The following is a 288,358-nucleotide window of genomic DNA, read 5'->3' as shown; positions in this document are numbered from 1 at the left end:
ACAAAAGAAAAACAGGAGAGGAAGCAAATAACCCAAATTAGAAATGAGATGGGGGACGTCACAACAGACCCAAGTGAAATTAAGAGTCATAACAGAATACTATGAAAAATTGTACTCCAACAAATATGAAAACCTAGAAGAAATGGACAAATTACCTACCTAAACTAACACAAACAGAGGTAAAACAACTAAATAAACCTATAACAAAAGAAGAAATTGAAGAGGTAATTAAAAAAAAAACTCCCCCCCCCCCCCCGCCAAAAAAAGCCCTGGCTCTGAAGGCTTCACTGGAGAATTCTACCAAACTTTCAGAGAAGAGTTAACACCATTACTACTAAAGGTATTTCAGAGCATAGAAAAGGATGGAATACTCCTTAACTCATTCTATGAAGCCAGCATAACCCAGATACCAAAAGCAGAAAATTACAGACCAATATCCCTCATGAACATAGACGCAAAAATCCTCAATAAAATTCTAGCCAATAGAATTCAATAACATATCAAAAAAAAAAAATTCACCGAGATCAAGTGGGATTCATACCAGGTATGCAGGGATGGTTCAACATTAGAAAAACAATCAATGTAATCCATCACATAAATAAAACAAAAGATAAGAACCATGTGATCTTATCAATTGATGCAGAAAAGGTATTTGACAAAATCCAACACCCATTCATGATAAAAACTCTCAGCAAAATAGGAACAGAAGGGAAATTCCTCAACATAATAAAGAGCATTTACACAAAGCCAAGAACCAACATCATCCTAAATGGAGAGAGTCTGAAAGCATTCCCCCTGAGAAGGAGAACCAGACAAGGATGCCCTTTATCACCATTCTTATTCAACATTGTGCTGGAGGTCCTAGCCAGAGCAATTAGGCTAGAAAAAGAAATAAAGGCATCCAAATTGGTAAGGAACAAGTAAAAGTATCCCTCTTTGCAAATGATGTGATCTTGTATGCAGAAAACTCCAAAGAATCCACAAGAAAACTACTGGAACTAAAAGATTTCACCAAAGTATCAAGATACTAGATAAACACACAAAAATCAGCTGGATTCCTCTACACCAACAAAGAGAGCTTTGGAGAGGAAATCACTACATCAATACCATTTACAACAGCCCCCAAGAAGATAAAATAATTAGGAATAAATCTGACTGGAGACGTAAAAGACCTATACAAAAAAAATCACAAGACGCTACTACAAGAAACCATACCTTGCTCATGGATAGGAAGACTCAACATTGTGAAAATGTCAGTTCTACCCAATACGATCTACAGATACAATATAATCCTGATCAAAATTCCAACATTAAAAAAAAAACTCTATTGTGCTTTAAGTGAAAGTTTACAAATCAAGTCAGTCTCTCATACAAAACCTTATATATACCTTGCTATATACTCCTGGTTGCTCTCCTCTTAATGAAACAGCACACTCCTTCTTTCCACCCTGTATTTCCATGTCCATTCAGCCAGCTTCTGTCCCCCTCCGCCTTCACATCTCCCCTCCAGACAGGAGCTGCCCACATAGTCTCCTGTGTCTACTTGATCCAAGAAGCTCACTCTTCACCAGTATCATTTTCTGTCTTAGAGTCCAGTCCAATTCCTGTCTGAAGAGTTGGCTTTGGGAACAGTTCCTGTTTTGGCCTAACAGAAGGTCTGGGGACCATGACCTCTGGGGTCCTTCTAGTCTCAGTCAGACCATTAAGTCTGGTCTTTTTATAAGAACTTGAGGTCTGCATCCCACTGCTCTCCTACTGCTTCAGGGATTCTCTGTTGTGTTCCCTGTCAAGGCAGTCATTGGTTATAGCCGGGCACCATCTAGTTCTTCTGGTCTCAGGCTGATGTAGTCTCTCTGATTTATGTGGCCCATTCTGACTCTTGGGCTCATGCTTAGCTTGTGTCTTTGGTGTTCTTCATTCTCCCTTGCTTCAGGTGGGTTGAGACCAATTGATGCATCTTAGATGGCCACGTGCTAGCATTTGAGACCCCAGATGCCACTCTCCAAAGTGGGATGCAGAATGTTTACTTAATAGATTTTATTATGCTAATTGACTTAGATGTCCCCTGAAACCATGGTGCCCAAACCCTGATATACTGGCCTTTGAAGTGTTCAGTTTATTCAGGAAACTTCTTTGCTTTTGGTTTAGTCCAGTTGTGCTGACCTCTCCTGTATTGTGTTCCAAAGGCATTTTTTAATGAGATGGAGAAACAAATCACCAACTTCATATGGAAAGGGAAGAAGCCCCAGATAAATAAAGCATTACTGAAGAAGAAGAACAAAGTGAGAGGCCTCACATTACCTGATTTTAGAACCTGTTATACTGGTAGTCAGAACAGCCTGGTACTGGTATGACAAAGATACATAGACCCATGGAACAGAATTGAGAATCCAGAAGTAAATTCATTCACCTATGAGGAGCTGATATTTGACAAAGGCCCAAACTCTGTTAAATGGAGAAAAGACAGTTTCTTTAACAAATAGTGTTGGCATAACTGGATATCCATCTGCAAAAAAATGAAACAAGACCCATACCTCACATCATGTAAAAAAACTAACTCAAAATGGATCAAAGACCTAAATATAAAATCTAAGATGATAAAGATCATGGAAGAAAAAATTGGACAATGCCAGGAGCCCCATTACATGCCATAAACAGAATCCAAACCATAACTAACAATGCACAAACACCAGAAGAGAAACAGATAACTGGGAGCTCCTAAAACTCAAACACTTATGCTCATCAAAAGACTTCACCAAAAGAGTAAAAAGACAACCTACACTCTGGGAAAAATTTTTTGGCTATGACATATCAGACCAGGGTTCAATCTCTAAAATCTACAAGATGCTGCAAAACCTCAACAACAAAAAGACAAATAATCCAATTAAAAAATGAGCAAAGGATATTGTCTTAGTCATCTAGTGCTGCCATAACAGAAATGCCACAAGTGGGTGGCTTTAACAAAGAGAAACTTATTTCCTCACAGTAAAGTAGGCTAAAAGTCCAAATTCAAGGTGTAAACTCCAGGGGAAGGCTTTCTCTCTCTGTCGGCTCTGTCCTCAATCTTTCCAAGGTTGAGGAGCTTCTCAAGTGCAGGGACCCCAGGTCCAAAGGACTCGCTCTGTTCCCGGTGCTGCTTTCTTGGTGGTATGAGGTCCCCAACTCTCTGCTTACTTCCCTTTCCTTTTATCTCTTGAGAGACAAAAGTGGTGCAGGCCGCACCCCAGGGAAACTCCCTTCACATTGGAACAGGGAGGTGACCTGGGTAAGGGTGGTGTTACAATCCCACCCTAATCCTTCAACATAAAATTACAATCACAAAATGGAGGACAACCACAGAATACTGGGAATCATGGCCTAAGCAAGTTGATACACACATTTTTGGGAGGACGTAATTCAATCCACGACAGATAGGAACAGACACTTCACCAAAGAGACATTCAGGCTCAGCAAATGAGGAAATGCTCAGGATCATTGGTCATTAGAGAAATGTAAATCAAAACTACAATGAGATACCATCTCACTCCAACAAGGCTAGCATTAATCCAAAAAAACACAAAATAACAAATGTCAGAGAAGTTGTGGAGAGGCTGGAACACTTATACACTGCTGGTGGGAATGTAAAATGGTACAACCACTTTGGAAATCAATTTGGCACTTCCTTAAAAAGCTAGAAATAGAAGTAACATACGATCTAGCAATCCCGCTCCTTGGAATATATTCCAGAGAAATAAGAGCCATCACACAAACAGATATACGCGTATCCATGTTTACTGCAGCACTGTTCACAATAGCAAAAAGATGGAAACAACCTAGGTGCCTATCAACAGACAAATGGATAAACAAATTATGGTATATTCAATGGAATACTACGCAATGATAAAGAACAATGATGAATCCACAAAACATCTCACAGCATGGATGAATCTGGAAGGCATTATGCTGAGTGAAATTAGTCAGTTGCAAAAGGACAAATATTGTTGAGACCATTATTATAAGAACTCAAGAAAAGGTTTAAACACAGAAGAAAACATGGTTACGAGGACAGGTAGGGAGGGAGAGGGGAATTCACTAACTAGACAGTAAAACCCACCCAGTGCCGTCAAGTCGATTCCAACTCATAGTGACCACAGTAGGCAAGAATTATCTTAGGTAAAGGGAAGGGAAGGACAACACACAATACAGGGGAATTCAGCACAACTGGACTAAACCAAAAGCTAAGAAGTTCCCTGAACACAACCAAACACTTCAAGGGACAGAGTAACAGGGCCTGGGGTCTGGGGACCATGGTTTCAGGGACATCTGGGTCAGTTGGCTTAATAACAAAATTTATTAAGAAAATATTTTGCATCCCACTTTGGTGAGTGGCTTCTAAGGTCTTAAAAGCTTTCAAGTAGCCAATGCATTAATTTGTCCCAACCCACCTGGAGCAAAGGAGAATGAAGAAAACCAAAGACAAGGAAAATATCAGCCCAAGAGACAAAAGGGCCGTATAAACCAGAGACTCCATCAACCTAAGACCAGAAGAACTACTTGGTACCCACCTACCACCAGTGACTGCCCTGACGGGGAACACAACATAGAGTCCCTGACAGAGCAGAAGAAAAGTGTGGTACAGAACTCGAATTCACATAATGGTCTGAGTGAGACTAGAGGAACCCCAGAAGACATGGCCCTGGACTCTCTGTTAGCCCAGAACTAAAACCATTCCCAAAGACAACTCTTCAGACAAAGACTAGTCTGGACTATAAAACATAAAATAATACTTGTGAAGAGCGTGCTTCTTAATTCCAGTAGATACACGAGACCAAATGGGCAGCTTCTGTCTGGACTTGGGATGAGAAGGCAGAAAGTGATAGGAGCTGGTTGAATGGACATGGGAAACCCAGGGTAGAAACGGGGATTATGCTGTCACATTAGAGGGATTGCAACTACGGTCACAACAATATGTGTATGAATTTTTGTATAAGAAATTAACTTGAGCTGTAAACTTTCACTTAAAGCACATTAAAAAAAAAAAAAAAAAAAAGCACAGCTCCAAAATCACCAATTCGTGCATCCCACTCTGAAAACAACTTCCTATCCTTCCAGCTGGCTCCTTCATGCCTGCGCACTATGATTGTCCTTTGGCCTTGTCTGTGAGTCCAATATGGACCCTTTTACTCTACCAATCTCCCATCCTCTTGCCTAAACACTCCTCCTCATCCATCTCTGAGTCCATGGCCCATCATTCAGTGGCACTCTTGCCAGTAACCTCAACTCTGTTGTTAACTTTCCTTGTAAACATCTGGATGCATCCAATTTTCATTTCTCTACAAGCTTTTCCCAGAGCAGCCAAGGGAGGCAGAAAAAGGAGGGGCAATGGTAATAGTGGCTAATACTTAATGTAGCACATATTGTGTGTCAAGCACTAAGTGCTTTATGCTTTGTAACTCATTTAACCCTCCTAACATTTTTTTTTAATGTTATAAGGTAGGTACTATTATTATCATCCCCGTTTATGAATAAAGAAAATGGGGTGAATAGAGGTTAAATCACTCATGCAAACCCAGTGCGCATGGCTAATTAAGCTGAAGAGCCATGGTGGAACCCAGGCAGATTGTTCAGAGTTCATCTCTCAGTCAGCATAGTTTGCCCAGTAGGTTGAGGAAGGACTAGGCTGCCTTTCCTCCATCTATCAGTCAGGATGGGCTTGGCTCCTTCCTCCGTGGGTCTAGCACTTATAGTGGGGACAACCCAAAAGAAGTTCAGATCATCACCACAATATCACTCAGAAGATTAAGCAATACCAATAATAATAAACCACTAGCTTTTATTTTCAGCCCTTACTATGTGTGTCCTAAGCACGTTGCATGTGTTTATTCATTTAATCCTCCCAACAACCCTATGAGGTGGAAACTACAATTGTTGCCATTTTACTGAGGGACATGGAGGTTGAGTAACAAGCTAAATGCATATAATAGAGAGTGGTGGGTCAGATCGGAAGCTTGGCAGCTGGACAAGAGTTCTGGTTCTTAAATGCGACCCTTCCTCTATCCTCCTTCTGTCCCCAAGGCCTGAATCCTTCCATGTGGCCTTACTTCATAGCTCCCAGAGGCCCTGCTGAAGAAGTGCTCTGGTACCCTCCCCTCTCAGGCTGTGAGCAGTGAGCTGGGGGCTTGATGGAGGGAGGGGATGAAAACTCCTTCAGGAACTCCCTGGGCCCAGCACCTCAACCCCAGCTTAAAGTCCAGGTCTGTCACCAGCTCCCAAGAAAGACAGGGCCGGAGCAGTCCCCCAGGACCCCTTGAGGTTCCAAGCCTTGCCTGCCCCTCCTTGCCCAGTGCCAGCTCAGACTCCCAGTTGGCTTGCAGCGGACAGCCATAGGGCCAGGGTGGAGCCTAGTCTAGGGTCAAGGCTGCTGCGGAAAGCACTGAGGCTTCTCCAGCCCCTTCCCCACCCCAGCCCAGAAGGGACCCTACCCCTCCCTACTCCCAGGAGTTAGGGGGGACAGGCCCTGGTTTACCCGTCCCATTCCCTCCCTCCTACCCTCCCTCTTCCCATTCCCCTGGCAACCAAACCAGACCCATCACGGAGAAGGACCTGGCAGCTGCACAGGGAGAGACTAATGGCCCGGAAGGAAGGAGGGGCCTGGAGAGGAGAGGAAGGCGGTAGGGATGCGAGCCCGGCGGGCGTTGGCCCATCTCAGAGGACACATAAAGCAGGGGAGGGCGGGGTTCCTCTGCCCTGCAATGCCCAGGAGCTGGCCAGCCAGGGAGCCGCCCTCCTCCTCCCTCAGCCAGAGACCCAGCCAGGAGCCCTAAACCTGCTTCCTGAGACCCCCAGCTCTCACTCTAGGGGCCAGTTCGAGATGGACCTGTCCCTGCCGGAGAGCCCTGGAGCTCTAGCGGCAGCAGCCCCATGGTTCCTGGCAAACCCAACAAGGCCTCAGCACCCTCGTTCCTGCAGACCATCTGAGCTGCCTCTGTCCACTCCTGGGCAGCGTGTGCCTGCATTCTGGAAGCCATTTGACATGCAAAGGCCAGACATCAGCCTGCCCCAAGATCATTCTGGGGTGGGGGAGGGTAGAAAGGAATGTGCGGTTGTGTGCGTGTTCATGTGTGTTAACGGCTATGTGTGATATGCATATGGATCTGTTTGTGGACACAGGTTGTGGTTCTGTTCCGGGGCTTTCTCTCTCTTTCCTTTTTCAGTCTCTGGACCTCTGGGGGTGGATACCTCTTTCTACACCGCTTCTCTATCAGCCTCACCCATCTCTGGGTACCTGCAACTCGCCAATACTACAAACTGATTCCTGCCCCTCCATCAATCTCTCAGCCTTGGCAACAGCTCCCAGCCCTCAGCCCCCTCCCCTTCCTACCTCAGGAATCGCCCTGGTTCCCGTAAAGCCAGTGACTGAGCAGCAGTTGGTAGGGGGAAGGGAGAATCCTGTAAAGCTAGGCAGCGTACAGCCGCAGCACTCCACTCTGCTCAGCCTCTGGCAGGACAAAGCCCCTCCCAAGTGGAACCCAGAGCTGGGCCCAGACACCCTCAGTCCCATCTGATGTGCCTCCCTGTTGGGGCCTGGGGCAGGTCCAGGTCTGGGGGCTGTGTCTTTAAGGCTAAGACACAAGCAGGCAACCTCTGCAGGGCCAAGCGCCCAGGGAGGAGGAGGGGAGGTGGCCAGTCCATTAGCAGAGAGCTGGCGCCAGGCATCAACCCTTCAGAGGACCCTGGGGATTAGGGAAAGACCAGCCCTTCTCCAGCCCCCTCAGCCGTCTGTCCCCCATTTCTCCCTGGGTGTGGTGAAGGAGAGGGCGGCTGACAGCAGGTGAAAACAGAGTTTGGCCTTCAGGGGACAAGACCAGGCACAAGCTCTGGGGCCTGAGCCAGGCCAATTCTCCCTCCACCTAGGCTGCCTCTTCCCTACCTGCACCAGAAGTCTGCCCTTTAACCTCGTTTTTCCTGTTCCTCAATTTTTACCAGCTCTTTCAGGAAGGGACCCCAGCTCAAGTCAGGCCCTCCCTTCCAAGCCTTGGCTGCTTGCCGGAAGGTACTGACCCTCACCCCCGGCCTGCTTGTGGTCACCATCCCAGCTTTCTTTCTCGCCTGCAACAGGGGGGAATCAAGTAGGCCAGGCGCCAGCAGTCAGGGGAGGGCGGGTGCGGTGCTCCTGCTGCTCCGCAGGGTGGGGCGTCCCCCTCCCCACACAGCCGGGCCAGCAGTCAGGCCAGTGGGAGGAGCTGCCCGTGCCCCTCCTGAGTCTGCAGGCCTATAAAGCCTCCTGGCAGCGGTCTACAGCTTCTTCCAGTCCCCAGCCTAGCTCTGCAAGAAGTGACTGCCCATCCTCAGCCGCCATGAGCCACTCGTCTGGCCTCCGGACCGGCATCAGCTCCACCTCATACCGCCGCACCTTCGGGCCACCGCCCTCGCTATCCCCCGGGGCCTTCTCCTACTCTTCCAGCTCCCGCTTCTCCAGCAGCCGCCTGCTAGGCTCCGCGTCCCCGGCCTCCTCCGTGCGTCTGGGCAGCTTCCGCGGCCCCCGGGCCGGCGCGGGGGCCGTCCTGCGGCTGCCCTCGGAGCGCCTCGACTTCTCCATGGCCGAGGCGCTCAACCAGGAGTTCCTAGCTACGCGCAGCAACGAAAAGCAGGAGCTGCAGGAGCTCAACGACCGCTTCGCTAACTTCATTGAGAAGGTGCGCTTCTTGGAGCAGCAGAACGCGGCCCTGCGCGGGGAGCTGAGCCAGGCCCGGGGCCAGGAGCCGGCGCGCGCCGACCAGCTGTGCCAGCAGGAGCTGCGCGAACTGCGGCGGGAGCTGGAGCTCCTGGGCCGTGAGCGCGACCGGGTGCAGGTGGAGCGCGACGGGCTGGCGGAGGACCTGGCGGCGCTTAAGCAGAGGTCAGGGTGCAGGGCCGTCCAGGCGGCCGTTCCCCGCTCCCCTCCCCCGCCCCAGCAGCCCCAGGGCGTGGCACCCCTGCCAATCCGGGTGTGTGCAGGCAGCATCCTTCCCCGCGGACTCCAAGCCCCCCTTTGCTTAGAGTCCCTGGGAAGGTGGTGGAGGGGGAGTTTCGAGCCTCTCCTGTGTATAAAGGGCACCCCGTTCCCCTTCTAGCCTGTTAGGGAGAAAATGGAGACGACCGAGTCCTGGACAGCAGCAAGCTCTGCCTTTATCCTGGATGGCGCAGTCTGAGGCAAGAGCTGGGCGGTGCCCCCGCAGCTAAGCCTCTGCCCACTTTTCCCGCCAGGTTGGAGGAGGAGACGCGCAAGCGGGAGGATGCTGAGCACAATCTGGTGCTGTTCCGCAAGGTGAGCCCGGGCCCCCACGTCGAGCTCCGTGTCCCCACTTCTACCCTCAGCCCAAGTATCCAGGGTGGCAGCTGTGGGCGCAGAGGGGCGACTAGACGCCTCCCGAAACAGACAGGAAGGGCCTGGCCTTTCCTCAGCTGGAACTTTCCTTCCTTTCTCTTGAACCCCTACTGTCACTCCTTTAAGGACGTGGACGATGCCACCCTGTCCCGCCTGGAGCTGGAGCGCAAGATTGAGTCTCTAATGGATGAGATTGAGTTCCTCAAGAAGCTACACGAGGAGGTGAGCAGGGCTGGGGTGGACCCGGGTGTCAGGAGAGACTTCCATGGGTGACGTTGGTCTCGTTGGAAGTGCGGAGACGAAGGTCTGGAGGAGGCTGGTGGGCAGAGCCGAGGAATTGCCCTGGGCATAAAAAGTGAGAATGTCTGGGCGGACGCAGTCAAGCCCCTTCTACAGGTGGTTTGACTTCCACCCCTGCGCCACCTGGTGGTGAGCAGCGGAGCTGCACCCCTGTAACCTGGTAGGTAAGCGCCAGCCGGGTGCAGGCTGCTCAGTTCTGTGCGCCCTGCACTCACTGGCGCCCCCTGCTGTTCATTAGTGTGCTTTTTTTCCTGTGCGCTCACTGCGCGGTCCGTGTGGGATCTGCGCGGTGGTCTTGTCACCTGCCTGTCTCGCAGGAGCTACGAGATCTGCAGGTAAGCGTGGAGAGCCAGCAGGTACAGCAGGTGGAGGTGGAGGCAACCGTGAAGCCAGAGCTGACGGCGGCGCTGAGGGACATCCGCGCGCAGTACGAGAACATAGCGGCGAAGAACCTGCAGGAGGCGGAGGAGTGGTACAAGTCTAAGGTGCGAGAACCTGCGAGGGCCTAGGAGGGTGGAGCCCCGGGGTAAGGGCAGCACGCGTCCCGGCCCACTCAAGTCCCGGGTGTCCCCTGCTCCACAGTACGCGGACCTCTCCGACGCCGCCAACCGGAACCACGAGGCCCTGCGACAGGCCAAGCAAGAGATGAACGAGTCCCGACGCCAGATCCAGAGCCTGACGTGCGAGGTGGACGGGCTGCGCGGCACGGTGAGTGGAAGACAGCGCGCCCGGGCCGGGGTGTGGGCTGTGGAGGTCATGCCCCCAGGTCCTGACCCCCTGCCTCCCAGAACGAAGCGCTGCTCAGACAGCTGCGAGAGCTGGAGGAGCAGTTCGCCCTGGAGGCTGGCGGCTACCAGGCCGGCGCCGCGCGGCTCGAGGAGGAGCTGCGGCAACTAAAGGAGGAGATGGCGCGGCACCTGCGCGAGTACCAGGAGCTCCTCAACGTCAAGATGGCCCTGGATATCGAGATCGCCACCTACCGGAAGCTGCTGGAGGGAGAGGAGAGCCGGTGGGCGGGGCTGCTGCAGGGGGCAGGGAGAGGGGGCGTGTGCAGTAGAGCGAGGAGGGTGTCGTTGTAGAGGCGCTGACCATGTGCCTCCCGTCTAGGATTTCTGTGCCCGTCCACTCATTTGCTTCCTTAAGTATAAAGACGACTGGTAAGTCACGCACGCCTGGCTTCCAACCTGTCCCACCCCCTATTCCACTTCTGTCCTGACCAGACTCTTGGTATGGCTCCCCTCAGGGATTGGTTCTCTCTGGGAACAGCTGGGTCCTGGCCCACATTCCAGCCCCCACTCCTCCTGCCCCTCCCCTTCCCTCACAGACTAGAGTAGGGGTGGGCCATAAAAGGAGAGAAATCCCAAGTCACCCTTCTTGCTCTCATCCTGCTTTCTCCAGTGCCTGAAGTGGAGCCTCCCCAGGACAGCCACAGCCGGAAGATGGTTCTGATTAAGACAATTGAGACCCGGAATGGGGAGGTGAGATGGGTTCCCCTGATCCCAGTGCCCCATCATGTCTCATATTATTTCTGAGCCCCTGCCTGCCTGCAGCTGATCTTAGGGTGTTGCGGATGGGTGGGTTTTTTTCGGGGGGAGGACATAAAGAATGTGGATGAATAGATAGACTGGAGCCTCAGGTAGTTTTCCCAGGGAAGGGACATCTTGACACAAAGGAGCTGGAAGGAGGGTTATGCGGAGTGGCTTGTGCCCCTTACACGCCTTGCCCCCAGCAGGTGGTGACGGAGTCCCAGAAGGAGCAGCGCAGCGAGCTGGACAAGGCTTCTACCCACAGCTACTGAGCCCCTGGAATTGGAGCTCCCTGACCCTGCTCTAGGCCAACTCGAAGCCCAAACCCTAACACCAATCCTTAATTAGTCTCCCCTCCGTCTGCATGTATCTGGGGTGTGGCTGCAGTCACCCCTTCCCTGGCCCTTGACCAAGCCCTACCCAGCCAACAGTAGCCCTGCGCTGATGAATTGATGTGACCTGTATGCCCTCCTTTTCATGTCCTGGAAAGAAGCTGATGATTCCTCAAGTCCACCCTTGCCAATGATCCCATGATCAGCGGGATGGCCAGAGCCTGAGTTTCACTTTTGAATCAAATAAAACTACTGTCTAGAGAAACCTCTTCAGTGCCTTTATGTCTATGGGAATTGGGGGTGCCTGTAAGGAGGACTGTTTTGTTTATAGTCATGTATTTTCTGGCTCCCAAGCTCTTAGCTTCTGTGACTCCTATATACCCTTCTGGCTTTTTCCTTAGCTCTCTGTCCAATCCCTGTCAACTCGTGTTCCCACCTGCAGCCCTGCATGTCCACATGCCTGCTGGGTGTCCCATAGATCCCTCAAACTCAGCATGTCCAAAGCAGAAGTCCTTACCTTTATCCCCCTTTCCACCATCTGCAATCACATTCCTCTAGATCCCCCACCCCAGAGAAAGGCACCACCACGGCCCTTGTTGTCCCAATTAGAACTCACTTTGTTTTTGTTAGCTGCCATCAAGTCATTTCTGATTCATGACAAATCCATGTGTGTCATAGTTGAACTATGCTCCATAGGGTTTTCAAAAGCTGATTTTTTGGAAGTAGATTGCCAGACCTTTCTTCTAAGGCACCTCTGGGTCACACCAACTTACCCCTCTTTTCTTCTCCTACCTCCCAATTCTGTTAATTCTATTTCTTAACTCTCAAGTCTGTCTGGTTCTCTCCATTTCTGTTGCTACCACCCTAGTGCAGACCACCAACATTTCTTGCCGGGGTTACATTATCTGCCTCACTGGTCTCCTTCCCCCAGCCTTCCTCTGTCACCCACCCAAATCTATTCAATATATTTAAACAGGAAGTCGGATTCTGCTATCCCAATCCCTCCCCCTGCTTGAAAATGTCTCTTTCCATGCTGTCCCCCACCTAAACTCCAACCTACCATTGCCTTCAGGTCAAAATCCACTCCTGGTTTGTAAGATTCTCTTCTTCATTCAGTTTTGGTGCTAGGTTCAAGCCAGAGTCCCTGCCCTCAAGGAGCGTGCCGTATTGGATAGTGGAGATAGGCAAATAAGCAGACAATTGCACCTTGCGATGAGTGCTGTAAGTGGGATAAGCAGACAGTGTTGAGGGAATGTAAAGAGGAGCACCTACCGTGCCTTGGAGAATAGGGATGGCTTCCCAAAAGAGCTGACACCACACTGAGCACTGAAAAATGAGCAGGAGTTGGTCAGGTGAAGCAGGGAGAGGAGGAGGACTTTCTAGGTGGAGGAATCAGCCAGGAAATAAGAGAGAGCAAGTTTGGAGACTGAAAGCAACTCTATAATGATGGAGTGAGGGCTAGAATGGAAGGAATGGCATTGAGGCTGAAAAGATAAAATAAGGACCAGGTCATGGAAGACCTGATATGCCATATTAAGGCATTCAGAATTTATTCTAAGTAAAAGGGAAAGAAACCAAAGGGTTTTCATAAGAAAAAAAAAAAAAAAAACACCAAACCTGTTGCCACCAAGTCAATGTCAACCCACAGTGACTCTATAGGACAGAGTAGAGCTGCCCCATAGGGGTTCAGTCTTTATGGAGGCAGACTGCCTCATCTTTCTCCCACAGAGGAGCTAGTGGGTTCGAACCACCAACCTTTCTGTTAGCAGCCAAATGCTTAACCACTGCACCACCAGGGCTCCTTTTTAATCAGGAAGGTGAAGTACTATTCAGATCTGCATTTTAGGATTTCTCTGACTGTAGTGTGCAGAAAGAATTGGAAGGAGGTGAGAGATCAGTTCAGAGGCTGTTGCAGTGAAACATGCAAGAAGATGATGGTGGGCAGGGAAGCAGGAGAGAGGTGGATGGACTTGAGAAATACTATGAGGGTAGAATCTGCAGTATACCTAAGGATAGATTGGCAGTGTGAGGAAATGGAAATAGCAAAGATGACCCAAGATTTTGGCTTGAACAACAAGGCAGATGGATGGTGACACCTTTCACAGGAACAGGGAAGGTTGGATAAGGGGGAGCGGTTGGAGCCCAAGACAACACAGTCAAATTTAGACCTGCTCAGTGTGAGGGGATATGGAGTGTGATGGCTAATGCCATATGTCAGCTCGACTAGGCTATGATTCTCAATGATTTAGGGGACACTATGTAATTACCTTCCTTTTTGTGACCTGATGTGAGCAGCCATTCAGTTGAATGGGCAGTTTCCTTGGGGTGTGTCCTGCCTCCAGTATATAAATGGATGTTCCGTGCTCTTCTCTTGCCTGACCTTTGGTTCTTTAGGATGTAAGCCTGCAGAAGTCTTCAGCCTGCCACCCGACCTGCAGATTTTGGATATGCCAGCCCCAACAATACTGTGAGCCAGCAGAGGTCTCCAGGCTGCTGCCTGACCTGCACATTTTGGGTTTGTCTGCCCCTCAATCACATGAACTGACAGAAGCCTTCAGCTTGCCACCTGACCCACAGATTTGGGACTTGCCAACACCCCCTCCCAACGGCGTGAAATATTTCTTTGAAGTAAATCTCTACATAGGTTTATGTATATGCTTCACTGGCTTGCTCATCTACAGAACCTGACTAAGACATGGAATATCCAAGAGCATGGGCTGATGGGCAATTTGGATCCACAATTCAGATCTGATGGGATGATATTTTGCAGTATTAAATCTACTAGGATGCTTTCTGCTACAAGTAACAGATAACCCCTCCCCCACCCAAAAATTTTTTAAGGAAATACATTATCTCACATGACAAAGAACCCTGAGGTAGGATGAGCTTCAAGTTGGTGGATTCAGTAGCTCAATGATGTCATCAAGGACCTAGGCTCTGTCCATAATTCTGCTCAGCCTTCCTCCTTGGAGATGAGCTTTGCCCTTAGGATGGTTCTCCTCATGGGCCCAAGATGGCTGCCAGCTGTTACTGGGTGATGCTTCCCTGTCTACATCCAGTGGAGATGAGAGAGAGACTTATCCCAGGTATAAAATGTAAGTCACTTCCTTTAAGATGTTTGGCTAATGTATTTGATGTGTTCACTCGGCCCAATAACCATTGCTAGGGGAAACTCACTGATTGGCTTGAGCTAATCACCTGGTATGGAATAGATGTTGGGAATCAACCATATAGTCCTCTATGGATATTAATCCAGACACCACCATCACCCGCTACACACACGGGCACACATGTACTCACATTCTTTATATTCCTTGTCCTCCCTACCTTTCATTCAATGGCACTTATTAACTCAGAGGCACTCATTACCTACAGGAAAGCTTTGGAGTTTCAAATGTTTAGGCTTTGAGATTTTATCTGAGCTGAAGATAAAGGTGTGGGTGTCCCACCTGAGAAGGAATGAAGTCACTCAAGGACAGTGTATAAGTGAGAAAAGGTGAGGGGCTTGGGGAGGATCTTAAAGAGTAGGCAGCAGAAGAGAATCTTGCAAAGTAACAGTCAGAGATGTAGGAGGAGAACTAGGAGAGTGTGGCCTCAGAAAGCCTAGGGAAGAGAATGGCTTAAGGAGGGAGTGGCTGGCAGTGTCAAAGGATGCAGTGAGCCCAGGTTAGGTCCAAAACCAAACCAAACCCAACCTGTTGCCATGAGCAGATTTTGACTTATAGAGACCCCATGTGTGACAGAGTAGAGCTAAGCTCCATAGGGTTTTTTCAGGTGTGATTTTTACAAAAGCAAATTGCCAGAACTTTCTTCCATGGCACCATTGGGTGGGTTTGAACTGCTAACCTTTCGGTTATTAGCCAAGAGCAGGTGTTTGTGCCATTCCTCCAGGTTAGAAAATGAAGATGTGGGATTTATCAACAAGGAAGACATTGGAGACCACAGCGAGGGCAACTTCAGGGTGGGCGTGGTCAGAATACAAAACCTGGTGAATTGAGGAGTGAATGAGAGATGAGCAAGTAGAAGGCAGACTGCTGTCTCAAGATGTTTGACGATTATAAGATGAGAAAGAACTCAAGAGAAGAACAACCTGTGAGAAGAATTACTGAAGAAAGGAGAGACTAGATGGGTGTTTTTCAAACTTCAGGTCATGAAACATTGTAATGTCAATTATTGGGTCAAACCAGCATTTTAAAGAAAAAGAATATAAATGAATTGAAAATCTTAGGGTATTATGAAACTTTTGTTTCAGATATATTTATGTAGTGTGTACTGGGTTACCATATAAAATTCATTTTTTATCTTAGATTATGGTAAGAAAAATTTGAAAAAGATTTGAACTTGTCTAAATGTTGGGAAGAATTAGAATCAAGTTGTCATGGGCGAGCTCAGCCATCTACAGAAAGGACACAACCTCAGACTTGGCTGTGATTGAAGAGTTTTGGGGAAACTCAAAATCCAATTCTAATCAAGGTGATCTGATGTTAACCTCAAGAAGACAGGGCTGGGATTTGATTGTAATTAAGAAAGCTTATACCACATTGATTTTATTGTACTCTGTTTGTTGGAAGAAGGTTAACTGAAGGGAGATAGTTTTTATGACATCTATAAAAAGATCATCTCAAAAGCGAGGATGTGGCTACATTTGTTCAGTACTGTTCCTAGAGAGTGATGGACTGTGCTGAGCCCATGTATCTGGGCCCCAGGGATGTGCCCACGGTTGGAGCGGGGATAATTCATCAGGAACCTCTTCCCCTGGGTGGATGAGGGAGTTTAGCTCTCTGGGTTACAAAGAACAGAGCCTGATCGCCTCAGGAAACGGGTGGGGAATAATTGTGCAGTTACAGATGGAACCAGGGAGGACAAAAATTGCAGCCGCCAGGGCTGAGGGTTAAGAGCTTATCTGCTAACCAAAAGGTTAGAAGGTCGAATCTACCAGCAGCTCCTTAGAAACCATGAGGCAGTTCTACACTGTCCTATAGGGTTGCTATGAGTTGGAATAAACTCCATGGCAACAGGTTTTGCTGTTTTTTGGGGGGTGAGGTTGGGGTTTGCTTCACAGGAACCCAAAAACACCTGGACAACCTGGCCTCCGGGAAGAATGAGCCCCATAGTCCAGTCAGGCTCACAAAGCCTGAGGTGTGAGTGGGAGCTCCTCAGCAGGAGGCAAACACTGTACCCTGACCCAATGAGCCACAGTTAAAAAAGACCTTACTCTCTACCCTGGGTGCCTACATCAACTTCACAGCTTTTGCTTACTCATAGTTTCTTCTTACTCATGGCTTCCATGCCTCGTAGCAATTGCATACTGACTTCCTGAGCTTTCTTTGGTTCTGCTCCCACTTCCTTCCACAGAATATGCCCACTTGACCAATCTTGCTAGATTAACCGATACTCTCTATTCCTCTAAAAGACATATTAACTGATGCCCAAAACATACTGAGCCCTTGGGCCTGGTAGGCTGCTCTAGTTTCTTGTGCTTGTGCACTTTGGATCCCACCAATTACAGTGTTTTTGCTTCTTATATAATCACACTCTTTAAGTAAATATTCAGAACTGTTGAAAGAGTGTGAAAAGTAGTAGTTAAGTGCCTGGAGTAAGAATGTCTGTGAGTCCTGGCTCTTCTGCTTAATAGATGTATGGTCTTGGGAAAGGTACTTTGCCTGTTTGTGCCTCAGCTTCTTCATCTGTAAAACACGAGTGCCAACAGTAGCTACCTCACAGGATTGTTATGAGGATTAAAAAGATGATTCATGCAGATCTGGGTGGACTTGGGAGTCCAGTAGCCAGGAGAGTGAAGTGACGTGGTTCAGAATATGGCCCCCTAGACTGACTCTCTCACCAGGGTAGCATGAGATCAGTCATACCAACAGGAAAAAACTATTTTGTAAGTATCAGAAACATAAAATTCAAGAAATGAACCTCATAAACTGTACATTAAGGATTACAGCTTTATTTGTTACTCAACAGCGTAAACATCAAAGATTTTGTCTGCTTTAAGAGGACGGCTGGCACACAGGCTGTAGCTTTCTTTCATACTATATTAGTTTCCTATTGTTGTTTAACAAATTTAGTGGCTTAAAACAACAAATTATTATGTCACAGTTCTGGAGGTCAGAAGTCTGAGGTGGGTCAGCAGAGCTGCATTCATTCCTTTTGGTGACTCTAGGTGGAATCCATTTTCTTGCTTTTTCCTGCTTCTAGAGGCTGCCTGCATTCCTTGGCTCATGGCCCGCTTCCAGCTTCAGAGCCAGCAGCCGATCACTCTGACCTCTCCTTCAGTCATTATAGATCTTTCTCTGACCTTCCTGCTTCCTTCTTACAAGGACTCTTGTGATTACATTGGACTGTTCCAGATAACCAAGATAATCTCCCCATCTCAAAATCCTTAACTATCATATCATCAAAATCCCTTTTGTCATGTAAGGTTTTGTAACATACATGTAAAATACGTAACATCTTCACAGGTTCTGGGGATTAGGACAGGAACATCTTTGGGGTGCATTATTATTATGTCTATCACATATTGACTATACCTTGGACTGCCAAAAGAATGAACAAATCTGTCTTGGAAGAAGTATAACCAGAATGTTCCTTAGAAGTAAGGTTGGCAAGACTACGTCTCACATACTTTGGACATGTTATCAGGAGGGATTAGTCCCGGGAGCAGGACATCATTCTTGGTAAAGTAGAAGGTCAGCAAATAAGATGGATTGACACAGTGGCTGCAACAATGAGCTTAAGCATAACAACAGTTGTGCAGATGGCTCAAGGTCTTTCATGAGGTTGCTATTAAGGGTCTGGCTGGGGCTATGGTCTCATCTTAAGACTCAACTGGATTGGGGGAACCTGTTTCCAAGCTCATTCATGTGGTTTTTAGAAGTTTTCATCTCCAATATGAGCCTCTCCACAGGCCTGTCTTATGACAAGGCAGCTGATTTCCCCTGGGGTGAGTTATTTAGGAGAGATCAAGAGAGCATCCAAGACAGAAGCAACAGTCTTTTTTTAGAACCTAATCTTGAAAGTAAAATCTTCAACAAAATTTTGCTTGAATGTGATATTGAAGATATTGTTCAATAATTTCTGCATTCCATTGGATCACCTTTCTTTGGAAAAGGCACAAATATGGATCTCTTCTAGTCGGTTGGCCAGGTATCTATCTTCCAACTTTCTTGGCATACATGAATGAGCACCTCCAATGCTGTCTTCATTTGTTGCAACATCTCAATCCGTATTCCATCAGTTCCTGGATCCTTGTTTTTTGCCAATGCCTTCAGTGTAGCTTGAACTTCTTCCTTCGCTACCATAGGTTCTTGATCATATGCTACCTCCTGAAATGGTTGAAAGTCCACCAATTCTTTTTGGCATAGAGACTCTGTGTATTCCTTCTGGCTTCTTTTGATGCTTCCTGCATGGTTCAATATTTTTGCCCACAGAATTCACAGTCGCACATTGACAGGGACCTGCCAGAAGTTAAAGCCAGATTCAGAAGAAGATGTGGAATAAAGCATATCATTGCTGGTATCAGGCGGACTTTGGCTGAAAGTAAAGACTACCAGAAAGATGTTTACTTGTGTTTTATGGACTACGCAAAGGCATTTAAATGGCTTTTGACAAATTATGGATAAAATTGCAAAAAATGGGAATTCCGTAACACTTAATTGTGCTCACCACTATGCATCTGTCAGTTTGTCGTACTATCGTGGCTTGGGTGTTGCTGTGATGCTTGAAGCTATGCCACTGATATTTTCAAATACCAACAGGGTCACCCACGGTGGACAGGTTTTAGTGGAGCTTCCAGACTAAGACAGACTAGGAAGAAGAGCCTGGTAGTCTACTTCTGAAAAAATTGGCCAGTGAAAACCTTATGAACAGCAGCAGAACATTGATATAGTGCTGGAAGATGAGTCCTTCAGGTTGGAAGACACTCAGAATACATCTAAGGAAGAGCTGCCTCTTTAAAGTAGAATCAGCCTTAAAGACATGATATAGTAAAGCTTTCAGGAACTTCATTTGCTGATATGGAACAACTCAAAATGAGAATAAACAGCTGCAAACATCCATCAATAATTAGAACATGGGATGTATGAAGTATGAATCTAGGAAAATTGGAAGTCGTCAAAAATGAGATTGATATCCTAGGCATTAGTCAGTTGATGGCCTGGTATTGGGCATTTTGAATCAAGCAATGCCAGAAAAGCCAAAAACCAAACCCAGTGCCATCGAGTCGATTCCGACTCGTAGCAACCCTATAGGACAGAGTAGAACTGCCCCATAGAGTTTCCAAGGAGTGCCTGGCGGATTCGAACTGCCAACCCTTTGGTTAGCAGCCGTAGCACTTAACCGCTATGCTACCAGGGTTTCCCAAGCAATGCCAGGAATGACGAAGAGGAATCGTATTGTATTCATCATCAAAAAGAACATTTCAAGATCTGTCCTGAAGTACAATTCTGTCAGTGATAGGATGATATCCATACACTTACAAAGAAGACCAGTTAATAACTACTATTATTCAAATTTATGCACCAACCAGTAAGACCAACTGTGAGGAAATTGAAGATTTTTACCAACTTTTGCAGTCTGCAATTGATCAAACATGCAGTTGAGATGCATTGATAATTACTGGTGATTGGAATTTGAAAGTTGGAAAACAAAGAAGAAAGATAAGTAGTTGGAAAATAGGGCCTTGGTGATAGAAACAATGCCAGAGGCTGCATGATAGAATTTTGCAAGACCAATGACTTCTTCACAGCAAATACCTTTTTTCAACAACATAAATGGCAAGTATACACGTGAACTTCACCAGGTGGAAAACACAGGAATCAAATCAACTACATCTGTGGAAAGTGATGACTGAAAAGCTCAAAATCATCAGTCAGAACTAGGCCAGGAGCTGACTCTGGAACAGACCATCAACAGTTCCCATGGAAATTCAAGTTGAAGCTGAAGAAAATTAGAACAAGTTCACAAGAGCCAAAATATGACCTTGAGTATATCCTACCTGAATTTGGAGACCATCTCAAGAAAAGATTTGACACATTGCACACTAATGACCAAAGATCAGAGGAGTTGTGTGATGACATCAAGAACATCATACATGAAGAAAGCAAAAGGTCATTAAAAAGATGGGAAAGAAAGAAAAGACCAAAATGGATGGCAGAAGAGACTCTGAAACATGATCTTAAATGTAGAGTAGCTAAAGTGAACAGAAGAAATGATGAAGTAAAAGAGCTGACCAGAAGAATTCAAAGGGCAGCTAAGAAGAAGCAAAGTATTGTAATGAAATGTGCAAAGACCTGGAATTAGAAAACCAAAAGGGAAGAAGAACACGCTCTCCATTTCTCAAGCTGAGAGAACTAAAGAAAAAATTCAAGCTTCAAGTTGCAATTTTGAAGGATTCTATGGGCAAAATATTGAGTGACACAAAAAGCATCAAAAGAAGATGAAAAGAATACACAGAGTCACTGTACAAAAAAGGAATTGGTCAACTTTCAGCCATTTCAGAAGGTAGCAATGACCAAGAACCAATTGTACTGAAGGAAGATGTTCAAGCTGCCCCGAAGGCACTGGTGAAAACAAAGCTCCAGGAACTGACGGAATACCAATCGAGATGTTTCAACAACCGGATGCAGTGCTGTAGGCGCTCACTCCTGTATGCCAAGACCTGGCCAACTGACTGGAAAAGATCTGTATTTGTGCCCATTCCAAAGACAGGTGATCCAAGAGAATGCGGAACTTATTAAATAATATCATTAATATCACCTTCAAGTAAAATTTTGCTGAAGATAATTCAAAAATGTTTGCAACAGTATATCAGCAGCAAATGGCCGGAAATTCAAGCCAGATTCAGAAGAGGGCATGGAATGAGGGATATCATTGTTGATGTGAGATGGATCTTGGCTGAAAGCGGAGAATACCAGAAAGGTGTTTACTTGTGTTTCATTGACTATGCAAAGGGATTCAACTGTGTGGATCATAACAAATTACGGATAACATTGCCAAGAATGGGAATTACAGGACACTTAATTGTGATCATAAGGAACCTGTACTTAGACCAAGAGGCAGTAGTTCGAACAGAACAAGGGAATACTGCGTGGTTTAAAGTCAGGAAAGCTGTGCATCAAGGTTGTATCCTTTCACCATACTTATTCAAACTGTATGCTAAGCAAATAACCAGAGAAGCTGGACTATATGAAGAAGAACGCAGCATCAGGATTGGAAGAAGACTCATTAACAGCCTGCGATGTGCAGATGACACAACCTTGTTTGTTGAAAGCAAAGAAGACTTGAAACACTTACTAATGAAGATCAAAGACTACAACCTTCAGTATGGATTTGTCTTAGTCATCCAGTGCTGCTGTAACAGAAATACCACAAGCGGATGTCTTTAACAAAGAGAGATTTATTTACTCACAGTGAAGTAGGCTAAAAGTCCAAATTTAGGGCTTCAGCTCCAGGGGTAGGCTTTCTCTCTCTGTCAGAGGAAGGTCCTTGTCCTTAATCTTCCCATGGTCGAGGAGCTTCTCAGGCACAGGGACGCCAGGTCCAAAGGACACACTCTGCTCCTGGTGCTGCTTTCTTGGTGGTATGAGGTTCCCCTGTCTCTCTGCTAGCTTCTCTCTTTTATATCTCAAGATATTGCCTCAAGACACAATCCAATATCTTTGGATGAGTCTTGCCTCACTAACAGAACTGCCGCCCATCCTCTGTCATTAACATCATAGGGGTAGGATTTAAAACACATAGGAAAATCACGCAATACCGGGAATCATGGCCCAGCCCAAATGATACACACATTTTGGAGGGGACATAATTCAATCCATGACAGGATTGTGCCTCAGCATAAACAAAAATCCTCACAACTAGACCCGTAGGCAACATCATGATAAACAGAGAAAAGATTGAATTTATATTTGGCTCCACAATCAACGCCCATGGAAGCAGCAGTCAAGAAATCAAATGATTCATTGCATTGGACAAATCTGTGGCAAAAGACCTCTTTAAAGTGTTGAAAAGCAAAGATGTCACTTTAAGGACTAAGGTGCACCTGACCCAAACCATGATATTTTCAATTGTCTCTTATGCATGCAAAATCTGGACAATGAGTAAGGAAGACCTAAGAAGAATTGATGCCTTTGGGGGTGAATTATGGTGAAGAATGTTGAATATACCATAGACTGCCAGAAGAATGAACAAGTCTGTCATGGAAGTAGTTTCACCAGAGTGGTCCTTGGAATCAAGGATGGCAAGACTCCGTCCTGTGTACTTTGGAAATGTTATCAGGAGAGATCCAACCTGGAGAAGGACACCATGCCTGGTAAATAGAGGGCCATCAAAAGAGTGGAAGACCGCCCCCCCAATGAGATGGATTGACACAGTGGCTGCAAAAATGGTCTCAAGCATAGCAACAAGTATGAGGATGGAGCAGGATGGGTAATATTCTGTCTGTTATACATAGGGTCGCTTTGATTTGGAACCGACTTGACAACATGTAACAATGACAACCACCTTGGAAGTGACATCTCATCAATTCTGTCATATTCTATTTGTTAGAAGTGAGTCAATAGTCCAGCCCATACTCTAGGGCAGGAAATTACACAAGGGCATGAATACCAAAAAGTAGGGATCACTGTGGCCTATCTTAGAGGCTGCCTACCACAGGCATTGATTAAATGGGTAAGGTAAACCACAATTCATAATTCTTGGCAGAATACTTCTGTTATGGAAGGGAGGAGTAGCACAAAGGATGCTCCACGGCCAGAAGAGTGGATGCCAGGAGCAGCAGGAACCCAAGAGCAGCCAACAGGTTGATTAAGTTGAAGTATCAAAGCAGCAACAGCCCAATGGATTGACCCTTACACATCCCTTTTTCCCTTTTGGCCAAGCAGTAGAGATGAAAAGCATGTCCCACACCTTCCCTGCTCTCATTGCAAACAGGTTTAAAAGAAAGCATGTGAAGCAGCACTCTCCCCACCCCCACCTCCAGTTTGTGGGCTGTTTAAAGAGAAACGAAAGACAGCCTAACCAGTAATAACAATGACAAAGATGAGCACACAATCAAGAATCATATAACATTTCAGAAAAGCCACATCTGTCAAGGAGAGGTAATAAGTTAAAAGCTAAAAAGAACTTAGAGCTAAGATCAAGTAGAACCAGGAGTTCAAATGAATGTAATGAACATTGTTAGGCAGAAAGAGAGGATATTATTTCCATAAAACAAGAAAAGGCAGGTATGAAAAAAGCAATTAGAGATCTTGGAAATAGAAAATGTAATCGTCGAAATGTAAAACTCAGCTCATCTGAAGAATTTCAGAATGGTCCTGCTGAAGTTTAAACTACTCTATAGAATGTACAAAGGGATAAGAGATGGAAAGCATGAAAGAAAAGTCAAAAACATGGAGAATAGATCCAGAAAGTGCTAAAGCTGTCTGTCAGGAGGTTCTGTGGGAAAGAATAGAGTATATAGTACTTCTCAAATTTTAATGTGTATAGAAATTATTTGGGGATCTTACAAAAATGCAGATTCCAATTTAGTGGATCTGGGATGGGATGATGCTGCCAGTCCATAGACCACACATTAATGAAAATTATCCAAAGCAGAAGAAAGACATAAATCCTCAGACTGAAAGGCCCTTCAAATACCCATTTGGATAAATTAAAGCATATGCTGGAACATATTATAATTAGATATCAGGACTATCAGACCTACCCTATTTTCACAGAATCAGAATCTACATTTTAAATTTCAGGACATCAAAGTTAAAGAGAAAATCCTAAAAGCCTCCAGAGAACTAAAAAAAAACCAGAGTACCTGTAAAGGAACAAGAATCATATTAACATCAGACTTCTCAATAGAAACATGAGATGCACGAAGACAACGGAACAATGTTGCCTAAGTGCTGAAAGAAAGTAACTTCGTACCTAGAGTTCTATACCCAACCAAAATATCATACAAATATGAAATTTTCAGACATATAGGATAAAAAATAGAAAGTTTATCACTCACAGATCCTTTCCAAAAGAATCTTCAGGGTAATACTCCAAATAGAAAGTAAAAAATGAATCTAAGAGAAAGTAGTTCTAAAAGAAAGTTATAGATTACAAAGGCAAAGGTAATAAAAATAAAAGAATAATAAAACTTACTAAATATAAATAAATACTAATTATTAAAAAATCATTATTTTCAAAATAGAAACAAAAATAAAAGTTATGAGTGCAATCTTATGGAGATACCTAGAGCCACCTTGCCTGTCTCCCATCTGTCTATCTATTCATTCATTTTTTTCTATAATTATTTATTGAGCACCTACCCTGTGGCAAGCTGTATGCCAGGCATGGTGCTAGATTGGATCTGTGCATACAAAGATGAACAAAATAAACATGGCTTTCACTCATGGAGGTTACAGTTCAGTGGAAAAGACAGATAACAAAACAAGTAAACAAAATTAAAAAAGCTTGTTGCTGTCAAGTCGATTCCGATTCACAGTGACCTTATTGGACAGAGTAGAACTGCCCCATAGAGTTTCCAAGGAGTGGCTGGTGGATTCAAACTGCCAACCTTTTGGTTAACAGCCCAGTTCTTAACTACTGTGACACCAGGGCTTCAGACAAACAATTAGTAAATACATAACTAGGAACTGGAGGTGCCATGAAGGAAGACAACAAGACATTGTGTAAGAGAGTAATAGTAACGGGAATAATAGAGAAGGTCTTTCTGAGGAAGTGATAGGGAAAGTGAAATCTCAATAACACACCCCCTCCTTACTTATTCACATGGTTAGTTTCCAAACACCAGATCATTATGTGAAATCAGTGTCATGTGAAACTGGAGGATGACCATACCAAATCACAAAATGGAGGATGACTACATCATTACATAACTGCCAAATTGTATCATTACATAACTGCCAAACCACTGAGAATCATGGTCCAGCCAAGTTGACGCATAACCTTAACCAGGGCCAGATTAGGTAATAACTAAGGTACTCACAGGACTACTTATGCATACTTACTAATCTGTAGTGAACAAATTCACCTGTTTTTCACCACGCCTCTGAACCCATGTGAAATCGTTCGCTACATATTAGTAAGTAAACATAAGAAAGCCTGTGTGCACCTTGCTCAATATTAGCCAGCACATACCTTGCTTACTGGTTAGGCTTCCCCTGACCTTAACCATCAAAGCCACCGTTGCTCTCGCCTTGCACCTCAGCATTTGTTACTGCCAGATGTACATCGTTAAAGAACAAAATAGTTGGATAATAGATTTCTTACTATAGTCATTAATGCAAAATATCAGATAACGAGATAGTCAATAAGTGAGAAGGTGTAGGAAGATAATAACAGCTAGTATTTACTGAGTGCTTACTAAAACCAGTTTCCCTGGAGTTTACTCTGGCTCATAGTGACCTGGTTTGTCAGGGTAGAACTATGCTCCACAGGGTTTTCAATGGCTGATTTGGGGGAAGTAGATTGCCAGGTCTTTCTTGTAAGGGGCCTCAGGGTACACTTGAGTTGTCAACTTTTGGTCAGCAGCTGAGTGCATTAACAGTTTTCACCACCCAGGGACTCCTTATAAGCAGTAACACTCTGGAAAAACTTTGGTTGATTCTGACTGCATTTTCAAGGACCTTTTTAGAATATGCCGTGTTATGATATTTTCTCGTCCAAGGGAGAAATGAAATTGATAAATTATCACTATTGTTGCTGGATTGAAGTCCTGCTTCCGAGAGATAACTTATATGTTTTCAATATACAATAGATTTTTTATATCCCTTTGTACAGACTACTATGCTTACTACTTTTAAAGGTTTCTATAGGGTTGCTAGGAAACCCTGGTGGCATAATGGTTAAGTGCTATGGCTGCTAATCAAAGGGTCAGCAGTTCAAATCCGCCAGGCGCTTCTTGGAAACTCTATGGGGTAGTTCTACTCTGTCCTATAGGATTGCTATAAGTCGGAATCAACTCGATGGCACTGGGTTTGGTTTTTGGTTTATACGGTTGCTATCAGTAAGAATCGACTCGCTGGCAATGGGTTTTTGGTTTGGTTATTAGAGAGTAGAAAATGCTTGCGTCTTAATACCTCAAATGAGAAAAAAAAAGTTGCAGTTGGTTGTCACCACTATCAGTCATTTCTGCGCTAGTAAAATTTACGAAAGGGCAATACTGACACCTTTCCCCTAAGAAAGAGTTACCAGGCTAATCTCTTAAAACTTGACCATGAATGAACCTCTCTTTGTTACCCCTTTTAAGACAAAGAGGTCTCAAACATTTGGAAAGAAAGAATAAGCCTCACCAGCAGAGGGCTGAGAAACCGCAGTAGGTTCTGTCTGATCATTACTTAACATTTGGGTACATTAATTTAAAAATAAGGTAACTATAGAAAAAGCTTTTTTGGTTGATCTATGTCTGTTTTTATTGTAAAATTTTAAATCTCAGTTCATTAATTAGGGTCTGATGAAGAAAAAGAAGCCTTATCTTGGCAAAATCCTGTATCTGATAAGGGCAAATATTACTGTAAGGGGAACAGAAAGCCATTGAAGTATTTTAAGGCAGGTAAATGCAATGCTGGAAAGCTCACTTGTTTATGACAAGAAATTTGGAAGACAGCTACCTGGCCAACCAGCTAGAATAGATCCATATTTGTGCCCATTCCAAAGAAAGATGATTCAATCGAAATGCAGAAATTATTAAGCAATGTTAACATAATACACAAGTAAAATTATACTGAAGATAATTCAAAAGCAGTTGCAGCAATACATCCACAAAAGACTGCCAGAAATTCAAGCCCAATGCAGAAGAGGACATGGAATGCAGGATATCATTGTTGATGTCAGATGGATCTTGGCTGAAAGCAGAGAATACCAGAAAGATGTTTACTTCTGTTTTATTGACTATGCAAAGGCATTCAACTGTGTGTATCATAACAAATTATGGGTAACGTTGGGAAGAATGGGAATTCCAGAGCACTTAAGTGTGTTCATGAGGAACCTGTACTTAGACCAAGAGGCAGCCCTTTGAATAGAACAAGGTGATACTATGTGGTTTAAAGTCAGGAAAGGTGTGGATCGGGGTTGTATCCTTTTACCATACTTATTCAATCTGTATGCTGAGCAAATAATCAGAGAGGTGGACTACATGAAGAACATAGCAGCAGAATTGGAGGAAGACTTATTAACAATGTGTGTTATGCAGGTGATACAACCTTGCTTGCTGAAAGCAAAGAAGACTTGAAACACTGATGAAGATCAAAGGCTACAGCCTTCAGTATGGATTACGCCTCAACATAAAGAAAACAAAAATCCTCATAATTGGACCAATAAGCAACATCATGATAAATGGAGAAAATATTGAACTTGTCAAGGATTTCATTTTACTTGGATCCACAATCAACGCCCATGGAAGCAGCAGTCAAGAAATCAAATGACCGGTGAATCTGTGAAACAGTTCATAACATGGAGGAATCCAGAAGGCATTATGCTAAGTGAAATTAGTCAGTTGCAAAAGGACAAATAATGTATGAGACCCCTATTATAAGAACTCAAGAAATAGTTTAAACAGAGAGGAAAATATGCTTTGATGGTTACAAGAGGGGGGAGGGAGGGAGAAGGGGATTCACTGATTAGATAGTAGACAAGAACTAATTAAGGTGAAGGGAAGGACAACACACAATACAGGAGAGATCAGCACAACTGGACTAAACCAAAAGCAAAGAAGTTTCCTGAATAAACTGAACGCTTCAAAGGCCAGTACAGCAGGGGTGGGGATTTGGGGACCATGGTTTCAGGGGACATCTAGGTCAATTGCCATAATAAAATCTCTTAAGAAAACATTCTGCATCCCATTTTGGAGAGTGGTGTCTGGGGTCTTAAACGCTAGCAAGTGGCCACCTAAGACACATCAATTGGTCTCAACCCCCATGGAGAAAGGGAGAACGAAGAACACCAAAGACACAAGGCAAGTATGAGCCCAAGAATCAGAATGGGCCACATAAATCAGAGACTACATCAGCCTGAGACCAGAAGAGCTAGACGGTGCCCGTCTACAACCGATGACTGCCATGACAGGGAACACAACAGAGAATCCCTGAAGGAGCAGGAGAGCAGTGGGATGCAGACCTCAAATTCTCATAAAAGACCTGACTTAATGGTCTGACTGAGACTAGAAGGACCCCGGTGGTCATGGCCCCCAGACCTTCTGTTAGCCCAAGACAGGAACCATTTCCAAAGCCAGTTCTTCAGACAGGGATTGGACTGGACTGTAAGACAGAAAATGATACTGGTGAGGATTGAGCTTCTTGGATCAAGTAGACACATGAGACTATGCGTGCAGCTCCTGTCTGGAGCGGAGATGTGAAAATCGAGGTGGACAGAAGCTGGCCGGCTGAGTGGACACAGAAATGCAGGGTGGAGAGAAGGAGCGTGCTGTCTCATTAGGGCGAGAACAACCAGGAGTATATACCAAGGTGTATATAAGGTTTTGTATGACAGGCTGACTTGATTTGTAAATTTTCACCTAAAGCACAATAAAAATTAAAAAGAAATCAAATGACACATTGCATTTGGCAAATCTGCTGCAAAAGACCTCTCTAAAGTATTAAAAAAGCAAAGATACCATTTTAAGAACTAAGATGCGCCTGATCCAAACCATGATGTTTTCAATCACCTCACATGCATGTGAAAACCGGACAGTGAATAAGGAAGACCGAAGAACTGATGCCTTTGAATTATGGCCTTGGCAAAGAATATTGAATATACCATGGACTGCCAGAAGAATGAACAAATGTGTCTTGGAAGAAGTACAGCCAAAATGCTCATTAGAAATAAGGATGACGAGACTTCATCTCACATATTTTGGACAGGTTATCAGGAGGGACCAGTCCCTAGAGAAGGACATCATGCTAGGCAGAGTAGAGGGTCAGTGAAAGACAGGAAGACCCTCAACAAGATGGATTGATGCAGTGGCTGCAACAACAGGCTCAAGCATACGACTGTGAGGATGGTGCAGGACCAGGCAGTGTGTCGTTCTGCTGTACATGGGGCGGCTATGAGTCAGAACCAACTCGACAGCACCTAACAACAACAACGATGGAGGCTCTGGACATGGACACTCCAGGGGCTTCCGGTTAGGCAAAAGACATCAATGCCTGTGGGACAGTAGTGCATCACTTTTTGGGACACGGAAGCTTCACATTGGGAAACCTCCCAGACCTAGCTCTGTGCATCTCTCCATTATATCTTTTTTGCTATAAGAAAACTGTAATTGTAAATATAGCACTTTCTGTGAGTTCTGTGAGTCATTCTAGAAAACTATTGAACTCAAGGGAGTAGTGGGAGCTAAAAGATCAGTAGTGAGGGGCCTGGGGACCCCAATCTTATGATTGTATCCTGAGGTAATAGAGGAAATCCTTGAATTTGCAGCCAGCTGAAGTGAGGGGGTTATGTGGACTCCCATGCTTGTGGCTGGCATTTGATGTCTTGGGCAGACTTGACAGTGTGGAGGACTGTGTCCCTTAACTTGTGAGATCTGACCCAGCCCAGGTGGTTAGAATCACAGAAGGAAGTGCTGCATGTGCAGCTGGTGTCAGGACGGAAGTAACAGAGAAGCGGGATTTTGATGTTTTTCCATGTGCCAGGAGTTCAAGACTGGCCTTTTAAAACCATGTTCACTTTGTTATTGTTGTTGTTAGGTGCTGTCATGGATTCAATTTTGTTCCCCAAAAACATGTGTATCAGTTTGGCTAGGTCATGATTCCCGGTATTGTGTGATTGTCCAACGTTTTGTCATCCGATGTGATTTTCTATGTATTGTAAATTCTATCTCTATGGTGTTAATGAAATGGGATTAGTGGCAGTTATGTTGATGAGGCAGGACTCAATCTACCAGATTAGATTGTACCTTAAACCAATCTCTTTTGAGATATAAAAGAGAGAGGCGAGCAGAGACATGGGGACCTCATAGCACCAAGAAAGAAGCACTGAGAACATAGTGCCTCCTTTGGACCCAGGGTCTCTGCACTGAGAAGCTCCTCGGCCAGAGGAAGATTGGTGACAAGGACCTTCCCCCAGAGCCAACGGTGAGAAAAAGCTTTCCTCTGGGGCCCTAAATTCGGACTTCTAGCCTCCTAGGCTGTAAGAGAATAAATTAGTCTTTGTTAAAGCCATCCTCTTGTGGTATTTCTGTTATAGCAGCACTAGATATCTAAGACAGATGCCATCAAGTCATTTCCAACTTATAGAGACCCTTGGACAACAGAATGAAACACTGCCTGGTCTCACACCATCCTCAAAATCATTGCCATGTTTGAGCTTTTATTAGGATCTCATTATATAGACATGATTGATTGGATCAGCTCACCTCTCCTGAGGTCAGCTGATATCACCTAGTGGTCTTTTTGGTCTGGCCAGTCCCCACCTGACTCACCTCATTAGCATAAACCATCAGGTATGGTTCGGAGGTCTCATCAAAGGCACTTTAATTACTGGAGAATTTCCAAGATTTTAGAGGTTATCTCTCAGGAACCAAGGGCAAAGACAAAATTCTTTGAGTAAAATTAATTTTAAACCCCATGCATAGTTTTCAACATAGTAAGATACAGAAATAAATACAGTTGGAAGTGGTGTGTGTGTGTGTAGAACAGATTCCCTAGCTCTATTCACAGACAGGGTCTGGGAGCAGCAGTACCCTCAGAGCAACAAGCACAACCAGTGTCAAGATCTTGGTTTCTAAATAACATTCTCCACTAAAAGGACCCAGATTTCCTTGGAGAAATGACTGGTTCCAGACCCAAAGTAAGGGAAGTACAAAATGAGCCTAAAATATGTTGTTATGGTGCAAAGTAATGTTAAAAATTATGAGGTCTTGCTAAAAGGAGACAGAAGCCAGCTTGAAAGTCAGCCCTCTGACCACATCAGGGAGAACTTGCATATCAAAATAAATTATGTAATTGGATAATAATCCACTGAATAAAATAAAAATCTGTGAGTCCTTACTGATATAAATAGATAAATAAATTGAAAATATGATGAGGAATGGGATATTTACATAATCTCAAGATACCCCCCTCCCACACAGACAATTCTTATTAATTACAAAGGGGAAAAGAATAATTTATAGCAGAGAAACCCGGAAGATACCACTTTAATCAAGTAATCAAACTAACACCACCAGTAACAGTACAAGTCAAAATGCATGTCGCCACATAGGATGCAGTAGGAAGAAGACAGCATCACTTCAGGGATAGTGCTGCCTAAGTCCAATCATGAGGATAGTCTTGAGTCTAACCAACAAGAAACACTGACAAACCTAAATTGAGGAAACTTTTGCAAAATAACTGACTTATAATCCTCAAAAGTAGCAAGGTCACAAAAGTCAAGAATGAAGAACTGTTCCAAATTGAAGGAGACTAAAGTGGTGTAGCAACTAAATACAACGCATGATTTGGACTGGATTCTTTTGCTATAAAGGACATCACTGGGAAAATTGGTGAAACTCGAATGGGGTCTGAGGATTATACGGTAGGAAAGTATCAATGTTATTTTGTTTTATTTTTGATGGTTGTCGTGATCATTAAGGTTGTGTGTCACCTGTGCTGGGCCATAATTCTCAGTGGTTTTGCAGTTATGATATAGTTTGGTGGTCATATAATGATATAATCACCTCCATGATGGGATCTGCTGTGTGTAGCCAATCAGTTGAAAGGGAGTTTCCTTTGGGGAGTGGCCTCTATCCAAGACATGTAGACTTTCTGGCACCGCTTGGTGACTTTTGCTCTGTTCTTGATCCTGCATTTGGCTCATCAACATCTGACCTCTAGTTCTTTAGACTTGAGCCAGCAGCCTGTCATCTTACCTGCCAACCTTGGATTCATCAGCCTTCGAAGCCGTGAGCCAGCAGCCTGCTTTCTGACCTGTGGATCTTGGGCTCATCAGCACCTCAGCACCTGCAGCTATGTTAGTCAGAAGAAGCCTCCAGCCTGATGCCTGACCCACGGACTTGGGACTTGCCAGCCTCTACAACCTCGTGAGCCATTTCCTTGAGATAAATCTCTGTCTCTTTTTCTATATATATATGAGTATACATATATATGCATATATATATGCTTCACTGATTTTGCTTCTCTAGAGAACTCAGCCTAAGACAGTTGTGTTGTAATTATGTAAAAGAATGTCCTTGTTTGCAGGAAATACACTAAATTATTTGGGAGAGTTGGGGAAACGTATTGGCAACTTACTCTCAAATGACTGAGAAAAAAGTTGTTTGTATCATTCATGCAAATTTTTTGTAAGTTTGAGATTGTTTCACACACACACACAAAAAAAATGTTAAAAAATAAAAGAAAAAGTCACTCTTTGGAGAAACTTCAGATGATTTACCAAAAGTCAAGGATGCCCCCGGACTGCAACTGTTTAATATAATATCAGAAGTTCTGTATAATGATGTAAGAAAAAAGTCAAATAAGAATAACAAAAAAAACACAAGGTGTAACGATTAAGAGGGAATATATAAAACTGTTTTATTTGTAGAAAACATATTATCTATAAAAATGAACCAACAGAATCAATAGACAAACTAATAGAACCAAGAAAAGAGTTAATTAAGGTTGACAGATATGAAAATCAATACCATTCATTTACAGACTTAAAGGAAATATTTGCAATGTCCAAAGTGTGCATGGGATTAGCATCAAGAATATACAGTGAAATCTTATAAATTGACAAGAAAAAAGACAGGAAAGCCAGTAGAAAAAAAGTGGGCAAAGGATTCAAATAGGCATTTTGGAGAGAGGAAGATCTGTCGGTTAACAAGAACATTAAGTAGCGCTCACACTCACTTGTAATAAAAAAAAAAAAATCAGAGAAATGCAATTTAAGATAACTGAGAGTCCACTTAATACCCATCACAATTGTAAAAATTAGAAAGTTGTATAATATTAAGCGTTGAAGAGGTGAGGTGATAAGAACTTTCAGGTAATATTGATGAGAGTATAAACAGCTAGAGACCTGAAAAATAATCTGGCAGTACTCAGTGAAATTAAGTATGTATATGCCTGTAACTCAGGAAACCCTGGTGGCATAGTGGTTAAGAGCTACAGCTGCTAATCAGAAGGTCGGCAGTTTGAATCTACCAGGTACTCCTTGGAAACTCTATGGGGCAGTTCTACTCTGTCCTGTAGGTCGCTATGAGTCGGAACCAACTAAGCGGCAATGGGTTTTTGGTTTATGCCTATGACCCAGAAATTCCACTCCTGGGTATATGTCCCAGAGAAATTCCTGAATGGGCTCACAAGGGACTGTGTAAGAAGATGATTTTCCAGCATTGTTTGCGGAAGGGGCAAATGGATGAGTAAAATATAATCGATGCCTAATACGGAATCCTATGCAGCAGCTATAAACAATGAGCTAGATTACATATAGCAATAAGGATGGAGCCTAGAAAAGTCTTGATTGGAAAAAGTAAAAACGATGACGTTATTTAAATTAAGAACACTACATTAAAAAATCTGTAGCAGTTTGAACATTGACCCACAAAGATGTTTGCATCCTAACCCAGGAATCTGAAAATCTTACCTTATATACCAAAAGGAACTTTGCAAATGTGATTAAGGATCTTGGGATGGGAAGATCATCCTAGACTATGTAAGTGGTGTAATCACAAGCATATTTATAAGATGAAGGCAGGAAATCGGAATGAGTAGCAGATCTGAGAATGAAAGAGGTTGGAGTGATGGAAGAAGGGGCCATGATCCAAGAAATGACGGCAGTTTCTAGAAGCTGGAAAAGGCAAGGAAACAGATTCTCCCTTGAAGCTCCAGAAGGAATGCAGCCCTGCAAACACCTTGATTTTAGACTTCTGACCTCCAGAGCTATAAGTGAATGAATGTGTTTGCGTTGCTTTAAACCACTAATTTGTGGCAATTTGTTACAGTAGCAGAAAACTAATGGACAACCCTACCCATTTGTTGTTGTGAGCCAACAAGTTGATTCTAACTCATAGTGACTGTATGAGTAGGACAGAGTAAAATTAATTGCCCCCATAGAGTTACCTAGGCTGTAATTTTTACTTGGTAAAGTAGGTGGTCACCAAAAGAGAGGCAGGACCTCAATGAGATGGATTGACACAATGGCTGCAACAATGAGCTCGAGCATAACAACAATTGTGAAGATGGCACAGGACCAGGCAGTGTTTCCTTCTGTTGTGCATGGGATCACTATGAATCTAAAAGACTTGATGACACCTAACAACAACAACGTCTTTTCTCCCCTAGAGCCACTGGTGGGTTCAAACTGCCTACATTTGACTAGCAGCCAAGCACTTAACCTTTGTACCACCAGATCTCCTTCCTACATGTATAGTGAAGGGCATATATCAAGCTCATTAAAATGAATGTCAACCACATTAGATTGGGTGTCTATGGGGGAGGAGAGTAGGACAGCAGACAGGAAGTTGTCATGGATTGAATTGCGTCCCCCAAAAGTATGTGTCAACTTAGGCCATGATTCCCAGTATTGTGTGGTTATCCTCCATTTTGTGATTTTCCTATGTGTTATAAATCATAATCTTTGCCTGTGGTTAAAAAGGATTAGGGTGGGATATAGCACCCTTGCTCAGGTCACGTCCCTGATCCAATGTAAAGGGAGTTTCCCTGGGGTATGACCTGCACCACCTTTTATCTTACAAGAGATAAAAGGAAAGTGTAGTAAGCAGAGAGCTGGGGACCTCATACCATCAAGAAAGAAGCACAGGGACCAGAGCACATCCTTTGGACCCAGTTCCCTGCATTGAGAAGCTCCTCAACCAGGAGAAGATTGATAACAAGGATCTTTCTCCAGAACCTACAAAAAGAGAGAAAGCCTTCCGCTGGAGCTGATGCCCTGAATTTGGACTCCTAGCCTACTAGACTGTGAGAGAATAAATTTATCTTTGTTAAAGCCATCCAATCGTGGTATTTTGGTTATAGCAGCACTGAATAACCAACACAGAAATGAAGAGGGGCTAGAATAAAACGAGACAGGTGGCTGGCCTGAGAAGGATTAATTCAAGTCCCCACATGCAAGGTCTAGCAAAGACAAACAGAAGCAATTCACTCTGACTGCTGTGTAGAAAACAACTTGGATGCTCTGATACATGTGGCAGGTGTTCTGAGCAAAGACTCCCCTTTAGGTTTTTCTGATATTAAATCAGTCTTCTTTGTACCTTAATCCTGTGAAGACCAGAATCTGTGGTGCCCTGAAGAGCAGGCATAAATACTGTGGTCATTGAAAAGCCTATGGCTCATGGTAAATCACTCATGAATCACTTATGAATTTGATTAGTGTTAGTCATCAAATCTACTCTGGGTAGCCTGACAAACTCAAATGAGCTTTTAGGTTCATGAAGTAGAGGATCAGACCTGAACTGTGCTGACCACCTTAAACTCTTGTAAAGCTACTGTGCAGCCAACTTCCATTCTGGTGCCTCTCCACCCTTCGAACTTCACCCTTATTCTTCTCTGTATGCTGTAAGTCTAGCAAAGAGCCATACACATAAAACCTGTTGCCATCAAGTTGATCTCAACACATAGCGACCTTATAGGACAGAGCAGAAGTGCCTCATATGGTTTCCATAGAGTACCTGGTGGTATCAAACTGCCAACCTTTTGGTTAGCAGCCGTAGCTTTTAACCACTACACCACCAGGGTTTCAACCATACACACACATAGTAGGTGTGTATGTGCCATACACACAGTAGGTGCATAATACTTGTTAGTAGCTATTCCTACTAACCTAGTAGTTAGGATTCAGCGCTGTCACAATACCTGTTAGTGGAATGAAGTGACCCTCCCTTTCCCTCAATCCAAACCATCTTTCTAGTTTTATTTCCTACCACTCCCTATGTGACATCTACCCCCAAGGACTTTGCCATTCTATTTTTTATTGTAATATACACACATTTCATCAACTTCTACATGTACACTTCAGTGACATTGATTACATTCTTCGAATTGTGCACCCCTTTTCACTCCCTTTTTCCAAATTATCAGGACTCATTATTCTTTGAATACTCCATATTCGTCCATGTTTCCTTGCCTTTTGTGGGAGAAAAATAACTAAAAATGAAATCTACTCCCAATCCAGAAAAGCCGCCCACAAAATAGATGAAAAAGAAAAGTTTTATTATTAAACCAGAATGTGATGTATAACAGGCAACCCACTAAAGAAGATTGCAGACAGAAGTCTTATCCATTATGTATGAGTGAATATTAGGAGTATATTATGAGTGGATACAACTCATTACATTCATGTTTAAGATAAAATTGCTGATTTTCTAATATGTTTATGGCAGGATACCTAAAGTTATGCTTATCGCCTTCCAGGAAACCCAGAGGTAGGGGTGTGAGCTTTCAAGATGGTTACCTTTCAAAAGAGATGGCTCCCAGTCCTTGAGAAAACATCCTTGATTTACAAACTCCAGAAAGACAAAGGAAGATTCTACCATTACAAGTTATCTAAAGTCAATTCTGAAAGAACAAGAGAGGAGGGGAGAGACTTTCTTTATTTTCAACAGGGAGAATTAAAACCTCTTATTTTCTATTTGAATTTTTCCTCACACTTTTCATGTACTATTCCTAGTGACCAGAATTGAATGTGTTTCCTCATTTTAAAGAGGAGGTTCAAATATTACTTAATTTTCCCTGTCTCCCAGGTCATTCAATCAATTATTCATCCATCCATTGTTTTATTCAGCAAATACTGAGCACCTTTACAAGCCAGACACAATGCAAGGCACTGAAAATATGATGGTAAGCCAAAAATAGAGGCTCAACACCTTTATCACCCTCATGGAGGTATAGCAGGTGAAATCTAGCTTAATAAACACTATGTTTATATTAATGAACATACAATTAACAACTGAGATACAAGCTCTGAAGGAAACAAACACTGTTCTTTGATAGCATATAACCAAGAAATCTTTTCTAGTTTGGGGTGGGTTGTGAGTTCAAGGAAGGCCTCTTTGAAGATGTAACAATGAATGTCAATTTGGGCACAAATAGGCAAAATGGAAGCCAAAAAAAAAAAAAAAAAAAAAGCATTCCAGACATAGGGACTAGAAGGAGCATGCCAAGACCATAGAGTTGGAAGACAGAGAACAAGACGGAGACTGGACCAAGATGGGGGCGTTAAGTGGAAGGAAGTCAAGGCACAGTCTTAACATAACCAGATTTGCACTTTGGAAAGATTACTCTAGCTGCTATGTGAAGAATGGATTAGTGAGTGTGGACAGAATGAAGGGTGGGGATACTCCAGGTGAGATATGATAGTAACTTGACCCTAGTAGCATAGTGGGTAAGAGTTCAGCTGCTAACCTTAAGGTCAGCAGTTGCAATTCACCAGGTGTTCCTTGGAAACCCTATGTGGCAGTTCTACTGTCCTATAGGGTCACTATGAGTTGGCATCAACTCGACAGCAATGAGTTTGATATTTGTTTTTGCCTTTGGGTGGTGGTAATGAAATTGATAGAGGACTCCTGGTGGCGCAGTGGTTAAGTGCTGGGCTGCTGACCAAAACGTCTGCCGTTCAAACCCACCCAGCGGCTCCACCGGAGAAAGATGTGGCTGTCTGTTCCAGTAAAGATTTGCAGCCTTGGGAACCCTATGGGGCAGTTTTATAGTCCTACAGTCCTATAGGGTCACTATGAGTCTGAATGGACTCAAAGGCAATGGTTAATAAAGGTGCTGGGGTCATAGGGTGCCATGAGTCGACTGAACGGACCTGAAGGCAACTAAAAACCATAACAGTGAAGATGAAGTAGATGAATTCCAAAAATATTTGAGGTAAAAATAGTTAGATTGGATTTGAGACTGGGTAAAGAAGGGGGAGAGAGAGGTTCAAGAGTAACTCCCAGGTTCCTGATTTGTCTAATAGGAACCACCCTAGTCAGGATAAAATCTACCAGAGCCCTGTAAACTTGGAACCGTAGTCCAAATTCCTGTCCTTCATTAGGAGTTACCCCTTCCATTCTAACCAGAATATTCTAGGTTCCCGCAGCCTCGCACTCTTGCCTGCCAAGAACGGGCAGCCGAGGCCCCTCTCCCTAGGCCTCCAGGCCTGCAACAGATGCCGCCTGAAGGTAGGGAAGCCCTCAGCTGTGAGTAGGCATTCATTTCTGGCGTTCTGTTAACTTAGTTCCAACGTCATTTTTTGAGTCTTGTTTCTTATCTGTGAAATGGAGACCACACCTCACTGGACTGAGCCTCGAGTAAGAAAAACGATTGCTTTTTATTTTTGTTATCGTTAGGCTCAGTTGAATTCCCTCCAGCTCTCTCCACCTCTTCCCGGGCACAGCGTGCAGAATTTTTCCTATAAGGGCCTGGAACGGCGTCCTCAAAGCTGGCGCCCCACGGCGGCCAGAGTAGGGTAAGGCTTGGGCCAGCCTCCAACACCGTTAGCCGCGAACAGGACCACCAACCCTTCCGCCAATGGTCTTTTCCTCACCAGACCCGAGGCCTCGCGAGAGCGCCCGTTGTCTTACAGACTCTGAACGCCACGCCTTCCCGGACTCAGGACGTGCTTCTCCTTCCTCTTTCCCCACCGTCCACCCTGCGCTCCGCTCTCGGATTGGCTGATTGAGCTGGGTCAGGTTTTTCCTAGCTAGAAAGCGATCGGACTAGTGCTTCTTTGGGCCCCGCCTCCAAAGCCTGTGGATTGGACAACTGAGTCAGGTGCCACGCGCCTACACGGGAGCTCGGACCGGCCAATCCGGAGCTTGGAGTATTTTACGAACTGGGGAAGTGTCTGCAGCAGACAGCGAGTGTCAGGGAAAAAGTGAAGAAAGTGGGGCGACCCAGAGGGGCTCCGAGGAAGGTGCGGCAAGAGGATCTTGGAGGGAATGAGGGCTGCGGGGGCTCATGGCCAGGAGAGGTAGCTCGGGGTCTTGGGGCGATAAAGAGCGGACTCGACATGCCTGGAGGAGGCTGGCACCCAGAAGAACGGCCTTGCAGGCGCTGAGAGCTTCTGAGTGCATGGATTTGGGCGGAGGTGGGAGTCTCAGGGATGCAGGACCGGTGCTCCGATATGGCTGACCTTTGATCCATGATCCTGCCTTCTTCCCTGTCTTAGTTGTGGCAATCATGACCACCCTTCGAGCCACGAAGGATCCTCTCCCCCGGGGTGTATCTCCCACTCCTAGCAAGATTCCTTTGCTCTCCCAGAGACGCCTGCCTCTCTCCACGGGCAAACCCTGCGCTCTGGACCAGGAGAACCAAGATCCAAGGGTAAGAGGGGCCTGATGGGTGAAGGGAGTAGCCACAAGGAGGCAGCACACACCAGCAATGCATCCTAATGCTGAGTCCCAGCTTTTTGCCTCTCCACCCCTTACAGAGATTGGTACAGAAGCCACCGTTCAGTATTCAACGTCCCCTCGTTGGCCCAGCAGACCCCAAGCCTAAAGCCACACACCAAACAGAGAAATCAGAGAGATCGGTGGAGAGCACTCAGCTTCGGAACCCCCTGGAGGAGCTCACGCTTAGCCCTAGGGAACAAAATGTGGGGCCTGGGCCCCCTCCCACTACAGGTATCTGTTTGTGGCCTGGGACCACAGCCTCCTTAACTGGGTGAGGGAATGAGAAGGGCACAGTGGGGTTTTGGGACTGTCTACTCCTGGGCTTCTGCTTATTATGAGTCTTGGTCTGTTCCTGGAAAGCTCTCTGCTCTTAGAAGCTCTCCTTTCCTACAGAAAAATGTCTTCGTTTCAGAGCCTTTCCCAGCTCCACCAGTCACAATCAATTGCTCTGTGTTCTCCTGATGTTTTGTAGTACTTTTTTTATAACATGTCCATAATTTGGTTTGAGTCTGTTACCTCTCTGTAGTTTGATGAGAGCTTCTGAAGGATGGGCTTTGTCTTACTTATCTCTGGACTGTAGTGCCTAGACTAGTGTCTTATGGAGAGTAAACTTCTGTGAAAATTTGATGAACTGAGTTCAAGTGAATGAGTCTCTCTTGGTTACTCTTGCACCTAAATGTTACTATGCTAGAGTCCCTGGCCCCTTCCCACTTCCTGTTCCTTCTCACCTTTCCTTCTCTTCCCTTGCAGAGGTTCCAGGGGCCATAGAGTTTGTGGCTGACCCTGCAGCCCTGGCCACCATCCTGTCAGGTGAGGGGGTGAAGAGCTGTCACCTAGGGCGCCAGCCTAGTCTGGCTCAGAGAGTCCTGGTTCGTGGCAGCCAGAGAGGTACCTTCCAGAGGGGCCAGGTAATGAGACATGATAGGATGAGATGAAGTTCAGGTGGGCTGAGGAGAAGATCACGAGCCTGTGCTGATAGCCTCTGTTGGTGACCCAGGGTGCCCGGACCTCTGCATATTTGGCCCCCAGAACCCCCAACCACCGACTGGACCCTGCCAGGGCTTCCTGCTTCTCAAGGCTAGAGGGGCCAGGACCCCGTGGCCGGACCTTGTGCCCCCAGAGGCTAGAGACTTTGGTGAGTGCCCTTGAGGGGCTGACATGCAGTGCTTCTGGGAGCTCCTTTCGTAGCACAGAGCTGCCCTGACAGAAAAGGTCCCACATGAGGAGCCAGAGGGGTTCTTTGAGGCAGATGGGGTTGGCGGTCAGGCCTGAAAGTTTGGGTCCCACCTGTGACGCTATCTCATTTCTTGCCCTTCTGGGTCAGATTCCACCTTCAGAACGGTCCTTTCACTCTTCCACTCGCCCCAATTTCCTGGAGTTAAGAAGAGTGACAGGTGGCAGCAACCGGTGAGAAGAGGGTGTGGGAGAGGGTCATTTGGAAAGGAATGACCCAGTGTTTGATGCTGGGGTCCCAGAGCTAGGACCTTCCTGTAGCTTTAGGAAAAAGGGGAAAACCTGTGACTACCTACAGGTGAGCCCTTGGAATAGGGTTCAGAGCTTCACACCCAGGCCTCACTACAGCATCACTCTCCTCAGGTGGTGGGGGAGGAGGGAAGCAGGGATGAGAGATGCTACAGCATAGACTGTGGCAATAAATGGGACTTGGGTTTGATTCCTGATTTTTGCCATTTACTATTTGTGTGAGCTTGCCCTAACCCCTCTGAACTTCCATTTCTTTATGTGTCAAACAAGGATAATGTTTGTACTGTCATTAGAGGCTGTTGTGGGGATTAAATGAGATGATGTTTGTACACCACTTAGTACAATGCCCAGCTCATATCTGGTACTCAGTGACTCTGCTGGCTGCTGTTGTTATTGTCATTAGGACGTCAGTGAGGCAGGCCTCAGGATTGCCCCTGGAGACCCCAGCCCAGCCTGGTGAGTGTGTCTGGCCGTGGGGAGAGAACAGGGGTGGGTGGGCTGCCTCCAGCGGGGAGCTCAGCAGGCTAGAGATGTGGGGTGCCTAGATCAGGAGTGGAGAGAAGCAGAGTTCAGAGGTTGGCACCCAGGTGCAGTCCCCATTTCCACCCTCTCCCTGCCACTTCCTGCAAGATTTATCTTCTACTCGGTATTCTATCGCCAGCCCCTAAAAGCCATCAGCACACCCCAGCCCACTCAGGGTGTTCAGATTAGTAAGTGCTTATTGAGATATGCTAGACTTTAAGGATAGAGAGGGGTGGGTCCCAGCCCCTGACGGTGCAGTGGGGGCTGTCAAACTGGCATACCATCTTCAGAGGCTGCAAAGCCCTGTGTTAGTCTTTGATGGGCGTACCAGAAACTACAGCAAATTTCCTGTTTCCTCCTAGCTTCCTCTCTCTCTGAAGGAGAACATGAGGTTGTCACTCACTCACATAAAGACAGAGGAGGCCCACTCGGTCTGGCTCAGCGGGTTCCATTAAGAGAAACACACACCAAGGTGAGATGGGACCCTCCTGGGATAGGAGGTGCAGGTGGGAGGTGCTTGGGGGAATTCCCAGCAGCAGCCAGCACTGAGGACTGTGGGTAGGGCCAGGCAGTCCTGGGCCTCAGGGATGTTATTTGGTCTGGGTTTGTGCCAAATGGGCCCAAGCTTTCTCCAGAATGGAACTGACCTCTCTTTACCAGGTATCTGGGACCTGGAGTGAAATGTCATAGATAGATATATATTTACATCACCATCAGATCAGTGCTGAGGGTGAGACAACTGATACTTGTCAGTCAAAAGCATTCATCTATTCACTCCACAAATATTTCTTGAACATATGCTGTGTGCCAGGCACTGTTCTAGGCACTGGACGTACAGCAGTAAACAAATTGATGTCCTAGAAGGGGTAGACAAACAATAAACAATTATGTAAAATCTATAGTATGTTGAAGGTTCTTGGGTGGCGCAAATGGCTTGCGCTTGACTACTAACCTAGAGATTGTCGGTTTAAAGCCACCCAGCAGTGCCACAGAAGAAAGTCCTCGGGATCTGCTTTCATAAAGATTACAGCCAAGAAAATGCTATGGAGCAGTTCTACTCTGTAATACATGAGGTTGTCATGAGTTGGAATTGACTCAACAGCAATGAGTTAGGGTTTTTTTTTTTTTTTGTATAGAATGTCAAATGGTGACAAGTTCGCTGTAAACAAAATAAGACGCCAAAGGGGAACTGGGAGTGGGAGCTGGTACTGCAGTTTTAGACAGATTGGTCAGGGGAATCTCACTGCACAGCTTAAGTGAAGACCAGAAGGATTTGAGGGAATGAGCCATGTGGGTGTCTGGGGGAAGAGACTTCCAGGCCAAGAGAACGTTAGATGCAAAGGCCCTGGTGAGGAAATGTGTCTTGTGTGTTTAAGGATCAACATAAAGGAGAGGCCAACAAAGCTGATCAGAGTAAGGAGGAGAATGGTAGGAGATGAGGTTAGAGCAATAACAGAATCGGATTGGGTGGGGACTTGTAAACCAGTGTAAAGACTTTGGCTTTTACTTGGAATGAGATGGAAAGCCATGGTGGGAGGGGGATAGCAGAGATGAAGGGAGTGCCATGATTTTACTTATGTCTTAGAAGAGTCACAATGGCTACTATGTTGAGAACAAGACATAGGAAGGCAAAAGGGAAAGGGATAACTCCTCCCAACATTTTCTTCTCCACAGGACAGCCATGACTCCCACCTGATGCCCTCCCCTGCCCCTGTGGTCCAGCCCATGCCTGGCTGCGTGGGACCACCTACTGTCACCCGCCCATCACCCTTTGGACGGGCTCAACGTGTACCTTCTCCCTACCCCTCAGCTCCGGTTTGTACTCACAACTCTTGGGGGCTGGGCAAGGGCAAAACAGTTGGCTGGAGATCCCCACTAGGTCCAGGCTTTGTCCCTGCTCAGCCACTTCATCTCTCCCCAGGCCTCATATTCAGTGTTGCGGCGTCTTGCCATACGCCCCAAAACCCAGTTCACACCCATCCCGTCCGCCCCCAGAGTTAAGCAGGTAATAAAAGAGGGCAGGGGAGGTAGCTGGCACAGGCCAAGGCTGGGGAAGAGGCAGCAAGGGGACAGATGAGCCTAGGGAGGGTTAAGCAAGGGAAAGGGGAGATTGGGCCCATCTGTGGGTTCTGGGCTTTGCCGACATCCCACTTCTGCTTCCAGGGCCGATGGGTGAGTGGTCTCTCCCCTCAGTCCTGCCCTGAACCTGAAGAGCCTGTCCTGCCCTGGGTAAGTAGCAAAAGCTGTCCCATGCTGAGATCTCTCCCTCTGTCCTTTCGGCCTGGAGGCCCAGCAGTTTGAGGGAGGTAGGATCCCTGGAAAAGCTACCTAACTCCCAACTCTCCCTGCTTCTCTGCTGCTCCCCCTAATCTAAGTCTAGGTCTTCTCAGCTAGGGACTTTGATCTGTTCCTCATGCGGGTGGCACTCTGGTCATCTTTCTGCCCCAGCCTGGCTTCCCCATGTGAGCCCTTTCCTCCCATCTGGCAGGAGCAGATTGCGGTACAGCTGTTTGACCAGGAGAGTTCTATGAGGTTGCACGAGGAGCCTGTGAAACCACCTGTGGCTCCTAATGAACTGCCCCTAAACAAAACCCCCAACCTTCAAGAGCTGAAGATGCAGGTGGGTCTGTGGGGGCAACAGCTTTGATGCCTGAGGAGCAAACAGGAAGAGATGGGGTATGGGGATAGGGCAGTGTGAGTACAGTACTTGAACCCACACCACGCTGGGCTGTCTTTTCTGCCTACAGCGCATCAGTATCCTGCAGCAGCTGTTGCGACAGGAGGTAGAGGGGCTGGCAGGGGACAAGTATGCCCCCCTTAATGGAGATTCCTCTCTGGATATGGTTGAACTTCATCCCCTGCTGGCTGAGACTTCTAGGACTCTGAATGCCCCAGAGCGTAATTCCGGGACTGCCCACCTTCCCGGATCGTCACAGAACTCTGAGCTGCCCTCTGAGCTGCCGAAGCCTTGCCTTCCGGAGGAGTGTGAGGAACCACAGCCCTGCCCTCCAGCAGAGCCAGGGGTCCCTGACTCCTGCCATAGGAGGGAGTCTGAGATACCAGAGCCCTCCCCCAAACAACAGCCTGGAGTACCAGAGCCCTACCCTCCAGCAGAGCCTGGACCCCTTCAGCACAGCCCCCAGGGGAAGACTAGATTCCCCAAGTCTCACCCTAGAGTAGAGCCTGGGGCACCAGGGGCCTGCCCCATGGAACCTGGAAATCCAGAGTCTATCCAACAGCCCCACAACAATCAGTGTGCTCCAGTACCCACCAGCCTGATCTTCTCTTCCCAACATCCCCTTTGTGCCAGCCCTCCTATCCACTCACTCCAGTCTTTGAGGCTGCCACCAGGCCAATCAGGTAAGAAATTGGTTGGGAGGGGGTAGGAACAAAGAAGGTGGTCATCTCTCACTGGGAGCTGGGCCCAGTGCCCTACACCGAGTAATCCCATGCTTCCTTCACCATCTATCCTGCCTCTGCCTGGCTCTTCCTCAGAAAGAAGGAAAGAGCTGCACCTCTAGCTCTGTGCTCCTAACTGGCTTGGCCCTTGGGGGAGGAAAAAGGGCAGTATATGGTGGGAGCACAGAACTCCAGAGCCCCTCCGAACTCTGTGACCCTCGGCCCTCAGGCCTCAAGAGTCTGGCCCCTCGAACCCTGGCCCTGAGGCAGCGCCTCAAAGCATGTCTGACTGCCATCCACTGCTTTCATGAGGCCCGCCTGGATGATGAGTGTGCCTTCTACACCAGCCGAGCCCCCGCCTCAGGCCCCACCCGGATCTGTAGCAACCCTGTGGCTACATTACTGGAATGGCAGGAAGCCCTGGTGAGCTTCTGACCCACAGCCAGGCTGTGCTTGGACACCAAGGCGTGGGGGCTGGGGGGGGGGGCGGGGAGGGGAGAGGACCAGCCTTGGCTCCTTTTCAGGGAAAGTCAATGGGGAAGAGTTGACTGCAGTTCAAGGATGGCTAGGTTGTGACAATGTCTTCTGTCTCTCCAGTGTTTTACTCCAGTTGGTTCTGCTGCCTCTCAGGGCTCTCCATCATGAGGCATCACCTCCATCTGCCCTGCCTGGCTCCTTTCTTTTAACCCTTATTTATTGTCAGTGCCTCCTCTCACCCCCATGAGGCTGGGAGGCGACACTCTAGTCCTTCAGTAAAGTTTGTAAAGTATTTAAGTGTCTGTTTTCTTCTAGTCAGACCTAGGCGGGCTATTGGTGTTTTTCTCCAATTGCCCACACGGTGGCAGTGTCCTCCAGCTTAAAGACCAGACCTGGGCTCTCAGGATCCACCAGGCTCCTCCCTCACGTAGGAGTTGTCATGAAGGAAGGAAGTTATCCCACTCTTGTCCAGCCAACCTCCTCAGCAAGCTCTATGAGTGCTGGGGGGTGATTGTGGGCTTTTGGGGACCCGCTCTTTTCCTTGTTCCTTAAGGTCAGCCCCCATCCCAGGAGTCATCAGCCCTCACCCCCTAGAAGCTCCTCTTAGAGCTGTCTCCCTGCATCAGGCAGAATGGAAGAAGCACCAGATCCAGACCTTTGGGATCTTCCCTGTGTCATTGGGTTGCTATCTCCCTGGGCCTGCAGTGTGAGGGCCCAAAGTCCTCCTGAAAACCAATACCCTGGTTCCCATATCAGAGTGAAAGCCCTGGGCTACTCCCTTTTCTTCTCCCTCAGAGGCAGGCCTTACCAGGAATAACTAACCCTTTGCCTGTGGCAGACAGTGACAGTCAGGGTAGGGGTCCCTGAGAGGGATAAAGGAAAGGGTCAGTCACTTTTCCCCCATTCTGAGCTCCAAGTCAAGTAGCCACACACATCCCCCAGCCTCATTTTATTGGAAGAGGCAACAGAAATTGTAGCCCCAGGGCCTAGCCTGGAGGGGGTGCAATGGGAACTGTAGAGAATGAGTTTTAAATGCCAGGAAAGAATTCACTGGTTCCTCCAGTTCACAAGAGGGCTGCCAAGTCTGAGGCCTAGAGCCTGAAAATGTAGGTAAGGGGCAGAGGGGATTGCTAGAGAAAGTTGTCATGACAGAGGACCAGCGCCTATCCCTCTTCTCTCCTTTCACAGCCAAGATTCACTCGTTCTGTTTGTTTTCTTCATCCCAAGCTGCCAGGGCTTTCCTTCTGCTTTCTGGGCATGTGAGTCCGGGTTAGGGACATTGCCCTCCAACTTCAGGCAGAAGAGAGCCGCGACCTCCGCTCTCCTTCAGGTCTGGCTTTCACCTCGGCCCTCAAGTGGATGCCGGTGGTCCCTCTCCAGGCGCTCTGCTCTTCCACTGGCCTGGCTCCACCTCTTCCCAACCACTTACTCCCCAGAACACCGAGAGTCCGCCCAAATTCCGGAGCCTTCCGGAGCCCGAGGGCCTGCCCGCGGACTTCCGGGCTCTCAATGGACGGGGTGGCGCCTTGGGCTGGGCCTGCTGGAGGGGGGTGGGGTGGGGAGCGGAGGGGCCAGCTAGGGGCACGGGGCGGAGGGGCGGGGCGGGGCGGGGGTTTGGGGAGCCGGGCTCAGTCCGGGTAGATGATGAAGCCAGAGAAGGTGCTGTACTTGTTGGTGTTGCCGCCGTGCACCTTCCCACCATCCAGCTTGATGAAGACCTCGTCGCCTACATCCAGGTGCAGAATGACGCTGTTGCTGGCGTAGTCGTAGTTCTGGTCCGCGTCCTGGGCAATGGCGCTGGCCCGAACCTGGGGAGAGAGGAGAACGCTACTCATTCCTTGTGCACTCCTTGTGTGGAGCTGGGGTGCAGAGAGTCCCCGGCAAGCACAGGCGGCGGCGCGATAACAGCTGGCTGCAGAGCTGGGATGCACATCTAAGGGGTGGGGTTCAGAGGGGCCCAGGAGTCGCTGAGTTTCTCAGACTCTGCCATTCACTAGCTGTGTGACCAGGGTAAGTGTCATGTCTTCTCTGGGCCTCAGTTTTAGCTATAAGGCAGGGGAAAGGGTGACTAATAATAGAACCTACCTCTGGGGATTGCTAGGATTAAATGAGTTACTACATGTGAAGTGTATTTAGAACTGTTTCACACATGGAAAACGCTATGTAGGGTACGCTATTATTCTCAGGAGCCCTGATGGGACAGTGGTTGTCCAATCAGCACCTAACTGAAAGGTCGGCAGTGACGACCCACCAGCGCACCCCCCTGCAGAAAGATGCGGCAGTCTGCTTCCGTAAAGATTGCAGCCTTGAAAACCCCATGGGGCCATTCTACTCTGTCCTACCGGGTCGCTATGAATGGGAATCAACTTGATGGCAACGGGTTATTATTCTCAGTTTTAAAATTCGCCTGTAGTAAAATTTCTGATCCCGCTCCCCTCTGACCTCCTGTGATTCCTAAACTTGCGTTCTTTTCCCCTGTAGCAGTACGCAGGTGTGTCTGTGTGCGTGTGAGGGTGCGGACCAGGGAAAAGTGCACTGATGCGCTCTCGCCTCTGGGGCGCCCATTTCCCCTCCGGGTGTCCGCTGACGCTTCCACGTAGGGGTCGCCTTCTGCCCCCGCAGGGAGCCCCTCTTCCCTCTGGCCTCCCCGTGGTTGCCTCGGGCCGCCAGCCCCCTCCCCAACGCCCCTGCTTCCAGTCCCGCAGGGGCTGGTTATTAACTTATTAATTATTCATCATTATTATAATCACTATTTACCGTCCCCAGGGCCGCAGCGCCGGCGCCTCGGAATACAGAGTGGAAGCCACGCGGCCCCGCCCCCTCGTAACGGACACACTCTAGTTACATTTGCCCCTCGTTCCCCCCACAGATACCCTGCATACAGCATGTACACCTACTCAGTGCCACATGCAGATACACCCCGCTCCATACTCACCTTCGCACCCCGCACACGCAGACACTCGCTCGCATCGCACACACACTCTCACACTCCCTTATACACATCTCACCCACGTACAGACATACATGCACTGTCATCCCCTTTCCCAGGTTCTTGGGGCAGCTCTGCCGGGAGATGACCTCAAAGCATTTCTGCCGGTCTGGTATTGGCCTGACCGTAGGTTCGGACAGATCCCGAGCAAGCAGGCCTGATGCGCCCAGGTCACCGCTGCTCCACTGCACGGGGCACGCAGAGGTCACCGCTCAACGCCAACCTCCTCCTGCAGCCTGCACTGCCCAGCACACTCCTCCACCCCAAAGCCTGCGGCTGGCCTTTAGCTTCAGCTAAACCCGCCCAGGTCCTCGGGCTGAGTCCTTGCGGCTATTCCTCCAAACCAAGGTGGCGGTGACTCCAACTCCGAGCGCTGGAGCAGGGTGCAAAGAACCTGGAGGCTGAGAGATTGTGAGGGAGGATGTGGGGTGTGCAGGACCAGGCCAGGGTCCTATGCTGCGGCTCTGCCTGCGTCCTCCACATCTGCTCCTTCCAGCCACCTGGCTGGCCCCTGAGCTGCTGCGCCATTTCCTACCTCTGCCTACCGACTCAGTATCAGCTGAGGGCAAGGCCTGCTCTAGGCTTGGCCCCAGGCCCGGGGGCAAGCAACAGGGCAGCTGCCTGGCGAGGGAGCGAGTGTTTTCTTTTTTACCTTTTCCTTTAAAATCCAAGCAGAATACCCCCACGCAGGAACCACTGCAGATTTCCCACTGCCCTTGAGGCTGATTTCATTCTAATTCGGAGCCAGACCCCGCCGGTAGCTCGCTCAAACGAGGCTAGGAAACACGCAGGCTAGGAGGGCTGCCCCAGAAGGCAGGGGCGGAGAACGAGAAAAGGGGCTAGGTGGCAAGGCGAGAGACCAAAGAGGTTTAGCGTACTGTTGCCTGTAGTTGGGGGGTGAGGACGCAGCTAGAGACATTGAGGTCTGGGTCCTGAATTCTAATCCTCACGCCGTTCCTTAAGTTCCGTGAGACCCCGAGCAGGTTGTGCTGGCCCTCGGTTCCTCTTTGGCTAAATGAAGCGATCTCTAAATTTTTGGCAGTCTGACGTTCCAGAACTCAGTGACGCCGTTTCGGAGAAGGGGCTTGGGTTGTGGAAGGGGTGCAGGGCGACTTAGAAAGCTACGAGAGTCTGATCTGGAACTGGGTGGGGGCAGGGGCCTCTTACCTGTCCGTTTTTCATCAGATCAGCCCACATACTGGTGCCATCGCCGCCACGCATGAGCACGTGATAAGCGAAGAAGTAGACGCCCGGCATGGGGCAGGTGAACTTGCCGCTGGCCGCCTCGTAAGCATTGCCCACGTTGGTCACCACGTCGTCAAAGCGAAGCACTTCGTAACCTTCGTGAGGCCGCCGCAGGCCGGCGTAGAAGGCAATGCGAGGCACATAGCCGGCAGGAGGCGCCACCCCGCCGGGGCCCGGACCCGGAGGGCCCGGGGGCCCTGGCCTGCCGGGCTCTCCTGGGGGCCCTCTGGGACCTGGCGGTCCTGGGGGTCCCCGCAGGCCTGCCTTCCCGCGCCGCCCCACCTCTCCTTTGGCGCCGGGCGGGAAGGGGGGCACAGAGGAGGGCGCGCCGTCGGGGCCTGGGCCTCTGGGCCCGTGCGGGTCGCACACCATACGACAGCGACCCAGCATCTCGTAGTGCGCGGGCTCGCGGGAGCTGTGCACCAGCAGCGGGATGGCCACCAGCAGCAGCAGCACCATGGCCACTCCGACGGCCGCGCCAGCTACCCGCTTGCGGCGGTTCAGCCGTGACGCGGCCAGGGCCAGCAGATCCTCCTCACTCTTGGGCGCAATGGCGGCGAAGGCCGGGGACTCTCCGCGGGCCCCGGAAGCTTGGGCCGGGCCTGGGTCGGGCCTGGGCCTGGACCCCCCCCCGACGGCTGCGCCCGGCCCCCCCACCCACGCCCCTGCGGGCTACAGCCGCAGTGGTGCTGTTACCCAAACCGTCCGTCACGGCGAGGTCCCCCCGTAGGTTGGGCCAGAGGCAGCTCCCGACGGTTCAGAGCCCCAGGTCCTCTATTACCCTCCCGTTCAGTCCTAACAATCCTGGGCGCCTGAGATCGCGGCTTCTCGGACGGCTGGTTTCTTACGGATCTAGGATGCCTGAGTCACCTGCTCTCCCGGCGGCTGCTTTCTCACGGATGGCGGAGGCCTGGGTCCCTGGCTGCCCAGACAGATCGCTCCCGGCCGGAACGGGGACTACTCTCCCCGCCCGGGACGTCCCAGGCTCTGCGCTGCAGGTGGCGCTCACCAGACGCGACCTACTCGTAGGTTTTGCACTCTGGCTTTTGGCGAGTACTGATCCCACTTTCCTACTCCAGCCGCGGCCTCGGCTCCTGCTAGAGCCCCGGCCCGCGCCCCTCTGCTGCGAGCGCTCGCCTTCCCTCGGTCCCTCCTCCCTAATCTCGCTGGGCAGCAGTGCGGGCTGTGAGCCGCCGCGCGGTTGGAGCAGCTTTAAGCGGCTGAAGGGGAGCGACCCCTGGCGCCCAGAGCGAGAAGCGCGGGGGCGGGGCAGGCAGCGCCCCCCCCCCCCCGCGTTCCCCCTCTCCCCCCACCTCTCCATCCCGGCCTCTCGGTTCTTTACTTGCCCTGCGCAGATTCTACAGGGATGCCGGTCCTCACCCTATCCTTCCCTTCACTGTCTTCACCCTCCTCTCACCCCCCCATCCCCCCCACCGCCGTCACCGAGTTTGGCATTCCCAGAGCCCAGAGAAAGCCAGAAACAGCGATGGGATAAGAGATGGAGATACACACACACAGAGGAGAATTCCAGAGCTAAAAAGAGCCCTCCCCCCCCCGGAAAAAAAAAAAAGAACGAGAAAAGATATAGAAATTCACCACTCCACGACCCTCAGTGCCTCACTAACATATGGTAAAAGATTCAGCAGGCACTTGTTCTGAACTGGAAAAGGTGAGTCTCCAGCCACCCCCAACCACGACCCCCAGTGTTCAGTGTTCGGGGCGCAGAGCAGACCGGAGAGAGAGGGAGTGAGAGAGAGAGCCAGAAAGCCCACCAGCCTGGGGGAGCGAACAGGAAACCGACAGGAAAGCAGAGAAGGAGCGACAGAGAAATCAAAGAGAGGGAAAGCCAGATAGAGACGCAGAGACAGAGATGAAGCATGGAAAAGAGACTAACTGACAGCCCCAGAGGGGGAGAGGGAGAGACAGAGACGGAGAGGGAGAGACCAGAGCCGAGACAGGTTGACAGATCCAGAGAGAAATGTAAATGGCGAGCTGCAGAGAGACACCCAGGTCCGTGTTTGGACTCCAATGTGACATATCAACTGTGGGGAAGATTCTGGGGCGGGGCGATTCTGCAAGACCGAGTCTTAGGCTCTGGGCCTGTGCATTGTGACAGTGTGCTCACCAGTGTGGAGGTGGCCATGGGACACTGGCCTTGTGTATCCCTGGGTGAGTGGGATTGTGTGTTGTCTTGGTGTCTATATGTGAGGGCTGTTTGGAGGGTGGTATTCGTATTTATTGTCCTCCTTGTCCCTAAATATGGAGCCCCATGAATACCATCTCAGGACTGAACAGTAGGGGAGAAAGAATCAGAAGGCAGCCCTGGTTCTACTTGCCTGGCCCAGCCCAACCCCACCCCTGCCTGAGTCCCAGGCCCTGTCTCACCGTAAAAGTCTCCCCCTCCCCTTTCCTCAAGCATCCACTGTTAGACAAAAACCCAGAGAAGTTGGACCCCACAAAACGGGTATTGGAGGGGAAAGTCTGAAACTGGTTTTGCAAATGAATGGAACTAAAACACAGATTAAGTGGTAGGCACCCACCCTGTCTGTCTGCTTTCAAGGGTGACTAAGAGGTAACAGAGGCCCTGATAGATCCCTCTCTGTGTGGGGTCCAAGTCCAGGGAAAAGCTGTTCACTGTATCTTTCCCTGAGCCCTGGCCCCTCTGGGGGAAGTGTCTTGCTCACAGGGACCCCGGGCCACAGGTTTGAAGAAGGAGCTCCAGAACTGGAGAAAGTGGGGCTGTTTGGAGACCAGGGCAGCAGACAGCTGTAAAGAACCTCTTAGAGACTAGGATAGCCCAAGACTGTAACGTGTGGGAATACGCTGTGTAAGATGGAAGGCACACCGGAGCATTATTGGGTAGAAGGTGGTTTTCTCTACTCCTATCCCTGCATGCCCCTCACTGCATCAGGATGCTGAGGGCTGCTGAGGCTGGGCCTGTGTAGGGAGGCCCCTACATGCCTGAAAAGGTTTTGAGGAAAATGATTGGCCAGTGGGGGAGGGGTCTCCTCCTCCAACCATAAATACAAATTTTATTCAAGGTCTTTGTCACCATTTGTCTTGGGGAGCGGGGGTGCTGAGGGCCATGTCGGCATGTCTAATTCCAGATCTGCTCCCCCAGGCTGGATGATGGATAGATCAGAGAGGAGAGAGCAGGCCCAGGCTCATACCAGTCTCCCCTGCCCAATCTTCAGACCCCATTGACCCCAGACCCTGTTACTTCTCCCCTTTCCCCCTGCCTTCTCTCTACTCACCAGAGGCCCTTTCTGCCCGGTCTGGCTCCCCACTCCACTCCTCCTCCTCACTGGGCCCCTTCTTAGAGCTCCTCACTTCAGTCCCTTTCAGGGCCCAGCCCTCTTCTCCCAGGAGCTTCCTCACTCCTCTGTCCCCAGCCCAGGCTGTGAGTGGTGGTGACCAGCAGGGCTGCAAGCAGCAGTGAGTGTGTGTGATGGGGGAACAGGCTTGGCTCACGGGGAGCCGAGGGGCCAGCTCCATGAATTTATTCATGTTCTGTTGCTCCTTCCCCACGCTCTGGAATAAAGCTGCCAGCTCACCAGGTCCTTATTGCTTCCCCTGCAGCTGTCACATTCAGCTGAGGAGAAACCTGGGTAGGGCCAAGGCCTGCCAGTGCTCCTGAGGCCAGAAGCCAAGTGCTTGGGCCCAGGAGAGGAGACTGGGGTTCAAGTTGGGGCCTGAGATGATTTACCTAGTGCTTCTCCTGCAACCAAACTGGGAGACCCCAGTAAGGTGGTGTGGTTGGGAATGGGAAGTGGGCAGAGAAGGATGTGCTGCAGAGCACAGAAGGGGCAGTGGGGGTGGGGGCCCGGACTGGTGAGGGAGAGAGAAGAGGAAACCCTAATGAGACCCCTGAGCTCCCCATTTAAGATGCCAGTCTGAATTCTGCCTTAACCTCCACCTATGACTGTGCTGTAACCCTGAAGCTAATTTCAAATTATACACTTGACTCCTCTCTCTAGTCCTAAAAGGATTCCTAACTGTATAACCTGACCCTAAGGGAACTCATCTTCACCTGCCCTGGAACCCAGGGTTCTCCCCAGAATTTCCCCCAGGGCTATAGCCAGGTGTGTGTCAAATTTCTGAGGGCCAGACATTAGATTAGCATGTGATTAGCATATGGTTTGCATGTGATATGTGCCTTCTAGTCGGCAGAAGTTTTCGTGTTAAAATTTTATGAAGGCTGGTGGAAAGGTCCTGGCTCCTTGAAGGTTCTTTGTTTTTGTTCCTTCTCCAACGCTCCTTGTCACCGACCTAGACCCTCTCAAGGGAAGGAGGGAAGGGAGAGGAGCAATAGAGGGCTTCTTGGAGAGAAGACCCTTGCAGTATGATCTGCCCTCAGCTGCACCATTAACCACCACAAGCCTCAGTTTCCTCATCTGTAGTAAGAGAGGAACCAGTTGGCTGAAGTTCCATTCAGATCTAAGAAAGTGCCCTTTTTCTTTTTTGCACTTTCTCCTTTCTCCCCTGCAGGGCCAACCATGGTGTGGCTCCCTTGCCCCCCGCCCCCTTCAGCTCCAGTAACAAAGACCACACAGCTGGAAGCAACCTGGGTTGCTTGGTACCTGACCGCTGGCAAGAAGACAAGGGAACTTTGCCCAGCCATGAGGACAGGGGATGGCATGGGAAGGGAAATAACATTATTGAGTGCCTACTGTATTTTAGGGCTTTTACGTGCACGTTCTAAGGTTGGGTGTGCTGTCTCTATTTTACAGATGAGGATCCAGAAAGGGGAATTCGATTTTAGTATCACCCTGCAGAGGACAGACCTAGAATTAGTTCTGGTCTCCTGGCTTCCTCTCAGGGTCCTGGAGAAGAGACAAATGGCATCCGAAGCCGTGGGAGGATGAGAGAAGCAGGGCAGGATTTGAAGAGTCTCAGGGGAGACCTCTGTGCCGGAGACCAACAGGACCAGAGCCTTGGCTCAGGTGTCTGACACTTCCAGCACCTTCGAGTCTAACACCCGACTGTCAATTAACTGCTGGCTAACTGGTGGTTGAAGTTAGCAGTGGGGAAGAGCTGTTCAGATGGAGTAAGGAGTGCAGAAGAAGGGAAGGGAGTGGGAAAAGAAGGTGATCCAGAAGACATTTTGCTCCAGGGGAGAAAGGGAGGAGAGCTGGCCGAGAACTTTGAAGACAGCTCTCCCACTGCTGCCGCGGGTGGGAAACAGCAATTTGACTCCTGGTGTAAAGAGCCGACTTGCCTCAGCTGTGAGGCGAGAGGGCAAGTGCGCGGCGGGGTCGACGGCTCCCACTCCTCAGTCCGTGCCCCAGGCACTGCAGCTCCGTGCAGCTCTGGGTTCACGGGGCCGCATCAGCGCAGGTAGGGCTGAGAACCCGGCAGAGAGCGGGTAGAGATTGATTCGAGGGCGTCTGCCAGGCCTGAGCACGCGCTCACTTACTTTCGCACTCCCCACTCCTGGCCAGGTGTGGCTTCTCGCCCTCCCCTCACTCTCCACCTCCATTTGTGCCCCCCTCAGCCCCACCGCCCGTCTGCTTCAACCTCCAGTTAATGAAATGTGGCGAGCGGCCGCACAGACAGCTGTCAGGCCCCTCTTTTCTCCTCTCGGATGTTGGATCTCGTATGGGAGACCGACAGGTGAGCGGGGCGGGGGGGGGGGTGCGGAGAGTAGAAGGGCGCTGGCTGGTGAGAGCTCTCTTAGCCTCCAGGGCTCGGTTAAGCGAGGTGGCCCGGACCCTCGATCGGCCCTTTCTGCCAGGAGCCCCTGGATCTTTCCCCTTTCCCAACAAGCAAGAGACTTCTCGAGCCCCACAACCACCGCCCCCGGGCTCTCGCAGACACGGGCTTCTCGGTTTCGCACCCCTAGAGCTCAGCTCCAGTGTGCGCCACAAGGAGAGGCTCAAAGCCGGCGGTCGCGGCCTGGTGCTTCCTCCCACCTCCCTCTATTCTTCCCCTCCTTGCTCCCCCTCCCTCCTTCTATCCCTCTCCGGCGGCCGCGGCCTTTATTAGGGATTCCGCGGCTGTCGGTCCCGCCATCCATCCTGTCCGCCGGCAATTAGGCGGCCAGACAAAGAGCAGCTTCGGATGGATGAGGGTCCCGGCGGATCGGAAATGTGAAGGGTCAGCGCTGCCGCCTGCGGCGCACCCCAATCCCTGCTCCGCATAATCACCGGCCGTCAGTCATTCAGCGGGCCCCCGGGGGATTTCCGGGGCTCGGGCTGGGGGGGTGAGGGTGGGAATCAGCCTAGGCGCTAGGAAAGGGCGAACTTGGGCCTGCTGCAGGTGCGCCTCCTCGAGAGCGGAGGATTGCGGACCGAGGCGCCTGGGGAAGGAAGAGGGCAAGTTTATGGCTCCGGGAGTTCCCTGAAGGCAGACTGGGGACGGCGGGCTGGGGGATTCCCTTGACGGAGCCCGGACCGGGTCTGAGAGAGGAGGCGGGGCTCCCCCTTCTGGGAGAGTAGAGGACGAAGCCCTAGGGTTTCCGGTCCATACGAGTGGAATTGCGCCCAAGGAGAGCCCCATTAGGGAAACTGAGGGTCGGTAGCCTGGTGCGCCTCCTATCGGCTTAGGATAGCATTACGCTTCTAGTTCCCGGGTCTCCTTAGTGAAATCCAGCCCACACCAAATCAAGACAAGCTCCGTGGCCTGGCGAACCCGAGTGGAGCCGAGAGGAAGTTCAAAGAGTCCAGGTTTTACTGCGGATTCTTTGGCTCCAGCTTCCAGCTGACGAATCAACATCTCAATCTGACAATTAGTGGTCCAATAGGGGGGAGAGGGGCTTTCACCTCCCGGGCCGCTTAGCCCTCGTGGCAGGCTGGTGGAGAGGTGGGCGGTGCTGGCAGTGATGAACGACTCCGGGGGGGCTCAGGGCCCCGAGCGCGCATTCATTACTCGACTGACAGGCGGGCGGCGGGCTGGGCGGGCCGCGAGTGGACGTGCCGGGAGAGAGGCCACTGGCAGGAGGAGGAAGTAGCCCCACCGCGTGGTCTGCTGCCCATCCTTCGCCCCGACCCCGGTACTTGACTCTTTGATCTTGGCCTCCCAACTGTAGAGGCTGGCCCTGGTGCGGGAGTTGCGAAGCGGGGGCGGGGAGCTAAGCCCTCTCTTTGGCTTAGGAGGTTTAAGGTCTGAGATGTCAAAAAAAAAAAAAGAGGGGAGACAGTATCGACAGGCCATAGGACTAGGCGCTTCGGCCTGACCTCGGAGGAATTGTGTGTCTACGCACGCAGAGGTAGTGTGTGTGACAGGGATTGATGGGTGTGGATCGCGCGTCGAGGTCAGTGACTGCGTCAGTGGGGTTGTGTCCGGGATATGTCGGCCTAATTTTGTCAGTGGAGGTGTGCTCTGCGCGTGTCTGAGGATGAGTCTCTGCCCCTCCCTGCGTGTCTGTGTCCCCCCCTTGCTGTCATCCGTCTGTCTCCATTTCTGGAGGAGATGGCAGCGCATACGATGACAGTTGAGGTGTGTTGGGGGGGGGGAGACGTTAACGGTGAGAGTGCTGGTCTGAACGACTGCTCCCTCCACCACTTTTACCCCAAACATCCTCCTTTCCCCAAGCCTCTTGAAAGTGGTGGATGCCTTTTTCCCCCCAAAGTCTGGAGATCCAGCTGCTGAGCCCTAGGGAAAGAAGTGGCTACCACCAGAGTTCTCTATAGCCCACACTTCTACACGTACACATATACACAGTCTCCAACATAAGATGTGATCTCCAACCCATCTGGACCCCCTAGGTGATGGTGGTTAGAGAGGAGGAGGTGGATACTGAGGAGACACCTGTGTGATGCTAAGAGAAGGGGCAGGTCATCAGACCCCTAGAAAGGCCCACCTGTTTGCTAGCTGCCCCTGGGACCCTCAGCTTTTGGATCTCAGGTCCAGTTACTAGTTGACACCTTGGGAGGATTATGCTAATTATACTCCGATACTTCACCCTTATAAAAATCTCTTCACTCTGCTTTGTCTCCACACCCTTCCCCCTCCAAATACACCATGAGGTTTGAGCAGAGTCTCCTCCCAGTCTTGAATCTCCTGGGTCCACAGAGCAGAGAGTTGGATGACTCTGAGTCTCTATCCCCCCTGTTTGTTCAACGTGTCTTGCAGCCACCTTCCCTTTGCTGTGCTCTTCCTTAGGGCTAGGGTATCATTTGGAACCTCTGTATTTTTATCTCTGCACCCTTCTTCTGTCTGTATGTCTCCATGTTTAGGTATCTCTTCCAAATTTGTCTCCTTGTGCCTTCTCCATTTTGGGGGTCTCTCTTGTTCCTCTAGAGCTCCTCCATCTAGGAGTAAGTCCCATAGAGATGGGGGCCAGGGCTTCCTTTCTGCTCCCATCCAGAGTCGACTGCGAACCCAAGGACCGCCATGCGTGGTGTCAGGGTCAGGCCACCGCCTGGTCGCTTCTCCTTCCGGGCACAGGAGCTGGGTCGATGCCCCGCTGTCCGCTGCCCCCTCCAAGCAGCCCTCCTCCCGGCCCCTACACCCTCCGCCCGCCTGGAAAAGGCAAATTTGACATTTTTAAATCCCGAGCCTTAGAGGGATCGATGCGGCCCGGGGGCCCCGCCCGGGGTCGATATTCCTGATTGGGAAGCGGCCGCTGCGCAGAGCTCGAGTGTAAATCACCAGGCTTGGGGGAGGGGGTGCTGGAGGAGAGCACGACTCAAGCGCACGGAGCTAGGCGGGGTCCTGGCCCGGGCGGGACCAGAGGGCGACACAATGAGGAGACGACCAGGCCTAAGAGACGGGGAAAGAAGCCCGCCCGGGCCTCCCCCTCCCTCGCCCAGCCCTGCCAACTCCAAGGGCTGGCTCCGGTCTCGCTTCAGCGGCCGCCACCCTCCGTTGCCCCTGGAGCCGCGGGGGAGGCCGGCGTCGTAGCCAGCCATGCGGCGGCTTCTCTCCGGCCACTCCCTCGGGGCCCGGGCTTCTGCAGCGGCTGTCACGGAGCCGACAGGCCGGGCGGTTGGCAAGGGGCGGGTGGCTGAGGCGGAGGGTGGAGGGAGACGGCGCGGGGGCGCTGGGAGGCTCGGGAGCATAGTGGGCGCGCAACAGATGTTAGAATTGAGGGACAGCGGCTCGGAACCGGAGGCAGTGGGCAGCCCAGAACTGGTTGAGTGGAAGCCCGCTGGGCTGGGATAGGACTCCTCCAGTAGTAGTTGGAGTAATAAACAGCTAGAGGAAATGGGGTGAGCAGGGAAGTTTGGGCACCACCTACAATTGCCTCCTGCGTCTGGGGCCTCCAATCCCCGCCGTGCTCTACTGGGGAAACTGAAGCAGCAGAGGCTGAGAAAGGCCAGGAAGGTTGAAAGCAGGATCCGCTACGAGCGAGGCTGGGGAGACAACCAGAATTCCCGCATGGGTCTGTGAATTCACCCACCCTGGAGTCACCTTTCCGGCAAATCATCCCCACCCACCCTTGCGGCAGCGCAGACCCTCCACACCCGCTCCAGTTTATCAGGTTCCCCTCTCACCCCCCACCCTGCGCCAGTTTACAGAACAACAATTTGGGGGAAACAATCCGGGCCAAGTGACGGCCCCGTAATTGTGACAAAGTGAGTGCTGGCAACTGGAGAGAGCTGGAAGGCGGGAGCGTGGAAGAGTGAGGCGAAGGCAGGGACGTTTCCCGACCGCCCCGCCGCCCCCTCGTTCGCATTCTGGTCACCTCCCATCCCTTTCCTTGACTCTTCTCCAATTCCTCTTCTCCCGGCCCCTCGTGCCTCCCTTCTGTTGTTCCTCCATCGGTCTTCCCTTTCCTCCGGGTAATGACTCCTCTCCCGCCACCGCCCTCCCCCGGCACGCTTTTTCCTCGCTCACTTCTCCCTCTCTTCTCTGCCCTCCACTCATTTCTCCATCTTTTCCTTGCTATCACTTCGCCCTTGGGCCCCTGACTCTCGACACATAATCCCTGTCTCTCCCTCTCCTGTCCTAGCTTCCCAAGATCGAGCCCTAAGGCCCTTCCCGACCCCTCACTCCCAGGGAAACTAACGCAGCCCAGGACTCCTGGGTTCCTCCGGGCCGCAGAGCTAGTGGCACGAGGAGGCCCAGGGTTCTCCGACAGTCTGCTTCTTCCCTCCCCCTCCCTCCGCTGCCGCCCCCAACCTGCTCCGTGCGCCCAGAGCTAGTTTGTTTGTCCAGCCTCAGCTGGAGCCGCCAGCGCTGTTTGCCGAGCTTAGCCCACCGCGGTGCAGTGTCGGCCCAATTAAGTCTCATTCATTATTCAGTGACCTGGGCGGTCCCCGTTCCCCCCCAACCCACCACGCCAGCATCTCTCAGGGGCCCCTCCTAGCCCTGGGCTCACAATGCTCCCACAGTTAAGGGGCCATATAGGAAGCCGCGTTTCACCCCCTGGGTGGGCTAAGGAGTGAGGGGGCTGGAGATGTGAAGGGAGCAGAAGCACTCAGCCGGCTGCAGGGAGGCGGCTTGGGTGAGGCTCACAGGCCCTATCCCGCTCCCCAAGGCAAGCCTGGGGACCTTGGAGATTCAAGCTCCTCCTTTTACAGAGGACGAAACTGAGGCTCAAGAAGCGGCGTGACTCGGCCGAGGTCACGTAGCAGGATGGAGTCGAGCCAAGGACATTGAAATGAAGGCATCTTGCGTTCCAGTTCCATCCACGCACCGAGACAGGAGAAAGGCAGATTCCTCTGGCCCCTGAGTCCTGGGCTGCGGCCTCCCTCCCCTGGCCAGCCGCCTCCATCTCCTATCTCTTTGTAATCCTGTTTCTCCCACTTTCTCACGGACGGAGCAACCTCGGGGCTCCCACTGGATCGGCAGGATCCTCAGGTCTCAGGCTTAGGCCTGGATGGGATCTGGATGCACTGCCCCCCTCCCCAGTAGGCCTGGAGGAGGGCGTTGAGGTAAACTCTGCCAGGGTCCCTTGTGCAGCCTATCTGTGGGTGTCTCTGAAAAAGTTAGAGAAATTGGAAGTGGAACCATCCAGTGCAGACTTGAAGGGTAATGGGAGTGTGCAGTGAGGAGAGTGCAGCCTGAGGTGTGGGAGAAGGAGCCACCTTCCCATTTTTGGAGGCAAAAAAGGAGGATCAAGGGCCTATTTTTGCATTTATAAGGTACTGTCTTTTTTTTTTAGCACTACCTGCGGGACCTCCTTGCTGCCATCAGACAGTCCCTCTGCAGGCACAGCTCTGGGCTACTTTGCCCCAGCATCAAGCCAAGGTAAAGCAAAAAGAGATTCGCCGGTCCCCCCCCCCTTTTTTTTTTTAATAATTTTTATTGTGCTTTAAGTGAAAGTTTGCAAATCAAGTCAGTCTTTCACATATGAACTTATATACACCTTACTACATACTCCCATTTACTCTCCCCCAATGAGTCAGCCTGCTCCCTCCTTCCAGTCTCTCTTTTCCTGACCATTTTGCCAGCTTCTAACCCTCTCTTACCCTCCCATCTCCCCTCCAGACAGGGAATGCCAACATAGTCTCAAGTGTCCACCTGATGCAAGTAGCTCACTCCTTACCAGCATCTCTCTCCAACCCATTGTCCAGTTCAATCCATGTCTGAAGAGTTGGCTTCTGGAATGGTTCCTGTCCTGGCCGGCCCCACCCTTTTCTAAGCGGCATCGCCACCTGGTGGCCGTAGTGTCGCGGTGCAGGCGCGCTGGGCAGGGGATAGGGCACTGAGCCCGCTCCCTTGAGCGGGTGGAAGCTGGTTGAGCCTGGAAGACCTTAAACCGAGTTTACCCAGAGGGCGGGCGAGGGGAGCCCAGGGCGAGAAGGTGATCCCGAGAGGGCCGGGGAGGGCTTTGGGGAGGAGCCTGGCTTGGGACGGCCCAGCCTCCGTGACTTTTACCCAGCCGACAAAGTCCATTTGGATGGAAGTGGGAGCGGAATAAAAGGGGCCATTTGGACTCTGGTCAAAGGAAATGACTGGCCTGACAGGGCCGGGACATTGGAGCACCCAGGTACCGCCGCTCGGCCGCGGACTAGCGGGTATCGGCTGCTGGTCTGTGAGGCCCGCTCTACGTAGGCACGCTTTGGGGTCTGGTTTGACATGCTGGCGATTGGTCCGGCGGTTTGGGGAGGCTTTCTGAGCCTGCCTTGGAAGGAGGTGGTTGAATTGTGGGGTGCGACGGTCAAAATGTAGTTTTCCAGAACTGTTTAAGTGGAGGGAATTCAGGCCGACCCCCTCGCCCTCACCCTTTTCAAGTTGGGCTTGTGGGAGAGTTTCTTGGTCTTGCAGAGCTGGGGAGCCAGGGGAGGAGTTAAAACCTGGGTCAGGTGTCTGAGGGCAAGCCATCATCGGAGTTAAGTTGAATGGGGCAGGGGGCTTTTCAAAATGTGTGGAAACTTTGGAAGGACATCTCATTCGCCTTCTCTCCCCCTCTCTAATAAGTCATCTCCGGAGTCAGTGGTCTCAGGGGAGGTGTGAAATGTAAACTTAATACTTTTTTTTTTTTTGTCTGCGTGCTGTGCTACTAAAAGCATTTAAAACATTCCCTAGATTTGGAGTTACTGTAAATAACAGAACTGAGATGCTAGACCAAAGAGTATGAGAGAGCTAGCATTTCAGGAACACGCAGGAAGAGCTAGACTTAACTTTCATTGGAAGGAGAAATACTTACTGTGTTGCGCCCTGGATATAGACCTATGACTGATTTTTTTTTCATCCCATAGGGTCTAAGGATAGCTCTGGGGCCATGATTGTCACCAGGACTCTGAGATTTCTGCGCTCGGAGCAATGCCAGATGCCACTGGACTTGTTCTGAGATTCTTGCCCTAAACAATGGGAAAGGGACTCCTGGTGACCTATGCTCTCTGGGCTGTAGGGGTCCCAGTTGGGCTCCATCACCTGTACTTGGGGCGAGACAGCCATGCTCTACTCTGGATGCTCACCCTGGGAGGTGGAGGGCTGGGTTGGCTCTGGGAGTTCTGGAAACTCCCAAGTTTTGTGGCTGAGGCCAACAGACGCCGGGGGCAGAAGCAGAACCCAGGAGGGGGGATACCCCCTCTGAGTCCCATTCGCTTTGCTGCCCAGATGATAGTGGGCATCTATTTTGGGCTTGTGGCTCTGATTAGCCTTTCTTCCATGGCCAACTTCTATATTGTGGGCCTCCCACTGGCAGTTGGCTTAGGGGTCTTACTGGTGGCTGCAGTTGGCAACCAGACCTCAAACACTAAGAACACATTAGTGGCGGCATTTCTTACTTCCCCTATCTTCTATGGCCGCCCCATAGCCATCCTGCCCATCAGCTTGGCTGCCAGCATTACAGCCCAGAAGCATCGCTGCTACAAAGCTTCAGTAGGGTCAGAGAAGCTTTGTGTGCGGCTGTACCGGCTGGGCTTGGCTTATCTGGCTTTCACAGGCCCACTAGCCTATAGTGCTTTCTGCAACACAGCCACCACTCTTAGCTATGTGGCAGAGACCTTTGGGTCCTTCTTGGATTGGTTCAACTTCTTCCCCCTTCTTGGTCACCTCATGGAGTCTGTCCTCCTTCTGCCTTACTGGGTGTGGAGGCTGCTGGTGGGGGATCCTGGCTTCAGCAGTGGCTATTTCCAGGAGTGGGAGAAACTCTATGAATTTGTTCACAGTTTTCAGGATGAGAAGCAGCAACTGGCTTACCAGGTAAGACTTTCTTCCCTCTCATTCCTGTCTGGGATAATTATTATTATTGAAGCTGGTGCCCCTTATATGAAAGTCCTGTGCTCATGTCTGCCAGGCCAGGCCCTGGAGGGGTGTCCTGGCTTATTTGGGCTTTTGTGTGCAATACATGACAGTGCAGAGGCTCTAATAGTGAAGGGGAAAAATATATATATATGTTGTTTACTTTTTATCGAGGTGTAACATGTATAAAGTGCACTAATTTTATGCATACACCTATGTAACCACCACTCAGATCAAGGTTGCCTCATGACTCTTTCTAATCATTACTCCCACCTCCAGAAGTGACCTCTATTGTGACTTCTGTCACTGTAGATTAGTTTTGCCCATTCTTGAACTTCATATAACCGGAATCATCTAGTATATACTCTTTTGTATCTGACTTCTTTCATTCAACATTATGTTTGAGATTTATTCATACTGTTGCATGCAATTGTAAATTGTTTTCATCCCTGTATAGTCTCCCATTGTATGAATATACTATGATTTATTTATCCACTCTATTGTTGGACATTACGGTTGTTTCCAGTGTGGGGCTCTTGTGAATAAAGCTGCTGTGAACATACTTGTACATGTCTTTTGGTGGACATATGTACTCATTTCTCTTGAGAGAGGGAGATTTTGATTGTCAGAGATATGAAGTTCCAGGTTGGAAAATGGGCAGCTCTAAGTAAAGGCAAAACCTGGTCCTTGATAGGAGACCCAGAGCTTATCCATTTTCCAAAAGGCTGGAATTCTGATTTGAGGCTGTGGGCCTTTCCCACAGGCAAGTAGAAGCCGATTCCAAAGATACCACAGCTTAATTTAGCAAGGGAGTATGAAAAGGCCCAGGTGCCCTGGCAATTCGTGGGATTCTGATTTGTCAGCTTCTGCTTCCCTAAGGTTTTGGGCCTCTCTGAGGGGGCAACAAATGAAGAAATACATCAGAGTTACCTGGAGCTCGTGAAAATCTGGCATCCTGATCACAACCGCCACCAGACAGAGGAGGCGCAGAGGCACTTCCTAGAGATTCAGGCTGCATATGAAGCCCTGAGTCGGCCTAGGAAGCCCAGAGGATCCTGGAGGTGAGAAGAAACTTTCTCCCCCTAGGATGGACTCTTCCTGGAAGAATGGGGCAGCTTGTCCCAGTCTAGCCTTGTGGGCATCCCAACAGCACTAAAGAAACTGCTTGCATTGAAGATGAGACAACCTTAAAGAAGTGAGAAAGTTTTATTTAAGTTTTATTTTCTGACTTCTTGGCTATCGTATTCTTGACTTTTTTTTAATTAGAGAGGGAAAGACATCTTATAAAATCAATAAAATATGTGTTAGGGAATATGCCATTTTATTCACACCTGGTACATTGATGACACGTGATAGGGGAGATTATTTAACAATTATTATTATATTTTATGTGCAAAGCATTGGTTTAGGAGATTGAAGAAAACATATGAAGGTTCTAACATTCAACAAGCTGTCCTGTGAAAGAGGGGTTTGATCTATTCTATAGGTTACCAAGAGGGTAAGACTGGGATTAATTTTAAAAATTTCAGAGAGATTTGAATTCCATTGATGGAAGAACTTTTCAGCAGCTGTACTTTTCCAAAGAAGGAATAAGCTGCTGAGGGTTTGGGAGTGGGAGGCAGTCCCCCTGTTGCAGACCCCTCTGCTTGAGGGAGTATTGTGGAGAACCCTCAAACTTAACATGGGTAGTTGGACTAGCTGAGTTCTCAGGTCTTCTCAAAACTTGAGATATGATTATGAACTACACACCCCGCTCCCCAGGAGCTTACAGTCTGATGGGAGATAATACCACAGGTGCACAGATATCACCTTAGTTTTTAACTAAGTGTCATAAGGGATATAAATAGAGTACATAGGAGAGGGATGAATGATATTATCTCATGGGGACTCTGGAAAGATCCATGATTTTATATCTCATCTATCCTTATGGGGTAAGGACTTTGGGAAACTCTAGGGAACCAACGGTTTGAAGGTCTCCAGGGGGCCTTATTTAATTTCCGGGTAACTAAGCAGCGTGGAGAAGCCCTGGTGGTGTAGTGGTTAAGTGCTACGGCTGCTAACCAAAAGGTTGGCAGTTAGAATCAGCCAGGCGCTCCTTGGAAACTCTACGGGGCAGTTCTACTCCCTCCTATAGGGTTGCTATGAGTCGGAGTCGACTCAACAGCAGTGGCTTTGGTTTTTAAGCAGTGTGGAAAAAAGAGTCCAGGACGCCTCATTTTGTTGGAATTATGTATCCTTACTCCAGTTTTCTTGCTCTTCTTTTTTTTGTGTGTGTGCATTGAATGAAATTTAGTTTTTTTTTTCCTGTGCATTCATATAAAAAACATAAAATTTTTCTCCAATAAATTTACTTATATACTCTGATTTTAAGACCAAATTAACTTTCACATCTTTTTAAAGCTGCAAAAAATTGATATACATTTCCTTTGAAAAATATTTACGAATTGTCAAATTATCACATGAAATTTTCGTATGTTATTAATTAGTAACTTATTAACATACTATGTAGTACTATATCTGTAAAATGTGAATGTATTAAAAATAGTCTGTAAGAAAAAAGAGACAAAGGAACGATCAGGGGCTTTACTTGATTTGGAAAATTACTTTATTGTTCTCAAATTTTGTCATGAGTTTTTGTTAGAAAAGTATGGATATAGTTTATTTTTATACTCCTGTTCTTGAGCAGTTTCTGTATTTTTTCAACATGAGCAATACCGTAATAAATATCATTGAATATATGTATTGATGCTTTTTGTTTTTTTGAGGATAGATTCCAATAAGTGATAATGTAGAGTCAAACAGAATGTATGTTTTAAATTTTGATTGTTATTGTCACTGTTACTTCCTATAAGGTTGTGACAATTCATACCTCCACCAGCAGTGCTTCATGTGTGGCTATTTCTTTGTAATTGGCATGAGATGTTACTGCTGGTTAGTTTTTGCCAAGATGATGGGTGAGAAATGGTATCTAATTAGTTTGCATTTCCCTGATTCCAGATGAAGTTTAGCATCTGTTATTGATTGAATTGTGTCCCCCCAAAATGTGTGTCAGCTTGGCTAGGCCATGATTCCCAGTACTCTGTGGTTGTCCACCATTTTGCGATTTGATGTGACTATCCTATGTGTTACAAATTCTAACTTCTATGATGTTAATGAGGCAGGGTTAGAGGCAGTTATGTTAATGAGGCAGGATTTAATCTGCAGGATTAAGTTGTATCTTGAGTCAGTCTCTCTTTTTTTTTTTTTATTGCTCCTTCTTTTCCTTTAATTACTACTTCATTCTCAAAACAGTTATTGATACAGGTTCACAAATACTAATTACCACAATATTGTAGCTAAAACACCAGAAAATTTGACAAAATAGCAACTGTAACAACACTGGCAGCAACAAAACAACACTGTGCTTGCAGCTTGTGCAGACAAAACCATGCGATTGGAAGTGTCATTGTAACTGGGTAATAGTGACAGCTCTGACTGGAGCACATTAGAAGGTTCAAAAAGTAAATTAACATAGAGTATTGATACACGTAAGCTGGGCTTACAAAAAATGTTTTTGTTGTTACGGCAACTATAGGGATATTTTTGTGGACAGTCATTTCGGTGTCGGCCGGCCCCTCTGACAGTGTCACCCTGTGGGGCCAGCACCCGTCTTGTGACGCCAATGGCCAGGTATGAGGGATTCGAGAGTGAAGAAGAGAGACGACTTCCCCACTTTTCAGATCTTCCTTCCAGTGAGGGAGGCAGCTGAGAACAAGCACGGAAATACACGAAAAACACAATTTCATCCAAATAAGTCTGTAGCTTTGTTAATGGTAACATACCAAGGTCTTGGCTTTGACCAGTGTTCACGGTTGGGCAGTGGGTTAACACATTAGGAGAAACCGGGTGGGGGCATGCAGGAATGCTGGACTACCTTTGCGGCTTTTTTTTTTTTTAACTTTTATTAAGCTTCAAGTGAACGTTTACAAATCCAATCAGTCTGTCACATATAAGTTTACATACATCTTACTCCGTACTCCCACTTGCTCTCCCCCTATTGAGTCAGCCCTTTCAGTCTCTCCTTTCGTGACAATTTTGCCAGCTTGCCTCTCTCTCTATCCTCCCATCCCCCCTCCAGACAAGAGTTGCCAACACACTGTCAAGTGTCCACCTGATTTAATTAGCTCACTCTTCATCAGCATCTCTCTCCCACCCGCTGACCAGTCCCTTTCATGTCTGATGAGTTGTCTTCGGGGATGGTTCCTGTCCTGTGTCAACAGAGGGTCTGTGGAGCATGGCCGCCGGGATTCCTCTAGTCTCAGTCAGACCATTAAGTATGGTCTTTTTATGAGAATTTGGGGTCTGCATCCCACTGATCTCCTGTTCCCTCAGGAGTTCTCTGTTGTGCTCCCTGTCAGGGCAGTCATCAGTTGTGGCCGGGCACCAGCTAGTTCTTCTGGTCTCAGGATGATGTAGGTCTCTGGTTCATGTGGCCCTTTCTGTCTCTTGGGCTCTTAGTTGTCGTGTGACCTTGGTGTTCTTAATTTTCCTTTGCTCCAGGTGGGTTGAGACCAATTGATGCATCTTAGATGGCCGCTTGTTAGCCTTTAAGACCCCAGACGCCACATTTCAAAGTGGGATGCAGAATGTTTTCATAACAGAATTATTTTGCCAATTGACTTAGAAGTCCCCTCAAACCATGTTCCCCAGACCCCCACCCCTGCTCCGCTGACCTTTGAAGCATTCATTTTATCCTGTAAACTTCTTTGTTTTTGGTCCAGCCCAGTTGAGCTGACCTTCCATGTATTGAGGGTTGTCTTTCCCTTCACCCAAAGCAGTTCTTATCTACTGATTAATCAATAAAAAACCCGCTCCCTGCCTCCCTCCCTCCCCACTTCGTAACCACAAAAGTATGTGTTCTTCTCAGTTTTTACTATTTCTCAAGATCTTATAATAGTGGTCTTATTCAATATTTGTCCTTTTGCCTCTCACTAATTTCGCTCAGCATAATGCCTTCCAGGTTCCTCCATGTTATGAAATGTTTCACCGATTCGTCACTGTTCTTTATCGATGCGTAGTATTCCATTGTGTGAATATACCACAATTTATTTACCCATTCATCTGTTGACGGACACCTTGGTTGTTTCCAGCTTTTTGCTATTGTAAACAGAGCTGCAATAAACATGGGTGTGCATACATCTGTTTGTGTGAAGGCTCTTGTATCTCTAGGGTATATTCCGAGGAGTGGGATTTCTGGGTTGTATGGTAGGTCTATTTCTAACTGTTTAAGATAACGCTAGATAGATTTCCAAAGTGGTTGTACCATTTTACATTCCTACCAGCAGTGTATAAGAGTTCCAATCTCTCTGCAGCCTCTCCAACATTTATTATTTTGTGTTTTTTGGATTAATGCCAGCCGTGTTGGTGTGAGATGGAATCTCATCGTAGTTTTGATTTGCATTTCTCTAATGGCTAATGATCGAGAGCATTTTCTCATGTATCTGTTGGCTGCCTGAATATCTTCTTTAGTGAAATGTGTGTTCATATCCTTTGCCTACTTCTTGATTGGGTTGTTTGTCTTTTTGTGGTTGAGTTTTGACAGAATCATGTAGATTTTAGAGATCAGGCGCTGGTCTGAGATGTCATAGCTGAAAATTCTTTCCCAATCTGTAGGTGGTCTTTTTACTCTTTTGGTGAAGTCTTTAGATGAGCATAGGTGTTTGATTTTTAGGAGCTCCCAGTTATCTGGTTTCTCTTCATCATTTTTGGTAATGTTTTGTATTCTGTTTATGCCTTGTACTAGGGCTCCTAGGGTTGTCCCTATTTTTTCTTCCATGATCTTTATCGTTTTAGTCTTTATGTTTAGGTCTTTGATCCACTTGGAGTTAGTTTTTGTACATGGTGTGAGGTATGGGTCCTATTTCATTGTTTTGCAAATGGATATCCAGTTATGCCAGGACTATTTGTTAAAAAGACTATCTTTTTCCCAATTAACTGACACTGGGCCTTTGTCAAATATCAGCTGCTCATACGTGGATGGATTTATATCTGGGTTCTCAATTCTGTTCCATTGGTCTATGTGTCTGTTGTTGTACCAGTACCAGGCTGTTTTGACTACTGTGGCTGTATAATAGCTTCTGAAATCAGGTAGAGTGAGGCCTCCCACTTTCTTCTTCTTTTTCAGTAATGCTTTGCTTATCCGGGGCTTCTTTCCCTTCCATATGAAATTAGTGATTTGTTTCTCTATCCCCTTAAAGAGTCAGTCTCTTTTGAGATATAAAAAAGAGAATCCAGCAGAGATGAGAAGGACTTCATGCCACCAGGAAAGAATTGCCAGGAGTGGCACATGTCCTTTGGTTCTGGGGTCCCTGAAAATCTCCTAGACTAGGGGACAATTGATGACAAGGACCTTCCTCCAGAGCTGACACAGAAAGAAAGCCTTCCCCTGGAGCTGGCATCCCGAATTCAGACTTCCAGGCACCTGCACGGTGAGAGAATAAGCTCCTGTTTGTTAAAGCCGTCTACTTGTGGTGTTTCTGCTCCAGCAGCACTAGATGACTGAGACAGCATCTTTTCAAATATTTATGGCACATTTACACTTCAGCTTCAGTGGATGCCTGATCATATTCTCTGCTGTCCTTTTTTTAATTGTGCTGCTGCTTGTCTCTTTCAAATCTCTTTTGTTGGTATCCTTGCTTCTTAGGAATCTTAACTCTTTGTCATACGTGTGATAGATATTTTTTTCCCCGTCTGTGGCTTGCCTTTTGATTTTGAGAATGAATTTTAATGTCAGAAGGATCAAGATTTCAGTCCGGTTCCATGATTTTCTAGCTGTGCATTTTTTGGTTTCTTTAACCACTTGGAGCCTTCCCATAAAAAGACATTTCCATCAAGTGAATTCTGACACATGCAACCATACAGGACAGAGTAGAGCTTCCCCACAAGCTTCCTAAGGCTGTAATCTTTATGGAAGCAGACTACTACATATTTCTCCCACAGAGCAGCTAGTGGGTTCAAACTGCCAACCTCTGGGTTAGCAGCCGAGCACTTAACCACTGTGCCACCAGGGCTCCTTCTCAGAGTCTTAGTTTCCTCCAAAACAGGTAATAATGTTATCTTCTTTTAAAGGGTTGCTGGTGACTTTGGGTGAGCTACTTTATCCCTCTGGACCTCAGGTTCTTCCTTGTGAGGGAACTGGACTTAGATGACCTCTAAGATTGGTTTCAACACTGATTTCTGTGGTGGACAATTCTGCTGATGCTTGTGTTAAATGGTTTGGTTTGCCATTTTCTGTCTGCCCTTCGGTAGATATTGTCTTAGGAAGAAAATACATATAAAATTACTTGAAGAATAGTATAATGACCACCACCTCCCCCCTAAAAAAAAAAACACGTGCATCCATTGTCCCTGTTTTCATTTACTCATGTTCTCTTCTAGTTGTCATCCATAAATGCACATCATTTGTACATGGTTGAGTCATATCAAGGATACAATTTTGTACTGCTTTTTCCTTCACTGAATTTTAAGCATTTTTACACATTACTATAAAGACTTCATCATATACATATGTATGCGTCTATGTATTTATATGTTAACATGCTCGGCTGCTAACCAAAAGGTTGGAAGTTTGAGTTCACTCAGAGGCACCTGGGAAGAAAGGCCTAGTGATCTACTTCTAAAAAACCAGCCACTGAAAACCTTAGGGAGCACAGTTCTACTCTGACACACATGGTGTTGCTGTGAGTCAGAGTCAATTTGACGGCAACTGGTCCTGGTAATATACATCCCAAGTCAAAAAAAAAAAAAAAACCAAGCCTGTTGCCATTGAGTTGATTCTGACTCATAGCAACCCCCTAGGACAGAGTGGAACTGCCCCATAGGGTTTCCAAGGAGGTGCTGGTGGATTTGAACTGCTGACCTTTTGGTTAGCAGCTGAGTTCTTAACCACTGTACCACCAGGGCTCCGGTAATATACATATATATTTAAATTGAGATGTAATTCACATACCATAAAATTCATCCTTTTAAAGTGTACAATTCAGTGGCTTTTAGTATATCCACAAGGTTGTGCAACCATCACCATCTAATTCCGGAATATTTTCACCACCCGGAAGAGAACCCCATACCCATTAGCAGTTTCCTCCACACTCCCAGCCCCTGACAACTGCTCATCTACTTTCTGTCTCTAAAGATTTGCCTATTTTGGACATTTTATATAAATGGAATCAGATGATACGTGGCCTTTTGTGTCTGGCTCCTTTCACCTACCATGTTTTCAAGGTTTATCCATGTTGTAGCATGTATCATTGTTATATTTTAAAGCTATATAATATTTCCCTTTTGGGAGACATTTAAGCTATTAATGTATATTTTTGTTGTTAGAAAGAATGCACTGGTATCTTCGTGCCTCTAATTCATGTTTTCTCTTGAGTTATTTCTTTAGAATAAATCCCCATGGGTGGGATTACTGGGTCAAAGGGTATGAACATTTTTATTGCTCTTGTCAATACTGCTCTTACTTTGTGATGCCCAGAACCAAATGCAATTCTCAGATGTGTTCAGACAGAACGGGGTACTGTGGGGCTATTAAGTTCTCAAGGTCTGGACAATATATCATCAAGCAGCCTAAGAATTTATTAGCTTTTTTTGGTTGCCATGCAAGTATGACTCATTGAGTTTATAGCCAACCAAGACCCTTAGCTCTTTTCTTAGGCAACCAAGACCCTTGGATCTTTTCTTAGGTGTCTTAGAGCTATGTTTGCATCTAATTCTAGGACTCAGGAGGCTTTTGAGACCTCTTTGGTTTGAATTTAGTGTTCCTTTGTTTTCTTTTTTCTCTAACAGTGGGAGGGTTCTAACAAGCTGACGGAAAGTATGGGCTTATTGCAATCCTAGCTAAGACCTGAAGATGGCGCCATAGGCTGTCACAAGGGTAAAATATGTCCCTTCACTTTTTTTAGGATCTGGTAGTATCACCTCCTTAGCAAGTGCATTGCCAGAGTTACAGTCCTCCCCTTTTGTTGAGAAGGAGAGGGTAACTGCGGAGCTGAATTTGGGGTTCTATTCTGTGCAAGCTCCAATTAAAATTATGTTTTCCAGTAATTATTTGATCTCCTAGGGGATGTTGGTGGTGCAGTGGTTAAGCATCAGGCTGCTCCTTAGAAACCCTGTGAGGCAGTTCTACTCCGTCCTATAACGTTGCTATGGTTTGAAATTGACTTGAGGACAACGGATTCGGTGTTTTGGTTTAGGGGACTGTGGGGCAGTCAGCTTCATGTTACCGCTTTGTTTAAACACATATCTCATGCGCTGCTTTGACTTTTGAAGTTCATGCCCTGAAATGAAGCTGATTTTTTGTTTCTTTTCATGTCCCTGCCATCTCTTAGTCACTTTAGGAAACTTGTTCAACTAACTGGGCATTGTTTTTTGATAAAGCGGATTTTGAACGAAACAAAACAAAAAAATAGAAAATTTATGTAAGGTCCCAGATGAATCAGATTTGATTTCCATAATTTGTTTCTTTATTTTCCTTATTTTCTTCCCAATTCTCTTTCTCCCCACTTCTTACCTACCCTTTCCATTGTCCATCTAACTATTTGCATATTATTATAACTTTAGGTAAAGACCTTGGACTTCTGGGTTTAAACCTCACTGACAAGTTTCAACAAAATGAAACACTGCCCTGTGTGGGAAAGTTGGAAGGAAGTCATTTTAACCCATTCTGTGCCAGACATCAGTCCTGTTTCTGGGCTGAGAAATGTTGTGGTGAACAGCCTCCACCGGGAAGTGACTAAGTTAGCTGGTGAGCCAGGACTCTGCACCTGAAAGGGGCATTTTCGCTAGGATCAGTAGGTCAGGCTCTTCTAAGGTGAATTAGTACCAGGAAAGGCATAGGAAGGTGTTAGAGAGAACATACATGCCTTCTATTAAGATGTTTCCCAATCACAGATCTGAGAGCCAGTGAAGCTCATGCTGCTCCCCCACCCCACCCCTTCCTCCATACCATGCCCACCAGTCTGGGCTCAACTTCTCTTGCCTCTGTCTCCCTTTCCCTCCTAGAGTCCACTGAAGAAAGTTAAATTCACTGTTTTTCTGTATAATTTGGGTCGGAAAGCAAATAACTGCTCAGTCGGGGCAAGTAATGCCCAGATTGTTTTATATTCAGTGAGCAAGAACTCACTATCTCTGAGCAGTGGACTTTTTTTGCACAGGTGAGGGAACTGAACATTTTAGACCCATTTCTCTTCAAGCTCTAATTCTCCCTGTCAATGTGATTCTTGCTCTGATATTCCTGCCTTTACTGATGTCACTATTATTTCTTATAATTCTTTTTCCTCTCTGCTAATCCAAATCTTTTCACTTCTTCCACAACCCACTTTAAGGTTTATCCCTAAACAGTGCCTTCACGGATTAATTCCATGTCCAGTAAATTTACCCCCTTGAATTCCTTCAACATTCTTGTCTAGTTTGTACCATTCATTCTAGCAAACATTTTCTTATATGTTGTCATATAATTGTACTCTGTCTCATGTTCGCAAATCTCGTCTCCTTAATTATACCAATGTTCCTTGAGGGCAGGGACTGTGTCTTCTCCTAATGCAAATAGCAGTGCATTTACTAAATGTGTGACCTTGGGTAAATTATTTAATAAATTTGAGCCTCAGTTTCTTCTTTTGTAACATGGGAATAATGATGCCTGCATCACATGAACGCTGAGATGATCAAATGTGACAATGTGTTGAGAGCACATTATAAACCATAAAACATTTTCCAGAGGTCAGGTATTCTTAATTAAAAAAAAAAAAATAGTGGCAAAATGCATAAATGAAGGAGCATGCTGAAATTCCGTTAATGAACTTATAATATAGCAGTACTACTTACAGGTCTTACACATAGGCATAAACTCACAAATGCTCAAACTCAGGTTTTTAATGAACCTACAAGACGCTCATACTGAACTGAGTGTTTTAAATCTGAGTTCTTGTTCTGACGCTGCCACTAATTGCGTGATGTAACATTCAGCCTCAAGTTGATTTTGATCATTTGAGGTCTTTCTCAGCTATAAACATCTTGTTCGCAACTGAAAAATTATGTTACAAGTGTCCTTGGACCTCAGTTTTATTTTCTATAAAATGGGAAATGCTAATTTAATTGAACCCTTTTAATAGAATTTGATAGAATGGATGTTCAAAGACACATCAAAGAATCCTGCAAGAAGTCTTTTTTGGGGAAAATTTTTCCTTGGGGAAAGCTGCATACCATATAGAGTTGTAACAAAGCACATTACCAAATGAAATACTCCAAGTAAAGAAACGAGTTTCACTTGATTTTGTCCAGTGTTTCCCAAACTTCTTTGAACCTGAAATAGTTTTCTCAGGTAACATGTATTCGGCATCCCATGAAACTAATTTTCTGAGACACAGACACCTTGGACTGCCAACTTGAGCATTCTCAGGTATTAGAGGTAATGTGAACAAAAGGAATAGTACCGCTTTATGAGATGTACTCTGCTGGTCTTTGTGGCCGTTGTGGATTGTAGCTTCAGTCAATAGGGACTTAAAAAAAAAATCATGTTTCTTAATTGTAGTCATTTATTATCAAGTCTCCATAAATGTCCTTACCTCTCAAACTAAAGTTTAACTTAGCCACTTTTTCTTTCTGATAAAAACACAGAATCTGGTAATTAATCACCCGTGATACGAACTATTAACTCGAAACAAACAAAAAACACAAGAAAAGCTCTGATTGCAAAGATTTGAAAACATATCAAATTATGTTAATACCTACAGAATATATCTGCCAAGGTGAAGATTATGTCATGATTTATCTTTGGTTCTAATTCTGCCACTAGATCACTAGGTAACCTAAAAAAAAAAAAAAAAAATTTTTTTTTTTTTTTTTTTAGGAACCTAGGATAAATTAATTCCCTTAAGGCTGAACTGAAACATATGGATATTATTTCAAAATGACCTTCTTTATTTTAGAAATTTAGATGTTTTTGTGTTTTTTTCAGAGTATGTCACATATACATTTATGTTGCGTTTATTACAGCATTTCTTTTCCTCTAATATAATTTATAGATGCACCTTAAACAATTTGTGATTATTTCAAAGTAGGCAGTGATCACTTTGGTTTATTTTGAAGTAGTATAGCATACACAAGGAGCCCTGGTGATGCAGTGGTTAAAATGCTCAGCTACTAACCAAAAGGATGGCAGTTCAAACCCACCAGCCACTCTGTGAGAGGAAGATGTGGCAGTCTGCTTCCATAAAGATTACAGCCTTGGAAACACTAGGGGGCAGTTCTACTCTGACCTATAGGGTCATTATGAGTCAAAATTGGCTGGATCCCAGTGGGTTTGGTTTGGTTTGGTTTTATAGCATACACAATGAAAAACGGATATACAGTATAAAGTACAATGATAAAATTAGTATTTGTAGTTCCAGTGAAAAAGTTATTTTTGAACCATTTGTTCGACATTCTCTTAAAGGAGAGGTTGAGTGCTGCATAGAGAAAGGGTGAAGGTTGGCCATGAGTTGCAGTGCCCTCTTACAACCCCACTCAGTTGTTTTTTGAGAAAAGTCCTTGCGAGGAGCCAACCCTAACCACCACACTTAGCAAAGTTCCTTCTGACCACACTCAGAACTCTCCCTTAGAGGAGTTCAGTTAAGTACGGTATTCTCCATCTGATTAGACTTCCAGTGATGTTTTGACGGTTCTCAAAGATTGAAGAAGGAGCCCTGGTGGCGCAATGGTTAATTGCTCTGTTACTAACTGAAAAGTCGGCTGTTTGAATCCGCTTAGCGGTTCCATGGGAAAAAGACATGCTGCCGTAAACATTAAAAAAAATAGAAAACCCTATAGGGCAGTTCAAGTCTGCCACAAGAAGTTGCTATGAGTCAAAAATTGAATTAACTACAACATGGATTGAAGGTACGCATGGTTCTTAATCACTTCCCTTCTCCTTGAGTGGGCTATCCACATATAAAAAGTCTGTTCCATCAGACCAGGGTCTTTCTTAGGGGAGGCGTCATGTCTTCCTTGTAAGTTTTCTCTAAGAGTGGGGACCTTATTTTCCTCCAAAAGAACCTGTATTTGTTTCATAGTAGCAACAGACTCTACAGTGAAGGTTTTTCCTGAGTGACTTCTGGTGGGTGAAATCAGTCATCATGAAATAGGATCCAAAGCTCAGGTCACACTCTTCAGTATAAAATTCCTGAAGAGCCAAGGTCTTATCATCCTGTTCCTACTCTGCATGGGAAGGAAGGGGAATTGTGATAGAATTAGTCCTTATTCCTCTGTGTTCCTACAGCACTTTGTACTTTTCTGTTTCAGCACGTATCACATGTTATCATAGTTAATTATTTAATAGTTTTTATCTTCCTTGACAACTGAATATTCTCCTTTTAAGTGACTCAGTGCTTAAAGCAAGTCCTGCCACTCCTAACTTATGCTAATTTAGTGAATGAAAAAGAGAACAGATATTTGGATGGTTTGCCTCTACTCGAATCTTTGAAATATGATTCAATAATGAGCATTATATAGTGCCCTAAATAGCTGGATGACTTTGGGCAAATATCTAGTTTACTATTTCTTTAGACCTGAAAATCATATGTTTGGATTATATTAGGCATTATTAATCAGGGGTCAGTAGGCTCCAGGGGATTTGTGACTGCCCCCCACCTCCACAAAGTTAAAAACCACAAAGAGCAGGTGAATTCATTGAGATACTATTCCATTACATATATTGTGACTGCAATAACAAACATGTGGCACCCAAATCTACATTGTACTGGCCGTGTCAAGTTATACATACTCATACAAATTTTCAGGCTTATGGCTGGTGCCTGTTCAGATCCCCTTATGCTTGGCCTCAAAAGATAAGAACATGGGATTACTGTAGGCATATGTATATACATGTTTATCTGTGCTGTGTATATTTTCAAGTATAAAATAGAGCATATAGGGGGCACAGTTATGGATACTTCCTAGACACAAACAAACACCTCACAGGATTGGTCTGCTGAGTTTGAGGGCTTAGGGCCATAGTGTTGTGGGGCAATTAAGTCAACTGGCATAGTATAGTCCATAGAGACAATGTTCTACATCCTAGTTTGGTGAGTAGTGTCTGGGGTATAGCTTGTGAGTGGCCATCTAAGATACAATTATTGATCTCTACTCTTCCAGAGCTAAAGAAAAAGAAGGAAACCAAAGACTCAAAGAGGAAGCTAGCCTATAGATCTATTGGTCTACATGAAAAATGACATCACCTACTTTGAGACCAGAGGTAGATGGTGCCCAGCTACCACTATCGACCATTCTGACCAGGAACTCAATAGATGGTCCTAGATAGAATGAGAGAAAAACACAGAATAAAACTAAAATCCCTGAAAAAAGGCCACAGGCAGGGCCAAGATGACAGAGTAGTCAGACGCTTCCTGTGGTCCATCTTACAACAAAGACGGGAAAAAACAAATGAATTGATTATATGTGACAATCTAGGAGCCCTGAAAATCAAAGTCAAAGTTGAGGAATTGAACTGAGTGGCAGGGGGAGGGAGAGATGGTTCAGAAGCAGTGAGGAGTTGCCAGATCTGACATGGAGGGAATTGGCCCCCCACGGGCTGGATTGGCTGGCATGCGTAGTGAGGCAAGCTGTGGCTCTCAGGATGTGTTTTCCAGATCGGGAGAGACTGAGTGGCAAAGAGCCTACTCAAGCCTCCAGAACCAATGAAAAGCAATCAGCAAAAAATAAGTACATGCACCTAACCTACAGCATGGATCAAAAAACACCCCCTTCAGGAAGAACCTCTGTCCTATTTACCTGCCCCCTCCTGCTCTGCACTGGATCCCAGACCGGCTTCAGTGATTGCTGTATCTCCTGGTGCGGAAGTAGGACCCATCGCATGCTCTAAGCCATTCTCCTGGCTTTGGAGAGGGAACAAATTAAGAAACAGGAAAAAATAATCTGCCACCTCCCCTAAGCCAGGAACTCAGGGCAGGAACAGCCCCTTTGCCTAGGCACAGACATAAGGGGTCCACGGACTTTGAATGCCTTTCACCCTTGCATAGACCTGTGTGGGCCCATTTCAACAGTGTGGGCCCTCATTAGCACAGCACAACAGCATATATACCTGACGCCTATTTTCAACTGTATCAGCTATAAGGTGGGGTGACAGATTCATGATATGTGACATCATCCTGCCCATTAAGTAGGGTCCTCACCTACCCAGATCAGGGGCCTGATGACTGCTAGCTCCACCCACGCCACCTAGCCACCTGTGACAGGGGTCCAAGAATAAGTGATGCCTTCCAGTCCTTACATCCAACAGCATTGGGTGCCCATAGTCCAGCTGCAAAACCCACCCACCTATGTGTTCTAGGGAACAGGGGCATGATTTCCTCCCAGACACTCAGGGGCAATCATCAGCCCCCAAACTTGCTCAGTGCATGAACCCCTACTGCAGGCAGATAACTTTGTCTACTCCAATCACCCCTGCCCGTCTAGATGAGCCTGCACCACACACTTTGTGACTGACTACCTGGACACCTGAGTGGAATCCATACAAGAAAAGTAAATGGACTCCTAGGTTCACATATCTAGTAACAGCTCTAACCACCTGCACAGGAAGTGAGAGCTTCAAAGACACCAATAATCAAATTAGCTCACACGACTAGCCTATTTGGACATATCAAAACAAAACCAAACCAGAAGCTAGGACTCAGTAAGCAAACATAAAATAAATAAATATAACAACTTATTGATGGCTCAGAGACAATAGTCAATATCAAATCACATAAAAAGGCAGACCACGATGGCTTCAGCAAGAAATCCTCTGAAGGAAGATAACTTCTTGGAATTACTGGAGGTAGAATTCAAAAGATTAATATACAGAGCTCCTCAAGAGATCAGGAAGCAGATCAGGCAAAAGGCAGAACAAAATTATTTTAGGTGCAGGGAAAGACAACACACAATACAGGAGAGGTCAGCACAACTGGACTAAACTAAAAGCAAAGAAGTTTCCTGAATAAACTGAATGCTTTGAAGGCCAGCGTAGCAGGAGCGGGGGTTTGGGGACCATGGTTTCAGGGGACATCTAAGTCAACTGGCATAATAAAATCTTCTAAAAAACATTCTGCATCCCACTTTGGTGAATGGCCTCTGGGGTCACAAACCCTAGCAAGTGGCCATCTAAGATGGATCAATGGGTCTCAATCCACTAGGAGCAAAGGAGAATGAACACCAAAGACAAGGTAATTATGAGCCCAAGAAACAGAAAGGAACACATAAACCAGAGACTACATCAGCCTGAGACCAGAAGAACTAGATGGTGCCCGGCTACAACCGATGACTGCCCTGACAGGGAACACAACAGAGAACTCCTGAGGGAGCAGGAGAGCAGTGGGATGCAGACCCCAACTTCTCATAAAAAGACCAGACTTAATAGTCTGACTGAGACTAGAAGGACCCCAGAGGTTATGGTCCCCAGACCTTGTGTAAGCCCAAGACAAGAACCATTCCTAAAGCCAACTCTTGAGACAGGGATTGGACTGGACTATGGGATGGAAAATGATACTTGTGAAGAATGAGCTTCTTGGATCAAGTGGACATGTGAGAATATTTTGGCATCTCCTGTCTGGAGGGGAGATGAGAGAGCAGAGGGGATCAGAAGCTGCCCAAATGGACACGAAAATAGAGAGTTGGGGGAAGGAGTGTGTTGTCTTGTTAGGGGAAGAGCAATTAGGAGTATATAAACTAAAAAAAAAAAAAAAAGGAGTATATAGCAACATGTATATAAATTTTTGTATGAGAGACTGACTTGCCTTGTAAACTTTCACTTAAAGCACAATAAAAATTAAAAAAAAAAAAAAAAAAGCAGAACAAGCCAAGGAACACACAGACATAGCAATAGAGGAACTTAAGAAGGTTATACAAGAGCATAATGACAAATTTAACAGGCTGCAAGAATCCATAAAGATACAACAAACATAAATCCAAAAGATTAACAATAAAATTTCAGAATTAGACAACTCAATAGAAAGTGATAGAAGAATTGAGGCAATGGAAGTCAGAATAAGTGAGATTGAAGATAAAGCACTTGACACCAACTTATCTGAGGAAAAATCAGATAAGAATTAAAAAAAAATGAAGAAACTCTAAGAATTATGTGGGGATAACCTGTGAGTGACTGGAGTACCAGGATGGGGGGATAAGAGAAAATACAATGAGAATTATTGAAGATATGTTGGCAGAAAACTTCCCTGATCTCATGAAAGGTGAGACAATATCTATCCAAGAAGCTCATCAAACCACACACAAGGTAGATCCCAAAAGAAAGTCACCAAGACATATTATAATCAAACTTGCCAAAACCAAAGACAAAGACAGAATTTTAAGAGTGGCTAGGGATAAACGAAAAGTCATCTTCAAAGGACAGTCAGTAAGATTAAGCTCTGACTATTCAGCCAAAACCATGCAAGCAAGAAGGCAATGGAATGACATATATAAAACCTTGAAGGAAAAAAATTGCCAGTCAAGAATTATGTGTACAGCAAAATTGTCTCTCAAATATGATGGCAAAATCAGGACATTTCCAGATAAACAGAAGTTTAGGGAATTTGTAAAAACCAAACCAAAATTAAAAGAAATACTAAAGGGAGTCCTCTGGTTAGGAAATCAATAACATCAGCTAACAACCAAAGTCTAGAAAACAGGACAGAACAACCAGATATCAACCCATGTAGGGAAGTCACAAATAAATCAAAGCCAAAACACTGAAAATAGGGAAACAGAGATGTCAATATGTAAAAGATGACAACATTAAAACAAAAAAGAGGGACTAAAACACGTAGTCATAGATCTTTCATATGAAGAGGAAGTCAAGGTGATATAAAGAAATAAAAGATTGGTTTAAACTTAGAAAAATGGAGGTAAATATTAAGGTAACCACAAAAGAAACTAAAAAAAGGCCAGACTTACTGGACCATTAGAGACTGGATGGATCCCTGAGACTATTGCCTGGAAATACTCTGTTAACTTGGAACATAAACCACTCCCAGGGGTCACCTTTCAACCAAATGACAGGTTGGCCCATAAAATAAATAATATCACCTGTGAGTACTGTGCTTCTCAAAATAATCATCTAGATGAAACCAAATGGTAAACATTTACCCAAGACCAAAGATGAAAAGCTAGGGGTGGCAGGGAAGGTAGGTTAATGGAAACAGAACAACCAAAATGAAAATGAGAGTGCTGATAAATTGTGAAGAATGTAACCAATGTTATTGAACAATATGTAATATGTATAAAAAAAAATTTTATTTTTTATTTTAGAAATTGTTAAATGAGAATCTAATTTCCTGTGTAAACTTTCCGCCAAAACACAATAAAATATTAAAAATGTTTTTTTATTGATTGTTTTTTGTCAAAAACAAAAGAACATCGGATCTGTAAACCAATGTTCATTGCAACACTTTTCACAATAATCAAAAGGTGGAAACAACCTGTCCATCTGATGAATGGATAAACAAAATGTGGTACACACATACAATATTTGAAGCACTTACTGATGAAGGTCAAAGACTATAGCCTTCAGTATGGATTGCGTGTCAACATAAAGAAAACAAAAATCCTCACAATTGGACCAATAAGCAACATCGTTATAAAGACAAGCTTGAAATTGTCAACGGCTTCATTTTACTTGGATTCACAATCAATGCTCATGGAAGCAGCAGTCAACAAATCAAACAATGCATTGCATTGGGCAAATCTGCTGCAAAAGACCTCTTTAAAGCATTAAAAAGTAAAGATGTCACTTTGAGGACTAAGGTGTGCCGGATCCAAGCTACAGCATTTTCAATTGCCTCAAACTTGTGTGAAAGCTGCACAATGAATACAGAAGTCCGAAAAAGAATTGAAGCCTTTGAATTATGGTGTTGATAAAGAATATTGAATATACCACGGACTGTCAGAAGAACCAATAAATCTGTTTTGGAAGAAGTACAGCTAGAATGCTCCTTGGAAGCAAGGATGGTGATACTTCATCTCACATACTTTGGACACGTTATCAGGAGAGACCAGTCCCTGGAGAAAGACATCATGCTTGGTAGAGGGTCATCAAAAAAGAGGAAGACCCTCAGCAGGATGGATTGACACAGTGGCTGCAATGATGGGCTCAAGCATAATGATTGTGAATGTGACCCTAATAATACCCTGCAACATGTTTCTCCTTTTCAAAATGGGCGATTGAGAGCTTGACATAACTAATGCCATAATGATACCCTAAGTAATCTATAAGCATTATTTTTTATTGCACCAGCTGCACTGGTCTCTTTCCAAAGGGATGTGGAGCCCTCTGGGCTCCTGTGGCCTTGGTCTCTCTCCTCTTTTTTGTTCTTTTGAGAAATGGCCTTCAGGCTGCAAGACGGCAGCTAGGAAGCCTGCCTGGCGCTTTCGGCTTGCAACTTTCTTTTTTCGCTCCTTATCTCAGTCAGAGTGGACTTGGCAGGCCAGTTTCACTAGCTGAGATATTCTTATGTAAGTTTTTTTCAGCCTGTTACAAACACACAGATTAGAGTCCAGATGTCTGACAGGCATACCTTTAGTTCAATTAAGAGTTTCTTATAGTTGTTTTGTGATATATATGACCAAATATCAACCCAGATAGGGAAGTCACAAATAAATCATAGCTAAAACCCTGAAATTTTAAGAGCTACATGCTTAAAAACATTATGTAATCCTTGCCAAAATGATATATAAGCTCTTATGTAAAAATTGCTTTTGGGGGACTCCATAAAGGACAGCCTGTGTTGCTGTCGGTGTCCTCCCATTGGTGTCACCTCATAATAAACTTTCTCTTTCTGATTTGGAGCATGTTTCATTGGCTCGACTGCTCCAGGGCATGGACCCCAATCGGGTAACATGAGGATGGCACAGGACCAGGCAGTGCTTCCTTGTATTGTTCATAGGGATGCCGTGAATGGGAACCAACTCCAAGGCACATAATAACAACATAAAGAGAAATGAATTCCTGATACATGCTACAACATGGATCAACCTTGAAAATATTATGCTGAGTGAGATCGGTCAGTCACAAAAGGACAAATATTGTTTGATCCCACTTATATGAAATAGGCAAGTGTATATATCAATTGCACTGGGTTTTTTTTTTTTTTTTATAGAGACCAAAACTTATTAGTGATCACCAGGAGTGGGAGGGAGGGGGAAACGGGAAGTCATTGCTTAGGAGGCACCGAGATTTTGTTATTGGTGGTGGACTAATTTGGGAAAAGGATAGTAGTAGTAGTTGCACAACATGATGAACATAGTCAAATGTCACTGGATTGTACATGTAAAAATCGAATTATCAAGTGTTTTAAGTGTATTTTTACCACATGCAGAAAAAGAACACGGGGACAGACCCTTGATTAATCTTTTCAATGCTGATTGTCTCAGTCCTAGCCTCTCCTAATAGAACACTGACCAAGCGACAACGGGTGGGTGCCTGACACATGCAGGTCACTGCCTCTAAAGATGCACAGGTTACATACGGTGACAGGTGCGTGGCTGACTGCAGCCACATAGACGGCCGCAGACCCCTAAGCAGACCAGAAATCCGACTCAGAAATTGACTAGGGCAGTGTGTCTGCAGACTTCTCCAAAGTGGAGAACCCCCAATCGCCCCAAGGATATTCTAGGCTTGGCCAGGGCACCGCACTCTCCCCCTCCCGTGGCCTCCTGCAACTGCCAGGAGGCTGAGCGGCCGCGTGGCTCGCAGGTCCCCGCGTTTCCCTCAGCCGGAGGCTCTGAAATGGCTTTCTTAGGTAAAACGTGGGTCAGGAAGAAGGTGAAAGGGAAAAGTGGCAGAAAGTCCTCGGGGCTGGAGTCCTGAGCAGTACAGAATAGGGCCCGAGACTCTATCCCTGACCGGAAGTACAGCGAGAGAGGCTGCTCTCGAGGTTCCCCTCGAGGGGTTAGCCTTCGGCAACCTCCGGGGGAGTTTCGGCTCTTTCCGTCAGTTCCCTCTCCGAGCCTCCATCCCCATGCCGCCCCGCGTTTTCTGGACAGGGGCTGTTTTACAAGCAGACGCAAGCTCGTGTTGCACTCTTTCTACTTCCCATCTATTTTGTCCCCGGCCCACCCCTCCTGCCCTCTCCCTTTCTCTGTAATTCCCAATCTCCGGCGACGCGCGAGATCCCTCAATTTAGGTGCGCGACCTGGTGGGCAGTGCGAGGCGCGAGGGACCAGGTCGCAAGAGAAGCGATCTCTGCCTCGCGCCTCTCCACTCGACGGTCTCCAGCGCGCGTGCCTCCTGCCGTTCGGGTCTCGCTCGCGCGCCCGTTGGCTCCAACGGCCGCGAGCTCTACGTGCCGGGTTCGCGCCGGCGCGAGCACGCGCCTTGCGCGCTGGCCGGCTGGCGCGCACGCGTCTGAGCGGACGCCGGGGCGGGGCAGACAGCTCGAGCCCCGGCAAGGGTCGGTGTGGATCGGCTGGCACTCCGGCCCCCGGCCGTGGCTGCGATTCCCAGCCCGCCGCCGGGCCGTGGAGGCAAGCGGGGAAAGGCGGCGGTGGGGGCGGGGCGGCGCCCGGCTCTGGGAGAGCTGGGGGAGGAGCGCGGCGGCGGCGGCGGCTCTGGAAGAGGAGGAGAAGGAGGTGGAGGATTTCTTTTCCTCTTCTCAGACCCCGGAGCGTCCCAGACACAGAGCCCGGAACTGGGGGACGTGGCGACTGCGGGGGAGCCGAGTAGGTGAGGCTGGGGTGTGAGTTGGAGGGGTTGGCGGGGACTAGAGGAGGGCACAGGGGTGCAGAGAGCGGGCTTGGGGGAGGACAAAGGGGGAGGGGACAGCTATTGGGGGAGGGGACACGGAGAAGAGGGGAACGTGAACCCTTTGGGACCTGGAGTGCCCAGAGGGTTGAAGATTTCTTGGAGCCAGTGGGGGCGGGCGAGGCACACGGGTCCGAGTTCGGGGGTTTCCAGAGGGATAGGCCGGGGAAACAAAAGAGTGAAGGGGGACTCTGGTGTGAGCGTGTGTGGGGTGTTGGATTTTAAGAAATAACGAGAGGGATCGAAAAGAATGAAAGAATGAGTCATTTAGGATGAGAAGTACGATGAATTGGGAATGCATTGGCATGCGTAAGGTCATTTGCGTGGTGTCCGAGGTCCTTAGGATTTGCGGGCAATAATTGGACTTGAAAATAAGGGCTAGAAGGCATTATTGGAATGGGGGGAGGGGTAACGGAATGAGAAGTAAGGGGAAAAAAAAATAAGGAAAAAGGGGCAGAGAAATACGATAGAAGTGGCTTGGGCTTGAATTAAAGCAGAGGGTAGACCCAGTGAGATAACATAGGATAGGTGAACCACAGTGGCATCTTTTAGTTCATCTAGGATGATTGGGTTCTTTTAGAAAGTGGATTTTTCTTAGGCTTGTCTCTTTGCTAAGGAGTACAAACCACTCCTTTAATGATTTGGTTATCACTTATAGTCTGTTTCAGTGATAAAGTATGCCTGTAATATTTATTTTCTCTCTATTCAGCAGGTTACTGTACGTAATTTACGTGTGATTAATGAAGCAGAAGAGGACAGATCACCAAAAATAGGCATCTTGCTCTGAGTTAGGTCATTGGTAATGCAGAGTTCAGGGTATTGGGGAAAACCAAGAGTTTGCTTCCTTTCTTCTTTTTTTTTTTCCAATGGAGCAAAAGGTGATTAATAGCTTTGATAAATCCAAGTTATCTGTACTTTGTTAGAACTGCAGTTTCTCACTGAGAAATGTTTATGTATCATCTGTTATTGGTTTCATGCTAACGGGAAAGAGTTTGGGTTCTGCCTCAAGAAATTGTGTCTTGATGTGGATTTCAAATTATCAGGCTGCCTCATCCAGTTTGAATTACGGTGATTTGAGAAAATTGTGGAAAAGTTTCTGGGTTATAATTTTTGCATATCCTTTGGATTTCCAGACCAAATATGGAAGATTACTGATTTTGAGATTATAGTTAGCATTATGTGTTCATAATTAAAAAATAAAAAATTTTTTAAAAATTATGAACACATAATGCTAACTGTAATCTCAAAATCAGTAATGTGTTCATAATTAGTCTGTTAATCTTTTTATTTGTTGGGTATTTAAGTTTTGCTGACTCATAAGATTTCTGGGAATTCATAGTTTATAATTCTCAGATCGTAGCGTTTTTTTAGCGTTAGGCTGCTTTACAAAGGTTCAAAAGTAGTGTTCTAAATTGTCACTTTTCATATACTATATGTTGTAAAAACTGAAAAAAAGGAAGAATGAGTGCAGTATCCTTATTAATGATAATATGGCTCTTTATTGACCTCTTACGAAGGTGCTAAATTTTTTTGCATGCATTATCTCATTTAATTTAATCCTTACGATAACTCTGTAAGATACATACTCCCATTTCCTGTTTTATAAATTATGAGGTTAAGTAACTTACTTAGGTCACAGAGCTAGTAAATAACAAAGCTGGATTCAGACCAGCTCTGTTGAAGGCCTTCTTCACTGCCTGGTTTTCTTCCTGTACTGCTGCGCCCCGCCCCATCTTGGTTGTAGTGCAAGCAGTATGAATTGATCGAAATTTGGGTCTGATGTGATCATAGTGATTTAGATGGAGATTGGGTTAGTGGGCTACATCTGTAGAGTTTATTGAAGGTTTATTGCTTCTGTGATTTAACAAACTTCTCAAGTCCTGAAAATAGCTTCTGGGATCCTAAAAGCATCATCTTGCTGTGAGCTTGTCCTGTGAGCACACTTACTTTTCTGTTTGGTCTAGTGTACCGCTGAAGTCCTGTGCATATGTGGCACTCTTCCTTGTAGAAGTCAAGACAGCCAGTTGTGAACCCACACCAATTAACTTTGGAAGACAATTGAAAACTGCTGAGTGCTCAAGTGCCCTCCAAAAGCACCTGTTGAGTCCACAGTTGGTACTGGCATTACCTCTAAATATAGACAGGATCCTCTTAGAAACTGGGAGTGAAGCAGCTGGGGTCTGGGGAAGAGGGGTAGGTTACTGGCCAAAACATCAGCATAGTCTCTAGAGGCTGATCCAGGAGTAGCAAAGGGCTGTGGATACTAGTGAATGGCAGGAGGAGAGGGAATTTGTATTTGTTGAGCATTTATGTATTCCAGGCATTGAACTCGGGGTTTATATATGTTACCTTGTAAGATCGTTAAACAGCCCTTATATAAAAAAAAAAAAACAACCAAACCCAGTGCTGTCGAGTCGATTCCGACTCATAGCGACCCTATAGGACAGAGGAAAACTGCCCCATAGAGTTTCCAAGGAGTGCCTGGTGAATTTGAACTGCCGACCATTTGGTTAGCAGCCGTAGCCCTTAACCATTACGCCACCAGGGTTTCCATCCCTTATAAGTCATAAGTATTATCCCCTTTTTTTCAGATGAGACTCAGAAAGTTTCAGTAACTTGCACGAGGTTACTCAATAATGGCTGTGAAGGAAGTTTGTATGTACTTTTTTTTTGCTGCTTGTAGTTACCCACAGCAAAGCCAATATTGTAAAGAAGTAGGGAACGAAAAGTCATTCTTTAGGATCTACTTTGCCTCTGTGTTTGAAGTAAAACTGATTATTTCAGTGTTGGCTGCTTCCATGGGAGACCAGAAGGAAAAGGTTGTATTTTTCTGATTTAACTCTTGGGAAGGGGAGCCCATTTATTATATTAGCAAATGACCTCTGGTAGGATAGAATTTACTTTGGTTCCTTAGTGTCTGTTTGCAGCAGCATGAAAGTGGCCTGTCCATCCCTCCCGTTCTGAGTTGTTGATTGTCCAGGTTAATAACCTAGGCTGTGGAGGATGACAGTGAAGTGTGCGCGTTATGTTCTTGCCATTTTCTTGATAAATTTTGCCACAAAGGTTTGACCATCATTTTTGCTCTTTTACTTTTAAATGGTGATTTTATTATGTGTTCACCTGAAGATAGCATTTGGCCTTGTATATGAGGGATAATGCTTTGTCTGCTGACTTTTCCCGTACTGTTAGCAGGGTAATTATACTGAAAATGATTCAAAAGGAAATGTTTTACCCAGGTTTCATGGCTCTCAGCTTCTGCCTCCATATGTTTAAGTATCATGACATCTGATTAAAGTACATTTCAACTTAGCAATAAATGTACTTAAGCTTTTTTTTCTTTAATACTGTTGTATTGTTTTTTGGTGAAAGTTTACACAGCAAGTTAGATTCCCATTTGACAATTTCCACATACATTGTTCAGTGACATTAGTTACATTTATCCCAGTCTGCTGACATCGTCTTTTTTGAACAGTTTCTACAGGTACAATTTAGTGACATTGATTAATTCTTTGAGTTGTGCAGCCCTTCTCACACTTCTGAGTTGTTCCTCCCTCATTAACATAAACTCATTGCTTGTGAAGTACCTATCTGATCTTTTAAGATGCTGTTGTCAGTTTGATCCCATATAGATTTTAAAAGAGCATAATGCTCAAGGCAGGCCTTTTTAGCTAGTTAAGCTAAATATTGTTTGATTTTAAGAAGACTTCAAGGGATATTTTTGATTTAAGGTTTAAAGATTATCTCAGGGCGGTAGTTTCAGGGGTTCATCCAACCTTTATGGCTCCAGGAAGTCTGGAGTCCATGCGAATTTGAAATTCTGTTCTACATTTCCCCCCTTTTCATCAGGATTCTTTTATGGAATCTTTCATCAAAATTTTCGGTAGTGGTAGCCAGGCACCATCCAGTTCTTCAGGTCTCATGGCAAAGGAGGGAGTTATTCATGGAGGCAGTTAGTCACACATTCCATATCCTCCTTCTATTCCTGACTGCCCTTCTTCCTCTGTTGCTACAGGTGAATAGAGACCGATTGTTGTGTCTCGAATGGCCCTTTGCAAGCTTTTAAGACCCCAGGCACTATGCAGTGAACTAGGAGGTAGGACAGGAGCACTAAACATGTTATTAGGCCAATTAACTGGGATGTCCCTTGAATCTATGACCCTTAACGACAAATCCAAGGAACTAAATCCCATGAGGTGTTTGGCTGTAATTAAGCAGTGTTAGCAGCTACTGTTTTTGTTGTTCTGAATATATTTATCACACATCTTTTGCCAAGTCAGTGTTTTACAGATGTGCAATTTATTGACCGCAGTTAAAAATAATCGACTGTGCAAACCTATCCTTAATCAATGCAATTTTTCTATCACTGTTAACCCTCCCTTTTTCCCCCTCCCTTCCACCCTGGTAACCACTAATAAACTTTGGTCTCAATACATTTGCCTTTTCTTACCCTTTTAGATAAGTGATGTTGTACAATATTTGTCCTTTTGTTATGGGCTTATTTTGCTCAGCATAATGTCTTCAGGCTCCATCCATACTGTAGGATATATCAAGACTTCATTTCTCCTACTCGCTGAGTAGTGTTCCATTGTATATATGTACCACATTTTGTTTATCCATTCATCTGTTGATGGGCATTTAGGTTGTTTCCACCCTTGGCTGTTGTGAATAGTGCTGCAATGAATATTTGTTTAAAAGTCTCTTTTTGAGTCTCTACTTTCAAGTCTTTTGGGTGTATACCTAGGAGTGGAATTGTTGGGTCGTAGGGTAGTTCTATTTTTAGTTTTTTGAAGAACTGCCCCACTGTTTTCCCAATGGTTGTAACATTTTGCATTCCCACCAGCAATGGATAAGGGTTCCAGTTTCCCCATATCCTTGCCAACGTTCTTTATTTTCTGGTTCTTTGATCTTAGCCATCCTGTTAGGTGCCGGTGAGTTGATTACAACTCATAGCAACCCTGCGTGCAACAGAACGAAACTCTGCCCATCCTGCATCATCCTCAAAATTGTTGCTGTGTTTGAACCCATTGTTGCAGCCACTGTGTCAGTCTGTCTCACTGAGGGTCTTCCTCTTTTTCACTGACCCTCTACTTTACCAAGCATGATGTTCTTCTCCAGGAACTTGTCCCTCCTGATAACATGTCCAAAGTAGGTAAGATGAAGTCTCACCATCCTTGCTTCTAAGGAGCATTTTAGCTGTACTTCTTCCAAGATAGATTCGTTCGTTCTTCTGACAGCCCATGGTATATTCAGTATTCTTCACCAACACCATAATTCTTTGGTCTTCCTTATTCATTGTCCAACTGTATGCATCTGAGGCAGTTGAAAATACCATGGCTTGGGTCAGGCACACCTTAATCTTCAAAGTGACCACTTTGCTTTTTAATGCTTTAAAGAGGTCTTTTGCAGCAGATTTGCCTAATGCAAAACATCGTTTGATTTCTTGACTGCTGCTTCCATGGGCATTGATTGTGGATCCAAGTAAAAATGAAATCCTTGACACTTCAATATTTTCTGTTTATCATGATGTTGCATGATAGCCATCCTAGTGGGAGTGAAATGGTATCTCATTGTGGTTTTGATTTGCATCTCTCTGATGGCTAAGGAAGCTGAACATCTTTTCATGTATTTGATGGCCATTTGAATGTTCTCTTCGGTAAAATGTCTATTCATGTCCTTTGCCCATTTTATGATTGGGTTATTTTTCTTTTTGTCGTTAAGTTGTTGAAGTATTATATATTTTTTGGTTATTAGATTCTTAGTGGATATATGGTTTCCAAAGATATTCTCCCGTTTGGTAACCTGTCTTTTCACTTTTTTGGTAAAGTGTTTTGATGAACAGAAGTTTTTAATTTTTACAGGTCCCATTTATTTATTTTGTCTTTTGCTGTTTGTGCTTTTGTTATTATATTAGATGATCCATTTTGAAAGCTGTGCCTGACAGCATTGCCCTTGTTTGTTCTCCGAAGAGCTTTACGGTTTTAGTTTGCACATTTAAATCTTTATCCACTTTGAATTTGTTTTTGTGTATGGTGTGAGGCACGGATCATGTTTCGTTTTTCTGTATGCAGTAAATGTGCTGTTGAAAATCTTTTGGACAATTTAGCTGGTGAAGAAAATGGGAGTTTCTGTTATGAAGTGTGAAATGTATCCATTATGAAAGAAACCATTTGTTCTGTACAGATCTTTCCAGCCATACCTGCAAATGTGGATGATAATCTTAAGGTTGTCTGTGTGTGTTTTTGAAAAATGTGTCAATAGTGTAGAGCATTTTCATTTCACTTTGCTGCGTTTTATTGAAATTCACACATACTGTACATGTGTGAGCTGGCTGGCTACTGCTTATATTCTGTATCCTTTTTTCGTTCATGGAAAAAAGTTTTGAGTGTCTGCTATATGCTTTAAATATTTCAAGCAGGTAGCTTCTTGAAAGGGACATGACGGGAAGTAAAATTGGCTGAAGTCATTTGATTCCATTCTTTTTTTTTTTAATTTTTATTGTGCTTTAAGTGAAAGTTTACAAATCAAGGCTGATTCCATTCTATACCCATTCATCTCTGTGTGTGCGCACATGCGCGCGTGTGTGTATAGTTACAGTATATGAGAGAGAGAATTTTATTTTTACTATTTGAAATAGTTTGGAATAACTGCAGACTGACAGTGAACTATCCCCTTAGGATAGGTCTAGCTTCCCATTTCATTTTTTTCTAAATGTCACAGGGAGGTTAATTATCCCTACATCTTGCTTCTTGAGATTATAGGGCTACAAATGGCCATCAGTCCCACACTGTCATTTTCTGGGGGTCTCAGAGGAGATTTCGTAGACTCACACTTACTTTGGAAGTGGCCTGCCTACATCCCAGGGTCAACATCCATTCAGTTGAATTGGTACTGAAATATTTCTGAAGATTTAAAGTTTGTAAACATCTCATCTTTATGGGTGGTGCAAACAATTAAGCACTCGACTATTAATCAGACCCACACAGAGGTGCCTTGGAAGGAAGTCCTGGTGATCTGCTTCCAAAAGGTCACAGCTTGAAAACCCTATGGAGCACAGTTCTATTCTGACACACATGAGGTCACCATGTACTGGAGTTGACTGGACAGCGACTAACGAGAACAAACACCTCATCTTTATTTATTTTTTTGATTCTCTTTTTTTAAATTTTATTGTGCTTTAAGTGAAAGTTTACAAATCAAGTCAGCCTCTCATATAAAACCTCATATACGGCTTGCTATATACTCCTGGAAACCGTGGTGGTGTAGTGGTTAAGTGCTACGGCTGCTAACCAAAGGGCCAGCAGTTTAAATCCGTCAGGCACTCCTTGGAAACTCTATGGGGCAGTTCTACTCTATCCTGTAGGGTCGCTATGAGTCGGAATTGACTCGATGGCACTGGGTTTGGTTTTTTTGTTTTTTATATACTCCTAGTTGCTCTCCCCCCAGTGAGACAGCATATTCCTTCTCTCTACCCTGTATTTCCGTGTCCATTCAGCCAGCTTCTGTCCGCCTTGGCCTTTTCATCTTTCCTCCAGACAGGAGCTGTCCACATAGCCTCATGTGTCTACCTGAGTCAAGAAGCTTACTCCTTACCAGTATCATTTTCTGTCTTATAGTCCAGTCCAATCCCTGTCTGAAGAGTTGGCTTTGGGAATGGTTCCAGTCTTGGGCTAACGGAAGGTTTGGAGAGCATGGCCTCTGGGGTCCTTGTAGTCTCAGTCAGACTATTAAGTCTGGACTTTTTATGAGAATTTGAAGTCTGCATCCCACTGCTCCCTGCTCCTTCAGAGATTTTCTGTTGTGTTCCCTGTCAGGGGAGTCATTAGTTGTAGCCGGGCACCATCTAGTTCTTCTGGTCTCAGGCTAATGTAGACTCTAATTTATGTGGCCCATTCTTACTCTTGGGCTCATACTTACCTTGTGTCTTCAGCGTTCTTCATTCTCCTTTGCTCCATGTGTGTTGAAACCAATTGATGGCCACTTGCTTGCGTTTAGGACTCCAGACGCCACTCTCCAAAATGGGATGCAGAATGTTTTCTTAATAGATTTAATTATGCCAGTTGACCTAGATGTCCCCTGAAACTATGGTCCCCAAACCCTCGCCCTGCTATGCTGGCCTTCGAAGCATTCAATTTATCCAGGAAACTTCTTTGCTTTTGGTTTAGTCCAGTTGTGTTGACCTCTCCTGTATTGTGAAACACCTCATCCTTAGGTTGCCGGATAATTAAGGATTGTCCAGAGGCTGGCATTCAGTCTGCGTATTCAAATCCACCATGATGCTCTGTAGGAGTGGGTTCCTGAGATACACATCACCTATACAGATTTTGCATCAGCCAGAGGCCCCTAAAACATTCTGCAGAGTCTAAGGATATAACCATTAGCTTGAAGGCAGTCATTGTCCAATGGCTAATTTGTGTTTAGACACAAGTTGATTGGAGGTTTTTGGGGATCTTCAGTGATCATGTAGGGCTTCTTACTGGCATAAGCCTTAAATAACAACAACGTCAAATTGCTGGTAAGGAGACGTTTTCGCTACTTAATTAACAAAGTGACATGATTACTAGTGTGTGTGTTTTCTTCTTTAGAATTGGCCAAAGGGTATTTGCGCCTCTGGGTGACACTAAAAACCAAAAGGTTGGTTGTTCAAACCAACCCACAGGTGTCTTGAAAGAAAGGTCTGATGATCTGCTTCTGAAAGGCCATAGCCTTGAAAATCTTATGTAGTGCAGCTCTACTATGCACACATGGGGTTGCCATGAGTCATAATTACTTGATGGCAACTGATTTGGTTTTGGTTTAAACGGTATTTGGGACTGAGGAGAAGGAAGTTTGTGATGAGGCCATTATATGATTGTGAGTGACTCAAGGTGATAAGTGAATGTGTCTTGTACTTGAAGATGCTGCCAATGACGTTACTTCCCTTTGACCTGGACACAACTGAAAAGATGAATTTGTAAAGCCTGCAGTCTTTCCTATTTTCAATACGTGTGTTATGCCCAGTAGTAAATGACTTGCTGCTGTTTTTTTTTTTTTAATAATTTTTATTGTGCTTTAAGTGAAAGTTTACAAATCAAGTCAGTCTCTCACACAAAAACCCATATACACCTTGCTACACACTCCCAATTTTTTTTTTTTTCACACTCCCAATTACTCTCCCCCTAATGAGACAGCCTGCTCTCTCCCTCCACTCTCTCTTTTCGTGTCCTTTTTGCCAGCTTCTAACCCCCTCCACCCTCTTATCTCTCCTCCAGGCAGGAGATGCCAACATAGTCTCAAGTGTCCACCTGCATCCCTCTCCAACCCATTGTCCAGTCCAATCCACGTCTAAAGAGTTGGCTTCTGGAATGGTTCCTGTCCTGGGGCAACAGAAGGTCTGGGGGCCATGACCAGCGGGGTCCTTCCAGTCTCAGTCAGACCATTAAGTCTGGTCTTACGAGAATTTGGGGTCTGCATCCCACTGCTGTCCTGCTCCCTCAGGGGTTCTCTGTTGTGTTCCCTGTCAGGGCAGTCATCGGTTGTAGCCGGGCACCATGTAGTTCTTCTGGTCTCAGGATGATGTAAGTCTCTGGTTCATGTGGCCCTTTCTGTCTCTTGGGCTCGTAATCACCTTGTGTCCTTGGTGTTCTTCATTCCCCTTTGATCCAGGTGGGTTGAGACCAATTGATGCATCTTAGATGGCTGCTTGCTAGACTTGCTGTTGTTCTAAGGCCACCCTTAGTAACAGCAATACTTTTTCTTAAAATTGAAACCTTGAGTGGTGCAAACAGTTAATGTGCTTAGCTGCTAATCAATAGGTTGGAGGTTTGAGTCTGCCCAAGAGGTGCTTCAGAAGAAAGCCCTGGCGATCTACTTCCAAAAAATCAGCCGTTGAAATCCTTGTGGAGCACAGCTCTCCTCTCACATGCATGGGGTCGCCGTGAGTTGGAACGGACTCAACCGTGACCGGTTTCCTTAAATTGGCCTCTTGGTCTCTGTTTGCAACATGTCAGTGTAAGAAACCCACTACTTGGTTAGCTTCTTGACCATTTAGTATTGTTACATTGATTCAAAGTGTGCATTAGTTTGTGGTGAAAGTGACTTTTCCACTTACTTTGTATGGTTATTGTCTTAGATCTTTATAGTAAATTGTCTTGATAGGTTATCTGCATATCCTTCATGAGCCCTCAGTTCAAGGATCTCATCATGAGAAGCTCCATCATATTTGATGAAAACAGTGAAACTTGCCTATAATAAATACGGAATGATGGGAAGCCAAGGTATTGTACCCGAACAGTAGATGGTATGGAACTATGTCAGCCATTTAGTTTAGATCCAAACTTGATGTTTTGTTATATCTTACTAGTCAGTTGCATTGAAGGCATTGGTGAAAAGCAAGTCTCCAGAAATTGTGACCGAATACCATTTGAGATGTTTCTTTAAACGGACACATTGCTGGGGGTGCTTACCTCTCTATGCCAAGAATTTTGGAGGACAACTGCCTGGCCAACTGATTGGAAGAGATCCATATTTGAGCCCATTCCCAGGAAAGATAATCCAACAGAATGTGAAAATTATTGAACAATATCATTAATATTACGTATAAGTAAAATTATGCTGAAAATCACTCAAAAGCAGTTGCAGTAGTACATCGATAGGGAACTGTCGTAAATTCAAGCTGGATTCAGAAGAGGACGTGGAAACCAGGAATATCATTGCTGATGTCAGGTGGATCTTGGCTGAAAACAGAATGTGACTATGCAAAGGCATTCAACTGTGTGGATCATAACAAATTACTGATAATACTGCGAAGAATTGGAATTCCAGAACTTTATTTTGCTGACATGGAGCCTGTACATAGACCAAGAGGCAGTCGTTCAAACAGAACAATGGGATACCTACCGCGTGGTTTAAAGTCGGGAATGGAATGCGTCAAGGTTGTATCCTTTCACCATACTTATTCCATCTGTATGCTGAGCAAACAGGCCGAGAAGCTGGACTGTATGAAGAAGAATGTGGCATCAGGATTGGAGGAAGACGTATTAACAACCTGCAATATGCAGGTGACATAACCTTGCTTGCTGAAAGCAAAGAGGACTTGAAGCACTTACTGATGAAAATCAAAGATTACAGCCTTTCGTATAGATTGCACCTCAGAATAAGAAAACAAAAATCTTCACACCTGGACCAGTAAACAACATCATGATAAATGGAAAAAATATTAAAGTTGTCAAGGACTTCATTTTACTTGGATCCACAGTCAGTGCCCATGGAAGCAGCAGTCAAGAAATCAAACGATGTATTATTGCATTTGGCAAATCTGCTGCAAAAGACTCCTTTAAAGTGTTAAAAAACAAAGATGTCACTTTGAGGACTAAGGTGTGCCTGACTGAAGCAGTGATTTTTCAGTCATCTCATACGTGCGAAAGCTGAACAGTGAATAAGATTCAGAATTGACACCTTTGAATTATGGTGTTGGCAAAGAATATTGAATATATCCTGGACTGCCAGAAGAATGAACAAATATGTCTTGGAAAAAGTGCAGCCAGAATGCTCCTTGGAAGCAAGGATGGTGAGACTTCGTCTCACATACTTTGGACGTATTATCAGGAGGGACCAGTCCCTGGGGAAGAACTTCATGCTTGGTAAAGTACAGGGCCACCGAAAAGAGGCAGACCCTTGATGAGGGTGGATTGTCACAGTGGTTGTAACAATGGGCTCAAGTATAACAACCATTACGAGGCTGCTGCCGGACCAGGCAGTGTTTCATTGTGTCGTACGTAGCGTTGCTATGAGTCTGAACCGACTTGATAGTACCTAACGATGACAACAGCAGTCAGTATACACTCTAGGTTTCTTAAGATGGTTATCTAATTCCTTGTTGACAATGCTGTAGCAAGGCTTAGTTGGGTGATCTTTTTCACCTTTGTCCCTACTCAAAGGTTGTATGTATATAGACCTTTTAAAAGTTGATATTTGACATTTGTCATTAGTCTCTTAGCCCATAATATTATGACGATCTTGTAAGTTAGACCGTAAGGTATTATTACGTGATGTTATAGTAATTTGGGAGCACAGGAGACAACACAGGATTACTAAAGATGTGTTTGGGTATCTAGCTTGTTGAGGTAGAAAAAGCTGAAAAAGGAGGGAGATTGGTTACTGTCATCCTGATTACTTGTTACCTGAAATCTTAACATTTCAGTAAGATTAAGTAGAATTATATTCCATTTTTTTAAAAATAATTTTTATTGAGCTTTAAGTGAACGTTTACAAATCACGTCAGTCTGTCACATATAGGCTTATATACACCTTACTCCATACTCCCACTTAACTCTACCCCTAATGAGTCAGCCCTTCCAGTCTCTCCTTTCATGACAATTTTGCCAGTTTCTAACCCTCTCTACCCTCCTATCTCCCCTCCAGACAGGAGATACCAACACAAGTGTCCACCTGATACAAGTAGCTCACTCTTCATCAGCATCTCTCTCCAACCCATTTTCCAGTCCCTTCCATGTCTGATGAGTTGTCTTCGGGAATGGTTCCTGTCCTGGGCCAACAGAAGGTTTGGGGACCATGACCGCTGGGATTCCTCTAGTCTCAGTCAGACCATTTAGTCTGGTCTTTTTTTTTTTTTTAACGAGAATTTGGGGTCTGCATCCCACTATTCTCCTGCTCCCTCGGGGGTTCTCTGTTGTGCTCCCTGTCAGGGCAGTCATCGGTTGTGGCCGGGCACCATGTAGTTCTTCTGGTCTCAGGATGATGTAAGTCTCTGGTTCATGTGGCCCTTTCTGTCTCTTGGGCTCATAGTTACCATGTGACCTTGGTGTTCTTCATTTTCCTTTGATCCAGGTGGGTTGAGACCAATTGATGCATCTTAGCTGGCCGCTTGTTAGCATTTAAGACCCCAGATGCCACATTTCAAAGGGGGATGCAGATATATTCCATTTTTACAGTATTACATTTTTTGATTGGCTAGTAAGTCTGAGGACACATGCTCCTTTCACGTTCTGCTGGCCGGTCATTTCCATTGTAAAACAGCCCCAAGAATATTATTAAGCTTCTTGGCAGGTGAACTTTTTGATGCGTGAATTGGGGATCTACTGAATGGCATTAGTTATGATTAGGCCGATACTGATAGTATATTCATAATATTTCCATGTTCTTATATTTTCCCTTGAATTCCTTATTAAAATAGGGAAATGGATAACATCTTGATTAAGAATACAAGCTGTTGGGTACACATATCTGGCTTTGAATCTCTACTGTTCGGTTTACTTGCTTTGTGGACTTGGATAAAACCCAAAAACCCATTTCCCTTGAGTCGATTCCTACTCATAGCGACCCTATAGGACAGAGTAGAACTACCCCATAGGGTTTCCAAGGCTGTAATCTTTATGGAAGCAGACTGCCATACCTTTCTCCCGTGGAATGGCTGGTGGATTCAAACTGCCGACCTTTGGTTTGCAGCTGCCACTGTGCCACCAGGGCTGCATGGACCTGCTTAAGGCATTTAACTTCTCTGGTCCTGTGTTTCTGTATCTGCAAACAGAGTTGTACTGACTCTTAGAATTGTTTTTTTAAGTGAAATTCACATGGCATAAAATTAACCATTTTAAAGTAGATAGTTCAATTGCATTTAGTACCTTCACAAGGTTGTGTAATCATTACCTCTGGAACTTTTTATTTTTTTACCAACCGTAAAGGAGACCCCATACCCATTAAGCAGCCACTCCCTATTTCCACCTGCCCCCATCCCTCGCAGCCTCTGATCTGCTGTCTCTGGATTGACCTATTCTGGGTATTTCATGTACATGGCATCATGTAATACGTGACCTTTTGTGTTTGGCTTCTTTCCCTTAGCATAATGTTTCCAAGGTTCATCCACATTGTAGCATGTGTCAGTGCTTCATTTCTTTTTCTGCCTGAACAGTATTCCATTGTATGGATACACCATAATTTGTTTATCCATTTATCCAATGATGGACATTTGGGAAGGAGCCCTGATGGTGTAATGGTTAAGTGGTTGGCTGCCAAAAGGTCTGCAGTTTGAACCACCAGCCGCACCACAGGAGAAAGACGTGGTAGTCTGCTTCCGTAAAGATTACAGCCTGGGATCCATATGGGGCAATTCTGTTCTGTCCTGTAGGGTCGCTGTGAGTCAAAATCTACTCAACAGCAATGGGTTTGGTTTTTGATTTTGAACATTTGAGTGATTTCCACCTTTTGGCTATAGTTAATAATGTTACTATGAACATTTGTGTACGAGTATTTACTTGAATAACAACAAAAAAACCCTGTTGCAATCATGTCGATTTCAACTTATAGTGACCCTATAGGACAGTAGAACTGCCCTATAGTGTTTCCAAGGAGTGGCTGGTGGATTCAAATCACTGACCTTTTGATTAGCAGCTGAGCTCTTAACCACTGCACCACCAGAGCTTCGTATTTATTTGAATGCCTGTTTTCAGTTCTTTTAATTCCTAGGAATGGAATTGCTGGATCATATAGTAATTCTATGTTTAACTTTATTATTGTGAAAATATACATTCCAAAACATTTGTGAGTTCACCAATTTCTACATATAAAATTCAGTACCATTAATTACATTCTTCTTATTGGGCAACCATTATCACTCTCCTTTTCTGAGTTATTCTGCCACCGTTAGCATAAACTCAATGCCCCATAAGCAAAAACTTCCCTTTGCCCCCTCCCTCCCACCCCTGGTAACCACTAACAATCCTTGCTTATCTCATGTAAGATTGTACAGCATTTGTCCTTTTATGACTGACTTATTTACTCAACTTAATGTTCTCAAAGTTCGTCCCTGTTGTGGCATCTCTCAGGACTTCATTTCTCTTTATGGCCGAGTAACATCCCATTATATGTGTAACACCACATTTTGCTTATCCATTCACTTGTTGATGGACATTTCTGTTGTTTCTACCTTTCGGCTGTAGTGAACATTGGTGCACAGGTTTCTGTTTGCATTCCTGCTTTCAGCTCTTTTGGGTATGTACCTAGGGTTGGGATTCTATGTTCAACTTTTTGAGGAACTGCTGAACTGTTTTCCACAGGGACTGTACCATTTTATATTTCCTCTAGCAATGGATGAGGGTTCCAATTTCTCCACGTCCTTGCCAACACCTGTTTCTTTCCCTTTTCTTTTTAATCATTGCCTTTCTAAAGGGGGTGAGGTAGTATCTCATTGTGGTTTTGATTTGCGTTTCCCTAATGGCTAATGATGTTGAGCATCTTTTCATGTGGTTGTTGGCCGTTTGAATATCTTCTTTGGTAAAATGTCTGTTCAGATCTTTTGCGTTTTAATTGAGTTGTCATTTTGTTTTTGAGTTATGACTGTTGAATTTTAATGGCCACAAAGCACTTATCTCAGTGAATGCACATAGTATGCACTCAGTAAGCATTAGCTAGTACTGTAATTACAGTTATTTTTGCTACATGTGTCCTGAATTGGAAGGAAACTTTGGCTTTTCCAAACAGGAGTGGAGAGACAACAAAACCTGTCATTTGTTGTAAGAGTTTTAACTCTGTCAGTGTTGATGCTTTGCTTTTAATTGATACTCCCAAATCAAGAAGTTAGAAGCACGTATGCGTAAAATCAGTTTATCTTTGGTAGAAATCAGTACATCATCACTGTTTAATTCATTCCTAAGAACTATAAAGCAATAATGCATCTGGTTGTAGCTGAGATTTAGATCATCTTTCTTCATTCTGTCCTGTTATAAGACATTTGCTGTAAATGCCACAATCAGAATGTTTTGAAAACTGGGCCAAGGAAGCGTTCTTTTTATATTTAATGGTGTGCAGTTGATGTACTACCATTGTTTTTATGCTTATTGCATCTTGGCTTTATGGGCTGGTCATATGAAGAAGATAGACGAGAATGGGAGATGAAAATAATTGTTTAGAATCTTACCCTCCATTCAGGACTGTACCATCTTGAACTGATTAATGTATTCTACCAGGGTTTTAGGCAGATATACTCATTGCATTATGTCATGATAATGGCCCTGGTGGCAAAATGGTTAAACTGCTAACCAAAAGATTGGCGGTTTGAACCCACCCAGCAGCTCATGGAGGAAAAGACCTGGTGATCTGCTCCTGTAACTAAAAAACTCTGTGGGACAGTTCTGCTCTGTCACATGAGGTTGCTTTGAGTCGGAATCGACTCGAGGGCACCTAACAACAATAATACTAGTTTTCAGCAGAATATACAGAAGACCGCATGCAAGCCTAAATTTGGTTATTTTATTGGAAGATGCAGCAGTGGGAACTGGTGATTATTCAGATCTTTCCTGCAGGCCCCCTCCCCCTGTACTGCTCAACTTTGTTCTTTATACATCAGCTATGAACCCTCCCTGTCTTGTGTGATGCCTCTGTGTCTTTGCTCATTCTTTGACCTCTACCTGGAGTGCCTTCTAAGTTAGGTGACTCCTCAAGCCTTCAGGTCTCTCAGGCAGAATTAAACCCTCCTTCTTTTGGGCTTTTAAATCTTTTACATACTTTCATAGTAGCACTTATCCTAGTGTACTTTTAAAAATGTGCATTAAAAAATTTTTTTGAAAGCAGTGCATGTACATGGCAAACAAAATTGAATGGTACAGAAGTAAATGATGAAAACAGTCTTCCTTGTTTCTGTTCCCCAAAGGCAATTACTGATAGAGATACTCTGTACTGACACAAGAATTTTTATAGTGTATGAAAAAGTTATTTTTTATTGCAAAGTTATTAATGACTATGAAAAATCCAAGCATTGTAAGAATAGAGTGAAAATAGAAAGGTCCCCTTTACCTTGATCCTCAATCTTTGTCCTTAACAAATAACAGTCCCCTCCCCTGATAACATGCCTCTCTTTCCACAAGTAATCTCTGTTATCAGTCTAGTGTATACTCTTCTAGATTGTTCTACTTACTTTTACATACCTATTGTAAAAACTGCTTGGAGGCAGTATCTGACCTCCTCTAAATAACTTCACAAGGGAAAGGAGAATCAAGATCAACAGCCCAAGGTGGGGGTATTAGACATGCCTTTTCTCCGTACCATCTTTACCAATTCTGACACCAACCATCCTTCCCACAGCACGGACTACTTCTCTGCTGGGTTTGATAATTCGTTGAAATGGCCACACACAACTCACAGGTCATACTCATAATTATGGGGTTTATTAGGGAATTAACAGGTTACAATTCAGGCTCAGGAACACTCAGGATATAGTTCTTCCATCAGGACAGCCTCTTCTCAACCGTGCAATCAGGCACACCTCTCCCTGGCCCATGGCCTCTGCCCAGAGGCACTCAGCTTTCTCTGTAGGCTACCTCCTGCTGCCGGGTCTCTGCTGCCAGGTCTCTACTGCCTTCAGCGTTAAGTCTGTCTCTGTCTCCTGCTTCCAGCAGCTTCTCTGCGCAGGGATCCTGGGTCTAAAGGAGGCGCTGACTCCTGGCTGTTCTTCCTTGGTATTCTCTCTTTCCCGCCTCTGGGGTGGCTTATTTCAAGCCCAGCAGGATGGCAAAACTGGCCAGTCCCCTTGGAGGGCTACAATTACTGTATCTACACAGTCCTGCCCAATCACTTGGGTGGGAGTTAACAAGATCATGGCTAGAAAGACCACACAAAAGTGATCCACCATGCTGCACCTATACAAAAACGTGTATTTTTGTATGTATTATTGTTTTCAGAAAATGGTATATATTATTCTGTAACTCGTTCTTAATATGTCTTGAGGATTTTTTTCATATCAATACATATTAAAAAAACAGAAACGTTGCCACTGAGTTAATCCCAACTCACGGCAACCTGTATAGGTTCACTTTATTCTTTTAACCTCTGTTGGTGTTTATGTTCATTCCGTAGTATACGTATACCATTTATTTTTAACCATTTCCCAATTGATGGATACATATATATTGTTTTTAACAATGCTTCAATGAATTTTTTTTAATGTGCTTCTTGGTACATACGTGTGAGTGTTTTGTTTAGGTTGCTAGATGTGAATTGCTGGGTGAAACGGTACGCTCTTCTAAAACTTTTGGTGGATAGCTTTTTATTTTGAAATAATTTTAGGTTTATAAAAGAGTTAACAAAACTAGTACAGAGAGCTCTAGCATTTTTCAAAACTAATAAATCAACATTGGTACAATGCTATTGAACTGCAGACTGTATTTGAATTTCCCCAGTTTTTTCACTTATGTCCTAAAAAATTCTAGAATCTAATCTAGATTGCAGTTAGTCATCATGTCTCTAGTCTCCTATAGTCTGTGACAGTTTTCAGCCTTTCCTTGTCTTTTATGACCTTGCCACTTTTTAAAGAGTACTGGTCAGATATTTTGTAGAACGTTCCTCAATTTGGGTTTGTTTTTTCCCGATCAGACTGAAGTCATGGATTTTGGGGAAGAATACCACAGGGGTGTTGTGCCCTTTTCATTGCATCATATCAGGGGGAAATGATATCAGTGTGTCTTATTGTGGTGATATTAACCTTGATGACTTGGTCACTGTAAAATTTCTGTTTTTCTCTTCCCATACTTTATTTGTTAAAAGTGAGTGACTAAGTCCAACCCACAGTCATGGGGGATGGAGAATTAAGCTCTGCCTCCTGGAGGAAGAAGTATTAACGAATCTGTGTGTTAATGTTGAAATCACCACCTCCTCCCCCCTTGCCATACCCTGACCCTGTTGCCGTTGCTTCGGTTCTGACTCATAGCGACCCTATAGGACAGAGTAGAACTGCCCCATAGAGTTTCCAAGGAGCACCTGGTGGATTTGAACTGTCGACCTTTTGGTTAGCAGCCATAGCTCTTAACCACTATGCCACCAGGGTTTCTAAAATCACCACAGTAATTAATAAAATATTTTAGGAAATACTTTAAGAGTATGCAAATATCTCATTTCTCCTAAAAATTACACCCATTAATTTTAGTGTTCATTGGTGGATCTTGCATAACAATTATTACTGTGGTGTTGTAATGTTAATTTTCTATTTCCCTCATTACTTACACCATTATTAATTGGAGTTTTTCTGTAAGCGGATTTGTCCCTTCCCCCCGTTTATTTATTTAATCACTTATTTACGTCATTATGAACTCGGATATTTATTTTATTCTTTCAATTATAATGTTATTTATTTTGTTGTTCATCAAATAACTTTAAAAAAGTACCAATTTACAAACATTGGCTGTTATCTGGTGAATTAAACACTTCTCTCTTTTCTGGTTAAATGTGTCTGATCTGTTTTAAATCTGGTTAAATCTGTCTTGGAAGAAGTACAGCCAGAAAGCTCCTTGAGGGGGAGGAGGCAGATACTTCGTCTCACGTGCTTTGGACGTGTTATGAGGAGGGGCCAGTCTCTGGAGAAGCACATCATGCTTGGTAAGGTAGAGGGTCGGTGAAAATAAAAAAGAGGAAGACCCTCAGCAAGATGAATTGGCACAGTGGCTGCAACAATGGGCTCAAACAGAGCAACGATTGCGAGGATGGTGCAGGCCCAAGCAGTGTTTTGTTTTGTTGTACATGGGGTCACTATGAGTCAGAACCAACTTGACGGCACCTAACAACATCATCTTCCCTGATTAGACATGAGGTTGAGTGTGTTTTGTGTGTCTATTGATAGTTTTAAATACTGTCTTAGTGTGTTTTTGGTGAAAGTTTGCATAGCAAGTTAGATTCCTATTCTACAGTATCCACACCAAGTATTCAGTGACGTTAGTGACGTTTCACAACGTGTCAGCATTCTCTTTATGTTCTGGTTGCACCATTTCCAGTATTCTAGTTTATAATTCTTTGTGAATTTTCTTTGTATGTACTTTGCCCATTTTCAAAAAAATATTTTGTTGTGTTTTTGGTGAAGGTTTACACAGCAGTTTAGGTTCCCATTCACAAATTTCTCTAAGTTTTTCAGTGACATTGGTTACATTCTTGACAATGCCTGAACATTCTCATTATTTCTACTATGTTTTCTTTCCATTAATCTAGTTTACTTTGCTCATTTTTAATTTTTTTATAGAAGTTTTTTACATTCTGGATATTCAAAAAAAAAACCCTCTTAAATATCGTTTTCTTTTTGGGCAGAAGGTGTTTTCCATCTCATTTTTATAAATCACAGCAGTAACATGCTTATTGTAAAACATGTAACAAGTGAAAAGTGAATGTTTGCTTTTCCTTACCTCACATCAAACCCATCTCCAATTCCTGCTGCTTGGGAGCTTGGCTGCTAACCAAAAGGTGGACAGTTCAGATCCAACCAGCCACTCCTTGGAAACTATGAGGCAGTTCTCCTCTGTCCTGTAGGGTTGCTATGAGTCGGAATTGACTCGTCGGCCACAGGTTTCACCTCTAAAATACATTGAAAACCCATCCATCAAGTAGGTATATTCATTTGCTGGTGGAAGTTTGTGAAAGTTTTCTTCTGTTTTAATATTCTCAGTGGATTAGAAAGCCAAGTGCTCTGTTGAGAGTGAGGGTAGGAAGAGGTGATGCAAGTTAGTGGAGAGAGGAGAAGGTGTGAAATTGTCGTTTAGGAGAGTGGGAGAATGGCTACATCAGGGAAATACTTTGTGATTGCTGGGTCACATCAAGGGTCACTTGAGGTTTGTGGTCATGAATTTAAAGTGAGATCGTCAGTATGTTTTTTTTCCTCCAGCCACATTCAGCTGCAGGGATGTGTGTTTGGAGTGGATTTAACCAGGGAGGGATTCTGCTAAGAGAGTAGAATAAACCACGAGAGAGAGAAGGGAATAGAGAGCATATGCAAAGGAGTGATTTTAATAATACACTGTGAAATTTAAACCAGATGAGGAAAGGAGGACATGAAGTGGACAAGAGATGGTGAAAAGATGGTAGAATCAGTGAATTGAAGGCCCTGCTGGGATCAAAAGAGGTTGGAGTGAGGGAGTGAGGTATGTAAAAAGAAGAGGTAGAGATTGTGCAGGCATGATCATAGACTGAGTGGGTGCGGGACAAGATTACTGGAAGAGAGAAATTGAGAGAACTGAGACAGGAATTCAGAGAGCTAGGGTGTTGGAAGGATCATTTATGTGTGTTTTAGAATCACTGGAACTTAAGGCAGAAGTAGTGTAGAGAGTCACAGTGAGCCAGGTAGTGGGTGATGTAATTTTTACATGATATTCAAAGCAAAGGGTTTTTACAGCAAAGAGAGGAAGACTAATTTGGAAGCATCGGTGAGGAGCAAGGAATTCACAACCTTGCTGGAGAGTCCAGCAGTATGAGACAACTTTAATTTACCGCAAGGGCTGTGAGGGGCTATGTCCTCACAGGAGAAAGGTTTCAATTGGAACAAGAAGGGGAAGGGTGTTGTTACTGGAAGTACCTGAACCCCCTTCTAAATATCTGTCTGTCCATGGCGAGGAGTAAAGGTTTTTTTTTTTTTTTTTTGATGAACCCTGAAGGCTCTCTTTTTGTGACCACATTTAGTAATTTTTGCTTTAAGTCTAATTGTGTCTGATTAATAATAGCTAATGAATAATATTAATAAGATTTATTAATATTTGTACAGCATATCTTTTGTCCTTTTAATTTTCAACTTTTCTGGGTCATTTTGCTTTAAGTGTAGCTTGTTAAAATGTGCATAATTGGATTTTTAAAAAGTCTGATGGTTTGTCTTTTGATAAGTTTAATCTTTTCATTTTTAGTGTGCTTACTGATACATTTGAACTTATTTCTGCCATTTTAATTTAAACTTTTTTTTTTTTTAAGCCATGGTTCTTCTTATTTGCTTTCAGTTGAATCTGTAGAGTCCATTTTTCTTCTACTGAGTCCGTTTTTCTTTTCCTGGTTTTCAAGTTGTGTATTCTTTTTCTGTTTTTAGTAGTTAACCATTAAACTGTTAACATGCGTATTAACTGAAGTCTAAAGTTAATATCTCTGCCTTCCTGAACAATACAAGAGCCTTACAATGCTTTAAATAATATTCCTTCTTTCCACCCCAGTCTGTTTTTATTGTATTTTATTTGGTATTTTAGCTCCAGCTTAAGTCTTGCTTATTGTGTAGTATTTCAAATGTACAGACAAAATAGAGAATAATATAGAAACACCTGTATACCCACCATAGTGCTTTGTCACATTTTAATTATACCATATTTGTCTTATATCTTTTTTCTTCTTCTTATATCTTTTATAATGAACTTTTTTTTTGTGGAATTTTTCAACATTCTACACAAGTGGAAAGAATAATACAGTGAACCCCAGTGTACCCTCATCCAGCTTCAGCAATTTTCAACATTTTTCCATTTTTAGTTTTAGCTATCCTTCACTCCGTACTTTTGAACAGTGGGTTTGGGTATTGTCAGCCTGATCAATCCATTTCTAAAAGTTCTCCGTCAACCTTTCATCTAATGGTTTTAGCAGCCATTGGTGATTGTTGCCTAGATCTGTTCTTTCACTGTTATTGCTGCTGTTGTTTTTGTTGGGTGCCATCCAGTCCATTCTGACTCATTGCAAGTCCATGTGACAGAGTAGACCTGCCCCATAAGGTTTTCCAGGCTGTAATCTTTATGGGAGCTGTTGCCAGATCTTTCTCCTTTGGAGCCACTAAATGGGTTTGAACTGCCAGTCTTTTGATTAGCAGCTGAGCACTTAACTGTCAAAGCTACCAGGGCTCCTCTTCTTTCATTAAGGTTGGCCAAATGATGATTTTCGATTTCTGTTATTATTCTGTATTTATGAGCTGGAACTTTTCTGTAAAGATGAATTTTCCTTTACTAACCCTTTGATTACTCTGAAAAGTGGTTTGTATAGGAGAGGTAGAATAAATGCTTGATTCTTTTGGTTTATCAATATTTAGAAAAATAAAATGAGTTAGGGCCTTAACAACTTCCAAAAGTGACCAATGAGTTTTTAAGTTTTTTTTTTTTTTGGTTTGTTTGGGGGAGCATTATTATAAAATTAATGGATTGTTATGTATTTAATATGTTTCAGACATGGTAGTCATAATTATTGTTGATGTTCATATTGTCCCATCTTAGGCGTGTGAGAACGCATTTAAATTGGCTCCTGTGTCGTTTTGATTTGATTGAAGTAGTTTTTGATAAAGGAGCCTGATGGTGTAGTGGTTAAGCACATAGATGCTAACCGAAAGGTCGGCAGCTCAGACTCATCAACTGCTCCGTAGAAGAAAGAGGTGCTAGTCTGCTTCTGTAAAGATTACAGCCTTAGAAACCCTGTGGGGCAGTTCTTCTCTGTCCTATAGGGTTGCCATGAGTTGGAATCGACACGACGGCAAGGGGTAGTCTTTGATAGCTTTTGTCTTAAAATCATCGAGTGCTGCTAACAGAAATACTACGAGTGGATGGCTTTAACAAAGAGAAATCTATTTCTTCGCAATAAAATAGGCTGAAAGTCCAAATTCAGGGCGTTAGTTCCAGGGGAAGGCTTTTCTCTCTCTCAGCCTTCTCATCAATCTTCCCCTGGACTAGGAGCTTCTCTGCACAGGGACCCCAGGTCCCAAGGACACCCTCTGCTCCTGGCACTGCTTTCTTGGTGCTATGAGGTCCTGCCCCCTGCTGCTTCCCTTTCCCTTTTATCTCTTGAGAGATAAAAGGTGGTGCAGGCCACACTGATGGAAATTCCCTTTACCTTGGATCAGGGATGTAACCTGGGTGAAGGTGTTACAGCCCCACCCTAATCCTCTTTAGCATAAAATTACAATTACAAAATGGAGGACAACCACACAGCACTGAGAATCATGGCCTAACCAAGTTGACACATATTTTTTGGGGGACGTAATTCAATCCATGACAGCTTTGTTACTTTTTTGGCATGAGAAAATACCCCAGGCTTGTGTTGTTTGTTTCCTTTCACAAACCTGGAATCAGGCATCTCTCTAAGGAGCCCTGGTTTCCTTTGTTGGGAAATAGTATTTAGAGACCACAATTTAGGCATCAGATTTTTTTAAAAGAAAACATTGCAACTATGTTCCCCTTTCTTCTTCCCTGGAGGTAGTCACTGCAACATATTCAGTGTCTATTAATCCTTGCATGCTTTTAAAATTTTTACTCTCAGTATATGTATGCACAAAGCATATAGAACAATATTTCATTGATTGATAGAAGCACCCTGCCCTCCATTTTAATATGTCTGAATTTGGGATGAGCCTTACAATTGATTATAGTTTAATTGGCAGAGTTTTTTCTTAGTAGTTCCTAAATAATGCTGCATCTTATTTCTCATTTCTTAGTTTAGAAGGAAGACAGTAGTTTAATTTTTCAGCTATAGAGCTTCATCCATGTTATAGCATGTATGCATAGTTTATTCTTTTCTTTTTTTTATTGTTGCTGTGTGCTGTCGAGTCAATTCTGACTCATGGTGACCCTGTATGACAGAGTACAATTGCCCCATAGGGTTTCCTAGGCTATAATCTTGATGGAAGCAGACTGCCACATCTTTCTCTTGCGGAGTACCTGTTGGGTTTGAACTACTGGCCTTTTGGTTAGCAGCTGAGTGCTTAACTGTTGCACCACTAGAGCTCCTTTTTATTGCTGAGTAGTATTCCATTGTGTGGATTTATCACACTTTGTTTATCCATTTGACTACTGTTTTTGGCCACTACAAAGAAAAAGGCTAATGAAAATTTGAGTGCATGTCTTTGTATGGATATATATTTCATTTTCTTTTGGGTAAATACCTAAGAGGAGAATGACTGCATCATATGGTAAATGTATATTTAACTTTTTAAGAAATAGCCAAGCTTTTCCAAAGCGATTGTACCATTTTTACATATATATGAGTGTTGCAGTTACTTTAGATCCTCTGCCAGTACTTGATATAGTCAGCCTAGTTTTTAATATTTTAGCCAGTTTAATAGACGGATAGTGGTAACTCAATGTGGTTTTAATTTGTGTTTCCCCAGTGACTAAGGAAGTTGAGCCTTTTTTCCTGTGCTGCTTTGGTGAAATGTCTGTTCAAATCATTTCTCCTTTTTTTTTTTTTTATTTTATTGGATTGCTTGCTTATTTTAAGTTTTGATAAAAAAAAGAAATAGTTCTTTTTAAATTCTAGGTATAAGTCCTTCATAAGATATTAATTTGATTGATTTGCAAATATTTTCTCTCAATCTGTGGGATTGTCTTTTCTCTTAGTCTTTCAAAGAACAGAAGTTTTGTGCCTTTGGTGTTATATCTAAGAAACCTGCCTAACTGAGGATCATGGTTTTTACCTTTGTTTTCTTGTGGAAGATTTATATTTTTAGGTTTTATGGTTGGATCTGTGATTCATTTTGAGTTAATTTTTACATATTGTGTTGAACTATGAATCAAAGCTCTTTTTTTTTTTTTTTTTTACATACAGGTGTCCAGTTGTTCAGTATCATTAGTTGAAATACTAAATTGCCTTTCATCTGTGTTGAAAATCAGTTACCCATATATGTGTGGGCCTGTTTCTGGACCCTCTATTCTGTTCCATAGATCTTTGTACTGTTACTTTGGCTTTATAATACTTTTTGAAATCAGTTAGTCTTAGCCCTCCAACCTCTTTCTTAAAGTTGTTTTGGCCATTCTAGGACCTTTGCATTTCCGTATGGCCTTTAGAACGAGTTTTTCCGTTTCTACAAAAACGTCTGCTGGGATTTTTATTGAGATTGCATTAAATCTACTAAATCAATTTGGGGAGAATTGACATCCTAACAATATTGAGTCTTCCAACCCGTGAACCCAGTTGTTGGGTGTCGTCGAGTCAACTTTTGACTCATAGTGACCCCACGTGACAGAGTAGAACTGCCTTGTAGGATTTCCTAGGCTGCAGTCTTTATGGAGCAGATTGCCAGGTCTTTCTCCATGGAGCCACTAGGTGGGTTCGAACATCCACCCTTTTGGTTAAGAGCTTAGCGTTTAACAGTTGCGCCACCAGGGAGCGTGAACACAGTATATCTCTATTTAGGTTTTTAATTTCTCTTAGCGATATGGTGTAGTTTTCAGTGTACAGATTTTTCACATCGTTTGTCAGAGTTATCCTTAAGTATTTCATATTTTTTGATGCTTTTGTACATGGTATTGTGTTTTTAATTTCAATTTGATTTTTTTGTTGCTAGTATATAGAAATACAGTTGATTTTTGTATGTTGATTTATATCCTGCAACCTTGCTAAACTCACTTGGTAGATGTCGTTAGATTTTCCACACAGATGATCATGTCATCTGTGAATAAAGACCGTTTTACTTCTTTCTTTTCAATATGGATGCCTTTTTCTTTTTCTTGCTTGGTTGTACTGACTGGAACTTCCAATACGATGCTGAGAAGAAGTAGTGAGGGCAGATACCTTGTTTTTAAACCTTCTTTAAAAATGTCTCTTTTCTAAGAACAAAGTGGGAGGCCTAACTCTACCTGATTTGAGAACCTGTTATACTGCCACAGTAGTCAAAACAGCCTGGTACTGGTACAACAACAGACACATAGACCAATGGAATAGAATTGAGAACCAGACATAAATCCATCCACATATGAGCAGCAGATATTTGACAAAAGCCCACAGTCTGTTACATGGGGAAATGACAGTCTTTTTAACAAATGGTGCTGTCATAACTGGATATTCATCTGTAAAAAAATAAAACAAGACCCGTACCTCACACTATGCACAAAAACTAATTCAAAATGGATCAGAGACCTAAGTATAAAATCTAAAATGATAAAGATCATAGAAGAAAAAATGGGGACAATGCTAGGAGCCCTAATACATGGCATAAACGGTATATAAAACAATACTAACAGTGCAGAAGAGAAACTAGATAACTGGGAGCTCCTAAAAATCAAACACCTATGCTCTTCCAAAGACTTTACCAAAAGAGTAAAAAGATAACCTGCAGACTGAGAAGAAGTTTTCAGCTATGACATTTCTGATCAGCTGCTGGTCTCTAAAATCTATATGATACTGCAAAAACTAAAAAACAAAAAGACAAATAACCCAATTAAAAAATGGGCAAAGGATACAAACAGACACTTCACTAAAGAAGATATTCAGGTAGCTAAGAGATACGTGAGGAAATGCTCACGATCATTAGTCATTAGAGAAATGCAGATCAAATCTACAATGAGATTCCATCTCACTCTAGCAAGGCTGGCATTAATCCAAAAAACAAAAGAATAAATGTTGGAGAGGTTGTGGAGAGTCTGGAACATTTATACACTGCTGGTAGGAATGTAAAATGGTACAACCACTTTAGAAATTGATTTGTGCTTCCTTAAAAAGCTAGAAATAGAACTCCCATACGCTCTAGCAATTTCATTCCTTGGAATATATCCTAGAGAAATAAGAGCCTTCACACAAACAGATATATGCACACCCATGTTCATTGTAGCACTGTTTACAATAGCAAAAAAATGGAAGCAACCAAGGTGCCAATCAGCAGATGAATGGATAAATAAGTTATGGTATATTGACACAATAGAGTACTATGCATCGATAAAGAGCGATGATGAATCCGTGAAACATTTCATACTTGGAGAAGTCTGGAAGGCATTATGCTGAGTGAAATTAGTCAGTTGCAAAAGGACAAATACTGTGTGAGACCATTATTGTAAGAACTCAAGAAATAGTTTAAACATAGAAGAAAATATTCTTTGATGGTTACGCGATGGGGGAGGGAGGGAGAGGGGTATTCACTAATTAGATAGTAGATGAGAACTATTTTAGGTGAAGGGAAAGACAACAGACAGTACAGGAGAGGTCAGCACAACCGGAATAAACCAAAAGCAAAGAAGTTTCCTGAATAAACCAAATGCTTCGAAGAATAGCGTAGCAGGGGCAGGGGTTTGGGGACCATGGTTTCAGGGGATATCTAAGTCAATTGGCATAATAAATCTATTAAGAAAACATTCTGCATCCCACTTTGGTGAGTGGCATCTGGGGTCTTAAACGCTAGTAAGTAGCCATCTAAGATGCATCAGTTGGTCTCAACCCACCTGGAGCAAAGGAGAATAAAGAACACCAAAGATAGAAGGTAATTATGAGCCCAAGAGACAGAAAGGGCAACATAAATCAGAGATTACGTCATCCTGAGACCAGAAGAACTAGATGGTGCCCGGCTACAACCGATGACTGCCCTGACAGGGAACACAACAGAGAACCTCTGAGGGAGCAGGAGAGCAGTGAGATGCAGACCTCAAGTTCTCGTAAAAAGACCAGACTTAATGGTCTGACTGAGACTAGAAGGACCCCAGAGGTTCTGTTAGCCCAAGACTGGAACCATTCCCAAAACCAATTCTTCAGACAGGGATTGGACTGAACTATAAAATAGAAAATGATACTGGTGAAGAGTGAGCTTCTTGGCTCAAGTAGACTCATGAGACTATGCTGGCATCTCCTGCCTGGAGGGGAGATGAGAGGGCAGAGGGGGTCAGAAGTTGGCCGAATGGACACAAAAATGGAGAGTGGACGGAAGGAGTGTGCTGTCTCATTAGGGTGAGAGCAACTAGGAGTATATAAAACCAAAAAAAACCAAACCCAGTGCCGTCGAGTTGATTCTGACTCATAGCGACCCTATAGGACAGGGCAGAACTGCCCCATAGAGGGTCCAAGGAGCGCCTGGCGGATTCGAACTGCTGACCCCTTTGGTTAGCAGCTGTAGCACTTAACTGCTACATCACCAGGGTTTCCATGGAGTATATAGCAAGGTGTATATAAATTTTTGTGTGAGAGACTGACTGGATTTGTAAACTTTCACTTAAAGCACAATAAATATTTTTTAAAAATGTCGAATACAAAAAAAAAATTTGTTGAGTGGATGAAATATTTATTTGAGTAATTTCCTCCATAAGACTGTCTGCTCACTAGGGTATTCCCGAGTGCCTAATACAGAATCTAGCATATTATAGTACTCAATAAGCGTTTGATAATTGATTGAATGAACTAATGAGACAGGTACTTTTAGATGAGGATGGAGGCCAGATTAGGGGCCCGTTCATAAGGAATTTTGTTTGTAGTGCTGAGCATTAGACGTCGGAAGTTGGAAGCAGGAGAGTTGACATGATCAGAATGGAGAATCATATCAGTAGTGACGTGAAGGACGGTTGGAATATTACAGGGCTATTCCAGGGGAGCGATGATGAAATCCAGATATGAAGTGGTTTGAAAAGGAGATGAATTCAAGAGCATTTAGAAGTAGGTTAGATGAGACTGGGTGAAGATAGGGAATAAGGGGGAAGATCTGGCGTTTTTTGGTTGGGAGACTGAGCAGTGCCACCTACCTAGGATAGGAAGAACAACAGATTTGGGAATGGATGAATTTAATTTGTACATACTAATTTTTTTTTTTTTAATTTTTATTGTGCTTTAAGTGAAAGTTTACAAACCAAGTCAGTCTCATAAAAAAACTTATATACACCTTGTTATATAGTCCTAGTTATTCTCCCTCTAATGAAACAGTACACTCCTTCCCTCCACTCTGTATTTTCATGTCCATTTGGCCAGCTTCTGACTCCCTCTGCCCTCTCATCTCCTCTCCAGACAGGAGCTGACCACATAGTCTCATGTGTCTACTTGATCCAAAAAGCTCACTCTTCACCAGTATCATTTTCTATCCCATAGTCCAATCCCTGTCTCAAGAGTTCGCTCTGGGAATGGTTCCTGTCTTGGGCTAACAGAAGATCTGGGGACCGTGACCTCCAGGGTCCTTCTAATCTCAGTCTGACCATTAAGTCTGGTCTTTTTATGAGAACTTGAGGTCTGCATCCCACTGCTCTCCTGCTTCCTCAGGGGTTCTCTGTTGTGTTCCCTGTCAGGGCAGTCATCAGTTGTAGCCTGGCACCATCTAGTTCTCTTTGTCTCAGGCTGATGTAGTTTCTGGTTTATGTGGCCCTTTCTGTCTCTTGGGCTCATAATTACCTGTTGTCTTTGGTGTTCTTCATCCTCCTTTGCTCCAGGTGGGTTGAGACCAATTGATGCAGCTTAGATGGCTGCTTGGTAGCATTTAAGACCCCAGACACCACCCTCCAAAGTGAGATGCAGAATGTTTTCTTAATAGATTTTGTTATGCCAGTTGACTTAGATGTCCCCTGAAACCATGGTAATTTTTTTAACATGGGGAATTTGTATAGTTTTATTGATTATTGGCGGATTTAGCTGGATTATGGATATTCATTCTTTCCCCCTGTAAAAATAGCATGGAGGCAGTGTGTGATCTCCTCTAACTTCATGATGGGGAAAGAGAACCAAGATCAGTAGCCCAAGGCTGATTCCTTTGAGGCAGTAATCAGACATGTTTTCTCGTCTGCTATCTTTGCTAGTTCTGACACCAATTATCCCTTTCACAGCACTCACTACTTCTCTGCTGAGTTCAATAATTCATTGCAGTGGCCACACAACTCACAGACAATACTCACAATTATGGGGTTTATTAGGGAAGTAAGAGGTTAAAATTCAGGCTTAGGAATATTCAGGATACAGTCTTCCATCAGGACAGCCTCCTCTGAACTGTGCTCGTAGGTACATCTTTCCCTGGCCCTAGGCCTCTCCCCAAAGGCACTCAGCTTTCTCTCTCCATAGGCCAGGAAGCCCACCATGCTGTTTACTGCTGCTGGGTCTCTCCTGCCACTACTTCTCACCCTCTTCAGGGTTACAGCTCTGTCTCTCTCTTTCTCCTGCTTCCAGAAGCTTCTTAGCACACTCTCCCCTCATGGCTGCTCTTCTTCGGTGATAGTAGGATCCTCCTCTGTACTCTGGAATTCACTGTCTTTTAAGGCAAAACTGACCAATCCCCTTGGTGGGCTCCAATTACCCTATCACAAAGTCCCGCCAGTCACCTGGGTGAGAGTTCCAAGACCATGGCTAGAAAGGCCATACAAAAGTAATCAGTTTCACTGCACCCCTTTGTACATACTTAATCCTTTATATGTAAATGCACAGTCTCTCCCTTATTATTTTAGAAAATTATTTGAGTTAAGCAGTAGGGACATTCTGAATCTGAGTTTTCCTGTGGACAATCAAGTGGAGATGTCCATTGGCAATATGGGGCTCGGTTGAAAAGTCCTATTTCTGTACTGTTGCCTACAATTTCAATTAAAACAACCTATTTTGGCTTTTTCTGTCTTTGGCTGTTTCAGCTCCAGTACTTGCAAGCTGTCCTAGATTTTTCTTCTCTTTATTTTTGTCCTCTTTATTCTGCTCTTGCTAGACTCAAGGGCTTCTTGCTTTCTGACTCCTGCATTTTCCCCATGTCTACATACATTTTCCTCTCTTCTGTTTTTCTCAAAGATCATTTAATTCTTCATTTTCTTTAGGTTTCAGGGTTCATTTTTATCGAAGTCATATGTGCACATAGTTTGTAGAATGAGATAGTTTTTTTTTAAAGACAGCTCCTTTATTTCCTTTTCCTCAAACGCACTTTTTCTTTTAGCAGGCACTTCTGGTATTTATCTCCTGTGGGGTAAAGGACCTAGTTTTACCTTATGTAAGGCTTTTGTCCTTGGCTCTGGAGAAATAAATTTTGGAGTAATTGGGGTGCTTCAGTGTATGTCTTAGTCATCTAGTGCTGCTATAACAGAAAATACCACAAGTTGGATGGTTTTAACAAAGGGAAATTTATTCTCACACATCTAGTAGGCTACAAGTCCAACTTCAGGGCGCCAGCTCCAGAGGAAGGCTTTCTTTGTCGGCTCTTGAAGGTCTTTGTTATAAGTCTTCCCTTGGTCTGGGAGCATCTCAGCACAGGACCCTCAGGTCCGAAGGATGTTCTTTGCTCCCAGCACTGCTTTCTTGGTGGTATGAGGTCCCCTTCTCTGCTTGCTTGCCTTTTTTTTTTTTTTATCTCTTGTAAATAAAAGGTGGTGCAGGCCAAACCCCAGGGAAACTCCTTTCACACTGGATCAGGGATGTGACCTTAGTAAGGGTGTTACAATCCTGCCCTAATCCTCTTTCACATAAAATTGTAATCACAGAATAGAGGACAACCACACAATAGTTAGAATCATGGCCCAACCAAGTTGACACGTATTTTGGGGGGACACAATTCAATCCATGACAGTGTGGGACTTCCAGACCACATGTTAGAATTTGTGCCGGTGAGTGGGGGCTAGCCAGACCAGGAAAGACTCACCTGGGAGGTCAATATCATCTAGCCTCAGGAAGCATGATTTCACATATCATGCAGGACTGGCTGATAAAAGCCCTGAACACAGAGGTTCACAGAGCTTCCTGGTTGATGAGAACATCTGTTCTTGGGATGGTAACTTGTCCCTTGGAACATGCAAGCTCCATGTTGGGAACCATCCCAGACGTCACTCTATGCGTTTTTTCATTTGTACCTTTTTTGGTTATAATAAATCTGTAGTTGTAAGTATGGTATATTTTCTGTGAGTTCTCTGAGTCATTCCAGTGAGTTTTCGAATGCAAAGGAGCAGGGGGAGCAAGGAGGTCAGAATGTAAGAGTGTTGTATGGATTTCCATCTTGCGGCTGGCATCCTGAAGGGGTAGTGGGAAACTAGCCGCAGACTGTTGGCTAGCAGGTCAGAAGTTTGGAGTATCACGTGGACTCCTCAAACTCATGTCTGGCGCCTGCCTATTTGGCAGTCTGAAAAATGGGGGTGTCCTTTTTAACTTGTGAGCTCTGACCTAGCACTGGGTGGCTAGGGTTAGAGAGAGAGTACCACATGGGCAGCTGGTGATGAGGGTGGAGAAATGGGAATATGAAGACTGAGTCAGTCTCCAGATTTTAAGGATTGGATTCATGCTGATGCTTATGAATCCTATTCTCTATTTCTCTAAATAGCATGCTTTTTTAAAAAAAATTATTTATTTCTTGTGCTTTAAGTGAAAGTTTACAAATCAAATCAGTCTGTCATACAAAAACTTATATGCACCTTGCTGTGTACTCCCAGCTGCTCTCCCCCTAATGAGACAGCACAGCCCTCCTTGCCACCCTATTCCTATGTCCATTCAAGCGGCTTCTGTGCCCCTCTGCCTTCTCATCTTGCCTCCAGACAGGAGCGGACCACATAGTTTCATGTGTCTACTTGAGCCAAGAAGGTCACTCCTCACCAGTATCATTTTCTGTCTTATAGTCCGATCCAATCCCTGTCTGAAGAGTTGACTTTGGGAATGGTTCCAGTCTTGGGCTAACAGAATCTGGAGACCATGACCTCCGGGGTCCCTCCAGTCTCAGGCCATTAAGTCTGGTCTTCGCATGCAATTTAGAAAAAAAAAAAAAATTTTTTTTTTCCTAAATTGCATGCGTTGATTGCTGTTTCTGATGCCATCAATTGTAAGACACACCATTATTTTATGCATTACTGTAACAGAAATAGGCCCAAGATAGGAGTCTCTTAGGAGACCCTACATAAAGCTGGAATACCAAAGGACACGTGAAAATATGAGAGATAAACCCACCACACAGAAAAGGATAGGAAGGCAACATGCATGTCTCAACCTTGGTGCTGTACAGAAGGGGGGAAATTGTCTTGGGAATTTGAACCACTTCTTGGTCTGAATTCACACTACCTATGTGATTCAGAAATTTAAAGCAGAGATTTTAATTACAAGTTGTTTCAGGTTGGTGGTTCCCCAGGTGCTTGGAAGGAACAGATAGCAGTTGTAAGATGTCATTGCTTGCATCCGTATTTGAGAGACGCGAAAATATGAAAAAAAGATGTGCATTTTAGAATCAGTGAAATATGATACCATATTTCATATATGATTACATTCTCTATATCTTATCCCTGTGGAGTTTACATTCTGGAGGGAGGGGTATTTACACAAAATAAGTATATGGTATGCCAGACGTTAAAACCCCAAACCCATTGCTGTCAAGTCAATTCCGACTCCCCGTCACCATGTAGGACAGAGTCGAATTGCCCCATAGGATTTCCAAGGAGCAGCTGGTGGATTCGAACTGCTGACCATTTGGTTAGCAGCCAAGCTGTTAACCATACAGATAAGTAAATAAAATGAAGACTAAAAATTGACTCATGGATTTAGCCGTTTGGGATTTGTTGCTGATCTTGACAGGAAGCAAAACCTATTGGGGTGATTTTATTTTTAAATATCTTTATTGAGTTATAGTTCACATACCATACAATACGTTGTTGGTGGTGATTTCAAAAGACAATGGGAGGGAAGGAATTAGAAAAAGTGAGTATAGATAGCTTCTATCAGAGTTTTGCTGTCAAGAAGAGCAAAGAAATAGATAAATAGCTGGAGGGGGAATTAGGGTTAAGAAATATCCTTTAAGAAATAAGGGCATGTGTTATGGATCGAATTGTGTCCCCCCAAAATGTGTGTCTACTTGGCTAGGCCATGATTTCCAGTATTGTATGATTGTCCCCCATTTTGTCATCTGATGTGATTTTCCTAAGTGTTGTAAATCCTACCTTTATGATGTTAATGAGGCAGGATTAGAGGCAGTTATGTTACTGAAGCAGGACTCAGTCTACAAGATTAGGTTGTGTTTTAGGTCAATTTCTTTTGTGATATAAAAAAGACAAGCAAGCAGAGGGATGTGGGGACCTCATTACCACCACACAAGAAGAGCCATGAGTGTGCGCCCTTTGGACCTAGGGTCCCTGTGCTGAAAAGTTCCTAAATGAGGGGAAGATCGATGACAAGGACCTTAGAGCCGACAGAGAGAGAAAGCCTTACCCTGGAGCTGGCACCCTGAATTCGGACTTATAGCCTCCTAGACCGTGAGAGAATAAATTTCTCTTTGTTAAAGCCATCCACTTACGGTATCTCTGGTATAGCAGAACTAGGTAACTAAGACAGCGTGTTTATACAATTATGATGGGATGATCCAGTAAAGAAGGAAGCGTTGCTGATATGGAAGGGAGAGGGGGGAATGGCTGGAACAGTAACAGTGGTAGGCAGTAGGGCTTGGAATCTGGTACGCAAATGGAGGTGTTGGCCTGAGACTGGAACAATCATTTCATTCACACTAAATAGCAGGATGGAAGATAGGGCACATGGGAACAGATGCAGGTGGTGAGTAATGATGGTGGTCGCTTCCTGTTTTACTGAGAAAATGAAAGGAAGAGCATCATCTGGGAATGAGGATAGGAGAGGAGGTGTTGATGGCTTGAGAAGAGAGGAAATGACATGAAATGGGCCTCTGGGGCCAGGGAGAGTGAATGAATAAGGCAAATGTAAAATGTAGTAGTATTGTTTTGCTGGGCTAAGAGACTGTTGGTGGTTGTGAATTTTAAGTGTGACCTTAATATGGAGATATATATATATATTTTTTTTCTTTTTAAAGTCACGTTTAGCAGGCGTGGAATAGGCAGGCAGCTGTATTTTTTGTTTTTAACATGTTATTAGGGAAAAATTTAAACATACAAAAGTAGATAGAACCCTCGTGTACTTATCACCCAGCTTCAATAAGTACTAACTCATGGCCAATCTTTTGTTTCCTCACCCACTTATTTTGACACAATCTTATACATCATATTTTACTCATATTTTATGCTGTACCTCTAAAAAGAGATGAACTGTTACCCAAAAAATACCATTACCACACCAAACAATTTAAGAGTTCCCGAATACCAAATATCCTGTCAGTGTTCAAAATTCCAGTTGTCTTCTAAATGTCCTAAAGGGTTTAGTTAGTTTGACAGGGAATTGTATTTAACCAGGGCTGTTCTTTTGCTAGGCAGGGATGATAAAGTAAGGGAGAAGGCAAGAGAGTTGAGAGTGTATGCAAGGGAATGGTTATGATGATGGACCTTGGTATCTAAGCTAAGTAAGGAAGAAAATGAGAACTTGAAAGGGGGGTGGAAAATGGCTTTTAAGTCCTAGTAGTTTCAAAGGATTGTTGGACTTAGGTTGCTAGAAGGAACAATCTGCAGAAGTTGGAAGTGGTGATTGGAGAGTGGGATGTTGATGAAATAGATTGTGGAGGGAACATAGTTACCAAAGCCCTGGTGGTGCAGTGGTTAAGAGCTTGGCTTCTAAGGCCGGTGGTTCGAACCTACCAGCTGTTCTGCGGGAGAAAGATGTGGCAGTCTCTGCTTCCGTAAAGATTACAGCCTTGGACACCCTGTGGGGCAGTTCCACTCTGTCCAATAGGTTGCTATGAGTCAGAATCAACTTGACGGCAATGGTTTTTTTTTTTTTTTTTAATGTTGTTCTGGTGAAAGTTTATACAGTAAATTAGATTCCTGTTCAACAATTCATACACAGATTGTTCCGTGACATTGGTTACATTCCCTGCAATGTGTCAGCACTCTCACCATTTACACCTCGCCTGCCCTGTTTCCATTCATCCAGTTTCCCTGCCCTTCTTTGCTTTTGAGTAAATGCTGACAGTTTGGTCTCGTGTAGTTTATTGTTTAAAGGAGCACATTTCTCACGGATTTTATTGTTTATTTTATAGGCCAATCCATTATTTGCCTGAAAGGTGACCTCTGGGAGTGGCTTCAGTTCCAGGTTAAAATGATATCTTAGGGTGATAGTTTGGGCGTTCGTCTAGTCTCTATCAGTCTGGTAAGTCTGGCCTTTTTTATGAATTTGAGTTTTGTTCTACCTTTTTCTTTCATTCTAACTGGGACCTTCTATTGTGTACCTGGTCAGAACAGTCGGTAGTGGTAGCCAGACACCATCTATTTCTTCTGGTCTCAGGCTAGAGGAGGCTGTGGTTCATGTGGCCGTTAGTACTGTGCGGGTGTATCATAATGACAAGGTCTAGGGTATGGATACTTTGGGAGTGAGTGGCTAAAGATCATTGCAGGAGAGGAGGTCAGTGGAACTGAGAGGTTAGAGTATTACAACAGTCATCTTTGTGAACTTTGAAATCACCAGGAATTACAACAGAACAGTGAGCCAGGAACTAAAATCTTCAAGGCTTGAGAGGAAGTGACCCAGGCACATCCAAATGACTGTAACAGAGAGGGGTAGGTGGTTATATGCTCTGACAAGAGATTTTTTTTTTTCCTTAGGAAGGAAGGAACGAAGGGAGGGAGGAAAGGGAATAATCTGGAAACAGCAAAAAGGTACAAGGTGTAAACCTATTTCTTCCACACCCAGACACATAGTATAAGGGGCTTGGGAGAGAAAGCACCACTTGATAGGACTATAGAGAGAGCATTGGTGAGCCAGGTTTCAGTGAGAGCAAAAAAGGTGAAGGGATTGTTCAGACAAGAGATTGAGGATATAGGAAATTTTGCTGATGAATTACAGGGGGCATAGTGGAAAAGTTTCAAGAACTAAGGAGGAGTGGGAAGGAGGGTTTTCTGAAAGGGGTTATACTTACTTAGCCATGTGGGGATGAGTATGTGGGGATTTTGGAATGGCCCAGGAGTCCTGGGGTTCTTGTGATGAATGGTGTAAAGAGAAATAGATATCCTAACAAGATTAGCCCTGATGCCTCAACGTAAATTGTAGTGTAAGCTGATGAGGGCTAGAGGGATGGTAAGCTGCAGAATAAAGGGTTCCCTTCACTCCTGCCAATGCTTGTGTGGAGGCTGGGGGAAAGCAGAGGAGCTGAATTTCTTTTTCTCCCTCCTTACTCCTGGGGCAAAAGTAGTCAACAGTAAAATCCATGAATCCACTATTAAAAAAACTGAAATTCCCTTTTATCTTTTATTGGTTTTCTATTCCCTGTGGTTTACCTGCTTCCGCCTCCATTTTCTTCCTTTTTCTTACTGAAAACATAGAACATTTAGATATTTTCAGTACCCTGTTCTTTTTTTTTTTGAATTTATTTTGCTTTAAGTGAAAGTTTACAAATCAAGTCATTCTCATACAAAAAGCCATACACACCCCGCAGTGCACTCCCAGCTGCTCTCCCCTTAATGAGTCAGCACACTCCTCCTCTCTACGCTGTATTCCCCATGTGCGTGTTCCTGTCCCCCTCTGCCTTCTTATCTTGCCGCCAGACAGGAGTCACCCACATAGTCTCCTGTGTCTACTTGAGCCACATAATGGTTCCAATCTTGGGCAATCAAAGGGTCTAGGGACCATGACCATCACGGTTCCTCCGGTCTCAGTCACACCATTAAGCCTGGTCTTTTTATGAGAATTTAAGATCTGCATCCCACCGTTCTCCTGCTACATCAGGGATTCTCTGTTGTGTTCCCTGTCAGGGCAGTGATCGATGGTAGCCAGGCACATCTAGTTCTTTGGGTCTCAGGCTGATGGAGTCTCTGGCTTATGTGGCCCTTTCTGTCTCTTGGGCTCATATTTACCTTGTATCTTTGGTGCTCTTCATTCTTCTTTGCTCCAGATGGATTGAGACCAATTGATGCATGTTAGATGGCCGCTTGTTAGCGTTTAAGACCCCAAATGTCTCTCACCAAAGTGTAAATGCAGAATGTTTTCTTAATACATTTTGTTATGCCAGTTGACTTACATGCCCTCGAAACCATGGTCCCCAGACCCCCGTCCCTGCTGCTCTGGCCTTCGAAGCTTTTGGTTGTATTCAAGAAACTACTTTTGGTTTACTCCAGTTGTACTGACTGTCCTCATGTTATGTATTGCCCTTCCCTTCACCTAAAGAAAAATTTTGCCTGCTATCTAGTTTTTTTTTTTTTTTTTTATCTAATTAGTGAATATCCCTTTCCCACCCTCATAACCATCAAAAAAATTTTTTTTCTGTGTTTAAACTGTATCTAGAGCTCCTATGATAGTGGTCTCATACAATAGTTGTATTTTTGCAATTGACTGATTTCACTCAGCATAACACCTTCCAGATTCCTCCATGTTATGAAATGTTTCACAGATTCATCGTTGTTCTTAATTGTTGCATAGTATTCCATTGTGTGAATATACCATAATTTATTTATCCATTCATCCGTTGATGGGCACTTTGGTTCTTCCATGTATTTGCTGTTGTACACAGTGCTGCAGTGAACATGGGTACGCATATATCTGTTTGTGTGAAGTTTCTCATTTCTTTAGGGTATATCCCAAGGAGTGAAATTGCTGGGTCATATGGTAGTTCTATTTCTAGCTTTTTAAAGAAGTGCCAAATCAATTTCCAAAGTGGCTGTATCATTTTACATTCCCACCAAAGGTATATAAGTCTTCCAGTCTCTCCACAACCTCTCCAACATTTATTATTTTGTATTTTTTGGATTAATGCCAGCCTTGTTGGAGTGAGATGGAATCTCATTGTAGTTTTGATTTGCATTTCTCTAATGGCTAATGATGGTGAGCATTTCCTCATGTATCTGTTAGCTACCTGAATGTCTTCTTTAGTGAAGTGCCTGTTCATATCCTTTGCCATCTAAAAAAAAATTTTTATTGTGCTTCAAGTGTAAGTTTACAAATCAAGTCGGACTCTCATACAAAAATTTATAAACACCTTGCTGTGTTTTTTTTTTTTTATACACTCCTAATTGCTTTCCCCCTAATGAGACAGCCCACTCCTTCCCTCTGTTCTCTCTTTTCGTGTCCATTCACCAGCTTCTGATCCCTCTACCCTCTCATCTCCCCTTCAGACAGGAGATGCCAACATAGTCTCACGTGTCTGTTTAAACCTAGAAGCCCCTTCCTCCACAGTAACATTTTCTATCCCATGGTCCAGTCCAATCTCTGTCCGAAGAGTTGGCTTTGGGAATGGTTCCTGTCTTGGGCTAACAGAAGGTCTGGGGACGATGACCTCTGGGGTCCTTCTAGTCTCAGTCAGACCATTAAGTCTGGTCTTTTTATGAGAATTTGGGGTCTGCATCCCACTGCTCTCCTGCTCCTTCAGTCGTTCTCTGTTCCCTGTCAGGGCAGTCATCGGTTGTAGCCAGGCACCGTCTAGTTCTTCTGGTTTTAGGCTAATGTAGTCTCTGGTTAATGTGGCCCTTTCTGCCTCTTGGGCTCATAATTACCTGGTGTCTTTGGTGTTCTTCATTCTCCTTTGCTCCAGGTGAGTTGAGACCAATTGATGCATCTTAGATGGCCGCTTGCTAGTGTTTAAGACTGCCGACGCCACCCTCCAAAGTGGGATGCAGAATGTTTTCTTAATAGATTTTATTATGCCAGTTGACTTAGATGTCCCCTGAAACTGTGGTCTCTAAACCCCCATCCCTGCTGTACTGGCCTTCAGAGTGTTCAGTTTATTCAGGAAACTTCTTGGCTTTTGGTTTAGTCCAGTTGTGCTGACCTCTACTGTATTGTCTTTCCCTTCACCTAAAATAGTTCTTATATACTAATTAGTGAAAACCCTCTCCCTCCCTCCCCCATCTTGTAATCATCAAAGAATATTCACTTCTCTGTTTAAACTATTTCTCAAGTTCTTATAATAGTGGTCTCATACAGTATTTATCCTTTTGCAACTGACTAATTTTTGCTCAGCATAATGCCTTTCACATTTCTCCATGTTACAGAATATTTCACAGATTCATCATTGTTCTGTATCGATGCGTAATATTCCATTGTGTGAATATACCATAATTTATTTATCCGTTCATCCACTGATGGGCATCTTGGTTGCTTCCATCTTTTTGCTATTGTAAACAGTGTAGCAGTGAACATAGGTGTGCATGTATCTGTTCGTGTAAAGGCTCTTATTTCTCTAGGGTATATTCCAAGGAGTGGGATTGCTGGATCGTGTGGTAGTTCTATTTCTAGTTTTTTAAGGAAGCGCCAAATCAGTTTCTAAAGTGGTTGTACCATTATACATTCCCACCAGCAGTGTTTAAGGGTTCCAGACTCTTCACAACCTCTTCAACATTTATTCTTTTGTGTTGTTTGGATTAATGCCAGCCTTGTTGGAGTAAGGTGGAAAAAAAAAAAATTTTTTTTTTTTTTTTTAATGGCTAACGATCGTGAGCATTTCTCAGGTATCTGTTTGCCGCCTGAATGCCTGTTCATATCTTTTGCCCATTTTTTAATTGGGTTATTTGTCTATTTGTAGTTGAGTTTTCACAGTATCATGTAGATTTTAGAGATCAGGTGCTGATCAGAAATGTCATGGCTAAAAACTTTTTCCCAGTCTGTAGGTAATCTTTTTACTCTTTTGGCGAAGTCTTTGGATGAGCGTAGGTATTTAATTTTTAGGAGCTCCCCGTTATCTAGTTTCTCTTCTGCATTGTTAGTAATGTTTTGTGTACTGTTTATGGCATGTATTAGGGCTCCTAGCATTGTCCCTATTTTTTCTTACATGATCTCATTGTTTTAGATTTTATATTTAGGTCTTCGATCCATTTTGAGTTAGTTATTGTGCATGGTGTGAGGTATGGGTCTTGTTTCTTTTTTTTGCAGATGGATATCCAGTTATCCAGCACCATTTGTTAAAAAGACTGTCTTTTCCCCATTTAACTGACTTTGGGCGTTCGTCAAATATTAACTGCTCATATGTAGATGATTTATGTCTGGATCCTCAATTCCATTCCATTGGTCTATGTATCTGTTGTCGTACCAGTAACAGGGTGTTTTGACTACTTTGGCGATATAATAAGTTCTAAGATCAGGTGGAGTGAGGCCTCTGATTTTGTTCTTCTTTTTCATTAATGCTTTACTTATCCGGGGCCGCTTTCCCTTCCATATGAAGTTGGTTATTTGTTTCCCCATCTCATTAAAAAATTTCGTTGGAATTTGGATCAAAATTGCATTGTATCTATAGATGGCTTTTGGTAGAACAGACATTTTTACAATGTTAAGTCTTCGTATCCATGAGCAAGGTATATTTTTCTACTTATGTAGGTCTCTTTTCATTTCTTGCAGTAGTGTCTTCTAGTTTTCTTTGTTTAAAGTCTTCTACATGTCTGGTAAGATTTATTCCTAAGTATCTTCTTTGGGGCTACTGTAAATGGTATTGATTTGGTGATATCCTCTTCGATGTTCTTTTGTTGGTGTAGAGGAATCCAACTGATTTTTGTATGTTTATCTTGTATCCTGATACTCTGCTGAACTCTTCTATTAGTTTCCATAGTTTCCTTGAGGATTCTTTAGGGTTTTCTATGTATAAGATCATGCCATCTTCAAATAGAGATACTTTTACTTCTTCCTTGCCAATCTGGATGCCCTTTATTTCTTTATCTAGCCTAATTGCTCTGGCTAGGACCTCCAGCACAATTTTGAATAAGAGCAGTGATAAAGGGCGTCCTTGTCTGGTTCCTGATCTCATGGTGAATGCTTTTAGACTCTCTCCATTTAGGGTGATGTTGGCTGTTGGCTTTGTATAAATGCCCTTTACTCTGTTGAGGACTTTTCCTTCTATTCCTATTTTGCCGAGAGCTTTTATCATGAATAGGTGTTGAACTTTGTCAAATGCCTTTTCTGCATCAATTGATAAGATCACATGGTTCTTATCTTTTGTTTTATTTATGTGATGGATTACATTGATTGTTTTTCTAATGTTGAACCATCCCTGCATACCTGGTATGAATCCCACTTGGTCATGGTGAATCATTTTTTTGATATGTTGTTGAATTCTATCGGCTAGAATTTTGTTGAGGATTTTTGCGTGAGAGATACAGATCTGTAATTTTCTTTTTTTGTGGTGTCTTTATCTGGTTTTGGTATCAGGAATATGCTGGCTTAATAGAATGAGTTTGGGAGTATTCTGTCCTTTTCTATGCTCTGAAATACCTTTAGTAGTAGTGGTGTTAACTCTTCTCTGAAAGTTTGGTGGAACTCTGCAGTGAAGCCCTGCAGGCCAGGGCTTTTTTTTATTGGGAGTTTCTTAATTACCTTTTCGATCTCTTCTTTTGTTATGGGTCTATTTAGTTGTCCTACCTTTGTTTGTGTTAGATGAGGTAGGCAGTGTATAGAAATTCGTCCATTTCTTCTACGTTTTCAAATTTGTTAGAGTACAGATTTTCATAGTAATCTGATATGATTCTTTTAATTTCAGTTGAGTCTGTTTTAATACCGCCCATCTCATTTCTTTTTCAGGTTATTTGCTTCCTCTCCTGTTTTTCTTGTCAGTTTGGCCAGTGGTTTATGAATTTTGTTAATTTTTTCAAAGAACCAGCTTTTGGTCTTGTTAAACCCTTTCAGTTGTTTTTCTGTTCTCTATTCCATTTTAATTCTGCTCTAATTTTTATTATTTGCTTTCTTCTGGTTCCTGAGTGTTTCTTTTGTTGCCCTCTTTCTATTTGTTCAAGTTGTAGAGATAGTTCTTTGATTTTGGCCCTTTCTTCTTTTTGTATGTGTGCCTTTATTGCTGTAAATTGATCTCTGAGCACTGTTTTGTTTGTATCTTGAAGGTTCTGATAGGAAGTGTTTTCATTCGCGTTGGATTCTATGAATTTCTTTATTTCATCCTTGATGTCTTCTATAACCCAGTCTTTTTTGAGCAGGGTATTGTTCAGTTTCCAAGTGTTTGATTTCTTTTCCCTGCTTTTTTTTGTTACTGATTTCCACTTTTATGGCCTTACAGCCGGAGAAGATGCTTTGTACTGTTTCGATGTTTTGGATTCTGCTAAGGCTTGCTTTATGACCTAACACGTGGTGTGTTCTAGAGAATGTCCATGTGCGATGGAAAAGAAAGTATACTTGGCTGCTGTTGGGTGGAGTGTACTGTATGTCTATGAGGTCAGGTTGGTTGATTGTGGCATTTAGATCTTACGTGTCTTTATTGAGCTTCTTTCTGGATGTCCTGTCCTCCACCGAAAGTGGTGTGTTGAAGTCTCCTATTATAATTGTGGTGCTATCTGACTTTTCAGTGCTGTTAGAGTTTTACGTATCTTGCAGCACTGTCATTTATTATGGTTATATCCTCCTGGTATATTGTCCCTTTAATCATTATGTAGTGTCATTCCTTACCTTTGTGGTGGATTTAACTTTAAAGTCTGTTTTGTCAGAAACCAATATTGCCATTCGTCTTCCTTTTTCATTGTTGTTTGCTTGATGTATTTTTTCCATCCTTCGAGTTTTATTTTCTTTGTGTTTCTAAGTCTAAGGTGTGTCTCTTGTAGGCAGCATGTAGACGGATCATGTTTTTTAATCCGTGCTCCCAGTCTCTATTTGTGCATTTAGTCCATTTACATTGAACATAATTATGGATAAGTAATTTTTTATGAGGTTAGTGCTGTCATTTTGATGTCTTTTTTTTTTGTGTTGTTGGTAGTTTCTTTTTCCCACTTTTAATTTCTTGTGCTGAATAGCTTGTGTTTATATATTGTCTTTTCCTTGTATTCGTTGTAGTTGATTTTGTTTCTGCTGAGTCTCTATTTTTTTCTTGTATCTTATTTTGATAAGCAGGATTGTTTTTCTCCTTTATGGTTACCTCAGTATTTACCCGTATTTTTATTTCTTTATGTTGCCTTATCTTCTTGTGCATATGAAAGATCTATGACTACATTTCTTAGTCCCTCTTTATTGTTTTAATGTTGTCTTTTACATAATGATATCGCTGTTCCCCTGTTTTGAGGTTTTTTTTTTTTTAAAATCTCAATTTATGGTTTCCCTGTCTGGGGTGACATCTGTTTGCTCTGTCCAGTGTGCCAGTCTTGGGTTCATATCTGATATTATTGGTTTTCTAACCAGAGAACTCCCTTTAGTTTTTCTTGTAGTTTTGGTTTGGTTTTTATGAATTGCCTAACCTTCTGTTTATCTGGAAATGTCCTAATTTCGCCTTCATATTTGAGAGACTGTTTTGCTGGATATATGATTCTTGGCTCGCTGTTTTTTTCCTTCAGTGCTTTATATAAGTCATCCCACTGCCTTTTTGCCTGCATGGTTTTTGCCGAGTAGTCCAAGCTTATTCTTTTTTTTTTAAATAATTTTTATTGTGCTTTAAGTGAAAGTTTACAAATCAAGTCAGTCTGTCACATATAAGCTTATATACACCTTACTCCATACTCCCACTTACTCTCCCCCTAATGAGTCAGCCTGCTCCCTACTTCCAGTCTCTCCTTTTGTGACAATTTTGCTAGTTTCTAACCCTCTCTACCCCCCTATCTCCCCTCCAGACAGGAGATGCCAACACAGTCTCAAGTGTCCACCTGATACAAGTAGCTCACTCTTCGTCAGCATCTCTCTCCAACCCATTGTCCAGTCCCTTCCATGTCTGATGAGTAGTCTTCGGGAATGGTTCCTGTCCTGGGCCAACAGAATGTTTGGGGACCATGACCGCTGGGATTCTTCTGGTCTCAGTCAGACCATTTAGTGTGGTCTTTTTATGAGAATTTGGGGTCTGCCTCCTGCTGATCTCCTGCTCCCTCAGGGGTGCTCTGTTGTGCTCCCTGTCAGGGCAGTCATCGGTTGTGGCCGGGCACCATGTAGTTCTTCTGGTCTCAGGATGATGTAAGTCTCTGGTTCCTGTGGCCCTTTCTGTCTCTTGGGCTCATAGTTATCATGTGACCTTGGTTGTCTTCATTCCGTTTTGATCCAGGTGGGTTGAGACCAATTGATGCATCTTAGATGGCCGCTTGTTAGCGTTTAAGACCCCAGACGCCACATTTCAAAGTGGGATGCAGGATGTTTTCATAATAGAATTATTTTGCCAATTGACTTAGAAGTCCCCTTAAGCCATAGTCCCCAAACCCCCGCCCTTGCTCCGCTGACCTTTGAAGCATTCAGTTTATCTCGGAAACTTCTTTGCTTTTGGTCCAGCCCAGTTGAGCTGACCTTCCGTGTATTGAGTATTGTCCTTCCCTTGACCTAAAGTAGTTCTTATCTACTAACTAATCAGTAAATAACCCTCTCCCACCCTCCCTCCCTCCCCCCCTCGTAACCACAAAAGTATGTGTTCTTCTCAGTTTATACTGTTTCTCAAGATCTTGTAATAGTGGTCTTATACAATATTTGTCCTTTTGCCTCTGACTAATTTCACTCAGCATAATGCCTTCCAGGTTCCTCCATGTTATGAAATGTTTCACCGATTCATCACTGTTCTTTATCGATGCGTAGTATTCCATTGTGTGAATATACCACAATTTATTTAACCATTCATCCATTGATGGACGCCTTGGTTGCTTCTAGCTTTTTGCTATTGTAAACAGAGCTGCAGTAAACATGGGTGTGCATATATCTGTTCGTGTGAAGGCTCTTATTTCTCTAGGGTATATTCCGAGGAGTGGGATTTCTGGGTTGTATGGTAGGTCTATTTCTAACTTTTTAAGAAAACGCCAGATAGATTTCCAAAGTGGTGGTACCATTTTACATTCCCACCAGCAGTGTATGAGAGTTCCAATCTCTCCGCAGCCTCTCCAACATTTATTATTTTGTGTTTTTTGGATTAATGCCAGCCTTATTGGAGTGAGATGGAATCTAATCGTAGTTTTAATTTGCATTTCTCTAATGGCTAATGATAGAGAGTATTTTCTCATGTATCTGTTAGCTGCCTGAATATCTTCTTTAGTGAAGTGCATGTTCATATCCTTTGCCCACTTTTTGATTGGGTGGTTTGTCTTTTTGTGGTTGAATTTTAACAGAATCATGTAGATTTTAGAGATCAGGCCCTGGTCGGAGATGTCATAGCTGAAAATTCTTTCCCAGTCTGTAGGTGGTCTTTTTACTCTTTTGGTGAAGTCTTTAGATGAGCATAGGTGTTTGATTTTTAGGAGCTCCCAGTTATCTGGTTTCTCTTCATCATTTTTGGTAATGTTTTGTATTCTGTTTATGCCTCGTATTAGGGCTCCTAAGGTTGTCCCTATTTTTTCTTCCATGATCTTTATCGTTTAGTCTTTATGTTTAGGTCTTTGATCCACTTGGAGTTAGTTTTTGTGCATGGTATGAGGTATGGGTCCTGTTTCATTTTTTTGCAAATGGATATCCAGTTATGCCAGGACCATTTGTTAAAAAGACTATCTTTTTCCCAATTAACTGACACTGGTCCTTTGTCAAATATCAGCTGCTCATACGTGGATGGATTTATATCTGGGTTCTCAATTCTGTTCCATTGGTCTATGTGCCCGTTGTTGTACCAGTACCAGGCTGTTTTGACTACTGTGGCTGTATAATAGGTTCTAAAATCAGGTAGAGTGAGGCCTCCCACTTTCATCTTCTTTTTCAGTAATTCTTTACTTATCTGGGGCTTCTTTCCCTTCCATATGAAGTTGGTGATTTGTTTCTCCATCACATTAAAAAATGTCATTGGAATTTGGATCGGAAGTGCATTGTATGTATAGATGGCTTTTGGTAGAACAGACATGTTTACTATGTTAAGTCTTCCTATCCATGAGCAAGGTATGTTTTTCCACTTATGTAGGTTCTTTTTAGTTTCTTGCACTAGTACTTTGCAGTTTTCTTTGTATAGGTCTTTTACGTCTTTGGTAAGATTTATTCCTAAGTATTTTATCTTCTTGGGGGCTACTGTGAATGGTATTGATTTGGTAATTTCCTCTTCGATGTTCTTTTTGTTGATGTAGAGGAATCCAAGTGATTTTTGGATGTTTATCTTATAACCTGATACTCTGCCGAACTCTTCTATAATAGTTTCAGTAGCTTTCTGGAGGATTCCTTGGGGTTTTCTGTGTACAAGATCATGTCATCTGCAAATAGAGATACTTTTACTTCCTCCTTGCCAATCCGGTTGCCCTTTATTTCTTTGTCTAGCCTAATTGCTCTGGCTAGGAGCAAATGCTCTAGCACAATGTTGAATAAGAGCGGTGATAAAGGGCATCCTTGTCTGGTTCCTGTTCTCAAGGGAAGTGCTTTCAGGCTCTCTCCATTTAGAGTGATGTTGGCTGTTGGCTTTGTATAAAAAAAAAAAAAAAAAGATGCCCTTTATTATGTTAGGGAATTTTCCTTCAATTCCTATTTTGCTCAGAGTTTTTATTATAAATGGGTGTTGGACTTTGTCAAATGCCTTTTCCGCATCAATTGATAAGATCATGTGGTTTATGTCTTTTGTTTTGTTTATATGGTGGATTACGTTAATGGTTTTTCTAATATTAAACCAGCCTTGCATAAAAAAAAAAAATTGCATACCTGGTATAAACCCCACTTGGTCATGGTGGATTATTTTTTTGATATGTTGTTGAATTCTGTTGGCTAGAATTTTGTTGAGGATTTTTGCATCTATGCTCATGAGGGATGTAGGTCTGTAATGTTCTTTTTTTGTGATGTCTTTACCTGGTTTTGGTATCAGGGATATGGTGGCTTCATAGAATGAGTTAGGTAGTATTCCGTCATTTTCTATGCTTTGAAATACCTTTAGTAGTAGTGGTGTTAACTCTTCTCTGAAAGTTTGGTAGAACTCTGCATTAAAGCCATCCATGCCAGGGCTTTTTTTTATTGGGAGTTTTTTGATTACCGTTTCAATCTCTTTTTTTGTTATGGGTCTATTTAGTTGTTCTACTTCGATTGCGTTAGTTTAGGTAGGTAGTGTTTTTCTAGGAATTCATCCATTTCTTCTAGGTTTGCAAATTTGTTAGAGTACAATTTTTTGTAATAATCTGATCTGATTCTTTTAATTTCAGTTAGGTCCGTTGTGATGCGGCCCATTTCGTTTCTTATTCGGGTTATTTGTTTCCTGTGTTTCTTTAGTCAGTCTGGCCAATGGTTTATCAATTTTGTTAATTTTTTCAAAGAACCAGCTTTTGGCTTTGTTAATTCTTTCAGTTGGTTTTCTGTTCTCTTTTTTTTTTTTTTTTAATTCATTTAGTTCAGCTCTAATTTTCATTATTTGTTTTCTTCTGGTGCCTGATGGATTCTTTTGTTGCTCACTTTCTATTTGTTCAAGTTGTAGGGACAGTTCTCTGATTTTGGCTCTTTCTTCTTTTTGTATGTGTGCATTTATTGATATAAATTGACCTCTGAGTGTTGCTTTTGCTGTGTCCCAGAGGTTTTGATAGGAAGTATTTTCATTCTCGTTGTATTTTATGAATTTCTTTCTTCCCTCCTTAATGTCTTCTATAACCCAGTCTTTTTTCAGCAGGGTATTATTCAGTTTCCAAGTATTTGATTTCTTTTCCCTAATTTTTCTATTATTGATTTCCACTTTTATGGGCTTGTGGTCTGAGAAGATGCCTTGTAATATTTCGATGTTTTGGACGCTGTGAAGGTTTGTTTTATGACCTAATATGTGGTCTATTCTAGAGAATATTCCATGTGTGCTAGAAAAAAAAGTATACTTTGCAGCTGTTGGGTGGAGTGTTCTGTATAAGTCTATGAGGTCAAGTTGGTTGATGGTAGCAGTTAGGTCTTCCTTGTCTCTATTGAGCTTCTTAGTGGAAGTCCTGTCCTTCTCCGAAAGTGGTGTGTTGAAGTCTCCTACTATAATTGTGGAGGTGTCTATCTCACTTTTCAGTTCTGTTAAAGTTTGTTTTATGTATCTTGCAGCCCTGTCATTGGGTGCATAACCGAGCTTATTTTTATTGACTCTCCTTTGTAGGCAACTTTTCGTTTTTCCCTAGGTGCTCTTAAAATTCTCTTAGCTTTGGTTTTGGCAAGTTTCGTTATAATATGTCTGGTGACTTTCTTTTAGATTTACCTCACATGGAGTTTGGTGAACATCTTGGATAGATACCTTCTCATCTTTCATGTTATCAGGGGATTTTTCTGCCAGCAAATCTTCAACAATTCTCTCTGTATATTCTGTTATCCCTCCCTGTTCTGGCACTCCAGTCACTCATAGGTTATTTCTCTTGATAGAGTCCCACATCATTTTTAGGGTTTCGTCATTTTTTAAAAATTCTTTTATCTGATTTTTTTTCAAATACATCGATACCAAGTGTTTTATCTTAAATCTCACAAATTCTGCCTTCCACAATTCTGCTCCTCTGACTTTCTATTGAGTTATCTAATTCTGTAATTTTATTGTTAATCTTCTGAATTTCTGATTGCTGTCTCTTTGGATTCTTGTAGCTTATCAAATTTTTCATTGTGTTGTTGAATAACCTTTTTAATTTCTTCAGCTCCTTTATCTGTGTGTTCCTTGTCTTGGTCTGTGTATTACCTGCTCTCCTCCCCGATGTCTTGAAGAGCTCTGTATATTAATCTTTTATATTCTGCATCCGGTAATTCCAGGAAGGCACTTTCATCCAGGAGATTCCTCTATTCCCTGTTTTGCGAGCTTGTTGAAGTGATCATGGTCTGCTTCTTTATGTGATTTGATATTGACTGTTGTCTCCATGCCATCTGTAAGTTATTGTATTAGTTTATGTTTGCTTATTATATCCTAGCTTCTTGCTTTGTTTTGTTTTGATATGTCTAAATAGGCAGCCTGAGTGAGCTAGCTTGATTATTTTTGCCTTTGAAACTCTAACGTCCTGTAACCAGATGGCCAGAGCTATTACCAGGTATATGAGCCTAGGAGTCCATTCAGTTTTCTCGTATGGATTCAGCTCAAGTATCCAGCTAGTTGGTCATCAAGTGTATGGTACAGGCTCTGTCCTACAGTCTTAGTGGGGCAGGGGTGATTGGTGTAGATACTGGTATCTGGTTGCAGCAAGGGATCATGCTCTGAACAAGGCAGGGGGCTGACAACCATTCCTCGAGTGCCTGTGTGGGAATTGTGTCCCTGTTCCCTAGAGCACCCAGATGGGTGGATTCTACAGATGGACCTTGGGCACCCAGTGCTTTTGCTTGTAAGAACTGGGAGGTACCAGTTATCCTTGGACCCCTGTCATGGGGGCTGGGTGACCTGAGTTGAGCAACCAGTCCTTAGGTCCCTGATATGGGTAGGTGGGACCCTGTTTAATAGGCAAAGCGGTGTCAGACATCGAACACCCACTTCTCTACCTCACAGCTGAAACAGTTGCAGTCTGCCAACAAGGGCCTATTCTTCTGAAACAGGCCTGCACAGGTCCGTGGAGGGGGTAAAGGTGTTCAAGGTCCACAGACTGTTTATGCCTAGACAGGAGCTGCTTCTATCCTGAGCTCCCCAGGTTAGTGGAGCTGGCAGATTACCTTTTGCCCTAATCGTGAATTTATTCTTTCTGCAAGGCTGGGAGAATGGCTCAGGTTGCGCAACAGGACCTATCTCAGGCTCAGGGAAATCAACAGCCACTGAAGCTGGCTTCGGGGCTCGGGGCATGGTAAAATACACGCAAGTACATAGCTTTTGACGAGAGTGCTGTTCTTCTCTGGTTCTGGAGGTGTGAGTAGGCTGTGTGGCTGGCTGTTTCCCCCTGAGGAAACTGTGCCCAAATGCTAACACCATGCTGCCACAACCACTCACAGGAATGGTACCTGAGGGTTTCTGGCGATTCAGGTCCAGCAACTTCTCTCCACTTGTGAACCGTCTCTCCCTTCCCCTGCTGCTCAGTTTGTTTTCTGACATTGCTTTTCATGTTCAGGGCTTCTAGCTTGTCATAAATGTAATCTTTTCACTTGTTTTTTGGATCTTTGTTGTAAGAGGGTTCACCAGAAGTGTCTGGCTACTCTGCCATTTTGGCCCCGCCACCCGAAATATTCATTCTTTTAATGTGACTATGTTTAATGGGTTGAGTATTTTTCTAATACCTGATGTCAGTTTTATTTGAAGGGCTGGAACTTTTGAATTAGGGAAGAGGAATTAGGTAGTTGTGGGTTTTCTGTGGTATGTCACAGGAGTACTCTGTGCTTGAGGATACAGATCGGTGACGTTTACTTATTTCAAAATTTGTATGGGTCTAAACTTTTGCCCTTGGGCAAGAGAGAATCTTCTTTTTCAACTTGGATTGGATGATGACTCTCTGGTATCAAGACCCAGGACCCTGACTTATATTTAAGTTTATCCACATTATGGGTTAAATAGACTTTTTCACACTGTTTAGGATTGTAACTAACTAATAAACCCCAAATATTACGATTGAAGAATAAACTTTTAGAATACAAGAGTCCCTGGGTGGTGCAAATGGCTAACATGCTTGGCTGATAATCAGATGGTTGGAGGTTTAAGTCCAACCCAGAGGCTTCTTGGAAGAAAGCCCTGGTGGTCTACTTCCGAGAAATCGGCCATTGAAAACCCCGTGGAGTAGAGTTCTCCTCTGACACACGTGGGGTCACCATGGGTTGGGGTCAGCTCAACAGCAGCTGGTTTGTTATTGGTAATTTGGTTATTGTTCGTTCTTTGAATTTAGTGAAGCTTTGCTATTTCTCAAATGACTAATAGTTGCATTCTCTCTTAGCAACAAAGTAAACTAAATTGAAAATAAATAAGGGTACTGACCTAGGTTTACCCAAATAGTATGGAGCCAGACTTAATATTTCAGAGTTTTTTTTTTTTTTTTTTTTTAAATAATTTCTTGTTTTACGTTTAGTTGTGAGAGAAGGGCATTAGTTCCTGGGATTCAGAATTAAACCAGACCCTTAAAAATGAGATCAGTAAAAATTGCAGTGGATCTTGAAAATTTGATCTAATAGTACCAAAGTTATTTTATTTGGAGAAAATAACAATAGAGCACTGTTTCATTTAGGAATTTGTTGAGCTACAGAGAGCAGACAGTCCTACCATGGTGGCTTAAACATAGGCCTTAACTTGTTTTTTGCAACAAGAAACCTGGGAGTAGGTAGTCTTGGGCTGGGTAAAATGGCGCAATAATACCATTGGGTCCTAGACCTGTCTATTTTTCCACTGCACTGTTCTTAGTGATTAGACCTTTGCATTCATGCTTATTGCCTTTCAGTTGCTGGACCTTGAAGGCTCAGGCTCACATTTTAAGAGTGAAGAGCTCTCCCCTAGGGAGGGTTTGCCTTTTTATTCAGGGTCTTCTGTCTCCGTCACATTGGCCACCTAAGGTGCAAAAGAGTCTGGGAAATTCAGTATGTTTTCCAATTTCTGTCGCAGAGTAAGCAAAGAAGAAAGTGATTGTGAATTGTGTATTTTTTTTTTAATTAATTTTTATTAAGCTTCAAGTGAACATTTACCATTCCAATCAGTCTGTCACATGTAGGTTTACATACATCATACTCCCTTCTCCCACTTGCTCTCCCCCTATTGAGTCAGCCCTTTCAGTCGAATTGTGTATTTTTTGGATAGCCAGAATATGGGGTCTGCCTCAGACATTAAATGCGGAAAAAGTAAGGGACTAATTTTAAAAGTCAGGTAAAATGTATTTATGGACTTAAACATTTTTAAAAGATCTCTTTGTAAAACTGATAGTTGTTCAATTCTTAATAATTCTAGAGTAGCCAATCTAAGCTTCCTTTTTCTTCTTGTTTTAGATGTTGTGTTACTCTTTTAGCCCAAAACATGAAGATAGAAAAGGGCTAGAAGATAAATTTACGTATTCCTATTTAGCGTCTTTAGTAGTATGGTTGGTGAGAAGAGGTTGGCATTGAAGATTCATGTATCAGGGATTACCCGTAGACTAGGTAATCTAGTGATTCTTTTTAGTAACCATCTGATATGGTAATATAAAAGCTTATTAAAATAGATTTCTTCATAGAAAACTATTCATAGAGTAGACTTGGGTATCTGTATTAGTCAGCATTTAAAGAATCATATCTAAAGCAGAATGCATATTTTATTCTTTAAAATTTCTTTTCAAACCGATTAAGATTATATTTGATTTTTGTCTCACAGTGCTTGCTAAAAAAATCAAACATTTGAAGTCTAGGAAAAAGTGAAAAAAGGTTAATTAAAAGAGGTTAACTGCTGCTGAATAATTTAGGATGTTTTAGTTATTTGGTGGCCTAGAGGATTAAAGTTTTTTTCCTCAAAATGTCTAGTTGGGAGTGCTTATACAATGGAGAAAGTAATTATGCTTTCAGAGGTAAGTTATCTTGATCTCAGGCCTCCTTGCTGTTCTGTTTCAAAGTACCTTCTGCCATTCTGCTGGGGTCAGTGCATTCTTGCTTCAGCTCTTTTAGTTTCTTTACAGAAGTTGGGCTTAACTGTGTTTGTAATCTGTGAACATCAAATTCCACCTTTTCTTCTAAGAGTTGGAACATATAGCTCTAAAACACATTGAATTGTTTATCTTCAAATGCAAAGGGTTTATTTTCTCTGAAGTTAGATCATGGCATTTAAAAGAGACCTTAGAAACGGTGGCTATTATATATTGCAGTTCGAGCTGCCGTTCAGTTGACTCCAATTCATGGTGACCCCATGTGTGTCAGAGTAGAACTGTGCTTCAGAGGGTTTTCAATGGCTGATTTTTCAGAAGTAGGTCGCCAGGCCTTTTTTCTAAGGCACCTCTTGGGTGGATTTGAACCTCCAGCCTTTTGGTTAGCAGCCAAGTGTGTTAACTGTTGGCAGCATCCAGGGACTCCTATTACATATTAATGATGATGATTCTAGTTCTAGCAGGTATAACCATATCTTAAAACACTACACATTAGTGTTGTTTCAAAGGGAGTAGCATGACCACCCTTCTCAAATTATCTAATAATTTTTCTCATATTTGTAAAATAAGTAATATTTTAGTAACCAACAGATAATTGGCTGGGTGTGTGTGTAAATAATTAGAGGTGATTTCAAGTAATATTTAAAGTTAGACTGGCATACAGTATGAAACTTAGAATAATTAAGTGTTGCATTATAATTGGATAACTGATAAACCAATCATAACAATATCTTTGAACTGTACTCAAATCAAACATTTCAGCTGCGGGAAGTGAAAGAAGGAGCTCAGAGAGCATAAAGCTATTGTTTGATGTTATTTGGTTGGTGGCATAGAAAGGCAGGCTAAATTTGACCTCCCAGCATCGCAGGCTAGGTTCTCTTGGAATGTTGTTGCAATCATTTATTGCTAAGCAACAAAAGAAACAAATCCAGTCCAGGGTTCTGGGGATTGACTGGGTTCGGCGACGTGGTTCTAGCTCAGGTTCTCTCATTCAGTTGCAGTCAGGTGGTAGCTGGGCCTGAAGTTATCTTTTTTTTTTTTTTTTAATATTATATTTTAGGTGAAAGCTAACTAGGTTTTCATTTAACGATTTTTATACATATTGATCCATGGCATTGGTTACAGTTTTCACAGTGTGTCAACATATTCTCATTATTTCCATTCTGTTTGTTCTGTTCCCATTGATCTAGCTTCCCTTCCCCTCCTTGTTGTCTCATCTTTGCTTTTGAGTAAATGTTGACCATTTGGTCTCATATAGTTGATTGTTTAAGGGGCACATTACTCATAGATGATATTGTTTATTTTATAAGCCAATCTGTTACTTGACTGAAAGGTGACCTCCAGGAGTGGTTTCAGTGCTAAGTTCAAAGGGTATTTTAGGGCAATAGTCTTGGGAGTTCAAGTGTCTGTCAGTCCAGTAGGTCTAGCCTTTTTTAGGAATTTGAGTTCTGTTCTACTTTTTTTGCCCATTCTAACTGGGACTGTCTGTTGTGTCCCTCATCAGAACAGTTGGTAGTGGTAGCCAGGCACCATCTAGTTCTTCTGGTCTCAGGTTAGAGGAGGCCGTGGTTTGTGTCACCTATTAACCGTATGGGCTAGTTTCTTCCTTTTTTGTGTCCTTCATTCCCTTTGGCTCCAGACAAGCAGAAGCCAATAGCTGTCTCTTAGATGGCTGCTTGAAAGCTTTTAAGACCCCGGACACTACTCACTAACCTCGTATGTTGAGCGTTAGCTTTATGAACTGTGTTATACCATTTGACTAAGTTATTCCACAAGACTATGATTCTAAGCCTTTTAACTCAGTAAATGGGCCTGGAGTTATCTTGAAGGTCCTTGTCACTCATCTGTCTGGCACTTGAGCAGAGAAGTCCAATAGCTAGGAGTTGCAACAGTTGGAGCTTCTTAGACATATCACTCTATTTCTATGTAGTTTTTCCAGCATAAGGGCGTCATGAAGGCTTAGGGCTCTGTCATGGATTGAATTGTATCCCCCCAAAATATATGTCAACTTGGCTGTGCCAAGATGCCCAGTATTGTGTGATTGTCCACCATTTTATCATCTGAACTGATTTTCCTATGTGTTGTAAATCCTACCTCTGATGGTAATGAGGCAGGATTAGAGGCAGTTATGTTAATGAGGCAAGACAATCTGCAAGATGAGGCTGTGTTTTAAGTCAGTCTCTTTTGAGATATAAAAGAGAGAAGCCAGCAGAGAGACTGGGAACTTCATATCACCAAGGAACAAGAGGCAGGAGCAGAACATGTCCTCTGGATCTGGGGTCCCTGTGCTGAGAAGCTCGTTGACCAGGAAAGATTGATGACAAGGACCTTTGTCTAGATCCGAGAGAGAGAGAGAGAAAGCCATCCCTTGGAGCTGGCACCTTGAATTCGGACTTCTAGTCTCCTAGACTGTGAGAGAATAAATTTCTCTGTGTTAAAGCCACGCACGTGTGGTATTTCTGTTGTAAAAGCACTAGATAGCTTACACAGGCTCCGAAAGCATTTGTTCGGAAAAAGAGAGCCAGAAGGAAGTTGTTTTGTTTTTTATGATCTAGCTTCAGAATCATACAGTGTCATTTCTACCACCAGCCCATATTCAGAGGGAGGGGAGTGAGACCGCACCTCTTGCTGGAAGGAGTATTAGAGAATATGCAGACATGTTTCAAGGCACCGCAGTCTGTCCTAGGCTCTCTATATTTCTCTAACATGCAGAATACACTCATCCTTTCTCTGGACCTCCAAAGTCTCATTTAGTACAGCATCAGGCTCAGGCTTGAAGTCCAGGATCTTGTCATCTAAATCAGGTACACGTGCTGATGGGCTGCTCAGATGTGGCTCCTTGGTTACAGCTCCTTGAATACCATTGCTTTTAATCTGAAGACCTGTTAACTAAAGGGACAGGTTATCTACTTCCCCATTCCCACCCCACCAAACATAAAATAGTGGGACAAACATAGAATAACCATTATAGACATTCCTGTTCAGAAAGAAAGAAAAATGGGAGGAACACAGTAGTCACTGATCCAAGCTATTCTGAAATACAGCCGGGCACATACTACCAATTCTGTTATTAGGACTCACCTCCAATGCCTGGGAATGATCTCCCACAGCTCTGGGTTCTGCCCTCTGAATTATCCTTTCTTTTCTGTGTTTGCAGCTGAGTTTCCTGTCCATAGAATTTTTGGGGTCCAAAAACCTCCTTTCATTTTGTACTCTCTGTCCAGAATAATAATTCTCTTAAAAACTTTGTGGATTTCTTATGAATTTACTGGAGATTCACTCTATTAGACAAAACCCACAGGTATAAATTGATACAAGCCCTTCTCTTAGACTCCCTGTAAGGCTTTTGTGGGACAACACCTTTAAGATTCTGAGGAGGCCTTTTGTTTGAAAGGATCTGTAAGGTACCACCTTCAGTCTCAATCTTCAGTTTCTTTGAAGTCTACCATGTGATCAAGAATTGATGGTACTGAAGGAAGAAGTCCAAGCTGCACTGAAGACATTGGCGAAAAACATTGGCCAAGAAATTTGGAAGACATCTATCTGGCCAACCGACTGGAAGAGATCCATAGTTATGCATATTCCAGAGAAAGATTATCCAACCAAATGTGGAAATTATTGAACAATATCATTAATATCAAATGCAAGTAAAATTTTGCTGAAGATCATTCAAAAGCAGTTGCAGCAATACATCGACGTGGAATGGCCAGAAGTTTAAGCCGAATTCAGAAGAGGACGTGGAACAAGGGATATCATTGCTGATGTCAGCGGATCATGGCTGAAAACAGAGAATACCAGAAAGATGTTTACCTGTGTTTTATTGACTATGCAGGGTCATTTGACTGTGTGGATCATAACAAATTATGGATAACATTGCAGAGAATGGGAGTTCCAGAACACTTACATTGTCCTCGTGAGGAACCTGTACATAGATCAGGAGGCAGTTGTCCAAACAGAACAAGGGGATACTGCATGGTTTAAAGTCAGGAAAGGTGTGCATCAGGGTTGTGTCTTTTCACTGTACTTGTTCTATCTGTATCCTGAGCAGATAATCTGAGACGCTGTACTCTATGAAGAAGAATGAATAGGGCATCAGAATTGAAGGAAGACTCATTAACAACCTGCGTTATGCAGATGACCCAACCTTGTTTGCTGAAAAAAGACCTGAAGCACTGATGAAGATCAAAGACAATAGTCTTCAGTATGAATTACACCTCAACATACAGAAACAAAAATCCTCACAACTGAAACCAGTAAGTGACATCATGATAAATGGAGAAAAGATAGTTGTCAAGGATTTCATTTTACTTGGATCTACAGTCAACTCCAATGGAAGCAGCAGTCACGAAATGAAAAGACGCATTGCGTTGGGCAAATCTGCTGCAAAGACTTCTTTAAAATGTTGAAAAGCAAAGATGTCACCTTGAAGACTAAGGTGGTGCCTGACCAAAGCCATGGTGTTTTCAATCACCTCGTGTGCATGCAAAAGCTGGACAATGAATAAGGAAGATCAGAGGAGAATTGACGCCTTTGAATTATGGTTTTGGCGAAGAATATTGAATATACCATGGATTGCCAGAAGAACAAACAAATCTGTCCTGGAAGAAGTAAAGCCAGAATGCTCCTTAGAAGTGAGGATGGTGAGACTTTGTCTCACATACTTTGGACATGTTATCAGGAAGGATTAGTCCCTGGAGAAGGACATCATGCTTGGCAATGTAGAGGGTCAGCAAAAAAGAAAACGACCCTCCATGAGATGCATTGACACAGTGACTACAACAATAGGCTCGAGCATAACAACAATCATGAGGATGGTGGCAGGATCAGGCAGTGTTGCGTTCTGTTGTACGTAGGGTTACTATGAGTTGGAATCAACTCGATGGCATCTAAGAACAACCTAACAACATAAGGTATCACCCTCAGTCTCTTTGAGGTCTAAACTAGGGGATGACAAACTATGGCCATTAAGCTAAGATTTGTTTTCACATTTTTAAAGGGTGGTGGTAGAATAAAAAAAAAAAGGAAGAATACCTGAACAGAGACCTTAATGTGGCCCTCAAAGCCTGAAATAGTTACTACCTGGTGCTTTACAGAACGTTTGCTGACCTTTGGTGTAAACCAATGTTTAATGTTTAGGCTGTGGTTCCTGACACTGCTTTGGATTTGATCTTTGCCCAATAGGCATTTCTTAATTTGAGAAATGTTTGCTATATGGAGAGGCTGGGAATTGGAAACTAGCAAGTCCTGACTCCCATTTTCCACATTACTGCAGGTGACAGTTTTGCTAAACTTTGCACCATTACCTAATAAGATTCTCCTGTCCATCAGCTTCCAATAACACTTTCCTCACTTTCTTATAAACCAGGGGTCAGCAAACTTTATATATAAGGGGCCAGATATTTTAGGCTTTTTGGGCCATATGATCTCTGGCACATTTAACTTTGCTGTTGCAGTTAGAAAGCAGCTATAGACAATACTTATAAACACATGGGTGTAGCTGTCTTCCAGCAAAACTTTATTTACAAAAACAGGCAACAGGCTGAATTTCACCTGCTTAGGTGTAGTTTGCTGACCCCAGTTTTAAGTCTTCACTGATAGCCTCCTTGATCCTTCTGCTAGCAGTTTCTTCAAGACCCTTCGGGGTTTCAGTAACACTCTCAAGGCCCTTCTGGCTTCCTCCTGCTTCCTAGTCCCAAAGCCAAACATTTTAGTTTTTTGTCATGGCAGCCCCCCACTCCCTATACCAAAATCTGTTCCGATTATCTAATGATGTGTAACAAACCATCCCAAACTTAGTGGTGTAAAACAACGTGCAGTATTATCTTTTATGGCTCTGATGTTTGATGAGGCTTAGCCAGGCAGTCTTTTTCAGGGTATCTCGTGAGGATGCAGTCAGGTAGTAGCTGGGCTGGAATGTATTTGGAGGCAGATGGTAGTCTTAGGCCTTGAGTCCTTTCAGAGGATTCCTCACTCATATGCCTGGTGGCTGGGCTGGGAAGACTTGAACAGCTGGTGCTCCTCAGACATCTCTATTCTTATGAGGCCTCTTCCGGTAGACTCGCCAGCATGGGGATTTTAGAGTAGCTGAATATCTTACGTGGTGACTCAGGGCTTCCGAGTTGCCTTTTCCAAGAGAGTGCTAGGCAGAAGTTTTATCACCTTTTATGACTTAGCTTCCAGTGTCATTAAGTGTTACTTCCTCTACATTTTCTTCATGGGGAGGGGAATCAGACTTTATCACTTGATGGGAGGGGTGTCAAAGAATTTACAGGCATGTTTTAAAACACAAAGTGCTCCAAACATACACCCATCAGGAAGTTTTGGAAGCTAGAATATAGTGAGTCATGGTTTGTTAGGGCAAGCTATCTCTTTCCCTTTCACTGTGTGTGTGTGTGTGTGTGTGTGTGTGGGTGTGTGTGTGGGTGTCAGTTGTCTTCATTGAGTGTTCAAGAATGGGTGGAAGTAGGGTATTTCACAGTAACAAAACACCTCTTTTCTTTAGTAGAGACAGGTACTGGGAACTTTGGAGTTGGCATTCTTTTTCCTCTCTCTTCTTTTTTGTGTAAGAGTAGTTGTAACGGTGCTGTCACACCACCGCCCCCCCCCCCAAAAGAAAAAGAAGGAATCTCTCTCAAACTATTCAGAATTCTACTATTTAGAGATTTGTTTCAATCGCTTTGAGTCCCTGGGTGGTACAAACAGTTAATATGCTCTGTTGCTAACAGAAAAGTCGACAGTTTGAGTCCACCCAGAAGCACTTTAGAAGAAAGGCTTGGTGATCTACTTCTGAAAAATTAGCTATTGAAAACCGTATGGAGCACAAGTCTACTCTGACACACATGGGGTTGCCATGGGTCAGAATCGACTTGAGGGCCACTGGTTTTGGTTTTTTCAATCCATAAGTAACATCTTTTCAAGAGTTAAAGAGCATGTGTGCCTTTTTGTCATTTACACTGTTTGTTGAATTAGTTTAGCTAGCTTTCTTAATGCTTGTAAGGATTTTCCTAAGGGAAATTTTGAAAAGAAGGTTGTTGTTGGTTGCCATGGAGTTGATTCCGACTCATGGTGACCCCATGTGTGTCAGAGTAGAACTTTGCTTCATAGGGTATTCAAGGCTGTTACCTTTCCGAAGCAGTTCACCAGGCTTGTTTTCTTAGGTACTTTCAGGTGGCTTTGAACCACCAACCTTTTGGCTAGTAGTTGAATGCTTAACCATTTGTGTCACCCAGGGAGTACCAAAAAGAGTGTAGGTGATAGAAATATTTTTAGATTTGGGAACTCTAGAGCAGGAGATAAGAAGCGGTGATGGTCCAGTGGTTAAAACCCTCAACTCCTGACAGACAGGTTGGTGGTTCGAACCCTCCAGCCACTCTGCAGGAGAAAGATGTGGCAGTCTGCTTCCGTAAAGATGACAGACTTTGAAACCCTGTGGGGCAGCTCTACTCTGTCCTATAGGGTCATTATGAGTAAAATTGGCTAAACAGCACACAACAACAGAGCGGAGGTTTAAGTGGATCATAAGAGATTTTGAATAACATGAGGGAATATCTCTAAAACAGCTCTACTGCTTGACTCTATCTGAAAAATCTTTGCTCACCTTTTATAGTGATCTGCTTCTGGAGGTGAAATATTCAGAAAGGCTGGGGTGTTTTATAATGTGTGTTCAGAGAGACCATTTTGTTATTTTTTCTCTAGACAAAAAGAAGATGGCACTGAATTTGTTTTGCTTTATTTGCTTAAGGTCAAATAGTCTTTCCTTTTTCTTCCTGATTCGCTTCTTTGTTACCTCTTCTTGCTGCACTTTTCCATTTCTTCTTCTACTTCTAGGTAAAGGAATAGAGGCACAGTTGAAGAGAGAAAAATCTTTACCTTTCCCTCTGGATTCGTACATCATGAGAGATTCATCCCAAACACTCTCAGCCCACAATGTTTCTGATGACCTTTAAAAAGAAGATAGCTCAGTGAATAGGAAGTTGTTACAGAAATAGCTGCCTGCCACATTGCTTCTTCCCAGCTGTGGGAAGAAGAAATGAATGTATTTGATCATTTACCTGTTTTATTTTTCTTGGTGTCAAAATAAATACATTGTTGAATTGAGGGTTAAAGAAAAAGCCTATTAGCTTTTATTTTAAACGACCTCAGTTATTTTTTACTTGGCATTTGAAAAATACTTTTACAAAGCCTTGACAGTAGTAGTAGTAGTTAGGTGCCGCTAAGTTGGTTCTGACTCAGCAACCCTATGTACAAAGTGACTTAAAGCATTGATAGAGTATTACAAACACATGCTAGTTCATGGTGGTGTATGAACCAAGAAGAATGTCAGAAAAGAAAATTTTGGAATGAGTTACATACCCAGGAAGGAGTACAGTACCTATCTTGAACCATTGGAAATGGTAAAGACTTCTTACATGGAAGAGGTAGCGTCTCCTTTTGGGATAAGCATTCTATAGCTTTTGTAATTGTTTTGATTTTAGTCTACATTCTCTTACTGTAATTGACACATTATCACCAAGGTTCCTGTGTGGCTTGAAGTGAGTAAAAATGGATTTCCTGGGTGGTGTAAAAGGTTAACATGCTTGGCTGCTGTCTTAGGCTGGCTTGTCTAGAGAAGCAAAACCAGTAAAGTGTATAAATACATATGTATAGAGATTTATATCAACGAAATCGCTCACACGGTTGTAGAGGCTGAAAAGCTCCAAGTCTTGTGGGTCAGATTGGAGGCTTCTTCTGGCTCAGGCTGCGGAGACCAACGAATCCCAAGATTGTCAGGCAAGACAGCAAAAAAGCTGCTAGCTCAAGACCCAAGAACCGGAGGTCAGATGAACAGGAGTCAGCTGCAGGATCCGGAATTAGCAAATGCTCACAAGCCTTGCCAGAAAGTTTACCTATACTGGATGCAGGCCACAACCTCATGGAAACTCCTTTTCAACTGATAGGCTATTCACAGCAGATCCCATCATGAAGATGATCACATTATATCAGATCTCATCATGGAGGTGATCACGTCATTATACAGCTGCCAAACTACATCCTAACTGCCAAGCCACTGAGAATCATGGCCTAGCCAACTTGACACACAACCTTAATGATCCTAGCAGCTGACCTGAAGGTTGGAACTTCCAGTCCACCCAGAGTAACCTCAGGCCTGACGATCTACTTCTGAAAATTCAGGCCATTGAAAACCCTATGGAACACACTTCTACTCTGACACACATGGGGTTGCCATGAGTTGGAGTTGACTCAACGGCAAGTGGTTTTTCCTAAAGGTGAGGAGAAGGAAGGGTTAACTTTCAGTGCTTTGAAATCTGCTAGTATTACTTAACTAATTTCAGCTAGATGAAAACTTATCTTTTAGGCTGTTTAATGCATGATATGCTCTATGCATTATGCATTCATTTTAAGAATTATCATATAGTAGCATGGATTTATGAATGACATGGACAGCAAATTATTTCCAATCTAAATTGCTGTGTTCATTTCTGGGCAAAATAATTACTTGTTAGAGCAATATTTTCTGATGTGATAGAAGCCTGAGAGTGGTTTGAAAGGATCAGAATGAATGCTAAGTGTAAAGGTTTTTGGTACAACTTGATTTTATTCTTTCTTTTCTGATAGTATCAGGGGATTAGTTTGATCCTGAATAAGGAAAAAAAGCTGCTTTGTGAAACCAGTAATTCCGTAGAGACTAGAGGTATTAGAGATATTTTTAATTTTGACCTTAGAAAGCCAGAAGATCTGAGCATTGGCATATGCATCCCCAGCCTCATATTAGTGAATTGAAGAAATGTTGATTTAATGTTTAGTTTGTGTATTAATTTCTGGCTTGGGCATCTTTAAGCTATGTGTATATGTTTGGTTCAAGTTAGCTCATTAAAAATATTTAATCATCTGCCCTTTTATCTGACATCAGCAATAAAAAACAATTATTTTGAAAGCAATAGATACATATAATATTTTTATGATTGTACAGATGTGATCTTGTAAAAAAAAAAAAAAACCCGTTTTGGGTCAGAAAAACTTTCTGTCCAATGTAGATTTTTAGTCTAATATGGAAATGTAGAATTTGTCTATTTTATTGGTGGGTGTAATTAACAAAAGTAGTTCAGACAAAAGAATCTAAGCTTTTCTGGATTGATGAAACTTCTGTTCTTGAGACAGTGCTTTATTTACACTATGTATCAAGAAAAAACAGTTGGAAATATTTCAAAAAATTCTTTTAAGTACTATCACTGAGAGTCCTTTAATGCTTTTGATAAATAGGCTTAAAGAACCTGGTTAAAAAAACAGTACCCGAATTCTATTCAAATGGACGCTTGTGTGTAACATCAATTTTGTTGTTTTCCTGAGAAGCTGAAAGTTCAAATACAGTGCTTTAGAGAAAGTTTAATTCTGAAGGCAAGTTTATTAACAAGAGCATTTTTTTTCTATTTTGTATCAAAAGAACTCAGTTCAGTGATACTAAGACCTTGGTTCTTGAGCCCAGTGTAACCCTTGCAGCAGCTACCTGTACTTCCAAGACCTCCATTGTATGAACCAGACTGTACCAGGGTAGAGTGATCATGCTGCCCTTTTGGTTAATGGTAACGGCTGATATGGTGCCATAGGCTTTTAAGTACAGCAATCCCAGCTCTGGTCAATTTGATTTCTCTTTTGCCATTATAATACGTAGACTTACTGATAATTTTCACTTTTCCTGCCTAGCAGATAGTAGTAGTTTGCCTAGAGTTATTGGAAGTCTTACCCAGTACTATCAGATCTTTTATATGTTAATTGAAAAAATTGGCTGAAGCAGGAAATGAAAAATGACACCACATTTTTTTTCACTTTAAAACAAGTAAATGTACATTTATTTACCGATTTTTTGTTGTATCTGCTAATTAGAGTTCTTCATCTTTTTGGTATTAATTAAACCCTGTGATCTGTTTTTTGCAACTTCTAATTATAGTTATTTGTAAGTGGAGTGAGAACTTAGAGACTGGAGAAGCGATATGAGTATAGACCCCTTGTAGATTTTATTTTTCTTTTATAAAGTATCTCACCTACACCTAAATTGATGACAACTTTTAAACTACTTAAATTTATTCAGTATTTCCAGAGCATCCACTTAGTTTTCAAAGAAAGCAACTTTTCTTAATAGTTCGTTTAATGCATTTAGCATTTCAATACAATTATATAATTGTAATTATGGTCACAATTGGCGTAAAATAAGTTTGAGAACAAATGCATTACACTCTTAGTAAATATAGTATAGTGGGAGCAGAAATGCCCCAGTGTACAAGAGTTTTCTGCTAGCTGCCCCAGTGTTCAGCCAGGGGTATCATGCTGAGGGGAATGGAGAGCATCTTAGTCATCTAGTGCTGCAATAACAGAAAAACAAATGGGTGGCTTTAACAAAGAGAAATTTATTCTCCCACAGTCTAGGAAGCTAGAAGTCTGGAATTCAGGGTGCCAGCTCCAGGGGAAGTCTTTCTCTGTCAGCTCTGCAGGAGGGTCTTTGTAACCAGTCTTCTCAGTCGAGGAGCTTCTCAGCACAGGGACCCCAGGTCCAAAGGACACGCTATTCTCCTAGCTCTTGGGTCTTGGTGGTATGTGGCCCCATGTCTCTGCTCACTTTTCTCTTTTATGTCTCGAAAGAGATTGATTTAAGACACAGCTCAATCTTGTAGATTGAGTCCTGCCTCATTAACATAACTGCTGCTAATCCCACCTCATTGACATCATAAAAACCCATTGCCTTAGAGTCAGTTTTGACTTACAACAACCCTATAGGACAGAGTAGAACTGCTCCATAGGGTTTCCAAGGAACGGCTGGTGGATTTGAACTGCCAGGCTTTTGGTTAGCAGCCAAACTCTTAACCACTATGCTAGAGGTAGGATTTACAATGTGTAGAAAAACCACATCAGATGACAAAACGGTGGCCATTTTCACAATACTGGGAATCATGGACTAGCCAAGTTGCCACACATTTTTGGGGGACATAATTCAATCCATGACAGAGAGTATCATTTAAACTTTTAAGTTGATTAAGAGGTAAAGGGACATCTTTATTTAATGTAGTTCTTTTCTTTTTTGGTATAAACTTTTTTTTTTTTTTTTTTAAGGTGTAACATACATAAAAAGAGCCCTGGTGGTGCAAATGGCTAAGTGCTTGGGTGGTTCCAACACACAGAGTGGCTCTGCAGGAGGAAAACCTGGTGATCTACTTCTGTAAAGATTAAACCCATTGCTGTTGAGGCAATTCCGACATAATAACCCTATAGGACAGAGTGAAACTGTCCCATAGGGTTTCCAAGGCTGTAATCTTTATGGAAGCAGACTGCCACATGTTCCTTCCAAGGAGTGGTTGGTGGGTTCAAACTGTCGACCTCTTCTTAGCAGCTGAGTGCTTAACCACTGTACCACCAAGGCTCCTTCCATAAAGATTACAGCCAGAAAAACCCTTTGGAGCAGATCTGCTCTGTCACATGGGGTTGCTATGAATCAAAATCCACCTGACAGAATCTAACTAGTATACATAAAGTAAAATGCAAACTCCTGGTGAATTTTTACATAATGAACCCACCCATGTAACCAGTATTTACATGATTATGATCATGATAATAGTCTAGGATCCTAGAGCCTCACTTGTGCCTTGGCCCAGTCTTTATCAATCCCCCCTTCAACTAGTATTCTGACTTCTATCACTATAGATTAGTTTTGCTTGTTTATGAATTTCATATAAACGGAATCATACAGCTGTACTCTTTAGTGTCTGACAGTTTTTGCTCATCATTGAGCAAAATATTATATAGAACATCCATGAACCCTCATCTATCCCAAGAAGTTTAATACTGAAGGTTGACAATAACTTACATGTTCTCCTTTCTGATGTCCCCTTTGTCTTTCAAGATAAATGCTATTCTAAATTTTTTCTGCTCTTTCCCTTGTCTTTTCAAAAAAATCTTATCAGATATATGTTGTCTAGTTTTAGTTGTATTTTAATTTTATAAAAAGAATATCATGCTGTATGTAGTTTGGGAGTTGATTTTTTTAAACTCAACATTTTTTGCTGAGATTCATCCATTTTGTTGCATATGGTTGTAAGGTGACTCATTTTCTCTGCTGTATAATATTTCATTTAGTGAATACTTCACAGTTCATTCAGTTCTCCTGTGACGACATTTGGGTTATTTTCATTCTTCTCATTATTATTGTTAAGAATAGTACGTGTTTTCTGGTGTGCCATGAGCAAGAATTTCTCATGATACTTAGGAGAGTAATTTTTGGGTGGTAGGATTGATAAATGTTCTACTTTACAAAATGGTAATGCCCATATTCAAAGAGAGTGTATATACCTACCAGCAATAAAGCAGAAATTCTTTTTGTTGTGGGAGAATTTTAAATTATGACTTCAATTTCTTTTAAAGATACAGGACTATTGAGATTTTCTATTTTTGTGTGCGCCTGCCTGGTAATTTATTAATCTGAATTTTCAAAGGTATTAGCATGAGATTATGTATACTGTTTTCTTATATTTTTAATGTCTGTAAGATCTATACTGAGCTTTAAAAAAATTCTTGATATTGGTATTTTGTGCTTTGAAAAAATATATATTTTGTTGTGTTTTGGGTGAAATTTATACACAGCAGATTACGTTCCCATTCAACAATTCCTATACAAATTGTTCAGTAACATTGGCTACATTCTTCACAATGTGTGAACATTCTCATTATTTCTGTTCTGGTAGTTCCGTTTCCAGTAATCTAGTTTCCCTGCCTACTTACCTTCTCATAATTGTTGAGTGTTTGGTCTCATATAGATGATTTTTTAAAGGAACACAGTACTTTAGAAAGGTGATATTCTTTTATGAGCCGACCTGTTACTTAGCTAAAAGGTGACCTTAGGGAATAGTTTTGGTTGAAGGTTTAGAGAGTATCTCCAGCCAGTAGTCTTGGGGAATCCTCTGGTCTCAGGTGGTCCAGTAAGTCTGGATTTTTTAAGAACTTGAGGTTCTTTTCCACATATTTCTCCCACTATATCAGTATCTATCTGTTGCGGCCCTGATCAGAACCAAAATAACCCAAACCTGTTGCCGTTGAGTTGTTTCCGACTCATAGCAACCCTGTAGGACAGAGTAGAACCACCCCATAGAGTTTCCAAGGAGCGCCTGGTGGATTTGAACTGCCAACCTTTTGGTTAGCAGTGGTAACACTTAACCACTATGCCTCCACGGTTTCCCTGATGAGAACAGTTGATAGTAATAGCTGGGCCCATCTAGTTCTTCTGGTCTCGGGGTAGATGAGGCCGTGGCTCCTGTAAACTATTAGTCCTGTAGACTAGTTTCTTCTCTGAGTCCTGAGTTTTCTCCTTTCTCTTTTATTCCAGATGAATAGAGACCAATAGTTTTGTCTTAGATGGCCGCACACAGGTTTTTTTTTTTTTTATAATAATTTTTACTGAGCTTTAAGTGAACGTTTACAAATCAAGTCAGTCTGTCACATATAAGCTTATATACACCTTACTCCCACTTACTCTCCCCCTAATGAGTCAGCCCTTCCAGTCTCTCCTTTCATGACAATTTTGCCAGTTTCTAACCCTCTGTACCCTCCCATCTCCCCTCCAGACAGGAGATGCCAACACAGTCTCAAGTGTGTCCACCTGATACAAGTAGCTCACTCTTCATCAGCATCTCTCTCCTACCCATTGTCCAGTCTCTTCCATGTCTGATGAGTTGTCTTTGGGAATGGTTCCTGTCCTGGGCCAACAGAATGTTTGGGGACCATGACTGCCAGGATTCCTCTAGTCTCAGTCAGACCATTTAGTGTGGTCTTTTTATGAGAATTTGGGGTCTGCATCCCACTGATCTCCTGCTCCCTCAGGGGTTCTCTGTTGTGCTCCCTGTCAGGGCAGTCATCGGTTATGGCCGGGCACCATGTAGTTCTTCTGGTCTCAGGATGATGTAAGTCTCTGGTTCCTGTGGCCCTTTCTGTCTCTTGGGCTAATAGTTATCGTGTGACCTTGGTGTTCTTCATTCTCCTTTGATCCAGGTGGGTTGAGACCAATTGATGCATCTTAGATGGCCGCTTGTTAGCATTTAGGACCCCAGACGCCACATTTCAAAGTGGGATGCAGAATGTTTTCATAATAGAATTATTTTGCCAATTGACTTAGAAGTCCCCTTAAGCCATAGTCCCCAAACCCCTGCCCTTGCTCTGCTGACCTTTGAAGCATTCATTTTATCCCGGAAACTTCTTTGCTTTTGGTCCAGTCCAGTTGAGCTGACCTTCCGTGTATTGAGTATTGTCCTTCCCTTGACCTAAAGTAGTTCTTATCTACTAACTAAACAGTAAATAACCCTCTCCCACCCTCCCTCCCTCCCCTCCTCGTAACCACAAAAGTATGTGTTCTTCTCAGTTTGTACTATTTCTCAAGATCTTATAATAGTGGTCTTATACAATATTTGTCCTTTTGCCTCTGACTAATTTCGCTCAGCATAATGCCTCCCAGGTTCCTCCATGTCATGAAATGTTTCACCGATTCGTCACTGTTCTTTATCGATGCGTAATATTCCATTGTGTGACTATAGCACAATTTATTTAACCATTCATCCGTTGATGGACACCTTGGGCCGCACACAAGTTTTTAAGACATCAGACATTACTCACCAGACTAGGGTGTAGAACATAAACTTTGTGAACTATATTATATGTGCTTTTTTTTTCCCTTGATAAGTATTTCCAGAGATTACTTGTTGGGTCAAGAAATCAATCTTTTCTTTCATAAGTTTTTATCACAAGTATTCAACTGGAGCACCATCGTGAAAAATGGAGAAAACACTGAAGTTGTCAAGGATTTCATTTTGCTTGGATCCACAATCAACACCCATGGGAGCAGCGGTCAAAAAATCAAATGACGTATTGCATTAGGCGTATCTGCCGCAAAAGACCTCTTTAAAGTGTTCAAAAGCAAAAATGTCACTTTGAGGACTGAGATATGCCTGACCTAGGCCATGGCATTTTCAGTTGTTTCATATGCTTGTGTAAGCTGGACAATGAATAAGGAAGATCAAAAAAGAATTGATACCTTGAATTATGGTGTTGACAAGGAATACTGAATATACAGTACCATGGACTGCTAGAAGAATGAAGAAACCTGTCTTGGAAGAAGTACAGCCAGAATGCTTCTTAGAAGTGAGGATGGCCAGACTTCATCTCACATATTTTGGACATGTTATCAGTAGGGACCAGTCTTTGGAGAAGGGTGTCATGCCTGGTAGAGGATCAGGGAAAAAGAGGAAGACCCTCAGTGGGATGGGTTGACACAGTGGCTGCAACAATGGGCTTAAACATAGCAACAATTATGGATTGAATTGTGTTCCCCCAAAATATGTGTCGACTTAGTTAGGCCATGATTCCCAGTGTTGTGTGATTGTTCACCATTTTGTCATCTGATGTGATTTTCCTCAGTGTTATAAATCCTACCTCTATGATGTTAATGAAGCAGGATTAGAGGCAGTTACGTTAATGAGGCAGGACTCAAATCTACAAGATTAGGTTGTATTTTGAGTCAGTCTCTTTTGAGATATAAAAGAGAGAAGTGAGCAGAGAAATGAGGATCTCATACGACCGGGAAAGTAGTGCCAGGAGCAGAGCATGTCCTTTGGACCCGGGGTCCCTGCATTGAGAAGGTCCTAGACCAGGGGAATACTGATGACAAGGACCTTCCTCCAGAGTCAGAGAGAAAGCCTTCCCCTGGAGCTGGTACTCTGAATTTGGACTTCCAGCTTCCTAAACTGTGAGAGAGTAAATTTCTCTTTGTTAAAGCCATCCACTTGTGGTATTTCTGTTATAGCAGCACTAAATAACTAAGACAGATTGTGAGGATGGCTCAGTGTTTTGTTCTATGGTACATAGAGTCGTGAGTGGGAGCCGAAACAGTAACATTGGCACAGAGTAGATTCATGTCAGACACTTATTAAGCAGTTAATAATATTTTTAAGTTAACGGGTAGTAGAAATAGCTTTTCAGTATGCGTGCGTCTCCCTATTTATGGGTAGAATCAGTGAATAAAGTTACTTTTAATTGCCTTGTTTTGTTTGCCTAATAACTACTTAGATTCCCTTGAGCTGCTTGCTCATCTGTGCTGTGGAGAAGTGGGAGGAATGGAGTTCATACGTGTGAGAGGCGGATATGGAGTGATTAGTATTGTTAAAACCATTACTGAAGAATTGTACAGCTGAAGATAATTTGTCTTGGTTGGGTTTGGCTTGCAGCCACCTGCTTGAGGAGGGTACAGATAGCTCTAACCACCCAGCTAGAAGTGAAATAGGAGGAGACAAGCAAATATGTATTCCTTCTCTGCTCTTTTTGAGCCCCCTCTACTCCCACACTTACAGCTGCCACTGGTGACTAATGTTAAGCAATGGGGGGGGCCTCTGTGTTTTTTTTTTTTCCCCCAGTTCTGACGCATGGCAACCCCATGTGTTAAAAGGCCCTGCGTTTTTTAATAGTAGTAATGAAGAATTGTGGAATCATATGGCCTCTGATTTTCCACTTAGAATATATTTTAAATTTCCAGAAATTCAATGTTGTTCCAGTTTGGGGCTTTTATTAAAAAAGAAAAAACTTGTTGATTTTTCTAAATGAAATTTCCATATTCCAAAGTAAAATTTATGGTGATCAAGTCTTATAATTATGGGAGTTTTTAGATTACTGTGGCGTATGGAGTAGTTGGTTCTTTTTCTAACATCTAAAATTGGAAGCTCAAGTTGTGGATTTGAGACCTTCTGAGTTGTTCCTCCTCCATTAACAAACTCACTGCCGCCTAAGTTTCCTGTCCTTTCAGGTTGCTATTATCAGTTCAATCACATATAGATCGTTTTTATTTTTAATTTTTTTCCCCCAGATATTCTTATTACGGAAGGTGAGGATTTAGTTTTCTTATGCTTTCTATTCTCCGCACCCTCCACCCTTTCTCTTGTTCTGTTATTCTATTGTTAGGTAGATTTTGTAATAATCTATATTTTAAATTTAGAGTAACTGTAAGTACGTTTGTGTATAAGTCAGTTACCCTCTTATTTGTTAGTGTGCCAGGTCCTTACAATGCCTGCCAATGTGAAAAGTTCATGTACCCTAGGGCTTGAAAATTATACCCTCTATATCTTTAAAGTTCTTTGGATCCCTCTGATTTCCTAATTGCATATTATCTAAATTTAATGCAGTTGCCATTCTAAAGCTCCAACAACACCTGTGATTATGACCTGTTCCTAGTAATCCGTAGTCTTGGCAAAGTTCCCATTCGTTAAGAAATTTGTATAATCTATAATTCTTGAACCTTTTAATTTTAGAGGACACATCCTTCATTGCAGCTCATAGCAAACAGTATTTACTGAATCATTGTCAATAAATGTCAGGCATTGTTCTAAGTGCTACAGCTATATGAACTCATTTAAATCATGCAACAACCCTTTGCAGGAGGTGCTAGTATTATTTATATTTTACAAATGAAGAAACTGAGACAGAGAAGTTAAGTAGCTTGCTTGAAGTCATCTGGGAACTGGTGGAGCTGGGATTGAAACCCAGGCAGCCTAGCTTTGATGTTCTCACTTATCCACTATACTACACTGCATGTATAATAATGATAAACCATATTCAGCTACCCCTCTCAGTAGAGTGTATGCTTTGGTTTAGTTATACACTTGTGGTGATGGGTTTACACTAATTCATGTTTACCATTTCTCATCCCTTTTTAGCCCATGTTCCCATTCTGATAAACATAAAAACCTCTTTTATTGTGGTTTGAAATGAAAATTAAATATAACAATAATAAACTCAAAGTAATAGATTTTAAAACACTGTAATTGATTTTTTGGCTGTGAAGCCAATCTTGGAAACCCTGGTGGTGTAGTGGTTAAGTGCTACAGCTGCTAACCAAAGGGTCAGCAGTTCAAATCCACCAGGCGCTCCTCGGAAACTCTATGGGGCAGTTCTACTCTGTCCTATAGGGTCGCTATGGGTTGGAATCGACTCGATGGCACAGGGTTTGGTTTGGTTTTTATTTATGAGGATGCTCATCTGCACATTTCTTGTGATGTCTTTGTCTGGCTTCAGTATTAGGGTAATATGGGCTGTATTAGTTTTCTGTTGCTGACGTACAAATTACCACAAATTCAGCAGCTTAAAACAACACCCATTCATTATCTCACAGTTTCTGTGAGTCAGATGTCAGCTGGTTCTCTGCTCAGAGCCTCATAAGGCTGAAATCAAGGTGTTGGTAGGGCTGCGTTCCTTTTTGGAGGTGGTAGGGGACCTGGTGGTGCAGTGGTTATGCGCTCTGCTGCAAACTGAAGGATTTGCAGTTTGAATCCATCAGCCATTCCTATGTCCAGTAGATTCACTATGAGTCAGAATCGACTCTAGGGCAGTGGGTTTAGGTTTTTCTTTGTTTGTTTGTAACGGGAGAACCCATTTCCAGGTTCATTCAGGTTCTGAATGGGAAGAGTTCAGTATCATGCAGTTGTAGTACTGATGTTCCTGTTTCCTTTCTGGCTTTTGGCTCAGTGTCATTCCAAATCTCTAGAGGCTGCCCTCATTCCCTGGCTTATGACCCCCTTCAAAGCCAGTAATGGCAGATTGAATCCCTGTCATGTTTCAGATCTCATTGACTTTCCCTTATGCCTCATCTCTCTGATGATTCTTTCTTAACTCCAACTGGAGAAATTTCTCCTCTTTTAAAGGGCTCATGTGATTGGATGGGGCCCACTTGGATAATCCAGGATAATAGCCCTATTTTAAGGTCTGTGACCTTAGTTACATCTTCAGAGACCCTTCACAGCAGTACCTAGAGTATGTTTGATTCAATAAACAGAGGACAGGGATTTCAGGGAGACGTCATTAAAACTTTGCCTATCACACGGGCCTCAGAGAGTTAATTTGGAAATGTTCTATTTTCTGAGAGAGTTTGTAGAGAATTAGTAGTATTTCTCCTGGCCTTAAAAAAGAAAAAAAAATTTTTTTTTCTTTTTTTATGCTTTTCTTTAAAGGAAGGTTTTTAATCAGTAATTCAATTTCTTGATATAAGTCTATTCGAATTTCCCGTTTTATGATTTAGTTTTGGTAATTTGTATTTTTATAGGAATTCCATCAGAGTTGGAATTTTTCGCATGAAGTTGTTCATAGTATTTCTTTATGCTCCTTTTAATTTTTGTAGGGTCTGTAGTGATGTCCTTTGTTTCATTCTTAATTTTGGTAATTGTGTCTTCTCTTTTTTATTCTGGGAAGTTTATCTAGAGGTTTGTCAAATTTTTTGAAAATCTTTTTAAAGGACCAGCTTTGGCTTCATTGCATTATTGTTTTTACATTTTCTCTTTAATCGATTTCTTCTTTATTCTGTATTTCCTTGCTTCTGTGTGCTTTGGGATTAGTTGGTTCTTTTCTAACATCTTAAATTGGAAACTGAAGTTATGGATTTGAGATCTTCTGCACTATAAGTATTTAAAGCACTTCTAAGCACTGCTTTAGCTGTATCTTATAAATTTTAATATGTTGTGTTTTCATTTTTTTTTTCAGTTCAAAATATTTTCTATTGTGATTTTTTTCTCTTTGACCTATGGGTTATTTAGAAGTATGTTGTATAATTTCCCAGACTTCTTTCTGCTTTTTGTAATTTCAGAATTTTTAATTTAATTCTGTTGTTGTTGGAGGCCCTCTGTTTGTATGATTGCAGTCTTTTTAAAATTATTAAGAATTTTTTGTGGCCTCTTGCAAGGTTTGGCAAACTTTTTCTATTTAAAGGGCCAGATAGTAAATATTTTAGGCTTTGCAGATTGTATGGTCTTTGTTGCAACTACTCATCTCTGCTATTTTATCACAAAAGCAGCCACAAACCATACATAAACCAATGGACTTAACTGTGTTTCAACTTTATAAAAATAGTGGAGTCAGATTTGGCCCTCAGGCCATAGTTCGCTGATCCTTGATCTAGCATGTGATCTATCCTAAAGAATGTTCCATGTGTGCTTTAAAAGAATGTATATTCTTATTGATGGAATATTCTTGCTGATTTTCTGTCTGGGTTTTTAATTATTGGGAGTAGAGGATTGAAGTCATGAACTCTTATTGTTGAACTGTTCTGTCCATTTTTGCACCATGTAGTTTAGGTCCCTTTTAGGGGCATGTGTGTGTATTTATTTATAATTGTTCTAGCTTCCTAATGTCATAACCCTTTTGTCATAATGTTATATCTCTCTGTCTCTAGTAATATTTTTTGTCTTAAAATCTTTTTTGTCTGATATTAATATAGCTACTCCAGTTCTGTTATTGGTTTGCATGGTACATCTTTTTTCATCATTTTGCTTTTAGCTTCTTTGTGAATCTGTAGAGTGTCTCTTATAGACAGCATATAGTTGGATCTTGTTTTAAGTAGATTCTTTAATCCATTCATATTTTAATGTGATTTCTGAAATAGTTGGATTTACCCCTGCCATTATGATACTTTTTTTGTTTAATGTCTTTTTTTTTTTTTTTCATTGTGCTTTAGGTGAAATTTTACAGCTCAAGTTAATTTCTCATACAAAAATTTATACACGTATTGTTATGTGACACTAGTTGCAATCCTTATAATGTGACAGCGTACTCCCACTTTCCACACCGGGTTTCCCGTGTCCATCCAGCCAGTTCCTGTCCCTTTCTGCCTTCTCATCTTGCCACCGTACAGAAGCCATCCATTTAGTCTCGTGTATCTGCTTGAACTAAGAAGCACACTCTTCACGGGTATTATTTTATGTTTTATAGTCCAGTCTAATCTTTGTCTGAAGAGTGGGTTTCAGGAATGGTTTTAGTTCTGGGTTAACGGAGCATCTGGGGGCCGTATCTTCAAGGGTTCCTCCAGTCTCAGTCAGACCACTGAGTCTGGTCTTTTTACAAGAATTTGAGTTCTGCTCCACACTTTCTCCCACTCTGTTGGGAACAGTGCTGCAGTGAACATTGGTATGCATGTATCTATTTTTGTGAAGGCTCTTATTTACCTAGGATATATTCCAAGAAGTGGTGTCAAGTACTTTATCTTCAGTCTCACTAATTCTGACTTCCATTGCTTTAATTTTGCTCCTGTGACTTTCTATCGAGTTGTCTAATCCTGAAATTTTATTAAGTCTTTTGCATTTCTGTTTGCTCTCTATGTATTCTTGCAGCCTTTTAAATTTGTCATTTTGCTCTTATATAACCTTCTTAAATTCCTCTATTGCTTTGTCTGTGTATTCCTTGGCTTGGTCTGAGTTTTGTCTGATCTCTTGAAGAGCTCTGTATATTAATCTTTTCAATTCTACTTCTGGTAATTCCAAAATTTTCTCTTCCTCCGAGAGGTTTCCCGGTTCTTTGTTTTGGTTGCTGGCCGATGCCATCATGGTCTGCCTCTTTGTGTGATTTGATATTGACTGTTGTTTCTGAGCCATCAATAAGTTATTATATTTACTTATCTATGTTTGCTTACTGTATCCTAGCTTCTTTGATATGCCCAAATAAGCTGGTTGTGTGAGCTAGTTTGTTTATTTGTGCCTTTGAAGCGCTCACGTCCTGTCACCAGGTGGTTAGAGCTGCTACTAGGTATGTGAGCCCAGGAATTCGTTTCCTTTTCTTGTATGGATTCAGCTTAGGTATCCAGGTTGTCAGTCACTGAGTATGTGGCACAGGCTCTCACCTACAGTCCTAGATGGGCAGGACTATGTAGGGGTGATTGGAGCAGGCAAAGATACCTGGTTGCAGTAGGGGGTTATGTGATGAGCAAGATAGGCGGCTGATGGCTGCGTGGGTGGAAGGTGTGTCTCTATTCCATAGAGCGCATAGGTGGGTGGGTTTTGCAGCCGGACTTTGGGCACCCAGTGCTGTTGACTGTAAGGACTGGGAGGCATCACTTATTCTCGGATCCCTGTTGTGGGTGGCTAGGTGGAGTGAGTGGAGCCACCAGTCCTCAGGCCTCTGATGTGGGTAGGTGAAGACGTTGCTTAATGGGCAAGGTGGTGTCAAATGTCACAATCTGCCACTCCCCCTCAGATGTTGCAGTTGAAATAGGCTTCAGGTATATACCTTGTTGTACTATGCTAATGAGGGCCTACACTGTTGAAATGAGCCCACTTTATTTTATTTTTTTTAAAGGGGCTGTGCCTGCCCTGAGGTCCCGGCTAAAGGGAGCTGGCAGATTATTTTTTCCTGTTTGTTTATTTATTCCCTCTTCAAAGCCAGGAGAGTGGCTCAGGGCACATAAATGGGCCCACTTCCAGCCTAGGGGGTGCACAGTCACTGAAGCCGGACTAGGACCTCAGCAGAATGGGGAGTAGGTGGATGAAGGTGAGAGAAGCACTTCCCAGAGGGGGAAGCGTTATTTTGATCCTACGTAGTAGGTTAGACGCTTACACTTAATTTTCACAGATTCAGCACTGCTTCCCCCTAGCTCTGGAGGCTTGTGAAGAATCTCTGCTGCTTGATTTCTGCGATGTGCAAATGCGCAAATGCGTCCCAAACCCTACTGCTTTTCTCAGCCTGCTCATTTCAGCCCATCCAGCCTGCGGGGTGCTGGCCAGGTTAGATCTGGCAAATTCTTGCTGCTTCTGAACTGTCTGTCCCTCTCCCTCCTGCTCAGTCTGACTCCTCAGCTTTGTCTTTGATATTCGGGTCTCCTAGATTGTCATATATAATTGATTCACTTGTTTTTTCAGGTCTCTTTTATAAGAGGGACCAGAGAAAGCATCTGACTATTCCACCATCTTGGCTCTGCCTGCTCCTCTCATGTCTTTTTTGTTTCCTGTTCTTCCCTTTATTGTCTTATTTTGTGTTAAACAGATATTTTTTAGTGTATAATTTTAATTCTTTTGTTGTTTTCCTTTTTTTTGCTTGTTTTTACTCTTTTTTGAGTTAATTTCTTAGTGGCTCCTCTGGACCTTAAAATATACACCCTAATTTACGACAAATCTACTTTAGATTAATATTATTTAGGTTCTAGTGTAATATAGAAACTTTGCTGCAATAAAGCTCCTTCATTCCCCCCTCCTTTGTGCAATTATTATCATATATGATCTGTATTTGTTACAAACCTAATAATGTAAGTAAAAAAAAAATTATTATTGTTGCGTTATGTAATCTTATGTGTTTTAAAGAATTTAAGAGAAGAAAATTAAAAAAAAATTGTACAATTTTTTTTTGTATTTACCCATATATTTACTTTTTTTCTGGTTTTCTTTCTTTGTGGGGATTCAAGTTACTGTCTGGTGTTATTTCCATTAAGCCTAAAGGACTTCCTTTAGTATTTCTTGTAAATAAGGTCTGCTAGTAATGGATTCTCACAGTTTTGGTTTTTTGGAGATGTTTTTATTTCACCTTTATTTTTGAAGGATAATTTTGCTGGATATAGAATTCTTACTTGACAGTTTTTTCTTTTAGCACTTTGAATACGTGTGCTTAATAACTTGCTTAGACTAAATCTTTGAAATCTCTTTCTCCTGGTGTGTGGTTGTTGAAGTCTTTGCTGTTTTTGTTTTTTTAAATTTTTGTTATTTTTAAGCCTGATTTCCTGGATCACGTGTGTTTCTTCTACTTTAGTGGTCTCTTAATGATTGCTCAAAGGTTGTGCTGAAGTGCCTCAAGCCATTAAGACTTCATCTTCTGTGATAGACCTTTGTGTGTGTTGGGGAGCTTCTTCAAAGTTCAGACCTTTAAGTCTTTCCTAGCTTTTACTTTCCACTGGGCTGTTTTACATCTTTTCTGCATGTGTATGTAAGTTCATGGTCAGTGAGGGATGTTTGGGTAGTTTGGGCCCTCTCCAGTCTCTCCTGCATGGATACATGGAGCACTTATCAAGGTCCCTTATAGTCTCATTTCCAGATTTCCCTTTTAAATTTCTGTCTAGCCTTCTGGTCCATTGCTTGCACCAACCATGATCACAATTTTGGGCTTGCTGAACCTTTGGTCTTCCTTGTTTGCTACCAAGATGACTGATGTTACTGACAATGCTGCTGGGTGTGAGGTTTTTCTGTGCTTTACTCCACATCAAGTCAGCCTTTCTGGCAGTAAAACTGGTGGCTTCCTTGGCTTGAGAGTACTACCTTCCCACCAGCTTAGGGTTGAGTGTGTGATGGGAGTAGCTTCAGGCAGTAATGTCACAGAATCTCTAGTCAGGTTCATTCCATTTTGAACCCCTGCTGAGAATTTGCATTTCCAGTAAGTTCTCTCTTGGGAATTTGCATTTCTAACAAGGTCCTGAGAAGTTATACTTTAGAATCATCTGGGGATCTTGTTAAAATGTAGATTCTGATTCAGTATATCTGGGGTAGAAATGCAGATTCCCAGCAGGGAACTTGTTAGACATGCAAATTCTCATCAGGGGCTCAAAGGAGAACTGGTTCAAAGCCCTGCAGAATCTCACTATTCTTACCCAAAGCTCCTTAGTTTTTTTCATCAGTAACTGTAGAGAAAGTAACATTTAAACAAAAACTTGAAGAATGTGAGGAAGTATGCCATGTAGATACCTAGGGGAAGAAGCTTCCTGACAAAGGGAGCACCTTAAGGGTCCTAAGGTAAGAACCTATCTTGAGTGTAAAAGGGATGGTAAAAGAAACCTGTATGATTGGAGTGGAGTACCTGAGGGTAATGGAATGGTAGTAGGAAATGAGGTCAAAGAGGTAAAGAGGGGATGGAAGCAGAGTGTTAGAAAAGATATGATCTTTTGGCCCACTGTAAGGACTTTGACTTTGAGTAAAATAGGATGCTGCTGAAGGGCTTTGAACAATAGAGGCGGGACACGATCTGTCTTATAATTTTGAAAGCAGCCACGGTGAGGTAGAACCTGGAGAGTGGCATAATAAATGACTCGGGATGCTAGTTGGGAGACTATTACAGTAATGAGTACAGCACTACAGGTGAGAAATGTGTGGCCTAGATGAGGGTGGTATTAGTGGAAATGGTCTGGTTTTGGATGTATTTTAAAGATAACACAAATAGGACTTCCTGTGGTGGATTAGAAATGAGGAGTCAAGACATTCAGGTCTTTATTTCAAGGGAAATTTCCTATAAATTATCTGTGAATGTCTTGTCTTTTCCCTTTATTGAGTCATATATTTTAGGTACTTCAGTTATGCTTAAATTGAATTGATTTTATACTCTAATACTATCTATTTTTTCGTTTAATCTTTTTTTTCTTCCGAAGACTTTCCTCCACTTGATTTATTCTATTTTCATGTGTGTCTGTTCTGTTTCTTACTTATTACTGGGTCCTTAATGGTCATGGTTTGTTTTCAGTTTTTCAGCTTTGCAATCTGTTTTCTTTTCATTCTATCTTTATTATTTATTTTCTAGTTTTTATCACTATCAAATCCTTCTTTGAAATATTCAAATAAGTATTTGAAGTATTCAAATAAATATTCAAGGAGAAATCTCTTTTTGTCTTTTGGGGGGTTATATCATCTTCCAGATTGGATTATTCATCTGTTGCGTATTACTTTCTTCTCTCTGACTCTCTCTCTTAATTAGGAATTTTGATAGTTTCTGTGTCATTTGTCTTTATTTTCCTTACGTTTTCTGTGGACAGGTCTGTTCACCTTTTGTTTGTAGCTACAGAGTGTAGATGAAATATCCTTGGTGTGGTTCCCACCTTAGTTGAGACCTATCCCTACCCACCCCTGCTCAGCAACTATGGATTAGGAGTTGGGTGTTGCTTTCATCGTCTTATTTAAGCAGAGAGCATAAGGGTAGAGAAGGGCTTGCCAGTGAAGAGTTTAGTTCTTTTTAGTCATTTGAATTCTGTTTGTTCTTTTAAAATCTCATAAAATGTCTTCTACTGGGGCCCACTATCAGGGGTGTATTCCATGTATTCCCATAGGCTTTGACTGGTGGTCTCAGTTTGGCTCCCTAATGCTCTGGAAGATAATAAGCCCTAGAGGCTCATCCTGCCTTTCCTGAGGTTTCACAGTGGTTTGTAGGGGTCCTATTCTTGATGGATTTTTCTTAACTTTCCCGGGTCTACGTATTCATCCCTTCATTCCCCTTTCTCCACATTGGAAAGCATTTTATACAAGGTTACTCCACTTTCCTTCGTGGGCTGCATTTTGTAAAAAGTGTTTCCTATCAGTTGTCCCTGGCGCCCTGGTGGTGCAGTGGTTAAGAGCTCAGCTACTAACAAAAAGGTCAGCAGTTTGAATCCACCAGACACTCCTTGGAAACCCTATGGGGCAGTTCTACTCTGTCCTATAGGGTTACCATGAGTCGGAATCAACTTGATGGCGGTGGCTTTGGTTTTTTTTTAGTATTAGGTGTTTAGGGATAAGAGTTCTGTGATCCTCATCATGTGTTCTTTACCCAGAAATCTTGGGCATGTATCTTTAAAATGCTTAGTAATATTAAAAAAATAACATTTGTGTCTTTACAACTTACAGAAGCCTTCTGCTGCATGGATTAATCCAAATTTTGATGTTTCAGTTCTTATTAAAATTTCTTTTGCGCCCTCCACGCCTCCCCCTCCCCCCCACCACCATTTTGAGGTGAGAAACCTGAAGAAAGATTAGCTAGAGGAGTTTTTAGAGGAAGAGAAAAGACCTTTTATTTGGACTGGAAGAGCACGTGGTAGGAAAGGTCTTAGGGAATGATAAATAATGAGAAGGATGACTTTAGGATAGAAAAAGAAAGTATTACTAGTATTTTAGATTGTGAAGCAGAGATTTGGGATAAAATATTTGAGATAGATATAAAAGATAAAAAGACTAAGGAAACATGCTTTTTGAACTAAGAAGATGGTCTCATTCTAAGATTAAAGTTTCTCAAAGTCAATAAATAGACAATAGATAAGTGGTAACTTTGATGAGGGGTAAGACAGTACACAGTACTGGCCAAGCCAGCACAGCTTGTCCTAGGCAAGGTCATGGAAGCTCCATAGACATATCCAAACTCCTGGAGGGACCAGATTACTGGGCTAAGGCCTGTGGGAACCATGGTCTTAGGGAACACCTAGCACAATTGGCATAACATAGTTTATAAAGAAAATGTTCTACATTCTGCTTTGTTAAATAGCATCTGGGGTCTAAAAAGCTTGTGAGAGACCATCTAAGATGCTCCACTGGTCTCACCCTTTCGAGAGCAAGGGAGAATGAAGAAAACCAAAGACACAAGGGCAAGATTAGTCTGAAGGACTAATGGACCACAAGTACCACAGCCTCCACCAGACTGAGTCCAGTACAACTAGATGGTGCCTGGCTACCACCACCGACTGCTCTGACAGGGATCATAATAGAGGGTCTTGGGCAGAGCTGGAAAGAAATGTAGAACAAAATTATAACTCGCAAAAAAAAAAAAAAAGACTTACTGGTCTGACAGGCTGGAGAAACCCCAAGAGTATGGCCCTCAGACACCCTTATAACTCAGTAACGAAGTCACTCCTGAGGTTCACCCTTCAGCCAAAGATTAGACGGGCCCATAAAACAAAATGAGACTAAAGGGCACACCAGCCCAGGGGCAAGGACGAGAAGGCAGGAGGAGACAGGAAAGCTGGTAATGGGGAACCCAAGGTCAAGAAGGGGAGAGTGTTTACATGTTGTGGGGTTGGCAACCAATGTCACAAAACAATATATGTATTGTTTAATGAGAACATAGTTTGCTGTGTAACCCTTCATCTAAAGTACATTAAAAATTTTAATTATAAAAAAAAAGTTTCTCCAGAAGAAAAATACTGCATTTTAATAGCTATGTTCTTTATAGAATCTTTTTTTTTTATCATTAGTTTTTTTTTTCCTAAAAGAAAAATACAAATATAAGACCTGTGTTTGTCTCTTAGAAATTTCTTACAGATTGCCATTGCTATAACATTGAATATGTGTTTGTGTTCTCCCTCCAGTATCTCCCTGGAAAAAGAGACATGAATGTCTGCAGTTATATTTCCTGACAAGAAGTTGATGTAAGAGAAGGCAAGAAATAACAGCTAGTGAACAGAATTTCGAACAACCAGGATTTTGTCACTTCAAACCACAGACTTCTGTTGCCCATTTTTAAAATCAGAGATAATATCAACACTCAACCCAGTCAAGGCAAAAGGATACTTTTCTTCTGTGTATTTCAAGCTCAAAGATACTGCAATGTCTAGGAAACAAAGCCAGAAAGGTAAGATTACATGTGGACGTACATTTTTAAAAGCATTGTTGTGGAGTAATGATCCCTATTTATATCGATGTATTTAAAAAACTGTTCTTTTAATAATGTTTTTGAATGATTCTACTTTACTTCACCCAGTACGGTAGTATTGATAGTTATAACTATGATTTTGTCTTTTTGTCACACTGCAATTAATTTTAAAAGAGTATAGAGCTCACAGCTTGGTTATTGCATCTTTAACCTTCCAAGTATTCTTTGTGGTATTGGATTGCAACTTTGTATACTGGTCTGGGAATTATTGATTACAGTAGTTATAAAATTCAGAAATGATTCTGCAATGGAACGCTCAATGTTAATATAACAATTGCTTTTCTACTATTGTAGGAGGCCTGGTGGTATAGTGGTTAAGAGTGCTGTTATCAAAAGGTCGTCAGTTCAAATCTACCAGCTGCTTCTTGGAAACCTTATGGGGCAATTCTGCTCTGTCCTATAGGGTTGTTACGAGTCACAATCGACTCGACAGTGATGGGTTTAGTTTTTTTTGTTTCTACTATTGTAAACTTACACAATTGGAATACACTTGCAGGAACGCCAAATTCATCTTGAAGATGCACTTGTTGGAGAAAGAACATATGTTAGAGGGTTCTGGTAGGAGATAACCTACTGCAGGATGTTATATATCCTGTGAGTCGACGTCTCCTAGGAGACAGGAAATGGAGTAAGAGTAAATGCTTCCAGTTCTTGTTTCCTTCTTTAGCTTTAGTTTTCCTTCCGGGACTGTTAAAGTAAAATACAAGGTATAGAGAGGCAGGAAATATCAAGAATTGTTACAGGGAGGCCAACAGTGACTGTATAAAATTCCTTTTTCGACTTCCCTAGAATAGCTGCGAAAATTTAAAGAGATAGCTTTAAACACTAATACCAGAACTGTTGTACAAAACTGGTACATATTTATTAAAAGAGTTCCCATACCTGTTTTGGCTTTTTTTCCCCTTGTTCAGTCTTCAAAGATAATGTTGTGTAATTCAAAACAAAGCTATAGGTCCAGGTCTCGTGTGTTGAATATGAGGGAAATGCTTTTAAACTTAATTTCGATTTGGCAGTTCAAAATCTCATTATGATAAGAAAATTATATACCAGAGCTTGCTGTGATTTTCAAAGCTGTAGTTTCGTTGTATAGTAAACTTATATAAAGAAAATCTGAGCTCCGAGGAATGGTTAGATTCCTATAGAAGCCAAACTGTTCCATGGAACGAGATTTATCAACTGAAAAGTTTTATCCTAAGATTGTCCCTGGTAGTCATCGTACTTCAGTTTGGTTTGTTTTCTAGTTGTGCTTGAAACATTGAACATCTGTTTTCCTACTGCAAATGGGAAATGCTATGATAAATATAGGATTCTAGACTAGAAAATAAAATAATTTTGTTTTAAAAGTTTAGCATTGAATTTTTCCTAAAAAAGTTAACTTGAGCAGATTGCTTTGACTTTTTTAAAACTAGAGAGCCTTTGTTTATTTTGTATCTGTGTTTTTCCAGAGCTGAAAAAAGGATAATTGCTTTTTGTAATTAGTATCTAATTACTAGAAAATGAATCTAGTTTTGGTTGGACTTAGACTGGATTTACACTTAGTTGAGAATAAGAAAAAAGTTTATCTGTTGTTACGACTTTCTCTGAAACAATATGCGTACGTGATATTTGAACCAAAAAAATATAAATTATTTGTAAAATTTTATCTCATTCATTCATTAACATGTTTAAAATTTCATTGCTTTTGGTTCTTTTAGTCTGATTATTCTGTAATTATACTGATTTTTTTCAGCTTAGTTACAATGTCTTAAAAAGAGAGGCACTGTGATAGTTTTTGTCCTGCAGTATCATCTCATTTACAAAGTATCATTTTGTAATGAGTTATACTTTTTATTCTACAGTAGACTTGTGTATAGGAAATGTATGTCAGTGAAGATATATTTGCTTCAGTCATTATCAGAACTGGCTGATGTAAGGTAGAGTTTAGAGTTTCTTTAAGATTCTTAGCTTAAAAATAATCACCATAAGCAACGAAGGAGATATATTAACAGATAACTGGAAGTTCAGGGGGCACGTCTAGTTTTCAGATACAGCTAAATTCCATGTCTCTTCATCCCTTAATTCTATTTATTTTTGTCTGTCTTTTAAAGACCAGTTCTTCAAGTGGCAGGGTCTGTGTCCCTTCCTAGGTTAGCAAATTCAGTGGAAAGAGGTGACTCTAAGCAATAATTTTGGAGGAAAGTCCTGGGAATACTTGTTGACCCCACGTAAAATCATGTGCCCATTTCCAAACCAGCCTTTGTGATAGGGGGGTGGAGTTTTCTGATTATCCAGGCCTTGGGTCATATGCCCACTCTTAAAGGACTGGTAGGGTCAGCTTTACCTGAAGGATATGGAATGAGTTTCCCATGGGAAAGAGGGGTATTTTCTATTCCTAGAAAAAGTGGAGTAGAGGATTTGGACAAATAAAAAGAACTCCCCCTCTAGTACCTTTCGTGGATTTTGTGCATGAGTAAGTTCGTTAATGTTCTCCAGTGAAAAGTTTAAATTGAACTGATTTTGAGGGGAAGCTTCCCTTCATGCCATAAGTAAAAGAGTAGCCTGAATTGTTCTGTCCCTTCATGTATAATATATAGCTCTTGTAAGTGGCAGTGGGTTATTTTAGTGGGTTTGTAAGTGTAACTTTGTTTTTAGAGTGCTGTCCAATGTGGTGGCCATTAGCAATACACGGCTATTTAAATTAAAATCACATAAAATTCAAAATTCTGTCTCTCAATCTCTCTAGCCACATTTCAAGTGCTTTCTAGCCACATGTGGCTAGTGGCTATTGTGTTGGACAGCTGCGATGCAGTGAATTACTTAATATGGCCCTTCTACCCACAGTCTTTATAACGCCTACCAAATGACTGAGGACTATGCAAATGAGGTACCTGTGGCCCACCAAGGGGATTGGATAGCTTGCTAATAATGTAAATAAGGTACATGGCACCCTTGTGGGGGTGGGACCATGCAAAAAAAGGTGTATGAAACCCTAATGAGAGGATTGGTCAGTTTTGCCATCCTGCTAGGCTTAAAAGAGCAGTCGGCCCTAGAGCAGGAGAGGATCTCACCATCACTAAGAAAGAAGAGTCATAAATGCAGTGCGTCCTTTGGACCTGGGATCCCTGCACTGAGAAACTCCTGGAACCAGGAGACTGAGGGAGAGAGAGACAGCAGAGACAGAGACTGGCAGGATATGGGTTGGTAGGTTTCCAGGCCCACAGAGTGAGAAAGCTGTGCTCCTTTGAGCAGGAGCCTTGCTGGCAGAGTAGGGTGCCTCCAGACACTTGGTCAAGCTAGGTTTGCAGACCTGTGGAGCTACAGCTGAATACCTTCAGGCAGATACTTACTGGCAGAGTGAGGTACCTCTGGGTACTTATCGGCAGAGCTAAAAGAGCTTTGTAACACTTGCCTGAGCAGGGCAGAGGCCAGGCTAAGGGGCCCAGGCCAAAGAGAAATCTGCCTGTGGCACAGCTGAGAAGAGACTGTCCTGATCAAAGAACTGTAGCCTGAGTGTTCCTGAACCGGAATTGTAACCTGTTACTTCCCTAATAAACCCCATAATCGTGAGTGTGGCCTGTGAGTTCTGTGTGGCCATTGCAATGGATTATCAAAGTCAGCAGAGAAAAAGAAAGTGCCATGAGAGGGACCGTTGATGTCAGAATTGGTAAAAAGATTGGAGGAGGTATGTCTGACTTCTGCCTCCTAGGAGTCAGCCTTGGGGTGTTGATCTTGATTCTCCTTCCCTCTCATGAAGTTAGACGAGCAGGTCAGATGCCTTGCCACACCATTTTTACAACAGCACATATATAGAACATTTTGATCATGGCAGAAAATTCTTTTGTACAGAGCTACACTTCCCGTACATTGAAAGGCAAGTAAACGTGTTCAGTAGGGGAAATAGGTCACACAGCATAGGGAATTTTTTTTTCATGAATCGGCTTTACTGCCTATTCTAGTTTGGGGTACTTTTGCACTACATTGTTGTATTCATTTTATTTATTTATTTTTTATGTGCTTTTGTTTTAATTTAACATGTGCTATTTTTTTTTATGGAAGATGTTCCACCTGTTATGCTAGGTCCTGTGTTAGGGTGTCATTCAGCTCTCACCTTAAATGTGATCTCCTTAGATCTTCCCTCACCACCCTACTCAAACTATGTCCTCTTGCCCCTCATCATGCACATACTGAAGCAGCCTCAGTCACATAACCTGCTTTTGTCTTTTTTAATGTGTCACTGTCTAGAATTACCCTGTTTATTTATTTAGGTGCTTATTTATTTTTGGTCTTCCCCAACTAGAATGAAAGCCCCATCAGAGACAGGAATCTCATCCAGTATGTTCATAGCTATATTCCTAGAGCAAAGACTAGTATATGGTGTTCAGTAGCAAGAAAGACATAGTTCCTGCCTTTCAGTTTTTATGGTGGAGACAGATAATTAAACAAGAAGTAAAAATGAACGTGGTAAGTGCTTTAATGGAATACATAAATGGGGCTTGTAGGAGCATATAAGCTGGGTACCTATTTTGGGCTTGATATTTATGCTGAAACCCGAACATTGAATAGGAGTTAGTCAAACTAGACAGGGTGATGAGGGAAGAATGTTCTAGGACCAGAATGTTAAAGGGATAAGAGGTTGTGCCTATGAGACCAAAAGAAGTTTATTATGGCTAGAGAATATAGTGGGTGGTAGTCAGAGATAATGCTGAAGAGGTAAGCAGAGCTCAGATCATACTATAGAGCTTTGTAAACCTTGCTGAGATTTTGAAAAATCTCCTAGGGACATTAGGAAGCTATTGATAGATATGATCAGATACTGCCTTTTTTTTTTTTTTTTTTTTAAGGCAGCTCTGGCTGTAGTGTAGATGGTTTGGAGGGAGTGCTGAAACTGAAACTTCTCAGGAAGAGAAGACCTGTTAAGAAGCTGATATGATGACTAGAGTACTGGCAATGTGAGTCTAGGAGATGGCTTGAGGTGATATTTAATAAATAGAATTTAATTACATGTAGGGGGGTTAAAGAGAAGAATATCCAGATTTCTGGTTTGGCAGTTGGTGATCTGTTCACTAAGAGTGAGAACATAGAAGGAGGTTTCACTGGGGCTGGGGGAGATGTTGAATCCAGTTTTAGACATGTGCCTATTTTTCAGACATAACTGGATCCAATGTCTCAAATGATGAATGTGGGACATTCAAATGGGGATATTTAGTTGGAGTTGGATCTAAAACTCAGGAATAGATCTGAGCTGGAAACGGAGATGTGATGTAGTATATAACATGTTGTTGTTGTTAGGTGCCGTAGAGTTGGCTCCAACTCATAGTGACCCTATGCACAACAGAATGAAACACTGCCTGGTCCTGAGCCATCCTTAACAATCGTTGTTATACTTGAGCTCATTGTTGCAGCCACTGTGTCAATCCACCTTGTCGAGGGTCTTCCTCTTTTCCGCTGACCCTGTACTCTGCCAGGCATGATGTCCTTTTCCAGGGACTGATCCTTCCTGACAACATGTCCAAAGTGTGTAAGACGCAGTCTCACCATCCTTGCTTCTAAGGGGCATTCTGGTTGTACTTCTTCTAAGACAGATTTGTTCGTTCTTTTGGCAGTCCGTGGTATAGTCAACATTCTTCACCAACACCACAATTCAAAGGCATCAATTCTTCTTCGGTCTTCCTTATTCATTGTCCAGCTTTCACATGCATATGATGCGATTGAAAATACCATAGCTTGGATCAGGCGCACCTTAGTCTTCAAGGTGACATCTTTGCTCTTCAACACTTTAAAGAGGTCCTTTGCAGCAGATTCACCCAGTGCAACGCGTCTTTTGATTTCTTGACTGCTGCTTCCATGGCTGTTGATTGTGGATCCAAGAAAAATGAAATCCTTGACAACTTCAGTCTTTTTTCTGTTTAGCATGATGTTGCTCATTGGTCCAGTTGTGAGGATTTTTGTTTATATATACCATATAAATGGTAATTTAAAACCTAAGATGAGACTACACAGGGATTTTATACAGAGAAAAAGGCCTCAGATGAAGCTCAAGATCCTCTCAAGAAGGCTGGAAGAGAGGCTGAAAGAAAATCAGGAGAATGTATTTTAGAAGCTAAGGTGGTAGGAGAGTTTCAATAAGGAAGAAGTGGTCACAGTGGCAAATGATAAAAATGGGTCATGTAAGGTAAAGATTGAAGAGCATGCAGTATATTTAACAACAAATTTGGAAACCTTACTGACATCAGTTTCAGAATATATAGTAAGTTAAAGAGTGAGTGGAAAGTGAGAAAGTGGAAACAATGAATGTAGTCAAGTCTTCCTAGAAATTTTGTTGTGAACTTGTTTGCTGATTAGAATAAAAAAGAAATGGGAATTTAAACGGTTACTTTGAAAGTCAAAAAAGCTGGGTATTATGTATGTTAAAAACCAAAGAAAATAAATATCCTCCAATAAAATTCATGGGAACATAGAAAATTTAATTTAATTAATACGGATTAAATATTTCAGATCACTTCTGCTGGAGAAATCCTCTGAGACAATTCGTATCCTCAAATTTATCCAGACATTAAATGTACTTCCAATCAGAATCTTACTAGAATTTTTATGGATCTTGACAATCTGGTTTAAAGTTAATCTAGAAAAATGAATAAGCAAGAATAGCTAAGACAAGGATGTTCTTTATCACCACTCTTATTAAACATTGTCTGGAGGTCCTAACCAGAGCAATAAGGCAAGAAAAGAAAATAAAGGGCATCCAAATTGGTAAGGAAGAAGTATCCCTATTTGCAGATAATATGATCTTATACACAGAAAACCCCTAAAATCCTCAAGAAAACTACTGGAACTAATGGAGGATTTGAGCAAAGTATCAGGATACAAGGTAAACATACAACACCAACAAAGAGAACTTCAGAAAGGAAATCACCAAATCAATTCCATTTACAGTAGCCTCCAAGAAGGTAAAATACTTAGGAATAAATGTAACCAGAGATGTAAAAGACCTATACAAAAAAAAAAAAAAAGCTACAAGACAGTAGTGCAGGAAACCAAAAGAGACCTACATAAGTGGAAAAACATACCATGCTCGTGAATAGGAAGACCCAACATAGTGAAAATGTCAATTCTTCCCAAAACGATCTATAGATACATTGCAATCCTGATCCAAATTCCAACAACTTTTTTTTTTAATGAGATGGAGAAACAAATCACCAACTTCATTTGGAAAGGGAAGAGTCCCTGGATTACTAAAGTATTACTGAAGAAGAACAAAGTGGGAGGCCTCACGCTACCTGAGTTTTAGATCCTGTATACCACTGCAGTAGTCAGAACAGCCTGGTACTGGTACACCAACAGATACATAGACCAATGGAACAGAATTGAGAATCCAGGCATAAATTCATCCACTCACAGGCAGCCGATATTTGACAAAAGGCCCAAAGTCCATAAAATGGGGAAGAGACAATCTCTTTAACCAATGGTTCTGGCATAACTGGATATCTATTTGCAGAAAAAATGAAACAAGACCCATACCTAACACCACGTCCAAAAACCTAAGACCTAAATATAAAATCTAAAATGATAAAGATCATAGAAGAAAAAATAGGGACAACTCTAGGAGCCCTAATACATGGCATAAACAGAATGCAAACCATAAGTTACAACGCACAAATAGCAGAAGAGAAACTAGATAACTGAGAGCTCCTAAAAATCAAACACTTATTAAGCTCATCAAAAGTCTTCATCAAAAGAGTAAAAAGGCAACCTACAGACAGGGAAAAAGGTTTTGGCTATGACATATCCAATCAGGGTCTAGTCCCTAAAATCTGCAAGATACTGCAAAGCCTCAACAACAAAAAGGTGAATAACCCAATTAAAAAATGGGCAAAGGATATGAACAGACACTTCACCAAAGAAGACATTCAGGTGGCAAACAGATACATGAGGAAATGCTCACAATCATTATCCATTAGAGAAATGCAGATCAAAACTAAAATAAGATACCATCTCACCCCAACAAGGTTGGCACTAATCCAGAAAGCACAAAATATAAATATTAAAGAGGTTGTGGAGAGACTGGAACACTTAAACACTGCTGATGGGAATGTAAAATGGTACAACCACTTTGGAAATCGATTTGGCACTTCCTTAAAAAGCTAGAAATAGAAGTACCACACGATCCAGCAATCCTACTCCTTGGAACAAATCCTAGAGAAGTAAGAGCCATCACATGAGTAGATATATGCACAGCCATGTTCATTGCAGCACCGTTGATGATAGCAAAAAGATGGAAACAACTTAGGTGCCCATCAGCAGATGAATGGATAAACAAATTATGGTACCTACACACAATGGAATACTATACAACGATAACAAAGATGATCCGCAAAACGTCACAACGTGGAAAATCTGGAGGGCATTATGCTGAGTGAGATTAGTCAGTCACAAAAGGACAAATAATGCATGAGACCACTATTATAAGAACTCAGGAAAAGGAAACATTCTTTGATGGTTACTAGGGTGGGGAGGGAGATTCACTAACTAATAGTAGACAAGAATTACCTTGGGTGAAGGGAAGGACAACATACTATACAGGGGAAGTCAGCACAACTGGTCTAAACCAAAAGCTAAGAAGTTTCCCAAACACAGCCAAACACTTTAACGGACAGAGTAACTGGGGCTGAGGTCTGGGAACCATGGTTTCGGAGGACAACTAGGTCAATTGGTATAACAAAGTATATTAAGAAGATGTTCTGTGTCCCACTTTTGATGAGTGGTGTCTGGGATCTTAAAAGCTTGCGAGCAACCATCTAAGATGCTTCAATTGATCCCAACCCACTGGGAGCAAAGGAGAATGAAGAACATCAAAGACACAATGAAAATATTAGCCCAAGAGACAAAAGGGTCACATAAACCAGAGATTCCATCAGCCTGAGACCAGAAGAACTAGATGGTGCCCGGCTACCACCAGTGACCACCTGGACAGGGAACACAACAGAGAGTCCCTGACAGAGCAGGAGTGAAGTGTGGAGCAGGACTCAAACTCACATAGAAAGACCAGACTTAATGGTCTGACTAAGACTGGAGGAACCCTTGAAGCAGTGGTCCCCAGACTCACTGTTAACCCAGAACTAAAACCATTCCCAAAGCCCACTCTTCAGGCAAAGATTACACTGGGCTATGAGACATAAAATAATACTTGTGAAGAGTGTGCTTCTTAGTTTAAGCAGATACATAAGGCCAAAAGGGCAGCTGCTGTCTGGAGGTGGGATAAGAAGACAGGAAGGGACAGGACCTGGGTAGATGGACACAGAAACTTGGGTTGGAAAGGCGGAGTGTGCTGTCATGTCATGAGGATTGCAACTAATGGCACAGAACAATATGTATATGAAGTTTTATATGAGAAATTAACTTGAGCTGTAAACTTTCACCTAAGCACACACACACACACAAAAAAAAGAAAAATTTGAGAAGGCATTTGCTCTAGCAGATATCAAAATATACAGTAAAGTTGTGGTAATTAAAACAATATGGTTTGGTTTTAGGAACAGACAAATAGATTAATGAACGTAGAGACTCCAGAAACAGATCTCTCGTTATATAAGGAAATTTATTATATGGTAAAGGAGTTTTTCAAAGCAATGGGAAAAGGATGCGGCCTATGTAGTTGAAATAATTGACTCTCCATTTGGAAAATAATAAATTACATACCTGTCTCAGTCTCACCACCGATAATAAACTCCAAATGCTTAATGGTCTAAACCAGGGGTTACTGCTTTTCTAGTATGATGGCAGGGGTGAGTAATTGTGACAGAGGCCATGTGATCAACAAAGCCTAAAATATTTACTGCGTGACCCTTTAGAAAAAAAAATTTGTTGTTCCCTGCTGTAAGCATAAAAACCATAGTAATAGAAGTATTAGAAGTAAATCTAATATCTTTGTAATAAGAATGCCTTTCTTAGCCAAGACCTAAAAGCCATAAAAGAAAAAGTTGACACATTTGACCACCTAAAATGGAAAGAAACAAGAACAAAACTTCTTTTTGGGAAATTAAAAACAAAATTAAAAGAGAACTGACGGATGGGTAGGAAGTATTTGTAACATGCGTAATAACAGATCAATATACTTAAAATATTAAAAGCTCCCATAAATCTATAAGAAAAAGATAATGATTCCACTTTTGCTTACTCAGTTGTCGGACTCTTAAAAAATTAATACTGGATGTTGGCGAAATGATAGACAAATGGATATTCTCATACTTTTGGTGAGGGTTATAAACTAACAGCCTTTTTGGAGGCAGTTTGACAGTATCAGATACACTTTGAGTTAGTAATTCTTCATGGAATATGGCCTGCAGAAATACTTGTATAGATATACAAAAATATATATATAAGTGTGTACTAAAGCATTACAGCAAAATCCAGAAAAATCTAAATGCCAGTCAGTATGGGAATGGCTAAACTATGTAGTTATGATACATCCTATACTATTACACAGTAGTATAGCTGCTATATACTATGCACCTGTATGTACCTGTTTAAAAAATTAGTATATACTGAAACATAGACTAATGTTTGTCATACTATCATTCAGTGAAAAATGTAAGCTGCTGAACAATATGTTATGTTAAAACAAAAACAAACTCAACTTGTGAATGCTTATGGATTCATAGAAAAATGTTTGGAAGGATATACATCAAACTTAACAATGGGAAGTATCTTGGTCATCTGGTGCTGCTACAACAGAAATACCACAAGCGGATGGCTTTAACAAAGAGAAGTTTATTCTCACACAGTTGGGTAGGCTAGAAGTCTGAATTCAGGGCGCTGGCTCCAGGGGAAGGCTTTCTCTCTCTGTCGGCTCTGGAGGAAGGTCCTTGTCATCAGTCTTCCTTTGGCCTGGGAGCATCTCAGCATAGGAACCTCAGGTCCAAAGGATGTGCTCTGCTCCTGTCACTGCTTTCGTGGTGGTACAAGTTCCCCATGTCTTTCTGCTTGCTTCTCTTTTTTATACCTCAAAGAGATTGGCTTAAGACACTATCTAATCTTACAGATCTCATCAATATAACTGCCACTAATCCATCTCAGTACATCATAGTTGTGGGATTTACAACACATAGGGAAATCAAATCAGATGACAAAATGGTAAGACAGTCATACAATACTGGGAATCATGACCTAGCCAAGTTGTCACGTATTTTTGGGAAACACAGATCAATCCACGATAGAAGGTGAGCGATAATAAGCGCAAAGGGCAACTTCCAATTTTATTTTTGTTCTTATTTATGCTTGAATTTTAACAAGTTTATATGCGAGGAGGCGGAAAATGCATAGAAAAATGTCTGGAATGATACACATCAAACTTAACAATGAGATGGGAGTGATTTTGAGGGAGAATATAAAGGACACTTTGACTTTTTAATTTCTGTATATCTTTTAATTTTAACAAGATGTATGTGAAGAAGTAGAAGCTGCAAATGGAGACAGTCCTTTTCACAGATGTTTTTGGTGAAAGAATCAAAAAAGGGAAGTAGATAGATACAAGGTCATGAGAAGCTTTTCTCTTATAGTTGGAGATACTAGAGGATGTTTACCAATGGGAAGGCTATTTTAGAAAGGGAGAGGCTAAAAATGCTGAGAGTCTAATGAGGGCATGTCTGAGTTATCTTCAAAGACAGAAAAAATGGGGATTAAGAGCATGCTGGAATGACAAGCCTTTGATAGGAAATATACTTCCACCATTGCAACAAGAGGGAGAGGACAGGTGCAGCTATAGATAACTCTATAGATATGGCAACAGGAAATTGAGGGTATTGCCCTCCTAATGACTCTTTCTCTCTGGAGTGTGATTGAGGTCATGAAATGGAAATGTGGGGATGGAGGAGAATTGGATGTTTGAGGATAGCAGAAAAGATATAAAGAGTTACCACACTAAGATTGAAATAGAGAACTTCATAAGATCGCCAGGTGTTATTGAGGGCCCAGTACAGGGACTGAAAATAATGTATCTGGGATTCTGTGAGATTGGCTTTATGAGATTTTGAAAAGGAGAGTAGTGGGAGATAAAGTTGGATGGACAGAAAATGGGGTCCAAATATGGTGAGCATTGGCTGTCAGGCTGATGGCTTTGGACTTTGTTCTCTAGGAATTGGGAAGACAAGGGACATTTATGAAGAGAGGAATGACTTGGTGAAATCCATGTGTTGATAAGTTTATCCACTGATGGGACAAATTGAAAGGAGAGAGACGGGGAGGCAAGGAGGCTGTTTAGAGATTATTTAGTGGAGCCCTGATGGCGCAGGTGCTTGGCTGCTAACCAAAAAGTTGGCGGTTCGAATCCACTAGCCGCTCCTTCGAAACTCTATGGGGTAGTTCTGTTCTGTCCTTTGGGGTCAGTGTGAGTCGGAATCAACTGGATGGCAATCGGCTTTTTTCTTATTTTAGGTGAGGAGTGGGAAAACTTTTATTAAAGACCAGATAGTAAATATTTCAGGTGCAGTGGGCCGTAAGGTCTCTGTCGCAACTGCTAACTGTGCCATTTGAAGCAAGAAAGCAGCTTAAACAATATGTAAACCACTGGGAGTGACAGTGTTTCAAATTCCAATAAAACATTTTTAAAAAACAGGCAGCAGGTCAGGTTTGGCCCTCTGGCTATCGTTTGCCAACTTCTTGTCTGTGTAAGAGATAATAGTAGAAGGATGTCTTAATCTCTGAGATTGAAACAACAACAAGAAGAAACGTAGAGACAAATATTTACATGAGAATAATGGTTCTGAGGAGGATCTTAAAGGTTTTCAAATACAAGAAATACTGTTTATGGTGTTGGAAAATTTGGCAGCGGATATTGGTGATGATTGCACAACATGATTAATATAATTAGTATGACTAAATTACACACGTGAAAAATCTTGAATTGGGAAATGTAGCATTATATATATCTTTACAAAAATAAAAAAATTAAAAAACAAAACAATATTTTCCTTTGGTCTGTAATACTTGTAAATTCCTTATTTAGCGAAATATTTAGTGGAATTAAATGTAATCGCTTACGTTAAATTAATGAAGTTCAAATTCAGTTACTTGATCCAAACCTTTTTAACTAACACCTAGCAGAAGCCAGACCAGTGCTTACTGGTCCATACTGGGGTGGGTCTGTGAACTGGAGAAAGATTTAGAAATGGAGAGTCTTTAGTAACTCTTTTGAGTGATTTGACAGTGCTGTAACATCCAAGTCCATTTTAAAACAGCTTTCTCAAAACTCCGAACTCACTGCCGTCGAGTCGATTACCGACTCATAGCAACCCTATAGGACAGAGTAGTACTGCCCCATAGAGTTTCTAAGGAGCACCTGGTGGATTCGAACTGCTGACCTTTTGGTTAGCAGCCGTAGCTCTTAACCACTATGCCACCAGGGTTTCCAAAACAGCTTTACTGAGGTATAATTTAAATACCGTATGTCTCACAGTTATAAGTGTAGTTTATTTTTGTAAATTTATATAGCTGTGCAACCATCACCACAATCCAGTTTTCAAACACGTTTCTCACCCCAGAAAGTTATCTCAGGGACCACTGATCTACTTCCTGCCACTTAAGTTTTATCTTTTCTAGAAATTTCATATATACAGAAAAATATAATACATAGTCCTTTATGTCTGACTTTTAGTATAATGTTTTTGAGGTTTATCCATGTTGTTTGTTCTTATTTATTACAGAGTAGAATTATGGTTATGTCATATTTTGTTTATCCATTCACCAGTTGGTACAGGTGATACTGATCATTTGGATTGTTTCCAGTTTTGGCTATTATGAATAATAGCAAATTATGAACATTCACTTATAAGTCTTTGTGTGGACATATGTTTGTATTTTTCTTGGGTAAATACCTGGGAGTGGAATTGTTTACTTTCTAAGAAACTGCTTAACTGTTTTCCAGAGTGGCTGTATAGTTTTACAATCCCACCAGCAATGTTGGTGCCCAAAAACAGTTACAATAGTAACATCAAAGATTGCTGATCACAGATCAGCATAACACCCATTACCAGCATAACAGATAATAATAATGAAAAAGTTTGAATGAAATATTGTGAGAATTACCAGAATGTGACACAGGAACCTAAGGGAGCACATGCTGTTGGAAAAATGGTGCCGATAGACTTGCTTGATGCAGGGTTGCCACAAACGTTTAGTTTGTAAAACACATAATATCTGCAAAGCTCAATAAAACAAAGCACAATAAAATGAGGTGTGCCCGTACAGGGTCCTCAAAAAGATCAAGGAAAACACAGAACCCTAGAAGAATTCAGGAAAACAATTGTTGTTGTTAGGTGCCGTCGAGTCGATTCCGACTCATAGCGACCCTGTGCACAACAGAACGAAACACTGCCTGGTCCTGCAACATCCTCACAGTCATTGTTTTGGTTGAGCTCATTGTTGTAGCCATTGTGTCAGTCCACCTCATTGAGAGTCTTCCTCTTTTCCACTGACCCTGTACTCTACCAAGCATGATGTCCTTCTCCAAGGACTGATCCTTCCTGACAACATGTCCAAAGTATGTAAGATGCAACCTCACCATCCTTGCTTCTAAGAAGTATTCTGGTTGTACTTCTTCTAAGACAGATTTGTTTGTTCTTTTGGCAGTCTATGGTATATTCAGTATTCTTCACCAGCACCACGATTCAAAGACGTCAGTTCTTCCGTCTTCCTTATTCATTGTCCAGCTTTCACACGCGTATGATGTGATTGAAAATACCATGGCTTGGGTCAGGTGCACCTTAGTCTTCAGGGTGACATCTTTGATTTTCAGTACTTTAAAGAGGTCCTTTGCAGCAGATTTGCCCAGTGCAGTGTGTCATTTGATTTCTTGACTGCTGCTTCCATGGCTGTTGATTGTGGATCCAAGTAAAACGAAATCCTTGACAACTTCAATCTTTTCTCCATTTATCATGATGTTGCTCATTGGTCCAGTTGTGAGGATTTTTGTTTTCTTTATGTTGAGGTGTAATCCATACTTGGTCTTTGATCTTCATTAGTAAGTGCCTCAAGTCCTTCTCACTTTCAGCAAGCAAGGTTGTGTCATCTGCATAGCGCAGGTTGTTAATGTGTCTTCCTCCAATCCTGATTCCCCATTCTTCTTCATATAGCCCATTTAAGGTAAAATAGAAGAACAAAATGACAAAATAAATAGATAATTAAAAACCGTACAAAAACATCAGCTAGAAATCCAGAAGATTAACAATAAAATATCAGAAATAGGTAACTCAGTGGAAGGACATAGAAGCAAAATGGAAACAATGGAGAAAAGAATCTGCGAAGTAGAGTACAAATCCCTTCACACTGATTTGTTTGAGGAACAATCTGAAAAAAGAATGAAAAAATGCAGCTCCTGTCTGGAGGGGAGATGAGAAGTTAGAGGGGGGGACAGGAGCTGGCTGAATGGACACAGGGAATACAGAGTGGAGAGGAGGAGTGTGCTGTCTCATTGGGGGAGACCAACTAGGAGTATCTAGTGAGATGTATATAAATTTTTGTACGAGAAACTGACTTGATTTGTAAACTTTCACTTAAAGCACACAAAAAAAACAGAAGAATGAATGGGACGCTGTTGAGAGGAAGAATTTACACGTAATTGAAATTCCAGAAGAGGAGGACAGGAAAAAAAAGAAAAAACAGAATTTTTGAAGATTTATTGACAGAGCTTCCCTAATATCATGAAAGATGAGAAGGTTTCCATCCAAGAAACTCAGCGAAACTCATACAGGATAGACCCCAAAAGAAAGTCACCAAGACATAATCAAACTTTCCAAAATCAAAGACAAAGAATTCTGAGAGCAGCTCATGAAAAACGAAATGTCACCTATAAAGGGCACCGATAAGACTAAGTGCTGATTTCTCAGCAGAACCCATGCAGGCAAGAAGGCAGTGAGATGACATATATAAAACCTTAAAAGAGAATAGCCAGCCAAGAATCATATATCCAGCAAAATTGTCTATCCACATCCAAACTCCCTGAGGGACCGAATTACTGCGCTGAGGACGGGGGACCATGGTCTCAGGGAATATCTAGCTCAACTGACATTATATAGTTTATTTAAAAAAAAAGTGCTACATCCTACTTTGGTGAGTAGCGTCTGGGGTCTTAAAAGCTTTTGAGCGGCTATCTAAGATACTACCCTGGTCCTTCCCCATCTGGAACAAGGAAGAATCAAGAAAACCAAAGACACAAGGGAAAGATGAGTCCAAAGGACTAATGGGCCACAACTGTCAGAGCCTCCACCAGAGTGAATGCAGCACAAGTAGATGAGGACTGGCTGCTGCCACTGACTGCTCTGACAGGGATCACAATACAGGGTCCTGAACAGTGCTGGAGAAAAGATGTAGAGCAAAATTCTAACTCACAATAAAAGATGAGACTTACTGGTCTGACAGACTGGAGACACCCTTATAGATGAGTAAGGAAGTCATCCTTGAAGTTCACCCTTCAGCCAAAGATTAGACAGGCCCATAACACAAATTGAGACTAAAGGGGCACATCAGCCCAGCGGCAAGGATAGGAAGGCAGGAGGGGATAGGAAAGCTGGTAATGAGGAACCCAAGGTCAAGAAGGGAGAGTGTTGACATGTTTTGGGGTTGGCAACCAATGTCACAAAATAATATGTCTATTAATTTTTTAATGAGAAGATAATTTGTTCTGTAAAACTTAAAGTACAAAAAAAAAAAAAACTAAGGGACCTAATTTTCGTTAGAAATAGTTTATAAAACAAAAATAAAAATGCACAGATGGCAGAAGATAAATCAGATGACTTGAACCTCCTAAAAATTAAATACGCTTGTCAAAAGACTTTAGAAAGAGAGTAAAAAGAGAAACTACAGACTGGGAAAAAAATTTTGGCAATGACATACGCGATAAGGGTCCAATCTCTAAAATATATAGAAAATTTCAACACCTCAGCAACAAAAAGACAACCGAATCAAAAAATGGACAAATGACATGAACAGACACTTCATCAAAGAGAACATTCACGCAGCCAACAAATCCATGAAAACATGCTCATAATCATTAGCCATTAGAGAGATGCAAATCAAAACTATAATGAGATACCATCTCACCCCTGCAAAAATGACAATGATCAAACAACGTATGCAGGCGAGGTTGTGGGGGGATTGGACCACTTATACATTGCTGGTGGGAGTGTAAAATGGTACAACCACTTTTATGGAAACTAGCATGGCCCTTCCTCAAAAAGCTGGAAATAGAAATACCTTATCATCCAGCAGTCCCACTTGTAGGTGTATATCCTCAAGATATACAAGATCAGTGACATGAATAGACACATGCGCACCTATGGTCATTGCAGCATTATTCACAGTAACAAAAAGATGCAAACAACCTAAGTGCCCATCAACAGATGAAAGGATAAACAAATTGTGATCCATACATGGCTGTAGAATACTACTATGCAACTATAAAGAATAATGATGAGTCCATGAAACAGAACATGAATGAATCTGGAGGACGTTATGCTGAGTGAAATAAGTCAAACACAAAAGGACCAATGTTGTATGACCTCATTATAAAAAGTCAAGAATAGGTATACACACAGAAAGCAGTGTTCCTTGATGGTTTATAGGGAGGGAAGGGGAATCACTTTTCTAGATAGTAGACACTTTTGTTAGTCATCTAGCACTGCTATAACAGAAATACCACAAAGGGATGGCTTTCACAAAGAGAAATTTATTTTCTTATAGTAAAGTAGGCTAAAAGTCCAAATTCAGGGTGTCAGCTCCAGGGGAAGGCTTTCTCTCTGTGTGGGCCTTCTCATCAGTCTTCTCCCAGACTAGGAGCTTTTCTGCACCAAGATCTGGGTCCAAAGGACACACTCTGCTCCTGGCACTGCTTTCCTGGTGGTATGAAGTCTCCCTGTGTCTCTACTTGCTTTTCTGTTTTAGATCTCAAGAGATTGCCTCAAGACACAATCCAATTTTGTAGGTTGAATCCTGGCTCAGTAACACAACTGCCACCCATCCTCCCTCATTAACATCATAGAGGCGGGATTTATAACATATAGAAAAATCGCACAATACCAGGAATCATGGCCCAGCCAAAATGAATCCATGACAACACTTGTTATTTTTGGTGATGAGAAAGGCAATACCAAATGTGGGTGAAGTCTGCACAACTTGTCCAAGATAAATGAAGACACTGAGAAGTACGCAGGTATAAGGGACAATTTTGGTAAATGGTATAGCATACAGTTGTGCAACAACAATAATAAAAAAAAAAATAGGTGTGTGGTTAAATAGGTAGACATGTATGCATATGCATGTATAGGAGGCACATGTGGGTATACAGGTGTGTATATATAGGCATATCTGTAGGCATATATATACACATTTATGTGTGCTGCTTATGTATTCATGTATATAATAAACTACATAGGGGGCACAGTTATGGATAGTTCCTAGAAATAACTAAATACCTTGTCAGATTGGTTTACTGGGTTTGAAGGCTTGGGACCATAGTGTTGTGGGACAACTCAGTCAATTGACATAGCATAGTTGATAAAGATAGTGTTCTGAAGCCTAGTTTGGTGAGTAGTGTCTGGGGTCTTAAAAGCTTTCAAGCAGCCATCTAAGGTACAACTATTGGTCTCTATTTCTGTGGTACAAAAAGAATAAAGGAAACCAAAGACTCACGAAACTAGTCCACAGGACTAATAGCCCACATGAACAATGGCCTCATCCTCCTGAGACCAGAAGATCTGGGTGCTGCCTGGCTACAACTACCAATTGTTCTGACCAGGGACACAATAGATGGTCCCAGATAGAAAGGGAGAAAAATGTAGAACGAAACTCAAATTCCCAAAAAAGGCCAGACTTACTAGAGGGATAGATGCTAGAGGAACCCCCAAGAGTATTGCCCTAATATACCCTTTGAATTTGGAACCGAAGCCACTCCCAGTGGTCACCTTTTGTCTAAATAATAGATTCAATATAAAATAAACAATATCACCTGTGAATACTGTGCTCCCTTAGATAATCAACTACATAAAACCAAATGGTCAACATTTACCCTAAAACAAAGGTGGTAAGCTAAGGAGGGGCAGGGAGTCTAGATTAATGGAAACAGGTTTAAAAAAAAGAATAGAAAAAATGAGTGTTGACACATTGTGAAAAATGTAACCAGTATCATGGAACAAGTTAATTTGTTAAATGGGAACCTAATTTGCTATGTAAACTTTCACCTAAAACACAGTAAAATATTTTTTTGGAAAGTGTTCAGATGATGTTTAAGGAGCTGATAATAATAATGTTGTTGTTAGGTGCCATTGAGTCGGTTCCGACTCCTAGAGACCCTACGTACAACAGAACGAAACACTGCCCTGTCCTGGGCCATCCTCAAAATTGTTGCTATGTTTGAGCCCATTGTTGCAGCCAGTATGTCAAACTATCTCGCTAAGGGTCTTCCTCTTTTTCACTTGACCCTCTACCTTACCAAGCATGATGTCCTTCTCCAGGGACTGATCCCTCCTGATAACTTGTCCAAAGTATGTGAGATGCAGTCTTGCCATCCTTGCTTCTAAGGAGCATTCTGGTCTTACTCCTTCCAAGACAGATTTGTTTGTTCTTTTGGTAGTCTATGGTATATTCAGTATTCTTCGCCAGCACCACAATTCAAAGGAGTCAATTCTTCCTCAGTCTTCCTTATTCATTGTTCAGTTTTCCCATGCTTATGAGGTGATTGAAAACACCATGGCTTGGGTCGGCGCACCTTAGTCCTGAAGGTGACGTCTTTGCTTTTCAACATTTTAAAGGGGTCTTTTGCTACTGATTTGCCCAGTGCAGTAGGTCTTTTGATTTCTTGACTGCTGCTTCCATTAGTGTTGATTGTGGATCCAAGTAAAATGAAATCCTTGACAACCTCAATCTTTTCTCTCTTTATCATGATGTTGCTTATTGGTCCAGTTGTAAGGATTTTTGTTTTCTTTATGTTGAGGTGTAATCCATACTGAAGGCTGTGGTCTTTGATCTTCATCAGTAAGTGCTTCAAGTCCTCCTCACTTTCAGCAATCAAGGTTGTGTCATCTGTATACTGCAGGTTGTTAATGAGTCTTCCTCCAATTCTGATGCCCCATTCTTCATTTAGTCCAGCTTCTCAGATTATTTGCTCAGCATACAGGTTGAATAAGTATGGTGAAAAGATACAACCCTGATGCACACCTTCCCTGACCTTAAACCATGCAGTATCCCCTTGTTCTGTTTGAATGGCTGCCTCTTGATCCATGTACAGATTCCTCATGAGCACAATTAAGTATTTTAGAGTTCCCATTCTCCACAATGCTATCCATAATTTGTTAAGATCCACACAGTCGAATGCCTTAGCATAGTCAATAAAACACAGGTAAAGATCTTTCTGGTATGCTCTGTTTTTAGCCAGTATCCATCTGACATCAGCAATGATGTAACCCTGGTTCCACATCCTCTTCTAAATCTGGCTTGAATTTCTGGCAGTTTCCTGTTGATATACTGCTGCAGCCACTTTTGAATGATCTTCAGCAAAATTTTGCTTGCATGTGATATTAATGATATCGTTCTATAATATCTGCCTTCGGTTGGATCACCTTTCTTGGGCATAGGCATAAATACGGATCTCTTCCATTTGGTTGGCCGGGTAGCTGTCTTCCAAATTTCTTGGCATAGATAAGTGACAGCTTCCAGTGCTGCATCCATTTGTTGAATCATTTCAGTTGGTATTCCATCAACTCCCAGAGCCTTGTTTTTCGCCAGTGCCTTTAGTGCAGCTTGGACTTCTTCCTTCAGTACCATCAGTTCATGATCATATGTAACCTCCTGAGATGGTTGAACATTGACCAATTCTTTCTGGTACAGTGATTCTGTATATTCCTTCCATCTTCTTTTGATGCTTCCTGCGTTGTTTAATATTTTCCTCGTAGAATCCTTCAGTATTGCAACTCAAGGCTTGAAGTTTTTCTTCTTTCAGCTTGAGAAATGCTGATTGTGTTCTTCCCTTTTAGTTTTCTATCTCCAAAGACCTGGAGATAGAAAGCCAATAATCATAGTTCATTTAAATATAGACCCAAAAACGCTGTTTTATTGCCCTCTCTTCCCTAAAAGAAATTGGTGGTTTCGTTTTCTAATAACTGGACTATCGACATTGTTTGTATCATCTTACTGCTGTTTGGGAAGGTACGTTAGAACATTGAAGTTATATCATTTGGCTAATCTATGGTAATTCTGAAAAGACTGCTGGGTAGAGAGATTGAAATCTAGTATCATTGTGGCTATGTAGGATTTTCATCTTTATATATTACATCTCTTTTAAGTTAATAAAGATAATTAGGAGTTAACCATATTATTTAGTCATTTGGAACACTCTGGCTTAAAATCTGATATTGTGCTAGTGGAACCTTGTTTTTCATTTGGGTAACAGTCTAGAAATTGTCAGTATTGCAAAGGTTAAACCTAAATTTATTCATGGTTTATTGGTAATTGGCAAGCATAGTTTCTCTTGGAATGACATAGGCTCTATTCATGTCCTCTTTTCCACTTTTAGTAGCAAAATGTTGTCATCATCCTAACTTAAAAATTATTAGCCTTTCATAGTAACTAGGAGATATTTGAAAACACAGGATAAAGATGGAACTGTAAAAGAGGCTTTAATTAAGACATATCTGTAATAATAGCAAAAGAATTTGGAAAATGTACTAGAATATACTGTGTTATTTATTCCCCTTTTCTCAAAATTTCCCCCTTTTATTTGCTTTGTTGAAATTCTAACTCCTAGCTATTCTGATATCACTTGGAAGTAAAAATCTCAGGCCAGAGCCATACTACTATATCAGAACCCTCATTTTACCTTAAGATTCTCCAGGTGATAGATATGCACATCAAAACTTGAGAAGCACTCTTCTAACCCATTTCTCAGGATTGCATCTTACTAGATTAAAACAAAGGTGTCAATGTTAAAGCTGAAGTAACCTTAGAGATCACATAGTTCAACTCCATACATGTGAAAAACTGATTAAATTTGCAGATGGCGTTTCTTCTTTCTTGTAATTAATCACAGTGAACTAGGTTTTTCCATGTTTTGCTGATAATGTGCACTCAGATACATTATTTCATCAAGCATTATATTGGGGAGACAAACGTATGTATCCATGGAGTTCATGGTCAAAGAATATAAATTGCTTAAGATGCAGTCTGGAAGATAGAAATCGCTTTTACGTGTTATTATTATTATAGGAGCTTCTTATCCTTGCTTACATTTTCAGAGTTTTTAGTGTTATATTTTACTTTGGGGAGCTATTGTAACATTTTTAGAGAACTTTATTAATTAAGGTAGAATAATTAATAAAGATATCAAAGACCACTGGACAATCTAACATAGTTAATGTGTTTAGTGTTTTCTTCAAACTGTGACAGTTTCTATTAAAAGCAAATTTTACTGTTAAATGGTCATGTGTTAAAGTTATTAATTTTTTTTGCCACAGCTTTTGCAAGTTAGTATTCAAATGAGTAACATTTGCTGTTTTAAACATTGATCCCAGCCTTTCTTTATACAGCAGCATTGTCTCAATTTGCATTGTAATTGGTCTGTAGAGTTGCTTTTAGAGGGCCTGAGATGTGGGCTCCTGTCTTGGAAAGTACTTGACAACACTAACCAAGCTGAATTTCCTGTGGGAACAATTGAAGTAAACTTTTTGTTCTGTTCCTTTTTGGTCAAGGAGTAATAATACAAATGGATTTTTGGAGTGACTCAATAAGTAAAGAATGCACAGGAGTGGATCATAAGATGGAATTTATCAAACCTTAGCCTTGCTTGTTAAAAAAAAATTTTTTTTTAATAAAGAGGGAAAAAGGAAAATAAATACAAGCAGGAGAGTAAACTAAGAAATAAAGAACCCAAAATGCCAATGGAAAAGAAACTTAGTTCAGTCACAGTCCCTCAGGTCACTGAAAACCAGCTTCCTGGGCTAGAAGGACCACCAAACCTAGATAAATTTCAAGGGACTTATACAGGGGATCGGTATGACAAAACAATGGCTCCTTATGAGGTCATAGCAAGAGATGGACCAGTCAATACTGGGAATAATTCACAGTAGTTTTCTCACTTTTTGATCTCCAGAGCCGTTTACTCATTAAAGAAGAATTAATGAAAGTAAAAAAAAAAAAAAGCATGAAGAGATGTTACGATCACTAACCATTTGAGAGATGCAAATCAAAACTACAATGAAATACCATCTCACCCCCACAAATATGGCACTGGTCACAAAAACAGTAAATAACAAATGCTGGCGAGGTTGTGGGGAGGTTGGAACTCTTATACACTGCTGGTAGAATTGTAAAATGGTACAAAAAAACACAGTCACCCTGAAAATTGGTATGACACTCCCTCAAAAAGTTAGAAATATCATGTGATCCAGCAACCCCACTCTTAGGTATATATCGAGAAATAAGAGCTGTGATGTGAATAGACATGCACACCCATGTTTGTTCCAGCATTATTCACAATAGCAAAAAGGTGGAAACAACCTAAGTGTCCATCAACGGAGAAACAGATGAACAAATTGCAATACATGCATACAATGTGCAGTGATAGAGAATAATGATGAATCTGTGAAACATCTCACAACACGGATAAACCTGGAGGACATTATGCTGAGTGAAATAAGTCAATCACAAAAGGATAAACAACTCTATGAGACCACTCTTATAAAAAGCCAAGAATAGCTTTACACACAGAAAGAAACATTCTTTGATGGTTACTAGGGATGGGAGGGAGAGGAGGGAGAATCACAAACTAGACAGTAGACATGTATTCTGGTGAAGGGAAAAGCAGTACACAATAAATGGGAAGTCAGCACATGACCAAGGCAAAAGAAGACACTGAGAAGTACACAAGAATGAAGGACAACTACATTAAATACTATAACATACAATCCTGTAACAACAGTAATAACAGACAGTAATTTGTGAGTGGATACATACACAGATATGTATGCTGAATAGATGTAGGAGGTTGTACAGGAGTATACCCGCGTGCGTACACAGGTATAGTTGTGGATATTTCTACATACATATTTGTGTGTGCTGCGTGTATGTTCATATATATAGTAGCACATAAGGGACACAGTTATGGAAACTTCTTAGACATAACCAGACACTTCACTGGACTGAGTTACTGGACTTGAAGGCTAAGGACGTTTAGTTCAGTTGGCAGAACACCTAGGTCAATTGGCATAGCATAGTTCATAAAGATAATGTTCTATGTCTTAATTTGATGAGTAGCACCTGGGGTGTTGAAATTTTGTGAGCGGCCATCCATGATAAAACTATTGGTCTCTTCCTGTCTGGAACAAAGAAGAGTGAAGAAACTCGAAGACTCAAGAAAGCAGTCCATGGCCCACATGAATTATAGCCTTCGCTAACCTGAGACCAGAAGAACTAGGTAGTGCCTGGCTACCACTACCTACCACTCTGACCAGGAACACAGTAGAAAGTCCCAGAGGAAAATGTAGAACAAAAATCAAATTCATAAAAATAGACCATACTTACTGGTCTGATAGAGACTGAAGGAATCCCCAGGACTATTGTCCTAAGACACCCTTTTTCACTTGGAACTAAAGCCACTTCCAAGGTCACCTTTTAGCCAAATAATAGACTGGCCTAAGAAGTAAACTGTAACACTCATAAGGAATGTGCTTCTTAGAACTATCAACTATATGAGACCAAAAGGGCAACCTTTGCCCAGAAGCAAAGATGAGAAGGCAGGAAGGGGCAGGAAAACCAGACAAGTGGAAAGAGGGAACCCAGGCTGAAAATGAGGACAGTGCTGACATATTGTGAGGATAGCAACCAGTGTCTAAATTGTATGAATTATTGAGTGGGAAACTAATTAGCTACATAAACTTTCACCTAAAGCACAATAAAAATGTTTTTTAAAAAAGCAAATTTTATAATTTCATTCAAAATATATTACCTATGTTGTAAGAGTTACCAAATAGCAACTAAGTGGTTGTTAACACTTTTACAGGAGAAAAGCAGCTGATCTTGCCTCTCTGTCTTGGGCATAGATAGGATTACATCTTTATTTTGGGTCATGTTTAATATATTTTTCCCTTCTCATTCTTCTAGATTCATCAGGATTTATTTTTGATTTGCAGTCCAATACTGTGCTGGCCCAGGGAGGAACTTTTGAGAACATGAAAGAGAAGGTAGGTCTGGTTACTACGGATAGTAAACTTTAGTGTCATTAGAGAATTTAGGTATTAATAACAATCAGTGACTATCACAAACTCATTAAGAAAGTGAAATTTTAAGAACAAAACAGAATGCCATTATATATCAGAGAACAACTACCACGAAGTTTTGAGGAATGGGAACATAAGTACAAACTTGGTTTTCTCTGCATATTTTCGTATATATATATATATGTATATATACACACACACACACACATATATATAATATGTCTATCATTTTCTTTTTTTGTATATATACATATATACAAGTATGTGTCTATATCATTTGGCAACATGCTTTAAAGAACATTCTGAGTAAGATCCTCCCATTCACTCAAAAGAGGATTCTTATGTACAGGAGACTTTGGATCAAGAAGAGAAACAGATCTTCCAGTAACATCCTTTTGAAGAAAAACAAGTGTTTTTAGTCATATAGCCCTTGATGATCTATATTGAGAAAAAAGTAAAACAAAAGTTTTTCCAATGTACTTTCTTTTATTTAAAAAAAAAAAAAAAGTCTATTCATCTTGGAGTCATAGACATACATGGGTTCAGTTATATAATACTTTCACATTTTAAGTCATAGGACTCTTACCTTTATCCTTGAATCTTAAACTCCATTTTTTGGTGCTATGTGCTAAGTTTTTTGCTCATCTCAAGAATATTTACTACAATTTAGATTTGTTTGGACTATAGATTATATGCCTTCCCACTTATATAGTTTTAAACCTTATCATTATTCAGTTAAGCCTGAAATAAAAAGAATATAGAGTGATATGAAAGGAAGAGTATTAAGAAAATATAATACAGGGGGTGGGGCCAAGGTGGCGGAGTAGTCAGATGCTTATGGAGATCCCTCTTACAACAAAGACCTGAAAAAACAAGTGAAACAATTATATTTATGATAAGCTAGGAGCTCTGAACATCAAAGGCAAAGTTAGAAAATGGACTGAGTGGCAGGGGGAGAGAGAGACAGTTCAGAAGCGTAGAGGAGTTGCCAGACCTGAATCGCTGGAAGCCCTCAGGCATCGTTCCCGGGAGCGACTGCAGCGGGCTGCTGGTAGCTTTCAATTGCAGTTTTCTCAGGGAGAAAAAGCCAGCCGCACAGGCTCCTCACACCTTCAGAACCAGAGAAGAACGGCGCTCTCGTCAAAAGCTAAGTAGTTGTGTCTATTTTACCGCGCCCCCAGCCCCCAAGCTGGCTTCAGTGGCGTGAGATAGTTCCTGCTGAGCATCCTGAGCCATTCTCCTGGCCTTGGAGAAGGAATAAATTCACAATTGGGGCAAAAGATAACCTGCCAGCTCCACTAAGCTGAGGAGCTCAGGACAGAAGCGACTCCTGTCGAGGCATAAATGGTCTGTGGACTTTGAATACCTTTCCCCCCTGCATGGACCTGTGTGGGCCTATTTCAGGAGAGTAGGCCCTTGTTGGCAGAATGCATCTGTTTCAGCTGTATGGTAGAGAGGTGGGTGTTTGATGTTTGACACTGCTTTGCCTATTAAACAGGGTCCTCACCTACCCACATCAGGGGCCTAAGGACTGGTGGCTCCACTCACATCTCCCAGCCAGCCACTACAGGGGTCCAAGGATAACTAGTACCTCCCAGTCCTTACAAGCAAAAGCATTGGGTGCCCATGGTCTATCTGCAGAACCCACCCACCTGTGCGCTCTAGGGAACAGGGACGTGCTTTCTTCACAGACACTCAGAGGATGGTTGTCAGCCCCCTGCCTTGTTCAGAACATGGCCCCCTGCCCTGTTCAGAGCATGACCCCCTGCTGCAACCAGATACCTCTACCTACAACAATAACCGCTGCCCCTCTAAGACTGTAGGACAGAGCCTGTATCACACACTTGATGACCAACTACCTGGACACCTGAGCTGAATCCATATAAGAAAAGTGAATGGACTCATAAGTTCGTATATCTGATAACATCTCTAGCTATCTGGTGACAGGACGTTAGAGCTTCAAAGGCAAAAATAATCCAGCTAGCTCACTTAAGCAGCCTATTTGGGCATATCAAAACAAAACAAAGCAAGAAGCTAGGATACAGAAAGAAAACATAAAATAAACTAATATAACTTAAAGATGGCACAGAGACAACAGTCAATATCAAATCACATAAAGAAGCAGACCATGATCGCTTGAACAAGCTCTCAAAACAAAGAATCAAGGGATCCTCTGGAGGAAGGTGCATTCCTGGAATTACCAAATGCAGAATACAAAAGATTAGTATACAGAACTCTTCAAGACATCAGGAAGGCGATCAGGCAATACGGAGAACAAGCCAAGGAACACGCAGATAAAGCAATTGAAGAAATTAAAAAGGTTATTCAAGAACATAATGAAAAATTTAATAAGCTTCAAGAATCTATCGAGAGACAGCAATCAAAAATTCAGAAGATTAACAATAAAATTACAGAATTAGACAACTCTGTAGAAAGTCAGAGGAGCAGAACTATGGAAATGGAAGGCAGAATTTGTGACATTGAAGATAAAACACTTGGCACCAATATATTTGAAGAAAAATCAGATAAAAGAATTAAAAAAAATGAACAAACCCTAAGAATGATCTGGGACTCTATTAAGAGAAATAGCCTATGAGTGATTGGAGTGCCAGAACAGGGAGGGATAACAGAAAATACAGAGAGAATTGTTTGAAGATTTGTTGGCAGAAAAATTCCTTGATATTGTGAAAGATGAGAAGATATCTATCCAAGGTGCTCATCGAACTCCACATAAGGTAGATCTTAAAGTCACCAAGACATATTATAATCAGACTTGCCAAAACCAAAGACAAAGAGAGAGTTTTAAGAGCAGCTAGTGATAAACAAAAAGTCGCCTACAATGGATAGTCAATGAGAATAAGCTCGGACTACTCAACAGAATCCATGCAGGCAAGAAGGCAATGGGATGACTTATATAAAGCATTGAAGGAAAAAAATTGCCAGCCAAGAATTATATATCCAGCAAAACTGTCTCTCAAATATGAAGGTGAAATTAGGACATTTCCAGATAAACAGAAGTTTAGGGAATTTGTAAAAAACCAAACCAAAACTACAAGAAATGCTAAAGGGAGTTCTCTGGCTAGAAAACCAATAATATCAGCTACCAATCCAAGACTAGAACACAGGACAGAGCAACCTGATGTCAACCCAGATAGGGAAATCACAAAAATAAATCAAGATAAAAACGCTCAAAACGGAAACAGCAATGTCATTATGTAAAAAAAAAGGCAACGCTAGAACAGTAAAGAGGGACTAAAAAATGTAGTCATAGATCATTCATATACAGAGGAAGACAAGGCGATATAAAGAAATAAAAGTTAGGTTTAAACTTAGAAAAATAGGGGTAAATATTAAGGTAACCACAAGGGAGACTAACAATCCTACTCATCAAAATAAAACACAAGAAAAAAATATAGACTCAGCAGAAACAAAATAAAAAACAACAAATAAGAGGAGAAGACAGTATAGTAAGATATACTACTAAGCACAAAAAATTAAGTGGGAAAAAGAAGCCGTCAACACACACAAAAAAAACATCAAAATGACAGCACTAAACTCATATCTGTCCATAATTACACTGAATGTAAGTGGATTAAATGCACCAATAAAGAGAGGGTGGCAGAATGGATTAAAAAAAAAAGATCTGTCTATATGCTGCCTACAAGAGACACACCTTAGACTTAGAGACACAAACAAAAACTGAAAAGATGGAAAAAAATATATATCAAGCAAACAACAATCAAAAAAGAGCAGGAGTGGCAGTATTAATTTCTGACAAAATAGACTTTAAAGTTAAACCCACCACAAAGGATAAGAAAGGACATTATATAATGATTAAAGGGACAATATACCAGGCGGATATAACCATATTAAATATTTATGCACCCAATAACAGGGCAGCAAGATACGTAAAACAAACTCTTAACAGCATTGAAAAGTGAGATAGACAGTGCCACGATTATAGTAGGAGACTTCAACACACCACTTTTGGTGAAGGACGGGGCATCCAGAAAGAAACTCAATAAAGACACGGAAGATCTAAATGCCACAATCAGCCAACTTGACCTCATAGACGTATACAGAACACTCTACCCAACAGCAGCGAATATGCTTTCTTTTCTACCACACACGGAACATTCTCGAAAATAGACCACATGTTATGTCATAAAGCAAGCCTTAGCAGAATCCAAAACATCAAAATAGTACAAAGCATCTTGTCTGACCATAAGGCCATAAAAGTAGAAATCAATAGCAGAAAAAGCAGGGAAAAGAAATCAAACACTTGGAAACCAAACAATATCCTGCCCAAAAAAGAGTGAGTTATAGAAGACATCAAGGATGGAATAAAGAAATTCATAGAATCCAGTGAGAATGAAAACACTCCCTATCAGAACCTTTGGGAGACAGCTAAAGCAATACCCAGAGGTCAATTTATATCAATAAATGCACACATACAAAAAGAAGAAAGAGCCAAAACCAAAGAATTATCCCTACGACATGAACAAAAATCCTCAGGCACCAGAAGGAAACAAATAATAAAAATCAGAGCAGAATTAAATAAAATAGAGAACAGAAAAACAATTGAAAGAGTCAGCAAGACCAAAAAGCTGGTTCTTTGAAAAAATTAACAAAATTGATAAACCATCAGCCAAACTGACAAAAGAAAAACAAGAGAGGAAGCAAATAACCCAAATAAGAGATGAGATGGGCCATATTACAACAGACCCAACTGAAATTAAAAGAACCAGATTACCATGAAAAATTGTACTGTAACAAATTTGAAAACCTACAAGAAATGGATGAATTTCTAGAAACCCACTACCTACCTAAACTAATACGAACAGAGGTAGAACAACTAAATAAACACACAACAAAAGAAGAGATTGAAAGGGTAATTTAAAAACCCCCAACAAAAAAAAGCCCGGCCCCGGAGAGCTTCACTGCAGAGTTCTACCAAACTTTCAGAAAAGAGTTAATACCACTACTACTAAAGGTATTTTAGAGCATAGAAAAGGACGGAATACTCTATGAAGGCAGCATATCCCTGATACCAAAACCAGGCAGACACCACAAAAATAGAAAATTACAGACCTAAATCCCTCATGAACTTAGATGCAAAAATCCTTGACAAAATTCTAGCCAATAGAATTCAAGGACATATCAAAAAACTGATTCACCGTGACCAAGTGGGATTCATACCAGGTAATGCAGGGATGGTTCAACATTAGGAAAACAATCAATGTAATCCTTCACATAAATAAGAGACAAGAACAACAAGATCTTATCGATTATACAGAAAAGGCGTTTGAAAAAGTTCAACACCCATTCATGATAAAAACTCTCAGCAAAAAAGGAATAGAAGGAAAATTCCTGAACATTATAAAGGACATTTATACAAAGCCAACGGCCAACATCATCCTTAGCGGAGGGAGTCTGAAAGCATTCCGCTTGAGATCATGAACCAGACAAGGATGCCCTTTACCACTACTCTTATTCAACAAGCTGGAGGTCCTAACCAGAGCAGTTAGGCTAGATAAAGAATTGGTAAGGAAGAAGTAAAAGTATCCCTATTTGCAGATGACATGATCTTATATACAGAGAACCCTAAGGAATCCTCAAGAAAACTACTGAAATGAATAGAAAAGTTCAGCGGAGTATCAGGATACAAGATAGAGATACAAAAATCAGTTGGATTCCTCTACACCAACAAAAAGAACTTTGAAGAGGAAATCACCAAATCAACACCATTTACACTAGGCTCCAAGAAGGTAAAATACTTATGAATAAATCTAACCAGAGACGTAGAGGACCAATACAAAGAAAACTAAGACACAACTGCAAGAAACCAAAAGAGACCTACATAAGTGGAAAAACACCTTGCTCATGGATAGAAAGACTCAACGTTGTGAAAATGTCTGTTCTACCTGAAGCAATTTATAGATACAATGCAATTCCAGTTGAAATTCCAATGACATTTTTCAGTGAGATGGAGAAACAAATCACCAAATTCATATGGAAGGGAAAGAGGCCCCGAATAAGTAAAGCCTTAGTGAAAAGTAACAAAGTTGGAAACCTCACTCTACCTGATTTTAGAACCTTTTATACCACCACAGTAGTCAAAACAACCTGGTACTGGTATAACAACAGTTACATGGCCCAATGGAACAGAATTGAGAATCCAGACGTAAATCCATCCACATACGAGCAGTTGATATTTGACAAAGGCCCAAAATGAGTTAAATGAGGAAAAGACAATCTGTTTAACAAATGGCGCTGGCATAACTGAATATCCATCTACAAAAAAATGAAACAAGACCCATATCTCAGACCATGCACAAAAACTAACTCAAAATGAATCAAAGACCTAAATGTAAAATATAAAATGATAAAGATCATGGGAGAAAAAATAGGTACAATGCTAGGAGCCCTAATACATGGCATAAACAGTATACAAAACATTACTAACAATGCACCAAGAGAAACTAGATAACTGGGAGCTCCTAAAAATCAAACACCTATGTTCATCCAAAGACTTCACCAAAAGAGTAAAAAGATTACCTGCATACTTGGAAAAGTTTTTAGCTATGGCATTTCAGATCAGTGTCTGATCTCTAAAATCTACATGATACTACAAAAAGACAACCCAATTAAAAAAATGGGCAAAGGATATGAGCAGGCACTTCACTAAAAAAGACATTCAGGTAGTGAAGAGATACATGAGGAAACGCTCATGATCATTAGCCATTAGAGAAATGTAAATCAAAACTACAGTGAGATTCTGTCTCACTCCAAGGCTGGCATTAACCCAAAAAAGGCAAAATAATAAATGTTGGAGAAGTTGTGGAGAGACTGGAACACTTACACACTTCTGGTAGGAATGTAAAATGGTTCAACCACTTTGGAAATCGATTTGGTGCTTTCTTAAAAAGCTGGAAATAGAACTACCATATGATCCAGCAATCCCACTCCTTGGAATATACCCTAGAAAAATAACAGCCTTTACACGAACAGATATATGCACACCCATGTTCATTCCAGCGCTGTTTACAATAGCAAAAATATGGAAGCAACTAAGGTGCCCATCAGTGGATGAATAGATAAATAAATTATGGTATATTCACATAGTGGAATACTACGCATCAATAAAGAACAATGATGAATCCGTGAAACATTTCATAACATGAAGGAACCTGGAAGGCATTATGCTGAGTGAAATTAGTCAGTTGCAAAAGGACAAATATAGTATGAGAGCACTATTAACAGAACTCAAGAAATAGTTTAAACAAAGAAGAAAATACTCTTTGATGGTTACGAGAGTGGGGACGGAGGGAGGGAGAGGGATATTCACTGATTAGATAGTAGACAAGAACTATTTTAGATGAAGGGAAAGACAACACACAATATAGGAGAGGTCAGCACAGCTGGACTAAACGAAAAGCAAAGAAGGTTCCTGAATAAACTGAACGCTTCGAAGCCAGTGTAGCAGTGGTGGGGGTTTGGGGACCATGGTTTCAGGGGACATCTAAATCAATTGGCATAATAAAATCTATTAAGAAAACATTCTGCATCCCACTTTGGAGAGTGACATCTGGGGTCTTAAACACTAGCAAGTGGCCATCTAAGATGCATCAATTGGTCTCAGTCCACCTGGAGCAAAGGAGAATGAAGAACACCAAAGACACCAGGTAATTATGAGCCCAAGAGACAGAAAGGGCCACATAAACCAGAGACTACATCAGCCTGAGACCAGAAGAACTAGATGGTGCCCGGCTACAACTGATGAGTGCCCTGACAGGGAACTCAACAGAGAACCACTGAGGGAGCAGGAGAGCAGTGGGATGCAGACCCCAAATTCTTGTGAAAAGACCAGGCTTAATAGTCTGTCTTGAGACTGGAAGGACCCCTGAAGCCATGGTCCCCAGACCTGTTAGCCCAAGACAGGAACCATTCCCAAAGCCAACTCTTGAGACAGGGATTGGACTGGACTATGGGATAGAAAATGGTACTGGTGAAGAGTGAGCTTCTTGGATCAAGTAGACACGTGAGACTATGTTGGCATCTCCTGTCTGGAGGGGAGATGAGAGGGCAGGGGCGGTCAGGGGCTTTCGGAATGGACACAGATTAGAGAGTGGAGAGAAGGAGTGTACTGCCTCATTAGGGGGAGAGCACCTAGGAGTATATAGTAAGGTATATATAAATTTTTGTATGATAGACTGCCTTGATTTGTAAAGTTTCACTTAAAGCACAATAAAAATTAAAAAAAAGATATATATATATATATATATAATACAGGCTCTGCTTATTACTTGGAGAAGTTACTTTACCTTTCTTACCCTGTTTCTTTTTAAAGAATTTCCTGTTTGAGTATTATGGCTGCCTAGATAACCTTAAAACATTCCGGGTATAAAATATCTAGAAATACTAAAATGAAAAATAATGGACATTATTTTCAATGCATAGCTGAACACAAGATGCAAAGGAAATCTCTAGGGGCCAAAGATATAGAGGGAACTAAAAATCAGAGTGGTAAATAAGGTCTAGCTAGTTAAACCTGAGTGTTTCGCTAGTCTCAGTAACAAATGGATTTTACTATACAGTGTCGAGAAGCCCTGAGCTTATCCTGAGTGAGGAATTGGAACTGAGATCTTATGTAAGGTCAGGATCCTAAAATATTTCACCGCAGGGAAAGGATGAACTAGTATAAATGTTCCCACTGATTTTGAACACAGTATTTTGACTATACTTGTTTAAAAAAAAAAAAAGAAAGAAAAAAGAAAACCATTGCCGTCAAGTCAATTCCAACTCATCCCAACCCTATGGGACAGAATAAAACTGCCCCATAGAGTTTCCAAGGAGCAGCTGGTGGATTTAAACTGCTGGCCTTTTGGTTAGCAGCCATAGCTCGCCATAACTCTTAAAAACTGCACCACCAGGGCTCCATACTTGTTTAAAACAAGCTCTAAAATACTTGTTTAGAGGAATGTATTTAAAGGACAAAAAGAATTGTAAATAAATCTTAAACTTTATTCATTGTTTTTATCATTAGTAGTAGTATTGTGTCATAATGTTGTTTGTAGTAATACTATTTTATGAGCATTATAGAATAAAGAGAAGCCCTGATGGCACAGTGGTTTTTTAACCGAAATGTTGGCAATTCAAACCCACCAGCTACTCCGTGGAAGAAAGATGTGGCAGTCTCCTTGCATAAAGATTTACAGCCTTTAAAACCCTATGAGACAGTTCTATTCTATCCTGTAGGGTGGCTATGAGTCGAAATCAACTCAATGGCAATGGATTTTTATAGAATAAAGCAAATCACTGAATAATGTAATTTTTTAGGCACTAGAACTTTTTTTTAAATTATGCTTTAATTGAAAGTTTACAGTTCCAGTTAGTTTCTCATACAAACATTTATACAGACATTGTTATGTGACCCTAGTTGCTCTCCCTATAATGTGACAGCACACGCCTCCTTTCCATGCTATATTTCCCATGTCCATTCAGCCAGCTCCTGTCTCTTTCTGCCTTCTCATCTTGCCTCCTGACAGGAGCTACCCATTTAGTCGGATATATCTACTTGAGCTAAAAGCACACTCATTCTTCACAAATATAATTTAATGTCTTATAACCCAGTCTATTTTTTCTTCCATGATCTTTATCATTTTAGATTTTTTGTTTGGGTCTTTGATCCATTTTGAGTTGTTTCTCGTGCATGGGTCTTGTTTCATTTTTTTTTGAGGCTGGATATCCAGTTATGCCAGCACCATTTGTTAAAAAGACTATCTTTTCCCCGATTAACGGACTATGAGCCTTTGTCAAATATCAGCTGCTCATAGATGGATGAATTTATGTCTGGATTCTCAATTCTGTTCCATTGGTCTATGTATCTGTTGTTGTACCAGTGTCAGGCTGTTTTGACTACTGTGGCGGTATAATAGGTTCTCAAATCAGGTACTGTGAGGCCGCCCACTTTGTTGTTCTTCAGTAATGCTTTACTTATCCGGGGCCTCTTTCCCTTCCATATGAAGTTGGTGATTTGTTTCTCTGTCTCGTTAAAAAAAGCCATTGAAATTTGGATCAGGATTGCATTGTAACTGTAGATTCCTTTGGGTAGAATAAACATTTTCACAGTGTTGAGCCTTCCTATCCATGAGCAAGGTATGTTTTTCCACTTATGTAGGTATCTTTTGGTTTCTTGCAGTAGTGTCTTGTCGTTTTCTTTGTATAGGTCTTCTACATCTGTGGTTTGATTTATTCCTAAGTATTTTATCTTCTTGGGGGCTATTGTAGATGGTATTGATTTGGTGATTTCCTCTTCAAAGTTCTTTTTGTTGGTGTAGAGGAATCCAACTGATTTTTGTATCTCTATCTTGTATCCTGATACCTTGCTGAAATCTTCTATTACTACCAATAGTTTTCTTGTGGATTCTTCAGGGTTTTCTGTATATAAGATCATATCATCTGCAAATAGGGGTAGTTTTACTTCTTCCTTCCCAGTTTTGATACCCTTTATTTCTTTTTCTAGCCTAATTGCTCTGGCTAGGACCTCCTGCACAATGTTGAATAGGAGTGGTGATGAAGGGCATCCTTGTCTGGTTCCTCTTTTCAAGGGGAATGCTTTCAGCTCTCCATTTAGGATGGGATGATGTTGGCTATTGGCTTTGTATAATAGATACCCTTTATTATGTTGAGGAATTTCCTTTGTATTCCTATCTTGCTGAGAATTTTTATTACGAATGGGTGTTGGACTTTGTCAAATGCCTTTTCTGCATCAATTGATAAGATCATGTGGTTCTTGTCTTTTGTTTTATTTATGTGATGGATCACATTGATTGTTTTTAGGAACTAGAACTTTTGGTGAAAATAAATACATGTTTAAATCAGATAAGAAAAAGCTTTTTAATATTACATTTCAATTGGAAATGTCAGTATGAAGTCATGATTTCTAGAAAAAAAAAAAAAAATTCTAGCTTTAACCACTGAAAGGACTTAGAAACATGACTCACCAGTAGCAATGAGCACACCTAGCTCCCAGATCTTGGCTTTTAACTACCGTTTCCCATCAAAAAGAACCAAGGTTTCTTGGAAACAGCCATTTTTACATTGTATGATAAGACAAGTAATAAAAATCATAAGAATTGGAAAAAATGCCATTATTTTTAGACAATACAATTATGTACATAGAAAATCCAAGAAAGCAACCAATTGTTAGTACTCATAAAGGTTCATCAAGATTGCTGAGTATAAGATTGATATACAAAATGAAAGCAGAATATGCAGTTATTGGAAGTTACTTTTTAATCTCAAAAAATACCTTAGGAATAAATCTAACAAAATAAACATATCTACTTTGAAGAACAATTTGACAGTATCTAATGAAGATGTAGATGTTCTACTATTCAGGAATTCTACTAGGTTTTGTATACAGTAAAGACATTCTGATAGTGTTCATAGAAGATATCTATTCACCACAGTTTTCTTTTACCGCTTACTATGTCATAAGCATTGTTTTAGTCATTGGGGATTCAGCAGCAAATGACATAAGAATGTTCATTGCAACATTGTTCATAATAACCAAAAATTAGAAACAATATAAGTACCCATCAACTGAGGAATGAATAAATTGAGTATATTCATACAGTGGAAATACTATGTAGCAGTTAAAATAAATGAACATGAGATGTGTCTGTCAACATGGAAAGAATCTTAAAAACAATGTTATGTGAAAAAAAGCAAATTGAAAATAGACATGTACATTATGGTATTTTTTATGTAATGTAAAACAATACTGTGTATTACTTAGAAACAGACATATATCATTCAAATACAAAAACATGTATGGAAATGACAAATACAAAATTCAGGATAGAAATCTCTGAGGTGGGAAGGAGGGACATGAGATTTACGAAGGGTTCATGGGGGCTTCAATCCCATCTTTTTTTTTCCTTTAACTAGGTGTTGTATAGTGGGTGTTACGTTTTGTGTACCTGGAATAGTTTATAATAATTCAGATTATCTCTGTAAATTAACTTTATAGAGCTGTTATACAATTAAATGATATAAAGTAAAAATATTTTTAAAAACACTGTATAAAAATCTAAGTTGTTTGTGGTTCATTAAAATTTCTACCTTCATGATAAAATGAGGAAATACTGATGTTAAATGAATACCTAATACCTAAATTATACTGCCCTTTCTTGAGATAAAATCTAGTATAAGGCTTTTGTAAGTTTTGAAATTAATTTCTCATGTGCTGTTATCACTCACCTGTTAATCATTCCCGGTGAGATGGTTGTATGTACTCCTACTGACGCTGAAGAGCCATACATACTGTTGAGAATGAAACGTCACTCTTATTCTCTGGTAGACCTCAACTGCCAGGTGACCTAATGATGTTAGAATTAAATGACCCCATCATCTTTTCCAGATAAATGCAGTTCGAGCAATAGTTCCCAATAAGAGCAACAATGAAATCATTCTCGTCTTGCAGCACTTTGATAATTGTGTGGACAAAACCGTACAAGCATTCATGGAAGGTAATCCTAGCTCAGTTTTTTTTTTTTTAAGTTTGTTCTAATAGAGCTTGTTTCAGAATTTTATAGCATTCACTTAGCAATTCAGTGTTTCACAGATGATATAGCAGACCCCATGATAATAAAACATACTGTGACATTTTTCTTATGTAAGGTACCTCTTTCAGCCCTAGAAGCAATTCATCCATAAACTATATAGTATCTGGAATAAGAGACAAGAGAAAATTTCGTCTTTCTACTCAGAATGTTCTCTAATAATGTTTAAGAAGAAATCTTGTGGCCAGGGCATGAGAAACTTGATTGGAATTGGGTTAGATGAGAATTTAAGAGACTCGTAATGACAAAGCAGTGATTCAGTGGCCCAGCAGCAGATCACAAATATAGGGACTTGGTATTTTTTTCCAGGAACTAATACCATTTAGTTTGGCTCTGGCAAGTGACTCAAATGTGGGTTTAAGTTTCCCTTATCTGACATATAGGAGAATAGTGGGCCTAGTCAAACCTTCGAGTTTATAGAGTTGAGAAATGTTTTATGAACTTCTTTCCACATAACTTGTTTAAGGAAAACTTTACTTGAGGCCATTGCATCACTGAACAGTGACATCAGATTAGGGCTTCTTATTTCCATTTTCCTGAATTTGCCAGTATAGGATTGCAGAGTTTGAGGCAGTCCAGCCCACACAGGGCCACTTTCTCTGTCTGACACCAATTGCAAGTTTGGGAGTACCCAAGACCACTCTTACGTTCAATAATTCACTAGAAGGCCTCACAGAAAGCTGTTATGCTCATGGTTATGGTTTATTATAATAAAAGCATACAGATTAAAGTCACCCAAAGGAAGAAGCATATAGGGCAGAGTCCAGGAAAAGTCCCAAATGGGGAGCTTCCATTGTCCTTTCCCTGTGGGTCATAGACACGTTACGTTCCTGGTATCGATGTGTGAAAACACACCTGGAGTATTGCCAACCAGGAAAATGTACCTGAGACTTGGTGTCCAGAGTTTATTGGGGCTCCATGGTTGACTGCCCATCTGGCTGACCTTTAGTCTCTAGCCCCTCCAGAGGTAAAGTGTATACTGCATAGCCCAAAGCCCCCATCATAAATCACGTTGTTAGACAGTCCAGTGGCTAAGGCCCTCAGATAAACAAAGGTAAGGTACTCTTCCTAGCGATCACGTCCCAGGAAGTGAGGGCAAAGGCCAGACCTCTCTTTGGGTGAGGTTAATTCTTATTACACAGTGGTAAACAGGCCCAAACACCATAAGGTTTCTCCTCATCTTCATCTACTTTCTTTATAATGTTAGTATTTGGCTCTTGGACAGTGTAAGATGTGCAGCTTTTTCCAAAACAGTATAGCCAAGGTAGTGTGTAATCTTCGGAGGAGAGGGGATGGCACACTTGGGTAAAACCAGTTACCTTTTATTCAGTCCAAGATGTATAAATAAAAGAATCTTCAAAATGGCCAAACTACATTAGTCTCTTTTTGGAAGAATTTGCGGAGGAAATTACGTGGTGTAGGGAGATCAGAATAGGAAGATACTCCAAAAGGTAGGCGTGATGTAGTTATCTTCCTTACATTAGCTCAGAGACTTGAACCTTAACGTTTCCTGTTAGGAGCTTTGGAAATCCTCCAGCAATTAGAAAATGCAGAGACACTAATTCCTGCTTGACTAGGTATATGTGGTAGGAGAGAAAATCTGCAATTGATTTCTCTTTCAGGTAGCGCCAGTGAAGTACTCAAAGAATGGACAGTAACAGGCAAGAAAAAGGTAAAAGTGAATTAAATTTAAAAGCATGATGTTTATGTTTGTATTATTCAAAATTCAGGCTCTGCCAAAATATTCGAAAGAAATGATTTATGTACACATCTTCAGGTTACTGTTAAAAAATGTCTCCTGTGACATTGATAACAGCTGTGTCTAATATAGAGTGCCACACAATCTTTTCCATGTGATTTAAGGCAGGTACAGAATGACTTGGCCGTGGTGCGGTGGCTGAGGGTATATTAATATCAGGCAGGAGTGAAACAAGAGAACATGTCGAGGAAAGGAGAGCTCCTCTAGAGAAAGTTACCTTGACCAGTGGTTTTCAGTGTCATTCATATCATGGATCTGTTAAAACACTTCAGACAGCTGTTCTTTATTCGCTGTGATGTAGTTCCTGATGTTAATGAGCATTGACAGAAAGCGCAAAGGGGGGCTTTGCCTCTATAGCTGTTAGGTCCTTTGCGGAGTGGTCTGATGTTCCAGCTCAAGGAGGTAGAAGGCGCTTGGTCTTGGAGTCAGTCAGAACTGTATTTATACCCTGTTCCTCTACTTTCTGGCTCTGTAAACCTGGAGTATTATTCAACCGTAGTATGACTTAATTTGCTCATCTCTAAAATAGGAAAATAATACTAACAAATACAAGTACAATGCCTAACATTATTAGTTCTCATTCCCTTTTTATCCACCTGAAACCAAAATTCCTTCCCCAAAGGATACTATCTGGTCTCAGAATGCTTCCCACAACTCTACCCTAAATCTAGCCCCTTTAGGAAGTGCTCAAAGTATGGACTTTAATCAAGTTTCTCTATGAAATATATTACCATGTATATCTGTTTAAGATCTGCTTTTCCTATATTATCAGTGCTGGTGTGCTTTCTCAGTGACTCTAAATCACTTCATTAGGAGGCCCATCAGATCTTGATCAAACCAGCCTTGGCCTCAGTGGCCCTTGAGAATTTTTTCCACGGAGGACCTAATACTACTAGATTCCCCTGAAGCTCTTGTACCTCTAACTTTGAATATTTGCCTAACTTTTTCCTGCTGCTTTACCCTAACACAGATAGCTGTGTGTGCTCTGGAGAATATCAGTTTCTTAATTTATTGGCTCAGAATTATAAGTTATTAGTGATCTAAAATAGGCACAAAGCTGGAAGGTTATGTGTGCTGGAGACACAAATTTCTTAAAATTTGGAGAAAGAAAAACAGCTTCAGTTTGGCAGTCCTGAATGCCCAAATCCAGTCCACTTAGCTGTCAGAATTAGTCCATTAAGCTGTAACTGTGAGCAGTTACTGGGGTAGTTGTTACATACATGAGAGAATGATATGAAAGCTTACCTATTTCATCTGGGAGAGGGTATTTAAGAGAAAGATAAATGAGAGCTGTGTGATTATATCTAGAGGGTGCTTCTGCTAGAGAGGGCCATAGAAGGGCCTGAGGAAAAATCAATACAGTCGTATCAGTCTAGCCTAAGAAATAAAATTAATCATTGCCCGTAGAGCTGCAGATTTATTTTTATTGTTTGTATTGGTAATACATTCACATGGTTCAAAATTCAAAAGGTTCAAAAGTTAATAACTGAAATGTCTTTATCCCATCCCTATTCCCCAGCTATTTGGTTCCCTACTCCAGAGGCAGACAGTATTACCAATTTCTTATATGTCTTCTGGGACATTGTATGCATATATAAGCAAATATGAATATATATAGTCTCTTCTTTGCCTCCTCTTTTTTTTATGTAATAGATCTTGGAGCTTATTCAGCATCAGCATATAAAGAACTTTCCTGTTGTTTTTTTATGAATGCATTGTTATCTTGCTGTTTGGGTGTACTTGTTTAACCCTGTTATCAGCATTTTGAGTCCTTTGCCATTATTAACAATATCGCAGTGAATAACCTTGTACATATATCATTTTACATTTATGTTAGTATCACTGTAGGATAAATTCCTAGAAGTAGAATTATTGGTCAAAGGATATGTGCATTTGTAATTTTGGTAAGTATTAATAGATTGCCATAGACAGTACCAGTTTACACTCCCACTAGCGATATATAAGAATGTCTGTTTCCCCGCACGCTCAACCCCACAGTGCTATCAGACTTTTTGGCCTTTGCTAATCTAATACTGATATTGCAGTACGGTTTTAATTTATATGTCTCTTATTAGACTAAGGTTGTACTTCATTCCATTTGTTTATATTCTGTACCATCTTTCTACTGAGTTAGTGTTTTGTTTGTTTTTTGTTAGAGGTCTATATATACTTAGCTCTTTGTTTGAAAATAAGTTGCACTTTTTTTTTTTTACATTTTGTCATTTATCTTTTGATTTTGCCTATGATAGTTTTTGTCAGGCAGGCATTTTTTCACATTTTTGTGTTTGAATTTATCTAATGTATAAGATTTTACACACAGTTATTTCAAGTGCATACAAGAAATCAGTAAATTGGTTGCTTTGGGTGTCTAGAGTTTACTTCTCTGGGTTGTTGGGGATCTTTTTTTCTTTTCAAATCTTTAATAACCCTTAGAACAAAAAGAAGAAAAGCAAACCAAAACCTGCAGCAGAAGCAAGTAACAGTATCCCAGATTCCAGTAAATTGGCTTCCATTCAAGAGGAACAGTCAGCACCTTCCTCAGAGAAAGGTGGTGTTAATGGTTACCACATCAATGGTGCCATCAATGATACTGAGTCCGTGGACTCGCTCAGTGAAGGCTTGGAGACACTTTCAGTAGATGCCAGAGAATTGGAGGACCCTGAGCCTGCCACACCAGATATCCAGACACAGGATAGAACAGGTGAGTTTATTAACAGGTTTTAAAAGTTGCGTTCAGTTGAAAAATACAGAGGCCTCCTAGGTCAAAAAGCAATCAGTAAATTAAATCTAATTGATCTTTCAAGTTTTTAGTTTTCTGTAAAAGAGTCACATTTTGCTAGAAAAGTAAAATTTTCATTCCATCATCTCATATTTTAACTTTAGTCTTAAGTAGACTTGTGGAAATCTTCTGAACTCATAAAACAGAAGTACCCTTTAAAAATTTTTTTCTAATTCAGTATTTTTTAAAATTTTGTTTCCATTGTTGAAAATATAAACAGCAAAACATACACCAATTCAACCATTTCTACCTGGACAATTCAGTGACATTGATTACATTCAAGTTGTGCAACCATTCTCACCCTCCTTTTCTGAGTTGTTTCTTCCCCATTAAGATAAACTCACTGTCCCCTAAGATTCCTGTCTAACCTTTCCAGTTACTGTCGATCCCATATAGATAGTTCTTAAAGGAGCATAATGCTCAGGGCAGACTTTTTTTACTAGTTAAGCTAAACTATTGTTTGGTTTTAATAAGACTTCAGGGGATATTTTTGGTTTAAGGTTTAAAGATTATCTCAGGCAGTAGTTTCAGGGGTTCATCCAGCCCCCATGGCTCCAGAAAATCTGGATTCCATGAGAATTTGAAATTCTGTTCTTCATTTCCTCCCACGTGATCAGGATTCTTCTCTAGAATCTTCGATCAAAATATTCAGTAATGGTAGCCGGGCGCCATCCAGTTCTTAGAGTCTCATGGCAAAGGAGACAGTTGTTTGTGGAGGCAATTAGGCACATATTCCATATCCTCCCCCTATTCCTGATTCTCCTTATTGATCTGTTGCTCCAAGCAAATAGAGACCAATTGTTGTGCCTTGGATGGCCACTTGCAAGCTTGTAAGACTCAGGCACTACACAGTGAACTAGGAGGTAGAACAGAAGCACTAAGCATGTTACTCCGCCGATTAACTTGCATGTCTCGTGAAATCATGACCCTAAACCTCCAAACCAAAGAACCACATCTCATGAGGTGTTTGTACTTGAGCAGTCTCAGCAGCTACTCTTTTTTATTTTGGTTGTTGTTATAAATATAACTATCACACAACCTTTGCCAGTTCAACTTTTTACAGATGTACAACTTGACAGCAATTAACAGTAATCAGCTGTGCAACCCTATCCTTAATGTGATTTTTCCATCACTGTTAACCTGTCTCCTGCCCCTGGAAACCACTAATTAATGTTGATCTCTGTGCATTTGCCTGTTATTGTCTTTTTATATAAGTGAGGTCATACAATACTTGTCCTTTTGTGATTGACTTGTTTCATCAGCATAATGTCTTCAGGCTCCATCTGTATTGTATCAAGACGTCATTTCTCCTACAGGTTGAATAGTATTCCATTGTATGTATGTACCACATTTCGTTTATCCATTCATCTGTTGATGAGCATTTGGGTTGTTTCCACCTTTTGGCTATTGTGAATAGTGCCACAGTGAACATTGGTGTCCAAGTTTCTGTTTGAATCTCAACTTTCAAGTCTTTTGGTTATATAGCCAGGAGTGGAATTGCAAGGTCATATGGTAGTTCTATTTTTAGTTTTTTGAGAAACTGACACTGTTTTCCACAATGGCTGTACCATTTTGCTTGCCCACCAACAGTGGATAAGAGTTTCAATATCCCCCCATTCTTGCCAAAGTTTGCTATTTTCTAGAGTTTTTTGGTTTGTTGGTTTGTTTTATCTTAACCATCCTAGTGGGAATGAAATGTTATCTCATTGTGGTTTTGATTTGCATTTCTCTAATGGCTAATGATGTTAAGCATCTTTTCGTGTGTTTGGTGGTTATTTGAATGTTGTCTTTGGTGAAATGTCTATTCAAGTCCTTTGTCCATTTTATAATTGAGTTATTTGTCTTTTTGTTGTTAAGTTGTCAAAGTTTAATGTATATATTGGTTATTAGACTCATCGGATATATAGTTTCTGAAGATATTCTCCCAGTTGGTAGCTTGTCTTTTCACTTTTTTGATAAAGTGTTTTGATGAACAAAAGTTTTTAATTTTTATGAGGTCTCATTTGTTTATTTTACCTTTTGCTGTTTGTACTTTTGTTATTATATTAGATAATCCATTGTTAAGAGCTAGGCCCAAAAGCATTGCCCCTGCATTTTCTTCTAAGAATTTTATGGTTTTGGTTTATACATTTAAGTGCTTAATCCATTTTGAATTTGTTTTGTGTATGGTGTGAGGCATGGATCCTGTTTTTTTTTTCTGCATGTGGAAATCCGGCTTTTCCAACACTGTTTATTGAAGAGACTCTTCTTTCCCCATCAAATGGACTTAGTACCCTTGTCAAAAATCAGTTGACCACAGATGTGTGGGTTTATTTCTGGATTCTTAATTCTGTTCCATTGGTTACCTTAGTATTTAGATACTACAGAAGATGAAGTTAAGATGTTAAAAAAAATGTAAACTTATTGAGAAGGAGGAGGATAGTGATATTGATATTATTATTACTACTATTCTAAGGCCCAATACAGTGAGGAATTATGTAATAATAACTATAACCTTGGCTTACATGAGAGCTAGACTTTTGGCTTTTATGGTCCCATGTTTGTTTTCTAGTAAAAAGTTAGTATTAGTGTTAGTTCTAAACCTGTGTCTTGTACAGTTTTTTGGTTTGTTTTATTAACCATTTTGTTGAGGACTGGGAAGATACTGGAATGTCTCTCTTTTAAAATAGTTTTACGAATTATTTATTTATTAATCTGATTCCCCTTGCCCTGCTGCTGCTGTATTTATAAATGCAATGCCAATTTAAGAATTATGCTGTGCTTCTTAGATGTTCTTTTATTGATCCGTTCATAAATCTTAGAGACTTAGGCTTAGAGAAAAATATTACACTTACATTGATCTCAAACAAACGCATGATAGCCATGGATTCCATCTTTTTTTTTTTTCTTTTGAGCTAGCTTTCCTCTCATATCCTAACTCTTTGCCCTTTCTATTCCCTGAAGCTTTTAAAACTTCCTTTCCTGGGTCAGTGCAAAACTCTCTTTTCCTCAGCATAACTTACAGAAGTTAGCCTAAGTTGGTGGTGTTGACTCTCTTCACTTCTTTGTACCAGAGTAGTGGAGAATGAGCTAGTCTATTTAGAGATAGGCTAACACAGATTCGTGTTCCTTCCTTTCTTGGTGCCTGCCCAGGGCCAACTAAGCTAGAAGTGTCTGATAGCCACACCCAGATGATTCCATTCTTTGTTCTGTTTTGTCAGGTGATTTTGTTAACAGCAGTTAAAGAGTCATGGTTTTGCCAAGAAAATTTTTACCTGTTTTGTGTATACATAAAACTGCTTGATTGATTTACCCTTAAATAGTGCTCTAAAATACTGTTCTCTCTTTGGCAGGATCCATGCTGGAAAATGGGATCTCAGATTTTGAGCCTAAGTCTTTGGCTATGCACTCAACTCAGAATTCTCAACAATCCAGGAATGCTGCCAGATCTCTCTCAAGACCCACCACAGGAGCTCAGTTTTCAATTCTGGGGATGGAAGATGTTCCACTCTCCTCCACCAACAAAAAGCTAGGTAAATCAGAGCCCCACTCTTGAGAGAAAACTAAAAATCTGTGTTTTAGCCAAAGAAGGCAAATTATCTCTTTTCCCATAGATAAGGTTTCAGAAGGGCAGTAGGTGACACTTTATCTGTTTTCCAGGCAGGGACTACCCAGTTCGGGAGACTGACAGCGGTTTAGATGGTGTGCAGTCTTGTTAGGGTGACAGGGATTCTTTTTGTGAGTTAAAGTCAAACTCTACTGGCCAGGATGACTTATCTGCCAACGTTAACCTATGTCCTTTATTTGCTTTACTGCAGTGCTTTTATGCTGTTTCCTTCGTTTTTATTTCCTGATTGACTCAACAGTAAAAAAAACCTACCATCTTTGACATGACATTTTAAAGAAATATTTTCACTCCTCTTCACAGTTTCATGCTTTTAACTGACATCTGACAGACTCTAGCTTTAAAGTAGATTTTCTCTAAGTGATTATTTAGTATCGACTGCTCTTAGCTCTTTGCCTTTTTTAAAAAAATGATAATCATTTAAATAAACAGTCAATAATTAAACAGGGGTAACAGCCCCTCTGAGTATTATGTATCTAAGCATGGTGGTTCACTATCCTGAATAAATGAAATATAGAAACGTAAAGGACACTTGTAACCTGTAGGTCCTTGAGTCATTTATTCCACACATGTTGAACTTTCCTTCTGTTAGCAAGACTTTTGTTTTTTACCATTCTACCATAACCCTCAGCTTGTTCCAGATCAGTAAGCCTGTGCCGCTTAATCGCTGGCTTTAATGGGATTTTCCTTACGTTAATTAGGAGCACAGTAATGGGATAGACTGTGCTATACCTACATTGTTTCTTATTTCGGAATATTCAGTCAAACAGAAGTAAAGAGGGGTGCGTAAGCATAAAGGAACCCCAATGGCGCAGTGGTTAAGCACTCAGCTGCTAGCCGAAATATTGGTGGTTAGAACCCACCAGCCACTCCACTGGAGGAAAGACCTGGCAATCTGCTCCCGTAACAATTATAGCCTAAGACACCCTATGGGGCAGTTTTACTCTGTCATAAGAGGTTGCTATGAGTCGGAATTGACTCAACAGCACACAACAACAGCATGTAGGCATAAGGCTTGAAAGCTTTTAGGTAGACTCTAAAAAATCAAGCTGAGATGAATTTAAATAAGTTAAAAATCTGTGTTGGCCAATTATAAACTTTTTAGACCCATGATTCCTCCTATATTGGTTAATTTAGAAAAGTTAATGGAACTCTTGGTAACTGGTTAAAATGTTTTAGGTAGGTAAATATATTTCATCTCTATCTGCAAAGTTGTGTGACCTACATATAATGCATCAAATTGTACTATGTAGAGAGAACTTTTTCAGTTTTGTAGTATACATGCGCCAAATTATACTCTATTAAATCCTGTCATTTAGGGAGTTTTGAAAATTTGGTAGCTGTTCAGATAGGATTTTTTAAGTCTGTTTTCTCTCTCTGTTTACTTCATTTTAGACAGTTTCTTCAAGTTATCTGGTTTTTTTTTGTTTTTTTTTTCTTATAGTGCCTGATCTGCTGTTAATCACTCCCATTCAGTATATTTTTTGTTTCAGACACTGGCTTTTTTTCATCTTGAGAAGTTTGATTTGGGTCTTTTAAAAATATCTTCCATGTGTCTCCTTAAAATGCTCATGCTTTCCCTTACCTTCTTGAATATGTATGGTATCTGATTACAGTAACTGTTCTAATGCCCTTATCTGCTTAATTCTGTCATCTGTTTTCATTGATTGATTTTTCTCTTCATTATGAATCATATTTTTCTGCTTCTTTCTATGCCTGGTAATTTTTTATTGGATGTCAGACATTGTGAATTTTGCATCATTGGTTGCTATGTATTTTTGTATCTCCTTAAATATTCTTGTGCTTTGTTCTAGGACTCAGTTAAATTACTTGTAGGCTTGCTTTTAAGCTTTGTTAGGTGAGCCTTGGACACTCTTAAGTCTAGCACTAATTTGCTTGATTACTGAATTGATACCTTTCCAAGTACTCTACCTGGTGCTCCATGTGTTGTGACATTTTTCTACTCTGGCTGGTGTGAATATGAACTGTTCCAGGCTTGGGTGAACTCTGGGGATTCTCCCACCTACTCCTTCCCATGTTTTTTTCCCTGTCATGGATAGTTTCCTCACACACATGCTAATCAATATTCAAAATCTTCTGTAGATCTCTGGAACTCTCTCATCTTTAGTTTCTTCCTCTCTAGTACTCTGGCCTAAGAATTCTAGCCACCTTGGCCTCCCTGAATTTTTACTTCTGTCCTCCCAACTAAGGGAGACCGCCGACCTCCAGGCTCAGTCTGGGATTTCTCCTCCCTGCATTACTCTCTCCAGGCAGTAAGTTGGGGCAATCATAGGCCTCACTTCTTTTGCTTCCTTTTTCTCAGGGAAAAAGCACTGCCTATTGTCCATTATCTGAAAACCATTGTTTTGAATATTTTATCCATTTTTTTTGTTGTTGTTTGTTTTTTTAGTTTAAGGCAAGAGGATAGATCCTGTTCATATTACTCCATCTTGGCCAGAATACTTTTTTTTTTAATCTATGAAAATATCAGTTTTTTTGTTGCAGGGGTAGGGAATAACCATTTAGGAAACATTCTTAGCCCACACAGCATTTGTTACTTTTCATGCTTAGACATACAAATCAAATTTTCAAGTTACTTATGCTTCTTTTTCTGTTAATCTTTGGGGTTTTTTCCAAGGTTCCAATATTGAAAAATCTGTAAAAGATCTCCAGCGCTGCACAGTGTCTCTTGCACGATATCGAGTTGTAGTTAAAGAAGAGATGGATGCTTCCATTAAGAAAATGAAACAAGCTTTTGCTGAATTGCAGAGCTGGTAAGTTAAGTTGCATTTGATATCAGTAGCACAAAAATGCTCATTTATAAAGATACTCCATCATTCAGCAAGTTCTTTAATTCCCAGTTCCTAAGTACTCTACTTAGTGAGGGGAAACTTAAAAATCCTACAGTATATTTAGCTTTCTCTTCATTCTACTTTTTTTGGTCACAGTGTGGGGAAGAGTGGTACAGAGAACTCATCAAAACCAAAAAAACCCATTGCTGTCAAGTTGATTCCAACTCAAAGCAACCCTATAGGACAGAGTAGAACTGCCCCATAGGGTTTCCAAGGAGCACCTGCTGGATTTGAACTACCAACCTTTTGGTTAGCAGCTGAGCTCTTAACCACTATGCCACCAGGGGTTCCAGAGAACTCACAGGGCTCTAGAAATGGGCCTGTGGTTAATATCATTTGGAAAGGGACAAATAATTACAAAAGAGATTATACACCCTTAAATTAGAGGCTGTCTTTTAAACCAGGAGCTATAACAAATGACATGCTACTTTTGAACAAAATTATAAAGTAGAAAAAAATCTGTCTTTGCTTTTCTACCAACTTTTATTCTTATTTATGTAGCCTACCCCAATAACCTCTTCTGTGCCCTATTATTAAACATTGATTTGTTTTAATTTTGCATTTCTCAAACTGTCTCCTATAGAATACTTCTTAAAATATATTAATATATGTTCTTTGGAGGAAGTGAGGGTTTAATAGTTAAAGAGGCTTGAAAATACTTTTTAAATTTTTACCACAAGACTTCTCAATGCCTTTTTAATGTTAATGTACATTTTGAATCTCTAAGAGGGACCTATACTGTGCAGTTTCTCAAATATATTTGATTATGGAATTTTTTTGTTTGTTTTTTTTTAGAGAAATATATTCTAATACTTCCTAGAACACCAAAGCTGTTTTAACTAGTAGATAATAAGGTGTTAACTGATACTTAAACTGTTACTTCTTTCTGGGAGGTATTTGTATTTTATAAGGAAATTTTTTGAAAATGGAATAGCCTTAAAGACCAAAGTAATTAAAATGATGGGAAGACAAGCGTCTGGGTTGATGTTTGGGGATTTAGGACTTTATTACTCTGCTTATTTGTAAGACCTGCCTGCATCTGAAATAAGAGAGGCAGTATCCATGAGTAAAGAGAACCTACACCACTCTTCTTCCAACCATCCATTTTCTTGCCTGTCTATGGACTGTTCGCTTATGCCGTACTCTACTAACTGTGTCTCTGTCCACACGCTTGGCCTAGTCACTCTGTACCACAGCAGACAGGAGATGGAGGGGAGTAGGAGTAGCCTCAGTTCTTCTATTCTTGGGAATTTAATAGAGAGTGAATTAATGAAGATACAGAATAATGCCTCTAAAAAGTTGTTGACTCCTACCTTTTTAATCTGCAAAGCATAGAAGAGCCAGTAAATCATGCTAACCAAAAAGTGCTTTTAGGGTGGATAATTCATCTAGTACTCTACCCATACTTTGTCCCAAATCCCAAGTTCCACCTTTCAGGTTTTATAACTAGAAACTTTTATCTGTATAACTATCTATACTGTGTTAGTGTGTGTACAGCATCACTTTTTCTCATTTTTCCTACACACAATATTTCAGCCAGGTTACTTACTGTCTCAGAAGTTAGCATTCATATTTATTCTTCCATGTATTTGCTGATTCCACTTTCCCAGCCTGATAAACTCTCCTATACCTCTGGACTTATGTAAGTCTAACTAATTTTCCAAAATTTGCCTTAAGCTAAGCTCTAACTTCTGGAAATTTTTCTAGAAAAGTGATTTGTCCTCTTTCCAGGCCTCTGGCGGCAAATATCATTGCCATTTGGCCTGGATTATTATCATAGCAGACATTGTTGGCGTATTTGGAAAGAATAAAGATCTAAGTGTAGGTTAGCACAGCTTTGCCTTGATAAGCCTCTGGTCTCCATAATTGTTCAGCTTAATGATTACTTAGCCACAGGATCTGATTCCATTCAGAACCAGTTTGAACCAGGAAACACAGTTCCGTGAGAGAGATTTGTGAGTTCCGGCTGACTTGGAACCCAGCCAGGGGGAACCTCCTTTAATAAATGACAAATGAGATGGTTTCCTGCCTGGGAACTGTGTATTTAGGTTTGATTAACAGGCATAGCAACCAGGTCAATTTAACTTGAGGAAGGAGGTTACCTGCCCTTTCCTGCTGGTGTAAAGCCTTTCTCTCAGGCTGAATGGGTTTTTAAACCACTTTATTTCAATGCCCCTTGTAGTTACTACTTCAAGACATGATTGGCAGGTGAGCTAACTCCATTTGGCACCAAACCAGGGTTAATATCATTTAGGAAGCCATTTTTCTGTTGGTTAGAGTGTAAAAGAAGAGCAAAGGGTTCCAGCAGTTTTGCAGCAGTGGGATTACATTACCCTTGACAGGGCACTTGGGGAATTGTACAGATAACTGCTTTCACTTTGATACCAAATGAAAGCTGACACATACCTATGGAAGGTGAAATCAGAAGACTGCCAATACTATATAAAACTTAAAATCGGTTCTCATTGGTGATTCAGTAATAATCATCTCTATAGCCAAGTTAACTTTTATTAATGAAATTTGTCTGACTTACATTGTTGGAATTGTTGGTTGACTTAAGTTTAAGGCCATTAAGAACCATGCTGTGGTGCAGAACATGAAGCTGGAGTATATGAACTACTTTCAAAGGTTGTCATATCATGTCCTGGTGAGAAATATAGGGTAGGCTACACACTTAGCTTTCCTTTTAAATAAATAGAAATAAAAAGCATATAATTCTGCCACCTTTACATATAATTTTTATTCTCTGTATTCCCTTGTATCCCTTATCTATATGCATAAAAAAAAACCAAACCAAACCCAGTGCCGTCGAGTCGATTCCAACTCATAGCGACCCTATAGGACAGAGTAGAACTGCCCCACAGAGTTTCCAAGGAGCACCTGGTGGATTTGAACTTCCGACCCTTATGGTTAGCAACTATAGTACTTAATTACTGCGCCACCAGGGTTTCCTCCATATGTATACATGTTCTTGATAGTTGTAAGCATAGTGAGAGTGTAATTTTGTAATATATTCTCTTCACTTAAAATTATCTTTGATTTATCTGTGTAACTATACTGTGTTAGTGTGTGTACAGATTTATTTATGCATTTCTAGACAATGAATTTGGAATGGATAATGCTTTATCAGAGCTAAAATGAAGGCATTTTACTAGATAAATATTTTGCTGAAACTAAGAAATCAAGATGTGTATAGAAATTAAAATAATAATCACTGCCATTTATTGAGCTTTTATTGTATATCAGAAGCTTTTATGTACAGTGTCTCTAATCTGTATAACAGTATCACTTGTGTTACGTTCACTTTATAGATGGACAAAAATGGGCACAGAAAAAAATCATTTGCCCAAAGTTTTACTGTGTGTTAAGTGACATTGTTCCATTATACCATGGTTCCATTTTCTGTGTCTCATCAGGTATCACTTTTCGCTTTCATTCTTCAGTCCTTACCTCCCTTGTCCACACGTCTCCCTTGTTTTGGAGCTTAGGCACTTAGTGTAATTGTTTCAGAGGGAGAATTCAAAAAAGCAAATCATGGTTTCAGGTGAGGATCTAGTCAGCTGCTTGCTATGTGTACTTAATGCTTCAGCCATTTTTCGTTACAAACTAAAAACTCAAACAGCATACTTCTTCATAATCTAGATTGCTAATGGTTGTTTTTTCTAAACAGATTATACCATATGATCACAAGTCATATGGTCTCTAGGATTAGTTTAGAATTGAGGTACTATTGACAATTGGAAAGGAACAGAAAGCGGGGTTATTCTATTGACGGCCTGTCCCATAAGAAATGTGGCTTATGTTCACATTCTGACTTCTTAAAAGCCATTTCAAACCCTTGAAACATGAAATCACATGTTGACATGCTTTGTAAAGTACTCTTGACAAAGAAAAAAAAGAAGGACCCATCAAAATTTTCATAGTATCCAAAGTTGATTTAACAAGCTAATTCTTTTAATTCAGTTTTGTGCCCCAGTTGTTCAACCCAGTATAATGATCTGGCTACCTAATGAGAGTTTTTTTGTTTTTGCCCTGAGCCCAGATGGGTGTACTGTAATCCATCAAGGCCAGTGCCAGGAGTATGGAGTTTTATAAAACACAGAAAGCATCATTAATTCTCTGCTAATAAAAACTTTCAACATTTCTTTTTCTTGGTTATTTTATACGGTAAGAGGAAAGTCTTCAAAGAAAAGAGAGTGTTTTCGTTGGCTTTGCTTGGGTCTCTGCCTTGATTGGCTAGTGAAGTGATGATAAATAGGTTTTAGGTTTTTAGCAAATAAAATCAAGTATAAATGTTTTCTAAGAACATTATTGAGTGGTTTATCAAATTATGTTTTGAAGTAACTGGCTGTGAATTTCTCGAGTTTTGTTTTCATTATAACTTTGTTTTCTAATGCAAGAACAATGAAGAAATGATAACTAATAGTTTTTAGGTGCCAACAAATTTCTGAAGGCAAGAGCTAAAATCAGTAAACTGTATATTAAAATAAATTAAGGGCTTGCTTCAAATGATGCAGAGACACAGTATATCATAGCGATGTGGGTGGTAATGCTGCAGAAACACTATCCTGAGCAACTGAATTACATAAAAACTTTAAAGTAAACTGAGCAAATGTTAAGGTGGTAAAAAGTCCTGGGAAAAAGGAAAGGAAATCCAGAACATCCAGACAGGTACCAGTCTTTTTCCTTAGTAATAATGACCAGTCATCCAAAACCATCTTTCCTGATTGAAGAAAAGATTTAGAAATTCTCAACACTGTATAAAGCCCAGGCTTAGTAAGAACTAGTTTCTTTCCAAACAAGCTCCCAGTAATATGTAGCTGAATGTCGTTAGATAGAGCAGTTTCAAAATCCAGTTACCAGATGCTTATTACAGCTTATTTCCATTCAAAAAAGCCTTGAGAGAACAGTTAAAAGCATGGTACCCTCTCAGGTATTGGAGTGAGCAAGGTAACCGGAAGTCTGACAATCTGAATGAGCCTTTCATCACTGTCTGAGAGGATGCGTTGCTTGCGGCCATGGCATCTAAAAACTATTACCTCAAACCCCAGGTACTTTTGAATCTCGTGGCAGTAGATCCATAGTGGGACCACTGTTTAGCTCAGGAACACATGGGAAATTTTAGCTTACATTGCCCTTTGTTAGAAAGTTGTATTAGAGTAAATTATTTTTTTAATTGTAAAAAATGCTTGTGCTATTTATCCTTACTTCTGGCCTGTTTTCCACTTTTGAACCCTTCCTGCCTTCTCTGTTTATTTTGTGATATACGTATTTCCTCAACAAAGTTATTATGAAAACTTTCAAGACCACAGAAAAGTTAAAGGATAATACAATGATCAATGTATTTTGCTCTTGGGTGTTTTGGTGAAACCATTTAGAAGTTGTAGACATAACATGTCACCCCTAAATGCTTTAGGATGAATGACCTCAAAACAAGAACATTCTTTTACACAATCATAATACCATTATGTGATGTACTTTTAATAAAAAAGTGATTACATTTTAACATTTATTCATTTTTGTATTTTAAAGACTTATGAAAAGATTAATGGAAAATTACAAATGTTCATCAGGCTTTTCTCTGAGAAGATATCCGGACAGTTGCAGTTAACCAGTAAATTCTTTTGTTTAATGCTGGACTGCCATCACAGACCTCTCATTAAAAAAAGAAAAAAAAATTTTTTTTTCATTAGACATTGTCAATAAATGGCAACATGGCAAACAACAAACCAAAAGATACAGAAGTGCTTACTGCCTTTCTGTGTTTTTTTTTGCCATGAAAATATAAAGTATTTTTCTAATGGAGGGGTCACATGGTTGTCCATGCACTGCCATATGAATTTTCTGTCATCACCAAATGAGTCAATCAAGAGACAAAGTTATTTAAATGGATGCTAGTCATTATCACGGGGCGGGAAAAGAGTACCATCACAATATACTAGCTCATACTGCAACAAAAAGTCTGATTATGATGATGTGGATTTTTTTTTCCTTGCTGAAAGTGTCATGTGCCATTCTACCCTTCATAATAAAGATTATAGGCCGCAAAAAGCTTACTTGTTTGCTGAAGTCTTTTAATAAATATTTTACAAGCTTTGTCAGAGACAAATAATTTGTCATCTGGTGGACACAGTGCCTGCATCTTAAGATAATTCAAATTCAGCAGGAGAAGAGAGGTAATGTCAAACCGTAGGCCTGGCAGCTCCTGTCCCAGTTATGTTTTTGTTTTGCCTTTTAGTTATTCCAAAATGCTGCCAGAGTTCTTAATAGAGCAGTTGTTGGTGAGGTTTGGGAAATGCTTTCTTCAGAACGCATTGCTGCCCCCAAATAGTTGTGTGTCCTCAGTCTGGTGCTTTTGAATTAATATGCCAACCAAATTTGTTTTAGTTACAGGTCTGCTTATTAGCATCATGCCCAGTGATATCAAACCTGCTTTCTCTGGCACCTCCCTATAAAGAATTTTGTTACTTGAGGAAATGACCCAGCCTTATGTTTTTTGTATATCTCACACTATAGTTTCCATATTAACTACTTTGTACTAACATAACTACGTATTGAATTGGCGGGGGGGCGTATGAATGTTTGTTTTTACCACCAGAAATAAGAGTGGACTTTTTATTAACCCTGTAGTTATATTCCCATTCAAACAGAGAAATCAGAATGAACTCCAAATTTGAAGAAAGTCGGAGCATTTCATGTTTGTACAGTTATTAAAATTTTTTATTTTTAATTTTTTTGTTTTGTTTGCCCACCACCAAGCTAAACTGATATGATAGGAAAATTATTTACATCCAGAGATTGAATACTAGGGTAACTTATGTCCCTTTACCTTGAAGGCAATAGACTCTTATAAAACCAAGAAAAAAAAAAAAAAACCCTTGCTGTCGAGTCGACTCTGACTCATAGCAACTCTATAGGATAGAGTAGAAATGCCCCATAGAGTTTCCAAGGAGCGGCTGGTGGATTTGAACTGCTTACCTTTCGGTTAGCAGCTGAGTTCTTAACCACTGAGCCACCAGGGCTCCAGAAGGACGTGGTAAAGCTTTGTATGCCTACCAACCGTTTATAGTTGCAGTGGGGGAAATTCTGATTGCTCATTTAATGTCCCTTTTCTGTAAAAAAGCCTACCAGAAACCTTTGATTCTATCCTCAGATTACTGTTAAATGTTTATCAGAAACCAGCACAGTGTGTATATGTCTTTTGACTATTCTGCATTCTAAGGACTAAAGTGCCACTGAACCTGGTACAACCGTGGTAAAATGTTGAAGATACAGAAATCCTAATCACAGATACATTTACTGTGCCCTAGCAGAGGTATTGCCTGGTGAAAATTCATTAGAACCCAAGCTGTCAAGTTTTCTAGACCAAAATATAAAATAAAAAAATATGCGAGGTGCATGCTAATTTCCACAAGGACTTTTGCTTTAGTATAACTAAGAAATGTGTTTTATAGCTTGCTACTGCCATCTACTGATGCGCAGCTGTTGACTTTCTAGCTACTGGTCTACCGTAATACAGAGACAAAAAAGAGAATCAGGCCTATTTAATTTACTGGAAATTCTTATTCTTTGTTGAGGGTGAGACAATACAATTTTCATTGGTCTTTTCAGTGTTTACTTTGTAGTGTGCTTTTAGTGAACAAGCTTATAAGTCTTTCTCCGTTATTAACAATGTACTGTTCCCAGGTTTGAGTTTCTGATTAATCCTTTTTATCCTTTGTCATCTTTTCCTAGTTTAATGGACCGGGAAGTGGCATTGCTTGCTGAAATGGACAAAGTAAAAGCTGAAGCAAGTAAGAGTGATCTTTAAATAAAGCTTCTGAAACTATTACCAGGTAGTAGGTACCTACCTCCCACCCCCCACAATAGGAGCCACAATGAGAGTTTATGTATTGAGTTAAACTATCTTGAAAAGTTATTCTATGCTGCATATGAATTCTTTCAGGCAGAATAACTTTACAAGAGCCTGTTTAAAAAATATTTCCAAATTTTAGTATTTTGAACATGGAATTCAATGTGTAAGGGACTGTGTCATGGTGTCTGCCACCACATACTCTAGAAACCACAGCATCAACCTTAGGAAAATAAAGTAGGCTGCAGGTGTCTGAGTTTTATTTTGTTTTGTTTTTCCCTCCAGTAATTAAACAGTTCCATTTTGTTTTGTTTTTTCTGTGTCGTTGTTGTTAGGTACCATCAAGTTGATTTTTTTAGTGATAGCAACCCCTTGTGACAGAGTAGAACTGCCCCATATGGTTCTCTAGGCCTTAATCTTTGTGGGAACAGAGTGCCAGTTTAAACTGCCAGCCTTTTCGTTAGCAGCCAAGTATTTAACCGTTGTGCCCCCAGGTTGCCTACAATTGAGTCCATACATTCTTATCATTACCTGTCTTAGGACTTTCTTTGTCTTCTCTCCTGGTGGAACAGACTTCACTTATTATTCATTATCAGTAGGTGAGGAAAAAGTCAGTGAATTGAGGGCTCTGGATACCATGACTAGGGTTCCTTGAAAGCTTATTAAAATACAGTCTGGAGGAATAGAGTCTAACTTGGGTGATTTGTAGGGTTTTGTACAAATGGACAAGATTATCTGATTTTTTGTGATTTCTGTTAAGTATTAAGTTAAAGATACTTAGCTACGTGACAAGAAGGAAATGTGAACTGCACCTCGAACAGTGGCGTTGATTTGGGGCTTTTCAGCAGCAGATTTTGCTTTCGTGCGTTGAGTGCCTGGTTTATAATTATCCTCAAACTGGTAAGAATAGAAATCCTGGGCCAGGCCAAGATGATGTTTCACAACTAAATCATTGTGTTATGGTCACGGGCCAGAGGAGGCACCGTTGAAGCCCAGAGCTGAGTTCAGTTTTGATCCATTTTAACTTGAGATGTTGAGTACTCAGCAGAGGTGCCATCTTCTGTTCTTCAGAGGTGAGATTTCGTTTGCGCTGAATGTTAAATCCTGAAGATTCTAAATTTGACACAGTCTCAGTCCCTTGTTGTATCTGCGTATCCTCTTTTTAAAGGTGAAGGTTCAGATGAAATAAACTAGTAGGAAGACATAGCCCTTACTTTTCAGAAGAAGGTACTTTTTAATATATACTTTTTATAAAAAATCTCAAACATTTAAAATAGAGAGGCAGATGTAATGAATCCCATCAACTAGCTTTAACCAGTTATCAACTCATGGACAGTCTTACTTGATCAAATTCAGAGCTATAGGGTTTTACTTCATCAGTTTTGTGTCTCTGTCTCCTTTCTCCGTGTTGAAAATCCCGGTTCTCAATGACACTGAAAAAGATGGTTCTTTTTCTTTTTTTATACATTATAGGCTTATTAAACAATTTGTATGTTCATACTACTTTATAGTTCAGAGTTTTTTTCACATTTAAACATATATGATCTTCACATCAAAGGAAAAATTTTTTTTCTATTTCATAAATGAAATAGGTTCTTTGGGGAAACAATGTGACTTGTTCAGTGTCAGAGAATTAAGTTACATAATTAGATTCTCTCATTTATTTGATATATGTAGAAATCTTTACATATTTTTTCCATTTCGAGAACTATAATTTTGTCTTAGAATCCTAGAATGCTAGAGCTTAAAGGAACTGCAGTTTATACAAATAGAAAATAGATTTTCTCTTGGACCCAGACCATTAGATCATTTGTAGCTGTTTGGGCCTTGGAGTTAAGAAACTTTATGTAGTCCTAATTGATTAACCATGCTTGATATGGGTGTGAGCAACCCATGGATAGCAAATACATGGCAGTTAGGCTAAATAATTGCTAAAGACAGTCAGCTCTTTGAAATAACTGATATAGCTCTTTGAAAATTCTATCTTTTCTAACAAATTGAAAATAAATTTGGCTAATTTCTCAGGTTACAGGAGTCTATATTATTTAGGGATTGAGTTTCATGACATATGGCAGACTGAAGTAAATAAATTTATTTTTCTCTCATAAAATGAAAAGTCCAAGGGTAAGCATTCCAGGGCTGGCAAGACATGTCCAAGATGACTTTAAGGGCGAAGGCTCTTCTATTCTTCTATCCAGCCATCCTTAGGATATGCTCATGGTCAAAAAATAGCTCCTAAGTCTCCAACTGAGGAGAGACAAAATGACTAAGTAAGATCCCTTTAAAGAGCTTTCCTGTAAATCCTACCCTGTGAGCTCTGCTTGTAGCTCAGTGGCCAGACTGTATCATATGACCATCTCATCTGTAGCAAAGCCAGGAAATACAGACTTTTACCTAAGCATATTGGTAGCTAACAAAGTTGGACTTCTGATAACTAAAAAAGAAGGGGAGAATAGCTATTCAGTTGACCGACACTCTTTGCTACAATCTACCCCTTCACTATTCAATATCTCTCATTTTCCCAGAAGAGAACACAATGACAACAACAACTCAGTGACAGCTCCAAAGTTCCTCTAGTTAGAATGTTCAGCTGAAAATCCAGGACTTCTAGGTGATGTTCAAATCTTCCGTCAGGTCTGAATATGGCGTGTTGTGGTCTTGGTGCAATAAACTAAAAAAAATATAAATTATTTTTAAAGAAAAGTTAAATGTCCCCTTTTCCAACATCACATGCACAGAGAAGAAGATAATTAGAGCAAAAATTCCCACTTGGAAAAGTGGGAAACGCAGCAGTCACTGGGCTGTAGCAATAATCAAATCTTGCTGGACAAGAATAGCAGAATCCCTACCCATACAGTAGGAAAAGTTCCTTGAATGGTTCGTCTGGTAGTCCCTGGTTCTGTTTCCTGAAAGGATTTCCTTTGCCCGTTTTCTTCTGTGGCTTTGGCTCTCTTCTCTGGGAGATTTTTTTTTTTTCAATTAATTTTTATTGTGCTTTAAGTGAAAGTTTACAAATCAGGTCAGTCTCTCATACAAAAATTTATACACACCATGCTATACACTCCTGATTGCTCTCCCTCTAATGAGTTAGCACAGTACTTCCTCCACTCTCTCTCCTCGTGTCCATTCGGGCAGTTTCTGAGCCCTTCTGCCCTCTCATCTCTGGTCCAAACAGGAGATGCCAACATAGTCTTATATGTCCACTTGATCCAAGAAGCTTGTTCTTCACCGCTGTCGTTTTCCGTCCCCTATTCCAGTCCAATCCCTGTCTAAAGAGTTGGCTTTCGGAATGGTTCCTGTGCTGGGCTAACAGAAGGCCTGGGGTCCATGGCCTCCAGGACCATTAAGTCTGGTCTTTTTATGAGAATTTGGGGTCTGCATCCCACTGCTCTCCTGATCCCTCAGGGGTTCTCTGTTGAGTTCCCTGTCAGGACAGCCATCGATTGTGGCTGGGCACCATCTAGCTCTTCTGGTCTCAGGATGATGTAGTCTCTGGTTTATGTGGTCCTTTCTGACTCTTAGGCTCATAATTACTTTGTGTCTTTGGTGTTCTTCATTCTTCCTTGTTCCAGGTGGGTTAAGACCAACTGATGCATCTTAGATGGCCGCTTGCTAGCGTTTAAGACCCCAGACGCCACTCTCCGAAGTGGGATGCAGAATGTTTTCTTAATAGATTTTGTTACGCCAGTTGACTCAGATGTCCCCTGAAACCATGGTCCTCAAACCCCCGCCCCTGCTATGCTGGCCTTTGAAGTGTTCAGTTTATAAAGGAAACTGCTTTGTTTTGGTTTAGTCCATTTGTGTTGACCTCTCCTGTATTGTGCATTGTCTTTCCCTTCACCTAAAATGAAACTTATCTACTATCTAATTAGTCAGTACCCCTCTGTGGGAGATTCTTTATTGTGCATTTTCCTCCATGGCAATATCTGAGTTGTACATCAGGGAGCTTGCCAAAGAAAGTGCTTCTTTAAAGGTTGAACCAAAAAACCCATTGCCATCAAGTCAATTCTGACTCATAGTGACCGTGTAGGACAGAGTAGAACTTCTCCATAGGGTTTCCAAGGCTGTAATCTTTATAGAAGCAGATTGCCACATCTTTCTCCTGTGGAGTGGCTGATGAGTTCGAACTTCTGACCTTTTGATTAGCAACCAAGCACTTAACCACTGTGCCACCAGGGCTCCTTTAAAAGGTTGGAACAATCTGAATAGCCATCATTAAGGAACTTGGTAAATAGTTGTGGTATATTCACACATTAGAATACTAGGTAGCTGTTAAACAGAATGAGGGAGAGCCAAATGTCTTAATATGGAATCAGCTTCAGCCTACATGAAGTGAAAAAAGCCAAGGTAAAGGAAGGGAGTATGTATAGGAAATATTCCCATTTGTGAGGAGGGAAAAAAGGAAATATACATGTGGCATATGCACAGGAAGTATTTGGAAGTTTACATAAGAAACTTAACAGTGGTTTTATTTGGGGAGGAGGGGACTACAAAATCAAACGTAGGAGGGACACTTTTACTTTTCATTTTGTACCCATTACTTCTACGTGAATTTTTACTGTGTGTGCATATTTCTGTTTCAATTTATATGCTTCTTGATTTTTTTTTTTTTTACTTGGAAGAGGAGAAAGAGAAATACCAAGTTACTTATGAGTCTTTATGATTCATAAGAAATGTTTAACATTTAACTGCTTTCAGAGACCTTCCAGAAGGTGGAAACTGGACCTTTGGTATTTTTGTTTTCCGGATGGGTGGGCATCTAAGCCTTTGGCTGTCCAAATACATACCGCAAGGCCTATACTACCAGTTCCTCTTTATCCTGTTTAGCAGCAACATGAGATTCATATTCCTTTTTCCTCTACAGTGGAAATTTTGCTCAGCCGGCAAAAGAAAGCTGAACTTTTAAAGAAGATGACTGATGTGGCTGTTCGAATGTCAGAGGAGCAATTGGTTGAGCTCAGAGCTGATATAAAGGTAAAACTTCCTTTGCCTTCCTGGCTTTCCTCTTACCCGGGGGGACTAAAGTAACAAATCCCTGTCATTCATGGCCATATCTAATGTATTGAAGTCATGAAAATCCCTTCTCAAACATGGCCTTCTTCCAGGTTCTCTTTCTCTGTAAATGGTACCTCCATCTGTCCAGTTGTCCAGGCTGGAAACCATAGGAAATTTTTCCTTTTCCCACATTAATATATTAGCAGACTCAGTTGCTTTGACCTAATAAATCTCAGATCTGATCTTTTCTCTTCATCTTCGCCACCATTGTGGTCAAGCTGTCATGATCTCTTCCTTGAACTTTTGTAATAGCCTCTTAACTGATTCCATCTGTCTACTTTGCCACTGCTCCGCCTTCATATTCTTCATATTTGTGCCTCACACTATAGTGACCTGCTTAAAACTTCCCATTGCTTTTACGATAAAGGCAGTACTTCTTAATATGGTCCATAGGGCTTTGCATGGTCTGTCCCTAAAGGACCACCATCCTCATTTCCCACCATGTCCTCCTCGTTCTCAGTACTCCAGCCATACTAGTTTTTCCTTTCCACAAACATATCCTGTTTCCTCCTACTTCCTACTAGAGGGCACTATATATGCTTTTTGCCTCTGTCCAAAACCCTGCTCTCTCCCCACAGTACACACAGTCAGTCTTGACCTACTCATCCGTCCTGGCTTCCCTGTCATCTAGTTCTATTCTGTCCTTTGATAGCATAGTTATAATTTTATGTGCTTTGGATTATTTGAATCACCTGTCTTCCCCACTAATTTGTTAACTTCAAAATGTCAGGAGCCATTGTGTCTGGCACAGTGCCTTAGCACATAGTAGGTGTTCAGTAAATAATGATTAGTTGCTTCTGATTTGATAGAGAAAAATTATTAATTTGAGATGTTGGTCATATTTAATCTGTTTATAAAGATGACTTGGGTTTAATACACATACCTTTTAAATTCTTTTATAAAGAACAAACAACAACAACAACAGCAACAAAACGGTGTTTCTGCAGAGTCCCTGGGTGGCACAAATGGTTAAGTACTCGGCTACTAACTGAAAGGTTGAATCCACCCAGTGGCACCTCTGAAGAAAGGCCTGGTGATCTATTTCTGAAAGATTATAGCCATTGAAAAAAGAGAGAGCGAGAGAGTGCAGTGTTTCTGAGACTAAGCATGGGAACCCAAGAGAAGCTGGGATGTTCATGGCTAGTTGTGGACCCTGATGGTCTAAGTAATTGTTTTTAAATTGTGAGCTATATGAACAAGGGAAGTTGCCCCTCACCCTTTGCTCTTCCTGAACATGCATGATTTATTGCTGTTTTTTAGAGGAGCGTTTACTGCAGAGGCTTTACAACAGCCTTTGTAAAATAAAACATAGGTGAGAGATCATGTAGGACCTGTAAATATCCTTGTTATCATTCTGACCCAGTCTTTTACATAAACCTATATAATGTTACTATTCTGACTCCTCCTCCGTAGGCTTTATTGGAGTCAAATAGCCAAACGGTGCATATTTTAAACTACCATGTTCTCATTAACTAAGAGTATATTAATAAATTTTATAGAAAGTCTTCCACACATTGATGCCAGTCAGTCTCATTCAGCTGTCTGGGAGAAGCCGGAAACCCCTTTGGAATTAGATGAGAATTCTGGCTCTCATAGGCTTCATCTGTTCCCTTCCCACGTGGCTGAAAAGCTGCTAGAAATATTTCTGCAGGCTGACTAAGGATCTGTTTCGCTCCGAGTTTTCAGTGTACTGAAGTGGGTGCTGTGCAATTTAAATGTCTTATTTCCAGATCATTTTATTTCCGTCATTCTCGTTATGTCTTTGGCTTAGCAAACCCCAGAATTTGTCTCAGAATTAATCTCAGACTGATATTACACTTCTCAAGGCTTTGCTACAAGAGGGTCATGTGGTTTCCTAAGCCACAATATATTCTGAAGCTTTAGGGCTTGAAAGCCCAAAGGTAAATTTTATCTTTCCTTTTCCCTTTCACTGCTTCTAGATGCATCCTGAGGATTCTGATGCATTTGATTCTACTCCTTGAAAACCCAAAGTGAGATTAGACCGCCCCTAGTTAAGAAGACTGCTCTCAGGAGCCCAGTTGTTCCAAATTATATCTAGGCCTTTAACTTTTGTTTCTTGTCTCTTCTTCATTTGAAAAAATTATTCCAGGCTACCTTAGACATTGTTTATTGAAATAGCAGCACTTTATTCCCAACATGTTTCCAGCCCCACAATTTTTAGAGTATAGTTAGTTTTGACCCAAGTAATGGTTACTTCTCAGCTCAGTCTACTTAAAAGGATTAAATTACTTACAGCATAAACTCTTCTCATTTGCAAAGTTGACCTTTCACATGAATGATTTTCCATCTCAAGAAATTATTCCTATTTCAAGGACTAACAAAGATAAACTCAATTTTTAAGGAAGTTCCTATTAAAGAATACCAAATGTCTGTCTAAATGGGGTCATTGTTGCAACCAACTGCCCACCTACTTCTGAGCATTTTTGCTGCCTCTGCTTCTCTATAAAATGGGACAGTGTAGAAATAGCCAACAGTGGAAAGATGGCCCTCTACTATAAATTCTTCTTTCTCTACAGTTTCTCTCACTTATACCTAATGGGCTTTGACTATCGGGAAGCTTCCCAAATACACCCATCTTTGAGATCTTATGCAAATGAGTGAATTTGGTCAACTACCCAACATCGGTAATATGATGGCCATTTAATAAACTTTGAAGCACTGAAGACAATTGAAAATAATTTTGTTTCATCTTTATATAGAACAAGCTGTAGATTCCATGTATAATGTTTGTCTAACCTGGAGACTTTTCTTTGCCTTTCTCCAGCATTTCGTTAGTGAACGTAAATATGATGAGGATATGGGACGAGTAGCCCGGTTCACCTGTGATGTAGAAACCCTCAAGAAGAGTATTGATTCATTTGGACAAGGTAAGATGGTAAGAGGTGAGTGCTAGACAAGGTGATGAGAAAAACATCCTCTGCTAATTAGTGAGGTGCTGATTGGCTTCTCCATTGATTCTTCTTCAGTGCCTCTTGTGTTTTTGTGTGTTTGATTTTTTGAAAAGCAACCCTGGATACTTATGAAATCAGTGGATGCAGATGTTTTGAGCTCTGATGGTGATTATTTTCTAGCTCCCTAAATATAAAATATCATTTTTTCATTATTTTCTGCTGCATCGATAGGTATATGATATGTATGTAAAGAGCATGGGGTTCTGGGGTCAGACCAAGCTTAAATCCTTGGCTCTACACTAACCTCCTGTAACCTCATCTTACTCCAGAGGGGAGACTGTACCTGCCTTGCCTGGCACATAACCGGTAAACCAGTTGCCGAGTTGATCCCAACTCACGGCAATCCCTGTGTCAGAGTAGAAGTGTGTTCCATAGGCTTTTTAGTGGCTGATTTTTCAGAAGCAGATCACCAGGCCTTTCTTCTGAGGAACCTCTGGAAGGAATCAAACCTCCAACCTTTTGGTTAGCAGCCAAGCATATTAACTGTTTGCACTACCCAGGGACTCCTGCCTGGCATGTAATAGGTGCTTAAGTTGTTATTGTTAGATACCATTGAGTCGGTTCCAACTCATAGTGACCCTAAAACCAAACCAAACCCATTGACGTCAAATCGATTCCAACTCATAGTGACCCTATAGGACAGAATAGAACCGCCTCATATGGTTTTCAAGGAGCGCCTGGTAGATTCGAACTGCCGACCTTTATGGTTATTAGCAGTCATAGCTCTTAACCACTACCTCACCAGCATTTCTGTAGCGACCCTGTATGAATGTAAATGGTAACTTTAAAAGGGGAGAAGGATTGCTTCTTAGGTAAGGGTTTGTAGACACATCAATCAAGCCCTGAGCTTGTTCTTTCTGTCTCAATATAAAACTGAAATATTGGGTCTAGGGTAGTGATTGTGAACATCACTAGCCCATACTTAAAGCCAAGAAAAAAACCTGGAGGGTAGTTTTAAACCATTGAATTCTGAAAAATTTGAATTGAAAATACTACTAACCTTTTTTCAGTTAGGTTGGTATTTTGAATTGGGGATTACTTTTGTAGAAAGAAACTTGGGAAGATAGGTGTTTGTTGAAAAGACTAGTTCTGTTCATATTTAGCTAGTCTTGATTATACCTTGTGTCATTCAAATGTTTTAAAAAGAGATTTAGGATCCAACTGAAATTAAAAGAATCATATCAGATTACTATGAAAAATTGTACTCTAACAAATTTGAAAACCTAGAAGAAATGGATGAATTCCTAGAAACACACTACCTACCTAAACTAACACAAACAGAGGTAGAACAGCTAAATATACCCGTAACAAAAGAAGAGTTTGAAAAGGTAATCAAAAAACTCCCAATAAAAAAAAGCCCTGGTCCAGACAGCTTCACTGCAGAGTTCTACCAAACTTTAAGAGAAGACTTAACACCACTACTACTAAAGGTATTTCAAAGCATAGAAAATGACGGAATACTACCAAACTCATTCTGTGAAGCCACCATATCCCTGATACCAAAACCAGGTAAAGACACCACAAGAAAAGAAAATTACAGACCTATATCCCTCATGAACGTAGATGTAAAAATCCTCAACAAAATTCTAGCCAATAGAATTCAATAAGATATCAAAAAAATAATTCACCATGACCAAGTGGGATTCATACCAGGTATGCAGAAATGGTTCAACATTAGAAAGACAATTAATGTAATCCACCACAAAAATAAAACAAAAGACAAGAATCACATGATTTTATCAATTGATGCAGAAAAGGCATTTGACAAAGTTCAACACTCATTCATGATAAAAACTCTCAGCAAAATAGGCATAGAAGGAAAATTCCTCAACATAACAAAGGGCATTTATACAAAGCCAAAAGCCAACATCACCCTAAATGTAGAGAGCCTGAAAGCATTCCCACTGAGTTCAGGAACCAGACGAGGATGCCCTTTATCACCGCTCTTATTCAACATTGTGTTGGAGATCCTAGCCAGAGCAATTAGGCTAGATAAAGAAATAAAGGGCATCCAGATTGGCAAAGAAGAAGTAAAAGTATCTCTATTTGCAGATGACATGATCTTATACACAGAAAACCCTAAGGAATCCTCCAGAAAACTACTGAAACTAATAGAAGAGTTCAGCAGAGTATCGGGATACAAGATAAACATACAAAAATCAGTTGGATTCCTATACACCAACAAAAAGAACATCGAAGAGGAAATCACCAAATCAATGCCATTTACAGTAGCCCCCAAGAAGATAAAATACTTGGGAATAAACCTTACCAGAGACGTAAAAGACTTATACAAAGAAAACTACAGTGCACTTCTGCAAGAAACCAGAAGAAACTTACATAAGTGGAAGAACATACCTTGCTCGTGGATAGGAAGACTTAACATTATAAAAATGTCTGTTCTACCAAAAGCGATCTATACATTTAATGCAATTCTGATCCAAATCCCAACGACATTCTTTAATGAGATGGAGAAACAAATCACCAACTTCATATGGAAGGGAAAGAGGCCCCGGATAAATAAGGCATGACTGAAAAAGATGAACAAAGTGGGAGGCCTTACTTTACCTGATTTTTAGAACCTATTATACCGCCACAGTAGTCAAAACAGCCTGGTACTGGTACAACAACAGATACATAGACCAATGGAACAGAATTGAGAATCCAGACGTAAATCCATCTACATATGAGCAGTTGATATTTGACAAAGGCCCCAAAACAGTTAAATGGGGAAAAGACGGTCTTTTTAACAAATGGTGCTGGCGTAACTGGATTTCCATCTGCAAAAAAATGAAACAAGACCCATATCTCACTCCATGCACAAAAACGAGCTCAAAATGGATCAAAGACCTAAATATAAACTCTAAAATGATAAAGATCATGGAAGAAAAAATAGGGACAACGTTAGGAGCCCTAATACATGGCATAAGCAATATACAAAATGTTATTAAGAATGCAGAAGAAAAACTAGAGAACTGGGATCTCCTAAAAATCAAGCACCTATGCTCATCCTAAGACTTCACCAAAAGAGTAGAAAGACTACCTACAGACTGGGAAAAAGTTTTTAGCTATGACATTTCCGATCAGCGTCTGATCTCTAAAATCTACATGATACTGCAAAAACTCAACTACGAAAAGACAACCCTATTAAAAAATGGGCAAAGGGTATGAATAGACACTTCACTAAGGAAGACATTCAGGTGGCTAACAGATACATGAGGAAATGTTCACAATCATTAGCCATTAGAGAAATGCAGATCAAAACTACAATGAGATTTCATCTCACTCCAACAAGGCTGGCATTAATCCAAAAAAACACAAAAGAATAAATGTTGGAGAGACTGTGGAGAGTTTGGAACACTTACACACTGTTGGTGGGAATGTCAAATGGTACAACCACTTTGGAAATCGATTTGGCGCTTCCTTAAAAAACTAGAAATAGAACTACCAGACGATCCAGCAATCCCACTCCTCGGAATATATCATAGACAAATAAGAGCCTTTACACAAACAGATCTATGCATACCCATGTTTATTGCAGCACTGTTTACAATAGCAAAAAGATGGCAGCAACCAAGGTGCCCATCAACGGATGAATGGGTAAATAAATTACGGTATATTCACACAATGGAATACTATGCATCGATAAAGAACAGTGAGGAATCTGTAACATTTCATAACATGGAGGAACCTGGAAGGCATTATGCTGAGTGAAATTAGTCAGTTGCAAGAGGACAAATATTGTATAAGACCACTATTATAAGAACTTGAGAAATAGTTTAAACTGAGAAGAAAACGTTCTTTTGTGGTTACGAGAGGAGGGCGGGAGGGAGGGTGGGAAAGGGGTATTCACTAATTAGATGGTAGATAAGAACTACTTTAGGTGAAGGGAAAGACAACACACAATACAGGGGAGGTCAGCACAATTGGATTAAACCAAAAGCAAAGTTTTCTGAATAAACTGAATGCTTCGAAGGCCATTGTAGCAGGGGCAGGGGTTTGGCAACCATGATTTCAGGGGACATCTAAGTCAATTGGCATAATAAAATCTATTAAGAAAACATTCTGCATCCCACTTTGAAGAGTGGCGTCTGGGGTCTTAAATGCTAGCAAGCAGCCATCTAAGATGCATCAATTGGTCTCAACCCACCTGGAGCAAAGGAGAATGAAGAACAGCAAGGACACAAGGTAATTACGAGCCCAAGAGACAGTAAGGGCCACATGAACCAGAGACTTACATCATCTGAGACCAGAAGAACTAGATGGTGCCTGGCTACAACTGATGACTCCCCTGACAGGGAACACAACAGAGAACTCCTAAGGGAGCAGGAGAACAGTGGGATGCAGACCCCAAATTCTCATAAAAAGACCATACTTAATGGTCTGACTGAGACTAGAAGGACCCCAGTGGTCATGGCCCCCAGACCTTCTGCTGGCCCAGGACAGGAACCATTCCCAAAGCCAACTCTTCAGACACGGATTAGACTGGACAGTGGGTTGGAGAGGGATGCTGGTGAGGAGTGAGCTTCTTGGATCAGCTGGACACTTGAAACTATGTTGGCATCTATCTCCTGCCTGGAGGGGAGATGAGAAGGTAGAGGGGGTTAGAAGCTGGCAAAATGGTCACAAAAGGAGAGAGTGGAGGGAGAGAGCAGACTGTTCCATTGGGGGGAGAGTAATTGGGATTATGTAGCAGGGTGTATATAAGTTTTTATGTGAGAGACTAACTTGATTTGTAAACTTTAACTTAGAGCACAATAAAAATTAAAAAAAAAAAAAAAAGATTTAGGGAAGATTTAATTTATTTACTTTTTTTTCTTTACAAAGTCTGTCCTTTAGAATGTTCCTTCATGGGAAACTGAACATATGGCCCATACTATTGTTCTCAAGCTTAGTCAGCTCCTAGAGCTGGAGCCAGGAATTTAGGTAGTAGGAAATGCCAAGAAATCACTAGTCGGTGGAAGGATGGGTAACTCTGCTCTTAAAACTGTTCTCCTGACTCTAGAATTCATTTACCACACAGAGGGATTTGGAAGGAGTTGAGGAAGAAGGCAGAAGGGCAACTTTCCTTCCTGTTTCGCCTTTTATAGACTTCTTTTCTTTTTTCTTTTAGGTGGTTTAAGAGAAATATATTATTCCAGAGAAGATATTTTGAAATACAGACTTCTTATGACTACTCTTAGCAGACAGCTCTTTATCTTAAATTGCTCATTGTGAAATGGAGAAAGAGGGGAAACCTTACCCGCCATGCTCTTCCATCATATGACCACATATTCCTCATGTTTGTGTTTCAGTGTCCCATCCAAAGAACAGCTATTCAACCAGATCCCGATGTAGCTCAGTTACATCTGTGTCTTTGAGTAGCCCAAGTGATACCTCTGCTGCTTCCTCTTCCACCTGTGCCTCTGCTCCCAGCCTTACAAGTGCTAATAGGAAGAGCTCTGCACCAGAAGAGGCTCCTGCAGCCACAACCAACTCCAGCAGCCGGCCCTACCAGCCTCATCGGGAGGTAACCTAGCTTCCACGCTAGCAAGTTAGGGAGGAAACCCACCAGATTGTCAAAGTTTACTTTCCTTTCTTTATTCCCAACCCACACCTACTTTGAATCCCTCCACCCCAGTTAGTTCCTGAGAAAGCGTTTGGTATGTATGTTCCATACCACCAGCCAGTTTAGAATTCCTGTTGCTAAGAGCTGCTGACTTTCTTATGTTGGCAGTGATTCTAGTTGTCGTAGGTAGTATTGCCTGGTAATTAGTCACACTGGGAGTCACGCATCCATCTCAGGGTAGACAAGCACCACAGTGGCAGGCTCACCAGAGTACATCCGAAAGCAACAACTCCCTAGAAGCATGAAAAAATATCCATAGAAGCATAGTGTGGAATATATCAGGGAGAAAGAAAGACAGTAAACCTGGTGGGAGTAGGGACAAACACTAGAAAGTTGAAGACTAATCCATAGTTTCTTAGTTTAAAGAAAAAGGCTATAGCAATCCAAGGCAATGCTGTCAGTAATTCTTCACACCTGGTATAGCATTGAAATTGGGGAGAAAAACAAAATTATGGCATAAGCTTTCTGGGTTGTAATGTGAAAGATGAACTAAATGTCACAACAGCATGATTTGATCTAAGACTCGTTATATATATAGCAAAGTAGACCATAATGATGTTTATTTTATTATCCAAGTGTGCATCATCTTTACAAATGGCTATGATCTTCCAAGTTCAAACATGTGATAAGATACTTGCCTAATTGAAGGCTTGAAGCAACCATGAAATGTATGTTTTCTTTGTTCTTTCTTCTTTCTTAGCTTTCTTTTTTGGCCCAGTTAAAGAAAAGTGAACTCCTTTTCCATGGAGCTCACCTAGATGTGAGAGAAGGGAAGATTAATGAAAGATTTATTAATTCTACTGCTAGGTTAGATTGGAATTCTGATAGAATTCTGAGTCTGAGTCCCAAGCATGGGGTACCACAGTTATGCTTTCAGAATACTCCTATAAGCTGAACTTGAACAAGGTAGGTACCATAACACCAGAGTGCTTTGAACATTGTGTTCTTTTATCCTTAGGTATTGCCGGGGAACAGACGAGGAGGACAAGGCTACAGGCCACAAGGCCAAAAGTCCAGCGACGCCATGAACCAAGGGCGACACGACGGTATGGGTCGTTACAGAAATAGCTCATGGTATTCATCTGGTTCCAGGTATCAGAATGCTTCACCCCAGGCACCAGGAAACTCAAGTGAACGGGGCCAGACTCACTCTTCAGGGACCAATGGAACTGGAACCAGCATGGAGCCCAACCTACCCAAGCCGTCCTTCAAAAAGGGGCTCCCCCAGCGCAAACCCAGGACCTCTCAGGCTGAAGCTGTGAACTCTTGAGGAAAATCCCAACTGGCTTCTCTCCTCTGTCCCACACAATTCAACTTGATAACTGGACTTTAGGAAACTTATAGTTAGATTTAATAACAAAAAAAAAGTTTACGCATATCACTTTTTGTGCCATTCTAAATATTTTTTTTGTCTCTATTTCTCATTTCCTCTTACTCTTTTTGGAAGGGAAGCTCTTTTTCCGTTGACCTTTCCCAGTGATATGGATTGATTCTGATTGGGATCAGAGGCAACTGTTGCCAGGTTTCCCAAGGGTAAGCAATGCTCTTCCCAGTGCAACAGGCCTTTCAGTTGCCCGCAGAGGCCTTCCTCAGCAACCCCCACTATTCAGGCTGTCTTGGGAGAAGGTGGGTCAGAGCTACCCCTGTTCCAGTCTAAGCAGAAGCCACAAATGCCTGCCAGGTACCCTCCTAACAACAATTTGGCCAGAAGAGGCAATGAGGGGATTGTGCTGTGGATTAGCCAGAGGAGGGAAAATTTAATTGGTGAAATGGAGGGAAGCCTAGGAAACATTGGATAGTCTGCCTCTGCTCTCAGAACGGGCCTGAGATTTGGCACTCCGGTCAAGTTTCACTCTCCTGCGTGGCACCGTAGCTTAACCTGCAGTTTCTTCAAAATGCTCGAAGCCTTGTTTTCTGTTACCTTAGACTGCAAACCAGGGAAACCTATAGGAAGGTAGCATTTAATTAAAGGGAAAAAAAGGTGTTTCTGTTTCAATGTTTGGAGATTTGTTTCTTCTCCGTCTTTTCCAAATCCTATTCTGATCCTGATCTAAATTTATAACAATATAATTAGTGTTCATCTAAGGTGTTACCCATCAAAAAGTGCTACAGTCAATCTTTATAGCTGAATAAAAACAACTTCATAAATGTTCCCACATTTGTTTCACAGCAGCAAGTGACTTCATTTCATTATCTGCTTTTCTTTGGGCCTCATGGGGTAAAAGTCACTTGGACAGCTTGTCCTGGGCATGAATGAGGGTGTCTGATTCCCAAGCCATTTGTCCGCTGCTTAGCTTCAAAACCAAATTAAAATGTGAAAGCCAAGATGAGCAAATGTAGCTGTTCCTTGTGGGAGAGGATTCGTAGGATAGGGAATGGTGACTTTTCAGAGGACTGCTTACCAGTTTTGAAAAACCACAGCTGCAGGAGCTCTCCCAGGCAACCAAAGGTTATATTGGCATCCCTCTCCCCTACTCCTTGTCCCTTGACAGGAGTAGTGAATGTAATAGTATAATTGAGATCCTGTGTGTAGCATTGGTGGCATTGGTGTCAGACCCTTCCACCCCACACTTGCCCAGCATCTCTGATTTAATAATAACAGAGCTTTTTCTTTCTCCAGTGTGTGTTCTCCCAAGTCTGAAGCCTAGACTGTAAGTGGCAGTTGTGCAGAACTTAGCTGCCTCAGGGCTCCCCTTGGCTCTTTGGCTGAAGCCGAGCTGCTGAGGTTCAGGTTGGTTGAACAGACTGAGTGTATGTGTGTGTGTGTGTGCGTGCGTGCGTGCGCGCGCGCGTGTGCATGTGTGTGGTATATTTTTGTAAAGAAAATGGTAGTCCAGGAGAACTGGGGAAGCCATTTTTCCAAGGTACTGATCTCTATTTTGGGAATTTGTCCAACAAAACCATCAGTCTGCTGGGTGTCAGTGAAAAGTTCTGCTTTTCTGGTGAATGGCTAACCAATACTTTAGGAAATCCAAGGGCCAATGTAACCATGAAGGATTATGAGGTCTGTCTGTCTCTGTATCCAGGCAAGACTGGGTTTAACCCACCCACACAGATGTGAAGCCACATGTTTGTCAAAACTACCTTGAAGTTGAAATCTCCTTATAGAAAAATATTTGAAGATTTTTTTCTATGACCATAAAATTTTTGAAAATTCTGAAGTCTTTATATTTTGTTTTAAATTACAAAAATAGTATTTAAAAATATCAGATTATATAGAAATGTAAAAGGGAAAGTTTCCCACCCTCCCATTCTGCTCCCCAGGGGTAACCACTGTTAATAATTTGTCCTGTGTCCTTCTAGACCATTTTCAAAGCATATGTGTGCATGTACATATGAACATATAGGCTTTTTAAATTTTGTTTTGTTTTTATATTGTATATGTACATACACACCATATACATTCTACAGTTGTTTGTTTTTTTTTTTTAATAACATGTCCAAACCCTTATTCATTTAGGATCTCATGTTGTAGATATTCTACTCCTAAATTTGTCAGTTTAACTTTTCTTCAATGTAGAGAAGTACGTTTAAGTTTGAATTTTGCAGCCCATGCCTTGCTTCCTCATAAATGCTTTGTGCTTCCCAAGAGAAGGGAAGTTCCATACCCTGGGCAGCGCCCACTGGGTACCAAAGAGGCCCTGCCTATCCATCATTTCTCCTTCCCTTTTCCATCCCCTCTTACAGACAAATGTCTTGCCCTTCCCCAACCTGGAAATAGGACTGGGACTTCAATTCTGTCAGTTATATACCACTTAAGATAAAATTTAAATTAGCATGGCTTCATTATAAACATCAAATATTTCCTTAGCGCCTAATTTATGGCAATTATAAAAAGTCACTTTTAAAAAAGTAATAGAGACTAGTTTAAGAAGGAAAAGAAAAAAAAAAAAACATGGTAGAAAGTAAAAATCTCTCCCCTCTCTAGAAGAAATCACTGATAAATTTCTTGTATATCTTTCCAGAACTTTTGTAAACCCAAGGTAAGCAAATATATTTTTCCTTTTACATAAATTGGAACCATGCTATGCATACTCTTAATACACCTTGCTTTTTTCATTTGTCTTCTTTTATAACTTTTTTTGTTTTAAGAAAAAGTAGTATATACAAATGGCTTTTTAAAAAAAAATCCAAGTCGTTCAGAAGGATATATGATGAACAGTAAGCCTCCATGTCACTCTGGACCCTTGGCATGCCCTTCCTCCTCACTCCCCAAAGGTACCCACTGTTAAGTTTCTTGCCTATCCTTCCAGAGATTTTCTATGCTACTCCAAGTGTAAATGTATACTGTTAGACCTCCGTCCGTGTCAGTATATATAAATAGTCCTCATTCTTTCTACTACCGCACAAAATTCCATTGTATAGATTTATCATAATTATATTTTAATCAGTCCCTAATAGTGGTTTTCAGTTTTTGCTATTATAAGTAGTATTGTGGTGAGCATCCCATAATACATCATCCCACACTTGCGATGTTATATCCTTAGAATAGATTCCTAGAGCGGAATTGCTGGATCATAAAGACACTGATAAAGTACTCTTAAAGTTGCTCCAGTTTACACTCTCACGAACAGCATCTGGGAGTGCTTTGTACAGTTGCTGAGCTGGAAGCTAAGAAGAAATAAAAGATAACTAAAACACAGTTCTGACTTCATGAGGTGATGAACTAGTTGGGGCAACTGAGACACAGATAAAATAATACAAGGTAATAGTGTTGCGTGAAAGAACCACACCGCCCTCTGTGAATAAAATGGAGAAAGCACTGAAAGCGCTTCTAAGGGCATGGGTCGTCCTATGCCTAAGCTGGAACTATATCAATGGGTGATCCCGTTCAGTGGTTTATAGATACGGTAGCTTTATACAAAGGAGCCCTGGTGGCACAGTGGTTAAGTGCGCGGCTGCTAACTGAAAGGTCTGTGGTTCGAACCCACCCGTCATTCCACAAGAGAAAGATACGGCAGTCTGCTTCTGAAGATTACAGCCTTGGAAACTTATGAGGCAGTTCTGCTCTGTCCCATAGAGTCACTGTGAGTTGGAATCAACTCAACAGCAGTGGGTTTAACCTTATATATACAGTGAAGCCTCTGAGAGCCAGAACTCGAAGGGACTGCCTCATTTTTCCAGGTCTCGAAAGTTCTCCGCCTTTGACAGGGTGCAGTTTTACCACTTTTCTTTCACCTTCTGTTAGTGGAAATTATTTTTGTTTTCCTTCTCTGACAGGTTTCCACCTTATATGGGTTCCAGCTTTCGCAGGTTTTACTGTATTTCAGAATCCAAAACCAGGGTACAATCTCCTGAGTACGAATGGGGAGTGAAGTATGTATGGGGGAAAATGGTATAAAATAGTTTGGGAGTGACTTGGAAAATCTAGGATGCACGATTGTCAATCTGTGAGCTGCCCTGTACTTTTGGAGAGAATCAATAGGGTAATGACTTGTCGCCCCGAGATTCTGCTGTTTGATTTGACAAAATGAGGATTTGCCTTGTCTGGTTTTATAGGGTTTGTCCCACCCTCTTTGTCCCACCTGGTGAGGATTGATATCCATATGGCAGCTCATTTCATGAAAAGGAAGAAATAGCTGTACAAAGCAGCACATTTGGAGGTCACCAACTGATTAAACTTTTGTATCACGATTTTAACTAGTGAATTAAGAGTACCAGTCTATAATATTGGTAGCCAGAACAGTAAACAATGAAATCAATCTAGCTTGACTCCTGGTGGTTTCAGCAGTCTGGGGACATCCTTTCTTTTATTGAGATGTTATATTGAGGCACCTACTATATGCTAGGCACTATGCTAAGTTCTGAGGCAAAGAAATGGGAGACTGTTGAGCTCTAACCTCAACCACCTTGCCCGTGAAGGCAGTGGATCTCTTCCTTAAACCCTTGAAAGCCCTGCCTGGTGGCCAGGCAATGTGGTAGAGTGGAAAGATCTTGGATTTTTGAGATAGATATCCTTGGGTTTGAATTTTGGCTTCACTGCTTGGTAGCTGTGTGACTGACTGGCCGTGGGCAAGTAGCTTAACATCCTTGAACCTCTTCTTGAACTGTAAAATGGAGACAATGGTTAACTACACAGAGGGGCAAGAAGAGGTATCTAACCAGATGCTGCAAGACATCTGGTGTCTTAGGTGTCTAAGCTAACCTGTGACAAAGTTGAACACTCACCATAACTCCTTTAGTTTTCTATCTCACCTTCCCTGTTACAAAAAAAAAAAAAAAACCCAGTGCCGTTAAGTCAATTCCGACTTGTAGCGACCCTATAGGACAGAGTAGAACTGCCCCACAGAGTTTCCAAGGAGCACCTGGCGAATTCAAACTGCCGACCCTTTGGTTAGCAGCCGTAGCACTTAACCACTACGCACAAGGCATATGAAAAAAGACTTTCCATATTTCCAGCCATACAGACCTTATTAACTGAAAAGTAAATTTAAAGATTCAGTCATCCTAATCCTTCTGTAGCTTTTCTGTTCTGAGTACATACCCATCCAGCCTGGTGAGGTCTGTGCCCTCCTTGTGTGTCTGTCAGACAGCACACCCCCTCCCCAGTTTCAGAGCTGTCTAGATAGGACAGGCCTGATGCTAATGGAGCTGACCTCAGTAAACATGGCTGCCATAGCTGCAGCATGCAGGGGTGAAGCTGGGGCCAGGGTTTCCCAGGGGAAAGTCGGGGAACGTTATTTCTGTACAGGGGATGAGGGAGTTTATTTACCTGTTTGTTGCTCCTTACCAAGGGGAAAATCCTATCTGAAAACATTTTCTGGGTGAAGAAAGTCATCCACCATCACTACCACCAGCACAAGTGTTCTGCCTGCTTGCCACCCCTTCAGCCACCCCTTCACTGCCGTCAAAACAGCAGGAACAAATACCACCCACTCGGATTCCTCAGGGAGAACTCAGATCTCCTTTTTATGTCTTTCTTCAACTCAAGCCAGTTAGGGTTTCTCTGTAACTTGACTTCAAAGACACCCGTTTTCTGGTATTGCTAGAACACACAGACAGAATGAGAAGATAACCTTTAGGAGGTCAGGCACTCAGTCTGTTTTCAGTGCTACAGGCAGGAGTGTTAGACTGTCCTCCTGACAGGCTGCAAGTTTTGGAGTCAACTGTATGGATCTCCCCATGGGCGAAATCCAGGTTGCTGTTCACAGCAGGCAGGGCTTACTGCAGGTTTCTGTCTGGCCACCCATCAAAATGAACATGTTCCTTTTTAACAGGCTGTTTTCCAAGAGACAGGACAAAGCACCCAGAAGCATTGCACAGTAACAAATTGCTATCAACCTAGTCAAGTTTTGGTTCAAACCTAACTTCAAGCCCTGGTTCTTCCATTTACTATTAGTGTTTAGTTTGAGTCTCAGTTTCTTCATCTGTATTTACCTGTCTTCATTTGTACCTCTTAAGAGTCCCTTGCTTGAAAGTTTATATGGACTACCCACACTCCAGCTAGGATCTTCCAATGAAAGAAAGGGAACAGCCTGGAATGAGACAGCCAGGTCCTAGAGGTCCTGAAGTATTTCAAAATGTTTGTTTTTGTTAGGAACGGGGAACCTTCAGGAAACCCTGGTGGTTAAGTGCTATGGCTACTAACCAAATGGGCTACTAACCAAAAGGTCAGCAGTTCAAATCCACCAGGTGCTCCTTGGAAACTGGGACAGTTCTACGCTCCCTATAGGGTTGCTATGAGTTGGAATTGACAGCAATGGGTTTTTTTTTCTTTTTTGGAGGGGGGAACCTTCAATGAGGCTTCTTTCTGACCTCATTTCCAGTGGTCCTAGAATCCAGGGCCAGAATAAGTGCGGAGGGAGAGTTTCAGTAACAGTTGCCTCCACTATCTAAGCTCCTATTGGGTCCTCATTTAATTCTTCCTTTGAGGAAGTTCATTTTACAAATGAGGGAACTGAAGTTCTGAGAGATCAAGTAACTCCCACCCAAGGTCACCCAGCCAGTCAGTGGCAGAGCTAGCATTTGAACCCAGTCATGTCTGACTTGAAAGTCCATGGTTTTCGCACCACACAACACAACCTTAGAAGCAGAGCCCGGCCACTGACTGAAGAGAGCTGGCATCTGAACAGGAGTAGCAGGCCTGGTGACCCCCAGGAAGGAGGGTACAGAGAGTGGGAAGAGGGGAGGATAGAGTAGAGGCCCCTTGGGTGGTGTTCCTCGACAGCCACCTGTTTTCACTCCCTGCACACAGTGACCGACTCCTAACTCCACCCGCAATGTGTTTAGGGGAGGCAGGGGCTTTTTCCATCTTTTGTGTCTTGAGGGTTTTTTCCCCTGCTTTGCTCTTCCCTTCTCTCCCTCCTTGTTCCTTTTTGTAGATAATACTCCCACAGACCTCCCACGGATGCTCCAAAATGCAGCCTCCTGAGTTTCTTGTTGACAAAGGCTTTGAGCTGTCTCTGAACAGTGCTTGCCCTCAACCTTCCCCTCCCTGCGACTCCCCATGGTGGGGTGGTCTGAAAGAGTCAGGAATTGGGGGAAGGGGAGAGGTAAATGGAGTTACAGCGAGGAGGCCAATGGTCCCCGACCTCTCAGTGCCCTGCTCAATTTTAAATTCCTTCTCCCCGCCCCCCATCTCACTGTCTCCTAAAGGCATGCCCCCGGCCCTTGTGTATGTAAGTGTGTATGAATGTGGGGGAGGGGTGTAGAAATTAACATCACTAAGAGCTGAAAGAACCTGTGCAAACAAAAGCCAAGACTGGCCGAAAGACCTGAGGGACTAGGTGAAGGTGAACAGGGAGGACAATGGGTTGAGATCCTACCCTGAACACACTATTCTAGATGGAAACTACTCTTTCCATCAGTCAGTGGCAGAGCTAGCATTTGAACCCAGTCATGTCTGACCTGAAAGTCCATGGTTTTCCCACCACAGGACACAACCATAGAAGCAGAGCCTGGCCACTGACTGAAGAGAGCTGGCATCTGAACAGGTGTAGCAGGCCCGAGGACCTCTAGGAAGGAGGGTGCAGAAAGTGGGAAGAGGGGAGGAGAGAGGCAAGGGTCAGTGACTACCCCCACACCAGACACCCAGTCATAGATGCTTTGAAGAGCAACAGGGAGTGAAGCTTAAAGGCCAAACCCACTGCAGCTACAGGGGAGTGATCACACTCAATAAATGTTAGTGTTTTCTTTTCCTGAAAGTGGGGACCAGGGCACCAGAACAGTGACACAGGCATTGTGCCTGGAGCTGCTGGGGGAGGCAGTACCTCTTGGATGAGATACTTAACCTCTCCACCTCAATTTTCTCCTCTCTAAATTGGCAGTCATAACAACAGTAACTACCTCAAGGGGTTATTGCAAGGATTAATAAAATAATCCAAATACTTAGCACAGTGCCTGATATGTCACTTACTACAATGTAAACTATTGTAATTACTTGAGTCATCCCACAGACATGTCATCCTACCTCCTTGCTTGCCATGACCCAAGGTATCTGGTTTGGCTTAACCCCAAACTAGCCCAGGCAGGTGAACTGGAAGCCTTTTCAGTATTTTTTTTTTAGTTATTACCATCCCCATTTCACAGACAAGAAAACTGGGTCACAGAAAGGTTTAATAGCTTGCATTAAAGAAATCACACAGACGGTAAAGGCCAGAGCTGTATTCATACCTAGGAAGCCTGGTTCCCAAGTTGGTGGGTGCTTTTAACAGGCTCATCCTGTTTCTCAAAACGGCTGATTGCTAAACTTCACCCTTTCCTTAGAAGAGGGCTTGTATGTCGCCTGGAGGGGAATAGATGAGCGGTTGGAGGAGTGGAGACAAGACCCGTGGACCCATTAGGGTCACTCCTGGTCCTGGGAGCTGGATTCCAGGATCCAGTGGATAGAGGGAGGGGGACGCTACCTACCACCCTTTCTCCTAAAAGCCCCAGCTTATTTAAATACAAGTGTCTGGGGCCTCGGCCCTTGTCCCTGAGGAGAGGTGGGTGGAGCGGGGGACTCTCCTTTCCAGTGTTGCTGCCTGTGGGTGTGTCTTCTCGAAGGGTGGGGGTGCTTTGCTCCCGGCTTCACCGGCTCGGGAACAAATTGCTGTTTTGGCCTCGGCGACTCCGCGGCGCGAGGGCGGCAGCCGCGCTAGTTGGCAAATCGTGGGAGGGAGGAGGAGCGGCGCTGGCAGTGCGGGCCTCCGGGGACAGGCCTCGCGCAGGAGATGATCCAGAGATGGCAGACCCGAGCCAAGTCCTCTCCGCCCCACGGGCCCCTCCTCCCCAGCCCCTGGCCTGGGGGAGGGGGAGGGCAGGAGGATGGCTGCCGCAGCCACCCGTCAGCAGCTCCCCTCCCAGCGCAGAGTCCAGTTCTCCAGGATTGGATTGGGGTGCTGTCTTCCGGACTCCTCGCTTGCAAGGACCCAGACACACAAGGTTAGGGAATTCTCAGTGTCTAACCTGTATTTGCAACCCGACTCTCTAGCGCGGCCTGGGAGCTGCAAAAGGTGACAAATTCTTGGAAGAAATATAGGGGCTGAACCAAGGCTCTAGGGCTCCCTCCGCTCCACACATTCCTCTTTCCACCTCCAGGGCACACACAGAGGGCCTCTGAACCTTATTCGCAGAGCGACCCACCCTCCACTTTTCTGACAGCTCTGGCTTGCAGCGGCATCTCTCTACTAACAGCTCGATCCATTTTCCAGAGGGTCAAGCTGAGGCTGAGAAAGGCTTGGATACCCAGACGCTATGTTCAAATGCTCCCCTCCCGCCCCAACACACACACACACACACACACCTCCTGTGTGTGCAGCTGGAGCCCCTCTAGGCGCGCCAGGAGTAATCCCCCGCCTCTGCCAAGTACAGGGCCTCCTCCACCTCCGCCAAGTTGCCCAATCCCCCTTCCCATTACATTTTTCCTCGGAGAAAGCGTCTTCTATACCATACACCCCCCTCCCCTACCCTCCTCCGGTCCCTACGGGGGAGGCGAGTCTGCTAGGACACTCTCTGAAAACCCCCAGGCTGCCGAGAAAGCCGCCTCGCCCCTGCGCCTGAGTCAGCCGGAGCGGGACAGGGCACCCGCTAGCTGTGCTCCGAGGGGCGGGCGGGGCGGCTGCCTCCCTGCCCCCCGCCCCAGGTCCCGAGGGAAGGGGGATCCCTCTGCGGGAGGTCTGTCCCTTTAAGGAGGCGGCCCTGACTGGGTGTGCCCCGTCTCCATGGTTACCCCGGTGCAGGCGGCGGGCGCGGGAGGTAGGGAGGGAGGCTGCCGCTTCTCCCCGACAGACGGAGGGAGCTGCGGGGACCCTGCGCCGCGCGGAGCCCGAGCAGGAGCTGACCCGCAGCCGGAACGGAAGCCGCCGCAGCCGCGAGCGCGAGGTGCGGCGAGCACAGCGGGCGCGGAGCCCGGAGCTCGTGGGTGGTGAGGGCGCAAGGGGCCGCGCGCCATGCTCTGGCCCCCGACGGCGCGGACGTCCCCTCGCGCGCGGGCTGCCGGCGGGGCCTGCGAAGCCTGGCTGGGCATTGCTCCCCGACGGCTGCGCTAGGGGGCGCGGGGCCCGGCGGGGGGCGGCCGAGCTGGGCGCCCTCCTCCGGCGCTGAGCCCCCGCGCCCCGGAGGGATGGGGCGGGCGGCCGTGGCCGCCTAAGATGCCGGCCATGCGGGGGCTCCTGGCGCCGCAGAACACCTTTCTGGACACCATCGCCACGCGCTTCGACGGCACGCGTGAGTCCGACCCTCTCCCCACTAGCTCCCTGACAAGCCGTCCCTGTCAGGGCTCCCGCCGGTTCTGTACCAAGACCATTTCGGCCTGGCGCCCGCCTGTTCTCACCCCTTACTGCCCCGCTGGAAGCTAGGACCACCGGCTCCTTCCAGGAGCTGTTTCCCTGAAAGGTTCAGGGTCAGCACGCTCCAGGCGGGGCCAAACGGACAGAGGAGGCTTGGGGCCTGGGGAGCTCCGTTCGCGGGGGCGCGGAACCGGCCTAGTCAGTCTCCCCCATCCCATCCCTGCGTCTGGCGGTGTCCCAACGACTACCCTTGGGTTGGCAGGGGGAGGGGATCAGTGCTCAGGGACAGCCGGGAGGGCTTGGAAAACAGATTTAGAAACGAGGTTTTCGAATGCAGATCGAGTAGGCGAGACTCAGAGAGAGTCTCGAACTGTTTGCCCGAACCCACCTCATCCCCTAAACCCACCAGCCTTGGGGAGCCCGTCTAGACCCTAGAAAAAGGTTGGAAGACTCCCACAAGGACTTGTGGCGGGGGAGGGGGGAGTGGAGAATGCGTCCTGGGCCTCTGGATCCTGGGATACTGAGCACAGAGAAAGTCGTGAAAGCCTCTTCCTTCACACTCACCCCCAGTGGGGCTTCCCAGCTCTGTGCCTATTGTCCTCCATGGTCTCCGATCCTGACTGGGACGGGGAGCCAATCACTGAGCCCCCCATATGCACACATACAGGCTCCTCCATCTGCTTTGCCTATGCTTGGCTCCTGCAGCCTACTGATTCAGTACCCCCCACTCCCCAATACATTCCTGGCTCCAAGCACCTGTGTTCAGCCACCACTCTTACAACCCCATTCTTGATGGCACTCAGTAATTCCTGAGCCAAGTCAGGCAGCTGGGGCTCAAACAGAGAAGGCAGGATGAAAGGTGGCCTGGGCTGCTTTCCAGTCCAGGTGGGTCCCAGTGGGAGGAGCAAGACTGCCAACCTGGCTACCTAGTGGGTGAATGAGCCTGGCAGAGATAAGAGTGGGGCTGAGGCTAGCCTAAAGCTGGTAGTTTAGTCCTTTGGGCATCCCCACCCCACCCCTTACCCCAAGCTGCTCAGGACACACTCCGAAAGGCACATTGCCTACCCAGGCTGCCTTTACCAACCTCAGTGTTCACACATGCTGACTGGCGAATGCACTTATGTTCACGCTGCTAGGAGCCAGCCCTTGCAGGGCATCGGCAGGATCCCTGGGCTTTGTAACACACACTCATCAGTTGCAAGCATTTGGGAAAGGAGGGGTGGTAGGGCCTCCCCGCTCCTTCACCTCAAGCCTCCTCTGAGAGGTGCTCTCTTACAGACAGTAACTTTGTGCTGGGCAATGCCCAGGTGGCGGGGGTCTTCCCCGTGGTCTACTGCTCGGATGGCTTCTGCGACCTCACCGGTTTCTCCCGGGCTGAGGTCATGCAGCGGGGCTGTGCCTGCTCCTTCCTCTACGGGCCAGACACCAGTGAGCTTGTCCGCCAGCAGATCCGCAAGGCCCTGGACGAGCACAAGGAGTTCAAGGCTGAGCTGATCCTGTATCGGAAGAGCGGTGAGGGGCCACCTGGTCAGCCCACCTCACCTGTGCAGCCTCCCAGCCTGGCACCCACCCCATCCACTGTCCCTGCCTACTTTCCATTCCCATCTTCTCTGTCTCCCCAGCTCTTCCCATCCTCCCATACACCCATCCGCCATCTACCCTCTTCCCTCACCCACCTCTTGTCCCCAAACCCCCTCTCCCATCCTCACCCAGCCTCAGCCTCCACAAAATTTCCAATCTTGGGTTTCCAACCCCAACAGAACAGACCCCCTGCCATCCCCCGTCTCAGCAGGACAGATCTATGAACACACATGTGGGCAGTCATTTCTGCTCCCCCTTGCCTTCCGCCACCCTGTTCCATCAAGCCCTGTCCCATGTGGAACTGGGCTGTCACTCCCTTCCCAGGAAAGTCCTAGGGTCCTGCTTGGGGCTTGGCCAAGGGTGCCACTGGAGCAGGCCCTTGGGCAGGGCAGGGAATGGAGGTGGACTGAGTCTATCTCTGTGCTCAGGGCTCCCGTTCTGGTGTCTCTTGGATGTGATACCCATAAAGAATGAGAAAGGGGAGGTGGCCCTCTTCCTGGTCTCTCACAAGGACATCAGTGACACCAAGAACCGAGGGGGCCCCGACAGCTGGAAGGAGACAGGTGGGTGCCTGTGGGGACATTAAGTTAGCTGCCGTGGCTGAGGGTGTTGGGTAGCGCAGGTCTGTGAGGGGCCTCGGTGCCCAGCCTAGGCTCAGCGTTTCCTGGGTCCCCCCCCTTGTACTTACTGACCCCAACTGTGGCAAGCTGAGAGGTCTGTGCTGTTCTCATCTCTTCATGGCCAAGTATGGAAACATTTTTCCTAAATAGACTAGTTGAGACAAAGTTGAAGTTTTTAAAAGTCAGTTTTACTAAGAAACTGAAAGCAGACAAACTCCACTAGTGCCTGTAAAGTGCCACCTTCTGACCAGATAATGAGATTGAACACAGACCCACCTGCCCGAAGACCCACAGGCCTGGTGCCTTTTCCTCACAGCAAACCTGACGGGGAAAAAAAAGCCCTGCCCAAAGCCTCTTTTAAGTTCTTGGGGTCTTTCTCCTCCAAGGGTTGGGGCAGGACTTTGGGCAGGTCACAGAATTGTCATCAAAAGCTGCTCCAAGGCCTCTTTGCTACTTGGGGGAGCTGGGGACACTCACCGTTGCTGCTCCTCCATCCCCTGCCATGGGTCTGCCTCTCTGCTGTGTAAGTCTTCATTATTCCCCCCTGACCCCTGTGCTGGATGCAGGGTTCTTGCCCTGAGCCCCTGCACTTCTGCTTGATGGCCTTCCGCTGGCTCTGCCCTCGGCGAATGTACTCACCACTATGAACCACCTCCCCACTCTGTCTACCTATGGAGATAGGCCTTTCCCTGTGGAGATTCTCTCCTGCCCAACCTTGACCTCAACCTCCTTCTCTTGGAAGCAGGCCCTGGGAGAAGAAGTATCTGTAAGCCTCCACGGGACTGCCCAGCACCGGGGTTGGCAAGTGTCCATGGGAAATAAGGAATGCCTGAGCCCCCAGTTCTGAGCAGACTGACTGGTCAGTAGTCAACCAGACCAGTCAACGGACGAGCAACTGATGTCCTAACCCGAGACCCTGTGCTGGGTGTGTGGGTGCTCCCCCCATTTTCCTCACGGCCCCTCTTTTGCAGGTGGTGGCCGGCGCCGATATGGACGGGCTGGAGCCAAAGGCTTCAATGCCAACCGGCGGCGGAGCCGAGCTGTACTCTACCACCTGTCTGGACACCTGCAGAAGCAACCCAAGGGCAAGCACAAACTCAATAAGGTGGGTTGAGCGCTGGTGAGGGAGGGGTAGAAGAGGGGCAAGCTGAAGAGCTGGGGGAGTGAAACTGGACCAGTCACAGAGAAGTGTCCAGAAGATCAGCTGGAGCCAGTCAGACCCCTCCTGCAGTTTGGGGGCTCGGCACTGAAGGAAGGGTGTCAGGGAGGGGAGTCTTGGCCTTGGTTCAATCTTGGTTCCTCCCCTAAGCAGCTATGCAACCTCAGCTAAGTTAGTTGACCTCACTGGTTCTCAGTTTTCTTGTTTATAAAATGGGGGCTCCAATGCGTATGTCGGAGGTTGCTGTGAGAATGCAGGGGAGAACGCCTGTCCCAGACACTATCCAAACTCAGCCTATGCCAATCTCCTTCCCTCCCTGCCTGGACCTGCCCTGCCTCACCCAGGGGGTGTTTGGGGAGAAGCCAAACCTACCTGAGTACAAAGTAGCCGCCATTCGGAAGTCACCCTTTATCCTGCTACACTGTGGGGCACTGCGGGCCACCTGGGACGGCTTTATCCTGCTCGCCACGCTCTACGTGGCCGTCACTGTGCCCTACAGCGTGTGCGTGAGCACAGCCCGGGAGCCCAGCGCTGCCCGTGGCCCCCCCAGCGTCTGCGACCTGGCAGTAGAAGTCCTCTTCATCCTTGGTAAGTGTGCTCTGTGCCCCCACCCTGCCTCAGGCCCAGTGCCGCACCAGGCCCAGCCCTGGCCTTGATGGGGGTAGTCTGCATGGCTCCCAGCACCCCACAGTGCCAGCTGTGCTCTCCCCAGTGCCCCCACCTGTCTGTGACCTGTGAGCTCTGAAATCAGACCTAGGTTTCAAATGTGCCTCTGCCACTAAAGTGTCATATGATCATGAGCCAGTAACACAGGACTCCAAGCCTTAGTTTCTCCCTTCTTAAAATAGGCATAGCAATGCCTGCCCTTTTGAGTACTCTAAGAGCTAAATCAGAGGACCTGGGACAGTGTTAAGTGCTGAGGAGGTGTCCAGTAAAGGGTGACCCCCAACCCTGTGGTGACTCCCACCACAATTACCCACAGATATTGTGCTGAATTTCCGTACCACGTTCGTCTCCAAGTCGGGGCAGGTGGTGTTTGCCCCAAAGTCCATTTGCCTGCATTATGTCACCACCTGGTTTCTGCTGGATGTCATCGCAGCACTGCCCTTCGACCTGCTACATGCCTTCAAGGTCAATGTGGTCAGTGTGGCTGGAATGGGTAGGTGGGCTTTGGGGTGGGACAGGAGGGACCAGCCAAGGGGTGACCACCCTCCCTCCCTGCCCCTTTCTTAGTATTTTGGGGCCCACCTGCTGAAGACTGTGCGGCTACTGCGGCTGCTGCGCCTGCTCCCAAGGCTGGACCGGTACTCACAGTACAGCGCCGTGGTGCTGACCCTGCTCATGGCTGTGTTCGCCCTGCTTGCCCACTGGGTGGCCTGCATCTGGTTCTACATTGGCCAGCGGGAGATTGAGAGCAGTGAATCCGAGCTGCCCGAGATTGGTACTGAACGCTGTGTGTGTGTGTGTACATGTGTGTCAGAGGAACATGTCTACTCAAGTATGTGTGTGTGTGAGAGAGACAGAGAGAAATATAAGTACAAATGTGTATCTGTCAGGGGCATGTTTTTGTGCTGATACAAGGTGTCAAGGATACGTGTGTAAGTGTGCGGATACGTGTGCCGATATGTATGTACCAGAGGAACATGTACAGGTAGGCATGTGTTCATTAGGGCAATGTGAGTGCACGCAGGTGTGTGTTTGTGAAAGGAATGTGGGGCTGTTGTATGTGTGTGGCAGAGAGAGTGTGTGCAGGTGTGAGTGTGACAGAGGCACCACCAGCCATCTTGGCCTCCTGGTGGCCAAACCTTTGTCATATTCCTTAAGCCGTTGCCTAGCCGGAAGCCCCACCCCTCTCAGCGGAGGGCTGTGCAGCATTCCTGATGCCCAGGGCTTCCCACTACCTTGACCCCAAGGTCCCTGCCCCATTCTTGCCCTTTCTCTCAGCTCCAGTCCGAATCTCATTCAGCTACTTCTCAGCTCTCTTCCAGCCCCAAAATCTACCTTTTCTACATCCCTCTGGTGTCTTCGCTCTCCTTCATTTCACCTTCACTTTCACAGCTGCCTCCCTCGGCTCACCTCCCACTCACGTCTTAACTCCTGCCAGGAGGACTTCCACCCCCACCTCTCCCCCCAAAATGTCACCTGGAAGGTCATGGTAACCTTCTGGGGCCAGGCCTTCATTCTCCTTGAAGTCTGTGTAGCACCTGACCCTGCTAACCCTGTTCTACCTCTTTGCAGAGTGCAGACCTCCTCTTCATCCAACCCCTTGCCCCGTTCGTCTTCCTTCCTCACCTCTTTCTCCCTTGGCCATTCCACTGGTGCCACTATGAACATCTCAACTTCCATCTTTTCTCTCACCAACTCCGAACCTCATTTCTAGCCATTTCTAACCCCCGAAAACCTACAGGTCCAAAATTGAATTCACTTTCTTTGCCCCAAATCCCCCAGCCCTCCGTCAGCTTCCCAGTAACTGGCTTTATCCCTCATCAGAGAAAGTCAGAGAGGAGAGGCCAGCCGCTGAGATAGCCGCTGCTCATGGACTGTCTGCTCCTTGGGGGTACCAGGCATCCAGGGTCAGCCTTAGAAACCCAAGCTGATTGATGTTCAGGAATGCTGAGGCTCCTGTGAGCCCTCTCTCCCTCCCAGCTCCCAGGAGACTGAGTGTGCCCCAGGGCCCACTTGGAGATTTGCCCTGAGCGCTGGAGTTGATGAGCACAAGGACCAGGACACTCCTTGGCAGTGTTAGGTACTTGTCGCCTGCCCTTCCCAGTGAGAGTCTGGGGTCAGGCTGCCCTGGAGTCAGACATCCACCAGGTGAGCACCGAGTCAGAGAGCCTAAGATGGATAGTGGTGCAACAATTGACAGAGTGGACAGAGACACCTATGTCCCCAGGTCAGCCCCTCCACCGTGGCATGCCCCAGACATCCTTGGTCTTGGGTACATGCCGCCCCTCTCTTCCTACCACCTTGCAGCAGCTGCTGAATGATGTTAAGAACACCTTTGTTTGTGGTGTGGTGGCATGGGGGGCGTGGGGGCTGGCTGACTATAGATACACCTGGTAATTCTTTCACCGTTAGACTCTAAATTCCGGGGTGGTTTCATTCTATTTGAAGCTGGCACTAGTCCATATTTGGGAAGTTTCCAAGTCCCTCACATCATCATCTCCCCCTTCTTTCTTCAGGGAAACTGCCCCCGCCCCATACACTTGTCAGCCAAACCCAGCCCTCCCAAGGCTGAGCCCTGGGTGGGAAGAGCAGTCCCGTGCTGGCGCAACTCTGTGGGGGAGTCTTCCTCACTTGGGTTCCCCTCCTCCACTGCACGTGATGTGGACACCAGATTCCTTCCCCAGAGTCCCATTAGCCCATTGCTAAATACTAAGGATGGTAAATTCAGAGCATCTCTGAGTACAAGAGCTACCAGCCTCCAGAACCCCCACACCCCACCCACATAGGGGCTCCACAGTCAAGACTGAAAGAAGCCACTCTGCCACCCTCCCCCATCCACCTCAGCCTGCTTACCCTCCTCCCCTGGACAGTTGGCTTCACTCTCAGAACCAGCAACCAGCGGCTGAGTCGACTCTGACTCATGGTGACCCCATGTGTGTCACAGAACTGTACTCCATAGGGTTTTTAATGGCTGATTTGTGGGAAGTAGATTGCCAGGCCTTTGTTTTGAAGCGTCTCTGGGTGCACTTAGCCGTCAAACCTTTCGGTTAGCAGCCAAGCACATTAACTGTTAGCACCACCCAAGGACTCCCTCAGAGGCCCAACTCAATCGTGCAGGTGACAGGTTTTGCACACTCCATTGCATTCTCACAGCACACCTCAGGTAGCTGGAAGGCGAAGTCTCACCTTGGTTCAGGCCTTAATACATTCCCCGAAATTCCTTAGCCTGGAATTGGATGCCCCCAGCGCGAACCCCACATTCTAGCCAAACTGAGCTAGTTGCCTGTACTTTTCTTAGAATTTTGACTTCTGGATTTGGCTCATGCCTTTTCCTCAATCAGAAATGACCCCTCTCAGTTTCTTCTTATCAAAACCCTACTCATATTTTGAGGCCAGGCACAAATGTCCCTTCTTCCAGGAAGCCCTCCAGCCCTAGCTCCTAGCACTTTGCTTTGAGCCGCTCATATGGCACTTGGGATGTATGCCCCTCTGAGATGTCCTACCTTACGTTATCTACTCCTTTCCAACCGGAAGTTTCTTTGAGTCCCTCAGCTCCTGGCACTCGGTGTTGCTGAATGGATGGATGGGTGAGAGGCGGGGTGGGGATCATAGGGATCAGCATGCATAAGGTGTTGGGGAGAGTGGGGGGGGCAGATTGCATGTGGGGGGGTGGGGTCACCATGCAGTCTGCAATCCAGAGCCACACCCCACACCCCCTGCACTACCAGCTGTGGTCTCCAGCCTAGGTCAGCCAGTCTGCCCTCTCTCTCTTGCTCCCATGGCCCCGAGCTCTGCCAGGACCCTGGGACTTCTGTGGGCCCTGCGAACCCCTATCCTAAATCCTAGAATCGCACAACCTCTGGCTAAACTCCGAGTGACAGCTGGCAGCCATGGGCTCATGAGAGACCCCAGTAAGGCCAGGCCAGAGAAGGTGGGGTGAGGCCAGTGCTTAGCATGGGGGAACTGCGGCAGTCTTCAGCCGCAGCCCGCTGGCCCAGTGTGGCCTGTGTCTGATGAGTGCCAGAGTGAGCCCAGCGTGTCCTCATCCCTGTGAGTTCATGGGGCCTGCCTGCCTGTGGCCTTTGAGGGTGTCTTCTCTTGTGTGCTTGTGTCCATACAAGTGTGTCCCTACCCCGCCGTGTGTCAGCGTGCAAGCACCTGTGTCTGTCACACGCCTTTCCATGCAGATGGCTGTGGCTGTGCCCTGTGACAGTGTGTGCACAGCTGAGTGTACATGTGTCCTTGTCTTTGGACCTTGGGAGGGCATGTGTGCAGCCTGAATGGTGTGTAGGAACATGTCTGTGTGGTGGGCGTGAGGGTGTGTCTGTGAGATTGGGGTTATGTGGCTGTGGGGGAGGGGATGAGACTGAACGTGTGCATGGGTGGTGCTTTCTGAAGCAGGTGGGCTCAGAGAAAGAGGAAGAGGAGGGTCTTCACCATCTGACCAAGAGGACAGACTGTGGTTGTGCACAGTGATCCCCTCTAGAGCCAGGCCGGCTACCTGGGATTAGTGCCAGCCACAGGCAAGAGGGGCATAAAACCCCTTGCTCCATCCTTGGCACCAGTGGAAGCCAGCTGGGGATATGGCAACTTGCTTTGTTGGGACTTGGGGAAGTGGACTGAGGGGGGAGTGAGGTGTGCTGGGCTGACAGAGAAGAGGTCAAGTGGCAGGAAGCCATGGGGAGGTGGATCCACATCTACATGTCCCTCACCTCCTGGGGTCCCAGTGGGCACCCACAGTCCGGCAACGTGGTCCCACCTGCTCAGGCCCTCTCCCTGCCCGTCCCCAGGCTGGCTGCAGGAGCTGGCCCGCCGCCTGGAGACCCCCTACTACCTGGTGGGCCGAAGCCCGGATGCAGGAAACAGCTCTGCCCAGAGTGACAACTGCAGCAGTTGCAGCAACAACGAGGCCAATGGGACAGGGCTGGAGCTCCTGGGTGGCCCGTCCTTGCGAAGCGCCTACATCACCTCCCTCTACTTCGCACTCAGCAGCCTCACAAGCGTGGGCTTCGGCAACGTGTCCGCCAACACGGACACGGAGAAGCTCTTCTCCATCTGCACCATGCTTATCGGCGGTGAGTCCGGGCCCGCTCGCGCCCACACACCCTCCTGCCCTCCCACCTCCGACTTCTGTCCCCTCCCTCCCCACCTCCCCCAGGGGCCAGGGGCCAGGGGCCAGAGGCTCTTCTGCTTTAGGGGGTCTGTGGCACACGAGGCTGGAGCGGGGTGAGTCACAATTGTCTGCAAGACTCCCCACCACCCAGCAGCCCATGTGCCCTGTCTAGGAGTGTGCCAGGAGTGGGAGAGGACAGACATGTCCAGCATGGTGTCCGCCGGGCCAGGCCAGGCCCTGTGGGTGACCCCCTCTCGCCACCCTTCCCAGCCCTGATGCACGCTGTGGTGTTTGGGAACGTGACGGCCATCATCCAGCGCATGTACGCCCGCCGCTTTCTGTACCACAGCCGCACCCGTGACCTGCGCGACTACATCCGCATCCACCGCATCCCCAAGCCCCTCAAGCAGCGCATGCTCGAATACTTCCAGGCTACCTGGGCTGTGAACAACGGCATTGACACCACTGAGGTGCGGCGGCTGCCTCCAGGGCTGGCCCTTCTCACCTTAGCTTCCTCAAGGGTTTGAGACTTGGCCTAATATTGTCTGGAGTGGGCGTGGGGAGTTGAGGGATGCAGACTTTTGGCCTCCTTGCTTTAGCTTTCTCCTGGGGGGATACCAGCACAGGACACAGAGCAGCCACAAAGGCTCAGAGGCCCAGCCCCAGCCTTGTGAGGGCCAGGGGCTCTGTGCTCACTGAGGTACCAAGCCTGAGGTCTAGAGGAGGAAAGTTGGGGTGCTCGTGGGGGGCTGAAGTGATGGCCCGCATAGCTGGCTGTACCCTGTGTAGAGCATGATGCTGGCAGAGGCGGCTTCAAGGCCCCTCCCACACCTGCCCTTGCTCCTGAGGCCTGCTGGTGGGAAGGGGCTGACTGGAGGCTGCCACCCCCAAGCTAACCCCCTGCCTGCCTGCAGCTGCTGCAGAGCCTCCCAGACGAGCTGCGTGCCGACATCGCCATGCACCTACACAAGGAGGTCCTGCAGCTGCCCCTGTTTGAGGCAGCCAGCCGCGGCTGCCTGCGGGCACTGTCCCTGGCCCTGCGGCCTGCCTTCTGCACGCCCGGCGAGTACCTCATCCATCAAGGCGACGCTCTCCAGGCCCTCTACTTTGTCTGCTCCGGCTCCATGGAGGTGCTCAAGGGTGGCACCGTGCTCGCCATCCTAGGTTTGTGAGGGCAGGAGAGAGGGCAGGGGGCCCTGGGGGCTGTGGAACATGGCCCTGATCCAAAGGAAACCCAGAGAGGGGATGCACGCAAGGCCACCTGGGGAGAGGCAGCCAGGATGAAGCCAGGAGCAGCCCTGGGGTCCTGGGCAAAGCTCAGAGAGGACTCAGTGGCCACAGGTGGTAACACAAGGAAGTGGACAAGGACTCGTGCGTGTTCTTGGGCCTCAGTGAGTGGAGGTCAGCCTTGCGTTTTCCATGAGTTTGGCTTCTAGGCCTAGATACAGTTTATGGCAGGACTCTGAGAAAACTTTGTCCTGACCACTTGAGTGTGTTGGCAATCTTTGAGAAATTATGAACAACCGAGGACATTCAGAAGGGCAGAAAGATCAATTTTGACAATTTCAGACTGTTCAGTCCAAAGACTAGAATGGATTATTCAACAGCTGGTTTTCAGGTGTGGAGACAAAGGAAGCCATGTGGCTGGAAGCTGGCTGGGTTCTCTGAGAGCATCTCTTCACTGATGTCAGGCACCATGTCTCAGAATAGTCACGGTCACTATTCAGCAAAGATGGAGCCACAAGAAAGACCATGTCCTGTGCCCCGGGCATCTCCTCCAGAACGTCCCAGCACCAGGACTTATGCCATTTTATCCATCCTGTCCCTGCCCACATGTTTTAGATGAGCTATTTCCCCTCTTAACTTGGAGGCTCTGGATACCCCAGTGAAAGCCTGATTCCCTGACCCAACCTGGTGGTACTTTTTGCCGTCACCCTCCCGTGCCTCCGCCTGCCTCCTTAGCAGCAGCACCCAGGTATGGCCTGCCTGATCTTGACAGCTAAGGCTCACCACTCACTCCCCCAGTGTTATTCTGGCCCCTACCTCCACTTATGAACTGGCTCCACCTGAGCGTATGCAGTCAGTTGTGAGGGAGAAAGGAGGCAAGATGGAGAGGTGGGCTGGGCGACGGTGACATGAGGACCTTGCGGGGGCTTGATCACTGAACCTGGAGGTTGTGGCTGAGATGCCTACCTGGAGGGCAGTCGTTGTTCCCCGGGACCACAGTGGCACAGGGCTCTGTCCTTCGTCCTGTCTCGTTTCTCATTTTTATCTCACCTCTTTCAAGAAGATAAGAAACACACTTCTCCCACTTCCAAATGACAAAAAGGAGAAAAGAACTCATCCATCAGATGATCACACTGAGATCCAGACAGCTCTCAGAAGGAACCAGAAGAATGGGCTGAAACCAAGGAAATAAAATCTAACAGGGATGGGTTTTGCACTTAGGCTTGAGCAAAAGTCCGTGGATATTTATGTAAAGGAGGCCACTAAACTCGGTGTTTACTGCTGGCAGTGTAATGCGCCCACGAGAGGGAGCCGTCTTACCCCCTGAGGATAAGGAAATGCTTTCTAGTCCTGTGAACTGTCAGTCAGCAGGTTAAACTCCTTGTGAGGGAGTGAGTGCTCTGCCTAAGACCAGAATGCTGGCCCGTCTTTGTTGGGAGTGACCTATAGGGGACTCTTGTCGGAAGGGGAGACAGGGAAATTAGCTTTTACCAGTCATTTATAAGCTAGACATGTTATCTACTTGAGCTCACTTAATCCATGTCCCTGGACAGAGTCACCCACTTTTCTTGATTCTAAGACACACGTTTTCCCCACAATTTAACATCACTGCAATTGGGATACAGATTGTAATCGGTGCCACTTTTACAATCGTTGTCAGCCAGGTGGCAGTCTCAGCCAAGTGGTGGGAGGACCCTCCATTGACACCTTCTGGTAAGATCAAGACAGTATCATGGACTCAATTAAACGGCAGTCCAGAGGATGAAGTAACTTGGCAAAGGCCACCCAGCTCTGATGTACCATGGTGCCACGCTGGCCATCACACTCCACCGCTGATTCAAACACTGCCCTGCACAAGCTGCCTGGATTCCCTGTGGTGCTTTGAAAGTCAGATTAGGGAGTCTCTGTGGATATTATGAGGGTTGTAAGGTTGGGTTGAGGCCTGGGACTCTCATTGTTTTAACTTCCCCAGAAATTCTGATCTACAGATTTGAAGACCACCTTGTCTCTCAAAGCTAAAATCCTGACGTGTTTCAGCACAGTGGTTTTGATCTTAAATTTATTTGGAAGTTCAGGGCACAGACCTTTCACTCCTAGCCTGTCTCGGAGCCAGTCAGGCAGGGAGCCACTTTGCTCCTGTCTGTCCTGGCTCTGCCCTGGCTCTAACAGGGCTCCACAGTGGGTCCCTGCTGAAAACGCCCAGCTTGGGGAATGGTAGCTCACTGGCCTCCAGCTATCCTTCCCTTCCCCTGTCCTTCCCTCTTCTTTACTTGGTGTTGAGGGCGAGGCAGGCTGACCTCTGCTTCCCCTCTCCAGGGAAGGGAGATCTGATCGGCTGCGAGCTGCCCCGGCCGGAGCAGGTGGTAAAGGCCAATGCAGATGTGAAAGGGCTAACGTACTGCGTCCTGCAGTGTCTGCAGCTGGCGGGGCTACATGAGAGCCTCGCGCTGTACCCTGAATTTGCCCCGCGCTTCAGCCGTGGCCTCCGAGGAGAGCTCAGCTACAACCTGGGTGCTGGGGGAGGCCCTGCGGAGGTGAGGGCACTGGGTATGTTCATAGAGGCATGGGGTGGGCAGAGGCTGAGGCTTGTGGTGGTGCAGTGTGTGAGGGCATGGCTCTCTGGGAAAGCCCCTGCACACGGGGGCAGCACTCTGCTTGCCTTTTCATACCCTCCATCTGTCTTTTAAGGCTCCTACCCAACCGTGCTTAGCCGCCCCTGCCCTCCTTGCCCCATCTGAGACAGCCTGGCCCTGTCCAGAGTGAAGTCTTGGGGGAGGGAAACGAGTCCACTGGTAACAGGCAAGGAGCCTCAGAGGCTGCAGGGATGTAGCACTGAAGATAGCCCTGCAGCTTCCCCTGCTCCTTCAAGGTGCAACAGGGCTGTTCTGAGGGGCTTTGGAATTTTCCTGGATTATGTCATTAATTTCAAACCAGTGTTCAGTATGGAAAATTCAGTCAGCCTGAGGTGTGTCCACATTTGGCTAGAATTTTGAGGGGCTTGGCAGCTTTGTGGTGGGAGCACAGAAGCAAGCCACCCCTCCTGACTGGGCCTCTTCTTTAGCAGAGTGGCAGACGCTAGACGTTATCTCTTCTAGGGGAGCTGAGGGTGGGGGATGAGTGGGTGGCAGAGTGGCCATCCAAGGCTGATTCCCTGTCCCCACTGCCCCCAGGCAGATACCAGCTCCCTGAGTGGCGACAACACCCTCATGTCCACACTGGAAGAGAAGGAGACGGATGGGGAGCAGGGCCCCGCAGCCTCACCAGCCACAGTTGATGAGCCCTCCAGCCCCCTGCTGTCCCCAGGCTGCACCTCCTCATCCTCAGCTGCCAAGCTGCTGTCCCCCCGGCGAGCTGCACCCCGGCCCCGTCTAGGTGGCAGAGGGCGGCCGGGCAGGGCAGCAGCATCGCAGGCTGAGCCTGGCCCCTCTGCTCACCCACGGAGCCTAGAGGGGCTGCGGCTGCCCCCCATGCCATGGAATGTGCCCCCGGATCTGAGCCCCAGGTGAGTGGTGGAGATGGTGGGCCAGGCTTGCCAGTGCCCTGGTGCCCATTCTCCCAGCTTACGCCTTCCCAGACTGCCTGATCCTTTAGGAAATCTTTCTTGGCTCCTCCATTCTCTCTGCTGCCCCCAACCCACCTCCCGGCCAGGTGCATGGTCCCACACTGCGCTGTATTCTCTTGCTGCTTCATGTTGCTTGGCTCCCCAGCCAGACTGCCTGTTCTTAGGGTGGGGGCCACATGCTACCTTCCTCTGGGGCTTTGTGGCCTCTGAGTGTGGCCCTGGGGTGTCCTGTTGTGAACACCACAGTGGCTGCCTGTCAATTGATTAGTTGTCCTGGTGCCTGGGTCTGCAGGGTAGTAGATGGCATTGAGGATGGCTGTGGCTCCGACCAGCCCAAGTTCTCCTTCCGCGTGGGGCAGTCTGGCCCAGAGTGTAGCAGCACCCCCTCTCCAGGACCAGGTACAGGCTGGTGGGGCGGGGAGTCGGGGGCTGATTGATGGGCAGCCCATTTTCCCTGTGAACTTGAGCACTGTTGGCTTGTGAGCCACCAGTGTTAGAGAAATCAGCAGGGTACAAACTGCCTGAAGCCTCTTGCCCTCACCCACCTCTGCTGTTTCTTGCATTTGGTAGTTAAGGCCAGGCCCTTGGTATCAGGCATACCTGGCAGCTGGGTTTGGATCCTTACCCAGCGTAGCTTCTCTGAGCCCCCGTTTTCTGTGTATGAAATGAGTGGTTGTGCATGTAAAATAAGCTAAAGTAGCTAAAACAGCACAATGCCTGGCTCACTGCCGAGGTGGGTGGGGGGGCGGTGGCGGGGAGATAGAAGGCCTGGGAACCAGAGCTGAAATGGCCCCAGGCCAGGTTGCCTGAGAAGCGGCAGGTAATGAGCTCCTAGAAATGGCCATTTCCCTGGAGGACGGAACCTGAGACAGGTACAAAGAACAGCTTCGTGAGAGTGAGGGGAGTACCAGGCAGCATGACCGAGGTTGCTGGGAGGTGTTTTCCCTGCCCCTGGCGATTTGGGCAAAATTTAGCAGCTTGGCTAAGGCCAGACACTGCCATGCCCTGTGGTCTGCTCTAACTGGGCAGAGACCTGGGACCTCACCCTGTCTCTCCTACCTGCCTGGTTGTTAACCGTTTCACTGTCCACAGAGAATGGCCTACTCGCTGTCCCCCTTGGGCCCAGCGAGACGAGGAATGCAGACACACTGGAGAAGCTTCGGCAGGCGGTAGGTGAGGGGCAAGGTGGCGGCAGGGGAGGGGGAAAGGGGCAGGCCTCGCTGTTAGCTGAGGGCACTGACTCCACTCTCAACTGCCTCCTCCCTCCCCCCGCAGGTGATGGAGCTGTCTGAGCAGGTGCTACAGATGCGGGAGGGCCTGCAGTCACTCCGTCAGGCCATGCAGCTGGTCCTAACGCCACACGGGGAGGGGCCGTGCCCAGCCAGCAGCTCTGGGCTCCTGCAGCCTCTGTGTGTGGACACTGGGGCATCCTCCTACTGCCTGCAGCCCCCAGCTGGCGCTGTCTTGAGTGGAACTTGGCCCCACCCTCGCCCAGGGCCCCCTCCCCTCATGGCACCCTGGCCCTGGGGCCCCCCAGCCTCTCAGAGCTCCCCATGGCCTCGAGCCTCGGCTTTCTGGACATCTACATCAGACTCAGAGCCCCCCGGCTCAGGAGAACTCTGCCCTGAACCCAGCACCCCTGCCTCACCTCCCCTTCCTGAGGAAGGGGCTAGGACTGGGCCCCCAGAGCTTGTAAGCCAGGCTGAGGCTACCGGCACCAGAGAGTCCCCGCCAGGGCCAGGAGGCCTGGCCTTGCCCTGGGACCCCCACAGCCTGGAGATGGTGCTTATTGGCTGCCACGGCTCTGGCACAGTCCAGTGGACCCAGGAAGAAGGCACTGGGGTCTGACTGCAGCCCCAGAACTCAGTGTTGCCAGACATGCTGCCATCTGCTGTCTGCCCGACCTCAGGGTGGAGGAAGGGGCAGCAGCCACCCCAGACTCCAGGCTGCCTGCTGGCTCAGGGCAGTGACCAGGACCCTCAGCACAGAGTGGGCTGGAGCCTCAGGGGCAGGAATCTCTGGGCCCTACGCCTGGGCCCCTCCTCAGCCTGTTGCCCTGACCTCCCTTCTTCCTCTGCAGGCTGGAGGGGTTCTGCCATCTCCTGCATGTGCCCCTGCCTCCAACTGTCCCCATGTTTTTTATATTTAAAAATAATAATAATAAAAGAAACTACCTTTGGAACTCAGTGCTTTTTATTTACAAAAAACAAAACAAATGAAAAGTCTAAAGCTAGCTGGAGACACAGGAGTGGGGCTGGAAACCTTGGGGGAAGAGAAGAAGGGCAGCCTGCAGAAGAAGGGGGGGTTCTGGCTCTAGGGAAGCTGGGGGGTCCCAGCCTCTGCCTGGCTTCCCAATGGCCAGCCCTACCCTCCCCAAAGGCTCAAATCCATGGGCCAGCAGTTGGGTCTCCTGCTGCCAACTGAGCAGAAGGCTTTTCCGGGAGCAGAGTTCCCAGTTGAAGGAGCTGGAAGGGTGGGGGAAACCAAGGCCAGTGAGGGCCCAGAAGCCTGCCACCATCCCTCACTGTGGTGTGATCTTGGCAGCCTCAGCCCTGATGAGGGCAATGAGGTCCTGGTTGATGAGGAAGACGAATCGTAGGCTGGCGATCTGCAGGTGTGAGAAAGCTAGCTCAGGACAGAGTAGGGGGCTAGAGGCCAGGCCCATTACTGGCTCCCCACACCCCTAGTCTCATCCTGGCCCTTCCATCTCCCTCCCACCCAGCTCACCTCCACCACAGAGTTGTTGCTGAGGCGCCATTTGGAGCCACACAGCACAGGCCGTCCATCGATGTAGATGGGCCGCCGGCCCTCATTGGCAATGAAGAAATCACCGTTGTTCTTCAGCTTGATGACACCTGTGGAAGCAGAGGGGAAAAGGGGGGTTAGTCAATGGAGGAAGCCAAAAGAGAGCCAGAACCCTCCATGTACCAGCTCTGCATCTGGAGCAGCTTCCTGGGGACAGAGCTGGAAGGAACATCCTCACACTTCTTCCTACTGGGGGCAGGGGTGGAGGAGTACCTTGCTTCCGGGAGATCTTCCAGGCTGGACCCTCCAAAGACAGGTCCACATCAATCTGGTTATCCTTGGTTGCTCTGCCCAGGGTGATCTGGGGAAACAGGGCGGGTGAGGGGTGGGGCCTGAGGAATGGGGTCAGGGGTCCACGTAGGCAGGGATGAGTGAGGAAACAGGGACTAGACACAGGAACGGCAGTGAAGGAGAGGACTGTTGGGAGGGCCTGCCTCACCTCCCGAGAGCGCATCAGGTACCGCACCATGCGGCCCCGCAGCACTGCCAACGTCTGGTTGTCGAAATCCGGAGAGCTCATGCCTAGGAGAAGAGCAGGGTTAAGGAAGGGCCCACCCCAAAGGACCCAGGGCAAGGTCTACTAAGGGACAGGAGTCAGGGGCCTGGGAAATGACGGTGTACTCAGCTAGGTGACAACAGGGGCTCAGGATGGGCTGAAGGGTGATGAAGACTGGCCCCTGGTCCCCTGGCCTCCTCACCTGTGATGCTGTCTACTAGCACCTGCCACTTGTGCAGTTCCTGCTCCAACTGCCGAATCTCTCGCTTCTGACGCCGGTCAGCCACCGTCAGCTCTGGGGTGAGGTGGGGTGATAAGGAGACACTCCAAGGTCACCAGTGCCTTGTACTGGTTCCCTGCACTCCAGCAAGTACTTCCATCCCCTCACTGCACCCCCCCACCCCCACTCACCGTGTTCTAGGACCTCATCTCGCATGTCCCTGAGGAGTGAGAAGGCAGTCAGAGGGGGATGAATTAGAATTAGGCTCCACTTCTAGCTCACCTGCCATCACCACTTGGGTCCTACCTGGCTCATCAGGGTATTCCCTAAGCCTCTTTGGCCAAGTAACCTAGACGGCTGTTCCTCCAGCCTCGGACTAGCCTCTTCCCCTGGACCTGGCTAAGACAGAGGAGACTAACAGGGTCCCAACAGGAGGGGAGGGGCTCAATAGGGGACCAAACACCAACAGCTATGGCTAGACTCTGAGGCTGAGTCAGTTGCCAGCAGCGTGGTGGGCTTGGCAGCCCGGGAAGCCTTACCCAGTGGGAGGATATAAGCTCCTCTCCACCCCTGCCGGCAGCCCCAGCCACTCACTTGAGTTTACTGTCATCTATCAGGTCCTCTGCATCAGAGAAGTTCAGTACTTGGTCCCCCTTGGGCAGCGGCTGCACTGAACAAAGGACAGAGGAAGGGTCAGCACCGAATCTCCTACCAACCCCAGGATGCTGAGCAGACAATTGAACTAAGCGGGCACAAGCGACGAAGACCGAGCACATGTAAACAATTTAGTGCTGAAATCAACAAACGTTAACCTGACATCGTATCAGGCTGCACCCCAATTTGGCACAAAGCATTCCTGGGGTCAGCTGAGGGCAGAGGTGATTCTAGAAAAAGAAGGAAATTAAAACTGACCTTTGCATGTGGCTTTTCAATGTGCAACTGGCTCTCATTTCCATACTTCTCAGTTAAGTAAGGAAGACACTATTAGCTCCGTTTTGTAAATGAGACAACAGATATAGAAGACTTGAACTATTTCACTGTAGTTTGTGACAGAGCCAGAAACCAAGTCCTGCTTTCCTGGTTCCACACCCAAAATGTTCCTTCTACTACATCATATACCCCCACATCTTCCGCCACGCCTGTGAGGGGCTGAGAGGCTTGTGCTGGTCAAGTACCACTCAGGAAAGGAGGCAAACTCGGGGAGCTGCTCCACCTTAAGCCAGTGTTTGTCATGACTCCTTAATGGATTGTGAAATTAATTTCACTTTTCAAAAGGTGAAATGAAATAGGACAGTTAATATCAGAGTCCATGACATATGTTCAGGATAAACAGTGTTTCATGAAAGTTTTTCAGGTTTTTTCTGATCAAAATGTAAAGGGTATTGGTGTCAAAAAAAGATCTGAGAACCTGTCTCCAGGCCTGCCGTTCCCAGGACTTCCGCGTCAGCTCTGTAGCAGTGCCACCAACTAGCGCCCATGAAACTCTCCGTTGAGGGATGTGAAAACAGCTGAGGTGTCGTTACTGCCTGCAGGGTGGTGCTGCTGCTGTGTAGGAGCCTCAAACGTACCTTTTCCTCCCCTTCCTCAAGTCAGACTACAAGGGGAGACAGGGTGCTTGGGGGCCAACCCCACCAGCCCCTCATGGTTACCTGAAATTCTACCAATCTAAAATTCAACTGACTTAACAGCTAAGCAGTACACCCTCTCCGTTCCTGGAGAACCCTAGCTCTAAACAGCAAAGGAGACATCGAATCCCCATATAAAACTCTGGAAGGGAAAAAATTAAACCTCTAAGTTAAGGCTTTTAACTAAGAAATAAGTTTACACAAAATAACTTTTGGATTAGGAAAGCACTTACAAGATGGTGATAAAGGAGCTAGCTGATTTGTTGGCAATGGCAGCAATACTCAACCTTATCCGGTTTCTCTTCTCTCTGGGAATTCAGTGACACCTGAGCCCTGGGCAAGAACCGGAAGTTTGGATGCTGCAGGACTAAAGAGGGCTGCCCCATGGCACTAAATCTGGGGGTCTTTCAGAAGGAAAAACAGGGCTTCGCTTAGGTAAGCAGCTTTGTAACAATTCCCCTGTAAGAATGTTTCTTGATAACCAGAAGCCACAGGGACAGTTTCATGGTTGCTAGCTAGTGGGAGCTGCTACAGAGCAGACACTAAAGTCCTGTTAGCAAGGCCAAGTGGTAGAGAACAAAAGAGCTAAAATACTATGTAGTGAAAAGTTTTTCAATAAACAGTGAAAAACTATATCGAAGGCAGTGTGCAATAACGTTCAGAACGCAAGAGCTGAGTACGTAGTGTGAAAATCTGAGCCTGAATCACAAACCCAACTGAAGAGTGTCTACTTGTCACAAGGAGAGCAAGAGCTTTCTTGGGGAGGAAAGAAAGGAAGCAGAGAGCATGCTCACCCTGAGGAAGGCGAAAGACAGAAGTAGCTGGCCCTGAGGAAGGGGACAGACAGCGGGAGCCGGCCCTGAGGAAGGGGACAGAGGGAGCTGGCTCTGAGGAAGGGGACAGACAGAGGGAGCTGGCCCTGAGGAAGGGGACAGACAGAGGGAGCATGCCCTGAGGAAAGGGACAGAGGGAGCGTGCCCTAAGGAAGAGGACAGACAGAGGGAGCTGGCCCTGAGGAAGGGGACAGACAGAGGGAGCTGGCCCTGAGGAAGGGGACAGACAGAGGGAACTGGCCCTGAGGAAGGGGACAGACAGAGGGAGCTGGCCCTGAGGAAGAGGACAGACAGAAGGAGCTGGCCCTGAGGAAGAGGACAGACAGAGGGAGCATGCCCTGAGGAAGGGGACAGGCAGAGAGAGAGAGCTGGCCCTGAGGAAGCGGACACAGAGGGAGCTGGCCCTGAGGAAGGCGAAAGATAGGGTGTAAAGTCCCAATGGAGACTTCTGGACGGCCTGAAGAAGCCTGACAACACTGCCTGGTGGGAGAAGATATGGGACACGGCTGAGCTTAGAAAAAGTGGCAATTATCCCAGGGTGGGAAACAAAGAGAAGACCGAGCAGAAAGTAGACTTTCACATTTTGCTCATATGTGAATTGTCACTGAGAAAGAATATATTCATGTATTATTTGTGTAACAATAAAATGTGGTAGGAAAAAATACCCAGAAACAGAAGTGGTAGACAGCTCCACTATTTAGGCATTTTGCTCAGGACTCCAGACAATTTTTGCCCCCCTTACCATGATGCTGAAGGCCTCTCCAGCCTTGTTCGCTCTCTCTAGATGTTCGCTCTCTCTAGAAGTAGTTTTTGTTGGAAGTGAGGTCAAGAAGACACAGGGGCCACTGAGGGATTTGTTACAGGACACCTGAGGGCAGCCATGCCCAGACCACTTCGTAAACATGCATGCACGCACATACATGCTCTGCCAGCTCCAGCGGCCAGTTACCTGTCTGGTCCTCCAGCAAGTAATACTGCTTCATGAGCTGCCAGTGGGCTTGCAGAGCCTTGGCAGTCCGGGCCAGGTAGAAGGCATCGGGGTGTCTGTGCAGCAGGTCCTGGAAGGTCTCCAAGGTGGGCTGGCTGGTCTGGAGGGCAAGAAATACACTTTAAGCTCTGCAGTGTCTGGGTTTCCTTATTCCCACCAACCAACAATACTCACGAGGAGCTAGAAGGGGGACAGATATAGTCCCTCAGGGAACCAGGCTTGGCTCTTCCCCAGAGCCCTGTCCACAAAAGCCCTGCAAATGGATGTGTACCTGAACAGCACACCCCAGTCTACTCAGGCAACGGGGTCATCCCACATGAGTAGTTTCCCAGGTAGTCCTACTCCCCACCTAACCCTCAGCCTTACCGATCCCACTTTGCTCAGCAGTTGTTCTTCAGCCTTGCTAAACAGGGCCTTGCTCTGGATGGCTGCAATGGCTTCTGGGTGCAGCTGCCTCATGGCCTGGCAAGCCAGCCTGGGCAGAGGGAGAGGCAGAGCTTAGGGCAGGGTTGAGGGGAGGATGTCAAGCAATGTGGGCTTCCTTATTTCCCCCGAACCTACAGGCCTTTGAGATCTACCCCCTCAATAGGAAGAGTCCAAGGCTTAGCATAGCACCTGCAGCCTCATTGGTTTGTCAAGTAAATGAACAGGGAACTGAAGCTCCTATGTTCAACCCAGTGAAGGAGATTCAAAGGTACAATCCCTGGAGGCCCAGTCCTGGGGCAGATCTTGAGATCAGTGCTGCTCCCTCCCCAAGACGTTCCTCCTTACTTGGCCAAAGCTGCCACCCACCAGCCACTGCCTGCCACCTCCCATTTTCCTGAGCTGAGCCCTGCCCATTTCCTGGTGTACCAGGGCCATGGCTATAGCTTAAGTGGCAGCAGGAGCTGTGGAGGAGGATGAGACGGGTGTTAAGCATCCAACCAAACTCTGAAGACATTAAACTAAATGACTGCGGAGGAGGAAGAGTGTGTATTGTGTGCTCATGCACATGGATTTATTTGGAACACTGGCCGCCAGAGCTGGAAGGGGCTTTGGTGTTCTTCTCGTCCAATTCCCTCATCTTATGGAGGAAAAAACTGTGGGAAGTCAGCGAGGAAAGGCTGGGAGGAGACCTGCCCAAAGCCGCACTGCACACTGTAGCGGAGCCTGGGCTCCTGGTGCTCATTCTGACATTTTCTCCACGCTATCTCCTCTGCCTGCAGTTGCTCCTGGCTTCTGGCATTATGCCAGGACTAGCAGGGGTGGAAGTGGGAAGGAGCTTCCCTCTGAAGCCTGGCAGGTCTCAGAATCATCTCAGAGAATGCAAAGCCCCAGAAGCCCTGCCTCCTAAGCCCCTCCCTTGGGCCCCGGTACAATTCTCTTTCCTCCAGGAGCTGAATTCTGGTGTCCCCAGTACCTCCCCAGCGCTGGAGTCACCCCTACTCACTTGGAGATGACAGGATCGTAGAGCAGGGCATACCAGCGCTCCTGGACTTCCCGAAGGGTAAAGCGGCAGCTGAACTTTACGCCCAGGTGGACAGATGTCAGGTCATTGGTCTGCAAGGCCCCAGAGGGGTTGTTCCAGCCTTAGAGCTGTGAACCCTTCCCTTGCCATCCACAGGGCATTCCCAGGCTAGTTTGGGGGCTGGGAACTGGAGGCTGGGGAAGGGAGGTGGTGACAAGCACTACCTGCAACACAGCATTAATGAGCAGGAGGTCATCCGCAGGCTTCCAGCGGCCCAGATCCTTGGTCACCTGAAGTGGCTGTTTGCTCTTTTTCACACGTTTGGTGAGTCCAGGTGCGGGGGCTGGGCTGGGAGGCACAGGAGTGCTGGGGGCCTTGGATACCTGGGCAGAGGATAGGAGCAGAGTGAGGGCAAAGCCAGCACTGGGCGGCTGGGGCTTCCGGCCTAGAGTTTGATGTAGTCTGTGGCAGCCCTAGCCCCAACAATAGGAAGCACAAGGAGGAAGCTCAGCTTGCTTCCTTCTAATACCCCCACAAATAACTTCTACGTAGTACTTGACCATATGGGGTCTTCTCTGCTGATGGCACACCCAATCCCACAGTGGAGGATGGGAGGGGGATACCAGGAAAACACTCTTGCTGCTACGGCGTCTGGGGCCAGAGCAATGCCACCTGGGGGTTATTTTTACACCCAGCAATGCTGGGAACAGACTGCTTGCTCCCAGAATAGATGCACGCTCCATGCCTCCCACACGGAATGTGATACAGGATGCACTGGCAGGGTGGGGGGGTGCAGCAAGAAAGTGGGAGTAGGGAGAAATGGGCTCCCAGTTAGAGGCATCAGAGGCTGGAGCTGGGGTGGCTTGGTCCTCTCACAAGCCTCCCTGTAGACCTCCTGCCAGCTGGCAAATGTTCTGGGGAAACATGAAATCTGGGATTGCCCCCCACCCCTGCACCCCCAAGCCCTCACCTTCTTCTTCTCACTAGAAGAGGGTTCGCTCCCTGAACAGCGGCCAGGTTCCACCCCACTGGCCCCCTTTGCCCGAGTAGAGGACTTGGCCAGGCTGCTCTCCACTAGCTCATCATCAAACTTCTTCCTCTTGATGAACCTGGGGAGGATCCTGCCCAGTGAGCATTCCTTAACCATTCCCAGTACCCACTCACACACACACACACACCCCTTTAACCCAGAGCCAGGCTCAATGGGGCACAGAACTGTCTACTCCACCTCTGAGATCCTAGGGTACTGCACCACAAAGATTTCACATCAAGGCCTAAGATCTACCCCCTCACCCTTAGTCCCACAGGGAGGGATTTGTAGGGACAAGAAAACCCCAAGACTCTGCCAATGCTTAGGTCCCAGAGGGGCTCAGTTAGCCATTCCCTACAGGAGAGAAGGCAAGCAACACCTAAAGCCACAGATCTTCTTCTCCTTCCCAGTCCCCGGCCCTCTTAACCTTTACTACCTGGAGGAGCTTCTCCGTTTAGGAATGGTGCCCAAGGCCTGGGAGGAGGCCCGCTTCTGCCCTGCCAGCGACTCTTCATCCTCTGAGCGGCTGGCAGTGCCTGATGCCATCAGGGATGAATCTAGCAGCCCCTGGGAATCTAGAACAAGAGAAGTGGTGAACTCAGGCCTAAGTACCTAGCAGGCTATAAGCCCCTGCATATGGGACCCCTCCTCAGTCCCTTTTCCCTGCCAGCCTCCCACTGCCTCCTTGACACTTGAAGTTTTAAGGTGGGAGTTCCTCAGCCATCCAGATCCCATCTGGGCTCAGACCTGGCCCAGACCTTCCATGCTGGGCAGTTCTCCCGGTGCCAGTGTCATGTCGTGCAGCACATGGTGCTCAGGTCAGACTGGTGATGCCGACACACCGGGCTCTGGGCATAACTGCTCCCTCTGCCATCAAAATGCAGCCATGCCAGACAGCGGCAGCTCAACAGCGAGTCAGTCAACTGTGGCCTCTGCCGAGAGGTACGTGGGTGGTGCTGGCCCAGGGGGAGGTGGCAATGCCCAGCCAGGACCGAAAGACACACATGCCAGGCACAGGGCGGAATCAGCAGATGTTTTGCGCCCAAGCGTTTGGGGAGCTGGCCCGGCCTCATACTACCTTTGTCCATTCTCTTACAGTCCCAAAGCCACTGGTTCCAAACCACAGGGCCAGGAGGAAGGGTCCCACAGGCTCATCCAAGGATTCTGACCAGGTAAGCGTAGAGGCTGAGAGGAAAGTCTGCAAAGGAGAAACGTGGCTCTCTGAGCTCAAGTTTCCAGCCTAACCACCTTATACTGGCACACGCTCCCCAAACCAAAAACCAAATCCACTGCTCTCAAGTCAATTCCGAGTCATAGAGACCCTACAGGACAGAGTAGAACTACCCCCATAGGGTTTCCAAGGCTGTAATCTTTTTTTTTTTTTTTAATTGTATTTTAGATGAAGGTTTACAGAGCAAATTAGTTTCTCATTAAACAATATACATATTGTTTTGTAACACTGGTTGCCAACCCCACATGTCAACACTCTCCCCTTCTTGACCTTGGGTTCCCCGTTACCAGCTTTACTGTCCCCTCCTGCCTTCTTGTCCTTGCCCCTTGGATGGTGTGCCCATTTAGTCTCATTTTGTTTCACGGGCCTGTCTAATCTTTGGCTGAACGGTAAACCTCAGGAGTGACTTCATTACTTAGCTATAACGGAGTCTGGGGGCCATACTCTCGGGGTTCCTCCAGTCTGTCAGATCAGTAAATCTGGCCTGTGTGTGTGTGTGTGTGTGTGTGTGTTAAAATTTTGTTCTACATTTTTCCCCAGCTCTGTCTGGGACTCTTATTGTGCCCTGTCAGAGTGGTCGGCAGTGGTAGCCAGGCACCATCTAGCTTTGCTAGACTCAGTCTGGTGGAAGCTGTGGTAGTTGTGATCCGTTAGTCCTTTAGACTAATCTTTCCTTTGTGTCCTTGGTTTTCTTCATTCTCCCTTGCCCCAGACAGGGTGAGACCAGTGGAGTATTTTAGATAGCTGCTCACAGGCTTTTAAGGCCCCAGACACTGCTCACCAAAGTAGAATGTAGGATATTTTCTTTATAAACTATGTTATGTCAATTGAGCTAGATGTTGCTGGAGATCATGGTCCCCAACCCTCAGCCCAGTAATTCGGTCCCTCAGCGAGTTTGGATGTGTCTATGGTGCTTCTGTGACCTCCACCAAGGCTATAATCTTTAGGAAGCAAAATGTTACATGTTTCTCCTGAAGAGCCCCTGGTGGATTCAAACTGCTGACCTTTCCTTAGCAGCTGGAGCTCTTAACCACTACTCCACCAGGGTTTCCATAGGCTCCCCAGGGTCCCATAAACTAGAGAAGACACTGGGAGAGGAAAGGGGCACAGGCCCTATTATGTCAATACAACCCGTACAAACTAGTAACGAACGCCACTGGCATTTTTGAGAACATGACAAAAGCTATGGACTCCAGAAAAATGTACAAACACACACTATTTTAGGGGGCTCACCGACCCTCTAATGTTATGCATGGCCCCTAAGTTAAGGGCCTTGACTATAAATTAGCAATAAAGGATTCTTGGCTCACTTTTTCTTTTCCTTAGCTGCTCGCTCAGCTCAACAGCACCACTATTCCCCTCCAGACCAAAGTAGGGAGAAGGAAACAAACCGGTTACTACCCCTCCTGAGAATCTGCATTTTCACCCCGATATACTGATCAGAATCTGCATTTTAACAAGATCCCCCCAGGTGATTCTTCCAAAGACCAAACCAAACCCAGTGCCGTGGAGCCGATTCCGACTCATAGCGATGGCTATGAGGTGATTCTTCCGTATAACAAAATTTGAGAACCACTGTTCTACTCGGCGGTTCTCGGAATTGGTCCCTAACAGCATCATTAGCATTGCCAGAAATGCAAATTCTCAGCAGGGGTTTGAACTGGAACAAACTGGTTCAAGCCCTGGAAGGAAAAGCAGATTGTACTCCAACCAGTCCAGATCGACTTCCCCGCACCACCCCCCCCAATTGTAGCTTTGGCTAAAGATTTAGTGGGTGGGACAACAAAAAAAAAAACGCCGTTTTGGAACTGCGTGAATACCACCCGCCCCGGGGGCCCTCATTTCTAGCCCCCGGAGAGCTCAGTTACAAGGCGGGGAGGTGGGAGGCGGGCGGAGGGGCGGCTCCATTTGCGGGTCCGCCCCGTCTAACCAGGCCGGTTCCTAGCTTAGCCTCTGGTCCTGCTCCCAGGTGCGCTGGTCGCGCCGCTTGAAAGGATTTCGCTAGGAATCTCGACACCTGGGGAGAGGGCAATGGGACCTATTCTTGCTGGTAGACTGAGGCTAGGTTTGCACCCATTTCTCTTCCTCGGCCCTCCGCCCCTCGTTCTCCTCCGAGACCACACCCATGGAGGGGAGATGTCAGTACAGGTCTGTTTCAGGGGCTCAGAGTAGGAGTGGTGATGAAGTCAGCTCTACAACTCAGAAGAAGCGCACCGAGTGAACCCTGCTGCCCTCCTCGCAGCCATGGTTTAAACGCCATCGGTTGGGGGTGAGGTGGCAAATTCCAGGTCAATTCTCATCCCACCTTCTACATGTCACACTTGCGCATGCGTACCACCTCAGGCCAGCTTCAAGCCCGCTCCGGCCCACGCATGCGCAGGTTTTCGGGGCGCTACCGGGGCGGGGCCCCAAGCCTTTTGGGGGGTCGTCCCCGGAGGCACTCTGAGAAACTTCTTTTCACCCCCTAACTCCGCTCCAAACCCTCAGAGGTGGACCACGAAGTCTTACCATTCCTAGGCTGCCAGCTCCAACAATTTCTCCGCGGCGACAGCAGCAGCCGCAGGGCCAAAGCCGGCTTCCGTGAGGTACATCTACTTCCGGGTCTATGAACTAGGGGCTGTACAATCTCTTCCGGTTAGTGCCGCGTGAAGGAGGCGTAGCCATGGTAGTGAGGAGGGTGTCACCTTTTTGCTAATAGCCTAAAGTGAAAAAAAAAAAAAGTAAAGGCTTCCCGAAATGGGACATCATGTAGGGAAATGTCAAGGGTTATAGGCTCCAGAGAGGAAACCCGGCTTCGGAGAAAGGGAAAGGCGAGACTGGGAGCGGAGTGGGTTCACGGACGAGGCGGAGCGGCTGAGCGACGGAAGGGCGGGGCGAGCCGAGGCGATGCTGGGTGGTGGGGCGCAGCTGAGGGCGGGGCGGAGGCGCCTACTCAGTTTTTGATGCCGAATTACTCGCGGTGTAGGAGTCCGTGTGAGTTCTGCAGGACAAGTTATGTAGTTTTAAAATTCTGCCAACGGTTTTTGAGAAACCACTCTGTGTCAGGTCCTGTGCTAGGCACAAGACAGATGATGTTGAGCTTGCTGTAGCTGGGAAGATGCCACATACCGAAGGGGCAGGGAGGTTGCTGCTTAAGGAGCAGGTGGAGGGTTGCATTCCTAGAAGTAGAGAACCTGGGAGATGGACGGGGCCGGAGTCCAGCGGCTCCCATCGGCCCGACCTGGACTGCTGATGGGGGGTGGGGGGAGGCTGTTTTGGGCTCCGGGAGGTAAGAGGGAGAACCTATGGAAGCACCTTTAGAGGAGAGTGCTCCGGAGGATACCTTGGGATGAGAGAACGAGCCTGTTAGAAAGGTTGGGAGACTGGGGCTGTGAGGCTGCCCTGGGAAACCAGAGGAACAGTTCTGTCAAGGAGGGGTTTTATGTTGCCCTGGAGGTGCGCAAGAACGTATCAGCTCCAGAGAAACAGATTTCAGCTCAGAATAAGAAAGTTCCAATGCTAAAGCTGTCCAGCAGCTAGGGCGGGTCCTTTCAATGGAGATATCAAGCACACATCACCTGGATGTTGCCAGGGGATTCAGGTGTTAGACAGGAGACTGGCCCTTCTGGCCCTGACAGTGTATGATAGCCCTCTGCTTAAGAGTCCCCACCTCGTTTATTGTCCTGTGATCGTGCTTACGATATATGTACTTAATTTTCCATGAAAGATTGTAAACTTTCTGAGACAGTGTGTGGTGGACTGAATGGGCTATACTAGATCAAGGAGGCTGTGAAGGAGGCCTTCTCTGAGGAGGTGACAGTTGGCTGGGATTTGACAGTTGATAAGGAACCTGTCATGAAAAAAAAATAGGGTAAGATGACCCGGGCAGAAGTGACAGCATGGCTCGGAGGTGGGAAAGAGTTCAGTGAGCTGAAGAACGGAAAAAAGCCCAATGTTGCTGGAGCAGGGTGAGCAAGGAAAAAAAGGAAGGAGATGAAAACAGAGAGGTCATTAAGGGCAGATCACATCAGCCCTTGTTCATGATATGGATTTTAAGTCTTTATTCATAGTTACTGGAAAGCTCTTAAAGGATTCCAATCCAGGGCTTGATATGATTAACTTTTAAAATAATCCCTCTGGCTGCTTGTGGAGAATGGATTGTAGGGGGCCACAGAGGAAGCAGGGAGATCAGATAAGGTGCTGTTGCAGCAATCTAGGCCAGAGGTAATGGCAGTTTAGCTGGGTTGTGGTGGCAGTAAAAATGGACAGAAACTGACTTTGAGATAAATTTTGAAAATAGAATCACCAGGACTTGCTGATGGATTGGATGTGGGATATAAGGAGAAGGGCAGAATCAAGGATAAGACCTAGATTTTTGGCCTGAGGAACTGGGTGGATGGTGGGGCCCCTTTCATAATTGATGCAGAATCTCACAAGCTACCTCACAAACTCCTCCATGATCCCAGTCCAAGTCCCCATTGTCCATCATCTCTCACCCGGACTACTGCAAGAACTTCCTAACTGCCCTCGCTGCTGTCATCCTTAAATTCCTTCTCCAAAGTCCTCATAGCAGCCATGGTACTCCTATTAAAGTGGAAGTTGGCTCATGTCATGCCTTCATTCAAAATCTTCCAGTGGTTACCCATCTTCCTCACAATAAAACCTCACAATCTAGCCCCCATTACTGCTCTGACTTCATCCTTTGCTCCTCTTACTTGCCTACACCACCACCCTTTTTATAATTTCAGCCCTATCCACTACACTCCCTGACCCCTGCTTTGTTTTTCCCCTGGCACTTACATTGTCTAATGTATCATTTATTTATTTTTATGTTTAATATATGTTCTCTACCAGTAGAAGTAAGCTCTATGAGGACGGGAATTTTTGTCCTGTTTACTGCGCTAGTAGGCACTTAATAAATATTTGTTAAATTAATTTACTGAAGGAGAAGTCAGTGGGAGGAGCAGGTTTGTATTGAGCCAGAAGTGAAGAGTTCTGTTCAGACATGTTAAGTTTGAAATGGCTTTGAGGTATCCAGGTGAAAATGTTAAATAAAGAGGTGTACTCACAAGTCGGGATGTCAGGGAAAAGGCCTGGACTGGAGATACACTGTTGCTGTTGGTAGCTGCTGTTGAATCAGCCCCCAACTCATTACAACCCCAGGCACAAAGGAACTAAATGCTGCCTAGGCCTGGGCCGTTCCCATGATCTTTTGCAGATCAGACTGTTGTGATCCGTAGGGTTATCATTGACTGATTTTTAGAAGTAGATTGCCTGGCGTTTCTTCCTAGTCTGTCTTAGTCTGGAACCTCTGCTGAAACCTGTTCAGCAACATAGCAATACTCAAGCCTCCACTGACTGACAGGTGGTGGCTGCACGTGAGGTCCATTGGGAGGACATGCCTCAAGGAGATATTTATTAGGAAATAATTTTGAAGATCTAGATGCCATTGCCTAGGGAGAGAGTGTAGATAGAGAATGAAAAAGGCATAAGACATGCCTGGGGCACTCCAATATTTAAGTAGAGGAGTAGCCAGCAAAGGAACAAAAAGAAAAGTGTGGATAAAAAAGAAAAGCTAGAAATGGCACCAATCATTCAGCCTCTAAGTAACCATCCCTGGTTCCAGGGTAGGAGTCTTTCACAGTTCCGGAAGTCTTTTTCCCCCACCCCCATAGGAACAGATGTGGCTTACAGTGGAGGCCATATTGATGATTTCTCTTGGATATTTGCTCAGCTGCTCAGGGCCCCAGGCTCCTGGAGGATTAGAATACAGTGGTTAAGAACACAGGCTCTGGAGTCAAACTGCCTAGTTTTAAACCTCAGCTTTATCACCTACATAGTGTTCAGTGGTGGAATTCTCACCTTCCATGCAGGAAACCCAGGTTCTATTCCTGGCCAAGGCATCTTATGTGCAGTTGTAGGAATGTACCAGTTGTGCATGAGCTACATTTCTATGCCTCACTTTTGTCATCTGTGGGGAAATAATAGCACCCCCTCCACAGAAAGGTTCTGAGAAGTAAGTCACTTCTTAAACAAGTAGGTGGTATGTAGCAAGTGTTCAAAAATGTTAGTTTTTGTTACTGTTATTAGGATTTGTGTCTCAGTATCTCCTGCCAGGTGGTCTGAATCTAGGACCCAGGTTTTGAATCCTTGACCCAGGTTTGACAGCCCTTCCACACTCCTGTGCCCTAGAGCAAGCTCCAGAGTTTCCCTCTCACCTAAGGCTGTTACCTCTGGAGACCCAGTCAGAGGATACTACTTTTGCCTCAACTGTTTTATTATCTTAGCAACTCTAGTTTAATAACCAGTACAAAATAACCAGTTGCTGACCAGTACAAAAATTACCTTTGGATTCACAATGCATTTTAAGTCAGTCTGTAATACTTGATATTGGCACACTTTTTTCCTCTAAAGGAAAAGAAACTATTTGCAAAGGAAGATTCTCATACACAGACTGAAACCCTGCAGAATATCAACCCCCAGGTTAGAGAGTCACAGATGAAACTTTAAGAAATATACTTCTTTAATATGACATAATTTACACTCTCAATCCAAAGCCAGATCATGCTTCACGAGGAAACAGATTATCCCCATGAAAGCTATGGCCTCCGTTGTAAACCACATCTACTCAAGGATGGCCCAGGATTATTATTTAGCATTGCTTTGTAGGTGCTGGCCTGCATGGTCACAGAATAAAAAGCAATGAGATACAAAAACTAGATGATAAGAAGTTATTTATAATATGATAGCCTACCTGGAAAATCGAAATGCATTGAAACACTAATACAAACGGTAAGGTAGTTTTAACAAAGTGTGTATAAATTAATATATAAAACTAATCAGAGTGATGTAAGCAAAATTGCAGAGTAGGCAGCTCCAAGCTTCAGTCCTTCAGACAAGCACTGAAAAAAAAACCCAGCAACTGTCAGATTCAGTTTTGTCAAAACTCTCGAACAAAGAGTGGAAGGTTTGCAGCAACCAAGCAAATGCTGAATCAAGAAAAAGGCAACTTCCAAAATGGTAGGAAGAAAGATCTGGAAATAGTAGTGGTGGTTACACAACATTGTGAATGTAGTTAACGCCACTGGGTTGTACACTTAACAGTGGTTAAAATGGTAATTTTTATCACATTAAAAAAATGTTTATTGGTCGGAAATAAGCTGTTCAATTAAAAATTGTAGGCCTTCAAGAGCACTGCTCAACCACCTAATTTCACTGACCCAGTGTGAATGTGTGGATGTCTGGTGCCTCCCAGGCCCTAGGCTGCTGGGACCCAACTTGGGTTTCCTGTAGCTCAGGACTTTTACCTTAGTCCAAGGGTCAGAAAAAGCAGCAGATATTCAAGAAGGTTAATAATTTGATAACCTCCAATTAATATTCTTGATACACTTGTTCAAATTTATTTGCTGAGTGCAGGGAATGAAAAAAATTCTCTATTAATAAAAAAATGTACACCTCCTCTAAAAAAAGTAGGAAATCGTTGGGGCATTTTTACTTGCCCTTTTCCCACTTCCTCTCCAGCTCACTTTCTCCACCAGTTCTCTGTCAGTGGAAGCTTTCCTGTTGCTGTGATGCTGGAAGCTATGCCGCCAGTATTTCAAATACCGGCAGGGTCACTGTCTTAGTTATCTAGTGCTGCTATAACAGAAATACCACAAATGGATGGCTTTAACAAAGAAAAATTTATTTTTTCATAGTCTAGCTGGCTAGAAGTCCAAATCAGGGCATCAGCTCCAGGGGAAGGGTTTCTCTCTCTGTCAGCTCTGGGGGAAGGTCCTTCCCATCAATCCTCTCCAGGACTAGGAGCTTCTCCGCACAGGAACCCCAGGTTCGAAGGATGCACCCTGCTCACAGTGCTGCTTTCTTGGTGGTTTGAGGTCCCCTGTCTCTCTACTCATCTCTTTTATATCCCAAAAGAAACTGGCTCAAGACACCATCCAGTGGTAGATTGAGTCCTGCCTCATTAACACAACTGCCACCCATCCCCCCTCATTAACATAACAGAAGCAGGATTTACAACACATAGGAAAATCATATCAGATGATAAAATGGTGGGCAATCACACCATACTGGAAATCGTGGCCCAGCCAAATTGATACACACATTTTGGGGGGACACAGTCCAACCCATGACAGTCACCCAAGGTGGACAGATTTTAGGGGAGCTTCCAAACTAAGACAAGGAAGAAGGACCTGGCTGTCTACTTCTGAAAAGACTGGCCAGTGAAAACCTTATGAATACCGGTGGAACAGTGTCCGATATAGTGCCAGAAGATGAGCCCCTCAAGTTGGAAGGCACTTAAAATATGACTGGGGAAGAGCTGCTTCCTCGAGGTAGAGTTGACCTTAATGACATGGATAGAGTAAAGGTTTTGGGACCTTCATGTGCTGATGTGGCACAACTCAAAATGAGAAGAAATGACTACAAACATCCATTAATAATCAGAACTTGGAACGTACAAAGTATGAATCTAGGAAAATTGGAAATCATCAAAAATGAAATGGTATGCATGAAGATTGATATCCTAGGCATCAGTGAGCTGAAATGGTTTAGCCATTTTGAATTGGACAATGGTATGATCCTCTTTGCCAGGAGTGACAAATTGAAGAATGGTGTCACATTCATTATCAAAAGGAACATTTCAAGATCTATCCTGAAGTACGGGGCCCTAGTGGCTTAATGGTTAAGAGCTCGGCAGCTAACCAAAAGGTTGGCAGTTCGAATCCACCACCGCTCCTTGGCAACTCTATGGGGCAGTTCTGCTCTGTCCTCTAAGATGGCTATGAGTTGGAATTGACGGCGATAAGTTTGATTTTGGTTTTATCCTGAAGTACAATGCTGTCAGTGATAGGATACTATACATACGCCTACAAGGAAGACCAGTTAGTACAACTATTATCCAAATTTATGTACCAACTACTAAGGCCAAAGATGAAGAAATTGAAGATTTTTACCAACTTCTGCAGTCTGAAATTGATCAAACATGAAATCAGGATCATTGATAATTACTGGTGAGTGGAATGTGAAAATTGGAAACAAAGAAGGATCAGTGATTTGAAAATATGGCCTTGGTGATAGAAATGGTGCCAGAGATCGCATGATAGAATTTTACAAGACCAACGACTTCTTCATTGCAAACTCCTTTTGTCAACAGCATGAACGCCTACTATATACGTGGACCTCGCCAGATGGTATACACAGGAATCAAATTCATTACATCTGTGGAAGGAGACGTTGGAGAAGCTCAGTATCACCAGTCAGAACAAGGCCAGGGGCTGACTATGGAACAGACCATTAATTGCTCATATGCAAGTTCAAGTTGAAGCTGAAGAAAATTAGAGCAAGCCCATAAGAACCAAAATACAATCTTGAGTATATCTCACCTGAATTTAGAGACCGTCTCAAGAACAGATTTGACACATAGAACACTAATGTCCGAAGACCAGATGAGTTATGGAATGACATCAAGGACGTCATACATGAAGAAAGCAAAAGGTTACTAAAAAGACAGGAAAGAAAGAAAAGACCAAAATGGATGTCAGACGAGACTCTGAAACTTGCTCTTAAATGTAGAGTAGCTAAAGTGAACAAAGAAAATGATGAAGTAAAAGAGCTGAACGGAAAATTTCAAAGGGCAGCTAGAGAAGACAAAGTAAAGTATTATAATGAAATGTGCAAAGGCCTGGAGTTAGAAAACCAAAGGAGAAGAACACACTTGGCATTTCTCAAGCTGAAAGAACTGAAGAAAAGATTCAAGCCTTGAGCTGCAATATTGAAGGATTATATGGGGAAAATATTGAACAACACAGGAAGCATCAAAAGAAGATGGAAGGAATACACAGAGTCACTGTACCAAAAAGATTTGGTTGACGTTCAGCCATTTCAGGAGGTAGCATATGATCAAGAACTTTTGGTACTGAAGAAAGAAGTCCAAGCTATACTGAAGGCATTGGTGAAAAACAAGGCTCCAGGAATTGACGGAATGCCAAATGAGATGTTTCAACACACTGATGAAGCGCTGGAGATGCTTACTCGTCTATGCCAAGAAATTTGGATGACAGCTACCTGGCCAACCGACTGGAAGAGATCCATATTTGTGCCCATTTCAAAGAAAGGTGATCCAACAGAATGCAGAAATTATCAAACAAAAATATCAGTAATATCACACACAAATAAAATTTTGCTAAAGATCATTCAAAAGCAGTTGCAGCAGTACATGGACAGGGAACTGCCAGAAATTCAAGCTGGATTCAGAAGAGGACATAGAATGAGGGATATCATTGCTGATGTCAGATGGACCTTGGCTGAAAGCAGAGAATATTGGAAAGATGTTTACCCGTGACTTATTGACTATGCAAAGGCATTCGACTGTGTGGCTCCTAGTAAATTATGGATAACATTATGAAGAATGGGAATTCCAGAACACTTAGTTGTGCTCATGAAGAACCTGTACATAGACCAAGAGGCAGTCATTGAACAGAACAAGGGGATGTTCTGTGGTTGAAAGTCAGGAAAGGTGTTCATCAGCCATACTTATTCTACCTGTATGCTGAGCAAATAATTTGAGAAGCTGGACTATATGAAGAAGAATGGGGCATCAGGATTGGAGGAAGACTCATTAACAACCTGTAATATGCAGATGACACAACCTTGCTTGCTGAAAGTGAAGAGGACTTGAAGCATTTACTGATGAAGATCAAAGACTATAGCCTCCAATATGAATTGTACCTCAACAAAAATAAAACAAAAATTCTCACAACTGGACCAATAAGCAACATCCTGATAGATGGAGAAAAGACTGAAGTCATCAAGGATTTCATTTTACTTGGATCCACAATCAATGCCCATGGAAGCAGCAATCAAGAAATCAAACCTATTGCATTGGGCAAATCTGCTGCAAAAGACCTTTTTAAAGTGTTAAAAAGCAAAGATGTCACTTTGAAGACTAAGGTATGCCTGACAAGCCATGGTATTTTTGATTGCCTCATATACATGGGAAAGCTGGACAAGGAATAAGGAAGACCGAAGAAGAATTGATGCCTTTGAATTATGGTTGTTGTTGTGTTCTTGTTAGGTGCCGTGGAGTCGGTTCTGACTCATAGCCACCCTATGCACAACAGAACGAAACATTGCCCTGTCCTGAGCCATCCTTACAATCGTTGTTATACTTGAGCTCATTGTTGCAGCCACTGTGTCAATCCACCTTGTCGAGGGTCCTCTTTTCCACTGACCCTGTACTCCGCCAAGCATGATGTCCTTCTCCAGGGACTGATCCCTCCTGACAACATGTCCAAAGTATGTAGGTCGCAGTCTCGCAATCCTTGCTTCTAAGGAGCATTCTGGTTGTACTTCTTCCAAGACAGATTTGTTCATTCTTTTGGCAGTCCATGGTATATTCAATATTCTTTGCTAACACCACAATTCAAAGGCATCAATTCTTCTTCGGTCTTCCTTATTCACTGTCCTGCTTTCACATGCATATGATGTGATTGAGAATACCATGGCTTGGGTTAGGTGCACCTTAGTCTTCAAGGTGACATCTTTGCTCTTCAACACTTTGAAGAGGTCCTTTGCAGCACATTTACCCAATGCAATGCGTCTTTTGATTTCTTGACTGCTGCTTCCATGGCTGTTGATTGTTGATCCAAGTAAAATGAAATCTTTGACAACTTCCATCTTCTCTCTGTTTATCATGATGTTGCTCATTGGTCCAGTTGTGAGGATTTTTTTCTTTATGTTGAGGTGCAGTCCATACTGAAGGCTGTGGTCTTTGATCTTCATTAGTAAGTGCTTCAAGTCCTCTTCACTTTCAGCAAGCAAGGTTGTGCCATCTGCATAATGCAGTTTGTTAACGAGTCTTCCTCCAATCCTGATGCCCCATTCTTCTTCATATAGTCCAGCTTCTCGGGTTATCTGCTCAGCATACAGATTGAATAGGTATGGTGAAAGGATACAACCCTGACGCACACCTTTCCTGACTTTAAACCAATCAGTATCTCCTTGTTCTGTCCAAACAACTGCCTCTTGATCTATGTAAAGGTTCCTCATGAGCACAATTAAGTGTTCTGGAATTCCCAATCTTCACAAGATTATCCACAATTTGTTATGATCCACACAGTCGAATGCCTTTGCATAGTCAGTAAAATACAGGTAAACATCCTTCTGGTATTCTCTGCTTTCAGCCAGGATCCATCTGACATCAGCAATGATATCCCCGGTTCCACATCCTCTTCTGAAACCGGCCTGAATTTCTGGCAGTTCCCTGTCGATGTACTGCTGCAGCCGTTTTTGAATGACCTTCAGCAAAATTTTGCTTGCGTGTGATATTGATATTGTTCAATAATTTCCACATTCAGTTGGATCACCTTTCTTGGGAATAGGCATAAACATGGATCTCTTCCAGTCAGTTGGCCAGGAAACTGTCTTCCATATTTCTTGGCATAGACGAGTGAGCACCTCCAGTGCTATATCTGTTTGTTGAAACATCTCAATTGATACTCCATCAATTCCTGGAGCCTTGTTTTTTGCCAACGCCTGCAGAGCAGCTTGGACTTATTCCTTTAGTACCATCAGTTCCTGATCATATGCTACCTCTTGGAATGTTTGAATATCGACTAATTCTTTTTGGTATAATGACTGTGTGTATTCCTTTCATCTTCTTTTGATGCTTCCTGCGTCGTTTAATATTTTCCCCATAGAATCCTTCACTATTGTAACTCGAGGTTTGAATTTTTTCTTCAGTTCTTTCAGCTTGAGAAGCGCTGAGCGTGTTCTTCCCTTTTGGTTTTCCATCTCCAGCTCTTTGCACATGTCATTATAATACTTCACTTTGTCTTCTCGGGCTGCCCTTTGAAGTCTTTGTTCAGTTCTTTTACTTCATCAATTCTTCCTTTTGCTTTAGCTGTTTGATGTTCGAGAGCAAGTTTCAGAGTCTCCTCTGACATCCATCTTGGTCTTTTCTTTCTTTCCTGTCTTTTCAGTGACCTCTTGCTTTTCTTCATGGATGATGTCCTTGATGTCATTCCACAACTCATCTGGTCTTCGTTCACCAGTGTTTGATGTGTCAAATCTATCCTTGATATGGTCTATAAATTCAGGTGGGATATACTCAAGGCCATTATTTTGGCTCTTGTGAACTTGCTCCAATTTTCTTCAGTTTCAGCCTGAACTTGTATATGAGCAATTGATGGTCTCTTCCACAGTCGGCCCCTGGCCTTGTTCTGACTGATGATATTGAGCTTTTCCATCGTCTCTTTCCACAGATGTAGCCAATTGGATTTCTGTGTGTTCCATCTGGTGAGGTCCATGTGTATAGTCGCCGTTATGTTGGTGAAAGAAGGTATTTGCAATGAGGAAGTCGTTGGTCTTGCAAAATTCTATCATTCGATCACCGGCATTGTTTCTACCACCAAGGCCATATTTTCCAACTACTGATCCTTCTTCTTTGTTTCCAACTTTCGCATTCCAATCACCAGTAATTATCAATGCATCTTGATTGCATGTTTGATCAATTTCAGGCTGCAGCAGCTGATAAAAGTCTTCTATTTATTCATCTTTGGCCCTAGTGGTTGGTGCATAAATTTGAATAATAGTCATATTAACTGGTCTTTCTTGTAGGCATATGGATATTATCCTATCACTGACAGCGTTGTACTTCAGGATACATCTTGAAACGTTCGTTTTGACAATGAATGCAACACCATTGCTCTT

The 288,358-nt window shown here is 43.4% G+C and overlaps 7 protein-coding genes across 12 annotated transcripts; 5 read left to right on the top strand and 2 right to left on the bottom strand.

Annotated features, from left to right (window-relative positions):
- The first annotated feature begins 8,039 nt into the window (after positions 1-8,039).
- PRPH (peripherin) lies at positions 8,040-11,769 on the top strand. Its single transcript, XM_003405763.4, has 9 exons — positions 8,040-8,878; positions 9,226-9,286; positions 9,473-9,568; positions 9,964-10,131; positions 10,229-10,354; positions 10,435-10,655; positions 10,754-10,803; positions 11,045-11,124; positions 11,379-11,769. The coding sequence occupies exons 1-9, from the start codon at positions 8,337-8,339 to the stop codon at positions 11,442-11,444; spliced, it is 1,410 nt and encodes a 469-aa protein (XP_003405811.1). The 5' UTR covers positions 8,040-8,336; the 3' UTR covers positions 11,445-11,769.
- Positions 11,770-38,961: 27,192 nt separating this feature from the next.
- On the top strand, positions 38,962-45,938 carry TROAP (trophinin associated protein). 3 transcript variants are annotated; one of them, XM_064284270.1, is made up of 15 exons: positions 38,962-39,347; positions 39,603-39,757; positions 39,864-40,056; positions 40,576-40,733; positions 40,823-40,960; positions 41,150-41,232; positions 41,711-41,763; positions 42,192-42,301; positions 43,504-43,644; positions 43,751-43,834; positions 43,993-44,058; positions 44,318-44,449; positions 44,577-45,189; positions 45,458-45,651; positions 45,826-45,938. In XM_064284270.1, exons 2-15 carry the CDS (start codon positions 39,614-39,616, stop codon positions 45,871-45,873), a joined length of 2,157 nt encoding a protein of 718 aa, XP_064140340.1. In that variant the 5' UTR covers positions 38,962-39,347; positions 39,603-39,613; the 3' UTR covers positions 45,874-45,938. The 3 variants fall into 3 exon arrangements, with proteins under 3 accessions (XP_064140340.1, XP_064140343.1, XP_064140341.1); XM_064284273.1 differs by lacking the exon at positions 40,823-40,960; XM_064284271.1 differs by lacking the exon at positions 43,751-43,834.
- Positions 45,939-47,169: 1,231 nt separating this feature from the next.
- C1QL4 (complement C1q like 4) lies at positions 47,170-51,118 on the bottom strand. The gene is made up of 2 exons (XM_003405764.4): positions 49,862-51,118; positions 47,170-47,513 (listed from the first exon to the last, which is right to left on the bottom strand). Exons 1-2 carry the CDS (start codon positions 50,396-50,398, stop codon positions 47,334-47,336), a joined length of 717 nt encoding a protein of 238 aa, XP_003405812.1. The 5' UTR covers positions 50,399-51,118; the 3' UTR covers positions 47,170-47,333.
- Positions 51,119-61,656: 10,538 nt separating this feature from the next.
- Positions 61,657-64,692, top strand: DNAJC22 (DnaJ heat shock protein family (Hsp40) member C22). Its single transcript, XM_003405433.3, has 2 exons — positions 61,657-63,478; positions 64,397-64,692. The coding sequence occupies exons 1-2, from the start codon at positions 62,639-62,641 to the stop codon at positions 64,580-64,582; spliced, it is 1,026 nt and encodes a 341-aa protein (XP_003405481.1). The 5' UTR covers positions 61,657-62,638; the 3' UTR covers positions 64,583-64,692.
- Positions 64,693-84,979: 20,287 nt separating this feature from the next.
- Positions 84,980-240,516, top strand: SPATS2 (spermatogenesis associated serine rich 2). Of its 2 annotated transcripts, XM_064284269.1 has the most exons (14): positions 84,980-85,241; positions 121,609-121,718; positions 167,676-167,938; positions 193,136-193,215; positions 205,679-205,787; positions 207,503-207,552; positions 210,073-210,340; positions 213,751-213,930; positions 216,661-216,796; positions 224,609-224,667; positions 229,591-229,700; positions 232,567-232,669; positions 238,045-238,259; positions 239,317-240,516. In XM_064284269.1, the coding sequence occupies exons 3-14, from the start codon at positions 167,914-167,916 to the stop codon at positions 239,626-239,628; spliced, it is 1,647 nt and encodes a 548-aa protein (XP_064140339.1). In that variant the 5' UTR covers positions 84,980-85,241; positions 121,609-121,718; positions 167,676-167,913; the 3' UTR covers positions 239,629-240,516. The 2 variants fall into 2 exon arrangements, with proteins under 2 accessions (XP_064140339.1, XP_064140338.1); XM_064284268.1 differs by lacking the exon at positions 121,609-121,718.
- A 9,412-nt stretch (positions 240,517-249,928) lies between these two features.
- KCNH3 (potassium voltage-gated channel subfamily H member 3) lies at positions 249,929-266,159 on the top strand. Its single transcript, XM_003405765.4, has 15 exons — positions 249,929-250,004; positions 251,345-251,578; positions 252,076-252,210; positions 253,239-253,372; positions 253,771-254,014; positions 254,409-254,566; positions 254,660-254,867; positions 258,883-259,167; positions 259,476-259,675; positions 260,120-260,369; positions 262,749-262,966; positions 263,603-263,934; positions 264,287-264,393; positions 265,087-265,163; positions 265,270-266,159. The coding sequence occupies exons 1-15, from the start codon at positions 249,929-249,931 to the stop codon at positions 265,840-265,842; spliced, it is 3,231 nt and encodes a 1,076-aa protein (XP_003405813.1). The 3' UTR covers positions 265,843-266,159.
- Positions 266,160-266,165: 6 nt separating this feature from the next.
- Positions 266,166-277,460, bottom strand: MCRS1 (microspherule protein 1). Of its 3 annotated transcripts, none has more exons than XM_064284266.1 (15): positions 277,178-277,460; positions 274,186-274,636; positions 273,875-274,013; positions 273,379-273,517; positions 272,633-272,791; positions 272,391-272,500; positions 271,328-271,436; positions 270,923-271,061; positions 268,110-268,185; positions 267,707-267,735; positions 267,498-267,590; positions 267,239-267,321; positions 267,013-267,100; positions 266,722-266,849; positions 266,166-266,602 (listed from the first exon to the last, which is right to left on the bottom strand). In XM_064284266.1, exons 3-15 carry the CDS (start codon positions 273,982-273,984, stop codon positions 266,516-266,518), a joined length of 1,350 nt encoding a protein of 449 aa, XP_064140336.1. In that variant the 5' UTR covers positions 273,985-274,013; positions 274,186-274,636; positions 277,178-277,460; the 3' UTR covers positions 266,166-266,515. The 3 variants fall into 3 exon arrangements, with proteins under 3 accessions (XP_064140336.1, XP_064140335.1, XP_064140337.1); XM_064284265.1 differs by having other exon boundaries at positions 274,517-274,636; positions 277,178-277,459; XM_064284267.1 differs by lacking the exon at positions 274,186-274,636.
- Positions 277,461-288,358: the final 10,898 nt, after the last annotated feature.

This window comes from Loxodonta africana, chromosome 4 (assembly GCF_030014295.1).
Source record: "Loxodonta africana isolate mLoxAfr1 chromosome 4, mLoxAfr1.hap2, whole genome shotgun sequence".
NCBI lineage: Eukaryota > Metazoa > Chordata > Mammalia > Proboscidea > Elephantidae > Loxodonta > Loxodonta africana.
This window is presented reverse-complemented; position numbering and strand designations above follow the sequence as displayed.

Bases quoted from the DNA above. Each gene is read 5' to 3' on its own strand.
- PRPH (XM_003405763.4), top strand. From the start codon at position 8,337: ATGAGCCACTCGTCTGGCCTCCGGACCGGCATCAGCTCCACCTCATAC. The intron at 9,287-9,472 runs GTGAGCCCGGGC...CACTCCTTTAAG, and splicing joins ATCTGGTGCTGTTCCGCAAG to GACGTGGACGATGCCACCCT. The intron at 9,569-9,963 runs GTGAGCAGGGCT...CCTGTCTCGCAG, and splicing joins TCAAGAAGCTACACGAGGAG to GAGCTACGAGATCTGCAGGT.
- TROAP (XM_064284270.1), top strand. From the start codon at position 39,614: ATGACCACCCTTCGAGCCACGAAGGATCCTCTCCCCCGGGGTGTATCT. The intron at 44,059-44,317 runs GTAAGTAGCAAA...CCCATCTGGCAG, and splicing joins AAGAGCCTGTCCTGCCCTGG to GAGCAGATTGCGGTACAGCT. The intron at 44,450-44,576 runs GTGGGTCTGTGG...TTCTGCCTACAG, and splicing joins TTCAAGAGCTGAAGATGCAG to CGCATCAGTATCCTGCAGCA.
- C1QL4 (XM_003405764.4), bottom strand. From the start codon at position 50,398: ATGGTGCTGCTGCTGCTGGTGGCCATCCCGCTGCTGGTGCACAGCTCC. The intron at 47,514-49,861 runs GTAAGAGGCCCC...CTCTCTCCCCAG, and splicing joins ATCTGATGAAAAACGGACAG to GTTCGGGCCAGCGCCATTGC.
- DNAJC22 (XM_003405433.3), top strand. From the start codon at position 62,639: ATGGGAAAGGGACTCCTGGTGACCTATGCTCTCTGGGCTGTAGGGGTC. The intron at 63,479-64,396 runs GTAAGACTTTCT...TGCTTCCCTAAG, and splicing joins AGCAGCAACTGGCTTACCAG to GTTTTGGGCCTCTCTGAGGG.
- SPATS2 (XM_064284268.1), top strand. From the start codon at position 167,914: ATGTCTAGGAAACAAAGCCAGAAAG. The intron at 210,341-213,750 runs GTGAGTTTATTA...TCTCTTTGGCAG, and splicing joins CCAGACACAGGATAGAACAG to GATCCATGCTGGAAAATGGG. The intron at 232,670-238,044 runs GTAAGATGGTAA...TTTGTGTTTCAG, and splicing joins TATTGATTCATTTGGACAAG to TGTCCCATCCAAAGAACAGC.
- KCNH3 (XM_003405765.4), top strand. From the start codon at position 249,929: ATGCCGGCCATGCGGGGGCTCCTGGCGCCGCAGAACACCTTTCTGGAC. The intron at 259,168-259,475 runs GTGAGTCCGGGC...CACCCTTCCCAG, and splicing joins CTGCACCATGCTTATCGGCG to CCCTGATGCACGCTGTGGTG. The intron at 264,394-265,086 runs GTACAGGCTGGT...CACTGTCCACAG, and splicing joins CACCCCCTCTCCAGGACCAG to AGAATGGCCTACTCGCTGTC.
- MCRS1 (XM_064284265.1), bottom strand. The intron at 267,322-267,497 runs GTGAGGAGGCCA...CTCTTCTCCTAG, and splicing joins GCTAGTAGACAGCATCACAG to GCATGAGCTCTCCGGATTTC. The intron at 266,603-266,721 runs GTGAGCTGGGTG...TCACACCTGCAG, and splicing joins GCAACAACTCTGTGGTGGAG to ATCGCCAGCCTACGATTCGT.